At 39.5% G+C, this 250,614-nt stretch overlaps 3 protein-coding genes across 7 annotated transcripts; 1 reads left to right on the plus strand and 2 right to left on the minus strand.

Moving 5' to 3' along the window:
* Nucleotides 1-52,816: 52,816 nt before the first annotated feature.
* Nucleotides 52,817-186,990, minus strand: fgf13a (fibroblast growth factor 13a). Of its 5 annotated transcripts, none has more exons than XM_084718900.1 (7): nucleotides 186,719-186,990; nucleotides 183,255-183,420; nucleotides 122,315-122,482; nucleotides 84,621-84,731; nucleotides 77,010-77,113; nucleotides 61,845-62,043; nucleotides 52,817-54,814 (listed from the first exon to the last, which is right to left on the minus strand). In XM_084718900.1, the coding sequence occupies exons 2-7, from the start codon at nucleotides 183,301-183,303 to the stop codon at nucleotides 54,678-54,680; spliced, it is 768 nt and encodes a 255-aa protein (XP_084575026.1). In that variant the 5' UTR covers nucleotides 183,304-183,420; nucleotides 186,719-186,990; the 3' UTR covers nucleotides 52,817-54,677. The 5 variants fall into 5 exon arrangements, with proteins under 5 accessions (XP_084575026.1, XP_084575025.1, XP_084575028.1 ...); XM_084718899.1 differs by lacking the exon at nucleotides 186,719-186,990 and adding an exon at nucleotides 183,666-184,243; XM_084718902.1 differs by lacking the exons at nucleotides 122,315-122,482; nucleotides 186,719-186,990 and adding an exon at nucleotides 183,666-184,243.
* Nucleotides 186,991-204,504: 17,514 nt separating this feature from the next.
* On the plus strand, nucleotides 204,505-209,261 carry f9a (coagulation factor IXa). The gene is given in 9 exon segments (XM_084718904.1): nucleotides 204,505-204,544; nucleotides 204,547-204,639; nucleotides 205,218-205,405; nucleotides 205,971-205,995; nucleotides 206,262-206,375; nucleotides 207,108-207,242; nucleotides 207,332-207,642; nucleotides 207,766-207,889; nucleotides 208,603-209,261. Coding segments are annotated over 9 exon segments (1,620 nt in total). The 3' UTR covers nucleotides 209,193-209,261.
* Nucleotides 209,262-213,078: 3,817 nt separating this feature from the next.
* On the minus strand, nucleotides 213,079-248,504 carry mcf2a (MCF.2 cell line derived transforming sequence a). Its single transcript, XM_084718906.1, has 30 exons — nucleotides 248,023-248,504; nucleotides 239,153-239,221; nucleotides 237,268-237,382; nucleotides 236,841-236,931; nucleotides 231,728-231,847; nucleotides 231,094-231,210; nucleotides 230,646-230,795; nucleotides 230,397-230,512; nucleotides 230,131-230,245; nucleotides 229,452-229,571; nucleotides 229,145-229,336; nucleotides 228,856-229,047; nucleotides 228,423-228,594; nucleotides 226,263-226,339; nucleotides 226,009-226,094; nucleotides 225,800-225,866; nucleotides 224,974-225,089; nucleotides 223,500-223,569; nucleotides 223,297-223,389; nucleotides 222,958-223,050; nucleotides 221,877-222,002; nucleotides 221,556-221,777; nucleotides 220,021-220,113; nucleotides 219,518-219,596; nucleotides 217,596-217,659; nucleotides 216,088-216,188; nucleotides 215,580-215,692; nucleotides 213,608-213,720; nucleotides 213,319-213,422; nucleotides 213,079-213,213 (listed from the first exon to the last, which is right to left on the minus strand). Exons 1-30 carry the CDS (start codon nucleotides 248,135-248,137, stop codon nucleotides 213,173-213,175), a joined length of 3,342 nt encoding a protein of 1,113 aa, XP_084575032.1. The 5' UTR covers nucleotides 248,138-248,504; the 3' UTR covers nucleotides 213,079-213,172.
* Nucleotides 248,505-250,614: the final 2,110 nt, after the last annotated feature.

A 250,614-nucleotide genomic window follows, 5' to 3' on the forward strand; every position in this document is an offset into this window, starting at 1 on the left:
TGATACAGGTTGTTGTTGTAAACTCTTTTGTTAATAAGAATAAGTAAATAAAACAGAAAAATAAACCCAATAATGCATTACTAAATGTTTAAAACAAAGTAGGATTGATCAAAATGACACCTATCTGCAGTAACCTCATTTGATCCACTAGAGGGCGTTCCAGTGTAACAGCAGCAGCTTCCACTGAACTGTGTGATCTGCTCTCCTGCATACAGTACATGACTTGATGTGAGGCGCAGCAGAGTGGATCTGAGGTGAAAACAGTGTTTTGAAGGCACAGCTGATGAAATGTTGGGTCACAGTGAGGAAGGGGGGTGACATGAAAGTGTCGACGTCTTCTCACTGTTCACATCTTGCCTTCCTTCCCTGAGATCTGTCAGCACACCCATTACATCTGGATTCAGACGGAATTAAATAATCTTCATTACGAGGCTTCCTGTGTTACTGCAATTGCTTTTTCAAGTGTGTGCAAGTCTCGCTGTGTGTCTCCATTTGCATTGGTGTATAATAAATGCTGTATTTACTCACCTGGAAAGGATTTACGATGAGTATCAGACTTGAAATAGTTGTGTAAGACAGTTGTTGCGGTGGCAGATCTGGAGAAATATTTAGAAGGTGGCAACAGGGTGATATGCAGGCTCTAAGTGGTATCAAAAATGCATGCAGATTTAATTGCAAACAATCACATACTCTATATTACTATATGCTTGGCCCAAATCAAGAAAAACATATGCTATTGTGGCACTTGAGTAAGGCATTGAATAGAAATATCTAAAGATGGCACCAAAAAGCAATTAACCCTTGTATTTTCAAATCTTTATTCATTTTTTTCCAAACACATGCCTTTTCCATTGAACGTAAGTCCATCACTGCCTAAAATGTGTCCAGAACAGATCATTAAATTATGTGTGTTAGTGTCATTTCTTGCTGCGTTCACTTGAACTTGACTTCAGAGTTTCAAACTTTTCACATGCATAATTTGAACAGGAACTGTCCAAAATGGGGGGCAGTAAAGGTGACAAGGCATCTTTTACCAGCCCTCTAGATCTGTCCCTGAACAGTCTAATATAATCATGAGAATGATTTCCTGTCAGGATCAATACATTTGATCTTAAGCTGTCACCACTCACCTCATGTTTCAATTATAAAGCTTCCTTCTACTCTGATGAAAGCTCCCTAACAACACGTGTTATGAAATGAAGGATGAAAGCAAAAGAAGATAATAAAAGCTTATCTGCTGTAGCTTTATGTCACTCGTAACAGTTAATTTCAAAAAGAACAAAATGTTTTATACGCATAAACATGCTTTGAGCCAAGCAGCACTTTTAATCCAACATATTAATACAGGTTATCAACAAATGTGACATTGTGTTAATTTGGCTGAAGGAGCAAAAGATACAGATGAGCAGGAAACCTCTCAAATAGACTTTGGCGAGACATTTCCCAGTGGGGAGCACGGTCAGTAGGGGGTCTGGCCAGCTGAAGACCTCCTGTGAGCTTGGGGGTCACACACACACGCACACACACGCACACACATGCACACACACACACGGATACAAGCATTTTGTAATCTCAGCTACTCCTATTAATTACCACTTTGTAATCTCCCAGGGTTTTCACACATATCAAGAGCTGGCCCTGTGCTCATTTAATTTAATGTAGGTTAGTAAGAGAGGATAAGAGGCAGGACAGTTAAGCTGATCTCTCTTGCCCCCCCCTCCCGATTCCTCAGCATCCCATTGAAAACCCGGCCCAGCCAGAAAAGAGGATGCTGTCTAAGACATGACTAATCTTGGCGCAAACTCTTAGTCTAGCCTGCTTGCAAACTGTTAAATGTCTAAGAACAATGTTGCGTCTGAATCTCCACTGATCTTCCTTTGTTTTTGCCCTAAACGATGGCCATTTGGGACCTGGCGGATTAGACCGCCTGTTTATGCCTGTGTGGAGCCTCAACGTCTGAGTGATGGAATGAAATAAACCTCAGTGTGGCAGTCAGAAGGGTGTGTCTCACTGGCCTTTGCTGTATTGCATTTGCTACATCAAAGAGCTGTACTTTCTTTGTGCCTATCCCAGAGCAAAGCTAGCCAGTATGCAGTTTAGTTCTCACTGGGGAGCATGGGAAAATAAGGTTAGTGCCGCACACTTTAGAGGTTAGAAGGGGTGGAAGAGGAGCTAGAGAGGAGATGTAGACTGAGATGAAGCAGAGAGAAGGCACCAAATTTACACACTGTATTTTTAGCTTACACTCTTCAAAGTTGCTCTGCAAGGTGCTGCTGTAATTAAACATTTCAAACTTCACTTGGCACTCAACATTCCTCAAATAGAAACTTAACTGCATCATGAAAGCTTTTACTCAACGTAAGTGGAACAGTTGAAAGACAAACCTGTCTTTCTGTTTGTTTTGATCCAAGCAGGATGTGACAGCTGTGTGCTGTGAGTAGAGACGTGTCTTTCAGGTGCCAGCTCCGCCCTGATCCCATGTCTTACTCTGCAAGTATAATCTGCACCAGGTGAGACAAAGACTTCTCAAAATGCATTTTATATTAACAACATATATTTAGTCTAGGTTGCTTTCTACATCCATATCTTATAACACTTAACCAGATAGTTTGGCACTTTTTCTTTAAATTCACAAAGATCTCTTTTTGGATGTTTCAACATAAATCATTTTCTTGTATTTTCCAGCAGGTGGCAGCATTGCACATCAAATGTAATCCACAGACAGAGGGACAAAAAATCACTAACATGTCACAGGGGCCATAATTAATTCCTTCTATCTCCTTGATGTATTTATATCCACTGCATTTTTGTTATCATCGCACAACAAATAGCTCAAGTTCTTCTGTGGCAGCCGCATAATTTTTAATGCTCACGTAACAATGACAGAATGCATGCGAACATGTTTTGACATGAGTCTCATGGGACTATTACAGCCTGCACCTCTGTCCCCCTATCATTTCACGGCGCTAATATCTTTCTGAGCAATGACTACAAATAGACAAGCTGAAACACTCACACACAATGTAAAATACATTATATAAATATATAAATGTGGAATAATTTTAAAGCAGTCATACAGACATGTTTGAGGCCCCCTGCTGCACAGAAAATATCTAAATTAGTCAGTTTTCCTGTCTCTTGTTATCTTCCCACTTGAACTGAACAGTAGCTGAGGCTTGAGCCTTCAAGCCACGTAGTCCTAAAGAGCCTTTACTTGCTCTTGTGTCTTATCACTCAGGGCTAGTTATTGACTCTTCTGTGTGAAATGGATCAGCCTGATACGCCGTAACTCTGCAGGGAACATTTCCACTTGTGAGGGCTAACCTCTGAAGCCACTTTGTGAGAGCACTAATACAGGCTGTGGCTTTCTGTCCGTGGACGCCTAATGCACCGAAAAGGAAATAGGGGTCAAGCAAAATCAGGAAGTTGGTGCAAAAATGAGATGATGTGATGTTGCTGAGGAGGTGGTGTAGGAGGAGGATGAGGAGGAGGACTGGCGCACTGAGCCAGTGGAGGAAGTATGAAGCCGTTAAAAGAAACGTGACCCCAGGGCATTTTCCCACTGCAAAGACCTGTGTAAAGTGAGATTAGCTGGACCACAGGGGGCATTAACACCAGAGTCTCTGGCGTCAGTGGTTGATTGACCAGGGTTAAGCTCAGAGAATATCAGAAGATAAGAGAAGGTGAGTGTGGATAGGCAGGTACAGTACAACTAAACAGACAAGGATCATCTTAGATAACCTCTAAGTGGCTTCCTGTTTGCTCTGGGTTCATGTTTAATATGACTAAAATGAGTCAGTGAGGGAATGGCTTGTTTCTCTTATGTATTAATGCAAGTTACAGCAACTAATCACAGCTTGGACGATTTTAAGTAAATCTTTCAGCACTGCCCAACACTGAAGGGACAGTTCACCCCAAAATCAAAATTACATATTTGTCCTCTGACCTGTAGCGCTATTTATCTATCTTGATGGTTTTACTGTGAGTTGGCAACTTTTGGAGATATCAGCCATAGAGATGCTTACCTTCTCTTGAATATAATATAATAATATGGATAAAAGGTACTACATAGCTCTGTCACTTGTGGATGCTTCGTTTAACAAACTAAAACTACCAACCGTATAACAGTATAGAAAGCAGCATGTATCTACTCATGGATGAGAAGTTACAGCTCAGCTGAGGAGAGTGCCATTAATGTATACATCCCACGCTGTCACAAGCACAAGTCTCTTCTCAATGAATATATGCATGCCTCCTCATGCTTCCTTATGCGATACAATTGGTGGACAGCAGATAGAAAATGGTTACTACATGAAACTGCTCACAACAAGGTCTGTGGATGATCTTGAAAAGCCTTGGCCCACTTCCTTTTCTTCCTGATCTGTTATGCATCCACATCAACTCTTAAACTGAGATTCTTATGAGTGTTTGATCACAACATGGTGTGATATATAACCCCTGCTCATAACCAGGTCTGTGGATTAGTCTGAGCAAACAGGTCATGATTACTTGAAAGAGACATTGCTGTTGAGTTTTTCTATTGTATTGTTTTGGCACATGGAGCACCACAAGCTGAGTAAAATCTAGTTCCATTATATTTAAGAGAAGAATATCTCTACAGCCAATATTTCCAAAAGTCTGCAACTCACACCAAAACTATAGATGGATAAATAGCACAACTGGTGAGAGAAAAAATATTTACTTTTGATTTGGGGGTGAACTGTCCCTTTAAGAAAAAGACCGGTAACTGATGTCTTCTGATAGACTTTTGAGGTATATTTTATAAATCATAACTCTTTCTTTTCAGTTAACAACATAAGAACAAGGGTGCATGTTTCAACATGGGAGGAGACATTAAGTGGAAGGTCTGAGGAGCTCCTCCTCCAAACATTTTGAGTGTTAAACGTTTTATTTACTGCATTCTGGTGAATTTCCATGAACGACTTTGAGCCTTAGTCAGTTAAGCCAAATGCAGATAAGGTTAATTATGAGCAGGCAGCATTACCTTAAGATTAGTTTGCAAACTAGCAAACAACACTTCAAGAAGAACTAAAAAACAAAGTATTTTATGGCAGACCGTAACTTTGCAACATCATAACATTGTTTCTGAGGCTGCATACTGCCACCATGTACTTCTCCAGAGGTACTGTTGCATGTATGAGTTGCTTTCTAGCAGTTTGTCTACCTTCATGTTTTTATTTGGGAGACAAATGCATGTTTTCTAAAAATTGAGGAAGGCTTGTGTCCCCAAAATCAACAACTATGCATGAGAGAAAGTTGTGCATGCATGTGTGTATCCACGTTAATGTGCATGCACAGTATGCCCACGAGCATACACATGGCTTGTTGCTAGCAGTATGGAATTAAGTAAGGTTAACTATATGCAACAAGGGTTTCAGCTTCTCCTCCTTCATTTCTCCTGTGTCACTACTCATCTTGCCCTGGGGGAAGATGAAAAGCACTGCAGCATCAAACGCACTGCCCCTCTCCAACCTCCCACCCACTGCGATTGCACTGTGCTCCTTCAAAAAAAAGATATTTTTTCACACAATCCTTACACGACTCATCTCTGACAAAATCATTCACACTGTAAAATAAAGGACAGCTTCTGTTTCACTCACGCTCTTCTATTTCTCTTCCATTGTCAGCGGAAGTTGTTTTGACCCATTGCCCCGGCCTTGGCCCACTTCCTTTTCTTCCTGATCTGTTAAGCATCCACATAAGCTGTTAAATTCAGATTGTTATGAGCTGTTTGATCAGGACATGGAGTGATATCTAACCCCACCCTCCTCACACCTGCGCCCCCAGAGATAGTCCTGATTGATCCACACGACCAACCTCATTTAGGAGGTGTAGCCCGCTCTCTGGAGCTCACAGAAGCTTTCAGGTTTATAAAAGAGATCTATATCCGCAGCCTGACATCCAACGCTGTCAGCCTCCACAGAGCCGGCATGCTGTGATTACATAACCAGAATCTGAATATGGGAGAGAAGACAGGAAGGAACAGGCATACTGTACTGATGATAATTATCTAGCACTCCATCCCAGCACTGTAACAGCCTCTGATAATGCTGGCTGCACAATAGATCAGAGACACAAACTTCACATTCAGATTTCTTTCAATTCTTTGAAAGATGAGTGGATATCTCTTTTGTGGGTGACACTTATGCTAAAATAGTGTCTGCTAATGTAAGGTGGCACATCTGCAGCATTTGTAATGACTTTTTTAATAATGGTTAATCTAATGATGATCATTCTGTCATCTGACTGCACTCTCAGTTCATAATTAACATGTAGTTAATAAAACAATGGGTAGATGATTAAAATTAAAGTACAGAGATAAGTCCTCATTTGTACAAAACTCACAAAAGACTTCAGTGTTAATTACAATTTACAAGATGAATATATATCATACATATCTGATCAAGCCCTGCTGTATGTTTTAAAAAAAATACTCCCAAAAAAGGGAGGAGCACTATTGATTTCCTGGCCTTTGTGTTCTCATTTCTTTGAGGAGCAGTGGTGCATTTTTGTTTACTCTCTATTGATTGATGACAATAACTTTCCCGTCTAGCTTAGCCACCTGCCATCTGGCTGAAGTAAAAAATGAGCTTGTGATGCTGCTGTGGGAGAGAATTTCTCTCTGCTTTTTTGCGAAAAAGCCAACTGTTTATACTGTGTGAACAAATGTGAACACAAGCTACTTAAACTAACTTCTTTTCATGCTCCAGAGCTGGGAGAAGATAAACTTAATGCCCTTAGACTTTTACACGAGGCAGGAGTTTATGACACGTTTGCTCCTCCAGGAGTCGTGTTTGTAGGCCTAACGGTGTCTGATTATGATGTTGTGTCCCCCAAGAGGCAGTGAAGTTGGGGTTAAGTGCTGTCAGAGGTTAGGTTAGGGTTAAGGCCATGGGTGACATGACCAGGCCTGTAAATCACATGAAGGAAGCGATGAGACAGAAAGAAAGTGAATACCAATCTGTGTGGAAGGAAGTCGAGCATTTTATGCCCCCTCTGCTAAGTGTAAAAGTTTGCGACCAAAGACTTATCGGTGCTACGACAGCTCAGTGGGCCAGAAGGAGGAAGAGAAGAGAACGACTGCACTCTGATGTGTCACTGAGGAGAGGATAACACTGACACGGACCCCTGGTATGTCCCCTGTGGTACTGCAGAGGCCTCTAAGTCAGCTACAGTGCCATTAATCTCCATCATAAAGCTGAAACTGTGGTGGGATACTTCAATGGCAAGTTCCTTCATGTTTTAAGTCACCAAGTGTGAGGTTTAAGGACCAGTGTGTAGGATTTAGTGGCATCTAGTGTTGAGTTTGCAGATCACGAACACTTCATTTCACCTTCCCCTCCGAAATATGTAGGAGAAACTACCTGAAAGGCCTTCTCTGGAGTCAGTGTTTGATTTGTCTGTTCTGGGCTACTGTTAAAAACATGAGGGCCTCCTTTAAGGAAGACCCACAACTTCTGTAGACATAAATTGCTGATTCTAAGATGACAGTGATTCTTGCTTTCAGGTGATTAGAAGAAAAACAAGAACAGTGTTGGACAAACTACTTAAAGTTAGCAGTTAGTCACAGTTACTATTTACTTTTCCCAAAAGTAAATTAATAACTTCACCAATTGCCGCATGTACATGTAATCAATTACTAGGGAGATAAACTTTTGTTACTTTTAATTGACTGCTTTAAGTTTTTTGTTAATGCACATTTAGCCACATTATTTTAGTGACAACTGTTAAATTTATCTATCATTGTACCCATTATCACTGATACGCGTTATTAATACTCCCAACAGCCAGCGGGCAGCAACATTCCTACCAACAAGCTAAAGTTTTATTGCCTACGGATATGACAGTAAGATGTAGTAGAAGAAAAACACAGGCGATGCTATATTTACATTAACCATGTCTTGCTACATTAGTTAATAAATAATTATATGATGGACAGTTTATGTTATACTATGAAATAAACACAGAGTCCACCTGTAGACCGCAGCCAGCTGCTGTCCAATAAGTCCTGGCGTGTAAACTAGTTGATGCCTCTGCAAATTAATCTGAAGACGAAGAAAAAACACCACCGCCGCCAGTCTGTAACCCTCTTTTCTTCATAATAAACTGCTACAACTTCTCTGTGTACTTATTCTTCATTTATAATAGTAAACATAATTCTGCAGGTTTTATAATAATGTGAAATTATTATACTGAAATATGTCACATACACAGTCAACTGCACAGCTTAAGGAACACAAAATCAGTTAAGTAACTTACTACAAATAACCTACAAATGTAATGTTTACAGTAACTATGGTTACACTTGTAGCACAAGCAGCAACAGTGATTCGTTACATTTGACCATCTATTGAAAATAAAACATGTTTTAAAAATTATTGTAAGAATTTTAATGGCATTATTGAGTGCTTGTATCGGTACTCAGTATCGGCAAGTACCCAAATGTAAGTACTTGTACTTGTACTCTGAAAAAAAGTGGTGTCGGTGCATCCCTAAACAAGACTATTTAAAGTTCAGTAATTGTAATTGCATTATTAATTTGAGAAACTCAGCTACATGTTTAGTTACCGACAAAAGCGATGGAATGTGTTACTTTGTAATTTATGACTGCCAATACTTATATTATTATATTCCAATCCCACCATGCTTTGACAATAAAGCCCTGTAAATCTTACACACTGGACCTTTAAATCTAAGCCATCACACATTAATGTGTAGATTGTGTACAATAGTAATTTAGACATACAAGACAGATACAGTGTTTGTCAAAAATGCACAAGCAGATTGGAAATAAATTCAAATAAATAAATGCAAAAAATATGTTAAATTTAAAAATTTCACAACCATAACCACAACAAGAACTGCTGCTGGGTGCAATACAGCTCTATTGATGTCTATACTGTACTGCCTCTGATCCAGTGGACAGAAAAGTGGTCTCCATCCATATTTAACTGTTAAATTTTGTATGTGTCTGAGCATGCACTTACATATGTTTGCAGTTGCAGGATATTTGTGGAGTTTCCTCTCTGCCGACATGGTCAACTGTAACCATTGGCAACCTTGTTCTAAATAAAATTCCTAGACTGCACAAGAATAAAACAGATAAAAACATAAAAAGACCACACTGTTACACTGTCACAGATTTATAACATTCAGTAATAACACATCATATTCATTATTATTGCTTCTAAGATCTTAGTAACCATTTTTTACACTTACTGTTGTCCCTACCAACGCATACAAAAAAAAGGATATCCTGTCAGCTAAAAGTGTCTACAAAAGCATCCAACAAATGCTGTTACAGAGAGAAAGAGCTTCCACAATTTGTCACAGAACATTCGACCTGTTATTAGAGATTTAGCACACTGCAGAAGAGAAGAAGAACAAAACGTGTCAGGTCGGCGACATGATGTCATGTTATTCTCTCGCATTGGCTGGTTGTAACAGTGTGACTAATCTATAAAGGGTAGAGGTATAACTGTCATGTTGACACCTTCTTGCCACAGTCCTGTAAATTTTGTTTTTGCGTCTGTCTGGCTCTTTGACAGTCTGAACATTTCTCTGTCTGACCACGCCCGAGTCTCAATCTCCCACTCTCCACCCCCCCCCCATCCCTCCATCCTCTGTGCCGCCTCATCCTCCCACAGGATCAGCCTCCTTCTCAGTGTCTCCCACGGTGGCTCCTCGGCTCCTGTGCACGTTGTCCTGGGTGACATGAATTAATGATAACAGCAGAGGCTTCACAGACCGGGCTCATCCATTACATAACCCAGGCAGGTCTGCTGCAGATCCACACAGTTTTTGACACTTAATGCACAGTACTGTACCGCACCTTCCACAGCTGACCCTTTTTACCCTCCTTTCCCATTCCCTCTGTCTCTGCTGCTGCTCATAACATATGGTGCACTAGGTATGCAGCCATATGGCAAGTGTCACAAGTATTTATCCATAACCTGTGCAGTGGAAGCTATATTTTTGAACACAAAACTTGGCTAGTAGAACACTGCAGAATAGAAAGAGATAACCTGGTTTGAAGGTGGATGCTGAAGAATTAAGAGATATTTTTCCACACCAACTTTCCCTGAAAGTAATAAGCAAAACTTCCACAATTAATTGCAACGACAGGGATATACTATTCTGCAGTTACAGAGGGGGAGGGTCAATTTTACTCCCAATTAGAGGGGTGGCAATCTGCTGCTCATCTCTCCAGTGCCACTAGGCAGCAGAAGGCTGTTGTGTGTGATCATTAATAGAAATTCATCTGCCTCAACACCCCAGGGAGACCTGAATGCCATGGGTCCCCTTTGCACCTGGATGCACCTCATTACATATTTTCTGCAAAGCCACACTGGAGGAAATGGTAACTAGACACTCAGCTCTTTTGCTGGAAAGCCCTTTACCAGACCAAGTGATCTGGCAAATTATTGATAATATCCACCCTCACATTTGTTTTCACAGATGTTCACCAATGCAGGAGACAGAATTTTCTTGAAATAAGCCTCGGAAACAGAGACTACATTGCACCAATAAAGATTAATTTAATCTGAGACTAGTTCTCATCAGAGTTTAAAGTAAATGTAAAATGCATAAATCCAGATTTAAAACTAAGCGCAGCTCTGTTGCATGATTAAAAAACAATCTCTGTTTAGTAAATCCAAGTTTATTTATGACATCAAATGGAGTTAATCAATATGAAGATGTTTGCTTACCCAAATTTAAATGAATAAATAAATTATAAAAATATTAGAATTATATCAAACATAAATTTGACTGCTGTTGGGACCTATAGTATAAAAGAAGGGAGCAAGCTTTCAACTCTGTATTCCCTTTACAATACATTACAATGTGCTAGCTAAACAAAATATTTCATTGTTTGTTAGATAGCTAAAAAGTTAACAAAAAATGACTTAGGTTACTAGCTGGCTAAAAAGTTAACAAAACATTAGGCTACATTGTTTCCTCATTTGAGAAAAACTTTATTGGCTGAATTAATGGAGCAATATCAGCAATAGCGAAATAATAGAAGATTTAAAAACTGAAAATTTAAATTAGATTTTAAAGTTTTTATGCAACAGAACTTAATTTAATCTAGCAATTTAAAAGTGAGGTTTGAATTTAATATGTGTTCATTTAAAAATTGTCTTATGGTGAATGACATAATTAAAAGTTAAGCACCACTGAATCAGGTTTAAAAATGAATTCTTATTAGTACAACCCAACCAGAGTCTTCAGGACTTTGCTCACCCTCAATAGTAACATTATTTTTTGTTCTCACTTCTCACACGTTGTACTGTGTTGAATTGAATTCCTCCCCGAAAAACAGTGTTTCTGAAGAGCCGAGTATGACTCATGACAGCCTTTGCTGAAGTGTTAGGTCTAACCATTAAAATTAAGCTTTGTTTCAAGGCTGTTAGTTAAGCACCCTCAGAGTTTCCCCCCATAAGGGCTGTTTCTGTTTATCCCACTTGGACATTCTGCACAACAACCTCATGAAATATTGAGTAACTCCTTGCACAATAACAAACCTACATGCTGCCTGTCTTTGTTTTTTTTTGTACTCTTTCGTTGTTCCACATATGTTGGACAAAGCTGCCACACTGATATGGAACAAAATCGGTGCACTCCAGCATTGTGGGTAACAAAAAGTAGACTGGCTGGAGCAATACACTTAGTTTTATGAACATAATGGTAAAACTGTGCTGCCTGCCAAGAGAAAAAAGTATCAACATGCTCTCTAAAATGTCTTTTTTCCCCTCAGTGTTTGGACTGTTAAAACCTTCAGCATGTCAGTTTGAACCTAGCCGAAATATTTGACTCTACACACCCGACCTCCATAGCTTAGTTAGGAAGAGCAACAAATTTTCTATGACTAAGAGATTGTGGTGTCTGAATGTGTTATGCACAAGACCTGTGGGGGACTAGCGTTTGAGTCCTGTCCTGGGAGGCTGGGATTTTAGTCTTGTATGAAATTTCAAACTGGTGTAAATTTTCAGTCTTATTTTTTTTTTTAATGATTATTTTCAGATTTCAGTCGTACTTTGGAAACAAAACTGCTTGGTTAGTTTTAGAAAAAGATCATGGTTTGTCACTGCCATGTGGGTGTAGGTTGGGTTTGGTTAGGTTTTGGTTGATTGTGGTTTGATTGGCGATTCATACCCCTTGTGAAAATACCATTGTTGGCTACAGACACGTGGATGCTGGTCTCTGCCTTACAAGGCTATATAAATCTTGCCACATTTATTATTCCACTTTGATAGGTTAGGGAAAAGATCATGTTTATCTCTGAAAGGTGGGTGCAAATAGCCACATTGTCTATTTACACCCCAGATGCAAATAGCATCATTGGCTATGGACACCTGGGTGCTGGTCTCTGCCTTACTAGACTATATAAACCTGCTATTCCACCATGAGTGGAAATAGCTACATTGGCTATACCACCCCAAGTGCAAATAGCATCTGTCTAAAACTTTTCATCTCAGTGTTTGATTTTTATGTGCCTTTACATGAGAGTGGACTCAAATAGAATTTCATAAATAAAGCAGGGAGCAGTGTTGGCACTACACTGCTGTATCGTTTTAAAAAAAAAGCTTGGTGTCTTTGTTTCTTTGTTTCCAAGAATGTCATTTTCTTACCGAGTCCCTTCTCTCTGACTCCCCTTGCTTCTGTCTTCTTGACGGTTTTTCCCTCCAGCTTCATATCTCTCTCCTTTCTCTCTCCATCCCTCTCCTCCTCCCTCTTATCCAGCTTCACGGTTAAAGAGTGCCATTAAAGCTGTGGAAAACCTGTGATAGGCCATTAACAATGGATTAGCCGTAACAATTCCATTTCCTCTTTCTCCCTGCGTGTAGTTATCACACAGTCAAATGCTCCAAACCTCTAATTATAGGCTGTTTGAATAGTGTCTCAGGACAAAGGGCTGGGCTGAATCAACTGAATTCAATTTACATAACTCAAAAGGTGCAAGCCAATTACAATATTGTGCTCAGGTTACTGTACTGTATGTTGTAAATTGCTACAGTAACAGTACCTGAATTGGGAAAGTGCCATGTTGTATGCAAATAGGTACAATGGTTGATTTCTTGTTGTTGTTGTTTTTCGTTTTTTTGTTTTTTTGTTCTTTCTTTTTTAATGTTTAATCTTTTTCAGGACTCTGGGCCCACAGCGTACAGTTCTACACTGTGAGATCTGTAATCGAAATCCAGAAGGTATAGCTTGTAATGTACCCACAGATACATACACACACACACACACACACACACACACACACACACACACACACACACACACACACACACACACACACTGATGCCACAAACTGATCTTAATCACATCTGACCTGTCCCATGATGGCAAGTTTGCACAGCTGTTAAAAAAGTAGGAAAAGCATAAAGGAACACTGTGGCTGTAATGGAAGTGTCATAAATAGTTGATAGCAGTTCTCCTGCAGGCAGCAGCAGCAGCAGCAGCACACCTTGCAGCCACTGAATTGTTGCTTGGCTTTACAGTGGGAACTCCTCCAGAATTACATAATGCACCAGAAGTCTGTTTTGTTTGCCAATATGCTGGCACACATTGTGAGCAGTGCTTGCAATACATGAAATTATTTGCTCTCTATCTCACACAAAAAACAGGTTATAAACTCTCTCTATATATGTATATGGGAGGGGGTTATTCCCAGTATATTTGGCAATTTAAGCTAGAAAGGGTACTTTCTTGCAGCAATACCTCCTGCCCTCTGCTGGTCAGTCCTTCTGTCCGTGCTGTCCAAATGACAAAATCCCATGCGTCTGTGTATGTTTGTGTATGAGACAGCAAAAGAAAATTATCTGGCTGTATCTATCCAATAAATCCTGATTTGTGAAATAGATATTTGCAGCTGAAGTGCCCACTTCACTGTAAATTTCATCTCTCTGCATGCTAGAAAGACATTATAGAATCTAAGCTGATTATGCAGTAGACAACAAACCTCGAATGTAGCAGCAAGCTCAAATGGAGCCTGAGCAGGAACACAACTGGTGTGCATGTAACCCTGACTCCCCTGTCTAAATATTTCCATTAAACAGGCCCTCATTTAGGCATCACTTGGGGAGGTGCCTTTGACTGTTTGCCTGAATGCTTATTGTAGAGTTGAATCACAGTTGAGTGTGAAAGAAGTTAATTGAAAAGGAGAGGGTTGTTGGGAAATAGACTACATTGCCTCTGTCACAACTCACTGCGTCCCCCTCTTGTTGTTGCTGCCAACACTGAATGGCCATAAACAGCCGCTGAGTAGCTGCTGAGATGCTGAGAAGGAGGGGAGTAATATGAAACCAGTCCAGTCAAGGCAAATCAAATTTGATTTGAAGTCACCAATAACCAAGATGTATTTTTGCTCTTCTTCAAACTGAGAGGTTGTGATGAGATTCAGAACGTGCAGCAGTGATGCCCTCCAGATTGCCCCTTTGCATCTGTGAGCGGATTGGTGAAACTATAAAACTTGTTCAAGGTGGTGTCTGCAGGAAGGCAGGTGTTGCACCAGACCATGGAGCTGAGTCCAAGGCCTAGTCCACATGTACATGGGTATTTTTTAAAATGCCGTTTTCAAAGAGCAAAAATTTTGCACAGAGGTGCATAGGAGAAGAGTCAACAATAAAAAGTCGATGCAACAACTTTCATCAAGTTAATTTAAATGGATTTCACCTTTGTTACTTCTTGTTTTATTTTTAAAGAGAGAGTCTTTTGGATTACTATTTAGTACCTGTTTACATGTGGACAGGGTCTAAAGCTATCAATTTACCAGCTGATCCATGTGCCAGCCCTTACCTGTGAACATATGTTGTGACCAAAAGAATCTCCAAAATATGTCTCCTTTGTGGTAGGTGGGCTCATCCTAAAGGACGGGGGAAATAATAAACTTCAAGTAGCCTAGACTGGATGCTCCTTGACACTGGAAATTGAGGTGGTTATGACTGACGAGGATACCTTATGGATGTCATCCTGTGAAGGTATTTTTGGCACGTCCAACTGGGAGGAGCCCCGAGGTTAAACCCGGAACATGATTGAGGGATTATATATCCCATCTGGCCTGGGTATTCGTAGGGATTCTTCAGGAATCACTAGAAGTGACTGAGGAGATAGATATATAGGTTATTTTCTGCTGGCACCTCAACCCAGATGCAAATGAGTGTCATGGATGTTATTCTGTTATTTCTGAATAGCAGACTGTTGCTATGGTTGGTATGGACACAGTTCTGATAATAGACTTTGGAGGAGCAATAAAACCATTTTAAAATTGATATTTTTTGTGCAAATTATTGATTTTTAAAAGTAACAGTCATGCAATAAGCAAGATAATGTACAGTGATTGGGTCATTATTGAGAAATAAACCCCTTCAGGATGGTTAAAGTCCTGCACCATCCTGTCAGGATTTATTTTGCAATAAAAGCCTGCTCATAATGTCCCTTACTGAATAAAGGACAAATTATACAAGTGAACGATAATTTAGAACAGATATATACCACAAGACCAAATGTTAAGCATATAATGTTCACCCTGATTTTTACAGTTTTGTCCCATCACATTGCCTTGAAAACTGAGATGTTAGGCTTATGTCATCTGTGATGATCAATGCAACTGCACGGTTCAAGAACAAGCTTGAACAAAACAATGTGCATTGTACATTAGTTATATGAAAACAAAAAAAGCAATAACTCAATTTGTTCTCATGTTTTAGAGATGATTTGAAAGGTTGATGGTTGTCACATGCATGGTTGCTGAGACCATAAACAGAGGGATGGGTTGCCTGATAAATGAAAGAAAGAAAAGTTAAAAAGAAATTGCCCATTTCCATGTCAGCATTTTTCCCCGAAACACTCAGGCCATTGATTTCCACATTAAGCAGACCTTTACACTAACATTGTTCCCAGACGCTGCTCAGAGAGCTTATTGATTGTGGTGGACAGCCAGACACCACAGATGCATCCTCAATCACCAATAGCAAAATTAAACATGTCCTTATGATCGCTGGGTATGTAACTCTAGTCTGAGTTTGGAGGATGAATGAGCGTTACTGAGCAGAGGAACAGATAGGAAAGGCAGATAGACCCTCTGCTCTCACATAGCTAGATAATGAGGTAAATTACTCCTGTGTGCACATAGGGCACTGCAGTAACTCTGTAAAACAAGGAATGGTCTAGAATGGTTTGAAACATCTCAAGTTTAATGTTATAAAATTGACAAGAATTATGATGCTTGGAATTTTAGTCATTTTCAGAGTTCTCACACAACTGAGTTATTATTCTCCTGCACTTAAATGAAGACAAGCATATCCCTCAGGGACCTGTAGTTCATTTAATACTGTCTGTCATCCTTTACATTATCACTGGATCGTGAAGTCTACTCCATGTAGGGTGATTGGATTTAATTCAAAGGTGCCCGTGTTTACTGTATACCTTGATATTAATCAATGTCAAATGCTATCTACTTTAGAAGAGTGGGATGGCTGACATGGTTTGTGTAATTTGAGGTGGGAGTGTATTAATTAGGATGAACCACTCCGAACACAAGTAGATTAAAACAAACACATGTACTCTAGAACTGGCAAATATACACACGTCCTAACTAGGAAGCAACCTGCATACATCCCTGAATTTGTGGCCTCTATCTCTAAGATATCTTAAAGATCAGCTTCAAATCTATGATGGTAAACTCATCTTTTCAATGCAGCCAAGAAAGACTTTTTCTTATAGACTCACTTTGTGAAAGAAGTGGCTGTAAAGCAGTGGATTTTTGAGTGCCACAATACACACAAAATGTTTCAGAATTTGATCCATTTGATTCTGTAACATTTGGAAAGTCAAGAAGAGACGCACAATTTAATCATTTTAACAGCTTGTTGTGAGCTAAGCTGGAAGTTAGCTGGTTTGGCCACCGGAAGTGTGGTGCTGTGGCACACAGAGCCGGTGCAGTGTTCATAGGAATGAACGGAGCCCTGCCTCGATCACTGTATCCAGTTCTCCTTATATATCCATGATGTCAGCAAAGTTAAAGTCAGACCCATATGATACTACATAATGCTTAAAATGTGATAAAATGTGATAAAAATCAGTTTTGTTCAGCATTTTTACAACCTGAGGTCTGGGCCCCCCTAAGGGAGGTAGGAAAAATGGTTGCATACCACAACATATTTAATTAAAATACATTTTTCCATACCAGAATTTTGGATTTGATTTTGCTACATTTTATGAGCAAGTATTTGTACTTTGTAACAACATACTCTCTGATATATTTGTGCCAATCACTGTACACTGTAAGTAGTGTAAAATGCTTCTTGGTTGTATTATTAACATACGTAAACATCCATCAGACATTATTCTCAAGATACAGTATCTTAAGATTGCAAATAGAAATGTGAGGAGTCAACCACAGTCTCCATGACAGCGAGATCCGAAGGTGGGTGTTGAACTATTCACCAGGGACCAGCCCCCGCACTGTGACCCTGATCAGTGGAATAAGAGGAACTAAGCTACTCGCCTCCGTTGCCTTGGACCTGAAGCCAGGCTCTGGGATGCCCGCTCTGCTGCTCAAGGCTACAGCCTTCTCAAAGGCATATTAAGTCTTGGGTTGCTTTATTAAGGAACACAGTCAACACACAATTATAGCCTCATGCATGGTGTTTGGTGTGGAAGGCAGGAGCCGGTGGGCAGAATGTGTGGGATTGGATCTGCATACTGTACTTGTGTGTGAGCATGATATGGTTGAAATTGCTCGACACATAAAATATGCATTTGTTTATAAGTAGGTCATGAAATGAGAGAAGATTTGATGGGCTTGTGGATGTATTTACTGTATGCGTGTGCTATATGGGGGTGTGTGGGAATGTATCTATCCATATTTTTGAATTTTGCACTGTCCAGGTGCTGTTTTTGGAGCTTACCAGGACATAATGCTTAAAAATATATGTAGATTTTAGCATTCAGTGTTGTTTTCTGCAGTTTATTTATAGATTATTTACATATTAGATATATTCACGTGCATGCACTGCAGGGATCACGGTGGTTGTGAAGCCCAGTCGTGTACCTACTGATTGGAAAAGTGAAGGAGGATGCTGGATGGATTGTGTGGCAGGCGGGCTGTTCCACCGTAGTGCGGTGATCGACAGGGGTGCGTTTCGGCCCCCTGTTGAGGCGCAGCAGGGGGGTATGTAAAGGTGAAGTTCTGGGTCTCAGGGCCCACAATGCAGACCCCCTGGGGAGGGTAATCACCATGAGGCCAGCAACAGTCAGCACAGCAGTGGCCCCTCCTCACAAAGACACTCGTCTCCAGAGACATGGCTACGCCTTTGTGCTCCCCCACACTCTGAGTGTGTCCCACTCCAGGGGGCTTGAGAGGCACCACAGGGTGCCCATTAAACCATTAGGAGTGGAGGACAGCCCTGACAGCCTGATACACAAATATGCACGCACACACTCACATACAAATGCACACAAGCATTCGAAACCTACACATGTACTGTAAGTACACAAATGCCCTGAGATGAAAAAAGCGAAGTATTGTTCACTTAACATTGCTGTCAGCCATTTAGAGCTTGAATGGCAGAACAATCTGTCATTTTTGTTTGCTCACTCGGTCGCCGTCTAATCACTCATTGACTCACTCGCTCGGTTACTGCCTGACTCATTCATGCACTGCTGAAGTTCAATAGTTTATTGCCATGTCACCCAAGTAGACTGAGATTTGTCTTTGTGCAACTCAGATATCAAACCAGCCCAGGATTCCAGACTGTGCTGATAAAAGAGACCATAAAATGTTAAATAAACTATAGAAGAATATTGATTTGTAATACCAAGCGTTGAATTTGAGTGTCTGATGGCTTTAATTTTATGTAGGTGTTCCTTCTGCTGTGAGAAGAAGTTTGGAGTAGAAACACAACTCGATAAAAACTTTGTATTTCACCCAGAGGCAGTGTCTTTCATTTTGCGTCACACAGTGTTGTGTGCCTGATGTGTATTCTCGTTGGCTTGCATTGGGTCATCTTGCCATGTTTTGGATAAGCTTTTGTGGCCAACAGTTTATGGAGATCTACTTCAAATGTTGCCCCTTTTACTGCTGACATGACTGCAACTGTGACCATTACCCTACAGATTCTTTCAAATGACTTTTACTTGCCTATTGATGAATTCTCAAATTGACCATCATAGTATTACTGGAAATATATATGATTACATGCAAAGTGCTGAAATGTATTGACATTTAGATGGACTAAATTATGGCCAACCATTCAGATGGGGGTCTGTATACTGATATCAATCTAAGTTAGTATCGTCCAGCCCAAACAGGCTTACAAAGCAGACTATCCATTTCCATGTGGAAAGGTGTGAGACCAAATCTCAATTACAGGAATAGTATGTTCTATATGCCTTCATATTTGACATGCATTAAACAAACTGATCTCATATTGTATGAAGTTACTATATAGAGCACAGGCTGAGATGGTCACATCAGAGTCCTGTTTCAGTTTTGCAAACCTGCACCCGCCCACACCTGCAGAGCTGTTTACAATTTGGTACGCTCCATGGGCTGTTTTGCCTTTATGTAATCCATTTTAGGTATTAGATAGCCTATACCACTACCAGATCAAATAGTGACATCCTATTGTTTGGCAGGATGTGGGGTTTCACAATAAAATCCTGGCAGCTGAATAGACTAATTAGCAGATTCAAACATCAAAACTCTTGCACATTATTATTTCTGATTTCTCCTGGGAAGAACATATCATTATACTGCATGTGTTATATTGTTGTCCTAACCTGCTCCCCATCTGCAATTATTTAATTTTTACCCAGTTAAACAACTTTTTGTGGGTTATCCTGCAGGTACCTGACCTGGTGCATGACTTTGGGTCACAGAGCTTGTTGAAGCGTGCGGTGCTTTGTCCTGCAGCTACACCCATTTGGGTGAAACACTAAGTTTTTTAAGTCCCAAATAGTAAAGTAGTAAATGGTAAATACAGTACCAACTTATGGTTAATATAGGTACCAGTATTTTGCTCTGTTGGCCATGTCAGTAGCAAACAAATGCGGAAGCAGTGAGCACACTCATAACTGAGAAAACAGAATTCTGGTGGTGAGAAATGAATATCAATTTTGACAACTTGTTTCCTGTAAGACCAGAAGGATCCAGTGACTCAGTGATCTAATAATTTCAGCGTGTGGAGGCACCTAACAAGAACAATAGCATTAAACTCTGCACTGAAGTTAAGAGAGAGATCTTGCGCATATCTGGACGTCACTGTGTGAAAAGAATTACAGTAATATTTCACCCACAGGGCTAGTTGCTCTAATACAAACTGAGCAGTGGAGAGATGGTTACTGTACTAACCAACAAGTCATTAAGACAGCTGATGTTATTTTTCCTCAGGCACTCAAATAACAGCCTATACTTAGAGCGAGCATGGACCTTTGGGGGTTGTAGTGACCAATTAAAATGGTAGTGAGTGCTAAGTTCATCAGCACAGTGTTCGGGGGTGGCTGTAACACACTGGCCCTGTAGCGATGGTGTTTATTTGGCAAAGCAGAGTTCTGGCTTCATGTTCTGAGATAGTAAAAGGTAGGCTCCGATTAACAAGAGGGGGGTGGGTGGTGGTTTACATCAGTTCCAAATCTGCAATAGAATCCATCAAAACTGTCGAGGAAAGAAGCAGTGCAGTTCAAACTAGGCTATGGTGCTTCATATTGTGCTCTATGATGTCTGCGAGCCTTGACACCCTTGACATCTTTGCCCCGCAGCCTAGTCTCTAATTTATCTTTGTAGCAAGCTTTATTTTTTTTTCTTTCACAGCCTTTGGAAATTCATGGTTTAGACATTTGTGCTGCACACTGGCACTGTTCTTAACAGCCTCACAATTCTTTCTACAGTACAAGGAAAACTGACTTCAACCCTGAACTGTGGCTTGTTGTTGCTAAAAACAGTCTTAGTTAGAGCGCGTACACTTTCTGAGAACTTGAAGTGAAATATCACAGTGTCACTGTTGTTAATGTCCTCTTCGTCAGTCTTAAAAACCCTCCAATCTGTGCTGGCTGTCAGGATGTCAGGGCAGCTGTCTGTTGTTTCTCAACGCACTTGACAGGAGCCATACTCACTCACTCACACACTCACTCAGTCACTCACTCTATTATTGAAGTCAATATGTGAACGCAAGAAAATGTTATGTTACATGTGTAGAGTTCTGTGTATGGTGCAAAATGATGCAGAAGTGCCCTGTAGGATTACGTTATGGTAGATAAAAATAGATAAAATGTGAGAGAGTGTCCTCCACTGTACCCTTTCAGTGGACAAAACATGATAAATTGCCCTTAATTAATTCCCAAACCTTACCTTATTGCCAGTGCACCCCTATTGTGAGGTGTCTTTAAAAATCCATCAACAGCACTACAGCAAATTTAGAGAAGAAAAAGAAACTTCTGGATGTTTTATACTTTTATTACTACAACTATAATTACAATTTAAATGTGCACATTATAAATTGTATTTTATAATAATAATTTCACTCACCTTCTCTCTAACCTTCTCTCCCCCTGGCACGTCCTGTTGGCCCCCAAGACTCTAGGATGCCTTTCCAATCCAGAAAACATGATGGAGTGCCCCCAAGGGTGCCTTCCAGTGGACATAACATGATAAAGTGGCCTCTAAGGTACCCCTTCAGTGGAGAAAACGTGATGCAGTGCCACATACTGTAGACTGCCCTAGATGCTAAATAATTATTTGGCCTCTACGTGGCTCTAAATATTTAATAGTTCCCTGTGTGTTTTTATCACAAAGGTGTAGAAGTTGTTGTCAGATAATAAAACAATTTTAATCTGAAATTGTTTTCACCCCTGCTCCTCAGACTGCCGACGTACTCTATGTATGCATAAAAATAAAATGCTTAAAATACAGTGGTCATTGAGACATTATTTCTTCATCGCTATTGGAAACACAGATGAACGGTTGTTTTGCTTAAATAAGGTTAATATTTAGACATATCCATGTAATAATATTAGAGGATTAAAGGCATTTACAGTGTATTGAACTATTGAAAATGTTGGCTCCTAATCCAGGAATGGAAAATCCAGAACAAATTACATGTGCCTATTATTCTGATGATGAAACAAATCACCAATGGTTAAATTTGACTTGGCTATACTGAAAGAGAAATGTGGTGCACATTATAGTGTGAGCGGGGGATGGCTCACTCACTTCTCTACTATTATATGGCTAACAATCATAAATGTCAGCTTAATGGGTAGGTATGAGACAGGAGACACACCTGCTAAGATATATAAATACATGCACTGGACTGCTTCAACCTGTTAGATATAAGCATTGCCTGTGTAAAATAACAGTGACATTTTTTTTTATCAAAACTGACACACAATCATAGGGACCTAAGTTATTATTAAATCCAAACTTATTTACAGGTAGGCCATCTTTTGCGCCTTTTAGCACTTCTGCTGCCTTAGAAGCAGGTGTGGGTAGTAATGCATTATAAGTAATGCAGATAAATAAATAAATAAAAACTTAAATGTACTTTATTCAGGTATATTTTTGAGCCAGTGGTCTACATTTTACTTCGCTGAAAAGATAGATACAAAAGAATGATACAAAAACCTCAAAAACCTATGAACTTGCCTTTTAATGTTTGATGTTATTGACATGAACTTATCTTTTAGCTAAAGGCGATTCTTATCTTTCAATTATAAAATGACTATACTCTAATGAAAACATTAAGTTCCAGTCCTGCCACAGTCTGCCAAAAGAAAATACCTTACACAGTGGATATTTAAATAGGTGTGCAGTTAACCTCATATCAACTTCAGTGTTAATGTTAGTTAATTACAGTACATCCTAAAAAAAAATTGAAATGGAAAGTAACCTGAACAACTTTTTTAAGCAATTTATTAAACACTTTCTACTTTTATTTGAATAGGAGTCTCAATTTTTAATTCAATTGTTGATTGGCTACAGTATAGATTTTCAGTAGCAAACTTAGAATCATAACAAAAAAAACAAACAAACAAACACCGGAAGTGAAAAAGAACGCCGCTATACGTCACACACCGGTTGTCATAATTGTTTGCGTTCGCACCTTGTTAAACGCCTAAAACTAAACTTTCCCGTGAGGCAGCAGAAAACTTGGCTGGACAGAGGACTCAGTAAAGATTATTTTGCGCTTCCATGAAGGCAAGAATATCTGTCAACAACCTGCCAAGCTTTCCGAATTAAAATTAAATTTATTTTCGGATAGTTACCCTAAGTATTTCACTGGGAAAATGGAGCTAAAGCAGCACCCTGGAACTAGCTAGCTACCGGCTAGTCAGAAAACTTTGAGATTGCTGACAGGCCTGCAGGACTGTTTTTCATCGGTAACAGCTGTGGAGGAAAGCTTGATATCAGCAGAGGAAAAGTGAAGGATGGACACAAACAGTTGGACTTGTCAAGGATGCTGATACCAGGTCACCGACACATGGACTTTTCATCGTCACGTGGACCTGCAAAAGCTAAGTGCAATTTTTTTTTTAAATATGTGTGCTTTATTTTGTTTTGCTGCCGCCGTGCATTTTGTGTTATCATCCGCTCAGCTGAACTTAGTTGTGGTTGCTGAGTTGTCCAGCATGGTATGATTAGACAAGGCCTGTACTTAACTGTCACAAAGTCCAGTCAAAGCTATATGCAGCTCTGTGGGTCTTTACATGAGGATTGTTGTTGTTAATAGCATTATGTTTGACTGCTGTTTATGATTTATACCTGCTTGTGACTGTATGTACTGTCTGTCTTGAGAATTCATTAAAATAGCCTGAGTGAGTAGTTAAAGAGGAAAGCCAGATTTGTGGCATAATAAGTAAACATGGCCTGAATATTGGCATTGAATATTTAGTCACCATGCTTGTGTCACTGCCAAGGACAGCGGCAGAGTCCTGCTTTATTTAGCCAGTAGGTTGCGGTACTTGTGACATTTTTGGCTTTGACTATGACTGAGATTGATGCTTGTTTCTTCACACTGATATAACTCTTCCTATTATAAATTAATATTGCACTGAACACACTGCCAGTGTATTTCTGTTGTGGATTACATAAACCTTTGACTGGTCGTCATTACATCTTGCATTCAGTAAGATGTATGGGGTGCCAAATATTCCACTCCACAGTAATCCATTCCTTTCGCTCATGTTTACGAGGCCAGTCGAGAATAAAAATGCACAAAACATAAGAATGAAGGGGTGAGAGGCTGCGTCTGTAATTAAACTTTTATGGCTTTAAGTTTCAGAAGCCTTTCGTTGCATTTTTCAGTGTCAGTCTGTAGTCTTTATGAGCTTTCGTGCATTTTTGTTTTGTTCAGTACATTACTGTAACCTTTTAATAAATATGTACTGATTTACACCTTAGAGTATCATTGAACAATGAAAAGTAAGGAAAGATGAGAGCTGGGTCATCTGTCAAAACCTGTCAGTTGTGGAATAAACAACGAAAAGTGGCAAAGTGGCTGTGCTGAAGTCATGAATTATGAAAGGTGCTGCTAGGTTCAAACGCTGAGGTGAAGTGGAATGGCCACTTACATCAGCATGCAATTAGTCTGCAAGGACCATGGCTACAGACTTTAAAACTAACACAGCTGTGTTAAGTACAACATTTCTTTTCTCTTTTTTTCTTAAAACATAGACAGATCCAGTACATGCTAAGAAGTGATAAAACCCTTGAACAAAGCACCACTCTTTAGTTGTTGGTTTCTTATCAAGAGCCCTGCTGTGACTGCCAGGTTTTTAAGAGTCAGGCAGACAGCGGCATTATGAAACAACTTGCATACTGTGCAGGCTGTTGTAATGCTGTGTGTTTGTAGTTAGACACAGCTTTTGTTTTCTAAGCTGGTCAGTATCAGGTTGAAACAATAATGTTCTACTAGAGCTGCACAACATGCAAAGCACAGACTACATTTACATGTAGAAAATATTCCTGTTTTTGCCCTTATTCCAAAGGAGACTATTTCTAAGCTGTTTACATGGCTAAGGAAAGGGAATATTCTAATATTTCACTTGTTGTCCTGTTTGTATACAGCCATGCATAGTCTGATTATGGAAAAATGGAACAGCTGGATCCATTGAGCTATTTTGCATCTTTGCATCAAATAGCATATTAATGTTTTCCTTTGCTTACAATGCAGAGCTGACCATAAACAAGCTAGAGAACGTGTGACGCAAACTGTGGTAAAAACCTAAGTTAAGACGTGGTATACATCAGTCTTATTCAGGTTTTAGAAGCATTCTTTGGACATGTTGTATACATCATGTCATCATCACGCTCCTTCAGAATGTGCATTTTAATAGGAAAATGACATGTTCAGTACAAGGTGTAATTCAGAATATTCAAACTAAATATGCTGTTCACATGACCTGCTATTATTTAATGACTGAAATTATAGTGGAAAATCAGTTTGCATGGAAACATAGTTACTGATGGTGAACAGGTACTCATGGTAGGTTTGATGATGGTCACAGACAGAGATTTTATCATATTGTTTAAACTGTGGTAGCTTTCACTGCAGTACATTTTGGCAGTGTAACACCATTGGATTTTTTCATCAATGTATGGTATTATATGTATTATATTATATGTGGTATTTCATTGGCTGGATTACCCATTGACAGACATTTCTGTGAGTGCAGTTTGATCCTCTGGTGTGTAAATGTGTGTGAGAATTGATAGCTGATAAGCTTCATCTATTTAAAGTACAGGTTCATTACTTTTCATTTAGTTTTTTTGAGGTGTTTATATGATTCTGTATCTTCCCTATAGTTTTCTATATGTATTCAAATCCGAACACTCAAATTTTACTACAAAATACTATTTTTGCTATTTTACAAAATGCTATTTTCGACATTCAAAACACACTTTCCCACAAGACATGACATAGACTTATGCATGATGACTAGAGCTCAATGAATAGAAGATTAATCTATTTGTTGTCCAGATTATTAATTATTAATTAAATTAATAGCCAACTACATTTGATGATTGATTAATCGTTTCGAGTCATATTTAAACAAAAAATATCCAAATTCTTGAAATTTAGCTTCATAAATGTCAATATTTTGTTATTTCTTTAGTCCTCTAACTGACTGTGTTTGGGTTGTGGACAAAACAAGATATTTAAGGTCCTCGCTTTGGGTTTTGGGCAACAGTGATCAACATTTATCACCATTTGATTAATAAAACAACTAATAGATTAATCAAGAAAATGACTGACAGATTAATCGATGGTTGGTGTAGCTGTGGGATGGAATATTTTGCATATACTGATTTACGCAATGTGCAGATAAAAACACATCTACAGCTGAACATCAGAGTATCACTTTATTAAAACAAGCAATACATTTTTATCACAAGGACTATCTTTACAATTATTGAAGACAAGCGTACATATTAATTCTGTGTCACAGCATTAAGAAATAGCCTACATATGTTGTTTGTGAGAAAACTAGGACAAGCCTTGATGTTTACACAGTGTTTGAAGATGGATGATTTTCATTCAAGGATTGTGCCAAGGCAGCTGAGAAAAACTGTAGAAGCTGGCCAGTCTGGATAAACCATTTAAATACACAACCAGTCTTTACTTGATTGATTCACAGTCACTGTTTTACTGATGTTTTATTGTGCCTGAGTTGAGTGTTTTCATATCAGTGAATGGATTATGCTGTGTTCTGTCAGTCCTCTGACACCCACAGTGAAATCAGGAACTAATCGCTCAAAACATGCTGCCATATGCATATTGTAGTTACATTCATGTCCCCTTATTCTGGCCTTTTAAATGGCAGTTGCAAAGAATAATTTAAGAATTCCAGCAGTAAAAACTGCCACAATTTGTTCCATTTATTAAATTGGTGCCATCAGTTAGAGTAAGAGTGGCCGTGACCTTTTTCAAATGGCAGATTGTTTGTTTTGCAACAAATCTGTGCAGATGCTAACAGCCATGAATGATGACATCATGTGTTGGCTAGTTTTGTGTTGTTGTGTTTGTACTGCAGGCAGGAACATCTGTTGGCCAATAAGAGTTGTGTGTGTGCATCTGTGACGGTGTGTGCTGAGATATGTGATGGACTGGGTCTGGTTAGTCACATAGTAGCTCATAAGATCATGTAAGAGTTGTCATGATATATGAATTTTAAACACTGATACAACCCTCCTCCTCTACTCCTCTACCTGACACGTCTTTGTTTCAGTTTTCTTCCCTTTTAATGAAATTAGAATTAGGCTACTGACTCGCGGTTGTATGCCTTCGTCAACTAGTCAAGTTGCAGTTTACAAGTCTCCAAGTTTGCAAGTCTTTCCCGATTCATGTAATACCTATATGTAGTGAAGATTTTGAAGGAATTAAATACAAGATATTGAATGTATCTTTGGGCAAAACAGCTAACACTATATTGACATGTATGATTCCATTGAATAACTTTCAGTGAGAAACATGGTGTCTTCACTTACTGAGACTATGGTCTGAGTTTTTGCAGGGCATTATGATGTCACAGTGAAATTCACCTTTGACCTTTTAGATATAAAATGTCATCATTTTATCATTTTAGGCATTTGTGTAAAATTTTATCAGAATTTGACTATGAATAATTTAGTTATGGACATTTTTTTTGTGACATCATAGTGACTCTAGATATTGCATTCACGAGAATGGGATAAACATGTGGTCACAGTGACCTTTACTTTTGACTACCAAAATCTAATCGGTTCATCCTTGAGTCCAAGTGGATGTTTGTACCAAATTTGAAGACATTTCTACCAGGCTTTTGTGAGATATTGCATTCACAAGAATGGGGCGTGCTGAAAACACAGTCATGAAAACTATTGTTACTGTAGATCACTTAATACCAAAGGATAACTGCTCATTTAATCCAGGTGAAGGCAGAGACGTGAAACATAAGGTGCATTATCCATTCAGACATGTCATTTTCAAATAGATATGAACAACAAAAGGGATGTTGAGTGGTAGGCTAATTACAGACTTGTGGTAAAAATATTCTTTCCTGTCACAGAAACAGAAAAACACAAATCTGAATCGATATATACGAACATATTCTGTCTGCTAGTATTGTAGGTGATGTGAAAAAAAATCCTGCTGTGGGCAATTACGGACCATGATTTATAGCTGTGTGCAAAATGCACAGCACTCTATAGAAATGATGAATTGCACGCTGTATCCTTGGGAGTGAATCAATATATCCAGTTCATATATCGATGTCATAGTGCACTGCACATATTCAGTACAAGCGAATAAGTTTTGCATTTACCAATGCTTCTCATATTCTTCTTATACAATGTCTCTGGGCCTGCTGATTGCTAAAGTGCAGTTCAGCATAGCCTGGCAGCACCCTGAGGCCCGTGGTGAGTTTTTCAGCTTAATTTGACTGGCCTCCTCCATCTCTGTCATCGTAGGGCTGTTTTTGGACCTGGCTACCACATTATTAATAACGCTGATACATTCTCATTTGGCCCGGCAGGGGAAATGAATTATTCTAATGGGCATAATTCCACTGTCGCTCCAATTCCCTGTGCTTAGCATGTGGGGCAAGATGGATGAGATGTGTGATTGAGTGGAACAGTGACATGGATGCAGCGATTAAATGTTCTTAAGCTGAGCTGTGAGCATGACTGGAGGAGGGCCTCTATGTGCTGAGCGGGAAAATTCTTTCATCAGAGATTCATTCAAGCAAGCACAATACGGGAGACACTGTGACGGGGGGTGGGTGGGGGGCTGTACAATGAGTAATTATGTCATAATGTAATGAATATTAATCAGCAGATATTGACAGGCCAAACAGTCTCTCAACTGTTCACTCATCTGTGGGAGGTCAGCCAAGCCAGTGCTGTCCAAACACTAAGAGAGCTGTTTGTTTATTGTGATGAGTGACTGCTCCATTGCCACGATCACACTCATATGGTTCAGTGCTTTGTCCATCTCCCTCTGTCTTTCTCTGTCTTGGTCTTTCTTGGTGTCTTTATGTCTGTCTCTAGTCTTTCCAGATAGTTTTATGGTCTAGGACAGGGACAGGCTTTGGTGGATGAACACTTTAGCAAAATGAAAAGAGGTCCAGGAATAATCATGTTATTTATCAGATAAAGTAAATAGATATTAAAAAGACCATAACTCATCTTTCTTTGAAATTCTTTATTTCCAAATTAACTGACATCAACTTACCTCATTAACTTGGTGCAAGGATTGCATTGCATTTTAATGCTTCAGTAACATTTGGAAGAGTTTATACAACATTAAACATAGCTGGAACATCTTCCATCATGCAATCACTGAAATGCTAGAATGATTCATAAAAATAAACTATAAACATAAACTGCTCCCATGAGGGGCAGAATGAAAAGCATATTTAAGCTCTTTTAGAATGAAAATACACATTTATGGGATCAGAATTATCTTCATTTCTGCATAACTTTTTTCTTCCCCTGTGTAGCTCACCGTCTGATCCTACTGCGCATTGAACAGCCTGAAAGGCCATCATGCAAAGATCAGGCTTCTCTTTTATAGGGTTAGGTACCCAAAGTCTGTGCCAATGTGGCACCGGTTTGTATATTATCGGTGCATACTGGACCAAATCACAATGCAGATTACAGTGTCTCTTTTCAATGCCACACTCCTGAACTATGGATTGAAGTAGATGCCCTCTGTAGATGTTACAGATGCATCTCCAAACTGCTAGCCGCAAGCCTCTGTCAACAGGTAGCCTCCCATTAGCTTGTAGCTAGATAAATATGATTGAATTCCAACACCAGGTGAAGATGTGCAACAACAAAATAACAATGTTGTGTAAAGGGGGGGAAGCAACTCGGGATGCACGGGACACACGGGAAAGCAGAGGAATGCGTGATGCTCAACTATTAGGGTGAACTTTAAACTGTTAATACAATAATTTTTATTGCCTTAGCAGTGGAAAAAAGCCATGTTTTAATGTCATTGACTGTCATTTGTGCTTCTTTATTCTTCTTTATAGAAGTATTGGTTTAGGCACTGGTATTATTTTAGTACTGGTATCAGAAAAAAAAAAACACCCGATGCCCAACCCTGCTCTTTATTAATAACAGCCTCATTTATTCCATCATACAAAACTGCCATATCTGTCCCTCCTTTCTGGGAAAATGGTGTGAATCAATTCTCTCAGTTATCTTCATGGGTCTTTAGTTCAGTATCACCAATCAAGGATAAAAGGCTGTCCACACCAAGAACTATTAACAAAAGCTATAAATATATTGTTTTACAAATCTTTCTAACTCCAGACTGCAACTTTGTGTTCGTGGTGTGGAATCCACTTGAGTTTCAATGACTATTAAAATGATATGTGTAATAGTTCTTGGTGTGGACGGCCTGTAGCTCGGCTCTTGTACACCCTACGTGGATGAATGTACGCTCTGTGGTGTATAATAACATCCAGCAACCAGTTGGCATGACGTGATTTGGTACAGAGCCATGCTCTAATTGGAAACAGTGCCATCACACTGGACTCCAATTATGGTCTCCATAGCAACAGCACAAAAAAAGGTTTGTTCAGTCGAGACATGATAGATTTGAGGAAAATATCAAGAGCAAGGTATGGTATGCTTTCATCTCTTTCTGTCCTGCTCTCATACCTATCTGGTGAGCTGTGCTAATGATTTGATGCCATCCTCTCTTGGTGCATTACAGTAGCTATAGGCTGATAGAAGTTCTTCTGTGTATTTCATATCTCATGCTGCCCAGCTATTATTAGACTTATCTTACCCAGGGTGAGAGCACAGGTCTATGAAGTTATTAAAGTTCAGAGTCGTGGGTTCAGTGATCCTCTAGTTATTGTTTTCAGCTGCCTCCTCTGCTTTTTATCTCCCTTTCTTAACTTTAAAATAATACCGTGCACAAAGATACACACAAGCGCACATGAACACACTCAGACACATGCGCTTCTTGACCTAATCATGCATGTTTGCACAATGAAATATATTTTAGAATATGTTTTAGAAACAACAGCAGAAAACTACTACTGCTAGCCAACCTTAAAGCACAGCAGAAGCATCTTTTGGTATATGTGTGGGTGTGCACATGCCTGTGTGTATGTTTTCTTTTTCTTTTTTTTTTGACAAAAATCTGCGTAGTTAAATATAGTTTCAGAATACTTTGAGGGTGTTAAAGTACATGTGCTTTTTGTGAAATGTTAATTAGCTCAAGGAATAAAACTGATAATTTATGATCCAGTGAAATGATCAGATAGAGACGGGGGGCCATTTGTAAGCAGCATCCAAACAACATAACACTGCAGATCATTTAACTTCAAACTAAGTGGGCTTCAAAGTTTCCTTTAATGTTAAGAGCAAATGTTTATACTTTTTTAATCTATCCATGTATGAGTCTGTATTGTTTGCTTGTTGTTCATTTAATTTTGGGTATTGAAGATAAAGCTTTGTATTTCTTGCACGTTGTAAATCCAGTTCTAAGTCTCTTGTTAAAGACAGCTGACGTCATGGTGCTTTGTGTATTCTGCTGGTGAAGATGCTGCCACATAAAAGGCTAAAAGCCTGCTAAAGTCCAGTCATGACTCCCCATAGAGTAGTCTGGTGTCTCTGTGAGTAAACGAGTGCATGTGGATGGGAAAATGATGACGGGAATGATATGACACATGTAGGCGAGGGACAGTGCCTCTGTGTTCTTGGAAACCTGCGTTGCTCCATCTGCTGCTGTTAGGCAACCAGCTGTCTGCCTCCCATCGGCCCAGCAACACCAGCCACAACTACTCTGAAACCATGGCAACCGGCTTCCGTCTGTGGGGTGCCCAGAATGACTGACCCCCCTCTTCCTCTTTCTCCCTCCCTTCTTTTCATCTTCTTTTGGTAAATAATGTAAAAGATCTGATATTTCTAAGATGAATCATGAACTCCTGTTGTTTAAGATCTGCATCCAAAATGTTGCAAACACAAATGTAATCCAGTACTGTACTCTGCAGTGCACTGTACTCACATGAAACGTATGCACTGTGTCAATACAGTGTGGCATTGGGAATGAACATGCGCTAACCAAGCGCACCCACATTACACACCCACACAACACAGTGCCCTGGTGCTTGCTCACTGGCTCGCTCATTTGCAGACGCATAAATTTCAGCCATGCACACACAGACACATTAACTTTGACCCAAACTGTCATCCTGTCTCCCTCGCCCTGAAGTAAACACAACCAGAGAGGATCCCTTCCATTCAGCGAGGGCTTCTCTCTTTTGGCCGTCTCCTGTTGAGAGATTGATTATCGGCAGCACTCAGAGCTTCAGGGAACCCCACCCCCCACCGCCACCACAGTCCTCATCACCAACAGAGCCTTCACATTCCTGACTTTGGTCAACAGACATCCACAAACAAGCACAATCGAAATGTCAGAAATTGCCCAGAACAGATGGACAAAATTCATAAAATTCATAGTAATGGATGTATCTATTTCTCCATAAATATATCTAGCCTAGAGCTATGTGCCCAAGGGTTTGGACATGTAGTGCTACGCTAATTGACAACATATTTACCAATGTTATTGATAGGACAGTAATTCAATAATACTGTTAAAACTAACAAACTAATAAGACAGGAAAGTACAAATACAAGTAATTATTAAAAAAAAAACTTAATCAGACATGATTGAAATAAAATCTGTGTAGATGACGTAGATATAGCCCGCAAGACTTTTTTTTCCATAATAAAAAAAGCAAAAAGAATAAAAGAAGCTCAACATTCATCCACATTCATGCAAGTTATTGGAAAACAATATATAACAATATTAAAAACACATGGAGAGTATTAAATTAGATATTTAATATAAATTAATTTGTTAAAAATGAAACTGTTTTATGAGGATGGAAAAATAAATTGTTGGCATTGTTGAAAAAAAAAAATAATAATAAGAGAATGAAGTCTAGAGAGTTGAGTTGACATGTCCCTGGTTAAAAATGGTGAATGGGCTGAGAAACTCCTGATGCATGTTTGGAATCATTTTCTACAAGCCAACAGATTTCCTAGCAAAATGAAAATGGCTAAAGTCATCCTTCTATGTAAAGTTGGAGACAGACTTGTCTCAAGCAGACTTAGTCTAATGATAATTTCCTAACAAAATAGAATGTTCTGTGTGAACAGTAAAATTAAGTTAGCGCTAATAGGACTACTTCTCTTGCACTTATTGGATTTGTAGAGGAAATGTCAACTGCAGTACAAAATAATGAATAACAGTGAAATGCAAAAAGCCATCTGATATGATTGACCATGGCATACATACTAAAGAAAGATATGGCGATTGAGGGGTAGCACATATACAGTTAACTAACTATCTGGATAATAGTAATCAGCATGTTCAACATAAATAATTTAGATTCAGTTATTTTGTTGTGGTAATAATTTCAAACGACTTTTGGATACAGTGGAAAAGTAATTTATTGTATGCAAAGGTTGTATAAAATTAGAGATTATTGATCTGATCTCAGTTAAAGGGGTGAATTTAAAAAACGACAATGACATTAGTATGCTTGGGGGCACTGTCATTTTTTTTTGCTTGATGTTGATAACAACACTTTGTAGTACAGTACCAAGATGAGATATTATGATATGTCAACAACAATATTGCATTATTTCCCAGCCCTATTTCCAGCATATTTTTTAAATTGCATCCTCAAATTGCAAATGAATATTGATGATGGTGCAGCACCTGACAGACAGGGTAAGAGAGGGCTAAAACTATCTCTCTAGCTTCCACTGCAATTTTGTATGGTCAACAATACAATAACTAGCTGTATACTAACAGTGATTAAGGGCGACAGCTGGTGCTGTTTTTGCAGCTTGGTATGGATGCTTTTCATAAGCTGTAATTAATAAGCTCCAGGTCTCAATATAAAAAACAAAAGTGTTTATGTTACAGATATTGTTTGAGAATGTTTTTATTATTAACGGGGGAGTGCTTAGACATTATGACCGAGAAATACACGATACAAATACTCTTGCTTATTAAGTCAGCATTGCTGACATGAAAATGATTAAGGTGGATTTAATAAGATGCATTTAAAAGCAAGAGCAAAGTGATTCTGGCAACCTCTTTGACAGGTTAATCTTTATTCATCTTAAGTCACTGCAGAGCCGTAATATGTTAATTCTATGTAAACCCTTTTAGTATGCATTTTATAACAGGTAATGACAAATGCAACAACATAGTGCTCACTCACACACTCACACTCTTCCTTTACCACCACAGCAATCTCTAACCCAGCTAATGAATAAGACATGTGAAAGCAGACACAGTATACACGCTTGCACCCAGTCTTAACACACTGCTGATGTGTCACCTATCTCAGCACATTTGGGTATGTTGTTGCTTAATGCCTTTGTGAATATTGGTGAGGAAATTAATTTAAAAAATAGCCAGGATGCAATCTTAACGCTAAGCAAACATGCCTCCTAATTAAATCATGTGATGATTAGCAAGAACGGAACCCATTCTGCGTTATTGCAGGAGTCTGAGATGCTCTTATCAAACAGACCTACTGACATTGTAGAGCACAGCGTTATATAGACAAGGCTGTATAGTACAACATATATGTTGCATGTTTTACAAAAAATTTGGTTTGTGCGCAGCAGCAACTGTGTGACAGCTTTGCAATGCATGTATGTAAGACGGCTGTTTTGTGTGAGATGAGGGTTTGTGTGTTTGATGTGTGTGCGGTGAACTGATGGCACATTGCTATCCTACTTGGTGGTTGTAGTCTATTGTGTGTTTAAAAATCATGTCCCGGCTGTGTGGATATAGTCCATATATCCAACACCAGTTCCTAGGCGAATGACCGCACGATTGATACTGTGCATGTGTAGCTCTTGACAGAGACGAAAAGGACATGAGATGGCTTACTCATTACCTACTTCCAGCATCAGCTCAAAAACAAACAAACAAACAAACAAAAAACGTTTAATTCAGATAATAAACTTTGTAAAGGCAAGTTTTAACATCCAGTCTACCGAGGTATAAACAATGTAGTAAACTACTTGTGCCGTGTTGCACAGTTTAGCTTGCAACATTTCTCTGGCATGTGGCTTCAGAGTAGTGAAGCTTTATTTAATGTAGAGTTACTTGTAGCAACCTTTACATAGTGAGTCCTTTTATTAAGTGATGTCTGCTCAAAAGCCTTTAGTTGTGGACAGTGACTTGAATATGATGCTTTATGTTACACAAAGAGATGTTTTGGGTGCTAGTTTTTACTTGTTAGATTGCTTAATGTGTTTGTTTGTGTAAGTCACTAATACGAGAACAAAAGCATTGTCCAGAGTTACTGTATGATCAATATGGTTTTAATATAAATGATTTCATGATCATTTGAACCATAATATGTGGATGTTTTGTAAATTTTGTATAAGAGGAGGTGTTCTGTCTTCGAAACTTAGCATTACGGGCAAATAAAGAAAATGTTTGTCTGAAATTATTTCTTGTTCAGATTCGGACTTTGTGTGCCCTGTGTGCAACATAATGTCCTTAGCCAGTCATATGCCTGCTGAATGAACTGCACAGTTTGTGCTTTTTTAGAGATGGTAACAGAAGTTTTATACTGATGCTACAATTTTGTGGCTTGTGTCTCAAAACTTTACACCTCTGTAGCAGTAGTGCTATGTACAAAAGAAGTTAACATACAGCCCTGATAGACTATAAAACTGTAAGCACCAAATGTTTTGATTTTATTGACAGCAAGCTGTGGCTATTTCTACAATTAACTGTGTGTAAGCACAGAACAGAAATACACATGCGCTATTCTTTTCATATATAAAGCCATGCCATATGCTTGATTCTGTTTTATAAATCCTGTGGAACAGGGCACACGTACACAATCCTGATCTCCACTCCCACTGTTCACCATAAATGGATATAGATTACATCTGACTGCTCCACTAGTAGAGTGACGAAGTGCAATTCACAGACTGTAGCATCGACAAGATTCTCCAACAGTGCCAGAGCAGCTGTTATTACGCATGACAATTACGCACAGTTGTAGCTATTTATAGCTTCCATACCACTGTGTTATCACATGTACCTGTAAACCATCACTGATGTCACATCAGGAAAATGAACAGTGATTGCGAAGAGCACTGAAGCACTGAAACAGACTTTGCAAAATGCTTTAAAAAGTGAGGATAAAGTTAAAAGATCATTAACACAGGGATGGCTCAAATGTAAATAAAAAGAATGGAAAAATGTATCTCTCGTAAATAATTTATTAGTAAATGAAGTGTATAAATATACAGTTGATGATTGCAAAAAATAATAGGTTGGTCACTGAAATTGGCAAACAACCTAACGAAACAGTTATTTTTCAGGCTTTTTGCCTTTATTTTGATAGTGACAGCTGAAGATATGACTCGAAAGGGGGTAGAGAGAGAGGATGACATGCAGCAAATGGGCTGCAGGCAGGAGTCGAACTGGCAGCCGCTGCAGAGGACTCAGCACACGGGGCGCGCGTTCTACCAACTGAACTATAGGGGTGCCCACACTTTACATTTCATCTCTATCTTATCATTTCACCCACATCCCAGCTCTAGAAAACCGTGCATGCCTTGGTCTGAAGTGTATAAGAGGTGCACAAATTCTTACCACATAATCTTCTTTTATAAATCACAGTTTATGTGTATCTGTGGTTTGCCCTGCTAAGCAGGACCACAGCAGTGTGTCTATCCTCTGTTGCAAAGCAGTAGTGGAAACAAATTTCATGGCGTGGCTTGGCAGGGTGGAGGCAGACTGGGCTCATGGACAAACCCATTCACGTAGGGCAGAAATATCTGATGACACTTAAGTCAGTGATGTCATAGCAGATTTTTTTTTTTTTTTTTTTTCCAACAGCTGCCATTGGCACAACATGCTGTTACTTCACTGATTGGGGTATAGCCAGAATTGCAATATGCTTAAAATTTTAAAACCCACAGCATGCACTGCAGAAGAATTTTTCTGCCATATGTGACTCAATATTGAATTGATTACTTTAACACATCAAGAGGGAAAAAATAAACTTTATCAACTTGGCAATAACTAAATCAGATCTATCCAGAGGGACAAATGTTATTTTGTTACTCGAAAATAAGCAGGTTCTTCTACTGTATGTCTTGAGTTATAGCTTTTAACATAATATGTTCTTGTATATGCTGTCATTTTTACTCTATATGTAAATGCATTGGTTTTTATACATGTTTTCGCATTCTGTATTTGTCCTGTGGACTTCTGTCTTGAAAGGGTTTTGCTAAATGTCATATTGCTGGCGACGCTGGGCAGTCTTGTATTTCTGTGTGGGCCTGTATTTGCAAATCTTTGTGCACAAACGTACATATGTGTTGCTGACTAACAGTGGGCAGCGAAGATGCCTTCTTCTTGCCAGCTTACCCAGTGAGACTGGCAGACAGCACTGCCTCTTGGTGAATCAAGCTAAACTCTCTGCTTCCCAATGTAAACACTCTATGGCATTACGCTGACACCCAATTGGATAATTCATCAAGCACATCTTCTTGGTCCATATCCTGCATAAAACCTGCAGCTGAAAATGACTTGCTCTGTCTCTTTTAGCACTGTCATCAATATAATATTCAAATAACTGTGTTCATGTTATTAGAGTGGCTTTCAGTTCTGAGGATAAAGCTATTTAAAGTGCAATCATGACCTCTAGAAACCCACTCATGAGGCACACATGTGACACAGGGACTAAGTTCTCATCCACCTTTCATTGAATACCGATACCTTATGCCCGGAAGGTTTGTAGGTCTCCGTAGGCTGCTGGCTCCAGCTCCACTTAGAAAGCTGATAGACAGTTGCCCAGGATATTGATATCCTGGTTCATTTGAGCTCAGAGGCTGAGCTGTTAATGGGGATTTAAGCCACAGATCTCCAAACATGTGCATTATTCGTCGTAACCACAAGCCCCACTATTGACCAGTGGAATCACCACCAAATTATCAGGAAGAGGATGGGGAACGTGTACTGGATAAAAGCAATTTCCACAACATTATGCTCCATGTGTGAGGCACAGTGTCAACAATCACTCAGAGATAGAGACTAAAGATATGACACACAAGCATAAAGCACAAGAAAGCTGCAGCCGGAGGGAGGAAGGGAGGGAGAAGGCGATTGTGCGCAGGAGATAAGACCAGCAGATAGAGGAACAGAGAGCCATTAGAGAAACTGAGAAAGGGAGTTGTAATGGTGTGGAAGAGGAGGGGAGATGGTGTGGAGTTGTGTGATAGAGATGAGAGAGAGAGTGAGAGATCCGACAGGGAGCTCGCAGCTTGGTGTGTAAAGACGGAGAGACATTACAATTGTCTGGCTGAATATACTGATATTCCAGGCGGACTGGTCATGACTGGCCAGACTGAGTGGGACTGAGTATGTCCTAGTCTGGGCTACAAAGTCATGAACTGTGTGAAAGCTAATTCTGTGGATCCTGATCGAGCCAGTCCCCTTCATTACTGTTAGGGCTGTACCTATTGATTATTTTTTTAACGATTAATCTATCAATTTTTGTCTTTGATAAATTAATCGCTTATATCTTTTAATATTCAATTATTTAACAATAATTTGCCTTAAATGCAGGTCAAAAACATTAGAATAATGATACTAGTGACATATCTTAAAATTAGTCTAATTTCCACCTTATTTAATAGACTCCATGTCAGATGCCTTTTCAGAAAATACTGGACGTCAAATCAAATTTAATCACTGATCACTGTCAACTGAACTGAAAAATCAGTATTTTGACTTAAAACTTAAACTGGTTATGACATGTAGTTGTTTCATCACTGGAATCATATGCAGGTAAGATGATCACTGGCATTGTATTTTTGCATCAATGTGGGCCAACGGAAATACTTTTCATCGTTCTTCTGGTGACTGAAATGAATTACAGACAGCCTGTAACGTTATTTTTAGCCATTTCTGTCTCATACGTGGCTGACAAAGTGAACATAAAGTACAAAATGGCAGAATAACACTGTTAGATGACGCATGGTGTAAAGTTGACAGCAGCAGTGCAGATATCACTTTTAACACAGGGGTGATGAAGTTTCTTCCTGTGAAATCTATTTAAAGTGACTTCTACTGACGAACATGTGCCATATGTTGATAATCCGCATATGTGGTGCTTGGGTGCTAACGCAAAGTAAACAGGACAATGCTGCAGCTGCAAGAGGAGAACAGGTCGCTTCATTTTCTGTGCTTCACCTCCAGCACTCGTGTGGAGCAGTTTGTCCTGCTGTGGAAAGTTACGTCGAGTTTTGGAGCTAAAAAGAGCCAAATTGTCGTGTCTCTGTCTAAAATACTCCCAAACTTTTGATGATCGTAGCAAGGCTTGCTCTCTGCAGCTTGTTCTCTGGGTGAATCCATGCTCTGAGTGGGCGCAACAGTTCATAACGATGCGTCAATACACGGTATGCAAATCAAGTGCAAAATTGTGGTTTGTCAGCATTTCCAGCTATTTTAAATGCAGCACAAAAACACCACATGTTGTGTGGATAGTGGACAAATTAATTAATGAAAATCACGAGAGAATCCTTATGTGCCGTGCTGAGATTAGGTATTATGCCACTTAAGGCTGAAACTGGATATGTCCGTGTGTTTGACTGATATACAAAATGAATTTCACATTGTTTTCTACTGCAATTTTTACTGGGACCTGTGCAATACATTGTTCTTTAGTGTAACAAAATGTATTGATTTTGTAAATTTGGATGATTTGGATCTGGAGAAATTGAGTTAGCTGTTCACATATGAAACATTTAGATTAGTTTGTAACCTGGAGAATACCTGTCAGATGAGGAAAAAAGCTCTAGTTTATAACAGTTCTTCTCAGTACAGTACAGTTAATTTTAAATTTATTTCAAATGGTTTCTGCTTCTTTATTTGAGAGACTGTAATTAGGGCTGCACAAGTAATTGCAATATTATTGCAATATAACGCAATCTGGCCAAGTGCAATATTGAAGTTACAGAACCAGGACCAAATCGCAATTTTTGGACAAAGGGAAAAATGAGTGTGAGAAAACAGCATTATAATGAAGTACTGTAGTGCTACCTAGATGACCTGGCCTAAAACTCTTGTTCACCAGATAAAAGAAACATAAAAATAAATATTGTAATGCAAAAATTATTCCCACTATTAGTATGACATATTGCAATCACAATTTCAGTCAAAATAATTGCATTGATCATTGACTTTTTTTTAATCATTTTGTGCATCCCTAACTATAATATAATTATTTATACAGCACTTTACACAGTCTGGGCATAAGACTACAATATGGTAATTTGTTTTATTTATTTTTGCTCCTATATGTAATATCAAAAGATGTATAATTTGTAATGTTATGGTGTCTTGTAATCCCATTTGGGTTGGGCCAGATGTTTGGCATGACACAGAAATAAAAATAAACTCCTTAGCTCTACGTTATTTAGGGCAAAAACATAATAAATGCCATGTGAATCGCTGCCTTGCACAAATGAGAAAATAATCATTGTCTTGTTCTTTCCTGCAAGAACTGTAGATTAATGAGATGATGACTTGCATTTTCCCCAGGTGACATTTATGTGAAATGGTTTGAAAATTCACATTTGGATATAAAGATACAGTAACAGTACAGTGAATAAGATGGCACAGATACCGCAGACTCCATTGTAACCTTCTACATCTGTGCTCCCTTTACAAAACATTCCATTATTGCAAGCAGTCAACCTATGTTCAAACAGAGGGCTTCCCTGGAGGGAGCTTGATATTTTGCCCTATTTTTCTGTTCTGTTCATTTCATAATCTCTGTCTTCTCCCTTCACACTCTTGTGTTTCCTCTGACTCAAACACACTCATGTCTTAAATCCTTTTCTTCATCTCCTGTTCACTCACTCCATTCTCCCGTCACATGTTTAATGTCAAGGGCATGCATTTGTGTGTGGGTGTTACTGGTGTGCAAGAGGAAATAGCCTTCACAAACTGTCATGTTTCCTCAGCAGAACAAATTTCTTTCCTCATCATCAGATCAGTAAATCACGCCATCCCGCCAATACAATAAGGGCGGGAATATTGATTCATTCCCGGACCTCGGCTTGTGGCAGTCAATCCAGCAGGATATTAAAGCCGCTCTTGTTGTTATGATTGTTATGACAAGGACAGACGTCATAGACTTCATCTTTTACACATTCCGTTTTAGTCTTGCTGTTTATCAGTGATACATATTCAATGTAATATCAAAACATTATGACACACATTTCATTATGTGATCTCAGTCACTGATTTCATCAGATATTCTGAAGATATCCAATCTCACGTCTGTTGGCTCACTTCAGCGCATATTTTCTAGTTAGACAGGCAATGATCTGAGCTCTCTTTAATGTTCTCTCAGGCTCTCTCGTTTCTTGTATCCCTGCAAATATACTGTACTGTATGTTCCACCTCCTTATTTTGGGGGGGGGTTGCAGGAGTGAATGATGCAGGGTTCGACGACTGGAGGCAAAATGTTTCCCACACAGCTGTTTACCAAGCACTATCTACTGTAGTGTAGCAGGGCAGGGGGAGAATTTATGCTGCAGAAGTTTCATAAATATTGGATGTGGCCATTGCCTGCCTGCCTGCCTGCCTGCCTTCCTTCCTCTCACTGCCTGCCTGATTTCTTGACTGCATGCTTAACAGAGGTGAGTGCTGGTTGTCTGGCTCGTTCGCTCCCTGTTACGTAATGCCTGACCTCATCCACTGCAGTGAGGCAAGAGTTGGGATTCCCTCCTGCACATGGAAATCAGCAGTGGGGAGAAGGGAGGAGGGAGACAGAGAGGAGGGAGGGAGACACCATGCAGCACAAAGAGAAAAATAGCTGGGTATTAATAATAAGAGTAGGCACAAGAGAATGCTAACTGAAATCCATTTGGACTTCACCTGACATGGCTATGATGCTAACAAAAACAAGAATGCTGAAAAAGGAGCAAGATCAGATTCTTCACTTTGTCATGGGAATGTGATATCTGTTGTTCACTATTTGGGTGACTGATTATGGTAAATAGGAATGGATGAGTCACAGTGCTTGAGACGAGGAGAACAAGTAGTTTCCTGCCATACTGTGGGAACGACTTGGCTTTGCAGGACTGAGATTTGAATAAGTTGAGGTTAAAAGTACTGAAGCAAATCCAGTTGGAACAAGTAAACAAATAGACACAAAAGCAAAAAAATGGGAAGCTGTGTTGAAATGTGCTGGAGTTGCATAACACACCATGCTGGTTGTTTGGACATCTCTTGAATGAATGTAATTTCAAATAGTTTTTCAGGTAGCAAAATTAATTGGTTATGTCCCTGTCTGTAAGAATTGATGACATTTATTTTGCAATGTGGTTGAAGGGTGTTGGAGACTACAGAGAAAACACAATGATAACTGAGAATTGAGTATAAAAAATATGATTGTGGGTATGACACGATAATTGTCCATTATATCGAATGCAAAACATTACTTATCACGGCCACAAAAACCTCTTAAAACATGACTCAAAAGGTGCCATAATAAATGAAATGGTCCCACAAAAGATAAAAAAGACAATTATGTAACATCTTTCTTCTTTTGATTGGTGTGAAGGGGAGTGACTGGAAAAAAAAACAGAAGAGGTTGAGTGTATGACCTCAGACAGTGGTTGCTATTTGAACCCACAATATCAAAGTAGATGAAACATTTCTGATCCTATTCACTTACATAAGACTCACAGCAATATAGTCCCGATCTCAGTGAACAAGTCTTTGTTTTCCCTAAGTAAAATAATGTTGAATTTGCTACACAAAAGGAACCAAAAGCAGCTGATCTAAGGTATTTATCCTTTTGTACTGTACCAGGTTTTATTTTTACAGGAAATTGTCACCAAAAATACTAAATTGAAGCACTCTACTCATATATTTCTGGGCTTATTTTGTTTCATGGGGACATATTCAGGGTATAACAGTAAACACAAAATTCACGGCTTGGTATGTACCTCAGTTTTGGGGTCATGGTAGATATGTTTTTGGTACAGTGTGAAATAAAAAAAAAAGAAGAAAATAAGAAAGAAAATAAGAAAATAAATAATAATTATGCTCTCAGAACATAACAAGAGGTTGGCTAACATGCACATGTGAAACTACACTGTATTTTGCTGATGCTTAAATTCTGTATTCTTCAGACTGAGTATGGTCACATATCCAGAGATAAGCACTCCTATAGTGTTAGTTATTGCTTTGGTGTGTATCTGCAGTGAGAGGCTTTTCACTGGCACTGTTGGGAGAAGGAATCACCTTCCACTATGCTTTTGTCTCGATCTGCTAATCGACTATTTCAGATGTTGCAGTCATAAATGGCATGTTTGAAGTGTTTCCACAGATAAACCAGACTTCAGCTGAACAATTTCAGCACACAGCTGGACGCAAATCATTGTCGGTTTTCACTGTAACTAGTCAGGAGCAGCAACACTACATGAGCTTGACTAACTGGGCTAACCAGCTAAGCTGAGTGGCATGCTACAGCTGATACACAACAACTGGTGCACTGCCAAAATGTCTCAGGTAAAACTTGTGTGCCACATGTGTGAGTAGTTGATATAACTAGACAATTTTGACAGTTTGGGTCGCAGGGCATACTGACTGAGAAAGTTGTGTACCGATCAGAGTGACCGGAACTGAACGGCTCAGGACAAATGCACATACCGTTCCACCCCTAGGGACATATACAGTATTTCTCATTTCCATGGAAAACTAACTTATCACAGATAATGTAATAACACATCAAGGCATTTCAGAAAATCTAATGTTAACTCATTGCTCAAAAAAAAAGGTAATTTAACATCTCTGGCAGTAAACATCAGGCTTTGGTGTCAGTCCCTGAGATCCAAAGAGGCAGAGCATTCTTGCCAGATAACATTTTCCACTGACATTTAATAATCCTTCAGGGAGAAATGCATCATTAATGAAGCAGAGATAAAAAAAAAAACCTCTCTCCAGACTTTAAACTCAATAGACTAGAGTACAATACAGCCACAAGGAAATGTATTCAGATTTTGTTTGTTTTGTGCAAAATAACTTCTGGCATTTACTGATCACATATTGATAATGAATAGTGGGAAGTTCACGTGCAACAGCATTGTTTTTTTTTTTTCATCACATGTGGCATGCATTCCTCTCTTGTGACATGCTTTGTGTTAGTTTGTCTTTTTTTGCTTACTGATCCCTAGTTAAAACAAATTTGCACATCTCATCAGTGTCATACCCAGGTCAGGCAGCCCCAGCTGTGTCTGCATAGGCATTTTTGAAGTGCATGTGTCTGCAGGGAACCCTCTATGAGCATATTTTTATTCTTTAGAGCTAATTTGCATTTACACTAAGCGCATCTTATATACAGTACTGTACCTTGAGCAGACAAAATCAAGAGCTCAGCGGGTGGATAAAAAATGTAAAGCTAAATATTAAAGTGACTGTAGCATCCCCTGTGAACAATCCCCTCCCTGCTCTTAGGTTATAAAAAAGCTTTACCAGAGTTTACATAAAACAATAAGCTACAGCTGGTGTTTTTTTTTTTGCTTGCTTTGCTTTTGTTTTGTTTTTTTGGGCACGAACATGTAATAAAAACTGTAATGAGAGCAGCTGCCATACACAGCGAAGAAAACATTTCCTCCTTACATTAGCCATAATTCTTATCCAAAGCTGCTCTTCCACGTTATTAACTGGGGATTATTCATTAAAGTAATGGGTTGTTCTCTTTGTCTGGATTATAATAATGTTAATCTGTCTCTCCTGGCTGAGACTGGGATATCACTCATTGGTTGGTCAAAACCCTTTCAGGCTTTCCTGCTGCTGCATCAACCAATTATTTTTCTCCTTTTAGTCTAATTACTCCCTGAGTATTTATGTAATCTTTGACATGGTGGCTCTTGTGCAAAACTGTCACTGCATCTGTATATGATCCCAGATAAAAGATCCAGCTGCTCCGGATGCACAGCAGACCTATGACATATGACAGGTGTGCGAATTAATGTCATTACTGGATTTTGCAAAAGTTGCTCATACCAGACAAAGGGCTTTGATAATGGATTTTCTGTTCGCATTTGTGTCATTTGCTGTAGTGTGTGCTCTGAAAAAAAATGAAAACACAGGGCAATATTGTAAATTAAAGCTCACGCCATGATGCAGTTTTCCTGTCTAGGCAGAGTTTCATGGATCTCCAAAAAAATCAATATGATTTCTTCCCTTGAGGAGTGATACCTTATTGAAATGGGGGTGCTACTGTAAATCTTTGAGGAGAGTCAACCCACAGCATTGTACTCAGAATACAAGCATTCATTTGCATTGAAATTAACTATTCCCACACTGTACACTGATCTATCTCAACTGTTGTATGTGCCATCAGTGGTAGACGAGACGAATAGACAAATAGACAGATAGTCATACTTCATACAGTGTAGTCGGAAAGTATTAGGACAGTTATGCATTTTTCATTCTCCTTTTTTTAAATTGAAAACCCTATGTTTTTCTGGCCATGCTAGCAAAATGACTAGAGGTTTTGAGGTTTGGATTGTCATGAAATGTTAAATATCGACATGTTTCCTAGAAGATGAATTCCACTAACCTTGGTGACTTTACCCTTGCATCACTAGCAGGTAAAATTTATTTATTTATTTATTTTTCAATTTCTTTTAACAGACATTTGTGTCCCCCACAACTTTTGGGGAAATACAAACTGATGTCATGCTGCAGTGGCCAATCATGAGCTGGCGAGTAGACTGCTCTGCAGTCAGCCTCAGCTATCTTTAAAAGTGGGTGCTATCCAGAGTTCATGAGCCAAGTGACGATAGTCTACTAGTCCCAGCCTACCAGTCTCTCCCTGTTGTCACTTTGCTGAGCCGCTTGCAGGGCTGTGGACAGTTAGTCTTGTTCCAGTATTTTTTGTTTTTATTAGAGAGTCAAGAGTAGACAGATGACAGGAGATGAGGTGAGGGACAGAAGAGGAATGGCATGAAACAAAGGTTACCAGCTGTTCCTAAACCTGGGATGCTGCGATCACACAGCCAGAGCCCTAAACCTTTTGGACCACCCAAAGAGCTGACTTTAAGGAAGTTTGAGAGCATTCACATCTAAACTGAGCCAGTGAATACTGACAGACCTTCCATATAGTCCCTATGTAGCATGCCAAATATTCTAAATATAGAAACAAGACATCTGAAGAGTGAATAATCTGACCTCAGTATAACAGGTTTGTGCTTTCTGAAGACCAGGCTGGGGTTAAAAGTCCCAGAAACAAGCAGGAAGTGAAAATGGCTGCTGTTCAGGCTGGACAGAGCCTCACCAAAGGAGATCCCAAGCGTTTACTGTTGTCTATGAGTCACAAACCTCAGTTAGTCATGTGAAGGATTTCCAAGTTGCTTTCTCTCTAAAAGTGAGTAATTATGTTTGAAAAGAGCTGCAGTTTCTTTGCTGTTTATGTGATGTGAATGTAAATACAGTCCCATTAAGGCTTAAAGTCAAATTCATTGCAATGTGCTGGAACACATACACAATTTAATACAAAACTGTGTCACGCATTCTGTTCCATTGCATTTCCTCCTCGCTTCTTTCCCACAAGTGGGTCGAGCTCTCATCTCTGACAAACAATCCACATTAAATCCAACAATAGACCTGAGCAATAAGCAGGAAGCAACACCCCAGCTGTACTGCACCTCTAATGGGGGAAGCAGGGATGTCTTGTGCTATTTGTAGTGGATGTTATCAGTGTGTATTCTCTGGACAGTGTGTCTTACCCATCGTTTCTGCCTGTCCCTGGTGCTCTGATGTGCTGGTGGTGCTGATAAGCAGAGGTGCGAGACACTCTGCTCAGGCTAATCTGCTGAGAATGAAGCTACTGCCTTTCCCGTGCCAACCAGGGGCACATGGTGAGGATGATGGAGGAGAGGTTGTTAGAGGGACAAATAGCAGCAGACTCTATTTGGATTCTCGGCTCTCGGGGGGCAACAGGGTGTTTAGGGACTGAGAGGCCAGGCACTTCCAAGGTTAGCAATGGTGCATTTCATTCAATTTCATAAGTTTCTCAACCTGACAGTTTTTCTTGTATAAGCTAAAGGCCTGCAGAATGATAGTTGGCTTATGTTTTTTGACTGCTGTCACCTGATAGGCTTTTTTTTTTGCTTTTTGTTTTGTTTTTTATGTGAAAACACAGGCATATATGCCAGCTCTGTGCACTGTTTTTACACAATAACTAAACTTAAGTGTCACTCATTTCTGCTGTTGTCTCCCCAGGAGGGATATACAAAACTTTGTTTCCTAACGCTAGCTGTCTTGGTGACCTCATTTATCTCATTGTTAAGCCTTTCTATCCTATTTCTTTCTCCTCTATCACATTTTCTTGTCCACACTGCTGCCTGTTTACTCTTGGTATGCCCCGGGGTTTAGAGCCATATAGCTTGTCATTATTTATAGTCTGTTAGCTTCAATTTCTGCCCTCAGTTTGTTTTGGTATAGTCCATTTTCAGGGGAAAAAAGGACAATAAATCTTCATGTTCAAATAGACCAATTCTCAACAGCACATCACATTCATTTACCCCTTTCATTTACAAATAACATATCAATGTATGGACTAAATGATTCTCAGGTTGTCCACAACAAACAGATCAAAGAGAGTGAGAAGGAGCAGAGGAAGAGAAATAAATGAGAGCTGCAGCTGCCCCTCGTGGGAGGTTTCTGTATCAGGCAGTCAATTAAATTCAGTTGCCTTTGTCTTCTTCCGAATGTTGTAAAAGCGTCAGTATTTCTGGGAAGCTGCATTTAACTCAGTTTGCTGTACATTAAATTGTGTGCAAAATGCAAGGAGCACATCAATCCCACTTGTTTCATAAATTAGAGTAATTTCATGCGTTGACTTCTTGACTGACAGGTGGAAAATTGTTTTCTGTCCAACACACCTCTTGTGACAACACTGTAAGAAAGGATAATGAAAGGAAACAAGACACATCTGTAACATCACCATTGTACGTGAGGAAGAACCCCTAATCCCGATTGAATATGAAGGAATATACCAATAAATGAATTTTAAAATTTTTACAGCTCTGACTTAAAGACTGCTGAATTTGATTAGTGATACACATCATCTACACAAGCTACCACATTCAATAAAGCATAGTCATGAAGGGCTTGTCAATAATGTCAGTAAATAATGTAATGCTTTGCTTACTGTAACTTTATATTTTATTGCTGATTTGTAAAGCATTAATGAATAATGTAGTGACCATTAATTCAGTCGATAACAATAATTGCAAAGTGGCTCCAAAAGATCATGCTGAGAGCCTTACTGTTCAGTTAACCATAAAGTAGATTGTGGAGACATCAACGAAGGGCTAAACTGAAAGTGTTATACAGAAATTTGGCAGGGGCTCTGGGAAAAAGTTTTGTTGCATTTCCTGGAATTCTACACAACATATGATTAAAAAAAAAAGGTTTGTAGGACAAGACAAGCACTCCTTTTCGGACATAAAATTTTAATTTATGTTGCTGATTGAAAGTCTTGAATATTTTGTTTCATATATATTCTCTTTTCTTTTTCAAATGTTTGAAATAAAAAAATCAAACCATGGAGTACTATTTGAACACAGTAAAAGGTGAGAAATGAAGTTGCTTGTAAAACATGAATTAACCTGACTATTTTTGTTTGTACAGAGCTAACCTGTAATGATAGCACAACACTATTAAAATTCCTGGTTTGCAGTGAGCCACGATCAGCAGGTTTAATTTGATATTGATACCAAAATGTTAAGATCACTGAAGGCAAAGGGCCTACGACACAACAGGATTGTCCTGTGCTCTATATCCTTGAACTCTCTCCTCTGCACAAAATGCTGTTCTGATTTATCTAAATCCACTCCAGCAATCCTATCACTGCATGCAAAGGAGGCGGGAACAAAGTGAACAAATGCTAATAGTAACTTTTATTTGTCATCCAGTGAGAACATGAGAGAATTAAAGAGTTGGAGAGTTATATGTGATTTAAACACATATAAGATTTAAATTGAATTATTGGTTAGGTTATCAGAAAAGTGGTTGCAACAACTCTACCATAAATTATGTCCATGAACTGCTGACAAAACAGGTGAAAATTCCACTTCTCACTCATTAAAGTAGGCTTATCTTAATCTGCAACTGTGCAGAAATCCTGGGTTTAAACAAATGAATAGGCATGCAAAAAAAAAAAAAAAAACAAAACAAAACCCTATGTTCATGTCATTTCTGTACATGTAAAGAATGTTGCAGTGGACATTACAAAAAGGCCACAGCGGAGTTGTGAAGAAGATGACAAAGATGGAGAGACAAAAAGGGAGACTGGGTGAGACACAGAGAGAGAAATGAAGCCACTCAGCCTGTGCTGGCAGTGATAAAGGGTAATGAATTATAGCATTCACAGGTACACAGTGCTCACATATATCACAGCTCCATCAGCTCTGTCTGATTCGTGACACATTTTTGCAGACTGATCTCACTCAAGCTCTCAAATCCCTGCACACTGCGGAGTGGCAGTAGCTCTGCTTGGTGTGATCATGCATGTGTGTCTGCATGTGTATGTGCATGAGACATAGCCTCAGGATTTGCATATGCTCTTTTTTGGGGGCTTCATGAAGATTCATTTGTCTAGCCAAGTGAAAGGCAGAATAACTGATTGGCCAGTGAGCAAAAGAAAGAAGAAAAGAGAGAGATGCCACAGTGTGAAAGTGGCTGCTCCTCACATCACCATCTCTGAACAAGGCAGGCAGCCTCCGTTAATGAATTGAACTGCCCCATGCTAATGAATGGAGTCTAGAGATAGGCAATAGGAAATGAAGGGAGTAGGGGGATGTCAAACTACATGAACGATGAAGTAGCTCATATCTGGGCCTATATTACAGAGGCCTATTAGTTCTCCTGTCTCTGCTGGCAATGGGCGTAATGAGGCAGTCTCCACAGACCAAATTGATGCCTACTCTATCTCATACTCTCAAGGATGGAGGGCATGCTTATTGTAGAGTTGTACAATAGGCTGTCGTAACCAGCAAAAGTGTCTTTTGCTCCTATACTATTTTACAATTACACGGCTCGGACTTTATAATCAGTCTAACAGCCTTTTAAGTTTATTCTACCAGAGGTTGAGTGTGTTTGTCATTTGCCAAATTCGGATTCAGAAAAAACTCCCCATTGTCCGTCACACTACAGTAGGAACTTGTGTTTGTGTCTCTTTAATTTTCTTTTTCATAGTCCTTCTTGGTGTTTAAAGGTGTAAATGAGAATTGTCTGCACAGAAGTTGCCCTGTGAACAGAAGATGAGATGAAAACTGTGGTCCTATGCACTTTTGATGATATTAGATGAAGTCTAAACTGAATTGTGCTTGCATAATACTTATTTGTTTTGGAAAAGGAAACACCAAGCTCTAATTTCTTCTTATTTTTATTATCCACTAGTGTACAACATTTTTTTTGTCTGTACTATCCAGCACAGTGATCAGAACATCCATTTCTTTGTTACAACATGATGAAAACTAAAAGTTAATATTCACTATGAATTAGTCACCACATAATTTTAGTGGTATGGGTTATTTATATTTCAGCATTCAATTTAATCTCATTAAAGTTATCCCATTATCTCGTTACATGTTGGGGATCAATCCTTGTAGTTGCAAAATAATAAATTCACTCTCTCAATCAACCTTTTTTTCTTAGAATATCATTGCCTATTCTAAATAAACATGTTATATTTTTAATATAACATGTGGAGCATGCTCATATAAATAATCTCTGCTATATTTTAGATCTTTATTTGCTAGTAGATGAATTACATTTTACATTAAACGTGATCTATCAAATTCCTATCTACGGTCGTTGATTAATCAGCATCATCCCAGATATAACCTCATGCAAGTATTAACTTTATGCAAGAATGCCTCATGCTAAATCCTAACGTTCTGGATCTTCCCTCAGTCTTTGTTACTTGTACCTTTCAAGCATACTAAGTTATATCTCTACATGGATAAAATTGCAAATATGGAGATGCAGTATTGTGATGTGTCTTGTATGGAGGTGATGAAGGCACTCACTGCAGTCGTTCTTTATCTTTGAGCTTTACTTTTGACAAAAAAAATGGGTAAAAGTGGGTTGTTCCTTAAATTTTCAAGATTGTTAAACACCATACAGGAACTAGTTTTCATGTCACAGCTTCGTTGCAAGCTCATATTGAGTAATTTCTGTGCAGACTGTGTTGTTCCTTGTATTTTATTCAAATCTTTAAAAGCCCTGCAGCAGGACTTTTACCAGAATGTTTGTTAGTAAGATTTAACCATATTTTCAATCTAACAATAACAGGCAGTATTTGAAAATTGCATGTAATGTATCTTTGATTGACACATCATATTAATACATCTTTATTTATAAAATGAGTTCAGAAAACCATCAATATTCTTGTTGTATTTTCCTTTACACTACTACTTGTGCTCTACAACAGTATTTGCAGTCAGTTTGACTTTTTTTTCCCCCATACATTGATTTTCCTATGCATCACATTTTGACACCCTTTACCCTTATCATTCCTGGCATGCACTGTGGGCGACAATCAGAGCAAAGTGATCATGAACAAAACCCCTCATTAAAGAAAGTGCTTCTTCCCGAGATGACAGAGACGGTGAGGCAGAGGGCTGACCTTATTAACAAAGCCTGGTAGGTTAACACGGTGTCGTGCCATCATTCAGATCATTCTTTCCCAGCTTGCCTCAGCAGCCGCTGCCTCACCAGGTAATTACTACCCCGTGTCACGTCCTCTCCGTATATATGAAGACCCTATAGCACTGAAGTGTTCTGATTTTACCCATTAAATGGGATTGTTTTTTTTTTTTCCTTTTTTACTGGCCTAATTATATAAAGACTTGTTTGATCATGCACAGCCTGCAGTTCTCTTGGATATGCCATCTTGTGCATTGGCTCAAACATGATTTATCTTTTGTAACGAGAAGATATTTGATATCTTTTACCAAAACTGATCTCGAGATCAATCTTTGGGGAAAAAAGTAAAAGTGATCTTGCTTACGTAACAATGTTACTTAGCCAAGGCAGCACTCACACAGACACAAAGAAAAGCTACAGCAGTGAAGCAATTTCCAGTCATCTACTTCAGCCTTTCAAATCGTCAAGAGATATTGATTAATCAGATAGAATGAGTCCTATTATCCTGCCTACCTCAACTGTAAGGCAATTAAAGGCATATCCTACTTCTATGTAATGTGTTGATGTCCACAGATAGAAAAGGTGTGTGTGTGTGTGTGTGTGTGTGTGTGTGTGTGTGTGTGTGTGTGTGTGTGTGTGTGTGTGTGTGTTCAGGAGTTCCTCAAGGGAGAAGGCTTTTCAAGCTACAATGCAACTTAGATGGCTCACAATTCTGCACCACCGATCCTTAGAGATTGTGCCAAATATAATACCCCAACCTGATTTTCTGTATAATTGCGATGACGGCTACAAGTCATGATTATTTTCATTATCGATTTACCTGTCAATTGTTTTCACAATGAATTGATGAATAGTTAAGTTAATAAAATGTCAAGAGATTGTGAAAAATGCAAATCACAATTTCCAAGATGGCAACTATTTTTTTTTTTTTTAAATCAACTAATCATTTTAGCTATAATTACAATGGTTGGGGGTTAGAATATATAGATAATGTCAAGCACAGCACATAAATGAGACAATTGACAGGACAAAGAAGAAAGGCTGACACATTTTAAAAGTAAATCTTAATATAAACATTTTATTCAGTGCATTTTTGTGTATACAACAAATAATAAACAACTGGAAGTTATCAGACAGCCACAATGTCTGCCTGTAAATGTTGTTTTATCAGATTTAGCCTGGTAATTTGGAACACATGATCCAACATGGGTTAATACACATAGCCTACATCATGCAGCTCTAGACCAGAATTTCCCTGCTTTCTCCCATGCAACAGATAGGTTCACCTAATACACCCTCCGGAGGAAACCAAGAAAAGAAAGCCTCCCAGAAGCATGTACCAGAAAGAAGTTATGTAGCTGAAGGGAAGAGTACCTAGCCCACAAAAAGGGTCCTTTTTGTACATAATTGTGTTTGTACATGCCCTGTGCAAGAAAGGGAAGATGTTCATTTTTGTATGTTTTTTAATTTTTTTTTTTTCACTTTTACAAATATGACGTGTCCTATAAAATGTTAAGCCACCTAAAAGTCCACAGTATTCTTTTTTAAATATAGAAAATATTGTCACCACAATAAGTTACTCAAACACATAACAAGCATCCTGGGAAGGGGCTTGCACCATATTCCTATGGTGAAATGTATCAGTCAATATAAGTCGACAAAAAAGGATGGCGGGGGGATCGAAGTATGACACAAGCACAGAGAGAGGAAACAGATCACGAGGACAAGAGACGGAGACATTGTGACACAGTGGCAACAGAAGGGAATGGGGACACAGACTAGTCGTTTCATACCGTCGGTCGTCGAGCATATCAGCAAAAAGCACAACATCAAGCACGCTGCCAACTTCAAAGTGTTTAAAATCACTTCCTCTGTCCATTGTTCCTTTTTTCCCCCCCACAAAATCTTTCCTTTCTTTCATCAAAAATGTACAATGAAAAAAAAAATTCCAGCTTTGCCTTTATACTGGCTTGGTTTTCAGCGGCTTAAAGGGACACTCTTTCGTTCTGTCTTTGGTTTGCTGGAACCCCTTTCAATGATGAAACAGCAACAAAAATACAAATACTGAACAATGGTAAGGGTAGAGAACAAGAGGGGACAAAAACAAAACCAGTTATCAAATAAACAGCTCTCAGCTAATTCAGAAAATTAGCAAAAAACCAAGGTGCAGCTGTGGCATTTCTGAAAGGAAACAAAAACTGCAAGAGAGCCACACTGTCCCTTATATTTCAGGTCAGCTGAACATAGGCTTCATTTTCCCATGCTAGAGAGCTCAGTCTCTGAGCGTGTGCACTAGGACGCAGGAGAGCTACCGTCTGGCTGGCCACAGTCCCAGCAGCACTAGGCTGTGCCATGCCAGGGAGTTTATAGGCTTTGTATTCACAGAAGCATGGATGAGACAGAGATCAGGGCTTGTACTGTACCACTGCAGCCTCGTAGACCAGCACCATTACTGGCTGCCCTGAATGCCTACACGTCTAACTTCCTGTCCCTGTCTGACAGATGCATGAGTGCTTGATGTCTACATGACCTAAGAATAGTTATTGTCCACAGGAAATTAAGAAAAATAAAATAAGATAAAGATGAGCTAACTGGTATGTGATCATCACCAAAAAAGTGATCAAGGTAAATAGATAATTCTCAAGCCCAAAACAAAATTTTAAATTTGTCTTTGTCTTTTAAGTCCAGAATGGTTTATGTGCTATTACGTGTCTTACTACTGATGCTGTTTTGATGATGAATGATCAAGATGGTACCTAACTGTATTTTACTGATGGTATCTGGGTGTGTGTGGGTTGTTGTCGTAGCTAGTCCTGAACCGCTGATCGGTGAGAGAAGTCTGCTTGGATTCACGCTCTGCTGGAGGTAAGGTTTTGTGGTTCGGCCCCAGGCCTGGGTTGGGCTACCGGGCTACGTCGACTCATTCTGGCTCACGGCTTTGCCTCCGTTGAGCACAGCTGAGGCACTCCGACTCTTGGTGGGTGTGCCGCTGCCGGAGCGGGAGAACTCTGTCAAGTCATGAAGGGATGGCTCTCTGTACATTGCCACTGTGGAAACACAAAAAAAGTGAAACTCAGACAACTGACATGTTTTTATACACCATATAAGCAACAACAAAAATAAGAACAGTGGTTTATAGGCTTTGTTCAGGCTGCAGGCAAATCACAATTGTTTCTCAAATCAGATCTGTAAGATACTGTCCACAGTGTTATTTGCAAGTGATCAGATAGGAAGTGTGTCACCAACTGTTACAGCTTGGCTCAAAGTTGCAACAAAAGGAGGGAGTCCACACACAAAAAGATCAATGATCTGGATATTTTATTGAAAAACACAAATAAATAATGTGGAGAAAGAGATGAGATGTAATCAGTAGTGTAGTGCATGTGTGGGTGGAAATGGGTGTATGTATGAATGCTGAAAATAAGGATTCAAACCCAAACTAATATGGCAAGACAGCCATGAGGAATGGTGGCAGCAGCCCAGCCAGAGAGAAAAAGAGTCTAGGGAGAGCAGCCCTTTTATGCCCTCTGGCTCCTCCCAACTCTCAGGTGCAACCAGTCTCACTGACGACCCACCCAGTCTCTGGGTGGGCAAAACAAGACACATGGGTGGGCCGTCATACCAACCCATCTGCATGGGCTGCTGTGGTAATGACATATGGGTTAATACCTATGTAATCTAGTTTAGTGATGTGGGAATGGGCTCTGGGTTCATCCAAATCCACATGGACAGATAAATCATTCACCAGCCACTTAACATATTATTTTCTCCTCTACCAGTCTCCATAGTTTATACTACCTTTTAAATAATGTTGAGCAGCGCATACTTTCCTGGTCATTTCTGTATTGGGTGTTGTATTTATGCAGTCCTTTCTTTAACAATTGACTTGAAGGATTACGGAGGCTGCTGTCAGTTTTCTTTCTATGCACGCAGTAATGTGACTGTACCAAATGTCATGGGGCATTTAAGCAGCAAAATTAAAAACAATAGTCATAAGCCTGACAGGACAGAGGACTCTCCAGAGGAAACACGATTAAATAACCAAGTAAGTTGCACTGCTGTGCCTTGTGTGTAAATAAGCACACAGCATCACTCTTACTGCGGAGATGCATCTTATTTCCCACCTGCATCCCATCTGCTACTAATCGTAATGTCAATTTTTATGACCTGGCCACCAGATCCGTGGATTATCCTTGGGGCCCCCAGTTGTAACTGTGGTCTGCCCATCACTGTGCTGGTGACACAGCTTCAAGGATCATTACATTACTATTAAACATTTTCTGTTTTGCTTGGTGCCAAACTTTGGTGCCATTTCTACTGAAGCTTATGGGAGATGCATGGAGAACCACACGCAAACCCAGCATATTTATGTTATATGACCTTTGAAGAAGTGACACTAAAACACTAAAAACACACTTCAGAAAATACTGACTGTTTTTTCCAAATGTGCACATTCACTTATTTGCAGTTGGTCTCCAAACAACATGATTGACATTGAAACCCCCCTAAACTTCAAAAGAACTGGCACCAAAGCCTGGAGCATAGAATTTTCTATAGTGATGAAATGACTTTTTTCTTTTTTAGTTTCCTTGCAGTGCTTTCTAATGGCAAAGCAGGTTCCGGTACATTTTTTCTAACTTATCCTGTGCAGAAATACAGAAGTACAGTACTCTACTCTGTTTTGGTTATTAGAAGCGGTCCTGTGATGGTATGACATAAAATCTTACTTATAGTTCCCTGAAAACTGCTGAATCCAGCGATCACAGCAGACCAGGTTGATGCTGAAGTAAAGAAGAAAATCCTATATTCACAGCATGGCATTATAAATTCAGGAGTTGCTAGTGCTTTAGCTTTGCTGTGTATGCACCATCGGCCCAATCTGCATCTCAGCAGTCGCTTTTCAGAAGAAATATCAGTAATCTGAGGTTCACAGTCTTTGGTTTCAGGATGTTGTCGACATTCTTCTGCCTAGGATGCTGTTTGATGCTCATTCCTCTGGGAGGCTGTGGCTGAAACAGCAAACCCAGTCCTTCAGACACTTCACTTAGCCCAGCATTTTTTGTTAGAGCAGCAATCCAGAGACCACCCTTATACACATCAATCAATGGCAAGGTTTCACAGGGAAACTGCTGATGATTGGTTCCAGGCTTGTTAGTGACAGTATTGTATGATTATAAGTGTGGGCAACTGACCTCGGGATTACAGTATCACCTCAACACTACTGCTGCTATTCAGTTTCGAGCATTAATCCCAAATAACACCCATCCATCTTGTAATTTTTTCATATTTCTTCATACAAACCTCCCCATGTTCCTGTGATGGACACCACTTGACAGACTACACACTTTCTTGATATAGGCAGCTCTTTTGTGTCTTGCATCGAGACTTTCAGGAAGAATTGTAAGAGGATTTTCCTGTTTGGGTTTGAATGACGTGAGCTGAACTTGCTTCATCCAGTGGAAGACAGAATGAGAGGCTGTGGGCTGAGAATCGCAGACTGGAACCACAAGAGTAGTGAGTAATGGCTGGAAGAGATGCCATTGCCAATGCAGAGACAGCTTCTTAATTGGTGCCCTGTAACACCACAGCCTCTGAATCTTTATGAGCTGCTGGAACAAATTCTCCTTTATTTCGCTTTCTCTGCCTCTCTTTCCTTTGCAAAATTCTTTCCAAACCACTTACTTGCATCTGGAATTTAAATTACGTAAAGGATTTAGTAAATATTTAGCATTACTGGATAATTGACATCTTTGGGTATTACAACAAATGTATTTATTCTATTTATTTTTTTCATTTTTGAAATGCTGTCAGACCTTAAAAATACTATATTTCTACTTGTAGATAAAATGCACAAAAGGCAGCTGAGAGCAATGGTTTTTGGAATCCGCTGGAATTACTGTCTAAGCCAGCCTGTATCTATCCTTGTTATATTCTCTTTTTCTATTTCTCAGTATTTTTCTCTCAGCATAAAGCAAGGCAATCACTCTCTGGCTATTGCTCTTAGGCCTAAGTGTGTTTGAGACCCCCTGGATGGCCCATTAAATGAAAGTGAAAAGCTATTATACTGATCTCAGAGGGCAGACATAGATTCTTAATAAGATCCTAGCTCGAGGAGCTTCACCAAAGATGCATCACATTGGGAAACAGAAAAAAAAAATGAAGACTTTAACTCCGGGAATATACAGCACTCCAACCACTGCTGGATATCTGAATAAAACCTTGTATTACTAAAATAGTTTACACACAGATGTATGACATCTAAAACAGTCTTTGGTGTGAAGATGATGTACAATACTGTTCAAATGTTTGGAATTATGTTTGACAAAAGCGGAATTGAGTACAGTCAGATGGCTGAGAGGACTGCTCGATATTTGAAAGGTCTCTTGTGCTTTTATGATCGCAGAAAGTCCTCTTTACAAATAGATGTTATATTGTATGAAAGGTTTGCAAAAAACGTTATATTATGTACATAAATAACAAAATACTGTTCAGACTGATAATTGAAAGGACAGGAAAGAGACAAAGATGCCTCTGAGCAACAGTTAATAAGAATGTAAGAAATCACCAGCCATCAGAAATGTGAAGTTTAGCATCAAAATCACTGCAGATTTAAAAAGGAACACATTATTGTTTCAGTGTCAAGTGCACAGCATTGGGATTGTGGGCATTGGACAGAATATCAGCTGATCTATGGACTGACAGCTCACAGTTAAAAACATATTTAATCTAACCACTGAATAGACTGCAGAGGGCCCAAAGAAAAACAGGTTCCCAAAATATTTAGAGCCCAGTTGCACAGTTGACTGGTCATTTATGCTGAATAAATGAATAATAAACTCATATTTGAAGGATATTTTAGGGAAAAAAAATAACAAAAATGGTAACAATTATGTTCTCCCTTTTCATGCAATACTGTGGGGAAACTGACTGAATGGAAGTTTCAATCATTCAAAGGGGAAAAATTGTCACTTTTCATGTAGCTGTCCAGTGGGAGTTGATTGTGGTCACTTAAAGGACTGCATGCTGTATGGACCAAAAAAATCTGAGTTCTTCTTCAAAGTTTGTTCTTTGTGGATGCACAGAAGAACTACTGGCTATTTCAGCTTGGATTTTTAGTCTCCACCTCTGGGAAGCCGGGAGGCGTGCAAGATGAGTAATTTTGTAACACGCAACGTGGGCATGGGCGTCAGAAGCTTGCACGCAATGCATCCTGCTACATGTAGGCACTGCTGCACTTTCCTGCTCCGTTTTCTTGGTCAATATAACACACACAGAGAAACGTATTGCTAGAATTGACCACATTTACCATCAATAATAACCAGACACCCACATGCAGCGATTTCAAATGTAAAATAATACATTGTTCATACATTTATTCTTGTTAAAATAGCCTTTATTGAAGGAAAGATGAAAAACATCAATATAAGTGATTCCAAACATGTGAACGGTTGTGTATCTGGCCTGGAGTATTCTTTTAATGGCAGCTTGATGGCTTGATTTCGATTTGAAATGAGGAAGAAGACTCTAATGTTCTATATTGACTCTCTCTGTGAAGGAGTATGTATGTCTGAAATCAAGCTTAACACAAGATTATGTGATACTGTATTGTACTGATGATTATCGGTATTCTCAAGTAGAAGAGTCATATACTGTAATTTGAAATAAGAATATCAAGTCATAATTGAGTGTTAATTCTGTGGGGCTTTTTGGATAGGAAACTGTAAGAAGTAAACACTCACTCAGTGTTTTCCAATATTATTTCCAGCCCATTACTTACATTTGTGGGGCAAAATATTGATGGTAGTAAAATAACATTATCACTTTTCTGATTGTGTCAACAAAAACTAAACATTTAAAAGCTTTGTAGAAGTATAATCCATAGCAGAGCTGTTCTATTGGATTGCTTTAGGTTGTAAAGAAAATGGTCTGTGATGTCAGTATATGAATTAAAATCCTACTCCAACCCTACTACTGCATAATCCACAATAAATTACAGTAACAGAGCAGCAACTCACCTGACGTACATAAAATATATAGAGATATCTGTAAACATGATCATTTAAATTTTGCCAAAATGACCTTATAATTTTATGATGAAGGACTCTATCTGGTTCCTTATGACAGTCCAGTAATAACTTGACAATTCTAATGACATGTTACTGTGCGCACACACAAAAGCATTAAGTGAAACTATAAAAAGATCCACATGTGACAGATGCAAACCGTGAAAGTACTCCACAATCAACAATCTAAAGAAACTGCCCTCTTTTCATCATTGGTTGAGTTTTTTGCGCTGCGAGCCTTTTATTTCTTACTGAGAGGGAAAAAAGTGCACCTCTTTTATCCCACTGAAGTGAAAGCAGAGTCTCTCTGTTGACAGGTAAATCTGTGTCTTGTTGAAGATGAAAGGACTGTGGCCTTTTCAACAGAGAGAACACACCATTTTCTCCCTCTCTCCTACCTATTTCCTCTGCTCTGCACAGCCACACTACCACACACAGCCTGCATGGGTGGGGTTCTCTGTGACGTTATTGTAGTAAAAAATAAAGTGCTACTATTCAAAACATTTAAACATATTGTTCCTGCTGCTTCTGGTCGCAAACAATAGCTCAGCCTCCTTCTGCACTGCGTCTGCAGCAGAGTGCGACCAGCCAGAGGAAGCTGCTGAATAGGTCCATGCCAGCATCTCTAAGGAGATATGCTAAATGGCAGAGGGTCGTGTAGAAAGCAGCTCATTTAGTCTCTAGTAAACAAATATCCATGTGGACTGAAAGTATAAAGAAAATGGGGACATTTAATCAGAGAAAAGATGGTTCTTGGGTAAGGTCTTTTTAATTGTGAAAAATAAATCCTCTGCCAAAAGTGCCATTTCTGAATAACCAAGAAGCTTTCTCTGTAGATTATATAGTTCTGTAGTTCTCCTCCACATAAAATAGTTTTTTTTATACAATATATATTATATCTTCCACCAATCTACTGTATATAATTATATTTTTTTTCTGTGTAGCAAAAAGGGAATCATTTAAATCTCACAATACAACCCTGTTGTACAATGATAAATAAATCAATCTTGTATCTAGTTACAGAAACATTATCTCTGATGCCACACATTGCACTCAAGCTGCCACTATACTTTGGAACCCCTGACCCTCCCACCCCCTTTGATGTCGGATTGGACGATTGAAATGGAAACCATTTGAGTAAATTTTCAAAACCAGTGATATGACATTAACACAAACTTCACTCCCTGCAGGCCAGCTGTGTGGAGGTGCCAGATTTTGAACTAGTTTATTTTATTCCAGGAAACACTGTCTGAAAATGTGCGCCATTATTCCAATCGTTAAACAATATCATGTATCCCATGTAGACACAGAAACATAGATACAGTGTTGACAATTTGACATGCGTCTGCCCGTCAGCCATATTTGATGGCTCAAGATCTGCTAGTAAACAATATGCATTGAGATGCAGGTGCAAAATCCACTGGAACTTGCTTAATTCTGAACTGATTTTCATGAATTATCAATCTGAGACATGGAATATGACACATGGTTACATGTTGGAATTAAATTTTGTTACTGGGAGGGATCTGATTGTCTCTATGCCATAACATTAACCTTCTGAATAGCCACAATTTCCACTGGGACACGCAGGTTCTCTCGCCTTTGTTTTCTTCAAAAATTCCCAAAATTGTATTGTATGTGTCAGTGTCTAAATTGAATGAATGAAGATGAAAATAACATATTTGAGATTTGCAATATTTTTGACATCGTTTATGTAACACCTACTACCCAGCCTGCAGAAGTGGCGTGTGTGTGTCGGGGTGTATGGATGAACTTTATAGATGTTCTTCTCTTAACTAGAAACTAGTCTTATTTTATAATTCACTGATTTAATTATTGATACAATAACAAGTAACCAGGCAGGCACTTTTCTATATCTATGGTGTCCCTCATTTCAAAGACAGCCAGCTTTTCACCCTGAAAATCAATAATATTTTTGATTTCCAGCAAGGAGTTTGAGTATAACTCTGAGTGCTGAATAATAAAACGTGAAAGAGGATCTTGGGAGGCTTACCTTTTAGAGGTTTGGGAAGGAAGTGGGCTGCTGGCTTGTTCTTCTTGACATGGTTCCCCTTCATGATTTCTCCTTCCTTGTTCAGACCGAGGTACCAGCCCCTGCCCGACTGTTGCTGCCGGTATATCATGGAGGAGTATGTCACATAATAGTTCTCGAACACCGACTCCTTGAATTTGCACTCTGGTGTAAAGTGTTCCTGTGGGGGGAAGAAGAGAATCAGATACAGTGTATATTAGATGTTAGACACTAATTCACAAGGTCTCAAGGGTCTTCGACATCTTGGTATGAACCAAAGCAGCTGAATGCTATAGTTCATTACTTAAGAGTGCAACTTAATAACGGTACATTGCGCTGCACGTCCAACACAGTCGGGCACGAAGAGAGGGAAGAAGCTATCTCAAGGCTAAAGCCCCTGCTTTAAAATTTTTGCCTCTTGAGAATCTTCGAAATCTATTCATTCCATTTAGTGTGTAGTGAATAATGTAGTACTTTATATCATAGATAACAGCGATATGACAGACACAGAGGAGCATTAATAAAACATACAGGCAGGCAAGATGAAGAGTATATTCTCAATTTGCTCCTAGCTGTTAATTATGTATGGGCAGTTCATTATCTTTCAGTATTGTCTGCTGTATTTAAGATTTTGTTGGACATGATAATTTATTACTGCCATTTGACTTACTATACTACATATTAAAGTACTGACCTTTTAAAACTACTGAAAATTATTGACATGCTTTCCTTTTAAGAGGTGTACATACAATCTCTGTGCTCTTTGGTAACTGTGAATGCAAGGTGTGTGTGTTCTCCACCTATTGTTTTATGCTTTTCAAGTCCTTCCTTATCTCTTTCACTAATGAACTGACAGTGGGGAAACTCCTTGGAGACAAGTGATTTTCTTGTTCATCTTCTGGACTCCATACTGTGCAAGACTTCACTCCCTCTTCTGTTCCACTGCCTGTATAGGATTTTGCAATTAATGCTACAACAGTGTGGCAGGGGTTTATGTTCTCTGAGGCAAGATTTTGTGTGCGCAGGCACAAGTGTATATGTGTGTGTGCTGAGGTGTACGAGTGTGTGTGTGTCTGTCCAATTTGTAGAGCTGCCTGAGCAGTGAGTCTACAAAACAGAGTCTAATCAGTTAGAAGACAATTTCCCCTGAGAGAGATCGAGGGACAGTGCGTGAGGGAAAGGCAACTAAAGACAAGTGAAGCTAGTCAGCAGTGGATTGTTCTCGCCATGCTTTTAAATTTTCTTCGTAGGGTGCATTGTCTGCAAAGGAAAGTGCATGCAGTGTTATACAAACACCACCATAACACAGTTGAATAGCCAGCGGGTCAGACTCTCAAAGTGCTACAAGTGAGTTTTCTTGGACAGAGAGGGATTGATGACTCTTTTATACTGAAGCAGGTCCACCCAGGATCAGACCTGTTAAAGACACATCACTTTGGTGGGTGTCAGTGGCGAGAGCAATGACGTGTCCCTGGGGCCAAAGACCCATGGTGAGATCATGACAAACAACATGTCACTACCAGACAGCAAGTCATCTATAACAGCCTCTCTGTTTTTTTAATAGCTCAACAGCGTCACTCTTCATGTGCAGCGCTAACAGGACTTCAAAAGACTGAATGAGGTTCATGTCTGGTGAGGTGCTTTGCTCTGCTATTGAAGCTTTTGTAGATGACGCTGCCAAAACACACAAAAAAGCTGTGTAACGTAAAAGCAGTGAACTTTAATGGGTTGTAAAATGTTCACTTGTTGAACTTTTTAAAAGAGCAACCTATTATATTGCTATATTGTACTGTGCTTTTCGTCAAACCCAACCACAGAGCCCATTTGCGATACAAAACCCAGATCCACCTACACTAACTGACAGTCACATACTTAGCCATCATCCAGTTTCACTGATCTGGCCGTCACAGACCACACTAGACAAAAATCTCTGACAGAAACAAAGCTGAAGTCACAGGAAGCTTATGACGCGTCACCACAATGGGATACATCCTGTTGGCTCAGCACTGGTTCTCAGCTAAGCTGCAACATCACAGGGGTACCAAACACCCCATTTGAATAAATGCTAAGCCCACCAGGAGGGCTGCAGGACCAGCTGGGAGCTGACAGTGTCACAGATCAGTAAGAAGTTGCTCTTTGACTCTCAATACGGATAAGAGTGTTTAAACCATAAAGACAAATGGGATCTAGTCAAGTTAATAATTTGGCAAAATGCACTCTTCACCTCTATTTATACAGACAGACAGATATCCCACGGGTGCCCCTGTGAAATAGCAGTAATAGCTAGAGGAGTGACAATAACATGGTCCCTAAATGGCTTCCCACTTGGAAACTGGGAGTAGTGGGGATGTTTTTTTTCCTTTTTTGCCTGTAAAGATGCAGAACAAAACTAAAAAGATGTTCTGTTGCATCAGGATGCGTGTGGCATGAACAACCATGATTAGAGCCCATTTACTGGGCTGTCCACCAGCAGATTAGCAGATACTGAGCCTGCTATCTGTTAGATGAAAGTCAAAACAGGAATTTAAGAAAGAAACAAAACTCCAACCAATGCAGCTTCAAAGTTACAAATATGCTGAAAATTGAACATAGTGTCCATTTCTAATCGTGTTCATGATTAGGTGTTAACCCATCATCAGTCACGTACAGCTCGGTCGAGGTTGGCTGGCCGTCTGTCAGCTGACACTGTGACGATGCAGTGTACGAGAAATGTGCTTTGAACGACATTTCATTCATGGTTCATGATTCACCCACAGATTATTAAGTGAAAGCTTACAATAAGCAGTGAACCATATTTTGTTTTTTAAAAAGCTAAAATTATTTAAATGTAAAGAAATAAAAGAATAACATCAGCTCCAGATTGACTCAGACTGCACATCTGCAGTCACTCACAGTTTACTTGGTTTTCAGTAGTTGAGGTTCTGAGCTAATGCCATACAAATCAATATCTGTTAGAGGCCATGTCTGCACGAAGGTTTTCCTTTGATCTCAGCCTTAGTCCTCAACAGGATGGGGATCTCCAGCCGATTGCTTGTGTGTCTTGTCTGTGTCTTTCATTTGCTGCTTGATGCCTAAAAGGACAGGTTCACCTGTCTGTCTGTATAAAACCAAAGCTCGCATGTGCAGGTGTCTTCTTTGAACAAGTTAATATATTGGTTGCGGCAGTTGTCCCTCCTGTCCATACAGGCAGCAAAGAAATCCCTTCCTCAAGCATTTCCAGAGTAAGTGAAGGACAAAATCCACCATCATTATTTGGTACAAAATTCATTCTTAAGTTCAACTAATGCTAATATGAGGTGGCAACTGAGTAAGCTAAATCAAGTGTTTATCGTTCACAGTTACCACGTTTCAGTACAAAATTCATATTACATTTACACTAGATTGCTTAACAATTCCCAAATGAAACTGCTCACAACAAGGTCTGTGGATTATTTTGAGCATTTTGGATCATGATTGCAGAAAAGAAGCACTGTTGGTGAGTTTTTTTGGCTACTGTCAGCACCACGGGACTAGTGCCATCTAGTTTCATTATACTGAAAAGAAGGCAGACATCCCTACAGACGATATCTCCAAATCTCGGCAACTCATACCAAAACAGCAAAGATACACAGTATAGATGGATAAACTACACTACAGGCCAGTGGACATATGTATTTTAGTTTTTGAGGTGAACTGTTCTTTTATTACATTGTTTATTCTGTATAACACTTGTTTACTGTGATATAATTAACATTCCAGTCTCTAAGGGCTCAAATTAGAGCTTAAGAGCTGGAGTATTGTTTATGAAGGTATAGGTGTATGACCTATTTAATGGTTTATGCAAATCCTTAAGCCAAAAATAGTGGCTGAAAGTCAATTACGGGAAGATTTCTGCTGTTTAATTACTAGGCTTGATGTTGGAGAGGATGCAAGTCATTTTCTATGACAGACAGCAGTTTGCGCAGCTTTCTCCTCTCCAAGCTGTTAACAGCTCCAGAGTAGTTTGAGCAACGACCCAGTGTTTTCGTTCAGTGTATTCAGTTTGTTTGCATCACCAGCTCTGTTGCTTCTGCCCCAGCAGATTGTAGCAATATTGCACTCATAACAACAGAGTGAAAAAAGCTTTTGCAGCGTCTTGCTGCACATATTAAAGGTTGAAAAATAAAGATGGCCTTGACCATTACTATAGACAACTTGGCATTGTCCCTCCAGTCCAGTATGTCGTCAGAGTTTAATTCTCAGATATCTGTTCCCCTCAAATAGCTGCATTATTGAAAGAAAGTCAGCTTAGCCTCAGAGATGAAGCGTTTTCTGTGAGGTCTTCTGGTAAGCCACTGTATAACACTATTGTTAAAGAATTAGACTGCTAATCTTGTCTTTATTAAGTATGTATCCTACAATTTATTTGTATTAATATAATGAACACAAATAATATAAAATGTATGCCAGAACAAGGAGTGGAAATTTCATGTTGCCAATCTACAGTGATTTTTTTTTTTGGCGACACAATGAAATTGGCGTTACGTTGAGGGGCTTTTGTCTAGACTGTTAATTGCATCTTAGATTTTCTCCCTCCTGTCCTCTGTATTTAATTACATAAGTCAAATATTTTGTCTTCCATTGCTTTCTTAATCCTTCTTAATTTTTTGACTGTTCACCAACCCCAGTACCTCAGTCGTGTTCTGTATTTCTTGCTTTATGACTCTGATTAGCAGCAGCAGTCTTCGAAAGGCTTGGCAGCGTCCATCTCAGTTATGCACGAGCAGCAATTGAAAGCTAAACAACGGGCTGCTCAGCTCTCGAGCCAGGAGTTCTGTTCTACCTCTAATAATGAGCTTATGTGGATTTGGCTGGTTACACTCACCCTGGAGAAGAATAAGAGTCTATTGATAAACAGACACATGCAGATAGATACAGGCACATTTAGAGCCAAGATAGAGGAGAGGCTGCTGGCTGGTGCTGCTGTGTTGGAGTGGGTCTTTGGACAACAGGCTTGCCCAGACTGACACAAGGAGGGGCCAAAATGGCAGGGGATCCCCACTTCTATTCTAACAGGACTGTGATAGACAGAAACATTCAGATTCTTTTGAATGGGCTCCAGTCGCGTCTCCTTCAGTCAATAGCATATCTATTATCTACTGAAACCAATCTCTCAGTAAAAAAAAAAATCTCACATCACTTTAATCATGACTTCAGTGCCAGATGGAGCGAAGGGAAATCACTTTAGAAATAAAAAGCAGGACAGTATCTGCATAGAAATAATATCAGTCGTGTCATCTCCCTCCCCCCATCTCTGTACACTGGTTCGGCTAAATGGACTTTTAATGATCCCATTACACTACATGCAACTATGACGAGTCCTTGTCCAAATGATGCACAGCTGGCAACCTCACTTACACAATGTCCAGGCAAGTGTTTCTGTTAAAATTACAGCATAGTCTTAGTGTACACAATGCTGTTAGGAGCTTTGGATGAGCTGCGTTTGTATCCCTGGTGTATCAGTCTGTCAGCTGTTCCTTTCCTTCTCGCTGGCAATAGGCAAAATTCACAGTCCATCTATATTAATTCATGCTTTCTAAAGCATCTGTGTAGGGGGTGAGCCACATTTTCATTTAACTTTATAGTCCTCTCAGTCTTAAACCCGTGCTGTTAGACCTGCCTGGTAGACTGGAGAGCGAGCATACAGAGGAGTCAAGGCTAGGGTCTTCTGTTCATGTCCTATACCAACTTGTTTTTTTTAACCTATTACAGTGCAAACTGTGACATCTGGTTGCACCTCTGCCTAACTATTATTTGCATATCACTGTTAGACTTTGTTGTTAGTGTAGATAGAATAAACGTGCACTGGTATGAATTTGCCCTATGTTATGATTTTTTTGACAATACTGTTGTGACCGATAGAGCTGTCATTTCTCTTGACTGAAAAGAAAATTGCCCCACGAGCCCTCATCATTTTCAGCCTGTCCCAGTGAATTGTCGGAGAGCCCATGCCGCTTTGTTTTGAAACAAAGCAATGACTGAAAGCGCTGTGTAGGTAAGCTAGCATGTTATGCTTATGTAAAACTGTGGACAGAGCAGATTAAATTAGCGCTTTCTTTCCTCTTCAAATTGTCTTTACTTGGTTCACTCTACCATGTCCACCCTGTGGACAGTGAGGTATTTGTGTTTGTGGAAGAGCTCAGCCCAGAGGGAAGAGGCTGCAGCCTGATAATAAATTTTACCAAAGTGTTAAATGTACTGATGAAAGAAGCAGTAATGTTGAAGCTTTGCCAAATTTTAAGATGTGTGGCAAACTAGGCTAAACAGACAACATAGTTAGACAAATAAATCACCTATTGATGTTGCTCTGAATCTATCGCTGGTTGTTTTTTTTGTTTTTTTTGGTCAATTTTTGCAGCAATATTTGCCATTTTATTTTGTTATTGTAATGATCTGCAGAGTGACAGCCACTTCTCTGTGCCGTGCTCTCATCCAGCGGCACAGGACACTCAGCCGGATGAGTGCGCTGAGCTGGGTGAGGAGTGAGAGGTAAACAGCCTGCAGAGTTAGACTCTTTGCACTCTTTTTAGGTGGTGAAGTAAGGATTTAATTTGACCAAAAAAGAGTTTGTGCACATGAAGAGGAGGAAGAGGAAAAGTTAAAGACCAGTGCAACTTCCCATGTGTCTAATCATGTGTCTAATCACTGTGATATAAATTGTACGCCATATTGCCCAGCCCTAGAGTGTTGGTATTTGTGTGTAGGGTGCCCTCCGGACATGTCTGTGAGAGGAGGATTTTTTTCACTCTGATGCTGGGCCAGTAATGCTAGAACTTTGTTAGATTCCATGGTATGGTTGTTTTTTAATCAAGATCACAGCATCAGTACTTTATTTTATTAGTTATCGCCTTGAAAATGTTTAGAAAACTCCATAATATAACAATTAATAGACATCCTTGCATCCTTTGTTCTCATGATCCCCTCCCTCTTTTGAAAATTTCTATAGTTAGGTCCATGTTAATCTAATTTCACTGTAGTTTATTTTAAACCTTAACATACAACTGCACATGCCTGTACATTTGCATGAAAAGCATCTTCACTGCTAGTGGCTCACTTTCCAGTAATATACATTCTTGCATACAGAAATGTCTTCAACCCAAAATTATTTGCACTAGTCTTTCTAGATGAAGTAAATGAGTTTATCTCATGGGAAAAGGGCAGTGAGAGGCAGAGAACTGCCTTATTTTTTACAGTGAGGGGAAATCACAGCTTCAGTTATGGCAGTATTGCCTGCGTTCTTTATGATCCAGTAACTGCCTATACGAAGAAGACATTTAAAGGCTGATGCAAGTGTTGAGCGTAATATAATGTCGAATGTTTCCCTGCCAGTTTTTAATCTCCATGAATGTAAAACACATGGACACGTATGCACAGGCACACACTGACCCATCTGGGAAACCTCTTGTACTCAATCATACAATTACACATTTCAGCCGTGGTAAGGATAACTGTGAAATGAATATTCCATTAGCGAGGCGGTCATGTCAAGAAAACACGATCAATTATGATGCACCCTCAAACAGCGTTCCATTGGCTTAGGGGGAGTAATTACAGCTGAATGGTGTTTTCCCGATCCAGTCAGCAGGAGGAGAAATACTGGTATAATGGATCTGATCTCCTCTGTAAATATATTGGCTGGATTTTTCACAAGACAAGCCAAATCAATGCTGTGCACTGCCCTGTGTGTATTCAGCTGCCATATCCAAACTAAGATGACACCAATTATGCCAATGAAATCAGGGCTGAGTGCTGTTCTAGTTTCTTTGCAGCCACATCAATGCTTGTGAGGCTCACAAAAGCTAATGCTATGGCCGAGCCAGTGAAGACAAATCTTCCTAAATCCGGCTTTTCAATGTCCCAGTGTTTTCAGGAGAGTGGAAGTGGATTATAAAGCACCTTTTCCTTTAGCTGAAGATAAAGTACACTCATCTTGTTCATTTGTTTGAGAATAAATTGGAGAGCTTTAAGCTAGTGGAAAAGACCCTCGCAAATACGAAACACAAATAGTCACACCCACATAGGGTACACACTCAAGCCAGGAGCACATACACAGACACACAAACAACACAAACTAGTTAATGACACAGCTCAGTGGAGTGAAACCTTATAGCAGTGGTTATTTACCAAAGGCATTGTGCTTGCTAAATGGTTGAAAAGGCATGGGTGTGAGCCAACTACATATCTAACCGGGGTGTACTAAAAGAAATACATAATGTATAAACACAGCGATATACAAACCTCTTTTCTGTCTCTGTTTTCATTTATGTTTATCCTACATACGTATGAATATGATTTTAGTGTTGTATTGTGAGGAATACACAACCTCTACATCCCTCATACAAGGCTCATACTTAAATGACTTGAGACAGGATGAAGATATAGCGCTGGTGTTACATTCATCTAGTGGCCTTGCTTTCTTTTTACCTCATCATCAGCATCATTCTTTTATCTTCTCCTGTGCATTTTTCAGACAGACATTTAGCTGACACTTAAAGGGAAACTTGGACACTTTTCATGTGGATGTCCAATGGCTGGACAGTATATCGATATTATATCGTATTGTGATATGCAACTGAATATTGTGATAGATTTTGAATATTGTTTAATATCATATTGCCATCATATGGAATAAGTGTTGTCTTTTCCTGTTATTTTCAAGGCTGTATTACACTGAAGTGATGCCATTTTTCTGAACTTAACAGACAGTTGTAGCTGTTCTGTTATTTGTCTTTAACTACTTTGTAATTATATCCACATTACTGATGATTATCAAAAATGTCATTGTGTTTATTAGAGATGTTAATGATGTAATCATTAATCATTAATCACTGTTAAGAATTTAACCAATTAAAAATGTATTAATTGATAATTAATTGATATTCTAGAAATGGCAGAAACTGCACCTAGTTTGATATAGTTTTGTCTGGCCAAGGCATTTTTGTATAAGGAAACTTATACTTAAAATGAGGGGGAGAAGAAAATAATGAAAATGAGAAAAAAAAAAATAATTATTATTAGGATTAATTGTTAGCATTTTCAACCTTCTGTTAAGGAAAATGCACAGAACTTGCAACCCTAATGTAAATATTTTATGAAAGCACCAATAGTCATGCCTACAGCATTGTTACAATGTCTTTATCATTATATTATTGTCCAGGGATGTCGTTAGTATTGAGGAAGAACTACAGACTACTTCAACTTGAATTTCTAGTCTCTTGCCTCTGGGTGTCTAGGAGGCTGTGTATTGGCAAGGACCTGGCAATATGAAATGTATTGCAATAGAGCAGTTATGATTTAGTATACTGTAAACAAGCTGATATACTGCTTTTTTTGTTTTATTTAATTTTAGGGAAGCTGTCAAAGTATAAAGAACATACTACCTTACGCATAAAATCTGAATTAGAAAAGTACTTTTTTATGCAGTCAGAACAGTGAAGATAGATAAAAGCAGTGCTATCTAGAGCTTGGGGGTTTAATTATGACACTAAATGAACCACTGTCACCAAATGAACACTATCATGTATCAATATATCATGATAGTGTTTTTGAAAATCAATACAGTATCACAAAACATAATATCACAACACTTGTAGTGTATCGATACTTTCATACAGCTGTATGCTGCATGAGTATTTTTTTCACCTAATGCTATGTTTTGGCCAACAAAGCAATAGATATTGACTAGGGCTGTGATAACACGGCAAAAATGTGTGTGGGCATCAGAAGCTCGCAAGCAATGCATCCTGTTATCAACCAAAATAACCCAATGCCAGGTAGTTTTGAAAGTTCCTGAGACTTTTTTTTGCCCACATCTAGAAATGGTTTTGACGGCAGCCAATCATCACAAGCATTTTTTTTTATATCAATGCAATCTGTGATTAGCCCACTACTGCAGCAGCTACAACCCATACAATCTGTGCTGTGGCAGTTCAGAGTGCCGAGTTGCTACTAAAATATTTGAAAGTGTGGCTGTACTGTGTGAAGGCATTATCTCAGGAATGCTTCCACTCTCCATTCATATTATGGGTATCAAGTGAAGTAGGAAAAAAGGTAACAAATCCTCTCTTGGTATCAGTAATTACTTTAATGACACTGGAATTGGTACTGGTATTTAAAGTTTTTAAACAATACCCAGCCCAAGTAAAGCTGCAAGCAGGAGAACTCTGCTTTCTTGGCCACTGTGGCACAAACCATTTATTGCTTGAATTGACTACATTTACCATTAACACAGACTCACTGACTGGACATCCACGGTGACAAATGCACCCTGTAATGCATATCCAGAGTGTCTTTACAAATGAATGAGAATGTGATGGGTTTCATGTCTTATGCAGGACCTCTTTCACAAGAATCATGACCATCGCAGGGATTTAACTGGCCCAGTGATTTAGGTAAAAAAAAAAAGAGCCTGTAAACCTTAATACTAACCTGATAAATATCTCCACCCCAGGAGCCCTGAACTCTCTATTTTTCACACACGCACACAGAGCAGTCTAGACGAGACTCAACTGGAGCCTCAGTGACTCACACTAATTCAAATATGACCCACCAGGAAATTAATAACACCACTTCAAAGGCACCTCGCGAGATATGCGGACACCACTTAGCCCAAGATCTAAAAATATACCCACACATCTGTAAACATATCAAAAAAGTTTAAATGTGTGTTTTCTCAGATTTAGTGGAAATATTCACTGCATTGCCACAGATAGATAACAGAGTATTGCATTGGTAACTGTATGTTTTTGCACGTTATTTTAGATTATGTTTCAACACTTTCTCTAACAGAATAAACAACACTGGAGTCCAGATGCGAACTTGCACCACTACTTCTGCAAAAGTCGAGGGGCAAACAGGAAAAGACAGGATAGTAAAGTAAAATACATATTAATTGGTTCTTCCTCTCCCACACATTGACGCTGATAGATGAATATATTTTCACTGGTGCATTCTGCCTCACCCACACATGTGCACTCTTTTTCTCACTCCTCATTTCTCTCACTCTCTCTTTCTTTTTCTTGGTGTATCTTCTTAAACATACAGAAGAACACAGTGTTATGTCTTAACAGATGCAGCAGATGCGTATGTGAGGCAGCTCTGTATACACTCTAAAAGCCACTCAAATGAACAGTATCAAAGGAAATGCATAACATCAGATTCAATCTAAACATACATATGAATTTATAATTTAGTTTGCATTAGACTCTGTGTCAAAATCTGAATTCACAATACGTGTAAATCCTAGGAATCCTATTTATTATATCACAAACATCCACTCACGTTTCCATTCATGCATGCTCTTATGCACACACACATGTAGAATAGTGGGAGACATGAGATCCCAGCAGCAGGACTACATCCCCCCACCCAGAATTAGGTCTACGTCATCTGTTGTCTCTCCACTGTTGATTGGGAATCTCCCTCTAACACTGACCTGCTATTGGCTGGTTTAATGTGTGGCTTCAAGGCAGCGCTTTTCCATAGCAGCAATCCCAGCAAGACAGGGACTATTAGGCAGCCAGCTACACATTCAATTCAATTCCCCCTCTGCTTTAGCTGCAACAGAGAGCTCCACAACCCTTCCCCCAGCTGCATTCTTCCAATTTAACACACCTACAGGATGTAGGCTACTGTATTTCACATGAGGGCTTGTGTTGAAACAGTATATACTGATTGCAGCCAGCAGTATTCTTTTTAGACTGCAGCTTATATGCTCTGCAGCATTTGACTTACATCGAACATATTACACGTGACAAAAACACTAAAATAGAATAAAAGGGAAATTCACTGCTAGGAAGATGAATTTAGTATTGTTTAGACTTGACTAATTAATTCTGCTTTCTGATTCTTTTTGAATCTTAAACCAAAATGTTTCATAAGTAAAATCAACCTTTTTTTCTGCAGATCTGTCTGATATGAGCAAGTAACAAAGTTTACCTACACTGTACTAGATATAAGATCTTTCTGGAACAGATGTTAAAAAGTGCTTCCAAATCAAAGATCAGTGCAAAAACATGAAATAAGAGTGACTCAAAATAAGAATGTAAAAGTAAACAAAGGCAATCTAAACTGGTGTGCAGTTTTTCCATCTCCATCTCATCTTGAGATACAGTAGGCCAAGAGGGATGTATATAATTGGATATAATCTGCATGCCAGTGAAAAGATAACTTTAAACTAGATATTATCTGTTAAAGCAGAAGCATAAGCAACCAAAATAGGATCCAGGACAGAGCCTTGAGGCACACCACAAGACAGAGTTGCACATGAGACTGCATCAACAACAACAACTGGGAAAACTGTCAAAGTGTTAGGGAGAGAAGCACTTAGTTTGCCCCGAGATACCCAAACACTCTCTAACACAGCTTCCTAACTGGAAGTGATTGAGTGCACGAGTGAGCGAACATCAGATTGTTTGCATCAGCAAACAGGCTGAGCGATGTGTTGCTTGTTTGAATAACTGCTCACCCTGGTACCTGCTTCACCTTCAAGCTATTTGTGAAGAAACTAAAACTGAAACTAATCATGAATATTATGCTAATCTAAAGTAATTTTCTCAGTTTGAGATCAATAAAGTACATCTGTCTATTTACCTTGTTCTAAGCTGCTTAGCATTGACTTTTTTTCATAAAACTTTAAAAACAAAAGGCATTTTAGCAGTAAGCCAATACTTATAGAGATTCTTCTCTCTGCTTGTAGAGCCTTTGCCAGCAGGATCCATCTTTATTAAATTAATCCTACAGCTTGCTGCATATGCTTAATTACTGACAGCCAAGCTCATATCATTAAAATCACTCACTGGGAGCAGTGCACTGCTGGGGAGCCATGTTAAATACAGTGCACGAGTGCGTGTGCTGTGGGAAGGGGTTGAAGGACTATGTTTTATTTCAATTATTCCTGTATATTCCCCTCAGGCATGCTTAGCTGGGGCAACTCCCATGGATATGTTGTCAAACAAATGCTAGCGCTCATTAAAATGTAATTATAGGCAGGCCACACAATCACTCGCCACACTCGCTACAGTGATTATGTTGTCAATCTTTTGGTCTTACAAACACTAGACTGAATGAGATCTTTGTTTCTAAATATAACTGTTAAAAAGAAATTTAAATAGATTTGCTAAAAAAACAAACAAAAACATTGCATTTCCATGGATAACAGCTTCGTTTATGCTTCACTGTCAGTGGCACATACCACAGATATTTGGATGCCAGCTTTCTGATATGATCCATTCATATTCAAGTGGAGCTGTTGGGTATAGTTGTATTTGCTCATGTTCATCGTGGGGCTGTTTTTGTTTTTTACTTTACTCCCATAATTCTTACATGAAAGGAAAGAGTCATTTTATCTCAAAGAAAAACATAGTCTTCTCCAAGCTTTTGACAAACTGCCCAAGGGGAACCAATGAGATGCAGAAGCAAAACTTAAGTAGGATATATTTAATATATTGTACTGAATAACAGTGTAGATTATACACAGGACACTAATTTAATCTGTATCAGGGTTGCAGATTTTGTGCATTTTCCTTAACCAACAGTTTAAAATGATAACAGTTGATTCATCTTTAATGATTAGTAATATACAAAACACACTTTTTTCAAATTGTTTTCTCAAATTCATTTTTTTCTCTCTTTTTTTCCTCATTTTACTGCCATTTCTAGACTATCAGTTAATTATGGATTCATTTGCTTTAATTGGTTAAATTCTTTACAGCAATTAATCAATAATTAATAATTACATCCCTAATTCTTACAGTGCAGTGGTTGAAACAGCTGTAATATATTTTGAAACCGTAAATAAAATTGAGTAAATAGCAAAGCTGTTTGTTTCATGAAATAAATACACAAATGACGAGTGACTGGCAATGTGCATGACAAATAAAGAAAAAGGCTATATTATATATATTATATAGAACAGCTAAAACAGTCTGAGTTGAGTAAATTAGATCAATTTACTGTTAAGAAGCCTTTAAAACCAGGCAAAGACAAGACTTATGCCATATCTCAATATTCAAAATCTAAGACAATAACTAGTCTCACATCACAATATTTACATAATATCAATATTTTGCCCAACTAGCCATATGTTCATGTACGTATCTATTTGTTATTTAGGGATTAGTCCTATTATATTTGTATCCTCCCTCACAGAGCAGACCCTCTTTCACCAGATCTAACTGAATATCCATTTGCAATTCCTTGACGCAAGTGTCTCTGACTGAACTAATGCTTGGTGAGAGCTTTCACATTAACCCTGTTTATTAATGCATTTGTGTGTTTGTGTGTACGAGAGAGCGAGATCTGGGGAGAGGCCAGTTTTTTTTCATTCTTCCTTCATCACATTACCACCTAAGTATTCCTAATAGATAATTTGTCTGCAGCAGCTGCAGAATGAAAAGATCATTAGGTTTTCTTTGCTCTTTCTGAGCTTGTTTCTATCAATCACCATTGTTTCTGCCTACCGAGACCTTTACCATACAGAACAATCTTTACTAATTTGACTATTGAGGATCCAGGATTGTCTGTTAACAGCGAATGTGTGTGCCTGCACGCCCTCTGGGTGCACATCCAACCAGCCTGTCAGTCTTCTCATTGACGCCTGCCGCACAATGAGATGGTGGCATTTGGGAGGAAGACTAACAGGGACATTGTTCGGCCTGCAACTGAATTATTCATAACATTGCACATTTAATCAAAGATGAAGAGCCAGCTGCCACGATCGGATATGTCACTGCTCCGCCTGCTTACACAATCCTTGAACTTTTTATTGACACTGAATTATATCAGAAGATGATCCTTTTTTAATCAGGCTTAGGATCATGTTGTGTCTTGAGGTGACTTACTAATTTCCACAAGTAATATAAAGAAAAAAAAAGAAACATCTGCTACAGCACACTTTTAACAGGAAGAGCCATTATTTTGCTTAAAGTCTTACAGTATCTGTCTTCTCTCTCACACATGTTTTTGTTGCGTTTCTTGCAATCGCTCGTCACCATAGTAACTCAGATATCTGCCAGAGACCTAACACTCTGTTTGTGTACAGCTGGACCAGAGGGTCATCCTCTAGGATAGAGACGCACATCCACACCAACACTCAGACATACTGTACTGTTTATTAAGAGAGATACTTACTGATGTGTACAGGTAGCCCTCACTGTTCATAGCCAGATAGAGTTTGGTCTGCACCCCCTGGATGGCCACCACTCGTAGCCCCACTGGAATAAGGTTGAACATGGCTGGAAAGACACAGACAGCAGAGAGAAAACATAAACAAAGCTGTACAGTTTCATCTCCATTTAATACACTTATTATACTAAAGAAATAAGATGAAAAGTGGGAGAGAGTTTTTCCCACTGCAAGTCCTTCATGCCATAAGAGGGAGTTAATCAATCTGAGCGAAGGCAAGATATGTACTTCCTCCTGTCTCTATTTATAATATTACTTAGAGTGAAAGAGTCAAATGACAGAAGATAGATTACAACACTGCCATGAATCTTTGCAGCTATTAATTAAAAAACAATAGTGCTTTTGACAACTAATACAGTATCACAAAACGTAATATTGTTAACCTTGAGTGCGTTGCTTTTTACTTAGACCCGTACTTGTAATGAATAGCATTTGAGAAATGTTATAACAGTGTTCAGCACAGGAAAGCATGTGGTAACACGCCGGATAAATAAATGAATGTATACAGTACTGGAGTGAGTCAGTGAGCCAGAAGCTGTGGAGTTGACAGCAGCAAAATGAACACTGCCATGTAATTCTGTCCTACTGTCACAGCACAGGCCAGAAACTGGACAAATATTGCCGAGAGGAATCCAAATTTTAAAGCAGACCCAAAGCGTAATGAGCTTTGCCAGGGGTTAAAAAGCTGTTATTAGTGCTCCTTATTTCTGGACGGATGGAAGAGTGAATTGTCAAAACCAAACCACAAATAGAGGTACGACATAAGCTCAGGGACTCAGCCGCTCTCTCCTGAGGGTGTTTCATAAAGCAAATGAACAAAATCGGAAACAAAAGGCTGAAACAGAAAGCAGCTCACAATGTTTTAAATTGACACACATAAACTGAAATCATAGCCTGAACGTAAGCCTACGTATTGCAAACACAAAATGTAAAATTCTTTGAGATGGAAAGACACCAAGTTTAGAGAACAAATAGTGAAGCTAAGTGTAAGTCTGCGATGATGATGGTGCTGTTATCTGACAGCACTGCTCTCTCCAATCCTGTCTGTCATCTGCAGCAATACATATGAGTGAGGGAGGGGAAAACACTTGCACACCTCTGTGCTCAGACACACACACATACAGTCCATAAACCTGTCTGTGACCAGCAGGCTGAGTCGTGAGGCTGAGAGAGCCAGCGGCAGGCCAGCTGGTCAATGAGGTACACCTCTGCCTAATTACCGTCGGCCTGCACTGCGTACAAGTGTGTCTGTGTGTGTTTCATAAGATGCTGGCAGGGAACCCACGGGCTGAGCAGAGGAAAGCGCATGAACATCCACCTGAAAGTCTGTAGTCGTGCTTCTCTCCCAAAAAAAGACACTTCTCGCCTTTTGTTCTGACTATTGTTGGACATCCTCCCAAACAGTGATGCCATCATCACCACTGCTGTGGATTTTTGTTTTATATCCTTGTGATAGCAACAAAAATGTCCACAGGAGAATCATAACAATCATATTTTCTGGTTAAAACTGTACAGTGTCACATTAGGATACAGACTTTCATGTTTAAACACATGTAAGAGGAGAAATTAAACTTCGTTCTGACATCAGTTAAGCTGTGAGTCAGAGCATGCCCTTACTATAGGTCCTCTTGTCAACCACTTAGTAGATCCCTATCTGCAGACTCCTTTGAGTGCACTATAGAAGCTTTTTGATGGGCTATTTCATCTGCCTGTATCGCTTTAACGCTGTAAACCTCTTTCTCCCTGGGTTTTCATTGTAAACAGCCATAAGAATGCATAATGTATTTACATGGTAGAGTAAACGGGCATTGCCAGCATATTCTTGGTTCAGTGGAAAACCATTTAAGTCCCAGAACCACTCACTGTGTGGTTCTCTCTTCTCTCTTCCCTTCCTCTCTGCCTCTCCGCCTCTCTGTCTCTAGCTTTCTTCCTCTGACTTTTTTTTTACCTCTCTTTTTTTGTTTATCTTCACATGCCCTGTGAAAGGTTGTTTACAGCATAAACTCTTGTCTGTTCTTATGTAATATTTCACTACTTAATCAGTCAGAGTATATCAACAATAACAACTAACAAATGTCAAGATTTTGGACAGATCCCATGAGCCTTTTTGCCAGCTCCTTAAAGGGATAATTTGGATTATCTACTGTAGGGTTGTATGATTTACTTAATGATAATCAGTGCGTTACTGACAATAGGTGTCGGTCAGCACAGCCCCAGTTTGGAGAAGCAGAGAGAAGCACCAGCGCACCAGAACCTAAACATTATACTGCTGAGGGTAGGGTCAGCAAGAAAAGGTATTTTAGCCACTTAGAAAAGATCCATCTAAAACAATAATCAATATCAGTTTAAGTGCACACTATATTAATACTATTTTGTATTATTTAACCACTGCCAAATATTGCACTCTCCAAACCAACCAAACCTTATAGGAGAAATCAGTCATTTTACCTCACAGTGCTAGAGGGATCTTTGGCTTATATAACAGTGGTTTCCAGTCTGAACCTTTTTTAGGTGCTCTGTTTTTAAGTGCCTAAAATACCTTTTGTTGCTGAACCTGTCCAAAGCGGTACATTGCCTAGCTTCCATGGCGGTACTCCTCTCTGCTTCTCCAAACAGGGGAACTGCCAACCAGCACTTACTCTAGGAAACATACCAACTATCAATGAATACCTCATACAACCCCAAATAAAATAATCAGAATAATTAATGCTTTATTCTAGTTTATAGAATTATATTCAATATTAAGAGTTCTTAATGTAAGTTAATATATTGATTAATGTAAATGTATTCATTATATGACCAGACCTCCTTGTTCATTTCTGCTGAAACTGACTTCTCTGTGCTGATACTCGTGTGTTTTTTTTTTTTGGTTTTTTTGGTGGGGGGGTTTTGCATTGTGGGGGGTCCTCTGTAAATCTTAAATTCTCACTTATATTGTCAGGCCCAGTATAGTTAAGTTACTTTGTTAACTAACTTCAGCTCACACTAAATTGCAGCACTTTTCAAACACATAGTTAGTGACAGTCCTATAATGGTACAGCAATCAGAAGACGGCTCCCTGGGGAAAGACGCACCACTCTCTCTCTCTTGAAGCTTTCAAAATGACAAATTGGTGTTTCTTTGGTGATGTCTGCTTTGGCAGCTATGTACTGTCCAACAGATGCTATATATATGTATATATATATAGATATATATATAAAAACAAACATATATCTCAAACAGATAGGACCTACTGTTGATACCCTCAATATATGCAGTATTTTATGTGTACTGTACAGTAATCTTATGCATTTATTTAGCTGACAAACACATGGTCTGTGTGCCAAATTTATATTGACTTTGTCAACCAAAGAACAAACAACACTGACAATAAAAAAAATTTACAATAATGGGTTATGGCTGCAAAATTAATCAAAAATATTATCAAAACTGCAACATGAGCAAGTGCAATATCCACAACCTCTATGTGTCCAGATGAGGAAAGGATAAAGAAATGCACTTGACATGACTATTTAAAACATGTCTGGTACTTCTCTATGGCTGGAAATGTTCATTGTAAAAAAAAAAAAAAAAAAAAGTCTAGCATAAACTCTAAAATGCACTAAAAACAACATCCTCTCTCAACACTAACATAAACTTTAGCATTGGAGTGTCTCAAACCACAGACATCAGAGATCAGGAGAAAGCAGGTTATCATTACAAAGACTACACCAGGTCTTTTTAATAAGAACTTCTCCCAGTGGAGGAAGAACATGTAATACTTTTGTTTAGGTAGTTTTATTTATTTTAACAAATGTCTGTTTGGAGCAATCTGCAGTGCGGAAGCTCAACACTTTTCTTGCCAGAAATTCATGTTTACAGATTACAGATGGCACTATCAGCAAACTTTCTGCACAGCCATTGTTCAGATTGATACAGCTTGGCTTTTGTATGCACAGCTAGAGGGAACATGAGGTAGTGTTTTCATAAGAAATCACTCCGACAAAATTTGTAGACATATCCAGGTATAAATTCAACAAATTCTGCATCTATGAAAATACATTTTGTATCCTTTTTTTCTTGTAGCACGATTTTAGATCAGATTTCCTTTCTTTCCTGAAACATCTTGCGTGAGCGGTTCTTGTCTTTATAATTGCACCCTTCTGGCTCTGCATCGCTTGCACAGTTTTCTCCCTTCATACTCCCACAATTGACACACACGTACACATACACATCTGCAGTCCACTTCATCTCAGAAGGATTACCAGCCGGTGCACTGATGGAGATTTTCAAGAGGGGAAACTCAATTACTTCCTGGCTCCTAGAAACACCTGAGCACAGTGAAGAGGATGACAGGGCCACCACCCACTCACAGACCTTTCCTGGTGCACAGAGTCACGTGGAACAAGGAGGGCGAGCCTGTGGGACAGTTTTTGCGATTGCTTAACGGCTGTCTCCCTGTTCCACCCACCAGCAGCCTCGGAGTCATGATCAATTCAGTGTGACAATAAACTTGAAGGTTCCCAGCGATCACTCCTCACATTTCAAACATTTATCCTATCTGTTACTCAATCTGGGAGCAGCATGGCTGCAATTAGAGCAGCCTAAATATGACAGCACGACAAAGCATTGGGAGCTATACAAGTAAGCTCTTGTGACAACACTGAGTACCGTTCAACTGCAGTGGCTCTCTGGTTGAAGTAAATTGGGTTACTTTAAAGGCTCAACCCCAAAATCAAAAATACTCATTTTTCTGCTTATTCTGCTATTCGTCCATCTACATAATTTGGTTGGACATTGTCAAGTTTTGGAGATGGCAGCCATAAAGATGCCTGCCTTTTCTGCAATATAGCAGAATTTAATGGCTTGGCTTGTGGTGTGGTCAAAGTGCCAAAAACTATTTTATTTCCACAGTAGAATCTACTGTATCTACTTTCTTTCTGCAGTAGAATATAACGGGACTACTTTTTTGTTCTAGAAACGAAAGTAGTTCCTTCATGAAAGTTCTGTGGATTATCTTGAGTAACTGGGTCATCATTTCTGGAAAGAGACATTGGTGTTGGGTTTTCAGACCAAATGTTTTGGTGCCAGTCGAGTGCCATTTAGTCCCAATATATTCAAGAGAAGGCAGATATCTCTACAGCTATCTCCAAATCTCAACAACACCCACCAAAAACAGATGTATATGTATTTTTGGGTCAACTGTTTGGTTAATAATGTAAGACTCTTGTTTTCATTTACACCTTTAATTTTATTTGATTGCATTTGTGAGTATAATACTGATGCATGCAGGATGGCACTGTTTTTACACCACTGTGTGCTGAGAGAGCCCAAAATGGATATCAGCTGCTCATTGGTGACAGACATGACAGCTTCTCCTAGGATTAGAACACAGAAAGTGTTCACTGTTAGTGACAGGACATATGTTTTTTGTTCTGTCTCCAAGGTTGACTTATGCCATTAAACCTTAATTTTCTTTCTGTGTCTTTCTGTTTTCTTTTCTGTGGCAATTAAATTAGCATGTATCTGCTACAGATTACACATCAGAAGACTTGACAAGTTCTTTGCCTCACTCTGGGATCTATGGTGTCTCCACTCTTGCTAACACTAAACTGTAAAATTGGACATTTTAACACATCTGAACAATCCCAACTTTTGAGTCCGTGTACAAAGAGAAGTGTTTAGAGAAATACATCTAGGACATGATTGAGAGCAGACTGCATTTTGAGCACTGAAACAGCAGCCTCCTTCTGAGGGTTTAGAGTTGCCTTACAGTGCTGTCTTTTTTCCTTTCGATACCCAGTGGGTTTGCTCAGTTGTGATGCAACACAAGAAAATGGTTGATACTGTAACGGGAGAAAAATCACTTGGATTTATGAGAATTGGATTTGTTATTTCTGACATGGTTTGCCTTCCTAATGAAAATGTCACAGAAATATCAAACTTCTTTATTACCACAGCCAAACGGCCAAGTCTGTCTTCTCAGCAAGCTACAGTAACAAGGATCAAATTCCTGCGTTTGTGTGTGTGTGTGTGTGTGTGTGTGTGTGTGTGTGTGTGCATTTGAGTAGGTCCTCTCCCACCATCACAAGACACCAGTAGCTCCAAGAGGACTGCGCTCTCCGTCACCATGGAGACAAGCGCACCCAGCGCCTAACAACGCTATTTTTGGAGCAGTGCAAAGAGCTTCACTCTTTCTCCTTTTCCTATTCAGCAGCACTCTTTAATTTTCTCTTCAAAAACTATTTCGGTGCCAATGCGGGCCAGTTGTTATGCAAGTCAACAGAAAAGTGAGACGTGATGGGTGGGGTGGCTGGTGTGTGAAGTAAAGTATAGCCTAATATCCTCTGCGTGTGTGTATTTCATTAGCTTTGTTTCTAATCCTGCTTAGTCTGTTCTGCGTAGTATTTAACTTTACTATCATTTTATTTAGGAAACAAAGTCCACACAAATTACAAGGTGTCCTGCTTAGACAACATCCCACTTGCGCAGAGCTGCTATTTCAGATACACACACCATCTCCACCAGGGGAGTAATTGAATACAGAGGTACTAATTCAGATGCTCCAGAAGTGTTTATATCCGCTTAGTGTCGGGATTACACAGCAAGTATTACATCAAAGCTGTTTCACTGTGCTGTGCAGATCTTTGCCTCAATATTGTTTTGGTATGAGTGCAAAGTGGATTTCACATAGGTCACTAACTGCTGTGCCGTTCTAATCTTTATAAGCATGTAGTGTTCATGGCACTGTCTAATTATAAGATTGTCTATTTCTGCTGCATTGTTACCAGACAAGTGGCTGTGCTGTTACTCTTTCATTGATCTCCTCTTTAATCCGCCTATTGGAAAACAAAGAGCTGGTGGGTGTAATGATTGATATTATTGATAGGGATGCAATCAATACAATCAATCCATAGTATAAGACAAAACTGGCTCTCTGCACAGAGTCAGTGTGTAGAAGAGCAAAAAGCCAATCATCGTGCCCAGGCTGCCATAGGACGACTCTGATCAGATAAACTACTACTCGGTACAGCCCTAAAGGAGAAAAATGTTGTATTTTTACTGTACTAAATCATGAAATGATCATGATATGTCATCAGAGATTAAGGAAACATTCTAAGTGGATTCTGCACACTGCCGCTTTCATGTTTATTCACTTTACATATTTTTATGGTAAAACAAACAAACCAAACACTGGCTCCAGATAAAGCTTACTGCATTTTCTGTGAGTCTAACAGCCAACACAGTTTCTCCTACACGCATGGAAGGGGAGAGTAAAACGAAGTGTTTGTCAGTGCATTTAGTAGGAGCGGTGTGTCAAATTTAGTGGCATCTAGTATTGAGTTTGCAGATTGCAAAGGGACACTTTTTTTTATTTTTCTCTGTAGTATGAACCAATACTGTTTATCCACAGGAGTCATTCAGGGGTCATTAATTTGATGTTCAAGTTGTTGTAATGTTGATACTCTGTTGGATGGTAAATAGTTCATGTAGTCTGTCTGTGGCACATGGAATGACCAACAATACAGCGTGGCAATGGGTGTATGATAAATGAGGGGAACAACAAGCGACACTTACTGTAACCATTGTCCTCTTCCTTCGTTCCATCAATGGTACCATCTGCCTGCAGCTGCAGGTGGAAACCTTGTCGACTGTACAGCTTCGTCACAATCCCCTTCAGCTGGGGCTCTGTGGAAGCAGAGGGGGCACAGAGACGGGAAGACACAAGAATGAAATCACAGGCTGTAGAGAAACACAAATGTTACAAGTTGACGTCACTCATAGACATTTTGAAGCTTCAGTTTCAGTTTACTACTGGCCGCCATTTTGAAGTCACTGGAGCCACAAAATCCAATTTAATCAAAGAGTTCTGAGGCTGAGTGGAGCCGAGGTGGGACAAGAAAGAGCAATTATGCCGGGTGACTGTGATAGGCTGAGACACCTGTCAATCCGATGAGCACAACCAAAATCCACCACAAAAATCATGTCAGAGGCAGTAAATTCAAATACTGAGGCCTTTTTCAAGTAAATCCTGTGTGTTGCTGGATAATTTTGGAGCCATAATGTGGCAGCCATTAGAAGATCTGCAGTTTAAAGGGATAGGTTGGATTATTTGAAGTGGGGTTGTATGAAGTACTTGTTGATAGTCAGTGTGTCACTGACAGCAGATGGCAGTAGGCATGCCCCCAGTTTGGAGAAGCAGAGAGGAGAACCAGCACGGAAGCTGAGTAATACACTGCTGTGGACAGAATCGGCACCGCAGTGTATTTTAGCAACCTAAAAAAGATCCACCTAAGAAAACAAAGTCAGTTTAAGCGTATGCTTTATTCAAAATATTTTCACTTTGACATCAGACAGCTTTTTCTGATGGGAAAATGCCATTATACAAGCTAAATATTGCTCCAACCAAACCAACCAAACTCCACAGATGAAATCAGTTATTTTATCTCGCCGAACACAGGAGTTGCTGGACTACCGCTGCCTCGATCTGTTAGTTTGTTTGTGTGATTGTGTAACTTCAGTGTTTTAAAGGGTAAGTACAGATTCACCTAAGTCACACAATAAAATAAACACTATGATGTAAAGTTACTGATTTTGTCTATGGAGTTAGGGTAATTAGGAGAGTAAAATTTCAATTATGTAACTGTGGTTTCCTGTCAGAACAGGCTGTCTGAGGGCAAATTGAAGGAGTAAATACATATACTTCACACTTTTTCCTCCCTTTTTGCTTTTTGTTGCTGACCCTGTGCACAGCAGTTCACTGATCAGTGTCTGTGCTGGTACTCATCTCTGCTTCCCCACATTGGTGGTGTGCCGACCAGTATCTACTGTGGATAATACACTGATTATCAATAAGAACCTCATACAGCGCCACATAAAATAATCCAAACTATCTCTTTAAAATACTTTCACATTGCCTTGGCTTTGCTGGTATCTTCTTTAAGTAGGCTCCCACTAATCTTGTTGCCATTTCACTTTTATTATCCAGAGGGAATATAAACAAATATCAGACGTGGAAATTGATGCTGTTAGTATTTAAATGTCAAAATGGTTAAGAAGTACAGTTTGATTAATGTTGTTGTGTCCACAGTCCATTAAAAACTGTCAACCTGTTTCTGTCTTTTCTCTTCAGTGAAACTGAGATGCCTAAAAAAAAAAACAAAAAAAAACAGCCCCTATGGCTTGACAACAAAGAAATACGACCACAGATGGACAACAGCAAATAATATCAAATTTAAAAATGGCTTTAGGGGGTGTGTGGCAGCTCAGCGGTCTAAGATGGCTGAGGACATTTCTCGCATGTCACCCCCGGTGTCTCTCTCCATGCTTCATGTCACTCTCTACTGCGTGTGAACTGAACTGTCCAATAGAAGGAAAATAGTCTTATGAAAACCTGCACTGGTTTCCAGAAAATCATAACTTTGTGACAATCTAAATAAAATTTAAACCTCAATAAAACCTGTGATATTTAGTACATATATAAAACTTTAAGTCCAGAAGGAGCTCTATTTTTAGATATCTGTTAGAAGATGAAATAAAAAATGGGATAATGTGTAATTAAAATAGTAATAGTTTGACCAATAAATTTGGCAAAACTACACAGTCATGAGTGGCAACATGTTTTAACGAGCCTCACTAAGTCTAAGAGACAATAGTTTGAAGGGGCAGAGCGTTTACTTTTGAAGTGGCTGGGTAGCCTGTCTGTGTTACATCAGTGTAATGTCTGATAAGAGCTAAGTGCTCTCCATTCCCTGGTTACTGTCCCTGGTGGAGTGTCCTTTACTGTGGTTTACCACACCTTTCATCTATCCTTTCATCTCACTTACCTTTCACTACTGCCATGTCTAGCCTTACTAAGGTTACTTCTGCTGAACAGAAGGTTTATTCAGTCTGTACTCCAGTAATATTGTTATTATTTTATCATAAAGTTGCAAAGATTAGCTGATTAATCGATCAAAAGAAAATTAATCCACTTTTCAACCATAAATGTCTAGGGCTGCAGCTAAGGATTATTTTCATTGTCGATTAATCTGTTGATTACCTTCTCAATTAATCAATTAGTTTTGTGGTCTGTAAAATGTCATCAAATGGTGAACAATATTTGATCACTTTTTCCCAAAGCCCTAGATAACATCCTCAAGTGACTTTTGTCCACAACCCAAAGATATTCACTTACTGTCACAGAGGACTAAAGAAACCAGAAAATATTCACATTTAAGAAGCTGAAACCAGAGGACTTTGACTTTTTTCTTAAATCTTTCAAACCAATTAATCGTTTATCAAAATAGTTGATGAATTTAATACATGACAACAAAATGATTACTTGATTAATCTTTGTAGCTCTGGTTCCAGCTTCTTCAATGTGGGGATTTGTCATTTATATAACAGTAAATGAAGAGCCTTTGTGTTTTGATTGTTGGTCAGACAAAAAGGAACAATTTGAAGATGTCACTTTGAGCTCTGGGAAATTGTAATGAGCATTTTTCACAATTTTTTGACAGCTTACAGACTAAATGAGTTTCAGGGAATCATGAATCTGCAGATTAATCAATAACGAAAATAATTGATAGTTGCAGGCCTATTTTGTTGAAAAATGTCCTCTGATCTACAGTTGATGATACAGTGGATGATTTTCATATACACTGAGATGTGCACGTCAGTATGTACAATAAACACAGAGGAATATGACCATCAGGATGCTACATAAACAGACAATACATCACCAAAACTACACAGTCCACACTGTGTTTCCAAAACATGCCAGCTCATTTTTCTTGGTTAGGCACCATGTGTAAGTCACACACAGACAACGCCGTCTCCTTGGCACTCAGTGCTACCTCCACAGGATAGAAATGGAAGTTGGAAGTGAGAGGGGTGCAAAAACTGTAGGATAGTTGTTGCATAAACATGCACCCTATAACCTCCAGGTACATCACATACTGAGTTATAAAACTGCTGGGAGATGAATGAAAAGTGGATCACAGAGCTGAGTCTTGTTGCAGTTGTGCAGTCGTCATGTCCACACACATCAGTAAACTGGAGACACCTGACAAAAAGGGAAGCTTTGGGTCTGAGTAAGATGTGATCAGATCAGATATGCAGCTGTGGTCACTCTAACACTGGATTTGTAAGATGGGGGCTTTAGGCTACAGAAACACACTTCTATCACAGTAATAATAAAAACTGCCACCCCAGACCTTGTCTCCCATGTCCAGGAATACAGAGACTTAAGTATAACAATTATAAGTATACTTATAATGCTTATTTTATTTTGAGGTCTGACAGCTACCACTTATTTTTTTTATATACTTAGTTTTTTGTGTGTTTTTGTTTTGTTTTTTCAGTTGCACACATTTCAACATCAAAGAACTTGGCCCACCGTACAAATATTATTTTTAAACTAATTGTGAAGTCTGCTTCAAAATCTAAATAAAAGGTAGGGCCTGCTTATTTAATGCTGTGTGTGTTAACTTGTGTCTCTCATATTTCAGATTAGGCTTATTGTCAAACTATATTTAAGTTAAGGGTACCATGTATCAATAGTATTGATCCATTTTGGAGACTGATAAAACAGAAATTACCAGATGAACTGATTATGCAGTTTAATTTGAACAGTGAAGAACGGCTCCTGACAGTGACAGCAAACTCTTTCGTCATTTCCAAAATTGAGTTAACAAGCAGGTTTGTCTTTGTCTTGTCCAGTGTGGACTGAATAAGTAGGAGATGAAGGATGAAGTATGGCTTTAATATATCCCATAGAGCAGCCTGAGGTGCCAGAGGTGACCTCTCTGTGGACCAACTTCATAAGGGAGCCTCCTCATTCTCCCACTAACTTTGGCAGCAGAGTCATTAATCGTTTGAATCTTACATACTGTAGAAATGGAGCAGATATTCCCTTTATTCTATTTTGTTTAGGTGATATTTGACATATAGTGGCAGCCTGCAATAGATGAAGAGTTAGTGATGATGAGGATAACAGCCTGATGAAATTACACAACAGACCTGGTCGTCTCCTCCGCCTCTTCTTGGAGCCAAAGAGTTTGACCCGGGAGAAAACGTTAAGTCGACTGGGTTTTTCACAGCTTCCTTTGGTTTTACTGGGGCTGCTCACGCAGCGGCAGGCATTAGTCTTCTCCCGCTCCCTCGCCTGCCTTTTCTGCCTTATGAGGGAGCTGGCAATCGCTGCAGCCATGGCCAGTTTGGCTGCGCTTTGGAAAAAAACTTCCGAAGAAGCGTGAAAATAATAATCACCCTTTCCGAATCCAGAAAACTGGATTCCAGGGGAAAAACGTCCAGACGAGGTGGAAACAATCTAAAGCAACTACAACGAGTGGTTAATTAACAGAAAAGGATCATAAAATAGTCCCAGTACTGCGATAAAGCCAGTTAGATAATGTCCACGGGAATCATGTTAGCGTGAATTTTGGCGTTTTTCAGGAATTGTCCGTTGTATCTCCGAGAATAAAAGTGAAACTTAAGAAAAAACAAAAAAGCACACGTTCCATCTTGAAGCTGCTGCACAAAGACTTTCACCACAGCACGCTGCATGTTCCTCCAACTGTATCATTGTCTCAGCATCACAACCAACACGCACAAACCCAGTCCCTGTAAGCGATTTTGCATCATCCCACTGAACTACATGGCCGCGCACATGGTGCTCGGGGAGGCAGAGAGTCGTGAATGAAGCTCAGTGCGCAGCTAGAGGATGGAAACACCTGTTTGCAGACGCCGGGAGAGTGTTTATCTGGCTCCCCTAATCCCTCAGTGAAGCTGCTGCTGCTGTGAAAAACAGACTTACAGCGCGTTTCAGAAAGGCAGCGCAGAGGAAGTGCAAGATCCCATTTGTTTTCCTCTCTTTTGTTGAAGCGAGGCAGCGTAAGGTGCTCGCAGGAGGCGCCTCATTCTGGATGCAGCATCCGAGCTGAGCGCAGAGCTGTGAGCTGCTGAGAGCATCCCACCACCGACTACCTGGAGGATGAGCAGGCGGTGGGGAGGAGGAGGAGGGAGAGGACAGGGAGTCTAACTAGTCAGATTCAAGCACAGTCAGTTTGCACAGAAAATGTATATCTGCACATAGGCGACCACATCAGACAATTATTCAAGGGGAAGGGCCGTATGTGACGAGGGGGGCGGTGAGGTGGCAAAGAGGAGAAAGATAGAAAGAGGAGGGAATAGCTCACTATATATTCTCGATATCGCAATAGGCAAGAGTGAACACAAAGTTAAGAACCGCTGATGCTTGAAAAATAAATACAAAAAACTTTCAAACTTGGGAGTCATCCAATAGAGTCATTTCATTCCCTAAAACAAGATGATTTACTTACTATGATAGCTGAACGTAGAATATGTAGGATTTGTCCGAGCTGTTCGTAAACGCACCAGAAAGACAGCTGATTGTTGTCATTGTTGACGTTTTGGGTTGGTAAAGCGTTCAGAGCACAGCAAAGTAATGAGAAAATAAGGAAATACACATTTACCCACCACGTCACACTTAAAGTGAGTCAAAAGTGATGGATGAAAGGGATTATATTTATATGAGTAGTCAGAGAAATGTTGCATATTATGCCTTCATTTTTTTCAATCAACTATTGCCTCCCTTTATCGTGCAGATGTCTGCGACGGTTAAAACAGCAGGAAGTCTTAATCAGACGTCAGCAGTGATGTTAATGCTTGAATATAGCAATGATTTTGTGGGATGAAATAAGATCAAGTATGTGTCAAGCAGGTGGATCACACAGCATCGTAAGTTCAAATATAATTAATTTTAATGTAACCACAGTTACTGTACACGTTCGATTTTGTTGGATATTTTTAATTTCTTAAGATACTATATTGCATAAATAAGTTTACCGTCATATACATCATGGTTTAATCATCGTTTAGAGCACTTTAACCATAATTTCAATCATATATTTACATTATGAGTGTAACAGACTAGAGTTTATGTGCAGACAGTGAGAACCTCGAGAAAGTGAAGTTTGGTTCACTGCCCTGCCTCGTCAACTGGAGTTTATTAAAAGAAGAATAAAGAAGGGTATTTAAAGGGGAGTTGTAGCCTGCTTATTACACAAAGGCAGAAGGACTGTAAAACGCTAAAACAACTAAGAAAAGACGGTTATATTACCATCTCACCTTTTCAGCCATCTATCTTTATCGAACTTTTATAATACCGGTAAGTTATAAATTAAGATCATACAAATGCCAACTGGAAAAAAGTGTCATTTTGGTAACTATAAACCTCTGACCAAAGGTTGTGCTCTGACAGTGTCGAGCCTCAACACTCCCCTCCTCAGTCCTGGACTGAGCAGCTTAACAGCCTTAACCAATGGTGCCATCTACAGTCCTCAACCAAAACTGTAAGAGACCTTTTATTTATTTCCCCTTATTAATAACACACAGCAGTAACACACCTCAAGATGTTAGATAATGTATTTTGCGTGGAGTAAATATGATGTGTCGCATCGTTTTTGTCTGAAACAACGCAATATATAAGTAAAAACAGCAAAGTCTCTCTAAAACTAGACATTATAAACTACGATTTAAATGTGTTACATGTGTTCTGAGTAAAAACAAAAGCTCAAACCAAACTCCAGAGCAAAACAGCTGTTAAGCAAAGATTTCAGCACCACGGACAGCTCCAAGACGATGAACTGCCGCAGACTGTGTCAAGACTATCACCACTCATTAATCAATAGTATAATAAACACTGTACTAGTTTTGCCAGAAGCCATAAACTATTTTGATTAAGATGCATCAATAAACTTTAAAAAATAATATAAAGTTTAAAAAAATAAAAAAAAAATAAACACACACACACACACTCAAAAAAAGTGCAGCGTAAATTCAAAAACAGGAACCTCAGCCTACCTGAAACTGATTTTCTCAAAGGGAAAGTCATGATTATCTACAGCGAAGAAGCCGCAGCAGAGACTCGGATACTCGCAGTCCTTGTGCAGTGAAGTGAAAGCAGAGTAGAAGTGTACAATCAGCAAAGTTCAGACCATTGTCAGACAACTGTCAGAGCCCGGCGGAGTGGAGGAGAAAGCATCGAGGCGTGGCCATCAACAGGAAGATCATTACAGGACATTAGCGACATGCCATTATGACTCCTAAAACGCTGCTCATTAAACATTCATTTAGAGGTCTGCTTGATCCGGCAAACAAACACGGGCGTGTGTTCGCTGTAACTGCTGCTGCTGCTGCTCGGCGGGGCCAGATTGAAGGAAAGTGATCGAAAATGAAGGCTGAGATTGGACTTCCTTCGTGGGGCAGAGAAGACTTTGTTCTCATGTTACAAAAAATGATGTAAAATGATCCGATAATGCGTTGACTAAACCGGTTATACGGCCCTGTCTACTTTCGACTGAAAAATATCGATGTACAAGCAACGGAGACAACATGCATTAGGCAAAGTGTTGTTTTTTTCTTTTTCTTTTTTTCCACAAACAATTTTCTGCTCTTCATAACTAAATAGTGTTTTTAAATCGTCTTGAAACTGAACAAATACCGTAAATTAGTCATTTACGCAGTAAATTAGTAAATAAATGAATGATTCATGCAGTGATGCTTAATACATGAAGTGTGGTCTTCATATTAGTCCAATTATGTACTTACATAAGAGTAAATGTAAAGGAAGGTGGTGTATGGCTCTCTGCATAAGTGATTACAGGAGTTAAAGCAGGTTTATTGATGCACTTTATGTAACGATGGAATAAACAATGAGCTCCAAGATGCAGAGAGTCTCAGCTGATATTTCTGAGGGTCAGTTTATTCTGATGTCCACTGGCTGTGCACGGCTCTGAACACTAGATGGAGCAAGTGGACCAGCTATCAAGAGAAACACGCTCACCCTAAAGGGAAAATCCACCTAAAAACAACAATCAAATAGACATTTGAGAATTAGAAACCACTATTTGCTAGATCTGTAATGATTGATTGATTAATTGTCTATCAGAAGTATCAAATTAATTGCAAACTATTTAGATAGGAGATTAGTCAATTTGAGTATTTTTTTTATAGAAAAGAAAGTCAAAATTATCTGGTTTCAGCTTCTTAAATGTGAATATTTTCTGGTTTGTTCACTCCTCTATAAAAGTAAACTCAATTTGTCTGGGCTGTGGACATTTGATGCAATATTGGGTTTTGTAAAAAAAATAAATAAAATAAAATAATAATAATAATAATAATAATAATGGACATTTTTCACCAATTCTGTCATAGTATAGACCAAACAACTAATTGATTAATCAAGAAAATAATAAACAGATTAACTTACAATGAAAATAATGGTTGCTTGTAGCCTTATTATTTACTGTCTCTGGAGTAGTTTCAGTGTTTCTCCTAATGACTACATTTAGGCGTATATGTTGTATATTAGGTGATGATATAAAATTTTTGGCATTTCATGAATATTTAATTATTTTTCTTAATTCAAGTTTAATGTATATATTGTATATATATTTCTTTTTGTGTGTGTATTTATTTATTGATTTATTTTAGACACCTATTTAAAAATACCAAGAAGTATGTATGTAAGACTTTTTTTTTTGGACAGTATCCTGCCTCCATTACATATCTTTGTCACAAATATTTAATAAGCACATTTGAGGGATCTCTGCAATATCAGCTGTTATTGTTTTCTTTGTTTGTTTGTTTGTTTTTTGTTTTTTTACATCCTAATATCTTCATTGGCACTGGCCTGCAGAATCCAGCATCAGTTGGGCCCTGCTAATATCTGTTGGCATCACAGTGAAACAACAAATCAGTGAAGTCACAACTGCAATAAAATAAATAATTCATTCAGAGATGGAATGATAATGCAAAATGCTGACCAGTCAGCCACGCAGAACCGGACTACCAATATATTGATTTATGTAGGGATGTGGCTTCAATAACAGAAGGCTTAAAGCACTGGGGAGATAAAAGCATTTGTTTTCCCTTTTACCACCATTGATGTTCTCCATAGATGCCTCTCTGTAATGACACGGAGGGAATCTAACCTTTAACCCCACAAAGTCTAAGAAAAGATGGTCGTCAAAGTTGTTTCAAGGTTGAACAAGATTTTATAGAATCATCATTAACTTGAGAGCAGCCACAACCATTAAGATATAGTAGTGCTTATATCCATAGCAGCAATCTTTACTGCCACAAAGGCTTCATTAAAACCAAGGGAAAACAAAGACCTTACATCAAGAAACACATACTGCACAATTTCCTCCTTTCCTTCCATCTCTTTCTTGAGCTTACAGATGATTTATTGAGATGAGAAATAATTTCTGACTAAGTTATCAGTATTTTATGCAGAACTCTTCCTGCCAGATTCCCAAATGGACAAAGAACAGTCTAGAATGAAGACAATTTGAGTATCTGTCACATTCACGACATCAAATTGTTTGTCTGTTAAATTTTGTGCTTCTACTTGCATTAAACTCACATGTTACAAAAAGTTGCTGTAGCTATGAAATGAGCGTCAAAGGGTAATTGTAGTGCATTGTGTCACAAAGTTGAAAACTTGAATTGAAAATAAGAGATGTGACAAATAAAAAATTTAAAAAAAACCTCACGGATCAAATAAATTAAAAAGTAAAACATTTTTTTTCTTGTGTTAAAACAATTGAGAAGAATATTCTTAACTATATTCCCTACATGCATTACCGATGTATTCATTCTGTATGACTATTTTCATTGTCAATGAATCTGTAAATTATTTTCTTGATTAATCAATTAATTGTCAGAAATTCATGAAAAAAGTCCATTTATGTTTTCCCTCAGCCCAAGATGACATCCTCACATGTCTTGTTTTGTCCACAACCTACAGATGTCCGGTTTACTGTCACGAAGGAGTAAAGAAACCAAAAAATATTTCACATTTAAGAAGCTAGAATCAGAGAATTTTGACTGTTTTACTGAAAACAGTTAAATCAGTCTATTAACGGAATAGTTGGAAATTCATTTAATGGTTGACAACTAATAGATGAATCATTGCAGCTCTAGAAACACGGGTCAAAAATGACTACAACCGCATGTTTAAGGAAATATTCTCAATACACCATATGTCCTATATACCATAAGAACTCACATTCCTTTCTTTATGCAGCACCTTGTAAAATGTGACCTTTCTTAGCAGCAGCATAGCAGTAGTTCTATATAGTAAGCATACTGTGGTCCTACCCTCTACATTACTGCTGCACTCTGGAAGAGGTGCATAATAAACCTCTATACAACCTGATTTACACTGCAGCATACAGTATCCCCGCCTGGTTCTATCCGATACCTCTAATTCCACCATGAGCAAACACAGACAGACAGATCTCAGCACAAGCAGGAGCAGATCCCAGGCTTTGCTTCAGTCATCCCACTGCTGATAAACCCAGGCCATCACTCTGGCAGACAGCGTGGGTCTTCAGGAGGATGGCTGGGTTTATCACTGACAGTAAGGAGGACACAGAGAGGTGATGAGAGTCGGCCTGCATTGTACAACAGTGACACTAATCAAACACCTAAGATGATACTGAAGAAAGTGCAAATGTGTAAAGGCCTGATAATGTCCATCCCGCTGTTAGTGCTTTTCTTAGCAGCAGCCAGGCTTTGATGGAAAAGGAAAAATACAAAATAGCAGACAATGGCACAAGTGGAAGTGGTGAGATAAGTGAAGGACGAGTCATACTTTAAATAGACAAGAAGGCGTTAAAATATTAAGAAATATTAAAAATAATAGTTTTATTTTAATCCCAGTTTCTTTAATATCGTTTGTACCTAGAAGTCTCTGGTGAAATTAGAGCTCTTGTCCTCTTTTGTCTATTTTTTTTGTCTCTTTTGACAACACAAATTGACCATAGCTATATTTGAAGCATTTGAAGTCTACCGCAGACATAAAAGTCAGCTGCTGACAAGCATTTCACTCATGAACTCAGCTGTAAGAAAATCAAACCCTGCAGATAAAAGATAATGCACCAGCCTCTGATTTCATTCAAATGCAAAAAGAAAAGTTTCTGTCTCAACAAACACAGACACAAGTAACTCTCTGTGACCTACACCTAGAAACTGTAAATAAGACAAGTAACAGAGACACAAGGACATTCATACACACACACACACACACTCACAGAGGAGCTGTCCCTGTGTTGTGTGTGCGCGTGCGCTTTGATTGCTTGTGTAGCAATGTGCCATGGGTACATTAATTACTGTAGTGCCCCAGAATGCCAGTCTACTGTGGCCTCCCGGGGGCACCTTCACTGTACTGCACTCACACACACACAACAGACACACACAGTGAGAAGATAACTGAGAATAGCTAAAGGCATCTAGTTCTGTCAGCTTCCATCACAACACAACCACAGTATGAATAACATGTACAATAAACTTTGCAAGTAGTGTTCAAACCTACAACACACACGCTAAACAATTTTGTTCCACAGTATACTACACATGCTGTAGTGATGCAGGGGTGATGTATTTTTGCTGGCCAACTCAGAACTTAGCAGTTGCAGAAAATACGCTGTGGGGAACAAAAGTTTCTGGTACTTACACATTTTGTTCAATAAGATAATCTTCACTAATAAACACCACTTTAATGATTTTTCAAGTGTAAATCTAATCACTAGAGGTGAAAAGTTAATGGCCTAACATTAGGTTATCAACACAGTACACCACGTTCACATGACTTCAACTTCACCTCCGCTTAAGTGACTAGTGTTCAGCATAATGACATTTAATGTCCCCGACTGTTTCTGTAGACTCATTTAGACACAGCTTTTGTAAACACACACACTATGTAAGTTCAACCACCATCGCTGATTGAATATGAAAATGATATTAAAGTTCTCTCGCATTGCGTTTAATCACGTTCGCCAGCTTCCTTCATCACTCTCTGATGTTTCTGACATAGCCGGTGTTTTCCCAAAATTTATAACAACAAGCAGCTAGTAGGAAACACACCGTTAAATTAAGCATTTCTCTGCATTTGACCATTGTCAGAAATTTTTTTTCGTAATTTTAGTGCAGAAATGTTACATATTATAGCTTTAAGACATGTAACATCTTCAAAATTCACTAATGCACACTACAGCAGGCCTATGTAACTATCAGCACACAGGCCCGATACAGCCCTTTTCTATTACCCACAGGAGGCTGCCTGAAAATTAAGTTGTGTGTGAGATGATAAATAAAACTGTTAAAACTGGGCTGGGGGGCCACAGGGAAACTCAGGTTAACTAATCTAACAACAAGCTTCAAAATGTCTCTCAAAGCTAAGAGGTAATTAGGAAAATTCCAACGGAGAGGGAAGGTATAAGGGCTGCTAGCATCTTTTAAGTGGAGTCAAGTGGCCCCTGGTCATAATGATACCATTAAAGTGAAAGAAAGGGGATATCTGTGACAAGTTTATTCCATGTGACAGGCTTTGTATTAACATTATACTGAGAGTTATTTGTAGCAAATAATTGACAAAGTGGTCTGTGTAACCCTCGTACCCCCAGTGATTTTCCGATTTTGGCACACTTGCTGTTGAAGTTGAATAGCCTTGTGCTACAGACTTTATTGCTAAAATATGTGTTTAAAAGCTGTTTAAAAACTGTGAAACTGCTGTCATAGAGAAGGCTCAGAGGTAGCATTTACTCTTCCTTACACAGTCAACTGTTTAAACGCAGTCCCATAAAACACATGGCTTCACATGAACCCTAAAGGTCCCAGCAGCTGTCCGTGCTGCTCTTGCCATCTCTGGCCACTAGAGAGCAGACCTCCAGAGTGGGAGATGGGCCCTTGTGTTGCCAAGGTTGAGAACTGTGTTGACCTTTGTATTATTAAATATAACCGAACAATTAAACCTGTCTTCTCTTATTAATAACCTGAGGCTATCATGATAACACCCAGAGTTTAATGAATTTTAAAATTCATAGAGAAAAGTGGCCTCCAAGGGCAAACCCTGAATAAATGGGGAGGTTAACCTTGCTCGTGGTGCTTAATAGAGGGCAAGGATTGCGGCCCTGATTATATCAAGATATTTCATGTTCAACTAAATTAATATCACATACCACTGGAAACTGCAGGATTTTGAGTGTAACCTTTTGGTACAGAGTGAGGGGATAAAGTGAAATATTATCAGGGGAGAAAGGAATGATCTCTGATAAGCTCAGAGGGCTGCTGCTCAAACCATTCAGCCCTTTGGCAGCGTTCTGCTGGCTGTCTGCTCTTTGTGCGCGCACTGGTACAGTAAATCCACTACAACAGCAGCTTGCAGCATGCTAGGCCACCAGTGCCATAGTGATACCATGCGTTACCATGGAGACTGCACATACGTAAGAGGGTGTGTGTGTGAAAGATGGAGAGAGAGAGAATGTGCGCTAAGAATGGGGGTTGGATATTACAGAGCAAGAAACCATCAGTCACTCAAGGGTCGAGTAGAGGGGTTGGGGGGGGGGGTGGGGGTGGTAGAATTACAGTCATGGCTGGCTGGCAGACTCATGGCAATGATTGTGTGATCTATCCCACCCCGTTGGAACCAGAGGGCTGTGTTCAGGACATGAAAGCGAAGAGGCAGTAGACTGAAACAGGAGGACATGAGTCCCATTATTTCTCCCAGCAGGTAAACCAGGATGATCTTCACCTCGGGGACAAACAAGCATGCAGGCTGAGGCTAAAAAAAAAAAAAGTGCCAACAACTACATCATGGCAGCTAAGCATCACCGAGGAACAGTCACAATGTTTTATACACTAGAACTCTTAGATACATTTATTATTGGTCATAAATTGTGCTTTTATCCTGAGTCTCAAGTACCAGAAAGTGTTGTATTTTTTAACAGGAGAATGTGCCTTGTTTTCAATCGCAGTGAAAAAACAAACAAACATAAAACACACATTTTTAAACATCAATCCTGTATTGATAAGAGGATTTCTCAGCCGTGCGCCGGTCTGCTCCTCATTAAACCACCACCATCTCACTTAAAAACTCTAAAACTAATTAGGAGCAGACGGAATGGCTGGCAGTCGTCATCTAACCTCTCACCTTCTGTACAACAAATGGCTTCAAAGTTGTCGTCTACTGATCAGCACCTCCATATTTTCCCTCTCACAGGGAGAATAACTGCAGGGTTTTTGTTAACCGAGCGCGAAAGGAACACAATTCTATTTTATACATCAATAAAAGCTAAATATGGCACTGAAACACAGAACTGAAACAATTTTCAGGAGTTGAGCACCCGCCAGATTCTTTGTTTGGATGATAACGGTACAAATAGATGATGAGGTGCGCTGCTGAATAATTTTCATCATTTAGATGTTCATTTGAAATCCAGACAGTCAGTTGAATACACCAGTCTTATAATGGAAGACAGGTTATGATCATCTCCAAAAGGAACATTTCAAATAATTTTCATGTTTCTGAACATGTAGCAAAATCTATAACATAATGTTAATGCAGTTATTTAATTATGTAAATACAACATTTTAACCACTAACATAACAAATGCAGCTATTGGGAGTATAATGGGTCACTGAAATTGACGATATTACAAACACAAGGACATAATGAAAATATATTGGTTAATTTAATGGGTAATTTCTCTATACTGCAACATACTTAATCCTTATCCTTAATGACCTTAGTAAAAACAGAACAAGAAAGACTCGTTAAAAGGGATTTTACAGAGAGAGATGCTTCTCTTGAAGCTGCACTGTAAGGGAAGAACATTTCACATGTAGGTGGGAGTAGATCAAATTAGCTGTTCCTTGCAGGTACTTAGCATACCTAAACACAGCCCTTTACAGTTGTAGCCAGTCTAGCCAAAAAAAAAAAAACAGTTTGCACTGGGCTCTGTTGAGGAGAGGGTTCTCTGTGAAGTGGCTTGAACAAACGAACACGTTGGCATATGGCTGTTGTTGGCCTGGAACAGGAAACTGAATCCAATGTTGTCTGGTGCTTTCTTCTTTAGGAAAAGCAAACTAATTTAACTTTGCTGCACAACCGAAAATGCACTTTCTGTGAGACATGCTGCACTGAACAACCTCCAAAAACTAGTAATCCTGAGCAGAGCAGTTGGAGAACTTCAGACTGAGCGGGTGGATGGGGGTGTTCCTGTACTCTGTGGGTGTGCTGTGTCCAGAACAGATGACCATGTAAAAAAAAAATCTGTGATAAACTGATGTCTACTTGATGTAAAAGTAGAGAAAAATGTTGCAAATCTAGTATTTAGAGCAGTCTGAGGCCTGAGCTTTTTGGTCACAGGGATCGCTTTTACATGCATTTAACCTCATTATTTGACAAATTTTGTTATTGTCCAAAATGATATCAGGGGACTGAAACATTGAACATTCACCAGTATTTTATAATAATTATCCATAACTATTAATAAAAAATCATAAATACAGCAAAAAATATCTGTATATATTAGATTTGATTTAAGAAAAAGGGTCAAATATACATGAAATGCTGCCTTTAAACCTAACAAATAAAAACCGTGTTAAACAAACGTGCATGCCAGTACTGATCGAAATAAACGCTACACAATGATGTGGCAGCATTTGGTCTTGATTCAGGCTCAATCCCACAAAGTCTTGGTCTTGTCTCATTCTCGATACAGTCTGGTCGTGATCATGACACTGAAGCATACAGTGGACTTTCACATGCTGTGGCCTCTGTGCTCTTTGTGCTTGTATATGTGTATTTGTGTCTGTATGGGTATGTGTGTGTAAGGCTGTAATGACGTGGAGAAATCTCAATCAGAGGCACCAAACGGTGTGTGAAATGGCCAGAGTTCAGACGGCAGCCTGCTCCGAATGACTAATGCTGTACCAGCGCTGTGCTCTCATTAAACCGACATGTACAAGGGTGTAAAATACAGGCCACAGAGGCTCCCTGTTTCTCTTGTCCTCTAACCAGCTGACCCTTGTGTCTTCTTAGACTTTAAGCAAAGATGATGATGGTGGGTGATACTTTACTTAAAAGCTCCAGGCCAGAGACCATAAAGACCTTTGAGGTGATTCTCTCTGATAAAAACAAAGTTTGGTGTGCCCTCTTTGTCCCCGCCTGAGCAGGAATTTGAAAAAGAGGCAGTTTTATTTAACACTCGGCATCGAATATGAAGCATCAATGAGATGATGTCAGCAGGCTACGCTTTCGTTTGTGCCACTAATGGAAATTGAAATGTAATAATTCTGTGTGTACGTGTGTGGATGTGTCTACCAATTGCATGACCCTGCAGTTCTCAGGTCCCCTGAGGGATTGTGGGTGAATCATAACCAATGTTGTTGTAAGCTGAAGAAAGGTGGCTAAAAGCCCCTGTGACTGATTGCTGTGTAGACGGTGTAAATACTCTAAACAGTGGCAGGTTTTACAGAACTAAAGCCACATTATAAGGTCGATTCAGTGAACAGTCTCACTTCAGATTATATGGAAAGCAGTTTAGCTGCACGAAAGGGAGACAACCAAGTTGAAAGTAACCTCCAGGCTTACAATAACATAACACAATATACTGTACATAATCAGCCTGGAGCACACGATGCCCGTTTCTAGGTTAGCTACAGCACACAGCATCTCATGCCACATTACTTTTCAATCAGCCAGCGGAGGCAGAGCCAGTGGAAGATAAGATCATACAGCACGATGTATACACACATGCTCTTGTGTATATAGATAATTCAACAAGCACACACACGTGCTTACATAATAAACACACACATGCATGCACACACAAGCAGCCAGGCTGCCAAACCTAATAGCAGTCTAAATGCCTGTTATCAGAACAACATCTAGTATCTTTCATAGCCAGCATCACAACAGGAGGTAGCCGGAGGAGGAAATCAAGTGCAGGAGACGCTCCCTCGCCAAAATGGATGACTGAACAGTCACATGTGTGAATCATGGATGGTGAGTCAATGGGAGCCCTCTGGCAACATCCATCACGGTGGGAAAGCTACAGAGAGACAGCATTTAGGAGTTGAAGGACGAAATAACAAAATCCCTTTTATTCTCTTTCAAGTTATCCCTCCTCCATTAAGCAGAACACACCGAGGAAATGGGCTCTCGTCACAGTGAAGAGGGACATCTGGTATCAAAGAGAAATCAAGGAAGTGTGCTGCTGCAGCCAAAATAAAGCAGCTCAGACTTTCAGAAAGTTTGTATTAATAACTCCATGCTAATTATACCCCGTCTAGCAAGAGCAGTCTTAGTCCCAGAATACAGTAAGTGAAGTGATGTTGTCCTACATATCCCTTCCAGTATGACACATCAAGGAAGGGAATGGAGTGAGATTAAAGGCATCATCTCAGACACCGGCTGGCTTAAACTGTCTACTTACTGATGGAGACACAAAGGGAAGCTCTGAGACTGGCATGGGAGCACAAGGTCATGCTTGCTTCTTTTTTAAGAGTTGCTAACTTAAGACTCATTGACATCTTAGGTGATGGACACTTCATAAAGAGGATGATGAAAGCACCGACTATGCAATTCTTGAAACTGAAATATAGCTAACAGTGTCTTGAATTAGAAAGTATAAGAGGTCTTAGCAGAGATGGAAATATTTCTCCTCTCTTCTGCTGACTTGTTGAGAAGAAACACTGACTCCTGTCTGGAGTTTTGTCATCTCTTTCATCCAGTGTTTGTAATAGACTCAGATCTTGTCCATTAACCAGATCTCTGTCCTCAGAATAACCTCATCACATCCCTTGTCTGGCCTCAAGAATAACTGTGAACATTATGCAACGAGGTCAAATGTGCAGTGCAGCAAAATGAGTGTGAACATTAATGAAGCTCATTTTAGTCCGGCCACACACTCTGGATTTCCCCTGCCACTGATACATTTCCTCGCATGGAGGAAAATGGTTCTTCATTCAGTACTGTAAGTGAGGAATGGTTGTATATGGATTCTACATCTCTTGCACTGTGACAGACTGAACAAAAGAAGTGGACATAGGCACCATGATGTCACCCATTGGTTTGTGGACTACTGTTTTGAGGCCTTGTGTTTGGCATTTTGGCTGTCGCCATCCTGGTTTTTATGAGGCTAGAAGTGACTATATTGATTCAGTATCATCAATACAAAGTGAAAACATCAATTCATGTAATTGTGTTTAAGATCTGCTATTATTTTTAAATTTCCATGCCACATCTGTGTCACAGTTTCAGGAAGATGATGAGAATATTAACTCCTCTTTAGATTAAATCAGTAGTGTGGAAATATATGCAAACAATGCCTTTATGAGATAAAATACGCCACGAAGAACCTGGCCATGATCATCCAGTCCACTAACGTGTTGCTCTCACTGCTACTGGCTGCTCTGTTTCATCAAGGTTAGGTTGAGCGAATGTGCACACAGATTGAAAATCAACTGCGGCATTCTGTCAGAAGATGCACTGACTTAAACCAGCAGTTAGTAAGAAAAAGTATAAATAATACATGTAATTTGTTGAGGAGAGGAAAAGTCTGCTATAGCCCCTAGGCTAATTTACATAATGTAAAATTCCATAGGATTAAGCTAATAATGGTGGTAAGCAAAAACAAATGTTTGCTTTTAACTTTGACTGCTATAATTGAACCAAATCTGATACTTTTGTTAAACATTTTTGTTATTAGGTCATTTTTTATGTGTATTTGTGGAGTTAATTCTTCACTACACTTAACACGTCACAGTCATTTATAATTATTAATGTGTTTTTTCTTTAATGGCAGAAAGCAGAAAAGAAAGGGTGGCAGCTTCTTCTGTAACTGACTGTGTTTAAACCGGCATATAATATGGTTTTATATCAGTTGCAGGCTCCTGAATTAAACTGAGTCAAAATTGTATGTTGGCAGAATTGATGATATCGACAAATATCATACTGTTGTCCAACAACCAGGGTATCACACCATGATGAAACTTATGATTTAGACCCCTAATTGCTATTCCTCTCTCCCGATTGACTGTTGCCATGGTAGCAAATTATCAATCAGAAGGTAGTTCCGCCCTAAACATACCCTGCTTTATCATCTATTTTATTCTAAATAGAACCATAATTTACAAAATGAACATCATGTTGTATTGAAGAAGACTCTAGCATGAGACTATAAACTCATAATTCTATAGTCACACTTACAGTTTCCTGCTGCTAGTTATTAGAAAAAAAAATGCAGTTTTAAGGCTTCACTTTTCAGGCCTGGCAGCTACATCCACTTCTTTTATACAGTCGATGGGCACAACACTGGAAGTTAAAATGATTGTGCATAACATGCCAGCATGATTGCATAGCTCAGATTGGCATGGATTATTTCAGTATACTTAAAATCCCGACATGTTAGGTGGAACAGATCGACTAAGCTGGAAATGACACGACAGGAGACATGACTCAACTTATGGGAGTGGGTGGGTAAATAGGTCATGTTCCCTACCCTACACAGCGTATCCCACTTTTCACTTTCAGTCCCTGTGCTTGTTAGTGAAGTCACCACACAGAGAAATCAATGGAAACATAATGACAATGGATGGTGGTGGACCAGTGTTTGGAATATAACAGGTGGGAGGAGCTGTGCAGAGCTGGTAGAGAACCCTACAGAGGTATGAAAAAGTAGGCCAAAACACAGCAGTGAAGCGGTAATGTCTCTCTGTGGTCTGTCGTAGGCATATAATATGACATGCAACACTATCACAGAGCAGCACTGGCCTTCATCAGTCAATCATAATGAAGCCTACACAATGTTATCTAATCCTTTTTGCCTACATTACGTAATGCTATGAAATTAACACCAGCCACCAGCCACCAGCCAAATGCTGGGTAACTGTACTGGTAACTACAGTACTGTGTCCAAGAATGTTTTAATGATTCAAGGAACTTTCATACTGTGTAAATTTTGGACACCCCTGTGGGCAAAAGTCTTTCCTCTGCCATAACCACAAAGTATAATGTCAAAATTAAAATTATCTCAGGAAAAACGTACTCTTTCTGCCTTTTAACTGGGTAATGTACCACTCACTGTAATTTTACCCAGGAAAATGTAAACAGAGGCTCGTTTTATCTGATATCAGTGAGAATCTGCATGGTGGCAGGCATTAAGGCAAGGTAAGCTTATTTATGCAACACCATTCAAATACAAGGCAATTCAAGGTGTTTTACAAGAACTACAAATAGCCAGTCTTCTAACGAATGGTCTCACTTGCTAATGTGGGTCATAAAGAGGCATCAGCATTGAACTGAGACTGTTTCATAACCAGTTGCTGGTTTAACTAAAATGAAACTACTAAAAATAAAACTTATAACTCAGTGCTTCCCAGAGTGTGGCCCACATGTGGGATTGAGAGGTCATGAAAAATAAATATAACATTCTTTTTTTTTTTAATTACCATAAAATGGTAATTAATTTTAATGGAGTAATCAGGACTAATAAAACAAACTGTGGAATTTAATTTCATGTTATTCTGCATGTAAGCGACCTATTTTAACAAGTGTCAGTCCGTATTTTGTGACCTGTTACATTAACTCTGAACATATCTTATATCTCATTATTGGTACAATTAGTCTCATGTGTTGATCAGTTGTGATTAAAGGTTTGGATGGGCGGCAGAAGATTTTTTATTTTTCCTTTATTTAACAAGGAAAGTCATTAAGAATAATTTCTCAGTATTATTTCAAACTGGGCCGTGGCATTCTTAAGTTTGGCACTGGCTGTTTAACTAAATGTAACTGTTTGTTTGTCTGTCCTGGGCCTTGTAGTGAAATTGCAGCCTCTCCCTCAGACCCTGAAAGGCCTCACAGATATTAACACATATTTAGACAGCTTGACATTAGCACCAACATTAGATTTTCTCTCTGCTGCTAAGGCTACTAAATTATTTTCATTATATCCCTTTGAGTGTCAGTATACACCCTCAAATTCATGCCCTTTTTATGTGTAAACAAGTGTCATGAACCAGGACAAATGTGTGAATAGGCAAAGGTTATTTCATGTGCACTCATTTTTGCCTATTAATGATCGCAGCATCACTCATGTTAAACTGTTTTGCCACAAACACTGAAGTGGAGCCGGTTAAGTGCACAGCGTGCCTTTTCATTATGTTACTGTTTACTTATGTGGTGCATTCAAGTGCAGATGAGACTTTCTGACATTTGATATCCAGGAGTCAGCTCCTGAGCAGGATTGCATTGATGACCTACAGTATGTTGTTGGAAATCAAATCAGGTGTATATGCATGGCAAATGTACATCAAAAGACCCAGAGTTAGCGCTACAAATGTGTAGAAATGTTTGCCTCATAGTATGGCAGATGTACATGGCAAGAAATGTTTATCTGTGTTGCAGTTGTGCAGCCTAAATGTTTTGTAAATACAAACTCATGCTACTTTACTACAATTTGTTTTACAAAACCGTCTGATGAAAATAGACTGGCTAATTTTTAAGGTATCCACTTCCTACTGTGGCCAGCTGATTGGTCAAAACAGAAGACTGTTCTCTAAAACAGTGCAGCATCTTATATTTATTCTTCTCTTTGATTTGGGCTGCAAATAGTTAAATGGGAATGAGATGTGTGCAATATTTATACATTCTTCAATCCTGCTGTCTTTATGAACCCATCAAAAAGGATGAAGAGGGATCCAAAAAATCCAAAGGCAGCACTGCAGACCTGCTGCAGTGTATGCCGTGCGTGTGTGTGCATGTGTGCATGTATGCGTGTGTGCGTGTGTGCGCAACCCTAGTGAGAGAAGGGATCTGGGGGATTTTGAGGTAGTTCTGTCTTTATCTCTGCAACAATTTATTGCATGAATCACAAGTCCCACCTGTATATAGGCTGAAGAGACGATTGGTTTTGTGTATGTAATGCACTGTATGTGTCTGTGAGTGTGTGGGGGCTTGACTGCCATGTTTGTGAGGACCACTTTCACTTTTAAACCATCACAGTGAGGACATTTATCCTTTGTGAGGACATTTTAGCCCCGTCTCGTCACTTCAAAGGACTGTTTGAAGGTTAAAACTAATTTGATTTTTAACCTTAAGGGTTGAGGTTTGACATTTAGTTGTGATGGTTAGGGTAACGTGTGTGTGTTTGTGTGGAGCTGTGTAACAGATCTCTCAGATATCCACCTCCCTGTCAATACGTAAGCTGCACCTTTCAAGCAGTCATATACTACATCCGATATTCCACACTGAAAACGGTATGTTTTTAAGTATATCTGAAACCTTAGTATGAAACCAATACTACACAAGGTGCGTACTGTTTTTGGAAATATTCCTGTGTGCAAGCAATTGACACTATGCCAGCATAAATATCCCCCAATACAGTGCAGTAGTGACAACCACAACGTAACAGACAAATGCCCACAGTGACTCAGGCAGCTCTGGAGTAATGTCAATAACACTTAAATTTAAATGTAAGTAAGGGTTCTCTTTGTTAGGTGTATTTCATTAGATTTAGTACACTTTACCAAGGTTATGCGTCTACAATGTCGTGCTAACAAGGATCTTATGGGCTATCAGTATTGAACTCATTCATTAAAGATTCAAGAGTATCATAAAATCATTATAACTGTCATTTGATATCTTTACTGCTACTTTTGCTATTCATACTACCAAACAATTAGGTTGTCCTTTGTTGGAGGGGTCTGTGTGCTGGGGTGTAAACAGGGGGATTAGAAGAGTTCTGTTCTGGAAGAAATATTGTAAAAACTGAAAATGCCTTGCGCACCATTTTTCTCATGGTGTACAACATACTGCTACATATATTCTTTAATTGGTGTTTAAAAATCCTTACTACTTGCTAACTAAACCATAACTAGATGAGCCTGCTCTTGATAACAAGCACAAAACAGACAAATTTTACAGTATTTCAGAGCTTAAAAAGGATTGGATGAATTTACCAGTGCAGAGATGATTGAGAATGGGACTATCCGAGGTTTAATATGTTCTCAGAATGACCAAAGGAGGAATGATAACAGAATGTCCCCTGTTCTCCCCAGGCTCCTCCTTCTGCCAGGCCCTACAGCTATAGGGATCGCCCTGTGGCATGCTATAAGTCAGAGGTCATGCTTTAACATGATTGAATGATCGCACTGAGCCCTCTGCTACCGATTGAAGGATCAGTGCAAATGACTGGAGCCCATATCATATTACTGAGGCTCAGATCCCCAAGCAGCACAGCTGCCGTGGTATTCAGTGTCTGAAGCTCCGTTGCTTTACAAAAGTAGCTGCGACAAACATGCACTCATTCAACAAGTCAGAACAAGTTTGTCTCAGTGTTAGCGGATCAGATTTGTACTACAGACTACAGGGAAGTAACCCCTCCCGAATGTCGAGGCATGACCTTTCATCAGGGTCGATGTGTGTTTGCAAGTGAGGAGATAACATGATGAGATTAAGACATATTAACCGATGCTTTGGCAGTCCGAATGCACAGATTAGAGATGGGAGGCTGCGTGACACCGGCCTGTAGTGATGACAGTTTACGTGTGATCATCAGTACTGCTGAAGGACTGCCTCCCTGTCTGCCTGATTGCTACCCATTACATCATACTGAACATGCATCTGAGGCCTGTGACATTGACTCACACATACCAGCAGAAAAGAGCCAAGAGCCATTCTTGGTATTTTCACCACTGCATGGATGAGACACCAGTGGCATGCAAGTAACATGTTGCCTTATTGCATTCTCACTTTCACATTCTGACCTATCATAACCCACTGAACACATTTTTAACCTTTTGTCTTTCATTTTTGTCTTTCTTTGCATCTGTTTTGTGTTTATGTGTGTGAGAGGCAGAGGGAGAGGGAAAAAGAGAGACAGCTGTCAATAAATGCAGGCAGGGCCTGGTGAGATGTGCGATGTCTAATTATCTCTCCAGCCAGTGGATTAGCGAGCTAACACTAATGGCTGCCATAAGGCCGTAGGTCCCACAGAACACACTGTCACACACACGCACACACACACTCACACAAAGCTGAAACATGCAGATGAGACAGATAAGTGCAACCAGATAATTCTCCTAATACAAAAAGGATATATGTGATGTCTCTTTTAGCTCATAAAATTAAGGGGCTGATGTTTGGAGAAAAAAAAAAAGGACAGGTCAATGAGACAACAGTAGAAGGCACTGAATCCAGGAGGAACATCTGTCTGTGGAGAGTCTGTGGGGTTGGACAATACATGGCTGACAGTGTTGAGGAATGGGCATCATTTTTATCAGTTATCAGATTTTGTTTATACCAAGGTTATTATAGTTAACTAAAACTAAAATCTGCAACTATGTGTGGGAAAAAAAATGAATTAACTGAACTAAAAACAAAAACTAGAGGCACTAGTCATAATGTTTACTGAGACTGTGATGTCTATGTGACTGTGAGTTGACTGCCTTCTCAAAGTCTTGTTTGTATTGTGATACCTATTCTGAACTGAAATCTTATCTCTGACTAATAACAGAAATCTATAACTTATACTGAAACTAATAAAAACTAAACTAAAACAAAAAAACACTCTGGAAATGAATTAAATCTGAATCTGATTTCTTTTATACTACTGGCCATAATTTCTTGCAAAAAAAAAATAAAGATATGACATGAAAAGATGTGAAAAGACTTTGTGTCAGCATTTAAAGATTTTATTGTTACTTTTTGCAGAAATAAGTTATAAGTTTTTGTATTTAACTCCATTTTCATCAAATTTAGCAAAATGTGCCCTCACTTTAACAATTTGTTAAGCTGTTTATGTAACATTACATAAATTAAATACCAATAGCAGTATCGTTTGTCCAGGAGCTTATTCATACTTAGGTACTGACCAGTCAAGAACCAGTACTGGTTTAACACTAGGTCTTGACACTCATCCTTTGTACTGGTAGAATTGTGTGTGGTCTGCCCTCCTTCGTTGTTGCAGTTGTGTTTCCTTATGTGAGCATGCATTCTGCGCTGCCTCACCAGCACCTGACAGCTGAGGTGCTGCACAGCCACACACATGCCAACACCTCAGTGTTGTTTATTCAGCCCAGTGCACCGTCCTGTCCCGCTTGGTCGCTCGTATACGTGCTGTAAAATTAGATTTGGGTCTTAGATAATGACTCGCGGGCCTCATGTTCGCAGCATACTGATGGCAAGACACCCGGCTAAGGATGCGTGTTTGTGTGCAGTGCACGACGATGTGCAACACCGCAGCGCTACACCCTGCCGGAGATTGTTGGAGGTGAAAGGCACGTCATACAGGCCAATTGAGTTACTTACATCAGGGCTCATTTGACAAACACCTGCAGAGGGTAATAGAGGAGCACTGTACAGCTTAGTGAAGAGTAAGGCAGGAGGGAGCCGAGGAAAGGGAGAGGACTGCTGACTGCGGAAGCAAGAGAAAGCAGTCTTTGACAGCTGAAAAATTACCATTTCATTAACAGTATGCATTATTTATATTTAAGCCATCTATTGTTCTGGCACATACATTTACAATGACCTTGACTGATCACACTGGGCTACTAATTATGGAGAGAATATGATATAATGTTTGAGAAGACTGCTCTACTTTAAAGAATTATCATTTTTAAGTGTTTTCATTAAATATTAGCTTTTCTTGTTTGATGTATATCTTTTCTGACAGCTTTCATTTTATTCAAGAGAACTTTGGGATGGATCCATTAGATGATATTTATAGAAATCCTAACTAGGTTGTTGTGATAACCACATGACCACAATTCTGCAGGTTATATGATGCCTACTGCAGGGTTGAGCTCATAACTGTCATCACCGCCAATTTTATTTTCTAGGGTCAATTGGGAAACTGCAGCGCCTATTAACTGACACACTGTAACCTGCACTGTACATTTACTGCTACGCTGACAACTTCCTGCAAACCTTTTCTCCTCCATCATTAGCGGCGCCCTCACTCTTAGTCTGATGCTCCTCTCGCTCACTCACTTGTATGTCACATACACATTACACATAGCCTTGTTCCCTAAAGGAGCTGTTCTGCACTACACAACAGTATCCTTCAATAAAGGCAAATAAAACATCGTTACATAAGCAGTCACGATAGACAGCCACTGAAATATATTGTTTCTCACTGTAGGGAGAAAAATCTGTACTGTCACAGCTCTAATCCTGATTTTGAGTGAGAAGAAGAGGTCTGAGTTTCTGAACTACAACACATGCATGCACACACTTGCCCACATTACAATATAATCCACTTGTATTGTCACTCAGATGTGCAAAGCTGTGCAGGAATAAGGTTAAGCAAACACATCAGGGGTGAAACACAAGACTGTTTTCATAAGCGCAGAATGCCAGTGTAAACAGCCGTTATATCATCATCATGATTAAAGATATAACTTGGACACTTAAGCTGTTTTTTTTTGTTTTTTTTACACAGTAGATGCTGTTCCAAAGTTGGGGAGGAAGTCGCACAGCACACAGATCACTGAGTAGGCATTAAATTGGCTAAGGCAACTGTTGAATGCCCTGGACATTTTCCAGACATTTAACCACCACCAAGAAGGAAGTAAACAAACAATCCCTCTCCAGTGCAGCACACAAAAATATAACTCAGAAAGGGAGATAGGAGTTGAAGACAGAAACTCGTTCCGGCCGGCACAGCAGTTAACCTGACTGGTGTTAATTAATTCTGATCTCATTCTTGACCAAAGGTTCTTGAACGTAAGCTAACAAACTCACTAACATCTACTAATATCACTATACAGTATATCCTCTGCATGCGGGGGACAGCACAGCTTTTCTGTTCCTTAATCTGGGTTTTATCAGGCTTTCTGGAAGAGCCGAGCCTTCTCTGGGGCTGGCAGGCGACATGATGGGAGAAATTGGGTGTCTGTATGAATCGTTGCCAACATCAGCCTGGCCAGCAGGCTGGCACATTACTTGGTGGCTCCCTGAGATGAAACATGCAAGGTCTTTACGTAACCCTGCCAGCACCCAAGATGACCCTCCAACTGTCTGTGTGTGTCAGAGCCAAACTGGCCCGTTGTTCTCTCGGGCTCTGCTAATGTGGTGCTTAGGCAGTTCAGGTGTCGCCCTTCATAGGAATTAGGAGGTCTATAAGAGTCTGATTGGACTGGGCTGGATTGTCTGGACCAGTGAGTGGAGTCTGACCAGTACTGGACTTCTGAGGCAGATGGAGATAACAACGTGTCAGAAGAAAACTATTGAGTGCTCAAGTACCCACAGTAGAGAGAGCATGAAGGTCTGTGTCACAGTTGCAGAGTTCAGGGAGGATGTTGTAGATGTAGGGCAAAGGTGACGGCAAGATCACAGAAGTACAAAAGAGAGCACATACAGGAGTTGAAACTTTCTCTCATATTGCAATGGAGAGTATCAAAAGCAAGGATATAACATGTTGTGCTATTTAAAAACAAGATTCAGGATTTGTTCACTGTTAATATGTTTTTTCCCTTGAGCTGTATTAACATCTACTAAATGTCTTCTTCTCCACTGTAAGTTACACTAATTCGTGTGTATCTGTAATCTCCATCCTGGCAGCTGTCAGGAACTACTTTGCTTAGCCTCCCATTAATGTGGTGCTGACTCAGTAGCTTGCCTCATTGCCCCAATTAAATAGCTTAACACTTGTTTACTCCGGGGAAAACTTCCACACTGCTTGTGTCACAGTTACTATAACCTGACTACTCTACTGATTGTTCCTGTTTAGCTCAGATTTACAGCCAAGTAGTTAAACGGGAAATGTCCTGAATAAAACAATAATAGGTTTCTCATATCTGAGTCAGGATGTAGGACGATGGGTGTGTCCCGAGTAAAGCTGCTGTGGATTTGGAGGATAAATACACATTTTGCATTTGGTTATGTAGAATATAGTAATATTACTCATCTTCTGTACCTGTTTCTTTATATAAGTCTCCCAAAATGGGACTTGAACCATGGTCGAACCCTGGCAACCCACGATTCACAGAGAAATAGTCACTCTTTATAGCTAAACTAAGGAGGTTGGGTCTGAATAGCTGAAAAGCTGCCTTGTGCCTATTCCCACCCAGTGCAAACAGGCGCTCCATACAAATATTTGACTCCCATGAAAGAAAGACAGACTTCTGGTTTCTTTAGTCCCCTGTGACAGTAAATTGAATATATTTGGTTTGTGGGCAAAACAAGACATCTTAGGCTTTGGGAAACTTTGACATGTTTTACTATTGCAGAATTAATCAAATTATTATCAAAATCAATATGACTGAGTGCAATATCGAAATCACAGAAGCCTCAGCATTATACTGAAGTACTATAGTAATGCAGAGATGCTCTGGCCTGCAAATCTTGTGTGATGTCAGAAAACATGTTTGGCACAGACCCCAACAGATCATCATGATTTTAATAGTATTTTTTAAACAATGAAAATTATGATGCAAAATGTTTATTCCCACCAATCATGAATCATATCACAATCACAATATCTGTCAAAATAATCCCAATGTGATTTTTTTTTTTTTTATCATATTATGCAACCCTACTTAATATGCAGTAAATATTAATTCTTTCACAGTCCATTCACATAAGACAAATGTTTATAAAAGTTAGCCTCAAAGTATGCAATATCAAATACTACACATACTACAGTCCGAGTCAACTGATGTGGACTGTTTAGATAAAATTTCTCACTGGTCAAGCTGCATGCTAATGATGCAAAAGTTGTCATAAAGCAGATGAATTACCCCATGTATATTTACCAGAGGCACTGTGCCATTAAAGCCCACTTTCAAATTACGCTTAAATGCAAGAGTTAGAGTGAACATTCCCAACATTCATTCATAACAAACAGTCTTACAATGGTAACAGTCCTGCTCATTTGTCCCATTATTTCAGTCTGTATGGCTGTTGCTGAGCGAGCCATGAGGAGAGGACCTGGGCTGTGGAGGCGAATAAGAGAGAAGTGCTAATTAAATAGACAATGATGGAACGTAATAGGCCTGGCAACTTTACTCTGCTTCACTTCTCTGCCGGTCCCCAGAGCAGTTTCTCATTAATGTTGTCATACACACCCACTCCTGCTGTTTGTTTATGCCTTTAGTTTAAGCCCCTGAGAAGCCAGAAATTAACATTGTGTCAGCATTTCTGCCTAAATCTGAGGAAATAAGTGTGTAAAAATTGTGTGCAAGTGTTTGTACAGTATGTGTGAGTTAAAAGAGCATGATCACTTGTGCAGGTAGATGCTAACTATTTTGAGTTTACAGCACAGATCAAAATACATGCAGCTGTGGTGATTTTATCACACTAATGTAACACACTCAACCCTTCCATAGTTCACATCTTGTAGGTCTAATGGTCACATACTGCTTTAGAAAGGCTGAAATTTAATTTTCAATGTAAACTAGGCTAATAAAACACTACTATATGTAGGATTATTTGACATAGATATCATTTTACTGTGGCTTGAATTCTTGCTCTTCTCATTATCGGCTTTCAAATAAAGGATTTGGTCAGGTGTGCTCACTGTCCATCTGGCTAAGAGTCAATCCACATAGTAAAACGATGCAAGCAGAGAGGTCAGGTAAGCACAGCAGAAACTTACAGTGCTGATATGACATTGACACTCTCCTGCCAGCCTACTCTCTCCAGGCACCAAATCGTATTATCATACACATTATTTATTCATGCATAGTCTATTTATGTATTGACTTAGACAAACAGAGCTGTTGCTTTCATGCAGAAAGAAAGACTGCTCAGGAAAGAAAGAAAATTAAACAAGCTGTTATTGGAGCACGAGTGCATCCTGAGGCTGCATGTTTGTCTCTTGTCAACATTGCAGCGGTGTGCAGGACTCGGTGAGACACTGCAATGGGATACTCTGTTATAAGGAGCGTCGCTGGCCCCGTGAAATGTAATTGCGATGTGTCGACTTTGTGGTGAATCACCGCCATGCATTTTACATTGGGTGTGGAGAATGGATGGGACTGCTGCTCATTCCTCTTGTGCTTCTGCTTACATTTTCTTGGCTGACTGGCCAGCAGATGAGTTATTTTGTCAATAAGGCTGAAATGGATTAGCTAGTGGCCTGAATGTTCGGCAACATGGGTGCTGGACTTCATTCTGTCTGGAAGAGACATATCACATTACTGATTTCATTACATTGCCTTAGATAGTGGATCCTAGAGCTCACAGTTGGTTAACACTGTAATAGGTTCATGGGCGGCTGTGATTACCTCAAGATATAGCTTTTTAAACAAAGATTAATATCAGCCTGGTTAGATGTTCCTTAATGTTAAAAGGCAGAGTCAGAATGCAGAGTTTCTCTCCTTCACCACACAAAAAATAACTTCATGAATTAATGGCAGCATTACAGTAGCAAAATATTAATCATGATTCAAGTCTTTAACATTTGCAAGCTATAGTGAAAAAAATGGAATCAAAATGCTTGCCCAGAGGGTTGGAAGGCAAACTTACAATTAATTGTATGCTTCATCAAAAGGTCAACAGTAAGTAGACATTTATGTAGTTTGTACATAAAGATTAAACACACACAACCAGCGGGGTGATCCTTTCCAGGCTGAGTTCCCAATTTTTCAAGTCTTTAAACAATAGCCAAGTGTCCATCAGGGTTTGACATTAACCACAGCCTGCAACTTTGGTAGATAACCACATGAATCGGCTAACTCAAGAAAAACGTGCAAGAAAAACCTGTTTCAGTGTTGAATAGACTTTTTTCACAGCAGCCATATTGACATGAAACATCAGGGTAAACACAGGTGTTGCCATTGCTACTAATTTAGGTCTTGTTGCATTTAGTGTAGCAGAGCCTTTCCAGTGAGTCAACATGCACAATAGCAGCATCCTGACTAGGGGTGCAATGATTAACTGACAAAAATCAGTGACAAAATTAGTTGCCAACAAATATAATTGTGGATAATTCATCTGTTACGTCATTGCGCATGTTTTTAACACTGTAGAGCTGAACTAAACATTGTCATTCTGAAGCTGATGGAAGTAGTGAGTGATCTTTCCTTTCCTTCCCATCTCTGTTATGAAATACTGCACATGCACATTAGCGACTGACAGAGCATAGCATAACTAAATTCTGACAGCATTTCATTGTCAATACAGCAAAGAAAAGGATTACTTGCAAGATATGTAAGGGGACCCTGCATATCATGGGACCATCCCATTCTCTGTTGTGTCTAGAAGGGAGCCCTTGATTTGCAGAAGTGCATTATTTTTTACTGATCACTCTCATGATAATTCATAGGGTTCCCTTCTAGACACAACCCTCTCTGCGTCGTTGTCTCTCACAACCTTACGTGAACAACTTCATAGGCATCTGACTGTTGTTTAAAAGCAGACTTAAAATTATGAACTTATCCTTTAAACCTGCACCTGTGTACTGTAAAAGTGTTATGCTCTTTTCAGTCTAAATCACTAATACTGATCTCAGAATTAACATATTTTGGCTCTGAGTTTTAGTCTTGAGCCTGAAAACCGCTGGGTCAAACATAACTCAGATGATCCTGACAACTTGTTGAAACCTTCACCTGGGGTAGCCCCAGTAATTTCAACAAATTTAACATTTTCACCATTGTATCATGACAATATAGTGATGGTAAATATTTTAAAAGCATGAGTAAAAATATGATTTTTTTTAGGCCTAGACTGTGATAAGAGTGTGTGTATGAGAGAGAAAGAACTTGAAAGAGAGATGAGGATACTTGTTAGAGAGGAAAAAAGCTGGAGGAGATGAGTAACTTCTGATAATTTGTAATATGAGCACTTGTGTGATTCAAGAGCAGAAAGTCAGAAATTTGACTGCCTTACGGAAATAAAATGTCACCAAGTCTTTTAGCATTTTAAAACTCCTGTAATCTAAACCCAGTCGACATGAGGGAAATTACTCTTGTGTCAGTCATGGCCAGTGCAGTTAGTGCAAAAGAAGTGGGAATATTTCCAATTAACAGTGAGTATTCCAGTTCATCTTTGGGGCTACAAATGCACAGCAGTCCCTAATTAAAGTAGGGAAAACACTCATTCCTTGTGTTAACCTCACACAAATGAAAACCTACAGATACTCTTCATGACTTATACTTCTGTATTTACATCTCTATATGGATATCCATCTGCCTGTGTGTATTTTGTATAGCCTGAAACACTAAACAAAAAGTCTTGCAGTCGTCTGAATTATGGATGGCATATTTACACAGATTGGTCCCCTCGGGCACCATCTTTTATTTTTGCTGTGGAGAAACGGAACAGAGCCAAGCAGAGAAACAGAAGCAGAGGGCACAGGAGAGAGAAAGAGAGAGGATGATTTGAGACTGAGGAGGAATCGAGAGGTGGTGACACAGATTGAGCCAAAGAGATGGAGAGCAAACTGTCTGATTGACAGCAGGGAGCTCACTCAGGCCTGAGAATGGAGGAAGCGAGTCCAGTGCTCTGTCTCTGTGTTCTTTTACTCCCTGCAGCTCTACAGAGATGAACTCATTACTGCAGGAGGGAGCTTGTGGATGCATTATTCTGTTATGATTCCAATACTGAAAAATATGGTACATTTGTAGGATAAACATGTATGAGTCCCTACCCAAGTATCCTGACACAGCCTCTTGCCTTCCCCTCAGCTAAAAGTTTAGAGGAGCTGCTAAACATAACTGATCATAGAAAATTAATGGAGCAGAAAGTAACATAAAATAGCATATTTCTTCACTTTAAATAGTCCAAAACCAACTAAAAATGGGATCTTTGGAATAAAGGGACACAGCATCCAGTAGTGAGTATTATCCGTACATCCTCAGGCTCATTCAGAATTGAATTCAGTTTTATGCTGCCGAGTGGCTTTTTGCTTGTAAATCCAGTGTTTTTTTATTTTGTTTAAATGGAATCTCTTTAACCTCTTGTATGCACACGGTAGCAACTATTCCTTTATGGACCAGGGCCAGGTGAGACAGCTTATAAATATCATCTTGAGATTTTTAGGCTATTCCACAGTATACAACATATACTCAGTACTACACATTCTCAATATACACATTTTCTCTTTGATGATCTTGTAGAACATGATGCATTGCTGTAGATTAAACTACCCAACAGTATGTAAAGTAGTTAAAATGAGCACAATTTTAAACATCTACAGCAGGATAATGTAACATACACATTAATGCAGCAGCCACAGCCAAACTGCATCTGTCGATTACTGTCCACGCCCTCCCCTTTAAGGAAAGTGGGCTTGTGGGTGTGATGGACGTAGGGGCATTTGTTCATAGATGCATAATATCACCTAGACAGGGAATTCCTGCTCACCGTTGCTGCTGATTTTTCCTGGTGGTTACTCACTATACTGCAGCAAAATAAAATCAACCATCCCAAAAAGTATTTTCCTCCATAAGCCACAATTATGAAAGAGATAGCTGTAAAACTGTTGACAGGATACTTTGAACTGCAAACAAGGTCTGTGTTGACATGATAAATTTTTGATGCATGGAAGTAGCATGGAAGAACTAGCAGTATTTTAGGAAAAGGTTGCTATTTATATGCATGTATTTATTTCTTAAGTATTATTAATGTTAATAATAGGTTGTGTTTTAAATAAAATATTGTCCTCTGAGGGGAAAAATCCACACCTTTTTTCAGCTCAGTCTATAGACTGACCAAACTGTGTGTGATATTCATATTTTTGTATTAACATAGCCTGTATAATTTACATCAGTTTCACTCTGACATGTTACACTACAGCAGACAGCAAACTGAACACGGACGCACACTGAGGAGGTGAAGAGAGAGGGACAGCGCCTGGACAGTTCAGTTCATCATGACTTACAATAATGCAGCAAAGTGACAAATGTTTCTTGGAGGAGACGAGCGTCTGTTTGTTACTAAGACAGATATTTTAGTCTGCAGTGTATAGACCCACAGATATATACAGTAACATTGAGATTCATGATCAAAAGCTGAAGCTTAACCCTGGGCTCACAATGTGTGTGAAGTTATTTCAGGTTTAACTCTCAGGACTAAGGATACCTCTGGGCTAAGAATATGCAGTTTAAAAAGGCCTTTACGATTGTGTTAGTGTGAAATCTTTTGTAACAGCCTGGGGCTAATAGCTCCCTTAGTCTGGGCCTAAATGTATTGTGAAGAAGCTCTAAAGTACATTGCAACTTAAGAACCCCTCAGTGCCCCCTCAGAATATTTGAATATGATGATATTGTCAACTGCTATATTGCACATTAATTCACTCAAACGTATTGAATATATTCAATATGTTGCACAGCCCTACTGTGGACTGGAGGTAAGGGCAAAATAGATAATGCTTAGAACGTGCTGAGGACAGACAGAACAGACATCTACAGTATCTGAAACATGACGCCTCTTTAATAACATGTTTAATAAAACACCAAAGTGGCTCATGTGCTAATCCCATATAAGCTTTTTCTTCACGCCACAACAGCTGACAGTTGAACTTGTTTCTGTGTTTAAATATAGAAAATGCTACATCGTTCAGTTGTTCATTCTCTCTTAATATATATGTGCACATAGCCAGGGCAAACCCACGTACTGTAGATACATTCCTGTGCACATGGATGAACTGATATGATTTGAACTCATCCTCTGGGCTGCTACAGTCCAAGCCCACATGCTCCTGGATGTTTTGTTCTGTCAAGCATGTCTCCTGTGACTTGTGAGACCAATATCTTGGTCTCTGTAGCAGCCCCCTCAATGTAGTGCTGGGGTATGTGCATCAGAAGAATTAGACTCAGAGGAAGTGACACTGCAGATAACTGACTCTGTCAAAGCCTTGTTAGATCTTACCTTAATGTTTGTATCAAGAGCACTTGTCATTGTCAGCTACTCACCCACAGCAGACACACAGACACAGACAAACATCAATAAAAGCTCAGAAACACTGCCTTCTAGAGTTGCTTTTGCTGCATACAAATAATAGCTGTCTTTAACAGTCATTAAAATCATCTAACCATGTCGGGGAAGCAGACATTCAACCAGAGGTCCTGACTGAATGTCTGTCTGTGCTGCAATCCGCCCAGACTAACAAACTCTATTCAACATGTAATGTTCAATGATCTAGAATCCATGAAAATCATTAATAAGTGCAACACAAAGCAGTTGGAAGGTTGTTGCTATGGTAACAATGTGACAAGGCTGACTTTCCTGCTCAGATCTTGCAAATATATACAGCTGTCTTGTTTTTTCCTTCAAATCAAATACCATTTTTTCTAACAAAGGTAAAGAAAATGCATCAAAATCTAGCATCCATCAAAGTAATTTGGGTGTTACTGTGATATTCATACATTTAGGCCAGAATATTAGGAATTGTGTGTCAATTGTGTGCTTTACAAATGCTTTAACACAGTTTCCATCCGCATCATGTATCAACATTAATGACGTCCTCATGAACAGCTTACGTAACAGCTGTAGTCTCCCCTCCTTCCTTTGTAAATTCAGTCACGTCCAACTGGAGCTGCAGCCAAACTGAATAATACATCTGTACTTTTCTAGCCAGACCTCCACTAGTATTCCACCTCTTTATCTCTCCCCCTCACTCCTGTTCTCTCAAGGATAAGTGAATGTGCTTGAGTCTTTCAGCGGTTACACAGACACCCATCAACAGGTTAACTGATATCTAAGTGTGGAAATACTACACCAAACATGACCCTCTTATAGATACGACAGCAGGCAGAGCAACACATTGCAGAAAACAGTAGTGATATCATTCATGTCTTACCTATCAGGAAGTCTGAAAAGGAAAGCAATTTCTACAATCTTAGCACTCTATTTAGGGGTAGATGATAAATGAGGCAGGCAAAGAGCCCGAGTGCCGGACAGTGCAGGGTATGCGAACATGCTCTAAGCACAAAGAGATTGTTTTAATTTTGACTTTGCTGCATGTCCTAACATCCTGTTCTTATTCCCAACTTGTCAAATACTGACGTTTCGTCACCGCCCCTCAGCAAGTCATACAGACGTGCACAGTACATGTTAGTGGCTGAAAGAGACGCACTTGGGCTTTCAGGCGGCTTCAATATAAACCCATTTGCAGCTGTATGAGATGCATCTGGCTTTTGACATAGTATATAGCGCAAGAAAGTCCACATCTGGAGGAGGTGGATGGATGGGTCAAACAAAGGCTTTCACCAGGAGAAGAGGTTCGTGTCTCATGTGAAAAAAAGTTTTTAAAGTTTAGGTACATAAGTAGTTCAGTCGCCTAAACCTACCCAAATCATTTTTGTGTCTAAACCTACCCAAGTAGTTCAGTTTCCTAAACCTGCCCAAGTATTTAATTGTGTATGCCTACCCGAAAAACGACTGTTTCATGTTATTTATCTTGTGCATCAATGTGAGACACGGAGGAGCAATGACAAAACGTCAGTATTTGATGAACTGGAATAAGAACGGGTTGGTCCTAACCGTACAAAGCCTAATAACATATACAGTATGCAGACATGCCGCTACAAGCACTGAAGAAGGAAATGGAAATAGAGGAAGAGAAAAAGGTGAACAAGGTTGCAGAAGGGGAAGGGGAGAGGGAAGGAAGGACTGAGGCATTGAGAGGGTAGGTTGCAGCCACCACAGGCAGAAGCATAGGAAGCACAGGGAACAAGAAGGAGGGGGAGGGTTTGCTGACTTGCAGTCTGTAGCTGAGTAGATCACTATTTAGTCATGAATATGAAACATTTCAATCTCACATCGTCTTCGGGACAGAAAGATAAAAGAGTTTCACCTCATTTGCCCTGTGAGGCCAGTTGAAGTTGAAGCGCATTCTGAAATTGCCTAGTCATTGAACTCATTAGGGCAGCAGCTGCCTCCATCTATAACCCCTTTTTCTTTTTGCACTTTGTTTTGGTCTGTGCATGAGCCTCAGGGTGGCAATGACCGAGTTAATGGTTTGGGGAAGGGAGGGGCGGGCAGGAGCTACAGATGCTATGCTCCTCAGTCCAACATAAGGGGTGTGCAGGCAGACACACACACACACACACACACACACACACATACACACACACACACACACACACACACACACACACACACACACACACACTCGCACAAGTACACCACACTGGACGGGAGCAGAGGGGCCCAGGGAGAGATGCCCTCCTACAGGTTCTCTGCAAGCAAACATGCCCTAAGCTTTCAGTCTTATACTATGCTCACACACGCACACTTGCGCTCACACACACACTTTCATGCACAGGCACACACATGCTAGAGAGGGGCAGAAACACACCAGATGCTCTCTAAAAAATGGGACAGGAATGAAAGAGAACTTAGTTTGGAGGGGCGGAGAACTATCAGTTCACACAGAATATGAGAGAGAGGGGAAAACAAGACGGGAGTGGGCAAGGGGATACGAGGAGCATCAGCAAATCAAAACAAGGAGGAGGGGGTGAGAACAAACCTTCGGGCTCTGCGCTCTCTTTGTGGACGGCTTGCTTCAGGGGGCAGCAGAAGATTTCGTGACACTTAGCACGAAAGGGGGACCCTTTACTCCTTATATCCGCAGAGTGGATGGAGTCCTGCCGTAACATAATGTACTCCTGGGTACCTGGGGCAGCGTCATCCTGGACTGCGGTGGTGCCATAACAGAATGAACTTGGGGTTAGAAAGCTCACCACACAACATAAAACAAAAGAAAACCATAACAACAGCAAAAACACTAGGCAGAAACACAAGCAAATGAAAAGACATCACAACATTAGCAACATCAATAGCTTTAATTAACTATACTATAGTGACAGAGAGGAGAGAGGGACAGAGGAGATCAAGAACATCAAGCTCACACAATAACTCAAATTAAACACAACCAACAACAGTGGGGGCTCTATGAAACATATCCTTGGTTGCTGAAAAGGAAAAGTGATAAAATAACACAAAGAAAAAAGGTAAAAGGAAACAAGAACAGTTCAGTGTTCAGAATCAGTGTTATGGCAGGCTTTTAGCAGGCACAGAACCATGAGCTGCGGCACTTGAATGAGGTGATTGTAGGGGCTGTTAGAGGAGTAAGAGGTTGTGGGATTGCAAGCCAAGCGTGCAGTCTGCTACCATATCTACCAAGTGAGCATCACTGAAACTGAGGTCAGGTGGTGTGTGATAATGGCCCCCCCAGTCACCGCATATCCACCCCATTTTATACTGTATGAGTAGGCAAGCAAATGCAAAGGCATGCACGGGCCCCCAGATCACACTGGAGTGGCAAGATTTGCTTTAATGAAGACATGCTTTGCTGTACGAGCTTCTGTAGACCCTTTTTCACACTCCTCCACAAGAACCAGTGTGACCAGATTGGCTAACCCATACATGCTTACTCAGTGGATGGACAGTCTTTCAACAGTTGCCATGGGGTTAGGCAGTTGGACAAATATACTGGCCATTGGCTGAATCTATCGCGGGTTGGTTGGTTGGAGAATTTTTTGTCATTTTAATTAGCTATTGAGTCCCACCAGGATTTTGCAGGCCGATTATGGGATTGTTGTGGCCTAAAATGCCTGGGAGAATAAAACCACACTCTGCTGTGAGTGTTCTTCAGTATCACAACATGCTTTAATTGTAAATGAAGAATTGCAGCTGGGCAATATTTGACATTTTGATATTCGAGCTCAAACTCACTCAAAACAGCAAGCACAAAATGATAAAATATAAAAGTGCACAGGGCATTGATAAATATCAATAATAATGATAATGTTCTTTTCGATACCTGTGCCAAAATTTTAACAGGAAGGGTCACGATTCATTGAGACATACATGTATGATGTTTGTGTGGGCGACTCCTGCGATTGGTGTAACTCGCAGGACGCTATAATGATTGATCACATTTTCTGAAAAGTTGCTGTGATTGGACAAAATTGCAAGGTTGTATAGAATTCAAAGGGACTGGTTGAATTTGTGTTAATTGTTGCAACATTGCAGCTGGCTAACTCTGCACGAGTGACAGGCGCTGCTCTGTGATACACTCAGTGACACAGTGAGCACCCACTCAGTTAGATGAGTGAGAGAAAAACTGCTCGTAGATCTAAACTATTTTCACATCTAAAACGGTGAATTAAGGATTTATTTTGACCAAACCAGATTTGGCGCTGATTATAACAGTGGAAAGACCAACAGAGACATTTTTGGTGAGCTTTATTTAGTTTCTGTCTGTCGAGTTTAAATTAAGTGTGTTTTACAGAGATAACAAGGCCATTAAACCTCGTCTTAAGTTGGTAAAAGAGAAAAACTTGAATTCAGAAAGTGATCAGTGTATTTCTCTGTTTCATAAGTAAAATAGGTGTGAGAGTATTTCCTTTCCTCACATTTTGTGAATTCATTTTGACTCAGTGACAGCCTGTACTAACACAGCAAGATGACATTTTTGCTTGGTTATGTGGCCTGCTACTCTGACGTTATTCATTTTTGCCTCCGGCTAACATTAACACTGTGACGTAATCATGGCGTTGGCACTAAAAAGGTCTGTAACATCACTCTGCATGTCTATAGGAATTCTGCTCTGGGATCCTGTGAAAAGCCCAGTGTTTGTCTGCAAGCATTGGATCTATTGCATCTGTCCTCTTCTGGGCACAGTCCCTGCTTGGCTTCGATCATTGACCTATTTTCTCTGTGTTGATGGATTAGCTACAAGCAAATCAGCCCAAATAAATTGTATCTTCTTTTCCTAATGGATTTGAGTGCCATGCCTCTCTCTGACACATTTACTACTTAATGAAAATGACTGTAGAGAAGGCTATTAATCATTTACCACTATAGAACCACCATAATGCTTAATCCTCCCTCCATTTATGACATGTGTGACCAACGTAATTACTTTCCAGTTTAACTAAACTCACCAGAAAAATTACATCATGAATAGTGTTAAAAATTTACACGTTAACTCATGACCCATTTTCACACTGAGAGTTGCTCTTGATGACCTGATATCCACACTTCTCTCATGCTGTGATAATATCACAATATTGTACCACATCTAAACCTCAGATTTACTCAGAAAACTGAATGGATGACAGCACCGCCTCACTTTATACACCCAGTAAGAATACACTAAACTACTAAATATAAGCTAAAAACATTATGTAGACAGACTCCCACACACACTGACTTCCATGTGTTGTATTTTTACAGAGTGCACAGTCTTATTCACAAAAATAAGACCAAGAAGCACACATGCACATTTCTCACCCTTTGTGTCTGAAACATAAACACACATAAGAACAAAACAAGAACTAAAAGATAAATAGTCCTCAAAAGGACAGACAGAATTAGAAGATACTGAACAAGCTATGAATGTACAGAAAAGGCTGTGTGATGAAAAGTACTAATCAGAATTTAATGGCATAGTGATTGAAGACAACATTAAATGAGAGAGTGCAAAGTGAAGGTTTATGTTCTGTATGTTATCATAGTTTTGTCAATGAATCCCGAAACTCTTTCACTGTGCAGCTCTATTGACTATTGAGTAAAAATCAGACCTGAGTGGGTGCAATGTTACCAGCAGCAAACTACAGCACATTTCTGCTCTGTATTCATAAACCCGACACACTCACCCTTACTGGAGCCAACTAGGAAAAAGAGCCAAAACCATTTACTGCTGATAATTGGCTGTAGGTTTACTTCCATTCATAAAAGCCTTTTACACACATAAATAAATGTATTTCATTTCAGCGAACCGCTCTCCATTTGAGTACACTATGCCAAATTGGTTTTAATGGGAGTAAAGCGGCGCAATCAACAAGCAAGTGCAGCACGCCAAAAATATTATATCTGAAATAAATTGGCTAAGGAGGAGGAATGACCTCCAATTATATAACCCAAGACTGGGATGGCCAAACTATGGCCTGTGGGACAACTGTGGTCTGTTGCCCTTTTTTTAATGGCCTGTGGTGTATTTTTTAAAATAGTGTGACTTGAGCATATTTCTAATAACTTGCACTGTAGATAGCCTAAATCAATGCTTAATAACTAATGGTATCATGCAAATGAATAGACTGATTGGGCTTATCAAGCTTGACAGAAGGGCAGAGAGAGGAGAGGAGGGTGAGAGGAGGGGGTGTATGCAAGGGACCAAGGTGAGGTTTTGTTCTGAACTGACATAAATGCCTTGCTTTGAAATACAAATAAAGATTTGGAGACTTGAACTTGCAATAGTAACAGCATCTAAAAGCAGCCCAAGTGTAATTTAATTTTGGTTTTGCAGAGTCGTGGATAAATCAACTTGAGACAGATGGTCATGGATAAAGAGTCACACAGGCCATATAAAAGACGATTGACAGATCACTTTTATGCAGAAACAATGTGAAGGCTGAGTGGTACATACCAAAAACTCCCCAAACAGACGAGACATGCAGAGGCATACTGACAAGGTTGGCTTCGGTCAGATAGCACAGCAGGCGGTCTGTGTTTAAATTTTGGTTTGCTTGGCATATTCAAAATTTCAAACAAAGTGATCTCAAGGAGAACATGACTTAATAAGGTGCATAAAATAAGCCCTGTAACCTATGACCTTTAAGTGTGTAGTGTGTATGATTTATTGCTGCACTTAATCTTCCTTGGCTTGGAGAAAAAAAATCACCCTGACATCATGAAATGGAAATTTTGACACACATAAAGTAACTTCATTCTAAAAAGAAAAAAGCCAAATGCCAAATGACCATTATGTGAATTATTATAAAATATGAGTTAAAATAATAAATAGCATATTGTAATCTTATTTGCCCTGCCCATTTTTGTAATTGCCTGCCAGTCACAACAACACTCATAATGTGCTGCCTGTCATGAAGCTGCTCTGTGGCTGAAATTTAGTGCTAACCCACAAGAAACGACGTGTTTTTGAAAAGGAAAAGACCTGATGAGCAGACCAGCAGCCCAGCTGACTAAAGCTCAGCTGCATAATCTGATATTACAATATACAATATATACAATATCTGAAGAACTCCTGGCCAATTAAAACTGGTAATCTATGATGCAGCATACACAAAGTATAGATTTACTGCTGCATGTAAGAATGGCTATGAGCGCTCCAAATGCGTTCTCTGCTTTGAGACCCTCTCAAATGAGTGTTTAAAATTATCTTTGAACAAAAGATTCTTACAGAGGCCAGAGGACTTTAGGTTTTTTAATGATATCTTGCATAACCTTCCAATAAGCTTATGCTATTTGGCATGGAAAAGGAACCCCTGAGCTAAACACTTTCCCATTTGTTTTAAAATAATGCAAGATAAATTGAAATGTACCGTGGTCCGGTATTCTTTTTTGGCCTGGTGGGGGCTCTCATTGGCCTTGTGGCTCACAAGACTTGCACAATTAAAGGGGAAACACTGATGCCATGTTCAGCTGATAATCCAGATGTGGTCTTGAAAGGGAGACCCAATTTTCTGAGCTCAATATGTCTTTCAAAAACACCCCTTTAGCAGGGCCAATAAACTGGGCCACATGTCCTGAAGACAGACCCAAAAATGAAAGCAGGTCTACTATCCACTAGGCCAGCCATTCCCTGACACAAGCTTCCCATTGTGTGTTTACCCTGTAAAACACACACACACACGCTCACACACACACACACAGGCAGCAGATAATCAGGGTTCCACACGCAGTGCAATTAATCACCACATGCCTTTTCTCCTGCGGGACTTATCAGTATCTCACTGCCTCCTTCAGGCTCCTGGATAACCTGCTACACACCCGTGCCAGCAGAAGGTCCTGCAGACCCCACTGATACTCTCCAGTACTGCAGCCTCTTGCCAAGAAAACCACAGCACTGCTAAAACTTTAATGGTGCTTTGGAATGACAGAGAGAGGGTCTAAGTTTCCTTCCAGGAATATGACCCCATTCTCCGCTCCTGAGGCGCAGAGGTGTTGCTACTGTACTCAATCCAGTAGAAACTGAAGTAAGCTAAGATAATATGCCTTCTTATCATACCTACATAACTGCACAGAGCGAGAAAGAAAAAAAACATGGATGAGTAGCAAAAAGTTAATACACAAAGGCTGGGTTAACATGAATTCATTTTAAACCTGATTAAATCATGGTTTAGCACTAAACTTTTAAACTTGTTTAAAATTAAGAAATATTACATTAAACTTCTCCTTTATTATTCATTAAATTTAATTCTGTTGTGCCAAAATTTAAACTGTGTTCCAGTAGTAACTTAAAACTTAGACTAAGAAGTAGGTAACTTTTAAAATGTTCCTTGAAGTAGGTTAAGGGATATACTCAACCCAGTGGAGTTTTATGATGACTCTCTTCTTTCTTTCAGTCCAGTTGATTTATTACAACAGTTGGACAGTTGCTGCCAGAAAGTCTCTTTCTTTCTCACCATGCCGATGTCCATTTTTTAATCTTCTGTTATTTGACCATACTGCTCCATTAACTCAACCAACTAGTTTTTCTCAAAAGAGGAGAAATTGGAGCTCCTCTGCCGAGTCATCATAAGTAGGCTAACTAGCTTTTATCTATCTAGTAACCAATGTAATGTTTTGTTAACATTTTAGCTAGTTAGCAAATAATGTAACCTTTTGTTGACATTTTATGTAGCAAGCCATTTTATACTTAGTAGGTCCCAACAGTACTGAAAATTATTTTTGTTTATTTATTCTATATTGGGTAAGCACGTATCTCCATTCTGATTTAACTCTGTTTGATTTTGGTTTGTACACTCAGATTTACTAAACTGAGATTAGTTTTTAATTGTGCAATAGAGCTTGGCTTTATTTGAAATCATTTTAAACCTATTTTTAAACTATATGACTATATAACTAATTTCAGATTAAATCCATCTTTTCTGGTGCAACTCTGTCTAAATGTCCCTTTAAACCAGTATTATCATTATTAATTCCCTGTTGCCCACTCAGTTTCTTGTCTCCCCAAACAAACTAAACAAAGAAGGAAGGGTTTGTTTCATCTGCAGCAGACAGGTGTTAAGGTGCACTGAGATACTTCCACAGGTTAGTTGGCAAAGGGTCAAACTTCAAACTGCTTACTGGCACAAACATTAAAGCATTCTGCAGTTGTTTTCTCTCTGTCGTCCTCCTGTCTGCTCATGTTTAAGTATTCCTGACTGCACTCAAAGCTGAGGTAGAAAAAGTGTGTGAAAGACGGAGAGAATAGACTCTCGAGAACTTCGGCAAATGTCTAATTCCAGCCGGCGTTTATTAATGAGCCAGCTAACTGCCGGCTCATCCGAGGCAATAAAACTGAGTGACGGTGGGGCTAAGAGGACGAACGGAGGAGGGGGTGGGCACCATCTTTTACAGCCTGTCTCCTTCATCCTTGCCCGAGCCTTGATGAAGAGCGTATATTGGGATTGAAGGATGCATGACAAATGACGCAGCAGGGCCTGGGACCTCGCTCTCTATCAGACCAGCCACTCAGAGTGAGCTGTCACCCAGGTTCATGATAGTCAGTGATCTACAGGCACCAGTGTGGCAACACTGGACCTTCAGCAAGCTGCAATGGATGTCCTTGCCCCTTTGACAGGAATAAATCTTATAGTAAGGAGGAGGAATGGGTGCAAATAGGAGGAGGGGGTGAGATGTATCTTGCTTCGGTTAGTTGCTCATCTATTTAAGGCCTCTTATGAATGACAGGGCATGTTTGAGTTTTATGGCAACAGTATGGTAGATGTGAGGGCAGTATTTACCGTATGCATTATATAGCAAGTGTTAAGCAATGAGCGTGCTGTGCTTACGTCAAGCCTCGATGCATCTATTGGAGAGGAGCAGGCTTAATGTGACAAAGCATCATCAGGCTCACAAATGCTGCCTGCCTCATGTTCAGATGGGGTTCAAGGACGTGTGTAATCAACTGAAGCACCGTCAGGTCCAGGGAAATGAACTACACTTCCATATATGAGGTGCAATCTGCACAATTTACTCAAGACATGGCTCACATCCATCAGGAAGGTGGAGCACATTCATCATGACTTGACGAATAGCACACTCACTAAATTAGAATCAGAATTAAGCACAGAAACAGGTCTGTAGCCCGAGGTTTGTGTTTCGAAAATAGCCTGGCCTCAATGCGGTTTTTACAAGGAGCAGAATCTAGCACATTGTCTTCTGGGATGCCTTCGGTTCAGCGTGGCTCCATCTCAAGAAAGAATCGTTTTATTTTGGTTGTAAGTCACCTTGCAGGCAGTGGGGGAAAGTGAGTCGAGTTGAACTTGAGGTTTTTCTTTGATACGCAGAATGAGCTTGCGTTTTTATTCATGCTCTTTCATCCCTCTGAGCTCATTGTTTGTCCTCCTATCTTGTTCTCTCTGTCTCTTTCTCCCTCTTGTTCTTTGTTCTTTTGCCTTTTTGTTATAAACAGAGGCACTATATTGTGACACGATAGCTTGAGACAAATACTGTATCTTTTGTAATCAACACATTAATCACTAACTAGAGTGATGACAATTAAAATGACTGCAAAGAGGAAATCAGCAGCCTCAGTTCTAGGTCTAAAGGCTTTAGTATACCTACAATGTGAACTTTGATAATGGCTGTTAACACAGTATACCTTAGTACTTACTTTCTAAGGTTACAGTTCAGATTATTTAAAGTGTGGTTGTATGAGGTACTTATCGATACTCAGTGCTTTACCTACAGTAGATGGCAGTCAGCCAGATAGGTGCTTGCCATCAGACAGCTTTTCCGACGGGAAACCACCATTATATAAACCAAATATTGCTCTTTCCAAACTAATGAGACTCAATGGGTGAAATCACTAACTTAGTTAGTTTTTTTATGTTACTGTGCAAATTTGGTGGATTTGAACTATCCTTTTAAAACACTGAAGTCATACATGCAAGGTAAAGTTGGTGATTTTTTCCCCCATGGAAAGAATAATATTTGGCTTATATAACAGTGTTATATAAGTGTCTGATGGCAATGTAAAGGTGTGAAGGTATTCTAAATTTAGCATACACTTACACTGATATTGATTTTTTTTTAGATGGACCTTTTTTTAATTGACAGAAATATGTTTTGTTGTTGACCCCGTCCTGGTACTCTTAACTGGGGGCGAGCCGACCGGAATCTACTGTAGGTAATACACCAACTATCGTTAAGTACCTCATACAACCCCACTTCAAATAAGCGGAACTATCCCTTTAAAAATGTAGCAAAATGTAAAATAACATGTATGTTAATGCAACTAAATGTATGCATGCTCCTTTGGTGATACATTAAAACTTGTGTCTAATTCCATTAAGTATAAAGAAGGCCTGATGCATAAAAGAGCACAGGGAAACAATTTTCTCTGATGTTGGTAATTACTCAAATGTACCACAATATGGTCATGGCTCTAGCCATGCTCTTTATGCAAAATCAAGCCATTTACACCAGTATGTAGTGTGTAAAAAGCTATGACTCTGCCTCAGAGGACAGTCTGACATTTTACTCTATTTATTCATGTAGAAAAAAGCTGTGTGGAGTAGATTCATCTTCATCTCATCTCCCACCCAATGGCATCATGACACTGTGAACCAAACACACACGAGGAGAGCCACTAAAACCAATATATGATTGCAGAAGAACTGTAACTAAAATCATGACTAAACCAAAGCATGTGGTCATATTTATAAATATAATTAGACATATAGACCTTTGAGGCTCCTGCAGGCTGTATGATGAGAGGAAACTGTGAGCACAAAGCAGCACAGAGCCAAATTGAGTAGAGCTACCACTACTCTGACAGACTGTCACATACAATACAGTATATACCCCATCATCAGAGGTTAGGTTGGCTGATTTGGTGTTTGTGAGTGAGAGTGTCTACGTGGTGTGTTCGCAGAAGAGGGGGATGAGCAGGTGGAAGAGAGCAAGTGTAATACTACTACTGCCTGCCGATACAGCTTGTCCGCAGAGATGAATGTGATGAAACTGTTGGTGAGGGCCCGATGATAGACACATAGAGTGCTCATATGAAAAAGTATTGATCCAGCATCAAAGAGTGGCCTTGAAAAGAGAGCCCAGTTTACCTCATTCTGACAGCTTCCTTAGCCTCAGGGTTAGCAGTCCGTGCACACACTCATGCGACTCCCACATTATGAGTCAGAGATATATGTCGTATGCCATCTGTTTATGAGCATGTTTGTGGGTGGGGTAGAAATGTGGTATGTCACACTGATTAGAAAAAGGGTTCACTCTGATAGGAAAACATCTCTCCCTAACATTTGCAGGTTTCAAATGTTTTACCTTCTGAACTTGTTCTGCTTGTAGCAGAATTCTTATTCTGCTTTGCGTTCTCATCAGTAAACCTTACAACACGTCATATTTATCTCGTGGCCTCACTGAGGGATCCTAACAGGTTGGGACTCACTGCAGTACAAAACCATATCAACATCTGCCATTTCAGAAACATTAAAGTCGGCACCATTCAGAAAGTAACATTGTACAGAGTATAGTGTCAACTACCCTGTTAATACTCTAGAGACGTATCCCTCTCATCCTAAAAACCATACATCTCCCTGTTGTGACTCATAATCAAATATAAGACACACTGCACAAACTGAACTTTTGACCCAGGTTTCTTCTTTCTGACTACATAAAAAGAGTTTGTGGATCTAACATTTAGAACATCTCACTTGGAATTCCAATTTAATCTCCACCTCGATACTTTGCTTTTGTGCTTTTTCTCGATTGTTCTGTTTCACTCAAATGATGCAACTACATTAGAAAAAAGACGCCTCCTTTGCTCTGTAAGAGACTGACTGAACACAAATTTATCCTTGTTTCACCTTTTAACCCTGAGAACTATTTTTCGCACCAGATAGTTTTATAATGGAAGTTTAAATCCCTGGAATGCATCAGTTGGCTTGAAAATATGCCAAGTAGAGAAAGATCAATATGAAGAGACTATCTGGGTCCAGACTCACTCGCTCTGTCTGTCTACAGACACACACACACACACACACACACACACACACATTTCCTGTTTTTTCTAACTTTTTTTAGCATTATTTCAATATGCTGCTTTAGATGGCAGAGTGACAGCAGACACAAATATGCAGACACAAATAAACTCATGAATATAAAAACGGCAAAAAGCACAACTAATTTCTGGGATTTTAAAGATAGCCACTGCAGGAGAATTAAATGTTGTCTCACTCCTCTTTAAGAAGTGTACAGAAATGATGTAAGACTACATGCAGTGCTGTACGTCCTGCTGATAAAGGACAACACCTTTGCAAACGAGCATGTGCACACAAAGAGATCATATGAACTAAGAAAATACTGTCACGCACACAACCTCCATCCCTATCATGAATTCAAACATTTCATGGTTATCGTGTCAACAGACAGGGATCAAACACACACTCCTTCTAAGGCGGATTAATGCTAAGGATCCCTTTCACGGCAATTAACAACTGACGAGAGCAAATGGGATTGTAAAACATATACTACTGCCTGACGATTATTAGGCCTTTGAGATCAGGAAGACTGAAACATTGTGGGAGGGGGTTCAAGTGTAATAGGATCAACAGAGCCTGAGCAGTAAGTGACACCAAGTAGCTTATGATATATCGTATGTCAAATCCGCCCCAAAGTCACATATGATTCATATGTGTTCTATTCACGTCAACGCTGTGCATGCTGTCAAATGTCGCACAAAAAGGTTACGGGGTGGAAGGACGTGTTGCCTGTCCGTCTCGCTGTGGGTTGCCGGCAGCTGACAGTGTGTTTCACGAGGTGTGGTTCCTCTCCAGTCGAGGATTTTAATAGAAAAACATTTGTCTTCTTTAATGCATAAGACGATTAGCACAGTGTCGACTACCTCCTCCACAAAATGATCATGAACTGGGGAGCTAAATGCACCCGTGCTAACTTCACTGGTGTCTTTCACTGTGTGTTCAGTTAAAAGTGTTAAATAAGTTTTTTTGTATTGACTGATCTGTTACTATTTTTTTTTACTATTTTTACTACTATTTTTGTAACAGCTGTATACTACTAAGCCTGTACTGGCGTGTTGCTATTGCTGTAATCTGTGTATGGCTTGAACGACTTGAATAAATACAGAAAGAGAATAAAAGTCATAGAACATTCTGGGAGAAAAAATGGCATAAAAGACAATACTGAGAAGTAGTAGGGTCCTGTTTCTGGGTTAATAAAAGTCTTGCCAATACCAATGTTTTTCTGATATCAGTATCAGTATTGGAACAAACACAAAAAAAAAGTTAAATGACACACACACATATAATCTGTACACAAATACATATACATACATACATACATATATTACTTAAAATACTACATGCAACACTATGATTTTATTATGGCAACTTGTATCAAATGATTGCTTCCTTGATTGATTGCTGCCAAAGATTTGCCAAAACACTGACACAATGGATATAAAATACCTATATTTTATCTATTTATCTATATTAGTAAAAGCAAATAAGTGTCTTTTCAAGAAATGTTATATTAATCTAATTTTTAGACTATTAAAACTGAAATTTGGTAATTAGCAGCCTGTGAACAGTTAATTTGAGGGTGTTTATAGTGCTTATAATTTTATGCATCATGTCACCTATTATATTTAAATTATATTTAAAACCCCTCAAAGAATCAAATCAAAGAATCTGGACTTGAGCTTTTCGTTTCTCCCTTCCAAAAAAGAAGAATAAACTAAAAAGGAAGCCAAACATTTGCTTTAAAATGAAGTGACCTGTTTTATTAAAGGTGAAATTACTGTTGGTATCAGCTGATTCACTGTGTACTTGGCTGCAAGCAACACAAAAAAGCATATGTCATATACACAGCTATATTCTCAGCCAAGATATAAAGAGCGAAACACACACTATGAATCACTTTGAGATAGACTAGGGACATGTTGATCTATGTATTGAATCAAATTGGCTTTATGAAAGCACTCTTGACCACAGAGATAAATGGACTCACAGTGTATGACCTTAGTCAACAAATAGAGAGCGAAGGAATTTACCTTTACAGTCTCCATAAAAACTGCACTGCAGTAATATATAAACCACTTTAAAGTTTGCAAAAGTCTTAAATGTGTCCTTCATTGGCCCAGTGGTGAGACTGGCCATAAATTTTCAACACACACGCAAAAAAGAAAAAAGAAAATAAAAAAACAGAAAGTGTCTGCCAACCGGACGCTGTCGCCTAGCGAGTTGCATAACGGGAGGCAATCTCAATGTGAGACCTGCAGCTCAGAGCAGAAGAGACAGAGTCTGAGCTGCTGGATCATGACGCCCAGCACAGCTGTAGATATAAATCTTCAATCAAAACATGAAGATGTGATCAGAAACTGGTCAGTTTACAATTTATAGGCTGTGTACTAGCATTAAATAGCATCCAATCAATTATTTTAACCCGCTGACTGCTTTGTTAAATGTATGATCTGTTTGCAAAAACTTAATGTGAAGGGATGTGCACAAGACATGACAGTGACTTAACCATGTTCATGACAGCTGTCATGAACACAAAGGAGTCTTAATGAATGTTTATAACTGTTGTCATTTAGTGTCATTCAGTAAATTGTGTCATGTGTAATGCAAAGTTGACATTGCTTGATTAAGTCTTTTTTTGTGACAATTTGACATTAATACAGAGCTCAGGTGGTTTTCTTGCTGGGTTCGGCTCCTGGCACCCCGGGGCAGCATCAGCTAATTAGGCAGCTACTTCTGCAGCTATAACCTCGCTAACACCAGCTGCAGATAACAGCAGACAGAGATTAACTTGCTTAAGCAACAATAAACTAGCAAACAGCTGCCTGTCCATCAGCTAACTCTGCAAGCTAAATATTGGTACTGACTCTGCAGTTAAAGTGACCTCGTAACATTTAATGACATCTTAATGAGAAGTCTGAATGGCTCCACTTTAGTTGAATTCCAGGAATTCATGACACATTTACAAACGCATTTGACAGTGTCAAGGAAAGGTCATGGAAAGGTCAAGGAAAGGTCAAGGAAAGTATTCATAGCATGCTTATAATGGTCTTATGACGGCCAGCATCAAAACCGGCCACATGTGACAGTAAAATGTAATGTTAAAACATAAAGCTAAGCAGTTTCTTTAGGTCAAGTGGTCATGATAAAGACATCTAAAAAAATTTCAACTTTACATTAAAAATGACTGAATGACACTTGACACAGGCATCACTATGGACGATGGCATCAAACCTAGTACCTACCAAACCTACTAAGTCTTATTAACACCCCTTCAAATTACATGTAACCCTTTGTTCTTATCGGATTAAACTATTATATAATGGGAACAGTATTCTACTTGCTGTTTAGCAGGGCAGGAGTGACTGTCCCCAACCTTCTGTTCTGTCGTAACCCTCAGCACACTCACTGATGTCTCCGTGCACGGCTGACTGAAATGAACTGAAATGCTCCATCACTATAAGTTAATGTGGGGGCGACAGGTCCTGCCTCAGTGCTCAATAACACTTCAGCTCTGTCAGACAATGACAACTTGAATGATCTACCTTTAACTTTTTAAAAACACATAATATCTTCCCACTCTCAACATCATCTACCTCCAGATCTCCATCTGATTTGACAGAACACTGTTGTGCTCAAATCCAATTTAGGAAAAACAACAACGGAGAACAAAATATACAGCAAATCCAAACATTAGGTCACTAAATTCAATCCAAAGTTTCGAGCAGTTATGCAATGGTTTGCGAGCACATATGATCATATCACCAGTAAGCCTTCATAAGTTGTGACAAGCCTCTTTATTAATTACTTCACCAAAAAAACCTCCTTGATCCAAGCACCTCTGCCAAGAACACAGTCCTTGGCAGAGCAGATATGGAGGGCAGCATCTTCCTTTGCCCTCTGCCAACCAGATCAGATCCCAGATGGGCATCGAAACCACACACACTTGCAGTTTAGTAATGCACATTTACAGCCTCCCCTGTTTGTTAGAGGAGCAAAGCTAGCAGAGGGAGAGGGGGCGGAGAAGGAAAGAGGAGGAGTGAAGGCATGTGTACAGTTTTAAAGAACAGGCATAAGAGGTGGAGCAGAGAAAAAGGAGGGTGCCCTTAAAACGGCGTCGGTGTGTCTCGGCACTGCAGAGATTTTACTGAATGTTTGCAGCAAACATTCATTAATTACATCAGTTTTTTAGAGAAACGGCAAGGAGGGAAATGAGAGACACATCTGAAGTAGAAGTGGGCAAAAAAAACAGTCATGTTGCCTTCTATATAAAGTTGTCATGAGAAAAAATTAGTTGGAAAACTATATCAGTTAGCCTGACTCTGTAATTCTTTACTTTTCTTTGTCATTTTTGTTAGTAAATGAGTATTTGGATTTTAGACTGTTGGTTGAACAAAAGAAGCAATTTGAAGGCATCACTTTAAGCTCAGTTTTACACTATTTTTGACATTTTATAGGCTAAGGGATTAATTTATTAATCGTGATAATAATTGACCTATTGCTCGATAACAAAAAAAAGTGAGTAGTTGCAGAACAAATGTTATATAGGAGTAGCACAGTTTGATCCAAATCTTTTTTTAATTGACTGATTTGAATGATAATACAGAGGGTGCATTATTCTTTAACAGCACTATGTGGATGAAACTACTACTAACTACTACAATTAATTACTAAATAGGTTATAATTTTCTGCAAGTTTCTATAAATACTGTGGCCATTTTGCTCTTGTGCCTGGGCCTTAAGGGAACTTATTGTATGTATTAAGCCTGAAACTTACTACATTAGTTGTTGTATGTGTTTGTGTCAACGTGGTTTGTGTTTGTGTTCATTCATTCAAAATTTTTATCATTTCATGGCTTATTGACTGGAAGATTGTAATTTATCGTTGCTGCCAGATGAAAATAAACAATAAAACCCTTGATGAACCACTAATAACCACTAATAAAGCTCTTGATAAACGCTATAGCATTTAATAGACAGCGATTCTATGAAGCTTGGCAAGCGAAAGAACACCCTTGAATTAAAATGCTGATGGAGTAATGAGGCTGAATTATTTTTCAGTTGTTTTTACTGCTCATCCCTTCCTCAAATATGAATGCTTGGATGGTAGAAAATGTGTTTTGTATAATAGTTTATTTTGTAATTATTGTGTTGTGAAGTAATCAAGGTTCAGTGCTGGAGAGCCACATGCAACCCGATGCTTTGTGAATGTTTCAATTACTGCTTCATCGTGTTAATTACTTTATCTATACAAGTAAACATGTTCCTGTCTGTGTCTCACTGAAATACAGGTAAAACAATATGATGTAAAATCTGCCAGAGGAGATGATGGGAATAAAAAGGACTGGCCCAAATAGAAATGAGAACAAGAGGGAAAGGATTGAACAATAGCTACATAAGTGAATAAAATAAAAAATACACCATCAGAGAAAAGGATTACGCTGGTATTATGGCTAACCCTTCTGCTATATTAACAAGTGATGAACACACTGTCAATTCCAATTGACCGAAGAGTCCCAACTAGCTTGGCCTTGATGCAGGATTACATAAAGGATTCAAAGCCAGGCATTCAGGGAGAGGAGATTTAGGAACAGCTAACGCCAACGCTATCTGAATCATCAAAAATATGGGATTAGTGTTTGATGGCTCAGTTTCCTGATGATGCATTTTAAGAGGGACAAAATACACACACACACACACACACACACACACACACACACACACACACACACACACACACACACACACACACACGCCTTAGTTGTTTTGCTTGTGTCAAATTGGGAAAACATCCAGGCATTTGTTACGCTTTATGATGGGAACCACAGCAAGAGACCTTAAAAAAGAAACAGAGAGGACCAAGTTCTGTCTTCCAGTTTCGGCTTTGAGACAAGCTGAACTGGAACAAATGAGGTTATTCCAGAACAATGGATACTGGCAGAGACGGTGGTCCTTTTGAACTCAAGTGACAGGGGAGCAAACCAATCATACAAACTTTTTTTTGTCCCATCCTCATGCACTCTGTACATGTGTGATTGTGTGACATTTGTGATTTAATGGTTTACACTAATTTAATTTAAATTTCACTAGTCCTTTGCACATTTTAAAAATATAGATTTTCTGTTACACAGAAAATTATCTCATTTCATGCAAAACAGCCCAAAAGTGCAGTAAACCTGGCCCAGAAAGCCGAATAGATCAACACATCCTGATGATTAAACAGCAGAATAGATCGATTGCCAAAGAATCCAGAAAAGACATGACTGTTTGAAAGTACCAGCAGCAACAGGCCTACTGGACCTTAAGTGTGTTATGTAAGTCACATGACATTCAGCACATGCTTACAGTGTGAAAAGGTTGCAGATTAGTTCTGTTTAGGCACCAAAACTACTATCTGTTATTTGTTATCCACGTCATGGCATTCATAGAAAGGGTTGTCGTAGGCAATTGACTAATTGAAGTGTTATTGATGATACGCCTGAGCAGCCTAGGTCATTGTCCGCCTTGTCTGTTATGTTGTTGTCACTATTGCATGTGCCACATGCCATTGTGCAATATTTATGCAGGCCAGTGGCTGCATGCTATGCTAAATAGCATGTTAGTATGGCATTTCTGATGCAATCAAAAAGTCACATGACAGAAATACCCTAATAATTTAAGTGATTTAAAACTTTGAATGACACAATGTGTCTTTTGGTTTCACATGGGACAAGAACCACCATCTCCTGGGTGAAAGTCTAGTTTTTGTTTGACCCATCCATCTACCCCAGCTCCTCTGTATGCAGGAGGAAAGGACAGCATGCTTTGTCACTCTTTACACTGCATGACAGGGTCATAATGAGCTGCGTGCACAGACGACCTATACTGCAATTTTTCTGGTGAGGATGACCTGATATAAATAACCTCAAGAAAGTTTTGGCTAAACTACAAATAGAGATCATGGATTAATTTTTTGTCCTTACAGAATGGACAGTACAGTACGGTGGTGCAGTGCTTAGCTCGGTCACCTCACAGCAAGAAGGTTCTTTGAAGAGTTTGCTTGTTCAGTGTCTGGCTTCCTCCCACAGTCCAGAGGCATGCAAGTTATGTTAAAGTTGCCCATAGATGGAAATCTCAGTGTGAGTGGTTGTTTGTCTCTGTACAATAAACCCTTTTACACTGGCCAAAAAAACACACACACAGTAAAAGCTTATATTATAAAGTGGCAAATTAGGAAATACTGCATTTTCATCAGCAGACACTTAACTTTGCAGCTGAAAGCAAACATGAGACGGGCACTAAAAACTAAACTTTGAACCACAGAGATTCATTTGGAAGCTACAAAAGTACTGAGAGCTGAGTATACGGAGAGTCTTTCTCTCTGCTCTCATGCACACACATGAACCGAGTCTTGGTGCACATTCGGAAAAAAAAAGGTGAATGCATGAAAGTGTCAAGCACCTATATTTAGTGGGTTTACCCATGTTTAAAAATAACTCACAAATCATGGTGTAAAAACAATATACACATATGTGTCAGCCTTGTGATGAACTGCTGACCTGTCCAGGTTGTACCCTTCCTCTTGCGTAATGTCAGCTGTTATAGTCTCCAGTCCCCCACAACCCTTAAAATTTTATAGATAATGTATGGATGGAGATTTAAAGAATGACCCTTTCTCCAGCATTTGTTGAGCTATAGAGCTAACCCTGGTTAAATATTGAGTAGAATTCCCTTACAGTCTCACCAAACCAAAGTACAATAGAAGCATCATTGTACTGTAGCTCACTATTTAGAATATGAATTGAAAAGATTTTTCCAAGTCTTGTGGTGAGACACCGGACGGATCCTGTTCATTCGCAGCTGTTCTCCAGCCTGAACATTTCCTACATCATCAGCCAAGTCATCCCAGCTGTTAACCTATCATGTGCTAAGCACACTCACCCACATACCCAAACGGGAAACCAGGAGAAAGCGGGTCACAGGGATAATGAAGGGTGGTGCTAGTGGCCGTCATCATTGGTAGTGATGCCAGAATAGTTGTCCTCAGGCTGTACAGTCACCCAACGGGAGATTTAGTGCTTAGCACCCATCCCAAGTGGGAGTGCATCAGGAGAGACAGAGATACTAAGGCCATGTCAGCCACCATGGCTTTACAGCTAAATCTCCCTTTTCTCTATTGGTTTGCATGCATGATCCCAGTATGATCTCTGCAGGCGTCTCTTTATGATTTTTTCTTGTGGTTTTGATTCCATAAGTAGATCTAGAGTTACACATAGGCCTGAGGTTTTTGTGCATTAGTCTGTCAGTGCCCAATAGAAGATGTCCATAGGAAAGGTGACTGTCTCATTTTTGTCATCCTGTCGAAGTACTACACAACCTCTGAAGACGGTCTGCCAGTACTGTGAAAACAACAACCTGTTCTGAGTTCTGTCACTTTGAAGAAATCAACCCAGAGCTGTAACACATAACACCCACGTCACAGCACGACAGCAATGACTACAATATCTGCACTGCTGTGAGGTCATGCTCCCCGGTCATGTTGCTTCTCGTGGTTCTCAGAACAGACTCACACAACTGCGTGTGTGTGTATGCGTGTGCGCATGTGCGTATGTGTGGTGTGTCTTGTATAACAAATATCACTGTGCATACTGCAATGTGTGTAGGCGGGCTTGTCTGGGGCGTCCATCTGCCCAAGGGGCCTTGGGGCATCTGGAGAATGTGCATGGACGTGTGTGTGTCTGTGCATGCACATGAATTCACATATGTACACAAAGCCACAATCCAGATTTTACAATGCCCTGACCTGTAGCTTGCAATCATCATAACTAAATAATCATCCATGACATTTTAATGGATTACACATGACACAAACATTTTGCGATATGGGAGCAGAAGGATAACAAGACCACCTGTTAGATTAATGTATGATACGGCCTCACTGTATGCACACAAATCACAATTAGTGATGCTGTAATAATGCCTTTGCTTTCTACTGGATGCTCATGTCTACACAATAAGGTACTGCTATGATAAACTCAGTGATAAATGTTTTACAGCATTTAATTTGAGAAAGAGATTTAGCCTGTGGACATCTGGTCACAAACTTCCTGATATACCTTTTTTTTGTCATACAGTAAAACTAAACACTGGGGTGTCCTGTGGGCCAAGTCGATAAAAGAGAAATATGTAATATATTTACTGCCTTAAATCAAAAAATGAACATATGTCATCACAGATTAAGGAAACATGCTAAGTTGAAATACCATTTTTTTCTGACATTAATGCTACAGCCAGCATGTTCTCCTTTGAAATTTCCTTTCTTGAATGTCCATTTTTGTTTGCCTGTTTCATATTTATTAGATTTAAAATTAATGTTAAATGCTCACTGAAATGGTGTCTGTTTATGAGTCGTAAGAAATCATTAATTGTCTTTTATAAGGAGAGTCTTGCAGGCAATCAATCAACTCCAGAGTTTGTATTTCAAGAGGAGTGGGCTAAGAGGACTATTGATCAACTTACAGTGTAGGACTCAACAATGCTTGTCATTGTCCAAGTATGATGTTTCGCACATTTTGCGCTCATGTAGGTTTTGTGTCCCTGCAATCTGCAGGCAACCTGCCTGAGCTTCAAGTCTTGTGAGGACAGGGACAGGAGAAACAACTCCTTTCAACCATAGATGGTATATTAAGTACTGTCTATGGCTCCAACTTGCTGTTTGGGCTGCAGTACTCATTTTTGAAACCGACATTGCTCCTTTAAGATGCAAATTACAATGTCACAATTTTAGATGGCAAAAAACAAAACGGCAGATTAGGCGCTCCATGTCAAACGACAGAGTTTCTTGTGAGCTATTTTTAGTTTGTGTGCAGACATGAGCCTGTGCAAGAATTTTTGTCTCTCTGTGTTTGTGTATAATCATCTCTAGGTTGTGTGTGTGTCTGCCTTTCTCCCTGAGTCCCCCCGTGAGACATGTAGACTGCACTGGTCTTATCTCAAGTGGCACTCTCTCCAACTTAACACTAATTCACTACAGCAAACACTGTCCAAACACATGTGGACGCAAGCCTGTACAACACCAACTTCAGGGCACGATTCTCACTTCTTTACTTATTTCTGGCTTCAGCTAATAGCTCTAGATGTTAATTGATTATGTGCCCCTGTAGAATTAATGTGGAACAGCAGGCGAATAAATTTAACAATCCTCTTGAAGCACAGAGAAAATAGGACCTGGTGAATTCTGCAGCTTTATATATACGTTGCTCTGTATATACCTAAAATTGTGTCACCAGCTTCTATAAGGTATTATGTGATTTTTTTATTTGAGTTATTATTTTTGTTGTTGTTGTTTTGTTTAGTTTTTAGTTGACTCTCTATAGATGGCCAAAAATCTTTTGTGAGCTTTTCTGCTACATAGGACAGCCAACCCTCTCCAACAACAGAGTGTGCTTCCATCTGCGGTGTTTCACTGTGGACATTGTCATATGTGAAATTAGTAGACATTGCCCAACCCTAGTGTTTACAAGAATGGGACGGACTTGAGGTCACATTGACCTTAATCTGTGACCACCAATCTAATCAGTTCATTTTAGAGTCAAAGGGGATGATATCAAGATACCTTGTTCACGATAAGGGGACAGACATCACTGTGACCTTGACCTTTGACCACTAAAATCTAATCAGTTCATCCTTGAGTTCAAGCTGATATCTGTGCCAAATTTGAAGAAATTCCCTTAAGGCGTTCCTGAGATATTACTTTCAGGAGAATGGGATTGATAGACAGATAGCATAAAAACACAATGCCTCCAGCCATGGCAGGTGCGGAGGGATAAAACTGAAATAAAAACTGAATAATAGCATGCTTAGAATATAAAAATCAATGTTGGTGCAACTGATCAAATACAGTGTGTTACAAGCAGAATGCTTCACTTAAAATCTTAAAAGCAAACAAGTGTTTGGACTGAAGGACATTATGATCGAGAAAGTGTGGCTACAAAGAGCTGCGAGTCTGAGCTCAGTGCAGTGCTGGTTCTGACTGTACCACGTATGTGTGTGCATGTGTGCACATGTGTGTGTGGAGGGGGTAGGGTGGGCATTAGTTGAATCTCCCAGCATTTTATGACTACACAGAACCCATTACACAGTTGAGGAGTACAGCAGTAGAGAGAGAGGGAGAGAAGGGGGAGTGGAGGATTTAGCTCTACACCAAGACATGAATTATGCAGCCGGGCCATCCAGACATGTAGCAGTGTATCTTTTATAAATGCCTTACACAGGCAAAGCAAGTTTAGCTAACATTTCCTCCCGCCACTCAGCGCTACACATTGAGAGAGAGAGCGAAAAAGAAGAAGGGAGGGAGGGGATCTGAGCAGAAGCTTCTGGCACCACCCCTGATAAAAACTGACATCCGAGAGCGATGCAGCAAAAAGAGTTCATTCCATCCGTCTTACGCGGGCGCTGCACTTGAAGGATTTAACAAATGATACATGGAGCAGAGTTCACCCTCCCTCTCACTTTGATCCCATGTGAGGGTTTTACAGGAATCGTGCTCGGTCATAAGCATAAATAGGGCAAGGGGTAGCATCTGTGCAAATTTGGGATGGATGAAGGGGTCATCATGTTAAGCCCTGCAGATGGTGACCAATCAAAAACACAAGTGCTGCAAGTGGCCACTCATTGCTTCAAGCATTATACCCTGTGATTTTCAGGACAATTCACATATAAGAGCTCCACTGAGGACCAGGAGGCGACAGTGTGTGTGCACGCATTTATGAGTCCAGGTGTTTTTGTTTTGGATTGCAAGTAAATATATGTGAGACAGAGAGGAAGAGAGAAAAGAAGAGAAACAGTGCGCATGTGTGTGTCCAACCCAGAGTCAAGCTTCAGGCTAGGTTTACTATCTGGTGTTTACAGAGAGCCTGATCAGAGGGATTACAATTACACAGGAACTGCTTAAGACAGCTGCTTTACTCAGCGTTATCAAACCACCCACGCTCGCCATACGCTGACACCCGACAACACACACACAAGCAGTAAATGGAAATCTACACCCTTCCCAGTATTTACGAGCACTTGCGCGAGCAACAGGTGACTATCATGAGTGCCGGTAGTTTTATTGGCAACATTTCTGCAGGGATTACTGTCATCCACACATTTCTAACAACAAGCAAGTCAAACAGTGTCTGAAAATAGCATTATTTATTTTTCAGTCTGCTTGATGTGTCAAAAGAACAGGTTAGACAGTTTCCTGTAGCTGTTAAAACTTGAAGCACCAATAGTATTACAATGACAAAGCCCATAAAGTTGGTATATAAAGTTTGATTTATAATGACAGAGGACTCTAATAGGACTTCCAGCGTAGACATCTGTGGTATAGGCTTTGATTTATGGCTCAGCATCAGATTTCACCTGTTGACAGCACCACTGGAACACTACGCAGATGTATCGTACATGATCTGGTTGTATCGTGCTTTAATTATTTACCTAACAATAAGCATGTCTACATTTCTGTTTACTTTGTAATAAAGAGTGACATTGGACCACGACAATCACTGTGTTTACATTTCTTCGTTTAGTGTGATAGAGAGCACTGGTCCAGATAAGCAGAGGGTTTGCAATGGAAATGGCTTTGCTAGATATGCATTACTGAACAGCAGCAGAGGATCTTTAAGGGTACCTTCACTATCAACAATTTGTAATGGCATCAGAAAACAGACACTGAAGCCCAATTACAATTCACGTGGCCTTGTAGAATCACTGTGTCATCTGTAGTTCTGATGTGTTTTGAGGAAGTCACTTACAGTTGTCATGGCAGCTATGTGCACACTGCACCATGGGAGCAATAGCTATGACTTAACCCTTTAACTTACAACGACATTCTTTGGCAGTGTCGTCTAGGCTCCCCATTCACTGGCATATGTTATTAAACACACTCCTTTTAAAACTGGATAACTCTGGTTGTCAAAACACACCAGTTCAGTCTAAAAACCAGCAAAGGATTTATTTCCACAACAGTTTTCCCTGTCAGTGGATTTGGGGCAGCACAACAACTAGTAAGTTAGTGAAGCATCCCACTTTAGTCCTCAACTCACTCAAGATAAGAAACGTTTGCTGAAACCTGAGACCAAACCACTGGAGAAAAAATGGTGATATGGCAAGGTACTGCAGACTAAAACTACATTAGTGGGGTCCCAGATTGTCCAAGGACGACAGAGTCAACAATTAAGTCGACCTTGTCAGTATTAGTGTCAGACGTAAGAAAAGTTCAAATGAGATTTTTTTAAATTATTTTGCATTATGAGGATAAAGTTGAAGTGTAGAGAATAAAATTGAAAAAGCATGTTGAGAATGAAGTTGAAAATTTTAAACTTTCTCATCATTTCAACTTTTTGTATTTACTCAGATGATTTTGACATCACAAATTTAAAAAAAAAAATCTTCCTGCTAATTTTTTTTCATTATGCTTGACCCTAAAACTCCTCCGTATCCTGGCAACTATCTTTGACACAACACAAACTTAATCTTTAACACCTGGAAGGAGACAAGAGCCGCCGACATACTTCCTGATATCATGTGAGAGTGAGTGACAGCTACAGGGAAGGGACAGTGTGAGGTGAAGGAAAGGGCCAGTTGTTGATGATCTCCGTGTGAAAATGGTTCTGTAACTGAAAACCACTTGTTACCCCGCCGCACTGTTCCAGAACAGTCTACACTGCGAGGCGAGGGGAGCAGCTGGTGAACCCGACCAACATGCTGTCTCTCAGGTTCAGCTCCAATTTCTTTTTTTTTAATATGACTTAATGGATTTTATTCATCTCTTCACTCATTGATTGATTGCTGATGGATGAATGAATAGCCATTAGCCAGTACTTGCGTTCTCTTCCACCTGCACAGAGAGATTATTGTGTTCTCCCCTCATTAATGGTCCCACAGCTGTTTCGCTGTTTGTGTTTGTGTGTATTTGAACAGCCAACACTGACGAGCAGGAGCCAAGGCCACAAAACACTAAACTGCTTCACAATGTTGCAGATAATTACCATGACAACATCCACGGCTTGAAAGGAGAAAAGAGACAGAATGGCTGGAGTAGAAATGCTGCAATGTCACTAAAATCAATCAAATGAGGCCATTTTTCCCATGGGATGTGGGCTATTAGTGTGGTCGATACCTGTTTAATGAGGAACAATTGTAACAATTAAGAATTAATTGCTACATCATAGTTATCTGCCCTGATGCTTACATTGTCGAGTAAATTGTGAGTGGGCTTCACCTGCCGATTCGTGTCAGAGTTGATTCTCTTCAAAACGCAGCCAACCGTCGTTCAAAACAAGCACCGGTGCATCAGTATGCATGTCAGGATTCATACACTGTCAACATGAGAGAAAGGTGTGTATGTTCTCGTCTATACTGCAAACTTGAATTTTGCCCCGTTGTTCTGAGCAAAACAAATCGCAGGCGTCACCTCAGCAAACACTCCTAAAAATAAAAGGCGTTTTGTGTACTTCTCCTCTGCAGTACACAAACTACACCATGGTATGTTAAATATTTGATGGCCATACAGTATTGGTGCAGCAGAAGGCTATTTGCAGCGAGCAAGGCTGGCTCTGAATCAATCACTGCACAGCACTGTATGTTTTTGCAATAGATTTAGAGCAATGACAGCAAGTTGTATCAATGCAATGTATAATGAAAAGCTTCCTCGCTTTTTAATATACACTGAGAATTACTGTCCCATCTAAAAGCAGTGCACTTTATTATAAACCGATGGCACTGATCTTATGTATCCGGGCAGCCATTTGGTGGAGATAATGAGCTTGCGCGTGAGTTTCATAGGTCAGTTTGTACTAACAGCCCTGCCCTTTTGTTTTAACACAAAACCAAGCAGCATGCTCTGGAAACAAATGCCACACGGCTGAACTAGATCAGTGGAAATGGCACTGAGAGAGAAGAGCGAGAGAGATTCTTGATACGGCATCCATTTCCTCATGTTATTATGGTTGTATTGCTACAGGGCCAGATGTCCCATTCAACAGAGATGAAGAGATACTAAGAATAAACCTAATATCCTTAGTGCTTCACAATATTACAGCATGCAAAATCATACGGCGCGGATCATTTGAAATCACTTACAGAACATGTGACGATCAATATCACCTCATCCATGATATATTATGCAGATGGGTTGAAGTTAATATCACCTGCAGGTCCATCATGCTCTTTCTTTTTTTTGTTAAGACTTCAAGTACAATTTCTATGGTCTCATAAAATGGTCTTATAAAACATTAAGTAGAGGTTTTATGATTCTCCAACTCCATGATTCAATTTGACTTTAGATTTTAAGGTTTTTTATTTAAACCTTTTCAGCATTGACGGCTATACCATTATTAGACCATCAAATCTTGACTTGTGAAACTCAACAGATTATTGGTTTTATTTCCTGACTGTTTACATTTTACAATTCTTCTTTAAAAAGACAGTCGTATCAAGTGTTATATGACGGCCTATTTAATTAAAAATGTAAAAACAATAAGGCAAACAAAAGCTAAAACGAGTCAGTCTATGTCAGAAGGGTACTTTACAACAACAGCTTGACTTTTGTCACCTCTAAAATTCCTGCAGCCCTCTTTTAAGGAAGCTGGCAGGGTGATGCAGCAGGTTCGTTGAGGGACATGAGTCTCTCCCGTTGCTTCATGCTATAAGGGGTTGGTAAGATACATTAGATAGTAATTTCACTTGATAAGCATAAAATATTAATTACCGAAAGGCCCCGTGTTGCACTTGCGGTCACAGAAGAAAAATAAAAAGTCCCTGTTCATGCAGTGTTACTATAGAATCCTCCTGCATGCTTCACAATAGAGTTGTGTTTGATTTTGATTATCAAAATTGAACGCTCATTTCAATCAGTTTAAGTTTTAATATGGAAATTGTGACACCCCTAATATTTTGATTTTTTTTTAAAGATTCAATATGACTATAGCTGTGAAGGTTTACCTCAACCTCACTACACAATATCAAGGACATCAACCCAGAGATTTTTTATATTGTGGATAAACAAAATGTTTTAGTTGTATTTTGAAAAAGCAGAAATCGATTTGTCAATCAACGAATATTATTTGTCAACTATTCTCGTAATCTATAAATCATTTTTAAAGCAGGGGGTCTTTCAAGAGAAAGATGTTTAAAAGTATAGTCAGCATTGATCCAGCAGAGTCTGACCTTTAATCCCTAGTTCCAAGTCTATCTTCAAAAATGTTGGATGCTACAATTCATGTAACAGGATATCATCTGCCTCCTAAATGCCCACTTCTTCAAAAAAAAAAAAACACACCTCAAGTCTGTAACACAGGTAGCCTGTTCATTTTTTTGTCCTCAAGCCTGAGCTGAGATAACCCTAATGACATCATGGACCTGTAGACTATAAAACTGAATATAAAAATTGTCTGCACACTCAAATCTGTGGAAAAATCTATAGACATCTCCCTCCAGAGCCACAGACAGACACAGGAAGACGCAGAACTGTTTTCACAAGCTGAGTAGTGCACCTCAGAACAAGTAAAGTGAAATTCATATGCAAAGTAAATGGAGTGACCCTTTAACATTTTAATTAAATCACTTAAACATTTGCAACCTCAAAGCTGAAATTTGTCTTATTGCAACAGGGAAGTCCTCGTCTCTATGGACACGTACCCTGTCATCATTGCAGCAAATGGTTTTGCGGCTGAGGTTTTGGTCACAGCCCACCAGTACTCTAAATGACATTTCAATTGTTTTTTTTAAATTCTATTCTAAATGTACATATAATTTTAAAAGGTGAGAGAAAAGGCCACTGTGCCACTTTCACATCACAGGCGTCCGTCTGCAATCTGGGGTCATGGATCCATTAAATTGTTTTGGTTGGAGGTTGTTGTTTTTCTGCTGTTCTCTGGGCTTTACATCATGGCTCTTATTAATGTCAGAGCAGTCGACCTTAGCCAGCAGACACAAACACACTAACACTGGCAACATACTGTATATGGAGGGGCTTACAACTGTACACATCATGCTCACAGACTTACATCTGGCGCTTTCTCCACAGTCTATCAGTCTTAAATCTAATGCAGACTGGATTAGCTTTTTGTCCTTCATGTGACCTGACCACAAACACTCCATTATGGCTTGAGGCCATAAAACCCACAGGGACCGTAGTTCAGTACATAAAGCACCTCTGGTCCAGCTCAATTCCCCTAACTGAACTTTTCCAGTGTAACTCCGATAGCCAGGGAACGTCAAAAAGCCATTAGGGTCAAGTAGCCGTTCTACGCTGTGAACCTCTCATTCTGTCTAGTTTGCAATGTCAGTCATTTTATTTTTTCCAGTAAAATAAGGAGAATTGGAGGTAAAGTGGATTGTTGCTATGATATAATGATGTACCACATATCAGGCTGGGCTTAACAGCAAGGGTTAATAATGAAGGGTAGGAAAACTAATCAACAAAGGGAGCAGCAGAGGTTTTCCATGACCTTTGCTTCTGTTGCTGCTGGCCTGCAGTTCCACTATCCACAGGGGATTGTGGGTAAAACAGTGAGAGATGATGGGAGGTGTCTTTCGGGACAGCACTGTTCTGAGAAGCAATAGGCAGGTAGACAGAGAGACAGACAGATATGGACAGAGACAAAGACATAGATGAAGAGACCTGTAGACCTGTTTGCTCTGAGGAAGACAGACTTCAAAGACAAATATGCTGAGATTGCCATCACCATTACCAAACCCCTATTTAAAAACTATCATTAGAATTAAAGGCTCATGCACGCCTTCTTATAGACAGGTGTGTAGAAGAAAAACTCCATGGGTAAGAGAGGAGAGAGCTCCCGCCCCTGTCGTTTACTTGCAGTAAATTTTATTAAGGATACAGCATTTCAGCCTTTAGACCTTCATCAGGTAAAACAGAGAAACAAACAGCATTGCAGGCAGATAAAGCCAGCACCTACTCGGGTGAATCCAATCAGGGACCTGTGCTGGGCTGAGTTGTCAGGTGATCAGTCTCGCAGGCTGTGTGTATTTAGCCCATTAGAAGGCGCATACCCCCCCCCCCCCCCAAACAGCTATTCACAGTCTGTGATAAACAGCAAATGAATGCATCGATATGCAGACACTGATATAAATACGATTAAAATATCATGACAATAATATTGGAACGTCTCTGGGTACACTTTCACTGTTGATGACTACTCCAAGAATTCACCTTCAAAATATTTTTTAAATGTCAGAATCTTGGAAAAAAAACTAGAAAAATACTTTTCAATTTCACTGAATATTTTTCAGCATTGTAGAAACTTATTTTTAAATATCTACAAATTTTGAAAAGTAGGAAATATATTTTAAGTCTCACAGAAAGTTGGAGGGAGCACCTGATGACGGTCTAAGGACTGAAATGTTGTATCTTATAATAAAGTTTATTGTATGTATGAGACAGTGTCTGGAAGCTCCCTCTTCTCTTGCCCAAAGATTATATTATTAATAAAAGTAATATTTCTTACAAACAGATTGTCTTTGGCAGTAATAGAATTCTGAATATTAGGCTTCTGACCTTGACAAAGTGTTAATGTATAGACTAGAAAAGACATTCTGTATGTGGGGGGGTAAGTTTTTTTTTCTACATATTTTCTGATTCCCTTAAGTAAATCCCTCTGTACTTCTGTCCTCTCTCCACTGTTAGACCAAGATGTTTCATTTCACACAAATTACACCAAATATATATTATTCATCTTAAAGAATCGTCATTCTGTTTTACTGCACCAATACCCAACTCACATTTGAAAACTCCATTGTTAAAAAAGGTCATATTTCTTACAAACAAATGACCTTTGGCAGTAAAGGAGGTCTAAATATAACACCATCAGGCTATGTAACCCCAAGGACCTAATTCCTTTTCTGACACGTCGTACAACCAGCTTTTTTATCCCTCCACCTGTCACACCCTCACACCCCGGCACCTCAGGGGTCACCCTGAAAAAAGCACCATATAACATAATAAAAGGCAAATACTAGAGGAGCAATTAACACCACATCACTCCATCCATCATCATTCTCCTCATCCTCAGCATGCCTCCCAGCCTGCTCAGTGCCCTGCCCCCTGACCTGTGCCATAAACAGGTGTAACGACACTCTGTAGGAGCCAAACTATGAACATGGCACTCCAAGGCTGAGAGCACGATGACAGCTTAGCGACCAATCAGTGCCTTAAATAAATCGGGTTCTGCAGAGCAACAACTGACCGCAACCTTGGGTTTGACGACTAAAATGGATGGCGGACTTTGGCCTGTTGTAAAACTGACCCCTCTTTGTGTCAGCAGTCAGAGGGGGCCGGTGTGTGTGAGCTGATGAGATTGCTGCAATTAGGCTTCGGACTTGGGGAACGTGTTAATGTATAGAGATTAGAAAGGACATCCTGGGGCGGCCCTATAGCTCAGTTGGTAGAGCGTCCGCCCCATGTACTGAGGCTGTTAGTCCTCTGCAGCGGCCGCTGGTTCGACTCCTGCCTGCGGCCCTTTGCTGCATGTCATCCCCCCCTGCTTCATCCTGTTTCCTGTCTGTCATCCCCCCTTGCTTCATCCTGTTTCCTGTCTGCTCTTCAGCTGTCCTATCCAATAAAGGCAAAACAAAAAGCCCAAAAACATATCTTGAAAAAAAAAAAAAAAAGAAAGGACATTGTGTAAGCGGTGCTGGAAAAACACAGCATCATGCACCCAACAGTATTTTTACTTAAGATTATACAATTTTCCTTTTCGTCTTATTTGACCAACTTTGAATAATGCATTTACATACAATGCCAGAGATCCTATCTTTAAATACAGCCTGTAATTGCATAATTGTCCACCGCTGGAGGTGTTGATGATGACGTAGTGTGGCTTATTCATTCAAGATTGCCCAAACTGTCAAAACATACAATATCTATGATCACATAAATGTAGTCCAAGCCTGCAGTTCAGGTATATTGATGCCACATGGGATTCTATATAATTTGTGGGAATTAACTTTTTTTTTCTTTGGGATTGAATTTTTGGGGGATTTAATTCCCTGCACCCCAAAAGAGACCAAGCTAGTGATGTGTGTGTTGTGTTCTAATCTGGGAAAATGTTTTAGGCAGTATATATAAACATCTCCCTTAAGCCTGTCAATAAGATGTTAATCACAACCAGTGACTTTGTGCACGACAGCTAGCCAGGTTTAATATGCAGCTGAAAAATGTGCATCAACTGTTTTGTCTTCTTCTTGCATTGCCGCATGTCATTCTCTTGAGAGGCACAAAAATTGAGAAGATTGATATGATCAGGCCATGTCTGAATCAATGATTACATGTATTTTTCAATGATATGAGCAGTTCACATCTGAACACCAAGGACTAGATTTACTTAAAGTCAACAAAGACCACAATAAAGGATTAAATGAGAGCCAAAATTCTTTTTTTCAAACCCTTAAAAAAAGAAACAAAAGACACAAAAAATATGGCAATATATTTGAGAGTGATTTCTTTTTTCTCTGTTTTCTCTATAATATTCAAATGTGACTTTCCAGAAAGAGCTTATTGTCAGCTTCATCCAGTTTAGCTCTCACTCATGAATAATTCAACAGAAAATTTACAGGTGAGAATGAGCTCATGCGCACACTCCTACAGTGCTGCACCAGAGTGACAGAGACCCTGAAAAACAACACACTATACATGGTCACAAACATCCACAACCACGTGATAATCAAACACAAGCGCTCTACGTCACCTGCTACATTACACAGTTGAAGAGAGAGTGGCCCACTCCACGCTGATCCCCCACTTACACACATGCATGCTGTATGATGCCATACTTAGAATAAACATAGGCTAGCCTATAGCCTACATTATGACCTAGATGAGGAAAAAGGGGGGCAGCGAGAAGACTTAAACACTTTTCTCTGTCTGCTGTCTCAGTGGAAGTGTAAGGCCCTCCTTCTCCGACACACTTAGGCACTTAATGGGGCCTAGTCGATGTGTTTGTGTGTGAGAGAGAGACACGTTAATCCTGCCTCCCCTGCCACCAGCACCACGACCACCTCGCCAGCCAGCCACACTAGGCTCAGGCTCAGAGCACGCTCATTAAAGTCAATTGGCCAACATGTGAGCCTGTGACTTGACAAAAGGCTTCATTGGAAATTGCCTGCTGAGTTCAGGCCTTTGTTAAAATAGGCTGAGCAGTGCAAGTTTGTGGGTAGAGAGGATGAGAGTTGTCATGCCACATAAAGGCACATTCCTCTGCAATAACTTCTACTTCGCAAGGTTAAATTGACCAGTTTGAGCTTAAGTGGACTGAGTAACTGGGCTAGTCTGATCTGGTCTAATCTGGGCCGGGTTGTTCTGGGTCTGTCTGTTGACTGTCCCCTGCTCAGCTCTGCCAGTCTGTACCCAGAGGGCCTGTTATTTTGGGAGCTCAGCTGAGAAGAGATGACAACATCATGGACTGCTTAAGCTGCTTACATTTCCTCAAGCACTCCCAGTGCACCCTGGGATCTGCACCCTTGTGTTGCTGCCGCTGTCACTGTTGCTCCACATGCTCTGATTGCAAGTTAAGGATTCAAGTACACATAATTAGAGAAAATGTTTTTGGTCTCCACAACGGTCATATGGTGTGATGTCACAGGGAATCATGTGACTACCTGATGAATGTGTGCAGATCAAACAGAGTGCAAAACATCAGGACGAGTCAGTGAAGCTTGAAGGTGAGAGAATCCCAAAAGACTATAGAGAGAGGTGGGATGGGGTAACACAGAGTTGAGGTGATGGAGGTGTGTGTGTGTGTGTGTGTGTGTGTGTGTGTGTGTGTGTGTGTGTGTGTGTGTGTGTGTGCGCGCGTGTGTGTAGGGGGTCTTACAGGCAATAGACACAGGTCTCTGATGAATGAGAGCCCAATTTATCTTTGCTCTAGAGCCTCTTTATACAAATATACGGGCATGGAGCTCAGGCTGGGTGATATGGCTCATAATATCTCAGTATTTTTAGGCTGTTCCACAATATACAATATACTGTGTTTCTTCATATACACATTTTCTCTAGAATAATATACCATAAATTCTCAGATAGGGTACATTATTAGGGTACAAACATTATGGCTTTGCAATATAAAAAATATCATTTATTATATTTTTTAGCAAATCCCATTATATTGATGTTGTGACAGTATTGTAGGGATGAATATTGGTGCTTTCAAAAAATATTAATATAATGATATTTTTTGACAAATAATAATAGCACAGTTAGAATAGTCTGGTAAGTTCATTAAAATTACATCACTTTGATGTAAGGCAGCCTTTAAAACCAGGGGAAAAAAAAGCAACACTTATGCCATATCATGATATAACAATATCCAAACCCTTAGTTTTATGACTGTGTGTTGCTTGTTGTTGTGACCATAAACTTACTAAAATTAAGTCTAAAACATTTTGAGGTAAGGTACTATCAGATTTGAGTAATTTTGGACAGCTTTGGAGAGTATTTTAATTATATTGAACAACCTAAAATTACACACTAAGGTTACTATAACCAACAGTTAGATTGTTAACAAGCAGTGTTTTACCTTTGCACAAAGCAAGTAATTGAGTTTTGCTGCAAAATGTTGATTTGAAAGCATTCAGATTTTTAACTATGTCTGACTTTAAGCAATTGTGTACATCTAATTTGTGATCTTGATTTGAAAAAACTTTATTCACTTGTGTGTTACCAACTTAAATATTTTTTAAGCTGATCCAACAATTGTTTTTTCAGTGAGGAGTGCCACTATTTCAATTCAAAATCGAAAATCAGTCGAAATGAGCTCAGTCGATAATTGATCAAAATCAAAAGCAGCATTGCCAATTCTCCCAGTATTTTTTCTTCTCTCCACCCCGTCTTTTTACATGCATGTCCTGCTTGTGTCCGAAGAAAAAAGAATAACAACACTTGAAAGATGACATAGCCTGCAGCTGCACTTTTCACCAGTGTTACCAGATTGAAAAAATAGCATACTGTGACTTTAAAATTCTTATATTTTTACAAAAACTATGGTATATATTGAAACAACCTAGGGAAAGGTCAGGATACTACACTGAATGGCAAAACTATGATATGTGCCCCATATTACATGGAGCCTCCGTCATCAGCAAGACAGCGTGTATCGCGTGTATCACCTTACACAGAGTCAATCACAGCCCATTACACAGTCACTCCTTCCGTTCTTATTCTTCAAAACAAAAGCCCCAGAGCTTCACCCTGTGTCACTGCTTTACCAGGTGCTTTATCAGTGGTGTTATATATCTGGCAACACCGCTTTTCACTGACGGAGTTGGATTCAATTCTTTGACTGACCTTCGCCCTCCATGATGATCTGACAGCGAGCTCAGTGTTTCCACTAATAACATTTATCTGATAAGTCGTGTTTCTCTTCTGTAAAGAATGCTGGTGGAAGCTGTAGTAACATTGCATGAGGAGGGAATTTTTACTTCTCAAACACGATACCTGACCTTTCAGTAACTTTTATGCTTATCCAACCATGTTACAGCTGACTAAAGTAACATAGCATGCACTTTCCTGTGGCTGTGGCAACATGCTGGCACTTATCACAACAAACCACTAGTCTTCATCACATATTAGGGTTCAGGTTACTCGCAAAGCCTTCTTCCTTAGAGGGTGGCTGCCCTCTTTTTACAGGTGAAAAAAAATCAAGCTGTTGTGTTTCTCTTTATGCATTATTTTGATGTTCAACTTTTCCTGCAGTTTTAATTTTACTGCAGTCCTCTGCAGTTATTTCAGCTCTCCCTGCACGCACACAACCAGTCCCAATGCAAACAGCACAGACGGACAGGCCACTGTAAAACTTCTTGCCCAGGATAGTACAGGCTCATTGGCCAGCAGAGTTACATAAAATGTGACTACATGAAATCTAAGTGTCGCTGAGGGAGGAAGAAGAAGAGTTGATCTGTGTGTTATTCTGAGTCAAATATTAGGCGAGTAACTTGAAGTGGAAGTGATAAAAGGGGAAGTGGACAGGCAGAAAGATTTAAACCCTTTCTAAAAAGGGAGTACTAATGTGCTGCTAGAAGTAGTTTGCAGTGATGAAAAAGAAGCAAGTGGTGTGAGGAGAAAGGAGAGACGATGGCAAAAACTCCAGAGGAGTATTCTATGGGTTATACAAGTGAGTTTGTTAGTGATTTATAAAGAAAAAGTGATTTTCTTACTCTGTCAATAGACCTGGAAAGTATACTCATTCATTGGAATACTTTTTGTCAGGCATTAACCCATAACTGCAGCTACTTAATCTGCCAAAACTGCAACCCTTGCTGCTGTTCTGCAGCTCCCAAGAGCTTTGTAACGTGAACCGTGATTACCCAGTCCCTTTTTAAACTTATCTGGCTACAAAGGGGTTAAATTTGTGGGGAGACAGACAGTGAGATCAGTCGCAGGTTATCTGTGCAGACATTCATCAGCATTCAGACTGCTGCTGGCTCAGACAGCATCCCACAGCACAGCACGCTTTAAAGTGGGAGAGACAGAGAGGAGTGAGAGGAGAGAGAAACCCTCCAGCCAGAAGAGTCACATGAAGCAACCTCGCAAGACTGCATACACGGGCCTCTGCCATGCAAACGCCATGCAGACATACATGAGCAGTCACATGGCTAACAAAGGATGATAATCACACAGCTGTGTGCAGTGAGTGGGTGCTACACACGTGAAATTTTCTGCATTTTATCTTGTAGAAAAAACACTACCAGGCTTTAGCTTTAGCCCTTTACACACAGTATACAGACTTAAGCAGCCAAGTCACTTTGAGTGTCCAGGAAACCTTCTTTCCAAAAGAGTATTTTTTTTACACCAACAGAATATTGCAATATGGAATCTTCAAAATCACTGAAATGATGATTGTTTAATATCCTATTACTTTTCATTTGTGGTAACCTAAAAGGCGGTATTGTGCCTTGAATAAGAATGAGCGTGTGTAGATTATTCTTCGTGTCACCACACGCTGTGACTTCATTCACGCTAGAATATTCATGCTACAATACATAAATGCATCTGCATGCAAATCTCCATTTATATACTCTAACACATGTGCATACATTACACACACTGCCACACATGCATGCATGTTTTTATGATCATGGCGTGCACACACTCACACTTTGTTTCCAGTAATGTCTTCAGAATAAGCTATAATTACCTGACTGCTCTCCCTCCATGTTGTGTATTAGATGACCTGAAGGAGCACGGGGCCCCTCAACGGTCTAACACTACCCAGACACAGCAGATGGGAAAGCCATTAGGTTTATCCTAGCTCACACAACCCCTGCCTCTGAGGGTTTGCTTTTACACGGTCTGAGGTAAGGGTTCAAACACTGATCCTTCAAAATAAAATCTAGGACTTCACTTTCCACTGCTGTAATGGTCAGCGCCAACACATGTGATCAGCAGGTATGAGTTACGTATTATCTGACTTTCTCTTACTTCCTTCAAATCTCCCTTCCACACCTTGTCAAATCCTAACCATAAAGGATATAGGCTAGTCCTGGCCTGGGCAAAATTCAGGCTGCAGGTCAGATCCAGCCCACTGAATGGTTCCACAAGGCCCCTAAGGCCACCGTGAGCATTTAGGAATATTGCAGTTAAAACCTAACAATTTTGCTTACCACTAAATCGTTATTGCAACGGAATGCATGGCATACTATGAAACTGAAAGTTTTGGACCCTGCCAACAAAAATAATTATCCCACAGTCCCATTACTTGGCAATTCAGAAAGTGTACCCAACAATATTGCATTGCTGTGTTGAGGGCCGTCCCATAGCTTTAAACTCTCATGGATGGCAGAGTCTGGACTGCAGGTGTGGACTCTCCCATCCATTTGAGTTACAACAATTTTTAAAACAATATTTTTGTAGTTAAAGGTATTGTTCTTGATTTGAACGGCCTTTTAGTCAGCTGTTGGCTCACGGACATCTATGTGCACCAGTGTGGTTTGGTATTTATGGTATGTGTGTCTATGGGTGATCAAAATACAACGCTGAAATTTTGTTTTTAAAAAGTATAATGCTACTTAATATGACATGCAGTACAGTGGGCTTGGGCAGTATGTCCAGTGTGAGAGATGTTTCATGCATGACAATGGTACAGTAGCTGAGTGGAAAAGATGAGTGGTCATCAGAGACTTAATTTCTCTAACTGAGTCAGCAGCTACTGTAATTCAATTACGTTTGTGTCTGGCCCAAAGCAGCCTGATCAATTTCTCATGTGGCCCCCATGGAAAATAATTTCCCACCACTGGGCTAGTCTATAGGTGTTGGTGTGAGACTTGTGCATCAAAGTGTGTTTTCACCCAAAACCTTCATAGATCCTTGTATCAAACACTGACTGCTGGTAGACTTTACAGTTGAGTTGAATCCATAATATCAATGCTTGAAACCAGACAGTTTCAGTCATGGCTTCATGTAGTTTGGTCCAACACAAAGACCTGCAACGTTAATTTGAAGTTTTAGGCAGAAAAAAGTCAATAGAAACTTCTCCACTTCTCCAGATCCACTTTTCCATTGTCCATCTGTGTGAACCGTATGTTCCAGCCATTGTTTTTCCAAAATACGAGAAAATAACACTGCTTTAGTGTCACTTTACTGGCCTCCTCAAGCCCCACCAGTATTTAGCAATTTCTTGGCAAAACGATGAGTCTTTGCAACATACTGAGCATACAGATGGACAGTGAAGAAATGGATTATGCTGCAGGACTGTTAGGAGACATTTTTTGAGCATTTTATTATGTTTCGAGCACTCTTCCACAGTGAAAACTTGGTGCCATGGGAAAGCATTGAATTCAAGCTGTTGCTGTTCTTAAAGAAGTGAATGATTCACTGTTGAAGGCACTTTTTAAGCTGATACATACATGTGAAAAAGATTTTCAGAGTGTCACTTATACCAGCCATATTTTTTTTTTATCACCTCTAATTGTATAATTTTAATGAATAGGACTCCAGTGTGCAACGGCAGAGCTCAATTTCTCCTTAAAGCTCAGTGCTTCTCAAGTGAAAGAAACCTGTGTTGTCTACAACCTCCACGGGAACCTTCAGAGCACCCACACAACTGCCTGTTAACAAGCACAAACTGGCAAGATTCTGGCGACGCGTACGACAGCCTCGATGCTGCCTGTTAGAAAATCTGCCACCATCGGGTCATTTTTCTTCCATTTTCCTGCTTTCATCTCCCCTTCAATCAGCAGGCAGGGTGCCGTGACACAACTACTCATTAGTAAGCAGCAGTGGGCAGGCGGAGATCGCTTTGCAAAGACAAACAACTTAATTAGTGGCAGCACAGCTTTAATAAGTTCAGCTCAAAATAGTTTGGAAAAGCGGGTGAGAAACATAACATCACCAGTACTGTAATTATGTCTGGGCCGGATTTGGATTTCACATTTAAAGAGGAGGGCACAATGGTTGTGGCTGAGGTTTACTACTGGATATTGTTGGTATCCTCCTGGATGTCAACAAGCCAAGTGATGCAACTGTTTCTATTGTAATATATTAATGAGCTTTGAATAATATACCATTCAACTGTGAGTCACTTGTGCAAACAGTGATTTGCTTTTACATTGTAAATCTGAGGACTCAGAAGACGTGTGCACCCGCAATGACAGCCCATATCCTCTGCTGACTTTTTTGTGTGTCACAGCCTGTGTGTGTATTTGTGCATGTACTTTTGTGTACACGCTCATGCTCAGACTGTTAAGAGCAAAAGGAGAATAGCGCTGTGCTTCCTGTACACTCCCAGCTTTTTATCTGTTTCAGAATCAGCTACAAAGGAGAGCAAACACCAAGATGATTGAATAAAAACACTTGTGCACCCTTACACACCTGCACACACATGCAAATATATACCCAGTCTGTCTGTCAGGGTTTTGTAGTTTTATTCAGAACAGGATGAGCAGAGCTGCAGCAGCAGTCATCAAATCCACCTCAAGTTGAAAATATATTAACAATTTTCTCACCACTTCCAATGTTCCTAAAGGGTCAATTTTAGATCCCTAGGACCAGATTTACATAAAGAATATTTGCATTGCATCTTTTATTCAATTTGCACTCACAAACTGCTGGTAATTAGGTCCTAATTATTAAGTTGGTGGCTAATTATACAATCAGGGACTGGGACTGCCACCTTATGCAGAGTTCACTGTGGTGAATTTGACTGAGAAAAGCAAACCCAAAATAAAAATGAGAAATTAGTGATGTTGCGTAAAGATGCTAATTAATATTCCAAAACATTAACAAAGGTCACTGTTCTGCTCTTCTTAAATGAGTACTTAGATCATTGTTGTATAGCTTTAGTACTTTCAATACTATAATTAAGGGATATTGTATCATTTCAAACATATGGTATTTTTAAAATACTGGCACTTTTGACAACCTTACTAAAAACATTGTAAGATTTGGCCTGCTCATCAACACGGTCAGCAGTTATAAGCAGCAGCAGTGGCTGTGACACAGCTCATGGAGGCAATTAAAACACTTTGCTTCCGATTGCTGCAATTTGCATCAAAAATAGCACTCCTTCCTGAAGTCATTGCTCAGTCAAATCTGAACACACTGGCATGGTACACTTATTTTTAGGTTCAATGTGACTTACACTTTCTGAGGATATTATTATTATCCCTGATGTCTGGTGTGAACAAAGGAGCTGAACAGAAAGCTAAAATAAAAAGATGCCAGAGAATCACTGTATTTTTGATTTTCTTCAATCACAAAATAATTCAGTGATGGTCATCTGTGCTAAGGTTGTCACAATGCCAAACATTTTGCAGTCACACCAATACCAGTGAAATCCACAATTCTTAATACCCAATTTGATACCACAGAGAAAATTGTATTTTTCTTTGCCACCTGAAAACAAAAAACAAAACAAAAAAAAATGTTCTGCGCTTCTAGTGCAAAAGATTGAGGGGATATTTACTAAGACTGATGCAAATGTCAGGGGAGCAGTACTACATAGCAGTACCAGCTTTCTTAAACAAAATAATGGTAATTTTTGTTGCGTTTTTCTTTTGAATGAGTTGTGGCAACAGCTGCACTTGTTGCCATCTTCCACATGTTCTTCCACCCAGGTTGGTGTTCTTCTTCTTCTTCTTCTTCTTCCTTTGTCATTTAACAGCAGACTTAAACACTTGTAGGTGCATATGCTGCCCTCATCAGGTCTGAAGGAAATACATCCCTGGTACCTACGATACTGTAGAAGAACGAGCACCATTGTGTTTTCAGAATTTTGACATCCATTTGGTTTGGCAGACTTTGAAAATCTGTGTTGTAAAATAATTAAATGGCACTGACGTAATAATTTACAAAAAACATAATCCTGTACCACTGCAACTCATGATGTGGATGTTTTTAAGTTAAATTCACATTAATGTAAATTCCATAGGCTTTTATGCTTGTAAAGTAATGCGGTGCCATTAAGTTTAATGAAAAAACCTGCTGAGCCCGAAGCCTGTCGCAGCGATTAGCGTGTTGGTTTGGATTCCAGCATGGGTCAGGTCACTTGCAGCAGCAGGGTTAGTGGTTATCGCAGAGTAGGCAGCTTGGTTAGCCTGCAGGGTAAAAGGAACTCAGATATTTCCAAATGTGTGTGTGTGTGTGTGTGTGTGTGTGTGTGTGTGTGTGTGTGTGTGTGGTGTGTGCTGTACGGAGGGGGGGTATTACTGTGATGCCACGGCCAAGACAGGATAGAGACCCAGAGCCAAAGACAAGAGACCGGTAGAGCATTTCAGATGAGACTGAGCAGCCATCTGTCCCTCAGAGCTTTGCAGCGTGGAGCAGTGAGCACCCACCGCCCACCCACCCACACACACAAACACTCACAAACCCTACACACACATTTCATGTATCCACAATCCCCCGATGCATTTAGCTGATGGAGAAAGCATTTGTAGAGTGGCAGGTTGTAAGCATCGCGCTGCAACACTTCCTGAATCTCCAGAATTAGTCGCTGCCCCGGATCTGACCATGATCCCATCATCCCTCAGAATCCATGAATGAACAAATGAATGAATGAATGTATAAATTTAACAATGTAAACTCAAGGTCCATATTTGGTTCAGATGACAAGAGTTTTTGGCAATCTACTACCAAAGTAAGGCATCTGCTATGTTGATGAATTACAGCTATTTTCATCTGCACCAGAAACAGATTGTTGGGGGATGGGTGGAGGATACACTACAAGCTTGTTATGGAAAGGTCTCAAACTGCCAACGGTTCAAAGAAAATACACAATGAATAAAATTAAATGACCCGACAGACACAAATATGATTTAAAAAAAACAAACAAAAAAAAACTCTTCTTCACTTTTCTGCGTCTCACAGCTAAGCAGCCACGCAAGTGCTTTTTTTAATGGGTGTGATGACTGATTTTAGAGCAAGTGTGAGGACTGCCTCCACACAGTGTTAACAACACATTCTGTTCATCCTACCAAAAATGCCTACAGGCTCCAGATACAGTTTCTGAGCAGACACACTAACTTAAAATAATCACATAAAACTGTGGTGGCAGCACAGATGTATAGAGGTAATGACATTCGCTGGATTGATATTTTTAGAAGTATGAAGAACCATACTGAAATATCAAATGTCAAGCTTTAACAAGAGAGTGTACATGTTTTCACTGGTGACATGCTCTGTAATGTGAACGTCTACAGATGTTCACAGGTCCTAGATTATTCATGCTCCAGTATGAACGTGTTACATTTTAAGTGCATGGAAGCGGATGCGGCTAAGGTTACACAATCTGATTTTGTACATTGATACACAAAACGTATTCTGCAGCAACACACACAGTACAGCATCCCTCCTCCTCTGCTTGAACTGCTGGTCAGTTCAACTCTGACAGACAGGACAGGAAGGAGCAAGAAAAATATTTTTTGAGAAGAGAAAAGAGAGATGCAGTCTACAAGAAGCTACAGCCAACACTCTATACGTTGGCAACTGCAGAGGAGCATCTGTTTGGCAATGGCTCAGTCTTCTGCAGAGACACAAGTATTAGAGCTGCCAGTAATTATTATTTTCTTCTGAATTATTCTAGCCATTATTTTTCCAATTAATTGATTCATCAGTCTGAAAACTGTCTAAAACTGTTTGAGTTCAAGGTAGGTTTGGGTGATTTGACGACTATATCGGCTATCAGCAACTTTAGTCCATCTGTGCTTTTTTATTTTCATATTTTGGACAATCTTTTTACATGATTTTTGTCATTTTATTTTGCTACTTTAACAATCTAGCTCAAAAGAAAGACTGAGAGCCACTCCTGAGCTTACAGGCTATAATTCAGAGGCACAGTACACACCAACTGAAGTGAAGAACCAAACTAGAGTTGGTGATTGTTACACCAGTGGAAAAACTAACCAAAACAGTTTTGGTGAGTTTTATTATGTTTTTCTATCAAATTTGAATAAAGTGCGTTTTACAATTAGTTAACAAGGCAGTTAAGCACATCATAGTTTGGTAAAAGAGAGAAACTTGGATTCAGAAAGTATAAGATTGTATTTTTCTGTTTAATAAATTAAACAGGTGTAAGAATATTAAATTTCCAACAATTAAGTTTGCCCATTTGCCCAGGGCAAAATAAACGACATGTCAGGCTAGTAAATCTAACTACTGGTTTTAAAAAAAAAAGAGGAATTAAACTATTTTGATAAGCTCACCTGTGGGGTTTTAACTGAATAGTTTTGGGTTTTGGTCTGACAAAGCAAGTCATTTAAAGACATCACCTTGGACTCTTTATTATTTATCTTACATTTTATAGATGTCGCAGTCCTAAATTAAACATGACAATTACCACTTATAAATAAAACAATTTATACAGGGGCAAAAAAATTACCTTTGGGCAAGCAGATTTCTGACCTGAACCCTGCTTTCTTGATATTTCCAGTTCCATTGATTCAGGGACTACTTGTTCCTTTTGTACCACACACTCACAGTCATACATACATGCTGTATATAGCTCTATATATGCACAGTGCAGCACGCAGAAAACTATGACAGTACAAACATGAAAGAAAAAACCTAATCTGTGCTATAAACAAACACCAGATGCCTTCCATTCTGATCTACAGACTACAGCCAAATACAGAGAGAGAGCTGCAAAGAATACACTAGTGAATACACAAATGGACCAGAAACACGTCAACACACACATAGAGGTATTTATACACAGACCATTATGTTAAAGAGGTAGAATGGTATGAGATATTCACAGTACAATAACCGTCTCAGAAAATATCATGGTTTCAAAGTATACAGTATTTCACAGTTATCATTACTGTTTTTATTAGTTACAATGGCTGTTATAGGAATGAAAGCAAAATGGGTTTTTGGGTGAATTATTATGATTTCACAATATATCATGACTTGTATGTTTTTAATTACATTTATATGCCAGAATTCTATACCAAAGATAAGGAAACCATATGATAACCATCAGTTTTTCTACCACGGTATACTGAGAAACAGTATTTTGCTGCAACCCAAGATAAGAGCCATCTGAGACTCTGCTGGTTGGGGGTTGCAGTTTATTTCCGTCACTTCGAGCTCTAAAGGTGGTCATGATACAAAGGTCTTTGTGCTATGAATAGTACAACAAAGATTTGAAGAAAGAGACATAAAGGATGTGTCTATTGTGTGAGGCCCTGGAGAACAACTGACCACTTGATTACGCAGCATACCAAACACAGGGACAGCATAAAGGTCAGAAATACAAGGATTGGCTACTCATAACTATTGTGTATTAAGCAGTATCTTATTTAGACCTGGTGTATTGAAGCTTATCTGCTCTTCAGAATAAATTAAAAGTAGAACAGAAGTGAAACTGCTTGGATTACTTTAGAAGGTATTATTAAAGGACCGGAGTAAGTCAAGGAATTGAAGCAATTTAACATCGTCCCCGTCTAAATTTTCCACCGTAACCTTTAAGCAAAGCTGAAGCATTTTGCCGTTATTGCGTGTAACCTTTTCATCTCGCCTACAGCACTGTTCATCTTCTTTATGGTAGCCAGTTCTGCTGTTATGGATTACTGTTAGATCACTGACTGCCATCTCTCTCACACTCCCTCACTTTGTCCCTCTGCTTCTCTCTCCATCTCGTTATCTTTCTCTCTCCGTACTGCAGTGTAGGCAGAGACTTGTCTCCTCTAATTACACCGAAAGTGATGTGATCATTCAACACAGAGAATCTCTGATGACATGTGACAAAACAAAAAGAAAAGTTTGTCAGGTAGGAATCAAGCTGCAGTCTAGCTGAAGGTCTACTGAGTGCGAGGTCAACTTAAGGTTTGTGGAACTACAGCACCATTGCATGTTTGCAGGCATTTTCAGCAGACAGTTTCAAGTATTAACGCAAACACAGATAGTAATAATGTGATTCTATGAGGTTAATATTTTTAATGCCATGGTTGGTATCAGTGATGTGTCAATCAATGTAACCCATCGACTAATATCTGGCAACGATTATACCTCTGTTGACAACAGCCAGTGTTTGACGGCCTCTGGTATATGGACAACAGATAATGCATATCTGAGCTAAGACTAACTCTTATGTGTGCTGCACATTGTCCGATTAGCATCTTGAGCCATGATAATGGAGCTGGAGACAACATTTTGGCTAATCCCTACAAACAAATATGTGTACATGAAAGCTAATTAATTTTTTAAAAAGGTTAAATTGTTGTCAGACTATAGCTGATTACCAGACTGCTTTTCGGTCAATGCCTTTCTCCTCTTTTGCTCACCACTTGGACTGTTTACCTGCATGGAGCCAAAACCCACTAAAATGTGACAGCGCAATACTACTTGGACTACAAACGGACTACAAACTGAAACCTGACCACATCTGAAACCAAAATCTCGTCCCTTGCCTACAGTTTCTGCATTCATATGCAGGTATCTGTAAAGTGTTTTATGTGTGGAAATGAATGCTTATAGTAACAGATAGCAGGCTGGAATGAACTCCTCTGGACAAAGTGTTTGGAAAAGTTAGCATCACTGCAGCTTTTATCCATCCATCCATTATCTGTAACCACAGGTCATGGGGGGGCTGGAGCCTATCCCAGCTGACATTGGGCGAGAGGCGGGGTACACCCTGGACAAGTCTGCACCTTTTATATTTGTCCAAATTCTTGTTTCTCTCTTCTGTTTTGAACACACCTCCTGATGGGAGTTGGATCAACTAATCAGCTTGCAAGATGCTCAGGCCACCCCACATTGTTTGAAAGGCATAACCTACAGTTACTCATAACTCCCTTCTCAGTGTAAATCCACAGATAATTTAGGAGTGTCTTTATAGAAGTGTAATGGCAGTCTTATTCTGATCATATCAGGGCCATAGCAGTCGCCAGCTTACCATGCTAAAGAGGTAAAAAGATTGCAGAGGTGTTTTTTGTATGTGTTGTAAAAATGAGAAAATTCAGCTGTAAACATCATGGTGAACATCATTTGGTGGATAGCAGAAAGACAGTTGTGGAGACAAAGAGGATGAGTATTTTTATGTCCTCACTGCATCAAAATAATAGGATTAAAGTTGAAGTTTTGGTAGTCTTTTTGGTTCTCCTTTTTTGTCTTCATCATGTAGGTGATATATGACTTTCATAATGTAAAAATTGGTGATATATCTTGTGACATTGAACCCATTTTCTGTTCTCATGGTGTTTTATGTCATAGAGAAAACTCACCAAACAAGACATAGCCTGTATCCATGTAGATGCTATTTTAGGTTGTCAGTACTGTATGTGAACAAATCACTGTTTTGCATCAACTTAAACCACAAAAAATGAATATTAAGAGTTTGAGCTTGGTTGGCAGAATTAGTAATTTCATGCTGGCAGCAGTAATAAAAGATCAGAATGCAGAGCTGCTACAAGACATTTTGAGAAAAATGTGTGCTTCTTCTCATTTTAATAAACTCTTCCTTTTGCTTTTATAAAGCCATCACTATTACTGTTGGTTTCTCCACATGCATATAGTATTGTATTTAGTATTGTGCTTGACTTCACCACACCCACTGACTGTATGGGTTGGATCTAATGTAATAATGGACCAATCACATGTTGAATTAAATCAAAGAATGCTTGCAGTTATTGGCTGCAAGCAAAATCATATAAATAGTATTTTTTTTCCTAGATCTGGTTACAAAAAGCATGCAGGAATTCTTTGACAGGATAAGTTTCAATCCTACTCAGTACTGGGTAATTTTGGTTTATACCAATTCTGGAACGATTGCCAACTGTTTTGAGGATCAATTTATCTTTTTTTTTTTTGTCATTTTCAAGTAAAAATGTTAAACATTTGCTGGTTCCAGCTTCTGAAATGCATGGATTCACCGCTTTTCTTTGTCTTCTATGACAGTAAATGAAGAGTCTTTGATTTTTGGAGTGTTGGTTGGACAAATAAGTAGTTTGAAGACATCACATTGGCCTCTGGGAATTGATGCCCAGCATTCCTGAGAGCTGTCATACACCTCATAAACATCATGTATCCAAACAGCAACAACAGCATGCTTATGAACCAAAACACCAACCCACAGATGAAGTGTAATGTGCATGACACATGTTTACAGTACCCACCCCCACCACACACACCTCCTACCCCTCCACCATCACCACCCCAGAGGTCAGCCCATTTACCGTTTCCTTCCCATCGTTTATTTTCTAATCAAGCGTGTCTCCATACGGACTCACTCTCAGGCTCAGAGTGTATGTTTGTGTGTATGTGTGTGTGTGCATGTGTGACGGCGTTCACACCGCGCATGTTAGGAAGGCACCTTGGTATCCACCCCCCACGACTGACGACTCCCGTGCTTATTGGGGCTTTGTTGCCGTGGCAGCGTCTCATTATGTAAATGATGTCTCCCTGATGAGAAGGAGGCAGGCGCAGCCATGATGTTCACTGCTCCAGACTGTGTAAAATTGGCTTCAGGGACCAGTGAAGGATCGTTGCTATATTTAGCAGTCATATTAACAATGCCTTTCTTCCCCATTCTTTCTTGAAACAGAAGGCCCACTCACATTTAACACTTGCTTCATCATTTTCACACACTGAGTACTAAAATATTACTGATATCAACACACGCATATAAAGGCACGTTTGAGAGGTTGACATTTACTACTTCAGGGGTTCATATAGTGTGATTTTAACTCTGCGCCATTTTATTTGAATTTCTTTTATCTTCTTTTCCCTGTTGAATATTTCGCTGCAAATGTATTACCCCTCTGTCCTCATCAATGCTGAATGAATGGGCTTTCTCTGAGGAATAGTACTAATGGCTTTCTGCTATATTTCATCTTTCATATTCAAGCCCAAGAGAAGCTAATACTAAGTGCCTTGGTCATTCCAGGCATTAAACGTAGCTCAGAGATGTGAATCTATACGTACATGCCGTATATATGACTTTAAATTAGGTGCAGTTATTTCTTTTGACCCCTTCTTAGTATGTGATATTCATATTAGTCTCTCAGCGTTCTCTAAATGATGTCAGTGATTATGTCCATCTTCATTAAAGATGTAATCCACACCACAGGATAGGTTTTGTTGACCCGTCCTACCCGTCAGTGAGGACACCTGGAAGCTCAAACAAACACGCTCTATTTCCTGCACCCTTAGCCTTCACTCTAGAGACTGTGTCCATATCTTCATTCTAACCAAACAGCTATTTTGAGTGAGTGACACGTAGATCAATATTGTCAATAGTATTAACCTCGAGAGCGCACGCAGCCTGCTGCAGATAGGGAGGTCTGTCAAGACCTTAATTAATGAGCAAAGACTGAAATTGCTTACTCTTGCTCATGCCTCCAACTCCTCCCGTACAGCAACTACATTCTCTGATCCACCTGACTCACCAGCTGGTTACATAGCAAAACTAAACCTTACCTCCTGTACGAATGACTTTGACATGCAACTATTCTGCGTTGGCAACAACATTTTGAGGAAAACTTAATGCTGTCGCTGCAAATTCTGCATGTTTCAGATAAAATATGGTTCAGGTGGAAACACAACTTTTCAACTCCCCCACTAGTTTTTTCAAGTGGTATAATTGTTTGTGCCATTGTTGCAAAGACAACAGCTGTACACAACACTGGATCACTCTGTTTCCTCAGAGCCTAGCTCTGTGGAGAAATGATCAACACCACTTTAGAAATGAAAGAGATGAAAGACGCATGTTCACTGAAGAGGTAAATTGAACACTGTTGTAATGATGTGCATAGCATAGTAATAACATAGTTTGAGTAACAGCCTATTGCTTCACACAAACAAAAGTAACTACAGCAGAGGCTGGTGGAGGGGGGAGTAAAGTTAGGAGGAAACATTTGGAGAAAAAGCATGAATTTGCTCATTAATTTAGTTTGAACACATAATTTTCTCAAATAAAAGGCTTATATGAGCCAATCTAAACAAAATCAAACTTCAGTTAAAACAAAAAACTAGTCGATTTCCACTTTAAAGGGATAGTTCAGACTCGTTGTCTGAAGTATTTATTGATAGTCTGTGCAATACCTTCAGTCGATGCTGGTCGTTGCTCCCTCAGTTTGGAGAAGCAGAGAGGGGCGCCAGCATGGAAACTATGTAATGAACTGCTGTGGTCAGGGTCAGCAACAAAAAGTATTTTAACCACTTAACAGAAGTACATTCTTAAGCTTCCATGCTGGTGCCTCTATCTGCTTCTCCTGTCAATGTGCCGACCAGCATCTACTGTAGGTAATACACTGACTATGGATAAGTAACTCCACAACCCCAATTCAAATAATCTTAACTATCACTCCAAGGTTAGGTTGAGTTTTTGATAAGACCCCTCGGTAAAGGATGAAAAAGCACCGTGGTCCTGGTTAAAATACTAAAAACTATGAACATCACTCTACTCCCACCATTTGCACTTAAGAATTCTTTAGGACCAATTAGAAAATTCATTCAATACACACTAGGGTTGGGCGATAGGACTACTTTATCGTCTATTGATGATGGGCTGAATCCATCGCCAATTGCCTTTTTTGGCCAATTTTTAGGGCAATATTTGTCATTTTATTTTGCTAATTAAATAGTCTGCAGAGTGACACCCTCTGCTCTGCACCGCACTCTCATCCAGCGGCACAATGTCACTCAGCCAACCATTAGTGACCATGAGGAGTGAGAGGAAAACAGCTTGCAGAGTCAAACTTTTTATACTCTTTTCACACGGTAAAGTGAGGATTTATTTTTACCAAAGTTGCTGATTGTTGGAAGAGTGGACAGACTAACAAAGATGGTTTTCCGGGGAGTTAACGAGCCAATTAAGGTCGTCTTAGTGCAGTAAGAGAGAAAAACTTGAATTCAGAAGGTGAACGATTATATTTCTTTGTTTCAAATGGAAAATAAGTATGAGAACATGTAATGTCTAGACACTTTGTCAGTTTATTTTGTCTATTGGACATAGTGAATGTACGCAGCATGGGAGGAGGTGGGAGGGGGGACAAACCGATGGATGGGCTGATGAAGATCGTTTGGAAAATTTTAATCGGCCAACTCTAATACACACATTATATATAATGCAATGTATATAATGTACAGGTGGGGCTGCAATGAAAGTACAGCTTCCATCACAGTCCCATTGTTGTTTTGTATAATATCCATGGAGAGAAGATTTGAACAGTTAATCTTTTATCTGCAACACCAACAAAACACAGAAATTGAAATGCAGTTTTCAGCCACAGCAGCACTTCAGAGACATAATGCACCACCACAGTGTCATTAAAATAAATGCAAAACACTTGTATCTTTAAACCTGAACTGTTCTGCTCTCTACTGTCAGTGTGGATATCATTAACTGAAACTGCTGGCTGCCACACACTTCACTCACACACAATTCAGAAGAACAGTTGGGCGTTTTTGACATCCGGCATATCCAGAGCACCATAGGTTACAACAGACAAGAGCTCTGGCCTCGTGAAGACATTTTCCAGCCTCTTAAAAATACCTTCTTCCCCAACCTGCCTGTCCATCAGGTCAGCTCAGGACTTTCCTTCTGCTTTCCACACTGATGCTTCTTCTCATGGGCAGTGAGACCTGCTGAGGTGGAACACTGATGCAAGCTGATGTGAGGCCCGGTTTGGAGCTTGCTTGCGAAATGAGCTGCAGGATTGGGGAAGAGCAAGAAGCGGGTAATCCTGTTAACTATTCTCTGCATGTGTGCAGAGGGGATGGAGGTTTGCTGCTCTGGTGTCTTCCTGGTGAATCATCACTACGGAGACTACGGCCGAGCTCAAAGTTAAGAAACTGCCAATTACTAATCTGCATTCTGCACGAACCGGAGGCAATCATTTGCCTTCACCATCAGCACTACAGAGGCCTGCTGGCCAGTTAGACGCTGTCTCCCAGCCAGACCTGCTCTGTTCCAGCCTGTGGCTCCTGTTTATTACCACTGGTCCAGCCTTATCGCCTCCCTTTCTTACCTCGCCTTAATCCCCTTTATAATTTTCACCAACTTTAATTAGTTCATGTCCAGAGCAACTATTAATCCCAGGCATGATTTAAAGTATAGAATCCAGCAGGCCATAAAACCTCTGTACACTACATGATTTTGAGACCTTGACTTCTGCTCAGACGTATTTCACCAGTGACGCACTGACCAGAAAACGCCCTTCTCTTCAATCTTTACCTCAGAATAATTCTACACTACAGAGTGCTTCAGTCCCATCACCAGGCTCTGTGCAGGTTGTCTTGGGTGACGGCAGCAGCTCATGGCCTCTACGTTGACCTTGGAATGCTGTAATTGCTTCTGTGACCTCTTTGTGCCCTCAAAACCTTCAGTAGTTCTCTGCAGTGCTATACACGGTGTGTTGTAGTGGTATTTATACTGTTGCTGTGCTTGAAAAACGTCAAGGAATAGTGGGATTATTTGAGGTGGGGTTGCATGAGGGACTCATCACGATTCTTCAAAGCAGTAGTTTGACGTTTGATTTTAAGGTCATGATTCAATTTGATTTAACCTTTTTTTATGGCTATACCATCGTTAGACTAGTGACTCTTGATTTGTAAAGATCAAAAAAGTGCTTCATGCCCATATATTGGGTTTGCTGTCACAAGACATATAGAAGGTCCCTGTTCATGCAACATTACTACAGCATCTTCCTGCATTCTTCACAGCAGAATTGGGTGAAATGCTACTTAGTGGAAACACTGGAGCTGCTGGATGATGGACAGCAAGGTACAATCAAAGAATTGGATGTATCTCCGACTCCAGCAGTGAATAGTGCAGCCGCAAGCTATTAGTAAGCCATACTGTGTGGTCTGTTTCTTTCTCTTTTTTGTTTCCCCTTCATGACTGTGTGGGTGGGGAGGAAAAACCATACTTGGAGAAACGCAGCTCCTGCCTTTGACTTTGATTACTGAAATTGAAAGCTCATTTTGATTGATTTTCGATTTTATTATGCCGGGCCTATTATCTGTAGTCAGTGGGGCCGTGCTGACCACCATCCACTGAAAGTAATACACTGACTATGGAGAAGTACTTTAGGCTTTCACTTCTTGTCTTTACGGACCGTCAGTGGTGCCTTATTGTATTTGGAGATAAATGACGAAGACCTCTGTGGTGTTCAGCTCCTGTACAAGTGCATGTGGCACATACTGTACACAGTGCTCACAGTGCTCACAGTGCGCGAGCTCAGGGTGGTGTGAAGGTTTACAGACAAATGAGTCAGTGCTGCAACGTCCTCAGTTGAACAGTTGAGCTCGTTCCTTCATCTCAGATGGACTAACAGCGTTTGATCTGCCGTGAGCCCATTAACACTCCGACTTGGATTGTCACACGCCTGGCAAAGGTATTACATTGAGACGAATTGATCCTGTTTGCCATTTGTCATCTCCTCTATATAATAAGTTTAAAAAAAGAAACTACACAATGTCATAAAAGTGTGTCTATTCATAGCAGCAGTGGAAATGAGACCAGATAAAGATGCACTTAAGGACCTTTTTCTGCTGATGTCATCTTTGTCCAATTTAGCAGATAATAATAAGCTGTTGGAAAATCCTCTATACCCTCGTCCCTGCACCAGATGAAGACTGCCGACTAGGGCTGCAAATAACAATTATTTTTGTCGTCAATACATTTGTCAATTCTTTTCTTGATTAATTGACTAGTTGCTTGGTCTATAAAATTTTGAAAAATGTCAGTCAGTGTTTCCCAAAGCCCAAGATGATGTCCTCGAACATCTGGTTTTGTCCACAACCAAAAGATATTCAGTTTGCTGTCAAAGAGGAGTAAAGAGTCCATAAAATATCCTTAATTATTAATCAATTCTAAAAATACTTGGTAATTAATTTAATAGATGACAACTAATCAATTAAACGATTAATTGTTGTAGCTCTACTGCTGACCTCAACTGTGCTGAATACATATGTCCTATATTGTTGATGTCAGTATAAGTAAAGCCTTATGTGACATAGTTTTGAATATGCAGTGAAAAACAGTCTGTACAGGGACATTTATTGTTATCAGGGCAGTGTGACACACATAACCACAATTACAGGGGATTATCTTTAGATGGGATTAACTACTGTACCATGGAGTGCATTTCTGAAAGTAAAATTGCAGTAATCCAAATCCACAGGTAGTAGATAATCCCACACCTATTTGTCAGAGTTCCGAACTGTACCACTATTTTGATGAAAAGCATTCAGGTGGAGACATTATGTTGTTATCATGATTGATGTTCAACATGAGTGAGCCACAGATAATTTTGAAGCAGTGAAAAGTATTTTACTACTATTAGTGTCAAAACAGAATACTCTTTCTTGTCCACCGCAGCTGCAGTGTCACTTAAATACAATTGAAAATATGTTTTAGCTGGCATGTGAGATTACATTTGCTGCTGTGTGTGTGTGTGTGTGTGTGTGTGTGTGTGTGTGTGTTTGCGGAAAAGCAGTGAGAATCAGCAGAGAGCCAGATGTTTTAACATGCATGGCCATTTTGTTCACGAGGATTAAAACTCTTCTGTCCCTCTGAGTGACAATAATTAGAAAGGAAGCTAAATGACGTGATGAACTTCATGTCTATCTACAGGAGTATTACCACATCATGGGGAAAAAAAGAGAAGAATGGGGAGCCAGTGACACCAGTGACTTCACTGGCTCTCTGGCCTTGCGATTTACAACCAGGGGCCGCCATGTTCCAGTAGGCAGTGAGGGGACAGCTCATAAAGCCATTCACCTCAGAAGACATGCAGCTCTGTGGATTACCAGCAGCAAGCTGACTAATGCACCAGAACAGTCAGGTATTAGAGATTTTAGGGGCATAACACTTCTGACAGTGATGACGTAAGACAGAGCGTGATTCCATTTCAAAGTCAAGAGAAATTAAGAGGATGAAAAATGCCTTTAGCCTGGACATGTTGGCAGATAATTTTTCACAACTAATTGATCAAATAACCACTTCAAACTTTGGCACAAACAACCCCAACGACACGGCTGGCATTCTTAAAAGAACACAACTGGCACAGAAGAAACAAATTGTATAGAATCCGACAAACAGAAGCCATTGCACCAGTCACATTGCTCCCTGTGTCACTCAGAAACCTAAGCTGACAGAGGAATTAAAGAGAGGGGCTCTCAACATTCCCAAACAGCGATCAGCGTGCAAGTCAGCGATGGAGAGTGGCAGATCTCTGATGCGAAGCGAACCAGTTTCCTCCAGGCAGTGTGGCCGGATCTGCGTCAGTATCAGGAAAGCATCTGACAGGGAACAACTCCAGCACCCTGACACCACAAATACGTCCAGAGGAACATGTCCTCACAAAGCCCTGTGTTTCACGTGTGGTGGACTGTTTTTGTTGTGTTGACTTTATTGTTGGCAATATAGAAATGACTTGTAATTGAGTGCTAAAACTTTTCATTTAGTTGAACTTTTTTGAAGTATTTTTTCTGAATTGCGTGTTTTTTATTACATATATAATCTAATTACTTAGCTTCAATACAGGCGCTCCTCTCTGCTTCTCCAAACTGGGGGCATGTCGACCATCATCTAGTGTAACGTTTTATTTAGTTGAAGTTTTTAAAGTATTTTTAAACATTTTTCTAACACATAAAGAGGAAGAGAACATGCCACAGCTCAGTTTGTTTTCCCGAACATTTTGCTTTGTCAAATCATGATATACTGACAACTGCAGCCCAAAACATTTTCTGTTTAGATTATACAGTCACTAAGCTGGATAGAAAGCAAAAAAAAAAAAGCTTGAACTGAATTTTGCAATAGTATCTTAGAGAGAAAATAATTTTGAGCTGACCCTGTCAAATAGCAGAAAATCCTGTCAGCTTGCTGGGTTCAAGATTTATTTGGAGTCATTTTCCAAATGCTGGGATTAGAATTTGAGGACCCCTGCATGAAAATCTCCTGCACTACCAGTTGATTGAGCTCACACACTACTGTGACTGCACCAGAAACTGAAGTGTGTGTTGCTCTCACTTGTCAACATGTGCACTGTGGGAAGAATACATTAACTGCTGGTCCCAGCTAAAATGAGAGACTAAGTAACTGTTACTTTGCAGTTTCTATATATTTTAATATTGTACAGATATATTTCCCATCAGTAACTTAACTTCAGCTTAACTGGAATTCCAGCAAAGTGTAAGTAGGTATGAGGGCTCTTTTTCCACAACATTCAGTGAGAGATTACAAACAAAGCTGACAGTGCAGGTATTGACTACATATGAAATTATGTCATAACAATTAAACAATCCTCTCTTGACCACATGCTATACAAAGATCCTTCCATTAGATCGAAAGATTTTAACGACAGTGCAGTCAGCGTGTTGTTCTGCCGATGAGATTGGAGCAGGTGTCAGTGTGGTGGAGGACAGAGCTGCCTGCAATGTGATTAATGAAGCAGCACCAAACTCATCTCTGGGCATCTATTGATTCAGTTCTGTGGCTGGCCTAGCGCTGAATTAATCTGCCTGCAAATATGCAAGACTTATGCCTTCTGCTTCGCTCGGACCTGCAATCAGAGGGGGACATGAATCCACTGGCTGACACTCACACCCAAGAGAGGAGTCTATCACTGCACTGCACTGAGATGAAGTGCAAGGAGAGTGACAGAAGTGCAGGCAAAGTTATTTGCCGGCATGAATGTGGCATTTGTAAACTATCTGCAAGAAATACTGAGTAGAAAAGTGGTTATAAAACTTTCTTGAACTGAAAATGTAAACCGTGAATGGGACTGTTAGATAAGATTATATTCACATCATAATGCCAAACAGTTAAGGTGGAAATGTCTGCATAATTGATGCACAATGCATCAAGGAAGCACTGTTAAAGAGGCAATGTGTAAAATATGGCCACCTGTCAAAGATAATTCTAAACAGTTAGGGGGAACCATATCATCAGAGTAACCACAAACTTCTCCTCCTCCTGTAATTATCTTTGGCTGTAGCTAGCTTACTAGTTACTGTTGTTAGCTCAGTTAGTACTGTAGCTTCTTTTATGTCATGGATATCAAGCAGTACACCCTCTGGAGAGTAGTGATCCAAGTCAAGTTACCCCAAAGAAGGAGGAAGTTGAGAAAGAGGCAAAAGCGGAGGCAGTGTTGTAAACTGCGGTTGTCTTTGTCACCATTAAATACATGGACGGTGAATTCTTTTGTACTAACTGACAACAAACGTCATTTTTAATTCTTAAGGATTTTTTAAGCTTCTTTGTCGTGTCTGGTGGTCGTTTTGTCTGTATCTGCAAGTTTTCAGAAAACATGCACAGACAAAATTAACACAGAATACAGACAGTATCCATATGCTTATCTAACGTTTAGCATAAATGAGCCTTTCGTTGACTCAAGTCTGGCCAGACCTGCAGCTCAGAGTGCTGAAAGAGTGCTTGTTAACACAGCAGGCAGTGGAACCAGGCTCAGCAGCTTATCAGTGACTGCGGCTGTACAGGGACCAAACATAGCCTCCGAGAACAATGGAGGCCACCTTGACAACAGGGAATACTGTCCTAAAGTGATTTACATCAATGCTGACCAGGACTCTGACTGTGGGAGTGATGGGGATGGCAGGTAAGGACAGGAAAGATGAGAAGCGAAGAGACAGGAGAAGAGTTGGTGACTATTGAAGAGTGGAAAGACAAATCAAGACATTTTTGGTGAATTTTTGGTATCAATTTTGAAGCGTGTTTTATAAATTAGGTTGTCTCAGTTCGGTAAAAGAGAGAAACTTGAAATCAGAAGGTGTAGGGTTCATTACAGACAAAAGGAAAGGCTGTGAATGTGGTAGCCTTGCCACATGCTAATGTTGTAATAGTCGAGATCAGTCTTGGTCTCTGGACTGTTCTCAAAACCACTTTTTTGAAGGTCTCCGTCTTGTCTCAGAAGCGATCAAATTTTTACTCTGTCTTGTCTCGGTCTCAAATAAGGAAAACTCCAGATTTTACTTCAAGACCAGTCAAGACCCCAACTGTGGGGATATCATACATTTTTGTTACTGTTGCTGTTACCCTTCCTCGTCTCCCTTCACTCACACACACTCCTGGAAAGTGAATGCAGGAGACAGGAGATGCAGCTGTGGCGGTCTTTGACTGCCTCAGCCACAAAGAGTTAATCTACACAACGGCATCCAAAAGAAAGCTCACAGCAGTCTGTATACTCTGCAGTGCAATGCTTAGACTTTTATTGCCGCTTAGCTTACCTTCCATTATGCTTCCTTTCAAAGTGTAAGTGCTGATAGCTAAGCTAAGTTATGTTTTTGCTCATGATAAACAAGAAAGGCCACTTAAAGCCATGTCGCTAACTGTTACTCTACATCAACGTTAGCTAATGTTAGCTAAATAAAAGCTACATGAAAGCCGGGAGGAAAAGCCAGAGATGTAAAAGCACTTGGTTTTGACTCTGTCTCACCCTGCCTTGATCGTGGTCTTGACTACAACATTGCCACATGCATACATCTCCCAGCTGACACTTGGAGGGATCAGACTATTGCCTCTTCAGGTGCAAAGTGATCTTACTAAAAAGGATGGGCTGAGGCTAGCTGGTTAGCATGCTAACGTCATTAGATATCTGTGCAACACAATAAATAGGCCTAGACTTCTTTGACACTACATCATAACTGTTACTTCTTCACATTCTGTTGATAATATTAATTAATTTTTTAAATCAAAATTATGGACATATCTTACACGTTGTTCCTTTAATTGGTCTAAACAGGAGTTCCTGTAGCTGAGTTTTCAGGCTCTGGAAAGTTGTAAAGCTGAGAGTGTGTGTACGTCACACTTTGACACATCACTTTGTCTGCACAGCTTAGCTTCACAAGGACAGGGGGAAACTAACACAACGTGATTCACTGGTGTTGATATTAGAGCTGCGCTCTACACCACCTCCTTCTACCCCACCATGTCTCCCTCTCCCTCTGTGTCTCTGCATACTTTCTCTTTTCACATGTACTCTACAGGATGAACTGTGGCCTTTCTGTCTGAGCCACAGAGAAGAGAACAGATTACTGTCACAAAATGCATACTCGTCAAGCAAAAGAAAATACCCTGTCACTGAAGTGACAAAAAGTGATTTTGTCCTGAGCTGCACAGTTCTAACAGCACGTCAGTTTTTGATATGATTACTTCTGGGACCACATCGAAAAAATGTATTAATTCAATATAATTTTATTTGGAGGGACGGGACTCCTGGGAGAGTTTTCTCTCTATCCATCATCCAATTTCAAACAACTTTTTAGAAACCAAAAATAAATTCTCGTGTCAGAGATTTTTCTGGGGTTTCTAAAGCTGTCATTCGATTTCTAAGATATGGTGTAGTTATAGATTAGGTTGAATCAGGGATCAGCTTTAGTTGGGTGTGCATGCACAGAGGACTTGATACTGAAACTAGAGACCTAATTAACAAGTAGACACAAAGCTAATATAATAATGGTTACATACATTTGTATGTAATTTTAGCAGCCTGGTAAATTAACTGAGATGGCTGAGACTCTCCGAGACTCCAAAAATGTCTTTTTTTCAAACTGATGAGAGTAGATGAGAGGAAATGGGGGTATCACTTGTGTTCTGAAAAAGCAGGGCAGTGAGAAGCCTCTGTAGGCCAACAGCTTGCTGAAAAAAAGCTGTGGAGATGGCAGGTGGTTCCGGTTTTAATGGACTGTTTCCCTGAAAATTGCCAACGTTGGCAGGGTCAGCGCTGATTTTCCCTGTGCAATTCCCTCCACTTGTGCCATTCAACTCTCTGATGGAGGGCAGCTGGCACCAAGTGACCCTCTCGGCGATGCAGATAGTCAACTGTACTTTTGTTTTTGTTTCTTTTCTAAAACTGGAAGGCGGCAGGGCCATGCCAGCTTTTGGCTTTCAACTGTGCATCTATAAAACTAGACCACACTTTGTTGAGCTTTCTTGGTGAAGGTGAAGATGTTTTTTTTATCTCATCTGAGAGTTTTGGAGATGGTGCTGCCCTAGGGCTTAAATGAGTCAGCTATTCACACATGCCATTGATTTCCAGCGGGAGATGAGAGGGAAAGTTGCTGTGGAGTTTAATCTTGAAATCAATGCTTTTGAGCATATTTTGCTCACTGTGTATTGTCAGTACAACATGCCATGCTCTCTGTACTGTAACTGATGTTTGGTTTTGTTTGGTTTGTAAGTTTGTTTTGCTTGCATTTATTTGTCAGGCGCCAAAATACATTAATGCCACAAGATGTTTAAAAGGACAGGTTACTTCAAAAACATATTTTCACTGGCCTGTAGCGCTATTTATCATCTAGATAGTTTTGGTTTGAATTGCTGAGTTTTGGAGATGTGTATCTTCTCTTGAATACAGTGAAACTATATGGCACTCAAGCACCAAAAAAATACATGCACAAAGAGTAACAGCAATGCCTCTTTCCAGAAATCATGAGCCACTTACACAAGATAATCTATGTACGAACTATTTTCTCTCTACCAAACTACACTTGCCAAATGTATCACTGTGCAGAAGGACGCAATCATCGACTCACCAACAAGAGGCTCATACTCATGACGGCGCGGGATGTAAACATTAATTGCATCCTCCTAAGTTGAGCTGTAACTTTTCAACAACGAGCACATGAACGCTTTTTTCTGAACAGTAATAAGGTTGGTGGAGAAAATAGTTCCAATATGAAACTGCTCACGACAAGGTCTGTGGATTGTCTTGATTAACTGGGTCATGATTTCTGGAAAGAGACATTATTGTTGAGTTTTTCTTTTTTCTTTTTCTTTTTTGTTTTTGGCTCTTTGAGCACCACAAACCGAGTGCCACTTAGTTCCATTATATTCAAGACAAGGCAAACAGCTCTACGGCCGATGTTTCCAAAACTCACAAACTCACACCAAAACAATCTAGATGGATAAATATCACTACAGGCAAGAAGAAAAATATGCAGTTTTGATTTTGGGGTGAACTGTCCCTTTTATAAGTAAATCATTTTTATTATATACATCCCTACTGAGTGTGAGTTAATACAGCATCTTCTGAGGAGTATCCTCTGATATAAATAACAAATATTCTCATTGCAGTAGTTCATTACGATTAATAACTGGCCTGTAAGGGCGCAGTCAAACTAGACTTGTTTAGTTTGGGTTGAACTGAACCCTGGAGCATTTACCCCCTTGATGCGGCTTGTTGAGGTCGGCGTGAACGTCAGACTCGAACTCTGGTACAGACCAAACAACCGCTCGCTGGATCACTGACAAGTGAACTCTGGTTCATTTGTGGTGAGACCATCCTTCAGACCGACCAATGGTTTAAGAATGTTTTCTCTTCCTGTTTTAGTGACTGGTGAACTAGCAGTGTGTTTGCTACCAAAATGTAGACTGGCAGGGGACAAACCTGGGGTTTGTGATGAAGTGAAAAATGCTAATATTATTAATATAATTGTTGTAAGACATTCATATGTGTGCGCCCTTTGAAGTCTGCTGATATGCGCTCCAGGTCAGCGCTAACATGAACAGAACCAGACTATCCAGGTAGAAACTGGGCAGTTTGTCTGGTCAGTCTTATTACCTGCCAACTGTGTGACCAATAATCTTACATTTCCACCACATGATTTGTGTTTATAATTTTTTGGACCGATTGAGTTTTGACTTTATGAATGCAAACCGGACCAGTGGGAAAAACTAAACAATGTATCATCCTTGCAGTGGTTGGATTCAGGAACTGAACCTTTAGGTGTGAACTCACCCTAAGCTGCTAACTGTGGAGCATAATAACTTGCATGGCCTATAAAATGAAATAAATGTCAGGAACATCTAAAGAAAAGTTTCTGCAGGCTGTGTTTAGAGCAGGTCTCCATGGTGCCAGCATTACTGTATGTGCCACTTTTAGTAACATCAACAGGGTATGCTGTCACTTGAAGCAGTGCTGCCAAAATAAGCCAATTAGGTTTATTGATTTGTTGTGAGCACCTTAAACAGTCGGACAACAAGGAGACCCAACAGAATTACTATACTGTAAATAAACAAGAGAGCTGCATGGGCAAGCTGCCATAGTATAAATGCAGGTTATTAAATTACGCTTAGGAAATGGCAATAAAAATATGTCTTTAGGCTATAGAAAGTGATAAATCCTGGTTTCAACAAAGACTACAAAGAAAATGGACTACAGTCTCATTTTTGAAGGTGAAAATCAATGAACACACATCTGGAAACAAAATTAATGACGCAATAAAACTGCGTCATTGTTAACCGCCATGTGATTTATTTCTTTAGTAATATTTCTGATTGTTTGATACTAGAAAAACGAGCAGCTGGATTTTAAAGGTGCACTAATGTGTGTGCCGGTGCGTAAAGTGTCGTGCACACATCACCCGGTGCAGATGGAGCGGTTACAATGATTAGTCCCGCCAGGTTTCTCTGGCAACCCCGGTCTTTGCGCTCTGTGTCCATGGCAATGGACAGGCAGTTTACTTCCTTTATTCTGACAGGGGGTTTTACGCCATAGGTCAGAAGGGAAAAGATCTCCCCTGCGCTTCATGGTTGTACAAATGTGATGGGAATCAGAATGCGGATAAAGGTGCGAGCGAGAAACACAAAGGGGCATTTCAACAGGATGCCAGGGACACAGTAGGATATCACGGTCATTATTTCAACGTTACCATGACTGATTTTAATGTAAGAAACATTTTTAGTCAGAATCTATTCCCTGCTCCTGTGCAACATATTGATTCCTCGCCTTTTCTGTGTTTTTTTGTCAATCACTAAGTCAGTGCAAGTAAAGCATGTGATCTGAACCCGACACATCGTGCAACATATAGGCCCTACAGTAGCAATCTTACATCTCCAAACAGCAGTATATCCACATGCACCATGCTGGGAATGGTTCAGCATCCACTTGTTTTCAGTCTAACCTCAGAGGGTGAATTGAGCACCATATAGGGGATGAATGGGCGCATGGTCGCGGTAACATGAAACCTGTGATTTAAGGGGGTAAAAAGCAGTCTGTGCAAGGCAATAAGGCTCAGCCTCTTACCCTTGGAAGCATCCTTGTCTTCTTTAGGCTTCGCCACTTTTCCGCTCATAGATCCCAGTTTGGATGTGTAATTCCCGATTTAGACAAGAATCGAAATCCTTTTGATAATTGCTGACTGTCCTCAATGAAATCCTTAGCAAAGGTTCCAGGTGCTGAGATAAGGCTTCTGTGGAGAGACACAGAGACAGAGAGAAATATTCATAACACAACAGCAGCAGCAGAAGCAGCAGCAGGGCCATATAACGAGACAATGGACCGTGGGAGCCACTCGGGAAGGTGTTTATCAATTGGATATCAATGAAAACAGCCAACTATTGATGCTCCATAAACGCACTCACACGGCACACGACAAAGGGCTCATATGGGTCCAGTAAAGACCAGGACTGAGCCTGTATGCACGCTTTAACCCACCTTATCTCCTCCACGCTTTCTGCTACATCAATGCACATTGATGAAAGGAAACGCTCCCACCATGAATCCCGTTATGTTGCATGCAAAAATCACGACCTGCTCTTCTGTCACAAAAGGAGGAGTGGAGCGAAAAAACAGAAAAAATACAAAGCAGGGGTTTCTTGTTTCTCCTCGAGGTCTTTAACCAACGTTGAAAATTAAAAAAAAAAATAGAGGTCAAAACACTGAAGCGTCCTATGTACACAGAAACCCCGAGAGAAAAGCCATCCAGTGCAGCTGGTGCGAGCAGGTTTCCTTGTCTGAGCTCCGCTAAACGCTCGGCAGGCAGAATCAACAGGATACACAATGTGAGAGAAGCGCTCCCCCCCGATCCTTCCAGCGCACATTCACACCGAGCACATTTGTTGTTTTGGTGTGTGTGTTGTTGTTGTTGTTGTTGTTGTTTTACTTCAGTTTCACCGCCGAGATGAAAACGAGCTCCATCCGTGCGTGCAGTCAGTGTGCGAGCTGTGCTGTCGACGCGGTGGAGGTTTAAAGCAGGAGCTGGAGCTGCATGGTGCACACCATCTTGCTGTTGCTCTCATTCAGTTGCCTTTGCAGAGCTATGCGTCACCCCATTCACATACAGCCTGCGCATTTTCTGCTTATATGATCTGAGGGGGTTTCTTTTGACTTTGCAACAGCTGGAGGATAAAAGTCAAAAATATAAATCTTGGGCTAATTGTGTTTTGGGATCATAGTAAAGATTTATCAGACCGTTTAAAAAGGGGAAACTTGCTGAAATTGCATTAAGAACGAGATATTTTAGCAAAATAACGTAATCTCCAAAGATCCAGCCTGCAATAATCATATGCACCCTCTATGTTTCTGAGGTATCTGTTGCATATGACAGAGACTAATACAACTAATGTTATACATCTGCAACACGAGGAAAAACTCATCTTTATGAACATCCCAACTTGGTTCAGTTTGGGTCTCAAAATGCATCATGCAGGTGTAACATTTACCCAAAGTTTCTGAGGTCACTAACAGGTGCTGAAAAGTTTTTTTAATGACAATGTGAGACAACACAAAGGGTTTAGACTGCAATGTCCACCCTGACATGGACCCTTCATCTTGTAAACATAATTTTATGTTGTGTCCTTTTTCTCTGAAACCTAAAATAAATGATTTATCCATAGGGTGCAGGTGCACGTAAAGTCATGTAGGTTATATATGCAGGTATATTAAAAACAACAACAACAACAACAACAATACTCAGTACCTGTTTTGATACTACATTAGAAAGAAAAAAATCCTAGCCACACAAGATAGGAGACATTCTTTTTAGTTTTTTTTTTTAAATAACTAACAAAAAGTCACTGAACACTGTCTGGTTTACTGCAAACCAAATATCAGACAGGACAAGAGTGAACTGAACCGAGGTCTGGAACAAGCACTGAGATCATTTTCTTCATAGCTTTGGTACTTTTGATATTACATATTGTACTGTTTTTAAACAGGTGGTATTTGAAAACTATCAATACTTAGATACTTCTGACAAACAAAGTGTAAATTTTCTGTATGCATTTTGGCATCTTTCAAGTTAAGTTGCAATAAATACAAGTAATTGTATGAAAATGATTTTGCTTGTTTTTGTAAATAAACTAATTTTCATAATGCCAATGTACATCAGAAGGTTGATGGCTTAATAAAACATGCAACACAAACTGCACTGACACTCGTAGGTTCTCCCATCATTGTCTTTCATTGTGTTGAAGAAAGAGGAAATATATTCCATAACATTAAGAAAGATGTCCTCGTTGTCCAATGAAAGCAGCACATGAGATCATCCTGCAACAATCTTGTTTTGTCATCAGCCTGACCTTTAAAGGGTGCGATCATCTAACTTCCAAAAAACATATTTTATTATTCACCCTTTGTAGTGTCTATCCATGCAAAAAGTTTTAGTAACACTTTGTAATAATGGTACATGACTTCACACATGAACAAAGCATTAATTAATTTATGAAGTACTTCATGAACTATCAGGAAGCTTTATGACAGGATTATAACAGTATATCATGCATGACTTAATCCAAGAACAGTGTTGATTAATACAACAACTAAGGTATTTCAATCATGATTTCTGAGTTATTTTTGATGTTTATGTCTTGTCCAGGTCAAGTGGTGACCTGTCATTTTTAACATTAATGAATAACATATTATTAATGGTGGTCATAACTGTCATGGTTTAACCATTTGTTGCTAATGCATATACAAATATATAAATATACAGTAAAACTGATAAATAAAATCCAACATGACTCCAACATTATCAGCTAGTCTGATTTTGTATTTTCTTTCTAAATACATAATTCCTAATTATATGTACAGACTGACTTTTTTTTTAAAAGGCCACAAATACGATGAAGTACTTAGTCATGATTACAACACTTAAAATTCAACAGAATCTATGAGCTCTGCTGCACTGGTCAGCTTTTGCACCTTTAACTGCAGACTTAGAAGAGGACATGGACATCAATAATAACTGAGAAATCATGATAATTGAAGTACATTAGTTGTAGAATTAAGTCATGCATGAGATACGGTTAATTCTTGTACATTCCTGATATATCATGAAATACTATATCAACAGAGTTTTCATTCATGGAGTCATGTATGCAATCATGATAATTAATGTGCCCCAACTAAAATGGGTTACTAAAGTTTTATTTGTCCAGGTGTTGTGATATCTGTCCCCAAGATTAGTGTTGCATTGAATTTCATTTGTGAGTTCTGAAAGACGACAGAAATATGTATTTCCAGAAATAGTCTTTTCTTTTGAAATCTTATGACAGCACCTTTTGGAAACTATCAAGAGACTCTTTACTCTAAAGCAGCTCTGAAGCAGAGTTTTACAATAACGAAACAAACTAGATCTGTCCCATCATGACGTCTCAGTGCTATCATCATTCTTCATTGTTGCAGCTGACACTGACATCTGTATTGACTGATAGTAAAAGCTAGAGTATGCTGGTGTTCAAAGTGTTTTATGTATTATAGGTCCTTACCTTTAAAACCTGTAAAGATGAATCTTAAAAGTTACACATCATCCTTCACGTGGATTCGCATTTAACAGTCCAGTGCCCAAATGGTGTGAGTAACACTTTCAGACAGAAATCCAAACTGTTTCCAGGACTCTTAATCCACCTTTGAGGTCACTATAATAATCATAAATCTGAGCTGAGATCAGCCGTCATTCAGAAGTCCCAGTCCAGTCCCAATGTGATTCTTGCAGGCTTTATGTCACATCTCTGATAGCCCCGCAGGTCTGTTAGCACTCAGAGGCAGCAGAGGAAAAAGACCTGCGAGTTGAGGGTTACAAGATCTATATGGTTGCTATTTTTAGAAGAAACAGGAGCCCTTTCAAACTTTCTTCACATGCTCAAATCTTCCTGAGACGTCTCAGGCACACTGTGGCCTGTTTGGCCTGTTCCCATGAGTGACTCTGCCAATCTGGGCAATCTGGTCCAGCCATTACTCTTTTAAAAAAAACCAAAATTTACAATACAGACATACAACAGGACAGATGGGAAGAAATATGCACTGAAGCACATCTTGTAACCAACCCAAATACATGGAGGGAATTCAAATGGAAGGAGGTTTTTTCAGACACCAGAAATACTGGCTAAAATGGGCTCAACATACTCAAATAAACGCTGAAGAATTTGTGGTACACAATTTGGCAACCATATCCGCACATATTGGACATGCACTAAATTAAGAACACTTTGGGAGGAGGTTTTTGAGGCGCATAAAATAGCATTTCATCAAAACTTTACAGAAGATCCAAAGTTGGCACTATTGGGTATAACACTAATGGGTATTGATGGAAGAGCTAAAAAATATCTTATACAAATACTGATAACAGCAGCAAGTAAATGCATCACAATTAAACAATTTAAACCTGACCCGATCTCTTTTACCTAAACCATGATATCAGCGTTTTTTATTTCATATGGGTTGAGGTTCAGCACACAGCTCACTTAAGCATTATTGTTTGTTTCCCCATTAGACACACAAAACAAATTGTGTTGCTGGCTATAACCGCCCTGTGTGTGTTATTATGGTGAATCATCCAAGTTAATTTTGCCTATGAGGACCAGGACTGTTGACAGTGAGATTCGTCAGTCTCCTCATGTGCAAGACTCTAGCAGTAGTTACAAATACACTTTATTTTATATCCTTTGTTAGATGTCTCTACTCAGTTTTTATCACTTTGTGTAGTGTTATCAGACAACTATCTTCAATCTTTGGTTGTGCACTCAATGAAAAGTTCACCTGTTCTTAGCATTTCTATCTATGGACCTTGACTGTTACAGTTTTTTATTGTGTGCTCATTGTTGCTATTGTTTATTACCATAATTTCTATATGGATACAGTGGAGTTCTTGAGTCCTCTTTTTCTTTTATCTTTTATGAGAAAATGAATTAATTTATTCCTTTTTTTAAATCGTGAGATCTGACTGCTCAACAGCATTCACTGACGGTGAGAGGGTGCATGGATATTATTTATTATAGCTGCTATTCTGACACCAAACCAGAATCGAGAACACCATGGACTAATAGGAGCCAACTGCCCCGCTGAGGGGTCATGGAGGGTACTTGAAGGGGCGGAGGGGGGAGGGGGACACAGACTGGATGTCTTCATCACACACAAAACAGGCAGTATCACATATACACACAAATACACATAACACATTGCAAATTATAAACACATAACTCAGTGAGCTACATCTAAAGGAAATAGGGTTGCAAATTTTGTGCATTTTCCGTAATTGATAGTTGAACACCCGAGCAATCAATAATCAGTTAATAATTTATAAGGTACAAAAAGCATGTCTTTTTCTCAGTTTAAAGTAGCAGCACATTAGTTATGTGAAACATTAGTTTATGATGTTCAAACAGTTTAAACAGACTGAATGTTAAAACAGTAAGGCTCTCAGCGTCTCTCGTCCGCCTCTTCTTATAAAAAATTAACTTCACCCAACAAAACAATGTCAGTTACTGCCATTTCCAGACTAACATGTCAGACCACAACCAAGTGTTAGAAAACATGTGAGTTCTGGAGAAATTATACACAAAACATACATTATTGGTTAGTAAATTTTTTAATCGTTTGAAATCTGAACAGTGATTAATCAATTAATGTTTGATGATGTTTTTGTAGCATATATATAAAGGGGAAGTACTCAGATCTTTTACTCAAGTAGAAGCAGCAATACTACATAGTATTAACATCAAAGTGCAGAATGGCCCATTTCAGAATAATACATATTACTGGATTATTATTATTATCATAATTATTATTGATGCATTAATGTGTTTAATTGTAAAATTGGAGCTAATTTTAATTACTTTATACTGCTGAGTAGTTTAGTCTATTACACTACATAATTTATTAGCTGAGTTATATTTTGCATTAAAAATCGGAATCTGCAAAGTTAGTAAATCAAGTTATCAAATAAATTGTATTATGATCATAAAACATAACATTTGCCTCCACATTTTGTGGAGTAGAAGTAGCAGAAAATGGACATACTCAAGTAGTTGAAGTACCATGTATTTAAAGTCAGTACTTGAGTAAATGTACTTAGTTATACTCCAGTACTGTACCTGATGAGTTGTGCAGGAGTGTGGAAATGAATTAGTGCTCTGACTCACCAGCAGGCCATGATATGCATGTAGTTGAGAATGAGGTAGAAAGAGAGTGTAAATGTCAGTGGGTTGTGTTCCCACTGTGTCCATGGCCTGTGGCCCCCTTTGACCTTTCCAGCAGGGCAAGGCAGTACAGTGCTACATTCACCCCCGGCCCGTTTAAAGCAAAGCCCCGCGGCCCGGTCGGTACTGCACAAACAAACTCCTGACTCACACTCTGTCACCTTTGATGTCACATCACAGGCCGTGTCCACTGATGTCACAGAATAATCCTGAATCACTTCTCTTTGTCTGCTGATTGCAGAGTTTCTGCTAGAAAATGCACCTTAAGCTCACGCTGCCCCACGCACACACACTCAGCAAATCCATCCGTTATAGTTTTTTGTCTTCTGTCATGTATAACCATTTAAGGTTGCAGATGTGAGACCTGAGAAGCACCTCTTGATCAGAACTGATTATCGTATTGTGTTATTTATCAATATGCAGTGCTACAGTAGGTACCATGATGTTTTATTAATCATTAATTAATATTTCAGCCTGGTGAAAAATGATCTTATGCGAGGTAGGAGTGTTGTGTTGTGTGTTTTTCTCTCCAGTTCAGCCTACTTGTGGCATCCCACACGTGTCTTGATACCATGTTAGGGTTGCAACTTTTGAGTATTTTCCTTAATCAGTAGTTGAAAATGCTAAAAATTGACTAATCAGTTCATCATTAACCATTCATAAGTTACAAATCACACATTTATTCTCTTTTTTTTAACAAATGGCTCCACCAGACAACACAATGTCAAAGGAGGCACAATTACTCACATTTCTAGATGATTGATTAATTATCTGTTACATTATTAATCTGTTAAATTCATAGTGGTGCTTAATCAATTAATGATTAATCATTGACATCCCTATAACACATAGATTTGAAATGGTAAATGACAGGTATCAGAGAATAAAATCAACAATCTGCTGATCTTCACAAGCCAAGACTTAATAGTTGTAACCATCGGTGCAAAAAATTATATTTTTAAATTGAAATATTGAGTTGGATTGTGACCTTAAAATCAAAAGGCAAATTTAAATGTGAATTAAGGTAATTGTGACACCCCTAATGAGAAGCATGGTAGTCTAAATAATGTTTTTATGGTGTCTTTATTATATATTCATGTAAATTCCATAAAGTTGATGTTATTTCTATAGCACAAATCTTTTTAAACATGAAGATTTGTACAGGCTTACATGTAGCATGCACGTACAACCTTACATCTGTAAATTTCCTCCCAATTCACTGTTAAAAATCAACTTTAAATTGTTTTGCATACCACTGATTGGCAGTGTGGAGTTCGTTGGCTGGATGTATGCAGTATGTCATTTTGTATCTTTAAACAGCAGATACGTCACATTTGTATCCAAGACAAGTTTCATTTGGTGCAATAAAGTGTATCTTATTTTATCTTTTCTTATCTTATCATTGATTGGTAATGGGTGTGAGATAGATTTTTCTTAGCTACTATAGCAGTTAAGATGCCAGCGTTTCTAAAAGTTTTTAAGCATTAAATAAAATTTAATCAAATGCAAGTGCACACACACTACCCTTGCCATCTGTGCCTGCAATACAGGCGTCCAGTATACTGTAGTATGCCAGTATTGATAGAGGAAGTTTGCAGTGTGAGTGGATTGAAGTTAATTTTGTTCTTGGATTGGGATATTTTTCATTTCTGTTTCAGCAAAGATGACGTTATGTGATATTCTAGACTCAAAAAATCACTGAAGGCAGCACAGTGGCATTTGGTGAAGAGATTGCACGTTCTGTCTCTGCATGGGTTTACTCCAGGCGCTTTGGTTTCTTCCAAAATGTGATTCAAACAGATTTGAGGCTCTAAACTGCCCAGATATGTATTAAAATAAATAAATAAATAATTAAAACAGCTCACTTAAAGTGAATATATTGGGGTATGTATTTGTTATTTTCATACAGGTGTGGCAGTCAAACTCTTACCTGTCTTAGATTTGTGACAGGTTGGTCTTTTGACAACATCATGCCTTTATTCCAATGCCAAATTCTGCACACACTGTATTGTGGGCAAAAAATGAAATGAATAATGGTATAATGAATTAATGAACTATGAATTTTCATAAAACTGAATCAGTATCTCTCTGATCCAAACACAAGCACTAAGCCTTGCAAAGGCTTGTAAAAAGCTCTTGTTTTGAATTAGATCATATTTTACAAATGTTCATGTTTTTTGGCTCGACACCAGATTGTACCTTGTACTCTATAGGTCTATAGGTCACAGATGTGATCGCTATAAATGCCTTTAGGAAATAGTGTACGCAGAACTCTTAATTTGGATAATCTTATTAAGCTTTCGGGAGCTACAGCCCAATTCTTCTGCCGAAAGTGTGAATTCATCATGGCAGTCAGTTCAAAATCAATTTCCAATCACATGGATAACAGCCGCACACCCCATCTGCACACTGAGCTGCTGACTTATAAATCAGTTGCATGGGATGACAGACTAAGGTTGGACCAATAGCGAAGGAGCTGCTTGATTTGTATCTCGGCTGGACTGAAAATCACCCAGGGTGATATTTGTGGAGGAGTCGGTACGGGTGCTGGGAGGGAACAGTCCTAAAAATCATTCTGTGGGACAGGCGGCGAGGTGTCGGAGGGTGATTAATGCTCCCATTATTTTGCAGCAGGGTTAGTCGTCTGCCTCTGATTGTAGGTGTTTGGCTGATTCGAGCTCTGAGTGTGGCTGATAAGGTAATCAGGCTGGTTCTGTTACAGGGGTGCTGATGACAGTTGATTCGAGCTGGAGGTCGAGGAGTGTTTGTTACATCTGTGTTTGGTGTAATATGGGAGGGAATTATCACAAACAATCTTCTGTCTCACACTCAAAATGAGCCAAAAGTGAATGAAACATGAATCACTGCCTCTTGTGACAGTCATGCTTATCAGAGAATTGCAGGTTTACTAATTGTAGATTAACTGACAAAATTGCAGATTTACTCAACATGGAAACTATAGGGAAAAAAAAGATTTACTTGTTCATATTTTGGAAGCTGATACTGTGCAACACTGGGCCTCATGCAGGAACAGTCTCTTTGAATGTCTCTCATTTATTCTCTTAATTTTCTGTTGAGAGAAAAAGTAAGAAAATCTGCTCTTATCCAGGTGTGAAGAATGATGAATCACACTTTATCATAAACTGAATGGGTGCGGCCAGTTGTTTGGTTTTAGCATAGTTAACACCCCTTAAATAGTATATAAGGACAGGTGTTGTGCAGTGAGCAAACACTCTGGCATATAGTCAAAAATTGGAGATGGCACCAAAAAAGGCATAGAAAGAACTTCAGCAGCAGTGAGATCGACATATTGTGATGCTGTAAATGTTGTGTCAGCTGAGGCACGACGGTAACTGAAGTGAGTGAGTGAAGGAGTAAAAAATTAGACTTTAAGTTAAATAAATTATTTTAATGTATCAAATTAAAAGCTTTTTGTTTTTTAACAACTGATTAGAACTCAAAGAGAAAATATATTCATTTATTTATTTTATGATTTTATTTTGAATAAAATGTTATTTATTAAATTATACACTGAGTTATATTTTTTAATGTTATGATAGCCCTTTATTACATTATGTCAGTTTATGGGCTTCAAAGACATTTTCAAATTACTTGATTTGTCCATAAAACCAAGTCTAAAACCTAAAATATTAAAATTAAAATTATATAAAATAGAGCTGAAGACTTGTAAAATATGATGCATATGTTAAAGGCGTCCCTCTAGTTGAAACACTGAATTTTAATTGATATGAAATGATATTTTAATTAGAACAAATAATTCTATATAAATAATACTAGCTGTTATTTTAAATAATAATCATAACTAATTTGTTTTTTAATTTGTGTTTCCTTGTGTTGGACAATCAGTTCATGGACTGAAAACAAGATTTGTTTTCCTTATCTTGGTAAGTGTGCTCTCAGCCACATGTACAATTTACTCTTACCTGAATCTTAAAAATCAACGAGTCTAACAAAATAACAAAGAGAAAACTTGTTCGTAACTGGTTTCTTACATGAAGCTCATTGTGCAGGAGAGGTCAGTGCCATGTGTATAAGTCATCAAGTAAAGAATAAATAAAATATTCACATGTTGTCATCATAAATGAATATAATAAATGAAATGAATAATAGCCACAGCAGCAAATGTAGGATAGTAAAAGCCAAGGATTGAAAATTTAAATAAAATCCATAAAAGTGTTATGTCTGCGTGTTTATGTGTTTCCACAGGCTTGCACATAAAAATGACGGATTTTGTCACACATCACTTGGTGGACTGCTGCACCTGCTCATTCATCTCTGAGCCTCGCTGAGATCCGGCGCACTGACCTCCGTTCCAAAGGTCAGAATGAGGCCAGCAAGTTATTTCAAAACTAAAGAGGTCAGGGTCGAAAGGTGTGACATGATGTCGTATTTCTGTCACGTCCCCCTATAACACAGCACATAATTGACTTGGCCGCTCCGCAGATTGCGTTTTTATATCTCTCATGTCACAGAGTCAGGGTATATATTTGAGCTGTGAGACAGATGATCTACATGTATTTGGTGCAGCTGACACTCTGCCATTTACCTCTGGTGATGAAGTCTTCATCAGTCCACCGGCAAGTGAGTTACTAGCACCTGAAGCGTGTCTTACTATGTGCGAGTGTGCAAAGTTGGAATTGATTTATTATCATGAAAACTTCATTTCACCCACTTCCACCTCATTGGGTCTGTCCAATGTAGCTTTTTACGAACTCATTTTTGACATTCAGCAGGAAAACAGTGAGCTTCCTTCGCAGGCACTTTCTGTCCAGGAGGGATGGGAGCTCCACTTTTCATTAACGGTGGCTGAGCATCCCCGAGCCGGCAGCGTCTGTCAGCTCAGCTGCATCACGGCTCACAGAACCAAGAGTGGATTGGAGCTCTCATTTCTGAGGAATTCACAATAGTGCCACGTTTCTGGGTCACTATTGGCAAGAGTGAGCATGGATAAGTACGTATATTCATGCAAAGCCAGGCACTAGATTATTTTTCTTTATGCATAGTCACTTTCCCCACACCTGCATGCATAATCACTTTAAAGAAAACAGTTTGGCCACCCATAAATGATGTATTTACAAATTTAGCTAAACCTTTAAAATAATTAGGACAAGCATTACTGGGTCACTGACCCACTTAGTCTTACCTGGTTTCATAAGTTTGATATGGAATCCATAGCAGTGTGGAAATATAGTATGAGGCATTTTACTGCCATTTGAGTACTTGATTTTACCTGAAATTAGATATTTTCAATCAATCAAAGATCGATCAAATTATTATTTATGTTTGAGTGAAGAATTTGTAAAAGAAAGCCTGTTGCTCTGAACTTCCCCTGTGATTATTTTGGTTGGCTCAACAGCACTGTATGCGGTATTACCACCAGTCTTTTGTTTGTTTTTTCAAATTAGTTTCAAAGTTACGATGAATCATGTAATTTTGTGCAGTAACGCTAAGTCTAAAGTTAGCTGTGGATCTCACTTCGCAGCCCAGTGGGCAACTTTATGGTCTGAGTCGCTGCCATAGAGACAGGCTACATGAGAGCTCCCCAAAAGTAAAGCCAAAATATCTCGGTTGCCCCTTGGTGGCTGGCTGCAGTATAGGTTGCAAATGCAGCACCCTCCATTTTAGTAGCTAGGACATGGGCCAAACTGAAACATAAAAGTACGCATCGAATAAGTTTTTCTCTAACATGGTTTCTGTCAATTTAGGTAGTTCTTTTCACGCTGATGTATGTTCAAGTGTTCGTTTTTCTCATCAGTTTGGTGTGAATAAATAGCTGTTTGCGCATCATGACTGACAGCTGAGTCCTGCTTGCAATTGATTAGTCAGCTGTATGGGCGGGAACGTGAAAGCATAGCTCCCTGATCACTACCGCACAGACTCTGGCTGGACAATATGTCACCAGTGCAAGTTGGCAGCGCTCGCGGGGTGTCTTGGCTTCATTTTTGTACAGTGAGAGGAAACTCTGCCACTTTCCAAGTCTCACAAACCACTCTGGTCTCTGTGAAACCAGCTAACCTTACAGTCAATTCATTATCCTATTCATTAGTCCAACATCTCTAATAATAGAAGCCACATTAACCGCACAACATGTTAATGCCAAGTTCAATGGGTTAGCCTATGAAAACAACATAAAACATGATAAAAGTAACAGCTTCAAAGTCTGAAGTCAGATCATGGACAGCTGGTATCGATCCATCATTGAGCTTGAACTGTTGGCTCTCGTATTCCTTGTCAAATGTATCTTCTGAAGCATTGATTCATTTATTTAACAATAACCGAAGTGTAAAACCAAAGGAAAAACAAAACAAAAATGAACATATGAACATAGTGGTTGTTGTGGTTTTGCGCAATTTCAAAATTGTGACTATTGCAGCAGTCCTATATGGAGGTCTTCCACCTCATACAGGAGGTGATCAGAATCAAGTCATTGATTACAGTAAATCAGCAAAATATAATATTATAAATGCCTTGCTATAATGTTTTACATCTGTTGCTATTTCTAGTACAACTACAGCTGCATCAGTGGTTTAAAAACCCTTTCTTTTTTATGTTTTGTTGGCAGAATTTCATCTGAAATGCTTCCAATAAGACTATTGGACTGTGACTGTCTGGTGTCGTGAGCCTGTAAATCCAAACACTACCTCTCTGTCTTCAGCGAAATATCAAGCCAATTGTTAAAATGTCAGAGTGTTTGGCTTGGTAGGGATGCATGTGGGCAAGCGGGGGAATGGGTGTGAAACATGGGGCTTTCAAATTACAGAAATGACTGTACTAATTAACAGAGCGAGACTCTCTCAAATATCACATTAATGTCAATGACTTTATCTAGAGGAGGGGGTGATGGAGGGGAGCAGCGCTTTGAGGCCTGCAGTGCTTCTTTTTACAGCTCACATCATAGCAGCTCCCTGTGGATATTACTGTACAAGCTCGCAAGTGTAGTGAGAAACGCCCAGTAACACAAGAATATCAAACACATATCGCATTTATCTTTGTTTACCAGTAGCTTGCTGCCCAAGGTTTCAGTACTTCTGAAGTAAACTGTGTCAATGATAATGTCAGCAGTAGTTTCAGAGATGTGCATCGCCAAAAGACGGTTTTCAGACAGGTGAGTCACCTCTGCTTCCCGAGATCTGAGGAACCAAAATTCCATAGTCCTAGTGGTGCCTCAAAGGACTAGTTTAAACATTTTGGGAAATAATCTTATCAATTTTTATGCCAAGTGTTAGATGAGAAGATTGGTGTCAGTTAATTATAGAGCTGCTGCTAGGAGATAGTTAGGTTGGGATGCAATGCCATTTTTACAATGGCCCGTTATTCCCAAGCCTCAGTAGCTGACAACAAATGCCCATTGTTCCAAAAAAAAACATAAAATCTAATATTTTTGTTGGAGCAGCCAAAATGTCAAAATGGCTGTAAGCTATTAAGACAGCTATGAATTGGTTTTTGATCAGCCTTCATCTAACCATTTGGGTGACAGGCACACATAGCACTAAGTTAAAACTCTAATGATTTTATACAGACTTTTCAAATATGTCTGCAAGAGTAAAAATCATTTGAAATGTCATTTGATGTAAGTCCAGAAAGATTACCTTGATAAATTACCCCGATTCCTTGATGATACCTTGATTAAGGACAAACCCCTGCTGGTTCAGCACCATGGACAGGGCTGGCAGTCATTGAACTGAAATGTAGGGAGAGTGTGTGCTTTCAGAGAAATGGGCGTTTGTTTTCAGGCTAGTCTTGTGATCACCATAAGCAGCCAAGAAATACTCCAACACAACCCTCTGTTAAACTTCATAAAACCATCTTTTTTCCACTTCTGCCCTTGTACAGATTAAATAAACAAGATATAATGTCTTATTTTACCGTTGGAGAGAGACAGGCTGGGTGTTTCTGGTTCTCTTGGTTTTCAGTCTTTATGCTAAGCTAAGCCAGCCATTTTCTGGCTGGAACTTCATATTTAATGGACAAACAATAGACTCATATCAATCTCGCCAAGTCAATTTTATCTATGTAGTACAATATTACAAATCACAAATTTGTGTCAAGGGGTCAATCTGTACATTATATGACAGCCTCTATCTGGATAAGGAGAAATTCTCCCCAAAAAAGGGAGAAACCTCAGGAGGAGTAACATATTAGGGATTTCTCTCCCAAGACATGCAATAAATAGAAATAGACCAACTTAATAAAGTCATATTATGGATAATCAGGATGCCAAAATTCTACATACTGTAGATTGTAAACATGTATGAAGGATATAGATCCAGGAGACAAATTCGAGGTGCTGGGTCCCATGGCCTCCTCTCCACCTGTGACTCCAACTGTATGAGCACACTCAGAGGGAGGGAGAAACAAGGACATCATCCCCACAAATGAGGAGGGACCACAACTCCTGGAGGATGAAGATTCAGATCCAAACATCTGGAATGAGGCGCCAACAGCCAGGAGGGAGGGAGAGAGGTCTCAGGATGGCCAATGGACAGAAAGCCTGATGAAGACAAAAGATTATGAGGAGAAACTAAAGGGAGAGAAACAGATACACAGCTTGGATGTGAAGCTGTCTCTCATCTAACTCTCAACGAGAAAGCGAACAACCGTATTTCCCAAAATGTCAAACTATTCCTTTAAACATACCTTCTCCTGTGGGAGCTTCTGTTTTTTCATTTCTTTATTTTTTTTTTCCTGAAGAATTTCTTTATTTCATACTGAATGAATATAATTACACCATCCCTCTATTATCTCTGCTGTTTTCCAGCGAGTGACATTGCAGAGTTCCTTTCTGTGTCTCATGAGGATATCACATAAAAGGAACATTTCATTTGCCTGCACCTGACGATACGCTGCACTCACACAATCTGCGATGGCTCCAAAGTCTAACTCGGCTTGTTCAGGCTTCAGTCTTCCTCAGTCTGCCAGAGGGCTGAGCATCCAAAACTGGCTCAGAGGCAAAAAAAAAGGTGATCATAAGCTAACCCAGATAGACACAGAGCTTATATATCTCCAAGCATATACACAAATAGCTTTCTTCAGTTGTTGTATCAGTGTGTAAATGAACCCACACATGAGAATATTAACATTTATATGTTATGGCCTGAAGAAGCTTGTCATTCCACCATAAAACCTGGAAGGTACGGCTGATCTAATTAAACAGAACTCTTCCCCCGTTGCCCTCGAGATCTTTTCATATCATCAACATTGCATCATTCAAATGTCACTGTGTACAAACTTGCCATTAATTTTGTAGATATAATGTTTCACACACTGTAGTCAATTAAAAAGCAAAGTATAATCCAGGCAGGGATTATTCAGACCACACAAGTATATTAGAGTGATTAGAATAAGACAACAAAGTGTCTGTCAGTGTAGCGAGTTGCCTGAGAGCTGCTGCCAAAACACATAATGAGTATTGATGTAAGGTCATTCTGGGAGAAAGAGTTTCTGCAAAAGTTAGAGACAAGTCCAGACACAATAAGCCCTGGTTGATTTACAGGGATCTATTGGCTTAATATGGCAGAAAGTGAATGTAATACTATAAATATGTTTTCATCCTACAAGGAACTGTCATATTATGTTGATTTTTGAGGCCTCTGTGGATAAACGCGGTAGTGTTTCCACCATAATAACCACAAACTATAACATCAATAATAGAATTATCTAAAGAAAAATCCTCCTTGTTTATTGTAACTGGCAAACATACTACCTACTAGTAAGTAGTACTAACTAGTTAAAACTCCTTGCAGTAGTTTTAAAGGTATATCACATTAGGGGGAGTGTTGTGCTGAATTCTTAAAGTGCTTCAAGTGTGATATCACTTTTATACAACAGTTCCACAACCACGATTTATTAATCCAGCTGCTTCAGAAGGTAACCATAAAACTGCTTCAGGACTTCATTCTGCTGGTCTTCCTAACAGACTAAACGTTGATGTTTATATTTCTGAGACTCACCCCGGTGCGGACTGCTTGAAAAGGGGTTGTCAGACCGTGGTGCAGTTTGTTTGTGATCGAAAAGCAAATGAGCCAACCACAGGATTTTATGATAGGACATGTGATTTTAGCATGGTTTCAAAAATTTAACTACTAATAAAACCATCTGTCGAATGTGAAAATTTGTTCAGGGAGCGGTTGTGTGACTGATCTGTATAATCCATGTTTTTGTTTCTGCGTAATTTCAAAACCATTCTAACACATGCATGTAAGCATGGTTATTTTTTCTAATTCACTGGTCAAAAATTGTTAAAACTGGTTGTTCTTGTGTTCGTCTCCATGACACCTAATTTTCGTCCTGTCTGTGGTCTCTGTTAGTCAATGTAACATTAACGTAACAGTTATTAGCTTAGTTATGTAAGTAAAATAAAAGTCCCAGTGCTGCTGTACTCTGTATCAGCTCTCATGCCTCTGCCATGTTTTCACAGCAGCCCAGAGCAGATAAACCAAACTCTGGCTCCAGACACAATGTTTTGCATTTTGTGCAAATTTCATGAAGAGTGGGCTCTCATACAGTTGGGAGGGGATGATTCCTACTGGTCCTTTAATAGAAATATCATTCGTTTTTATATTTTATTCATATAAAATACAAATATAAAATAAAGTCCCGACTGATGTAGCAATCATTTAATGGCAATGGAAAAACATTTAGGATCTTTTTAGAAAAGTCCTGCTAATCCTCTCAGAAGTTGTCCGTCAAATCTTTTGAATTTTTTATTTTTGGTAATGTGTTTATCCTTTTGATTACAGTCAGATCATTGATTGTGCCTTTGAATATCATAAGAATGATTAAAAGGATTCAATTATTACTGCATATTTGTCACACTGCCCTTGTTTGACTGTTTGAGCTCTACAAACACTCTTATTCACAACTACAGAAGAAGGTTTTACTCCAGCAGAACATAAGCCCTCTGTAAATGACACCGTGTCCCTGGTGAAAGACTGCGGTCTGTGCTGCCTGCAGCCCAGGAGATACTGTACGGCAACAATCAATAGCACTGAGCAAGCATCAGAGTTTTTATTATCTGCGAGGCCCTGACTTGATCCCCCTCTGTAGTAGTGACTAATCTAATTGGAGCCGACACAGACTCCCCAGCTGTGTGGTGCTGCCAAAGAAAGAGAGAAGACGGAGAAGTCGGGCAGATCTTCATAAATCAATAGTCAAGTCACAGACAATTTTACTTCCTCCCATCCATCCATGCATCCACACCACACAGTCTTGTTAGCGTGCTTAGCTCACACGTCATCACCTCAGCACTAATCGTAAAAACCATTGTTGCTATTTTCTCCTGTACATACTATAGTAAGCCATGTCAATCGTCCGTATCCACTCTGCTATTAAACTAGGCTAAGAGACTATGTGGAAAGTATGCCATTGGGGTTACCGAGCCCACAGTCTCTCCACGAGGCTCAGCAACAGACTTACATTTAGAAATATGACTCAACCAGGGCAGTGCAGAGTGTACATGCAGTCATGTTTTGGGCTATAGTTGGAATACATGTGAAAACCTCAGAAAACTGTTCCAGGCATCGAATATCTTTAACACGCTACACTTCACTCTGATATGCATCCTGGCTGGAAATGATTGAGAAGCCCTTGTATTGAGCAGACAGTGTTAATTACTCAAGTATGAATTATTCAGCCTCTGAACGATTCAATGAAATATACATGCCTCCAGTCAATAGTTGCCAACACTCGAGAAGACTTTGGACTCCCTCTGGGGGGATTTCAGAGCCGGTGATGGGCTGCATCTTATATGCCAGACCACAAAATGACACCAGGGTTAAATCTTCAGCTGGCATGCTGAATCAGCACAAGCTATACATCACCAGATCACATATCATCATAGTCTTGGGTATTGATTGACTACTAACCAGCAAACAAATAGCTATTCTAGATGTAAACATAAAATGGACTGTGTTTATATATGTATGAGTATCCTTGATATGATCAGGTTTTTGGATAAGACATTATCCATTTTATGAGAAACCAGGGTATGGTACTAGAGGACTGTACTAAGAAGGCAGCTCAACGCAGCCAGACTTTATCGGCATGAGCTGGCTTGACAAAACCTAAAACCCCAGCCAGAGATGACGGGTATCACAACAGCGGTTATCAACTTGCTTTGTTAATCCACTTCTCTCGTCAGCCGCCTGCTTCAGTTAAGATGGGCCAGTTGTTATAATGGAGAGCGATGAAGAATATATATTACTGCAAAAAGCACTGCTGCTGCAAATAAGGCAAGAGAGGAATGCTGGCAGAAAATTAGTAATTTACTTAATGTGTTCTTAATGTCTGCCGTTAATTTCTGACGTGACAACTGCACATTAAACAACTGACAGTATTTGAACAAGATACTGTCGGTCTGACACTGTCCTATAATGGAGGGGACGTGAAAATTGTTCAAGTTTTTTGGCCAATCTAAGTAAAATAAATATTACTGATTGAATATTTTCTGTGATAAATGGGATAGGTGGTGATGGTGATGTAGGCAGGTTCAAATACCTATTGGTACAGAACTGAGTGGTTGCCATGGTGACAGATCAAGATAAAGCTGCAAACAGTTGACCAGAAACCTGAATATTGTTAGAATCATGCATACAGGTTTTTCATGTTCCAAGAAAACACCCTGTCCTGAAAATGATCAAAACCAGGATTAGCATCATAACCAGGAGTGCATGTAAACGCAGTCATGGACCATAAATCTTCTTTTTTCATTTACAATACCTAAATTTACCACATTTAAACATCTAAATTTACATTTGGTGGTCAAAGTACATTTTGGTGACCCAAATATGAATTTAGGTAATACAAAAAGGCAATTTAGAGCAACTTAATGTAGTGTTCCTTAACTGTGACACCTCTGTTGTCTACTTTTCCCTTTAATTATGATGTGGTTTTTCCTGAAGGCATGAAAAATGAGCTGGACTTTTCGGTTTGTTGAGGAAAGTGGCAGTGCATTTAGGGTGTCCAGGTGTCCAGCTTTGTGTGGGACTGCACAGCATTTTCATCCCTTGTCCCACATTCCAGTTATTGAGACAATATCCCATATTTTCGCCAAATGCGGGAAACTGCAAGTCATCACAAAGTCACAAGTTCTGCTGATTTAGGCAGAATGTGATTGGAAACTACCTCAAAGAAAAGGAAACGAGATCTTAAAAAAAAAAAAAAAGACTGGGAAACATCATAGCTGTACTCTATTGTGTGCTACTGAATCAACCAGAGGGCAAATGTCTCTCAGATATTAAAAAATCAGACTACCTCTCAGAATTGCTAACATATTGTCAGCGCACAAACATACTCTTTATCCCACATGTGGTTTGCTGAGATCTGGTGATCTCAACTACAGCACATACTAGCCACTTTAACTCTAACTGCTTCCACTCACTCCTAAATTTTTGTTGCTGTTTTGTTTTAATCATAGTCGTCCTTTTGCCTTTCTGGTTCTTTTGTAAGGATCACATTCTCAGCAAACTGTGTGATCATAGTTGGCCTCATGCAGCACTGTTTTGTGTTTTGGCAATACAAGTATCCAGGCCTCAGGCCTAGTGTTTACTGACTGAATCTCCTTATGTGTCCACACATGCAGTTTTGATGGGGAGGAGGAGAAGGAAAGAGGTGGGAGGAGATGAGAAGAAGGGAAGGAAGGTGGCTATGTGGCTACCAGATCTGGACCACTCGTGCCCCATTAATTCACTGCTGTATTTGGGCCACAGTGGGCCAGACCAACTGAACGTTGAGCGATAAATGCTGTTCGTTATTTTCATATAATGTTGAACTAAAAGGTGCAAAGTAATTGGGATGTTTGTGTTAACTCTAATGTTGTGTTGGTGAAGGCTTTCAGTATGGGGATAAAATTAGATGAAACATTTGGTGGCCAGAGAGTCACTTTGTGTGGTGACGGAAAATCGAGCCGTTGTTAATATTGAATCCTGTTGTTATTGTTTTTTCAGTCACACCTACTTTACACAAGAGCCAAATGTAAAATCTAGACAAAAAGAATTGAAAGTATGTTGAATGAATACAAACCCCACATGTGAAGTTACTTTTCATATAAGACTAATTTGGATACCTTTTTTTTTTTACTCAGTGCTGTTGGTAAGCTGTGTTTTTGGTTCTGCAGTGATAAATAACATGATAACATGCTTTATCACTGGTCTCTATCACTGTTGTTGTGTGATGTGGAATGACTGAGGTGTACGTACGCCATCTTGTGGTGAAAAGTCCAAAGTGCATTTTATCAACTCTCAATGGCCTGTTCACAGAAAGATGATAAGAAAAGCTGGATTTATCATGAAAACCATGACTTCAATTAACTTCACAAGTTGATCTGAATATAGTATAATCATAAATAATATTACCAGACTAATTCAGACCCAACTCAAATGATCAAGATAGCTGGAGAGATCACAGTAATTCACAATGAAGAAGATTTAAAGGGACAGCTGTCATGTCCACAGCCACAGAGAACATCCAGCTCATAGAGTGAAAAATAAATTAGTGCAAAGAAAAAGTCAAAACCAAACATTGCTTATAGAAAAACACTGAGACAGTTTCAGTTATTGCTAATCTTATTGATTGTAACTGCTATTATTTTTATTTTATTTTATATTTTTTATTTACATTTTTTATTTACAGTAAAATCGTAATTGTTGATTATAATGCTGTGAAAAGATTCACATTGATACAAGCCTTAGCTCTATATGTAAATCATTAATCCAATTGTGATAGCACAAATGATTCATGTGTTTGCTTTATGGCTGCCTTTTGTAATGAAATAAAGAACATTGGACAAATATTTTGGTCTTTTCAGAGGATGGTATCATCGGTAACCTCAGCTGAACCTGATCAACAACAGGCCTGGGAGCAGAGGTGAAAACTGAGATCTAACTTAACACAGAACCATACAGACTTTTATTAAATCTGTTGACACTGCTCCGTCAACCCTGTTATTGTCAAAGAAAGTCCGGTCTTTGTTCATTTACAAATAAACATAAACACACAGAGTCTGTCAGTGCGTGTGTGTATGTTGACACACAAGTCTTTATCAGACAGAATCAGTGTACATGTGCAAACAGAGGTCTGTACTTTGGAGTGATGGTCCAGTGAGTGTGTCAGAACATCAGAGCTGTTTGGAATGGCACCATTTTCGTTGTTTTTCTTATGTTTGCTGCTTTTGGATTTTCAGCTGGGCTATGGAGGTATTATATGTTTCATCTATGTGAAGCTCATAAATAATTTCTCTGACTTGAGGTTAATTTTAGTCGTGCTGTGTTGCTTTTACTGTGTTGTCACGGCATGTGACGAGTGGAGGATCAACTTTTTGTTAAATTTATTTTAGGGCTGCAACTAACGATTATTTTCATCATCGGTTAATATTTATTATTTTCTTTATTCATCGATTAGTTGTTTGATTAGAAAATGGTGAAAAATATCGATCAGTGTTTCTCATAGCTCAGGATGCCGTCCTCAAATGTCCTGTTTTGTCCATAACTCTGAGATGTTTAATTTACTGTCGTAGAGCATTAAAGAAACCAGAAAATGTTCACATTTGAGAAGCTGAAATGAGAGAATTCAATCAAACCAATCAGTCGATTATCAAAATAGTTTATCACTTTTATAGTTGACAACTAATTGATTAATCGACTAATCGCTGCAGTTCTGCTTTATTTTTACACAAAGGAACATCTCCAAACTTTACATATTTGTTGTTGTCATCTGTGAGATAGAAACAGTTACTTAAGACTGTGGGTCTGTATCGTCCTTTCGTTGTCTCTAGCTCCAGCTCCACCTGCAGCTCCAGTGTTCCTGTCCGGCGAGGCAGCTGGCAACGTTCTGCGGAGACACAAACGCGCCAACACTGGCGTGTTTGAGGAGCTGCTGGAGGGTAACTTAGAGAGGGAGTGTATCGAAGAATTGTGTGACCTGGAAGAGGCCAGGGAGTTCTTTGAGGATGACGGAAAGACGGTGGGTATTTATTTATTTCATTTTACATGTATTAACTGTAAGAAAAAACAGCAACAAAATATACAGGAACTTAGTAGAATCAACTAATCTTTTCTCACTAACTTAACTCAAATATACAAGTTTTGTTTAGTCAAGTTAATTAAACTTAAAATTTCCAGTATTTATAATTTCTAGTATTAATAAATTCACTGGGAGCAGTTTCATATATTGTCCTTGTGTTGACGCTGGAACAACGTAGCTCCAACAGGAGCAGCTGCAGCTGCAAGTTGTTTGTGTGAAATGAAGAAAAAATATAAAAGAAAATCAAATTTGTTAGTAATGCTTGTCAGTGTGAGCAGTTGTTCATTCAAACTGATATCTTAAATTCATGGAACATGTTTTCTTTTGTAGAGCTGAATTACTGTCAAATTTATTGGACGAGAAAACTTGTCTTTTCAAATTAAGTCAACTTAGAATTTTAAGGCAAACCAGACAGTAACTTTTTTATGTTAAATCAAATAGTTTATTTGTACAGTGTTGTTTTTTTCCTGGTTTTACTCATTAGAGACGTTGCTCTGTATTTCAGATGGCGTTCTGGGTGGTATATGTAGGTAAGAACTTTTTAAACAAACTTTTCAACACAAATAAAAAATGGTAAAAGCGCTGCAGTGATGGTTGTGACTTTGTTGAGAGAATTTTCTGTCTGGCTTATTGGACCATGAACCTTTCACCTTATATTACTCGTCAAGATATTTCCAGTTACTTAATTGTGACTTTATATCGTCACTTTATACTTTTGTCTCTGAGTAAACATGTCTTTATAAAAGGACTATAAATGATGACCATATGTTGACGTGCTGTGTCTGGATTTCTTCAGATGGTAATCAGTGTAAGTCCAGTCCTTGTCTGAACCAGGGGTCATGCGAAGACCACGTTGGCTACTACAGCTGCTCATGTCCGTCTGGCTTCACTGGCAGGAACTGTGAGATCGGTAAGTGAAAGATCTGTTGCTCGATTTAAACATGTGATCAAAAGAAATTAGATTTTTATGCTACTTGATCCAAATTGTCTCAGAATATCAGATCAGATCCGATCAGATCTCAAAGGATAAACAGCCAAATGCTTTTTTCCCCTCTACTTCGTTCTAAATTAGATCAATGGCTCACATCCAGACTGTCTGGTTTTCGGTCCCAAAATTAGATTGTTTGTCTTTTTGGATGTTCTAAAAACAGCAACCAGGTGCCCTCTGTGTGACTGCATTTACCTGAATCACACATTTGTCTGACAGAGGAGGAGGTGCACTTAAAGGATAAGTTCACTATTTTTCAAGTCTGTCTTAAAACAAAAGTTACGTATGTTTCTATCATTCCTTTGGGCTGAAGCCTCATTTTTAAAAGATAAAGTTTTGAACACATTTTCGCTCAGAATGTGGACTGTAGATTTTGTCTCCAATGGAGGCGTACGAGGACCGCACCTTTTAATGTCCAGCATGAACAGGAGGAATGATTACATGTTCATATGTGCAGCTGACTATTGTTTTAAGACAGAGTTGTTAAATGTGAACCTGTATCATTTAATCATTCATGGCACGTCTCACAATTCATGTTTGAGACTTGGTACAACAAAACATACAAGAGCTTATACTGTATGGTAACAACATGTCATGGTACATGTATAATAACAGAATGGGTTTTAGTTAATAATATGGGTTTTCTCTCTTCAGTTGTAGAAAAAAGGTGTGATGTGAACAACGGCGACTGTATGCACATCTGTGAGTCAATGGTAACCTTTGGAGCTAAATGTTCCTGTGCGACAGGATACAGGCTGATGGAGGACGGGCTGAACTGTGAACCAGAGGGTGTCAACATCTTTTTTAATGAATTTTCTGTTAAATATCTTATCATATTACAATTCTACAACATGACTCCTCTTTTCTCACATCTCCAGTGGAATTTCCATGTGGCAGAACCGCCCTGAAAGATGTGAGTCCACTAGAACATAGAAGGAGTCTGTTCGGCCGTGAGAACGCAAGCCTGGAGAACACCACCTCAGTGACCAACGTCACCACCGACCCTACATCCCCTCCCTCCAGTACCACAGCGTCTCCTCCAGCAGCAAATGACTTTGAAGAAGACAAGTCCCGAAAGAAATTACCCTTATGGGCGATGCAGAGTGACGCTGAGGCCCCTACCGAGGAGCCGCCCATTAAACGTATTGTGGGTGGCGAAGTGGTAATTCCAGGAGAGATCCCATGGCAGGTATTACATTGAAGTAAAGTGTGAAGAATGAAGCATGTAAGGCTTTGTTACAGGAAATGCATGAGGGGAAAAGAAATGGCTGGTGCAGCATGTTCACAGCTCTTCCCTCCCTCTTTTATTCAGGTGGCCTTGGTAGCTCGTCCCAGTGGTCAGTTATTCTGCGGGGGCTCCATTCTCAGCGAGCGCTGGATTATCACTGCTGCTCACTGCCTGGTGGAGGCACAAGGCTCCTTCTTCATTAGAGTAGGTAAGATTCAACAGCTAGTTTTGCCTCTGCGAAAGCGTGATGGAATATTCCCATCAATAGCAGGAGCTTGAAGGTATAGTTCGGATTATTTGATGTAGGTACTTATCGATAGTCTGCCATAGACAGGTTCAACAACAAAAGGTATTTTAGACACTTAAAAAAGGTTCACCTAAAGAAATTAATAGCAGTTTAAGTGTACACTCGATTGGCAAAATAAATAATTTTACGTTGCAGAACATGTGAGTTGCAGGTCTGTGACTGCCTCAAATTGTTAGCTTGTTTTATTGTGTGGCTTCAGTATTTTCTTTTGTAAGAAAAACAAATTTGTTTGTAATGTTTGTCAGTGTGACTGAATGTTTTGAATGAATGGATGTTTGAATGATTAGAAAATCATTATAAAATCACCTAAACTTCAACTCTTAAAATATTAAGGCAGCCCAGAGACTAAACTTTGTTTTTTTTTTGTTTTTTCAAGATAATTTTTGGCTTTGCCTTTATTTTGATAGTAACAGCTGAAGATATGACAGGAAAGGGGGTAGAAAGAGATGGGGGGGGGGGTTGACACATAGCAAATGGGCCACCCGGTAGTTGAGCCAGTGGCCGCTGCAGAGGGCTAATGATCTCAGTACATGGGGCGCTTGCTTAATAATCTAAAATTTAAAAAAAAAAACTCCACTATAAGTTATATGTGTATGTAATATTTGTACTTGCAGGGGAGCACAACATCTACATCCGTGAGGACACAGAGCAGGATTACGAAGTGTTGGAGGAGCACATACACCCACGCTACAATGCCAGCGTAAGCTTATACAACCATGACATTGCCCTGATTTACCTCAAAAGCCCCATCACCTTCTCAGCAACAGTCCGACCCATCTGCATCGGGCCCAAGGTCTTCACTGAGACCCTGGTGAAGGAGTCCTCCCCGGCTACGGTCAGCGGCTGGGGCCGAACCCGCTTCCTGGGATTAACGTCTGACTCTTTGCAGAAGGTGGAGGTCCCCTACACAGATCGGACAGAGTGTAAGCGCAGCAGCAGTTCCAGGATCACTCCCGTCATGTTCTGTGCAGGATACTATGACGAGGATAAAGATGCCTGTCAGGGGGACAGCGGAGGGCCTCATGCAAACAGTATTCATGACACGTGGTTCCTGACGGGCATCGTGAGCTGGGGGGAGGAATGTGCAAAGGTTGGAAAATATGGTGTATACACCCGGGTGTCCCTTTATTACCGCTGGATAGAAAATGTAATGGGATTAAATAAACAACATCTGGATGTGGATATGGATGATCCTGACCCTTAAACTTAAAGTAACTTTGAAACAGGAACCTTCACAGGATATAAAAAGTGCTTGTTAAAAGATGCTCATTGTTAAAGGAATTTGGCATGCAAACCATGAATCTGATGGTAACACAAATAACTGGAAGGTCATAGGTGTAAACTCTGCAAAAACCAATGTGTCCACACACGTCAGCAACTTATAAAAGACTCTCGCCTCTGACCTGCCTGAGCAGGATGCCATTGTACTGAAAGTTTGTGAAAGCAGTTAGATATGTGACAAAATAAAAACATAATGCGTAATTTAAATTGACGATTAATTGATTAATTGAAGTAAATACATTACAGTTGACTACAGAAGTATACATTGCAAAGGCATAGGTAAAACACCGATATATGGGTTTGTTTTAAACGTTTTTATGTCTTTTTATACTGTACTAAACATAGAATATGAAGTAGATGATATCAAATTCAGGTCTGACTGTAGCAACAACACACTGACTGTGTACAGTTGCATCAAAACACATCACTCCCACCTGCTGGTAAATAAATGTTTTACAAGTGGTGGTATTCAGACGCAGAGAAACTGGATCTTTTCAAATCCAGGTGTCAGCCGTAGTGGAGGAAGTCTTCAGATCCTTTACTTAAGTAAAAATATTAATATCACACTGTAAAAAATAATCTGTTACAAGTAACACAATTGAAAATGTTACTTAAGTAAAGAAGTGCAATCAGGAAAATGTACTGCAAGTATTAATAGTAAAAGCGCTCAATGCAGAAAAATGGCTGCTGTGAGTGTTATAATATTATATTATCATTATTAATGTAAAGCAGAATTTTACTGTTGTAATTGGTTGAGGTGGAGCTATTTTTAGACTTTTTTTTTTTAAAGGACTGCCACTAATGATTATTTTCATTATGCATTAATCAGCTGACCATTTTCTCCATTAATTGATTGATCATTTGGTTTGTAAAAATTCAGTAGTCTCAATAGTGACAAATGCAGTCAAACTTACGCAGAACCTTAAGTGACACCTTCACAGTGATTGATTTGTCCAACCAATGCTACAAAATTCAAAAATATTAAAATAAATGAAAGGAAATACAGCAAATCCTTGCATTTTGAAGCTGAAACATGACAATTATCAAAATTAATTTTCTGTCAATTCCCTTATTGCTTAATCAACTAATCATTTCAGCAGCACTTGTATAAACCGATTAATTTAGTTAATTTGATTTAGTTTAATTTTAACAAACTGTCATTTTATCAACTGTATGTTTTGTGTGCAAAAATATTCATTTGTAAAGTAAGTACTCACTTAAGCTGGCAGATAGTTGGAGCGAAGTAAAAAGTAGAATATTTCACTCTGTGGTGGAGTAGAACAAAGTGGCGTTAAAATAATAAAGACTAATACCAGAACCTCACCTTTATTAAGTTACATTCCAGCACTGCGCTTCAGTGGGCTTTGTGACCAAAAACTTCACAAAAACAGGAAAGTCTGCACAATTTTATTGTACAAGTCGGCTCCCATTAAAACAAGAATAATAAATTAAATCATGGTTTATGAAAGAGAGCAGCATTATTTTTAGCCAAATGTACCGCCATTTTAAAACATTTTTACTACCAAAACAAAATAATTATTGCAATAAATAGTTTATTTTTATTTTATGACTTACAGAACTGAAGCTGTACAAAAAGAAGCCAGTATCGAACAGTGACTCACACAAACCTGCTCATTGTTCAGTTGCCATGCATTTTCATGTTAAAGAAACACTCAGCAACAAGCTCAGGCTACTTGGCTCATCAGGCTACAGAGAACTTAAAGCAGGTTTTTCTTTTTGTTTTCCAACCTGGAAAAAACTGTGCAAAATCTGCAGCATTTGGGATCAAATATTACGAAGAAACAATCTGATTTTGTCATATAAGCTGAAAAGAAATGAACTGGGGTTTTGTTGTGCAAGTCAAGCATAGCTCCTGTAAATATATGGAGATGTAATTTCATTCGGGGCTGCACAGATACCTCACAATATGAAGGAACAACATGACAGCAAAATAAATAAATTAACAACATAGGAAATGTGTAGTGCGCGGCAGCCCCTGCTGCTTTCTCAACTCATTTCCATATCAAACACAGTGTATCAAAGGCAGCCCTCCGACTGGGGCCTCGATTTGATGTGGTAAATTCATATAAGTCTGCAATCAATATTTAATTAAGCGTTCGACACAGAGGGTATATTTCATGTTGGCCGTATGATCCCTTTTAATGGGGAACCCGAGATTAACTGAGCTGTAATGGTGAGGAGGAAACAATCTGCGTCTGCGATGGAGGGGTGCACACAACATAATCTCTCTCCCTTCTCTACGCCGTGACTGACAGTGGGCTCCCCGAAGATCCTGAGGAGAATGACAGTGTTTGGTGCTCTGTGGCTCGAGCCTCCCGTTCGTCTACGGCACACACTGAGGATTACTGCAGCCATCAATCTTCATCATTTCTGGCTGTGTCTTACATTACCATCACTGACACGTCAACCGCTGCCTGCGTGCAGGGGGTATGTCTCCCCTGCCTCCCAAACACATCACACGTTCAAGATAAACAAAGGAAATAACAGCATGAATAAGGGGAAATACATGGTCGGAGAGGTAAAGCGGCAAGCAAAGCACACATTCAGTCACACAATGGGTGGACCTTTCTGTCCTTTTTGTCCGTCCACCTTTTTAAAGTGCCTGTTGAATATTTGTGAGGTCAAGGTTGAAGCAGTTATTTGATTTTGCAAACGGTACATACAAGAGAGGAATAAAAAAGGCATTATGGCATGGCACATTTTGGCATTTTAACTCCTAGACTGTACACAAGAACAGTGCCTTACAGGAACCGTTCACCCCAAAATCTAACATGCTTGTTTTTCCTCTTACCTGTAGCACTATTTATCTACCTAGATTGTTTTGTTGTGAGTTGCTGAGAAGAGATAGCCATACTGCTAAAATGCTCACAGCTAGGTCTGCAGATTATTTTGAGTAACCGGGTCATGATTTCTGCTTAAACATTGCTGTTGAGTTTTTAAATGTATTTTTTGAGCTTTGAGCACCACAAGCCTTGTGCCGTTTAAACCGCATTTCCATCAAAAGTACCTGGAACATTTGGTTTTCTGCGTTTGACCAGCAAAGATTGGGCTGATGTGATGGCTAATTTTACACCTAATTTTTGCACATGACTATACAACAGCTGTCTTCTGTAATTCCATGTTTTTCTGTTGAAGCAAAATGAACCAAAAAAGCAACATCTCTGCTGCCAGTATCTCCAAAAATCTGCAGCTCACATCGAAACAGTCCAGATGGATAAATAGAACTACAGATAAGAGGAAGAACATGTATTTTTAATTTTGGGGTGAACTGTCCCTTTAAGGAATGAAATGTAAGAAAAATACAATGAAGTCGTTCAATGGAAAATGTTGACAGAAAGATGAAACACTTGAGGTACAATAAATGTTAAAAATGATACCTGTACAAAAGTCTCTGCTTTAAGAAACGTTTCAGGCAAATCCTGGGTTACCATCCATCCAGCACGCACTGAGACAAACAGGAACACACACTCGGAGACACAATCATCTCAAGTAGGAGCTGGAATGAAGAAAAATGTTTCACAGATGTCCACAGATTGTGAAATGCTGCAGCAGTGACCTCACATCCCCAAAGTGTGTGCAGATGAGAGCGCCAGAAGGACAAGACACTCATCACCAATCAGAAAAAGAGGAAGACCAATCAGGATCCAGGGATCAGCTGTTGATTGTCCATGAGGGCTAAAACAGCCTCCAGAAAAAAAAAAAAACACACCAGCCTGGAAAATCCGGCCTGTAGATTCCCACATTTTTCTCTTCAATGATTGAACTGTGCTGGAGAAAGCAGACTGGGGAGTGAAGAGTAGGACAGCTATGGCTCAATCTGTTGCTTCTGTCTGTTCACTGTCCACCAGGTAAATATTAGATTCACATTCTGTGCTTTCTTCTCTACGGGGAGCTGAGCTTTCTCGCCTTCAGGTTCCCTGGGTCTGCAAGAACATATATATAGACTTTTAAAAAGAAAATCAAAGTAAAGAAATACTGTGGCTCAACATTTATATTGTCATCTCAGAAGCCCCATGTGTTTTCTTTACCCCCTAGTCTGGAGGAGTGTCCTCGACTGCTGTCTCCTATAATCAGCTGCAAGCTGGTAGCAGCCATGAAGCCCTCCTGTCGTCGACTCAGATTCTTCACCAGCCTGAAGGATGAAGAAAAGCCGGGAAAAGACAAAAGGAGGAGAAATCAGGTAAATAAACTTTGTCGCCAGGTTTAACTTGCAGTTTCCTGCATTTAGCTAAGCTGTACCATTTCACTGATCACCAGGCCACCCTGACAGACTGGTTTACCTCACACACATCATGTGTTGACAGGCTGAAAACTCACCAGCGTCCCTTGTTGTCTTCACACTGCAGTTGGATTACGTCTCCACATTTGATGGGGATGCTGTCGGGTCCATTTTGAAGACAGTCAGCCAAAGCCATGTATCTGCCTGGAGACTAACACAGAGGGGGAAAAGTCAAGTGCAAAAAGATTTATTCATATAGTGGAGACTTGATTGGGAACTTTTCAAAGTAAAGGTTACAAAGTGCATCGTAGTGCAGGATAGCAATAAAATTCTAACACAAATAATATAAAACAAAAGGGCCAAAACAGTTCAGAAAAGTGTGTCTATTGAACTGGATGACCTGGTGGTAAAAGATAAAGTATTCCAAGACAGAAAATGCATTCTGCTTCTTTATTTAAACATGACTGACCCAGTTTACAAACCTTGGAGACTTTAAAGTACTATATGGACACCACAACTCAGAAATATACAGTAGTTAGGGACTTTATCATGTAGAGAACTTGATAAATAGCCAATGAAGAAAGGCCAGCACTGAATTAATGAGCTCCCTGCTCTTAGTCTTTGTCAGAAACAGGCTGTAGCATTATAAACCATCTGCAGTCCAGCTACTTTTCTCAAGCAAGAGTAAAAGTAAGTGTTGTGACCGTAATTCAGGTGTGAAGACACAAAAGCAGAGACTAGTGTCTGATGTTTTTGCTTGTTTATTTTATTGTTGTGTTAATGGATAATTTAACTAGCTAAGGGGCAAAAGTGGAAAATGAGCCTTTTGACCAACACTTGCATATTTACAGTGATGTTAAGCAATGACTGATGTTCCTGTGGAAAAAACACAAAAACAAAATCCAAAAGCCTTGTGCTTGTAAGCCTTCATCAAGTTCCATTTTGCAACCATGTATGTCGTGAGGATGTGGCTGTGAAATTCAAACCACACGGGGAAGGCCGTATCTAGAGCCACTGTTTGGTTTGTCTGTTCTAGGCTACTTTAGAAACGTGGCAGTGCAATATGGCGTCTTCCGTGGAAGAGGACCCGCACTCTCTGTAGATATAAACTGCTCATTCTTAGGAAACGAAAACATAATGATTCTTATTTTCAGTGTTTATACAAAACATACTTCTTACGTCTTACACACTGGACCTTTAATGTTAATTTAACATTAAGCCAGAGTTGAAAATCAGTCTTTACATTTACTCACATATTTACACTGAAGTTTAGCAATGTTCACTGTCCAAAAAGATATTAACAATTAAAAGTCAGAAATATTTCTTAACTCACAAAAGGAGTGAGTCCAAAAGTTTCATAATATGTGTGGAAAAAGGATCAAATGTGATCCAACCGTATTATTAGTAAAAAGTACACGGAAAACAATACGCCAATGTATAACGAGATTACGCTGTACTTACCTTTTTGCTTCTCAAAAAAACAGACATTATATACAAAGATTATATAAAGTAGATTGGTTGAAGTCATAGTAATAAAAATAAAACAAACTATTTTACATAGTAGAGTGCTGACAGTACTAAATATTTAATATTACAGTTAGGGTTACATCCTGAAATGCTTTGGTTTTTGATGGTTGTTAATTTATTTACTACCTATTTATGTTTTATGGCGGATGCTGATTTGCAACACCCATCCCCAGAAGGGCTCCTATGAAAATAAGAGATTGAAACAGTGAGATAAAAAGAAGATAAACTGAGAACAGATGTCATAAAGCCAATTAAAAGCTAAGTACAGAGTGATGCATTAAAGCACAAAGTTGAAAAAATAAAATAAATATGAGTACAGGTTTGTTATTGAATTACACTGTATTTGGTAATTATCTTTAAAGTATTGAATTTTGCAGGCCATCTCAAATGAGTAATCAAGTAATACCAGCAGATATTCTCTAAAAGGCTGATTAGCTCATTAATTAAACAAATATATGATGCACAAAGGTCAGAAAAAGCAGAGGGGATCTTACTGTTTATCATTTTTTGCCTTATATCTAATGTGACAGTATTCGTCCTCACCAGCTGCACCAGAACCTCCTCCTCTGTGTCAGATGGGTGGAAGGCGTCCCGACCTCCAGGCCACTCCTCCAGACCCTCGCAGATGTCTACCGAGTGATGAGCTCCGGGCCAACCTGGGTCACACACACGGTACTCAGACTGTTACAGGTACTGATGACTGCTTTTTATCTACTTTACCTTAAAAGCACCATGTAGATACTTAGTAACTATATCGACATTATAAAGACCCCTTGTCACTTACTGGGAAAGTAACAATAACGTAGAATCAAAAGCTAATCTCAGTAGTTGGACCTTTTTCCCCCAAATTCCTGGATGTACCTGGTTCTTCAGGTCAAAGTACACCTGAACTGCTGAGGATGGAGAGGTAAATATCTACATCAGTTAGATATTATGAAAACAATCAACAACAGCAGTGCAAACAAATCAATTTCCTCATAATTTTCTGTGATTTAGTTACTAAGTATCTACTTGATTATAGTATAAATGTGTGTGGACAGGGTGTACTCACTCCTGCGGTTGTGCTGGTGTTTAGGGGAGTGAAGCTGGGGGTCTGGACTGCTTCTCCCTGACTCGGTGTCCTCTGAGCTCACTGACGCCCTCTGCTGCTTGCTGGGGGGAAGAACACAAAACAACAGCATCACCAAATGCTGAACGCAGTCAACAGACACAGCCGGGCAGACGTTATTCTCAGCCACACAGTCGAGGGTCAGCTCTTATCCAACAGTATAGCTGGCCCTGGATGAGTGCCAAGGAACAACTCTGTATTTCTCACACAGCCACGACCATTCAGGCACTAGCCAGACAGCAAGACACAGCACAGAGCAGCCATGTGCAAGCTTCTCTGCAAAAGTGGAAAGTAGGACTCACAGACCACTGACACGGTGTCCACACGCATGTGTGTCAGCTCAGGGGAAGATCTGGTCTCGATTTATCAAGATCCAAATTTAGAGATTTGGTCACCATTTAATTGCTGAGTAGGGCTGCACAATTAATTTATATATTATCGAAATTGCAATATGGCCAAGAGTGATATCCAAATAGCAGAAACTAAGGTAAAATGTGCGACAGAACAGTTTTACCATATCGTGCAGCCCTCATGATGAGTAATGATTTCTGGGAAGCGAATTCCACAGTAGTTTGATTAGATCTCAAAAAACGAGCCCCATCTTAAAAACCAGCTGTCATGAGGAAATTAAGAAAACTCATGAGATGAAAACCAAAACTTTTCTTTTTGTTTGCCCTTTGCATTTCATGCAAAATAGCAAATCTGAGATGCAGAAGTAAGAGCAACTGTTTTCAGATACCATGTTAGAAATGCCATGGAGGAGAGCTGCTCAGACACAGACCTCTCAACGCAGCGAGGGAGTGAGGGGGTCAGTTATGAACCAGAATGGAGGCTTTAATAAAAACGGGGTTGCAGGTGACGATCAGTATGCAAACACAGCAGCTCTGGGGTTTTGGTCTCCGAGCCGGGCCGGGTGGGTCATGCCAGGGCGGGGCGAGGTGAGCCAGGCTGAGTTTACCACTGAGCGTTAGGGCAGGTCAGTGGCGCTGGGGGCGGTGGCGGGGCCGCGGCCGGGGCCGTTGCCGGGGGCTTCGAGGACGGGGGCTTCGGGAACGCAGGCACAGAAACACGTCGGCCGACAGCGAGACAAAGTCCAGCCCCGGCAGACAGCCCCTAGGAACCCCTCTGGACGGCCGCATGCCCCTGCAAGTGGGGGATGGGAGGAGTGGGGAAAGGCAACCAGACAGCAGTGGACAGAGTGGGCGGCCTGCACCCGTTCTCACACACCGCTACACACAAAGCTTCTACCACGGCAACTTGAAATGATCTCATCACATCCACTCAAGCTGTGCTCAGATATGAAAACTCAGCAAATGCAGATAGTGGTGCTGAGACTGCATGTGTGTGTTTTGCATATGCCTGTGTGTTTGTATGTTTGTGCTGTAGCCTACAGTCATGCGCTAAACACACTGATGTAAACACTGTATCTGTAAACATCCATAGGTACTGACCTCTCAGTGGGTGGTGGAGAAAGCGGCATGTGTCCGACCATTTGACCATGTTGATATGCTTCATCTGTGAGAAGAGGGAAGCAGGTAATGTAAGAAGACACATTTCATTTCCTCTGCAGTTTTTTTAGTTAAATATTAAAGCTGGGGTAGGCAGTTTATTTTTTACATTATTGGGCAAAAGTTCCATAACAACAAGGCCTGGGCAATATAGCTGAAAAATCTATCATGATAGTGAAGTTTGGTACATATTGTGTACTCAAAAGGTAGAAGTAGCTAAGGTGATAAATTGTTGTATTACTGGTCTTAGTCAGGAAGGTATTCCTGCAGTTTATACACAACTCTGTTTAGATAGCTGGACATCCATCCATATCCATGGTCAGGGTGAGGTGGCGGCTGGCTGAGCATGACGTCCCTCTTTTCAGCAACGCTTTTGAGCTCCTCCAGCTCTGCTGGCTCCTTTGGACACAACGAGAGAGCAATTCTACTCTCTCCAAATGTCCAAACTCTTCATCCTCTGATAGTTTGATAGTTTAGTTAGTTTGATTTTAAAAAAAATCCTAAAAATTGCCACCCCAGTGAGATAACCTGTCCCTATTTATCTGCATTCATTTTGCACGCCATTGTCTCAGGTGTCATTCACGCTGTTTGTTGTCAGACAGGGTAACCAAAAAAAACACACACCCATGAGATGATTGGCTGTTGGTGTGTCACTTAGGAATATGACAGGCTGTTGATGAGCCAAGGAAGGAGCTCACGTTGGGTGTGTCTGTTATGGGCCAAAATTGACTCACATTGAGGGCATCAAATTTTGAATTTTTATTAAAAGCTAAATATAACAAATCTATAATATGACAGTGGATATAGAAAAGAGACAAGTGATGAGAAGAAGACAGCACTGTGAGTAAGTGAGAAGAGACAGGGCTATGTGAGCATCACAGCAGTGTGTGTGTCAACTCCCTGTTGGATAGAAGAGAGAGTGAGAAAGTGCAGCTGATAGAGTTTCAATACTGTGAAAAAAATAATATCGAAAGGTTTTGAAATATTTAATATCAATACATATCAATGCTCGCTCCATTATCAAGGGATATGACAGGCTTTTGATGAGCCAGGGCACGTTTGTTTTATACTTTCGTTTTCATTTAATACATTCAAGTGAAACTATTGAACATTTTATCAAACTACTTTCTTATGAAGCGTCAATTGTTAATAGATATCGCTGTATCGCCCAGGCCTAATAATAACCATTTCACATAATGTAATCCATGTGTGTTACAGAAAACTAGACTTCTGCTCCTCCTCTTGGCTGTTTTCAGGATTTAGAAAATCTAACCTGTGACAGGAGATGTTGGCCAGTCACAGGTCACAAAGACAGTTGGTTGCTGAGTCTCAACCCCAGGAAGAGTAGCTGCTGTTACAATACAGCAGTTAACAGGGATCTAATAAACAATAATTCCCAAAATTTCAGTATTAACCAACCTGGGAGTGAGACTCAACAATGAACTATCTTCATTCCTGGGACAATAAATACTGACTCTCTACCAACTTTTGGGAAAAGTATATAGTAAAGAGAATCAAAGCACAAACTTCTACTTTTAAGTTTCAGAGCTTCAACCACATCTCATACTCTCTGGGGCCATGAGAAGCAGTTCAAAGCTCCAAAACTAGAAAGTCGACCTTTGCACTTAAGATTCTCTGTCCCGTATTCTTCCTCTTACCTGTAGTTCTCTTTATCTATCTAGATAATTTTGGTGTGAGTGGCCAAGTCTTGGAGATATCAGCTGAAGTCTGCTTGCTTTTGAATGTAATGGAACTTGATGGCACTTGGCTTGTGGTGCTCAAAGCATCGAGTTGATACACAACTGACATTACAGGTAAGAGGAAGAAAACTTTTTTTTTTTTTTTCAGTTTAGTTGTTCTCAGACCTCTGAGCAGCTTCTGCTGGTTGGTCAAGATCCTGCGAAGCTCATTGAGCCAGGCCATCTTCACTTCCACTGTAGGAGCCTGAACGACAACAGAAACAACACAACAGACGGTCAGTGGATTACAACTTTGGGCATTGACCTACAATGTCAGACCTTTATTTACAGTTTATCCAGTTAACAATTTGTCTATGAATTGCTGAACATATCAATCTCCATTTCTCAGAGCTCATGGTGACATTTTAAAATGCCTTGTTTTATCAACCAACAGACAAAAACCCAAAGATTTTTTGTTTATTGTAAAAGTAGACTAAGAAAACCAGCAAATGTTCACAATAAAGAATATAATAGTGACATATTTTTGCTTAAAATATAATTAAAAGAGTAGCTCAGGTGGAAATGGTGGAAAACTACAATAAAGTAAGAAAAAGAAGGGGTTAAATTGTCAGTGAATGAGGCACTGTGTTTAACCTGCCAGCATTAAACTTTTTCAGACTCTTCCTTACCTGAACCACGTACACTTCCTCCCTGCCACTGTACCAGATCTCAAACTTCTTCACATCTCCCTTGACGTTCTCTGTGATCCCCACAGCAGTCATCTGCCAAGAGACATACACTGTTTACACTGAGACACACACACACAGCTTCAGGACAAGCAGCACAAACAGCACATCATACACCAGACTTACATCATGTAACACATCTGTCCTGTCAGAACACAAACATTCACACACCTCCGCTGTGTGGCTGCTTCCTCCCCACATCCTCAATAATAAATCAAGAGCAGCAGCAGCAGCAGCAGCTGTTGGTGCGACACTGGCTGTGACACTCTCTCCGCACATCAACACATACAGCAAATACAACAAAAGAAGTCTTACAGGAATATGGCGGGTTCTGTGGCCAGCTGGGCAACTTACACGTGTTAAAAGACATCAACACTGACACCAGTGTCAACTATGTGTCTCCAGTAGATTAGTCGCTTTATTACTTCGTCCTAAAACCTGAGTATAGATCATGTCATTGATAATGACATGGATAATACGAGACTATATGGGATGAACTTTAACCTGTGATATACAGGGTATATTTTTTCAACATTTTCCCAAGTGTTTTTTTAAGAGAGCAAGGAATTATCAATATAGCATTTCTAAACATACTAGTTTTCTTTAGAAAGCATAAATCATTTCTATTTGAATTATTTCAGAAAAAACAAAAAATACCAGAGTCAATATTATTAGCCCCCATAAGAACTGACCTTTTTATAACCACTGTTGTGCAATGATGTGCCAATCCTAAAAATTTTTCCTACGTTTGTGTCAACAGTATGCAATGTATTCCCTCTGGCACTCATGCTTCATCAGTTAGTTCACCAAAAGTGTTTTTGCCACAGACAGGCTCAGATTATTATTATAAGTATCTGACAACATTATAGAAAGGATCACTACACAGAAAGACCTTTTTTTAAAAGCGTAAGATCCTTTTTGTTTAACCAGAAACAACTGCTATGTCACTCTGTTTGAAGAGACAGGACTCCTGTGACAAAAAACATAATTTTACTTCTCTCGTCTACTACCTTGATTGTTTTTAACCCTTTAAACACCAAAAGTCACACACACACAAAAAAAAAAAACCCATGAGATTCTGCTTTAAATTTAGTTTTAAAAACCTGCCCACATACATCACATACATACATACAAAGTCACTATAATTTAAACAAAGTCTGACTTTATGTATTTTTCCCACAAAACTAACCTGTAGGTAATAATCCTTGTGATATTTTACATTATTTTTTACCAAACTCCTACAAAAACTGACAATCATGGCTGCATTTAAAATTATTTAGAATTTGATATTTCTCACACACCTGGTCATAATGTATGTTTACATAGAAGCACTGGAATAAATGATCCACTAATAACATAGGTTTAATTTATTTGTTTATTTCTAGGTCAAAACTTATTTTGATGTATTTATATCACACTTTAACCACAATAGCTGTTACACTCCTCTATGAGTCGCACAAACAAAGACATACACCAACCTTCAGATAGTGCTTGAAGCTGTATGAGGGCGTCTTGTCACAGCCGTCTCCGTGCTCCTCCCTCCTCTTGCAGAGGAGCAGAGCTCTCTCGTACAAGAAGAGATGTCTCTGCATCGGCTTAAAGCGAGCCAGCTCCTTCATGCGTGTGGGACCTCTCTTATGGCTGATCCACACGCTGAAAGAACCCTGCATCAACACGCGGCCCAGCTCACAAATGTCGCCCTGCGTATAACAGAGGGGAGGATTTATCTCAAGTTAATTAACGTTTCAGAATGTTCGGCCGTTATCAGTTGAACATGGATCGGGACAGATTTGGTTCACCTCATATCCGGTGATGGCTATCTGATGCATGGAGTCATTGACTGATTTGAGCAGGTCCAGCATGGCTGTCAGCGCCCCCTGTAGCTCAGAAGTGCCTTCGCAGTCTGTACTGTACTTCAGTAGTTCCTGAACACAAAAACAAAAGAACAGAAATGTAGGCAAATACATGAAAAACACACATAGATTCAGTAGCTGAAACAGTGCACCCTAGTGGCAAAGACTTATAATAAACAACTAGAGGTAAAGTGGGATGCTGAGGGTGTGTTCCAAGACTCATGCTGCCTAATATTTCATATACCAGAAAAGATTTATAATGTCCTAATACATAGTACACACTATGCCAAAAATAGCAGGATGTCTGCATCCAATCACATTTCAGTATGTAAGTCAGCTTGCTTTTCTGATACAATCCTCTGCACAGCTGAAGATACTGACACATCAACTGAACCACAGAGAGAGCACGGACAGATGACAGACGTACGTCAGAATACATCTTTGAGCAAGAAGGTCAAAGTTCAAGGCGCAGTGTTATGAAGAAGTAGGATGTCCCAAGTAGGGCTAGGTACCAAAACCCAGTGACAATATGGCACTGGTTCTTGGTACAAGTGGTATTTACTGGACCAAAGCACAACGCATATTTCGGTGCCTCATTTTGATACCACTTAAATGCCTGACCTGTTGAATATTGCCCTCTGGTCATCCAAACGGGATGTTAGAGGCAACAGAAGCATCAATGCACGTGCCTTTGCTATATTTCACTTGCTCCGATGACAGCAGGTAGCCTACCGTCAGCTAGTGGCACCTTACATATGGCTAAAACACCTCAAGCCAAATGGTCTGTGGCTGAATGTTATTTCTGACATGGGTTTTAGAAACTGATAGTGTTGTTCATATGTTTTGGTTGAATATATTTTTAATAACTAATAACCATTTGATTTCTATCGGACATAATGTTCTCTTACTGGATTATCTGTGTGAATTATGTCCAATCTCAGGTAAAATTTAGCTTAAAGTCACATACATAATGTAGGTGGTTGACTTTGTGTGTATTTTTATGATGGGACATTGTTCTCTGTCAAACCTTCAGCAGCAGCTGGTATTTGGTGAGGCGTTGGACTGGTTTCAGCAGGTAGGAATCCAGGCCCAGTTTGTGCTCCAGCTTTTTTTGACACTCCTTCACAAGGAAGACAAATAAAAACACAGTAAATGTTTGTCAATGATGGATCACATCTTTTTAATTGTAACTGTAAAACATTAAAGGACAGCAGTTGTTCTAACTTAGTGGTATTAAACAGTTTGGAACAATAAAAGCATATATTTTTGTATGAAACATTTATCGTAAACCTGTCTTACATGGCACCAGACAGCAAAGGAATGAGACAAAATAACTGATTGAAAGTGAAATTGTGGCAAAACCGACCTGAAAGAAGGCACAGTCTGAAAACTGTCTCCACAGCGCCTCAGAGCGTGGCTTATTCTGACAGTAGCATTCATACATCTGCAAACTCTCTTTCTGGGGAGACATGAAAGAGAGATTTTAAAAAAAAAAATCTGGAGGCAAATTGTGTACCAATGATCAAAATATAAAGAGGTTTCACAACATAAATATTTATATCATCTCACCCGCTCCAGAAAACAGGCTCCCACACCTTCAGGAGCGTCCAGGCATCCCTCCAGGTCCTGAAGGAAAACCCTGGATTACCAGAAAGGTCAAATGCCGAGAATTATTTCTCCAAAGCTAAAACAAAGTGACTGAAACAAACACCATCTTAACCCTTAACCACACATCAGCCTTAATACAATAAGTAGCTGTTAGGACCTCATGTGACTGAACCTTTCTCATGTTTTGCATGTATATCTTAAGTAGACTGTGTGTCTTTGCTTAACTACCTGTGGACCGGGGGAGGTTTAGTTTTCCACTGAAAATTCATAGAAATCAGAAATTGGATGTTTTGAAACACCGGGAGCAGGGGTGCTGCTTGAAATATTTTCAGTTTTGAACAGGAACATGTGAGGCATGTCAGACAGTTAAGCTTATATTTTTATTTTGAATTTGTTTTTATTTAGAGACGGGCAGACCTTGTTAAAGCTCTGAGTTACAGTCCTCTTTTGGTTGTATCTATTTATTTGATTTATGCAGCACCCTCAGGCCATTTTCCTTTGTATCTCCCCTCCTTTTTGTTGTCTTTTGTAAAATAATGTTACCTACAGCCAATCCATGCAATAAATAATTTATAACAAATCCATCCTGGTTTCATATTGATTCCTTTTTTTTCCTAGAGAGCTGGATCATACATAACACTGGCAAATACACAAGATCACACTACAGAAACCACTGTCACTGTCAATTAATCTCTCTCAGCAGATCACACTTATTTCTAGCTAGGATGGTGTGTTTGGCTCTAAAAATGACCAATAAAATGAGCCACAGACCTCAGCAGGCAACAATAAAATACTCTACCGTGTATATTTTACATGTTGAAAGGGCCCTGTGGAGTCTTCTTATAAACAAACAAACATTATGTTATATATACAGTACTAAATGTTCGGCTGTCTAATGTTTCAACCAGACTAGTAATTCGAATATTTAGCATTTATGGCAAAGTTATCTTTCTAAAACCAACAATTCAACTAGAATAAAGCGATTCACTTTAACACTCTAAACCAAAAAAACAAAATAAATCTCTTCATTAAAGAAAATCTTGGTATGCTCTAAGTGAAAGCTTGAGTGTAAAAGGGCTCAGAACATTTTAATTCATTCCCACTTTCAGTTATGTCTCATAAGTTGATGCAGCAGTTTTTAATTTGATACCATTTAGTCCACATGTGGTGCACAATTTAACCATGTGACGACTCAAGAATAGGATTAAATGGTCAAGAATCCCCTTAAAATACCACATTAAGGCACCAAGTTCTCAAATAACACCAGAGACAAATTCATGCTGTTATTTGGTATTAAAAACTTTTGACATTTAAGTATAAAATGGAACCATATTTGTGTCGTTGTGACGGTGTGAATCTTCTCCATACTTGACATACAGGCTTGTCTTTGTATTTTAAACAGGTCTGTGTGTGATGTGACTCATTAATCACTTGCCTGCTGTGAAAATTGTAGATCTCAGGCATGTTTCCAAAGAGGATGTCTCTCTTGCTGCGCAGGATCGGAGGCAGCAGCCCTGACAGGGCTGGGTTGTCCATCTCAGCCCTGTAACCCTGCACACAACAACAACAACACACAATTAAGAAAAACACAGTTCATGCATATGCAATTTTACCAGAAGGAATTTAACCTAAGGCTGGGTGATACAGCTGAAAAATGTATTATGATAAAATGTTTGATTTCAGTTGAATTATTGATCATTTTAATGGCTTATTTTTAATTTGACCACTTTATTTTGAATTTTACCACCTTAGTCTGAATTGAAACACTTTATTTATCAAGTGAAACAGGTTACAGACTTACTATGTTTAAAAACACCCCAGAAATTTCCATACTGGTGAGCTGACCTGTCCTTTTTTTAATTAATTTCCTCAATGTCTGCACATTTTCTCATTCAATGTTGTGTCTGTCGTTGTGTCACATCTCAAAGGTGCAACTGAACACAGCTGTTGAACGATTGGCTGTTTGCATGTCACACTCCATTATAGAGGGATATGATACACTGTTTATGAGCCAGGGCGTATTCGTTATGTGCTTTCATGATGGTTTGCATTAAATGCATTTAAGTGAAATTAATTAACATTTAATTAAACCATTTTCTTATGGCTATTGATGAAGTGTCCATTGCAGATACATATCACTATTGTTTTATAGCCCAGACCTAATTTAACCATCAATAACTCAATTAAGAACAACAAAACAACAAAGTTTTTACTTATTTTTGTGCAACATAAAAAACAGGAGTAAAAGTGTGTTTTCTCACCAGCAGAACTGACAGCAGCTCTTCCACATAGATCCTTTCTGTCTCTATGAGTTCCCTCATCACGTGACTGTGACCCACACACAGAGAGATATAGACGGAGAGAGAGCCAGAGGGCATCATTAGCACTGAACAAAGAGAATCACAAAGCAAACAGCATCAAGAGCAGTGCTGAGGACACACAGATGTGTGGACAGATGCCTCCTCCTCACCGCTTCAACTGATCAGGGCTGTCCTCTCCCTCCAGACTGTACGACACACAGCTCCGGCTCTCCTGGTAGTCGTGGATCACCTCAATCTGAGCGCAACACAAGTGGACAAAAGTGACTCTTCCACTTGGATTTAGAGAAAATTTTATTATACTGAACAAATTATTGGAGTCAGATAAAAAAAAACATGAGCTAATAAACATTTTTAGGGTTCAATGCAGCTGTCATAGTGGGAAAAAAAGTATTTTTTTCCTTACTTTTCTAGGGTTGGGGCTCTTTCGGGATGCTCTCTTTCCAGGCAGAGACAGGTCAAATGTGAACTTCAAACCATCCCCTGTAAAAGAGAGACCATCAGTCACAGCAGCAGCAGTTCATCAAAGTGTATGAGTTACATTTGCATACAGTATATTTCCACATAGTCTGATGGGGAGAGACTCAGAGGAGAAGGCTCATCGAAGCACCCGCACTAAATCAAAAACAATTATTATTTTAGGACCTCGTGCACACAATAGCCTCAAAAGGGTTGTCTTGCCCTACCTGTGACCTTTTCTATTCCTCAGTAACTTATTAAAAAAACATTAATCAGCCATAATCGACACTTGAGGTAATCAATGATAACAGGTTGCCTCCTCTAAAAGTGCAGCCTGGGTTCAGTGTGCACAGATCTGAAGCAGTGTTTGGCATGACTGTCAGTGTCCTTTTGATCCTGCCAGCTCAAACCTTACATGATTTTCCAAGCTCAACATGGTTGCATGTGCCCTCGCATGTGCCATGTTACACTCATCAGTGGTACACATGCATGCACATAACGTGCACATATGCATGTACTGGATCAAATCAATCAAAGCTAACCACTTTTCCCTTCATCTCCTCTCTTAAATGGCTGCTGTTCCGGGTATCAAGGGGGTTCACAATCACTTTCACTCTCTTTCTTGTCATTACTCTCATTAGTATGGCTTCATATCATGAAGAACAAAACCTTTAAAGGCATGAATGGACAGAGAAAGAAGCCTGTGATCCTTTCCCTTTCACACTCTGTGGTGGAGACACGTTCAGTGGTGCAGTAGAGACATTCAAATAAAAAGAAAACTCACCAGATAACACATACAGTATTAATTGGGTACCACTGACTGTATATGGTGAGCTTTGTGGAACCCTCCCTCGAGAGGCAGAGAGAGATGAAAGCTTCTTTAATGTATATGAACCACATATGGTTCTATAGCCGCTATACTCACTAATAAAGCAGTCAGGTGTTTTCCCAGTGGACTGATTATACCTTCTACCCTCGTTACGGCTTGTTTGTAAAGGTGGCCTTCTCACCCCAAAGCCAAGTCAGGAACACCTCAGGCCTACTCAGTGGGACCCTGTGATGTGTTAATGTAATCGTGGTGCCTAAAGGAAAGACGCAAGGGGGAGAGGGATTGGTTACAGGCCATAAGGGCTGGGACGGGACCCCATACTGGGCCTGGGAAACAACAGGAGGCTGGGTGGGGAGTTGGTTGATTCGTAGAAATACATTCTGCAAGCTGGTGCAGATAAATGCTGTTAACAGTGCTGTAACTTTATTTTTGCAATTGTGTATTAATGAGCTGAGAAAAATCTCTATTTCAACAATCATTCTTTCTTTTGATGTGTGTGGGCTTGTTTAACTACATTCGTGGGGTCCAAAAACTGGGACCCTACTAAACATGTGGGGTCTGTCCAGCTTTGTGGGGACCAAATTGCTGGACACCACAAGTTTAAAGGCCTGTTTGAGGGTCAACGCTTGGCTTTATGGTCAGGGTTGGTTGTAGTGGGTAGGAGTAGGCAAGTATTACACCTTTTTACACCAATATCAGGACATACTGTACTGTAATGTACTATAGGTTTTTTAAATGTGGGCGATTGATTCCTTTCCCCTGGCCAGTAGACCTGTTTGCCCGTCAGTTATTTTTTCTGATGTGTGCTGGAAAGCCAGAGATCAGAGCGAAAGGGGATTTTAAAAGTCTCTGTGTGTTCATCTCTCTGTACATTTGTAGCTTCTAACTGAATCTCTGTTTAAAAAGTAAGTACTTTCTCTCCTGCATTGATGTTCGTACTTTCAGGTATCTGCTTTTATTCAGCTGTACAGTAGTCTTGTTAAGTTTCAGCAGATTAAAACTCAACATTGACAGATTTCGCTGCTTCATAATAAAAGCTGTTAGATAACAAAATAATGAGGGACTTTTATTGTGAAGAATTTGTAGGAAATAAAATGTTTATCCACCATTCAGACAGACATCCATGTATCCCTCATTTGCTGTGACCACTCACACTTGTCCGTGGACCTTTCCATGCGGCCACCACACTCTACATGAGTCCTTCAGGTAAGTGTTAGGGAACACATTATGCCAATGACTAGTCCTCACAAATATAGTAATACAAGTGTGTGTGTGTACCATGCTTGGGTGAGAAGAGTGGGGATTTGGAGCGTGGTGGGTTTTCAGGCCTGGGGGCAACCAGTTGGACCGGTCGCACATGTTTGTCTGCCAACTTCCTGAGACAAGCCTGTCTGTTCTGGATCATCTGCTGCACTGCTGCATGTTTCTCAAACGTTTCCCCGATCTGAGCCTGACAGAGAGAGAGGAGGACACAGAGGCAGGACATTTTAATTGTAATATAAAATCCAGAAATAGTACTGAGAGAAAAAGATAGCTCAAGGTCAAACAAACTGGAGCTCCAATATCTATCTATCAATATATTGCCTAGTCCTGTAGTGAAATACTCTCTTGGTATTGGTATGACTTTTTAAAGCCAGCCTGCTCCAGTGAGTGGTCTGAAAATGTTGAGTGGACGTATTGAATTATTTTCACTTGAAAAACTGTCACTGACCTGCAGCTGAGGTGTAATAACAGTCTCGTACTCGATGGACAGGATGTCAGGCCCTGAGCTCAGCATAGACGGCGCCCCCTCCAGGAACCTCTCAATGTCCTTTAAAGCGGCCTGGGCCCCCTCTTTAGACTGAAACTTATCTACCAGCTGATTGGCCAGCAGATACGCACCATCATCACACCAAGTTTTGGCCTGAAGGCAGAGAACATGTGTGTATCACTATAAAGAAGTCCTGGTGTGAGTGTGTCTGTGTGTGTGTGAGTGTGGGTGTATGCACAAGCCTCAGTACCTGTCCAAGACAAAGCAGTAACTGGTGTGTGTGCAGAAGACGAGTGTGTTTGGTCTTTAGAGCAGCATTGAGTGTATCACAGTAGTGGCGAAGCTCGTTGCAGCGCTGCATAATGAGAGCCATGGCGTAGTGGTGACCTGCTGACAGCTGGTGTCCGTGAAGGATGATGATCTGAGCTCGAGACATCACCTCCTGATAGAGCCGACAAAGACACAACCACTATATGTACAGTTTATGTATTTATGACAAACCCATCTGTCACACAAATCTAGTAAATACTTGCTGTTATTTGCAGATCTTGACTGACCTGTGCATTGGATTCCAGACTGTCCAACTTTTTGAGAGCCTGTTCTGTTTGAGCCAGAGTGTCGACAGATATCGACAGCCCCTTCTCCTGTGCCATCAGATGGTCCAGACACATTTCCATCTAAACAGAAAACACATGCCATCAGATATACACAGGCTATCAAGAAAACAGTCTAAAGTCAACCCAGTGGCTCCCAGAGATGTTACAACTCACATTACTTTTGCACATCACCCTGACAATACTTTGCACATTCCTTGTAAAATATTTTGCGCATCCCCTATATGATAATTCCCTGGATAATATTTTGCACATTGCACGTGTTATCATTAATTTTCTATTTGTGCTTCTTGCACTACATATGTGTTGTGTTATGCACATTTATACCACAGCAAATTCCTTGAATGTGAAAACCTATCTGGAAATATGCTGATTAAAATCTGAGACTGATGATTGCACAAGACAATATTTGAAGTGCCCAAAATTAAAAGACTCTGGGTCTCTGTGTGAGTTGATCATTTTGCAGAAATCTGCTGAGTATTAATCATCTGCGTGAGGATATGGGTATTTACATAAATAAATGCAAAGCAAAAAAAATACTTTGCTTTGAGTATGAAAATATAGATCATGCATAAACACACAAAACATATATACATGTACACATGATAGATAGAATTCATACCTCCTGAAAGCTTTGTTCATATCTGAGCAACTGCAGGTACTGATGGAGTTTCAGATGATGTTTCTCAAAGAAGCCATCGAAGGCTGACTCCATGTCTCTGAGCTGTGCAAGAAGCCTAAAAACCAGAGAAATGTTGCCTGAAATCTCATTTATTTCCACTATGAAGTGCTCCATAAACTATTTGAGGTTTCAAACACACTTTTTGGCAACTAATCTAAGAGCTGATAAAGTACAAGAGAGATAAAGGCTGTTTGAAGTTGTCTTACCTCTGTACTGTTTCCCAGTCCAGCCTCACATCCCAGTGGGAGTCATCCTCCTTCCCAGAGCTCTCCAGGCTTAAGAGGAGATGGCGACCCTCTTTTGACACCGACCTGATTGCATCCTGTCAATCAGAGGACAACTTTGATCAGAAATGAGCAGCATTCAAAAAGGCACTTTATAAAATACTACACAATCCACAATAGAAGACTAATATAATTGTGGTCATATTAAAAATACCTCATTTGAAACCTTACTTTGAGTTTCCTGTACTTGTCAGTGTGAGATTCGAGGAGCTGCTCGATGGCTTTTCCCTCATCAGGCAGATCTGTCTCTGCCAGCTCAGTGCCAAACCCCTGCAGCATCTGTGCAATGTCTTTGACTGTTACAGCAAAACTTTCTATGGCCTGTGGTGGAAAAAAAGATGTACGTAAAAAATAAAGAAATACAGCTGCTTTGACTATAAAAATGATTGCATCGGACAGGTTTGAAAACTCAGGAGCATTTGTTTGGAATGGGTGCATTTTCTTGTGTATCTTATATTTCATGTTCATATATGCAGAATTTACCAAACTTTTAAACAAACATTGGCTGCAATCAGAGGAGTGAACCTCAGAAACTAAAAGAAAATAAGAGGGTGATGATGACTAGTGATATGGATTACTGTTTGTTTCTAGTGTTTTGCAGAATTGATTTGTAGCTTACTGTTCGTAAAACAATCCAGTCACTGTGACAATAATCCAAAGTGCCTCCAAACTCTGAAGTCAGCTGGTTCTCATCAATGTAGCGCAGCAGGTCTGTGACAGAGCTCAGCATCACCACCTAAAGGTGCAGACAAAACCTGAGACCTCACAAAGAACACTTTGTACTTTCGGCAAATTTCTGAGACTGGCATGTTAATTTTTTCTTTTACTTCCAAGTATATAATTACCTCATGTTTTTAAAATAGACATTTGATTTTCTTTTAATAGGAAAAATAGTTAAGGGGTAAATGAGTAAGTCTCTTTGCCATGCTGGAGGAGGTATGATTGGCACCAGAATAAAGGGTTTTTAGAACCACTGGCATGTACACAATGTTTGGAAATGGTGGGATAAACCTCAAATTTTTACTGTTCATTCTTAATAAATAAAGTCCTTAGATTGCTAGAAATATTAGAGACATTCTGCTGGAAGATAATCCGCTTTACTATATTTGTTTCAAAAGTTCAAACGGAAATCAAGTTCTTGGTCTTGTCCACCACAGAACATTTGACTCATGGAGATCAGGGTTATAAACAGAACAAAGTGTACCTGGTTGTGATGTGGGACATGTTTGGTAACTGAGGAGGAGCTGCCTTACTGGCATCTTGAGCATGAAGTCCTCTTGGCTGAAGCGAAAGCCAATATCAGTAACAGTGCGGTGGAAGAAGCTGGTGGGACGGAGCACCAGGACCAGGTGGAGGTTCCCAGGAAAGGAAGCCTTGAAGAGGGAAAAAAAAACAGATGTTCATTGTCAGATTGATGATGCTGCATACAGAGAAGGATTCAGAAACAAAAACTTTGTAGGCAGCACTTTATAGTAAAGGTACATGAGTTTTTATGAATTCATACATGAAAAACCATGAATTAATTTATGAAGTACTTCATGAACTATCAGGAATGCACAAAGATTAACAGTATCTCATGCATGAATTAATGCAAGAACTAAGGCCTTTTAATAATCATGATTTCTGAGTTATTAATGATGTTCATGTCTTCTTCACGGGTAAGTCTGCAGTTAAAGAGACAGGGCAAAAAAACTGACCAATCACAGCAGTGGGCATGTATTCTGTTGAATTCTTCATGACTTCATCATGTTTGTGGCCCTTGAAATAAAGTGGTGACCTGTCCGTCTTGATGAAAAACATGCTTAATTGTGTCATAATTATGAAATCACATAAATTAAAGTCATAGTTCAGGTTATTTAAAATGGGGTTCAATAGTCATTAGTGCATTACCTACAGTAGCACCGAAGGTAAGCAATAAACTACTGGGGGCTGTGTCAGCAACAAAAGATATTTAGCCACTTAAAAAAGATCCAACGAAAAATTTAAATATCAGTTTAAGTGTACTCTATTTTTAGAATATTTCCATTGTTTTAGTTTTCCATCTTATAGCCTTTTCTGACAGGAAACAGCCACTAAATAAGCTCTCTGCAAATCAACCAAACTCCAGTGGCGAAATCAGGAATTCTACCATGCAGAACGTGGGAGTTGCTTGCCTACCACTGCTTGATATGTTAATGTGTTTGTATTACTGTGTAATTTCAGTGTTAGTTTAGATAGTTTCTATTCACCAGAGTGTCACAATAACACAATAACAAACTAATCAATGAAGGCAGTGGCAGACAAGCAACTCTCGTGTTCTGCAGTTTTATTGATTTCACCTGAAGTTTAGCTGGTTTGGAGAGAATAAGGAAAAGGCTATCTGATGACAAAGTAAAGCAGTGAAAATATTCTTAATATAGCGTACACGTAAAATAAATTTTTTAGGTGGACCCTTTTTAAGTGGCCAGTACCTTTTGTTGCTGACCAGTTCCTTGCTTAGCTTCCATGCTGGTACTCGTCTCTGCTTCTCCAAACTGAGGGTGTGTTGATCACCATCTACTGTAGGTAATACACTCAATATGGATCAGTACCTCATGCAACCCTGCTGTACATCAAATGATCTGAACTACACATGATGCATTGAAAATCTTCTTTTCCTAACTAAATAATTGATAATTGAGTCCAAACCTATGATCATGAGACCTACATATACAGAAGTGCTGACTTCATTTGAAGGGCCACAAACAAGATGAAGTCATGAAGAAGTAATGTTTAGTTAATCATGATTACATCATTTGGAATTCGTGTGTAGTGTTGTGAGTGGTCGGGTTTGGCCCTGTTCCTTTCACTGCAAATTTACCTGTGAAGACGACACGGACATCATTAATTACTCAGAAATCATTGTGATTGAATACTTTAGATGTTGCATTAAGTCACGCATGAGATGCTGCTCCTCCTTGTACATTCATTAAAGTTCATGAACCACTACATTAATGAAGTCATGTATGATCTCAGTGCACATTCAACATCAGCTTTTTTAACGTGGTGCGACACAGATCAAACTCCTGTATGCACACTGGCACGGGAAGAGATGAAGAGGGAAAAAGCATGAAAAAGCTCCCATCCTCTATATCTCACATGAGAGACTTCAGGTCTCAACCTCTCTGTCACACAGGCGATTACTGTCAGCCTAATGGATTCAAGGTTCAGCAGTCGCTACATCAGTTACACACATGTCACACGCTTCATTTCATCTGCAGGTCGTCTCAGGTCGTCGTCTGTGTATGAATGTCTGCTCAGTTTCTGCAGTATAGAGTGTATGTAGAAGACATGGGGGCAATGGGAACTGTAAATAACTACTGACATGCTGTATTGTACATTAAAAAAATATTTTTATCTAGAAAGTCAACTGGTCAACCTGATATTGGCCTATCACAGCTATTGGTATAACCATATATATTTTTAACAGAACATGCTGATTGTTGTAATTTGTTAACTTTATAGACAGCATTCTGATTATATTTTTCTTATTTCAGGGGTAATAATTTTGCTCTATTTGTTTTTTGTTTGTTTGTTTGTTTTGGTTTTGTTTTTTTAATAGATACTTGTAATTATGAAAAGTTAACTGTTTCAGTGTTGTTAACTGTTTCCGATGTATTTTTGGACAATAAAGTTAGTTAAATATCCTGCCTCCACTGCATATCTTTGTCACAAGTGTTAACCATGTTCCAGGGATATTGCTAAGAATGTGAGTTTATGCTTATTCTGTCTTCTGTTTTGGTCCCTAATCTGGGGTCCAGGCCCCCTTGAGGGGGACAACAAAAATCACAGGGGGTCCCCGAGGTTTCGTCTGTTCTGAGGTTGTCAAAATCAAATTTGCACATATCTGATTACAAAATTATTTTAAAAGATGCATTTTTTTTGTCCTCACTACAAAATACAGTAGTAGGCTAATTAGTAAAGTCCTCTGTGACGTATGTGATAATGATGGATAACAATAATACTGTTCTTTTGTTAAGGGTGAGTATCTATAACTTACTCTGTTGGGTTGCCAAAAGAAAAAATATTAAGCTTATACTAGAAAAGAGACATTTACCAAAGGTTAAGGTTCAAAGAATGCAAATGATTATAATTTATGTTAATTTTTCACAGTAAAGCTTTGGCATGTATCACTTATTCTTTTGCCACTGCTGTATAATATATTCTATATTATAATCTGTATAAAGAATATTGGCTGATATATTGATATCAGAATTTCTTTACTCCCTTATATCAGTATCAGCCCTAAAAATCAGTATTAGTCAGGCCCTTATGTAAGGACTTGCATATTTACATCATGCAGGTGCAGGTCATGCAAAAGCAGCTCTGCAGCAGGATTTTAAAAGACTACAAACACTGCCTCCTCAACATTTTGTTATTTCTCAAAATATCACCAGCCCTGTCTTTGCATGTGACGCAACTTCTGACATTTATCTGTCCTGACTCCACCGCCAGGGTCGATAACTCGAGCCTCAGATTTCAGAATAAACATGCATTATAAAGCCTTCCGTTATTGTGATTAGGTTTCATTCACAAACAGCCAATCGCATGACGAAGCAGGAGCGCGCGCTGCACCGCAGTGCTGCGCCCCTCATCATCATCAGCCACAGCCGGTGCCACTGCCGCATTCACCCTGCCCGCCCAAAAACTTCACCCAAAACTCTTCACACGGTGAATAAAACTAACGAGCAGCTCGTTACCGGGCTCCGCCGCATCTTCGGCACTCCCCGCCGGTAAAAGCAGTCAGTCATGGTGTTAGAAGCCATCTCGGTTCTATATAAGTTCCAGCCCGTCCGATGGAAACCGGTGCCAAGCTAAAGGTTTGCAGCGGCTCCCTCCAGGCTGCCTGACCACAGCCGCAGCGCTGCTGCTGCTGCTGCCTGCTGCCTCTCAGACGGAGGGTGGCAGCGCTGACTGCAATGTTTCCCTCCCGCCTTCCTCCCTCCTCATCCTCTCATCCTCTCAGCACCCCGCGTCATCACTCAGTTTTTGCTTACTCATACATTTGCAGCAGTGTGCAATGGGACATTTAGTTCAGACAGAGGTTTCAGGAGGGTAGACCAGGGACAATTGTAACATTTTTCATCACAGAGTACTTTAAATACAGTAGTCACCTTTTGACGTAAGAATTCACCAAACTTGTAATATTAATTTAATGCAAGAAGTCAAGAGTGTTTCTATTGCCCTCTTGATATGAGCAACTGTGTGGTTGGGGGCAACTGTAACAGTGGAAAATCAGACCTATTAACCCACAGTATTAAGTATTTTTACTTATTTATTTATTTATTTATTGCGTATGGTTCAAAAGCCAAATTGCTTCAAGACTGTTGAGAATTAAAGAATGCCTTGTCATTCAATACCAAATTCTGATACCTTAGGAGTAAATCTTGAACTTGTGGCTTATTTTTTATGTTGTAAAACTGGTTTAAGTGGAAAAATGCCATGGAGCTGAATCATAGAACTAAAGAGTTGAAATAGACAACTTTTACCACATTGGGTAAGTGTGTAAAAAGGAAGTAAAAAATGAAACTAAAGATTTTTATCATTGTGTGTAATTTCATTTTCATTTTTTAAAATGGATTTTTATAAAATTGGTATAGAACAAAGTATTGTTCTGGAAGTGATATTGATGTCAAGGTACTGCTACTATTACCTGTATCAAAATTTTTTGAATGAACCCAAGCCCTAGCCATGTGGCTGGTGGGTACCACAATGTTACAACTGCCCCCAGTCTTGCATCCGTATGCTAGCTAGCAACACCTATATTAGCATAGTTTGTTAGTGTAATTTTTAAACAACAACCCAGAGATAAAATACTTGTAAATTCAAATTCACATTCATCTAAACTTCTGACAGCAAAAGAAAAATATTGTACGTCCAAAAAGTAACTTTCATACATCAAAATCAGTTTTCTCCTAACAAGTTCTGCCTGAGGTGAATGATCCTGCTCCTGCTCCACAGGCAGACAGAGAACCTACTGAGCATGTGCAGAGCAAGTGTCATCACGCTAGCTTGTTTCTGATTGGAGGAACTGAGTGTGTTACAGTTGCCCTAGGTTACAACTGCTGCATGTCTCCCCTACTTTTCAAACTACACACCTCATGGAACTAGAAGCCAAAAACCCCTTTGATTTAATGGCAAAAACAGTTGTTTGGTCCCGTGGATGCGACTCAGGTTTTCAGCACCATGGACAGCAACTCATAAATAAAACAGCAGCCTTTAGTTCAGGCACAGCCATGTTGCAGCTATTTCATATGCATGATGTCGAAGCTGTCCAGTAGAAATTATTGATTAGACACAAATGGGCGTGATGCAAAGAAAATATGAAATATGAAATATGAAACTCACAGCTATCCTGGCAAGTGCAGTTTTGATAGAGGCCCACGTATCCAGTCTTCGGTCTAAAATGATGATGAATTTTACTCCGGGTTGCCTCGTTCTGCAAGAAAAATTAGGCAGTTGTATATAGTTGTAATGTCAATCATGTGATTTTTAGCTGTAAAATCATGTCATTTATCAGCGCTTTACATCTACATATGTTAGTTCATTATTTTAATTCACTGCAAAAGCCCTGGATTTGATCCAATTTAAGCTTTCCTAATGTCTTTGGGAGAGTGAGGTGTGGACATAGAGGGCATCAGGAGGACATCTGACACACAGTGAGCTGAGGAGCAGCTGAGGCCAGCTGTGCTCAGAATACAAGCGCTGGGCTTTTGGTGCACTGCAGAAAGGGAGAGGGAGAGAGTCAGACAGGAATAGATGGAGGAGGACGCACCGAGGGATGAGAGTGAGGTATGTAAAGACTTTGGCTAAAGCTTCCTCTGGAATGTCACTGAAAGCTGAGCATTCTGGGAGGGTGATGATGACACTGGAGTCTTCCCCACGGCCCCCTGGGGAAAAAAAGATAGAAGAAATCGATTACAAATATGTCTAGATATGTTTTGTAAAACACTGTGGTAAGTGAGTCACTTCAGTTCATTCAGTCATACCTGCCCCACCTCATACTAGTGTTAAATGCAGATATGATTGCCATGTTGTTTTTCTTTAGAAAAAGTTGGTGCCAGCCGTTCTTCTCTGCATCATGACTGCACAAGGTGCCCCTAATGAGGTTGTGACCACCTACAAATATTATGGACTCAAAGTTGATGAAAGCCTTATTTAAAGGTGCAATATGTAACACTCTAGTGTTTAAAACTGAGCACTGCAGTCCAAATAATGAGTTGGATCTATAGACATCCCAATCCCTTTTTAATATCCTATGTGGTCTATGATGGAGCTGTTTCGCCCGCCTGCTCCTCCCCAAACTTGAAGGTCAGGCAGATTGTCTGTCTGCTGCAGGGACAGTGAAGCCGAGCGAATGCAGGATGAGTACATTTTATTTTAACAATAATAACCGACGACAAGTCCTTCATTGTAAATTGATCAGCTGTTTATAACTGTGAATAGTCTGTCCATGTAAAGCTAAGGCCTTTATCCTGAAAACAAAAGCCAGCTGCTCCAAAAGTTCACACTCTGGAGTTGGAGTTCAGTGACTGCCTGCCAGACTTCATTAGACTCCATTAACACATTGCTAAATTTAACAATTATAAACATCTGCTCCTTCTAAAAGATTATTAACAATTTCTTATGACTCATAAACAGACACTTACTCATTAAGCAAACATTCAGCATTCATTTTAAGTCTAACAAACATGAGAAGGGCAAACCAAAACAGTAATTCTGGACCAAAATGGAAATTTCAAACAAGAAAGTGCTGGCTGTTACACTGTGGTCCAAAAAGCCAGTATTTCCCTTAGCATGTTTCCTTAATCTCTGATGACATATCATGGTAATTTTATGTAAATACATTACATATTTCTTCTTTAAATCTCATATTAATCACATTTTAAAGGAAATTTTAATTAAAATTGGTCTTCTGTTGTGGTAGAAAATCTGAAAATGAAAACAGGCATGAAGACCAAGATTGTCTTTGTGGTGTTTTAATAGAGCTTTGCAAAGGATCAGTACACAGAGTCACACAGAGTGTAAAAGGAACTGACAAAGAATCACAAGTGTACCTCTGTCTTATGGAATAAGGAAAACAAAGAAGGGTTGAGACAGGATGATTATGAAGTGCTTATCAAAAGGGTCAGGATGTGCTCGTGATATCAGGTGTTCTTCCGAAGAAGCAGCTGCATGTTCAAGGACAAGTAACCAATTGGTGTCTGACAAATCATGAGAACTGAGAACTGACTATAAGGAATAAAATATAGTTCAGCATATATTTTACCACTACACTGTTTTAGGAACAAACCCTGTGGTTCTTTTAATGCTAGGAAACAGCTTGTTGCTAACACCATAGCTCGCCTCATACATCATTGTACTCTATTCTTTAGTCAGCTGGTCATCATTGTTCATGCACAGAACTTTGCACTGATATAACTTCATTTACAAATCCGTCCTTCGACTGTTGCCCACTTATTTATCCACTTACATGTGAAATAAACAGTGACTCCAACCTCTCAGTTGCTACAGAATGTAGTAAAAAGGCCTTATTGAGATTTAAATTTAAATTAAAGGTTAATAAAAAATAATGAAAAGTCCTATAAGGGGAGAATGGGACAGAAATTCAACAAATACTAGCTGACTAGCTCTTTGAAAATGCCTAAAAAAGGTCTCACCTGACAGGTACGCCACCTGTTTCTCTATGTAGCCTCCCACCTCCTTCATGCTTACAGGGACAGTCACCTCTGCAGGAAGAAATACAAATTATAAAAAGAAAAGTCCTGTGGGAAGTCAACCAAATATTACTTTGGAGAAAAATCTGTTTAAAAAAACAAACAAAACCGTTCTGAAGAAAACCATCATAGCTTCAGTTAATTATTTTCATTGTCAATTAATTTGTTGATTATGTCCTCAATTAATTAATTAGTTGCTTGGTCTACAAAATGCCAGAAAATGGTAAAGAAGGTCAATTTCAAAGCCCACAATGATGTTTTGTTTTGCCAACAATTCAAAATTTATTCAGTTTACTGTCACAATTGAATAAATAAATCATAAAATATTCACATTTAACAAGCTGGAATGAGAGAAGTTTGTATTTTCCTTCTTAAAAATAACTTAAACCCAATAATTGATTATCACAATGGCTCAATATTAATTTAATAAATAAAAAAGTAACTGCTTAATCATTGCAGCTCCACAGTCATGTCCACAAAAAATAAAAGAAACGTTGTGAATGTGACAGCTGCGTGCAAACGTTTTTCCATCTTTCATAGTCTCTAAAACCTGCAGAACAACAGCCTCAGAGTGCACTTTGCATGGCCTTTAATGTCGTCACTTGATGGCCTAAATAATGCTTCAAAGGCTTTTCCAGTGTGACAAGCACACTGCAGCCTTTGTCAGCGCAGTTCTGACATGAAAGGGCTCACATTTAAAGATAGCAACTCGCATCAGCTTTGATCTGAAAATAGATAATTTTTTTTTAGAGATGTTGCTGTAGCAATATACGCTGCCTTACTGGGACAGATGTAACCCTTCATCTAGTGCAGGTGAAACAATGACACCATTGAAACTCATTAGCTCCTTTACTGTACGGCATCAGAATGGAAAGTTTACTGGCAGATGGCCCGGCATCGTACGCTTGGTGCCATTAGAGTTGTAGTCTAAGTAGCTAATAAATGCACACAGTCTCTTATAGATCAGTCAGTGTAGCCCCTACATCTGCCCCTTGGTGCACCAGCAATCATTCAGCCAGATGTGTAGAAGGAGACACATTGACCTGTGCATAATGCTGAGACAGTTTACATCTGCTCACACTGCAGATTTAATGCATGAAGTGGAAATGACCATCCAGTATTTTACCACTGTCACAGGAGGTTCCACAAGGCTCAGTTCTGAGTCTGTTTATATTAACTATATCAAATCCACGATAACAACTTGAAATTCCCATCTGTATGCATATGATACAGTTCTGTATCGTTTTTTAACACCGAAAGCTCAGCCACTCAAAGCCTACAACAAGCCTTTAATAAACTGTAAGATGCTCTCTGTAATTCGATATTAGTCCTGAATTTATGTTCTAACTGTACTCTTGACATCATTACAAATGAAGGCACTCTATCAAGGAATCCTTGAGATTAAAGGCTGAATTAATAAATAATGAATCTTATTCAGATTAAGGAAACTTTTAAGTTTGATGGGTATATTTGTGATGTGGAGGCTGAAGATTTTTAAGACAATTACAATGGCAATGTGTCTTCAATAAAAGCTCATAGACTAATATCATTAAATATCAGTGAGACATACTGCCTTACACTAACAAGAATTCACCAATTGAATCCTGGCATAACTTTAAATCATGTTGCACCAAGCTGCAAAACTAAAATCTAAATTTAAGAACAGTTCAATTTTAACACCTCTTTAGTTTAGTTTCAGTTCAGTTTTTTTTTTTTTAGTCTAAACCTAGATTAAATTTTATTCTCTTGCACAGAAACTTCACACTCCAATCTAAATCGTGATCCAGTATTTACTTTAAAATTACACTTAAGGTTTAATTTTTAAAATAGCTGCTTTTTCTCGGATGGATTGAGCAAACTAATATAAGTTCCTCTAAGAAAGTTAAGGGACAAATTCAATACAAGCGAGTTTTATTTGATTATTTTAATACATTATTTATTTATTTTTATTTGTATAAGTAGGCATCTCCATATTGACTAAACTCTATTTAATCTATGTTAATAAACTTGGATTTACTAAATGGAGATTAGTTTTTAACTGAGCAACAGAGCTCTGCTTCATTTTCTTCACTTTCTTCAATCTGGATTTACTCATTTTAAGCCTAGTTTTGCTAAACTATGATTGGAACTAATCTTAAATTAAATTATACTTTCCAGCCTTCTCCACAAACAAGAATTATTAACAACAGACACAAGAAGTTAAATTTAACACAGTATTGAGGCACTAACTTGTCAAAGCCAAACTAAACTAAATACCCCTGCCAGCAGTTTATGCAACAGATCAACAGGGCAGTAAATCTGCTCACAATTCATCGTTTCCTCATCCATAATGAATAGAGACATTAAAAATGAAGTGGATTAGAGAAGTAGAAAAACACAAGAGTCAGAAAAAGATGAGAGAAACAGAGAGAAGGAGGAGGTGTTATTTTCCATGCGTCCACTGCAGTAATAGTGTCCGTCAGGCTGTCAGGGAGCAAGTAATGAGCTCTACTGGTACCTGCTGAATATTTGATGTGTGTCTGTAACAGAGAGGAGCTGAGCCAAGCTGGGCCACAGCAGGACCAATGGCTGGACTGTGCACACACACACATGCAGGGTAAAGTTACCGTCACGGTGGAATAGTTATATAACCATTTATACCTCGTGTGCCACAAGACCTTCAGGAAGTGCAGACAGGTTTTAAATGAAGAGATGTAATGTCATTTTCCACCGGGATAACTGCCATATACAGGCATATTATGCTTTGAATTATTTATCTGAAGCAATGTGTGAGCTAGTCAGATGTAGAACAGTATATGAATCTTTGTGTGTATGTTTAAAATCTTATGAATATGATGCCAATGACCAAATCTAATAAATAAATTATTAGCTGTTGTGAGCGTATGAAAGTTGATGTAAAAGGATAAACAAACACACACACTGCAGTCCTCTACGGCATTTGATCAAAGAAAGGACAGCCTGTGCTGCAAACTGCAACGCTGTGGATAAAGTTGCCAGTTTATGGAGATATGCATAGGTATGCATGGACCTGGAGCTTGTCCACAGCTAATCTTGAATACTATTGGACCCAAACCTTGAAAACCCATTTTTTTTAATGGCTCCATGCCAGTGACAGGCGCGGCCAGAAGCATTCTTCTGTTTTTGGATCATCCCATTTGTGTGAGCGCGACATGTCAAGAACGCCCAGCTGGAGTTTCTTCAACGGTCACTCTAACCTCACATTCATTCCACACTCATAAAATGAACATTTTACAGACATTATAACTAGCACTGTTGTTATCTTTCTTCTCCTGCAGCCACATGGCTAGTAAATGTTAAAATTTTACCAGCCATTTATCAGTATTTGGCTGGTAGCTGGTGCTAATTTTGTGCCATGCTATCATCCATGAGTTCTTCTTAATGCAGGCTTCCAGCAGCATATAGGCCCATGAGCCTGACGACACTGTTCTGCGACACTGATAAAGGGAAAGGTGAGGCAAATGATTGGAGGTCTACGATTTTGATGGATCAGACAATTTGGAACCAGTTCTTGACTAGAACCAGTGCTCGAATTCCCACTCCTAATTGTAACTGATAGTGCACAGTTATACAAAAATATAAATTAGAAATTACTGTCTAACATTAAATGACTCACTCACATGCAAATACTTTTTAAACTGTTAAACATAAATTCTTGTGCAAACATGTGAGCTTTCTAACCTACTAAATATCTGTGCAGCCTATCCGTAACGATGAACTAGCAACATACTACTGAAATATGTTGGCCAGTGACCTCTATTAATATTACAAGTGCACAGACACTCTTGTGAGCCACAGTGAATCGATCATTTTTTAACTTCTCGATCAAGATACTCATGCCCATGCCCTCCACCTCAGAAACCAACGGCAAAAGTGCAACAGCTAAGGCTAACACAGCTAATATCAGCCGTGCTACAACTGCTGCTGGCTCAGCGGATGACCGGAAAATATTCAATGCATTATGCAGAAGGGGGTCCCTGCTTCATCTCACTATTAGCTAAGGGCTCCATGGGTGCCTTTTGGTTGCCATTTCGTTCAAGAAATGCTGTGGTTCCCTTTGAACTTGCGTCATGACCTTTGCAGGTGATCGTGCACAGGCGAAAGTCAAATAGCCTCTGTTTGCTGTTCTGTTCTTACACACATAGAACGAGGAATGATTGCCAGTGTGGATGGAAACAGATTTGCAGCAAGACAAACAGATCAAGACTCAATCCGTTCGGCCTGCACGCAAAGCTGAAGGCAGGGAGCTTATCTCTGTTGTCCAAACAGTGATAACTATGTACACTGATTTGATTGCATACTGTACAGCTCCTATAAAAGTCATTTATTCCCTCTGTAATATTTCATGGTTTATCTTTTTACAACACTGAATAACAGAGGATATAGGTTTGACAATGATAAGCAGGAAAAAAATACTTATTTTGAAGTGAAAACAAATCTCTAGGTGTGTTTAAGGAGTCAGAGGGTGTGTATTAATTTTAAAGGCACTCTAAGACTTCAGTATTACTAGGTTGGTAAAATATTAAATGCTTAAATATGACTTCTGCCTGAATATTATCTTAAGCGTTGTGCAGAAATACAGTTTCTAGTGTTCTCTCAGGGAATGACTCAGATAGAAAATAATATGATTTTCTATATTAGCTGACCAACTGGTGGCACAGCGCCACACTTTACTCACATAGTAGAGTAAATCTTAGTGAATAATTCAGAATGACAACAAACAGAGGCTGGTTTATGTGCAGAAAGTACACACACTCAGCACAGACGATGTATTCAGTCTGATTTTGCAGAGACCCAAAAAGCGGACACATGTAATCCCTTGCAGAGCAAGAAATCCCCTCTTACACATGCAAACGTTTTCATAGTACACAGAGGCCTAACCTCATACTGCTTTTAGGTCATGAGATATTTTGCTAAACAACGTTTCCAATGCTAAGGGGATTAGACTGGTGGGTGGATGCATTCTGATAGAAAAGGGGAAAAGAAAATTGAGTATTCCACCCACTGGGATACATGAAAACTAGATTGGATTTAGACCAGAAAGGCAGAGATGGTAAACCCTAGACAATAGCTAGACTTATCTTTTGATGGACAGCCACCTCAGTGTTCACACATTAACACTTTTGAGCGCTTGTAACTTGTGCTCTTTGGTCTGACAGTAATGTGGCTATTTGGGTAGAAGAAATTTGGTGTTTTTGTAATATTTGACAATAATAGAACAAAATATGTTGCGCAATGAAAGGAGAAATATTTCCCCTGAGCTATGTTCTGCTAGTCCTTTGTAATGTTTAATAATTTATCATGATTCACATGGATTTCTGTCTTATATCATCAGACTCATTGCTATCTATCATAATTCTGTAGAGAAAACAAGAAAAGGCTAAATTTCTCTCCTCGTTTACACTGAAAGTTACACAGTAAACCATTTAAAATGTCTTAAAATGTTAATTGTTTGGATGTGAGGAAGGTGAGAGTTGCAGGAAGTAATTTTTGCATTGGTGAAACATCCAAAGCACAGCAAAACAATGAGAAAATAAGGAAATACAGGCAGAGGGTGGGGTCTCTGCAGATACTGTCACCACCACACACTTCTAGTGAGTCATAAATGATGATCGGAAGAGATTATGTCACATGAGTCTATATTTTGTTTTTGTTAGATGAATGTTAGATTATACCTTGAAGCCCTGTAGACATTTGAATTATTAGTTTGTGAATCAGTCCTGAAAGTAGATGAACGAAACCGAAGAGCTTAAGACAGCAGAAGTGTGTAAGCATCAGCAGACGAGTAAAAATGAGCCGATGTGTTAACAAGGCTTGCCATGACAGTAGGGTTACCGGTGTTAGCCTACACAGAGTTTGAGTATACACTACTTATAGTAGCCTACTTGCCCACCATCTAAACGTGTCATCAATACTTAGCCCGACAATGGATGCTTCAATGATAAACTGCTCCATACAGCAGGACTCAAATTTCAAATGTGACACTGTAGGCTAATCACAGCTGGACATGAAGTCGCTTGACCACTGGACATCGTTTTACAGACTAAAATCCACAGGATGAGCAATTATACAGACACACAGTGCTGCCAAACCTTCATAGGGTGCATGCATACATAAAAATGATTAAACCAAGCTAGGCTTGACGAGTAGCTAATATTACAACCGACATGTACTTAACATTAGCATTATTTTATAATTCGTCTATGGATGTCTGCCACAGTTGTTGAAGCTGAAGTGTCTAAAGATTTAGCACTAAAGATCAAAGTAAGCTGAAGAGTAATGAAATACATACAGATATAATTTTAGTCAGTTACAGTTACAATTTAAATAGGTGGTTTTCTGATTACAGTTATTTTCTTTAAAAACCCACTGAAGTAACTTAATGATCTTTTTTGTCATGCTAACGTTCTCCTTCATGCTAAAAGACAGAGGATGTCGTATACTGTACATATTGTAAAGCTCTTGGAAGCTGATTGTTTTCTGATTTCAGGCTACATATAACAAAGTAAAATCTGACTTCTTCATTAGTTTGGCAAACTAGCGGGCTAATTGGCTTAGCTGAATTGTTGATTTGTATTGCTAATTAGCCACAAATACGGTCTGTATATTCAACATGATTATATTCTTTAGACCTGTGCAGCATGCATAAGCTGCTCTGATCTTACTGTTTGTGGCCAAAGGAGGGCAGCTCAGACTATTTAGTGACGTTAGTGTTGTAAGTGACCTACTAAGAACAGTAAAGGGATCTCTCCAGTGAGGTAATTCCCAAAAGTGTTAACTACATTCAGATTGACCCGGACAAATAGGTTCAGCAAGATGATTTTGAAGCTCTCCAAAAGAGATCCAAGCTATTTAGAATATGATACTTAACTTGAGTAATCTAGTGGAATACATTACAAATTATATTTCAGGGCATGTATTCAGTAATCTGTAGTGGAATACATTTTAAAAATAACCTTCCCAACAGTGGTCATTGCTCACTGGTAATACTGGTGTTGTCACAAGTTTATTAATCGGAGGAAAACTTACTCAGTATGGCATCCCTACTGTTCATGTAGACACTAAAGGCAATGCAAAGGACAGTTGGTTTGAAGTTTAAGTGGCAGTGGAAGGTCGAAAAAGACGAAATTATATTTGTTAATGCTATACTGTTTACACAGACTGATAAGCAGGACAACACTAACAAGATCATTTAGATTGTTACTGGGCCCTGTCGCATGAGTACTGTGTATATTGTAGTTTACTTTGAAATGCTCACAACTGTTAAATGAGCTATGTACGTTGAAGCAGAAGTGATTTAATACTCTGCAAATATTCTGCATGCGTAGAAGGGAGAGGGCAATAGACGAGTCAGGCGAGTAAAGGAGCCTATGGTTATTGTTTCATACAGCAGTGTGTTCTTTATGCTCACCACAGCATCCTCTGGAAGTAGATTAGGACAAACCCAGAGTGCAAGGCTCACATTTCACGCAGAGAGAAAAAAAAGTCACCTGGTATAAATAGAAACTAAGCGTGGCCTTTGCCGTACTGTCTCTGTTACCTACACACCGCAGCCCAGGTGCAATGAACCCGCAGGAGGCATAAAAAGGCAAAGACCCCATCAATTAAACAATAACTCATGGCTGCCAAGATCCCAAAGTAATCACATTAGCCTCTGGAGGAGGCTCATCCATGAAGCTGTCAATCACACGAGGCGCTGTTTCTGTCCACAATCTTATTTTCATTTTCCTTTTTTCCTCACAAATACACTTTCAGATTGATGACTGACAAATGATGAGATGAGGGTAATGTTTTCTTTTGTGGTGCATCAGTCTTTTGGAAAATAAACAACATGTCAGTTAGTTTATTGTATCAAAAAACTTAGAATAACTTTTTCCTTTTCCGTACTAAATTCAGTTGCAGCTTTAGGATAAAAAGTGTTATCGTTTGACACTTTATTAGCCTTGTAATTCAAATCATGACTAGAGCTGCAATGATTAGTTGAGTAATTGATTAGTTGTCACCTATAAAATAAATGTCAAACTATTTGAGAATCGATTAATGGTTGCCTTTTACAAGAAAAAAAAAAAAAAGAAAAATTCTTTCAGCTCCTCAGATGTGAATATATTCTGGTTTCTACTGTCATCTGAGAGTAAACTGAATATATTTAGCTTTAAGTGGACAATTTGAATAAATCATCTTTGGCTTTGGGAGACAGAAATTAACATTTTTCACCATTTTCTCACGTTCTGGACCAAACAACTAAACGATTAATCAAGAAAATTAGTGGCGGATTAATGGACAATGAAAATAATCTACTAATCATGACACAACAACATACCCTGGATAGTGGAAGCTGCATTATGCATTATGTTTTTCTTTTGAAATGGTTAGCTGACATTAACAACATTCATTTTTCTTTCTTCACTGTCCCACACTGATCTACGATCTACAGATATTTAGGCTACAAATTATTATGGATAAATATCTATCCATCTGTGATGGCTTAAAATAGCTGACATAATCCCTGCAGTGGCCCAGTGTTGGAGCAAAGCTGCAGGAACTGGCACATCAATAACACTGACTAACCTGAGACACAGAGAGCACCTCCTGTAATGCTTGTCAGAAGTTACAAATGAATACAGTAAATCAAACTTCTGCTGCAGTGCATCTCAGTTTCAGACTGCTGAACTGTGCTAAGAGATAGTAGTAAATGGAAAATAGTTTAAGAGCAGATGCAGGATTATATTCAAAAGCCTGCTAGTGGCTCCAGAAGTCAAATGAGGTCTGTCAGCAGTAGCATCATGAGTACTCACGCTGCAGAGTGCTCTCCAGCTGGGAGCCAGCCTGCAGAAGGTAGCGGTAGCTCTCCATCTCCTCCCTGGGCTCTGTCTCCGTCTCTCTCTCCTCCTGCAGTGAGGCTGGGCCCATTCCCCCTCGTCTCCGACACAGGATCAGGCTGGGAGATCCGAGGCTGTTGTGGGAGGTATTGACAGTATAGTCCAGGCCTCACATCCTCCTCACAGTCCTATAGCCCTGCATAGTGTCCCTATATTGAGGCTGGGAGCTGCAGCAGGGGAAACCTGTGCCCACCACCTGCCTCTGCGGGTCCCAGGATCCAGATGGGACAGTTCCCTGAGGCTGCTGCTGCTGGAGCTTCCTGACCTTGAGCTGCATAGAGTGCCTCAACACAGAGCAGCACAGTTGTACCAGAAGATCTGTCCACATAAGCAGAAAACAGTGGTTTGCTGTCCTGTTGGCTGTGATGTGCTTTTCCTGTCATACACACACACACACACACACACACTAGTGCCGGCTCTCAGCAGCAGTCAGCTACTTCAAAACAAACAGGGCTCCATCTGGCCACTGCTGTCTGTCTCTGCTGCCCCTCCCTCCCTCCCCCTCTCTCTCTCTCTCTCTGAGCTTTAGTGCGTCAGCTCTGCACCGTACAGAGCTCAAGAGTGTACTCCTGACACACTGCCAGCTCCCTCCCAACTTTTCCTCTCTCTTCACACTTGCTGTGCTCTGTGCCTTCACTGTAATGCTGACTGTACTACAGTAGGCTGGATTGTTAGGCTGTCTGGCTGTCATGTTCATGTCTCCACTTTCTCCGGCTTTATTACGCTCAAGAAAAATAAAAAAGCAACACTTTTGTTTTTTCTACTGTTTTTCATAAGTTGAAGTAAAAGATCTAAGACTTGTTCTATGAACACAAAAGGTTTATTTATATCAGATTTTGTTCACAAATTTGTTAAAATCCATGTTAGTGAGTAATTCTCCTTTGCCAAGATAATCCGTCCACCTGACCTGTGTGGCATAAAGAGATGCTGATTAAACAGAGTGAATGTTGCACACGTATACCTTAGAGAGGTCACAATAAAATGCCACTATAAAATGTGCAGTTTTATCTTGAAAAAGACATTTGTTTGGCACATTTATGTAGGGCAACAGATACAATTTTTTCCCTGGGAGGGCAAAGTCATAACCTGCCCTACTCTGCCTCTGACTGGCTTAACTTGATAATCTTACTGTAGCCAAACCAATCACTCCTGATGACTATCATAGGCATATACATTCAACATTGACCGCTTTGGCTTGTTGCTGCGTTAGGTCAACATCGCCGTCATATTGGACAGGACAAGAATCTGAGTCTATGAACAAACACTGCAGTTTTTCTGGATAAAATCACCATAAAGTTCATTTCTACACCGATTTCAATGAGTTATTTTTATATCCAAGTGTTCATAATCTATGTAGAATAAGTTTGAAAAACAAAACCTGTTTTTTTTTTTCTTACTCCAATAGGATAATAAAACCTTGAATATCACATAACCCATTGAAATCAGTTGAGTAATATAAAACATAGTGTTGTTTTTTTATTCAGGAATAATGCAGCTCCTCCATTTACATGTATTTGTCCACAGGTCAGGCTTGCCCAGTCCAATATGGCAGTAACGTTAACATGTGATCCAAAAGTCAATGATGTGTCTACCTATTAAACAGGAAATGTCTACAATACCTAAAACTTATGAGCCCAACCAACTAAGACACCAAGTTCTGGTCAAGAGGTAGAGTAGGATGAGTCATGACTTCGCCGTCCTGGGGAAAACAAATGTGTGGTTCTATGTGTGCTTAGCCTTTTTTCCATTCACATTTTACAGTGTCCTTTTATTGTGACCAGGCCAAGGGACAACTGTGCAATAACCATGCTGTTTAATCATCTCTATACGCCACACCTGTCAGGTGTATGGATTATCTTGACAAAGGCAAAGTGCTCACTATTTTAATACATTTGTGAACAAAATTTGAGAGAAATAAACCTTTTGTGCTGACAGACATCTTTGTTCTACATCAACTCATGAAAAACAAGGGCAAAAACAAAAGTGTTTATATTTTTGTTGAATGTGTAGTTCAGATGCACACAGAGCGAAAGAGAGAAAGGATCCATTGTAAAAAGAGAAAATGAAATCTACCGCACCCTCAGCCAACAAGTTTGGCCCATGTGAAGCACAGCCTTTAATACACAACAATCACATTCAAACAGAAGAACAAATATGAAAGGGCGTCATTGTGTACATACAGATACACAGAGCCTTTCTCAACTCAACTCCCTGCTATTCAGCCCACAACTACTCTGGATGGATCAGTGCTCATTAACAGTACAGACTGGAGTGGAGAAAACTTGTACTTAAGTGAATGTGAACCTCGTCTACACGGCGACTCACAATGCTTGATGTTTTCTTGATGTCGGGCCACACATGAAGCAGAGGAGAGAGCAGCCGTCCTGATACGCAGCCACTCAGCTGATCCAGCTTAGCCTCTCAGCCATCTCATTACTGCACAGCATCTGCTTAGTGTGGTCAAACACACACAATCACACACACTCCCAGCCACCCACACATACACAC

This window comes from Lutjanus erythropterus, chromosome 5 (assembly GCF_056507025.1).
Source record: "Lutjanus erythropterus isolate fLutEry1 chromosome 5, fLutEry1.hap2, whole genome shotgun sequence".
In the NCBI taxonomy this organism is placed as follows: Eukaryota; Metazoa; Chordata; class Actinopteri; order Lutjaniformes; family Lutjanidae; genus Lutjanus; species Lutjanus erythropterus.

Coding starts and splice junctions, on each gene's coding strand:
- fgf13a (XM_084718900.1), bottom strand. CDS start 183,303: ATGAGCGGAAAAGTGGCGAAGCCTAAAGAAGACAAGGATGCTTCCAAG. Junction 122,483..183,254: donor AGACAAGGATGCTTCCAAGG/GTAAGAGGCTGA, acceptor GCACCACCGCAG/TCCAGGATGACGCTGCCCCA. Junction 84,732..122,314: donor AGAGAGCGCAGAGCCCGAAG/GTTTGTTCTCAC, acceptor CTGCTTCCACAG/AGCCCCAGCTGAAGGGGATT.
- mcf2a (XM_084718906.1), bottom strand. CDS start 248,137: ATGGGCCCAGCCTCACTGCAGGAGGAGAGAGAGACGGAGACAGAGCCC. Junction 231,211..231,727: donor ACTTCATGCTCAAGATGCCA/GTAAGGCAGCTC, acceptor CTGCACCTTTAG/GTGGTGATGCTGAGCTCTGT. Junction 225,090..225,799: donor AGCTGCTGTCAGTTCTGCTG/GTGAGAAAACAC, acceptor TGTTGTGTGCAG/GGTTACAGGGCTGAGATGGA.